This window comes from Sciurus vulgaris (assembly GCF_902686455.1).
Source record: "Sciurus vulgaris genome assembly, chromosome: 17".
Lineage (NCBI taxonomy): Eukaryota > Metazoa > Chordata > Mammalia > Rodentia > Sciuridae > Sciurus > Sciurus vulgaris.
The window spans coordinates 27,251,429-27,533,697 of NC_136478.1; the positions used below are offsets into that span (position 1 = coordinate 27,251,429).

At 47.2% G+C, this 282,269-nt stretch overlaps 12 protein-coding genes across 30 annotated transcripts; 5 read left to right on the forward strand and 7 right to left on the reverse strand.

The window, feature by feature from the left end:
* The first annotated feature begins 629 nt into the window (after window positions 1-629).
* On the forward strand, window positions 630-12,493 carry DOK4 (docking protein 4). 2 transcript variants are annotated; one of them, XM_079117922.1, is made up of 9 exons: window positions 630-807; window positions 5,720-5,967; window positions 9,198-9,336; window positions 9,464-9,578; window positions 9,833-9,952; window positions 10,047-10,236; window positions 10,929-11,067; window positions 11,219-11,342; window positions 11,436-12,493. In XM_079117922.1, the coding sequence occupies exons 3-9, from the start codon at window positions 9,271-9,273 to the stop codon at window positions 11,552-11,554; spliced, it is 873 nt and encodes a 290-aa protein (XP_078974048.1). In that variant the 5' UTR covers window positions 630-807; window positions 5,720-5,967; window positions 9,198-9,270; the 3' UTR covers window positions 11,555-12,493. The 2 variants fall into 2 exon arrangements, with proteins under 2 accessions (XP_078974048.1, XP_078974047.1); XM_079117921.1 differs by having other exon boundaries at window positions 631-807; window positions 9,198-9,305.
* An 82-nt stretch (window positions 12,494-12,575) lies between these two features.
* Window positions 12,576-152,785, reverse strand: POLR2C (RNA polymerase II subunit C). Of its 4 annotated transcripts, none has more exons than XM_079117927.1 (10): window positions 152,781-152,785; window positions 20,928-21,030; window positions 20,739-20,788; window positions 18,648-18,716; window positions 18,240-18,292; window positions 15,437-15,565; window positions 15,001-15,052; window positions 14,620-14,839; window positions 14,396-14,470; window positions 12,576-13,837 (listed from the first exon to the last, which is right to left on the reverse strand). In XM_079117927.1, the coding sequence occupies exons 2-10, from the start codon at window positions 21,011-21,013 to the stop codon at window positions 13,693-13,695; spliced, it is 879 nt and encodes a 292-aa protein (XP_078974053.1). In that variant the 5' UTR covers window positions 21,014-21,030; window positions 152,781-152,785; the 3' UTR covers window positions 12,576-13,692. The 4 variants fall into 4 exon arrangements, with proteins under 4 accessions (XP_078974053.1, XP_078974055.1, XP_078974054.1 ...); XM_079117929.1 differs by lacking the exon at window positions 152,781-152,785 and adding an exon at window positions 18,946-19,007 and having other exon boundaries at window positions 20,928-21,011; XM_079117928.1 differs by lacking the exon at window positions 152,781-152,785 and having other exon boundaries at window positions 14,620-14,788; window positions 20,928-21,083.
* COQ9 (coenzyme Q9) lies at window positions 22,702-38,305 on the reverse strand. Of its 2 annotated transcripts, none has more exons than XM_079117920.1 (9): window positions 38,165-38,305; window positions 36,219-36,387; window positions 34,633-34,768; window positions 27,562-27,704; window positions 27,198-27,282; window positions 25,665-25,769; window positions 24,279-24,434; window positions 23,669-23,722; window positions 22,702-23,367 (listed from the first exon to the last, which is right to left on the reverse strand). In XM_079117920.1, the coding sequence occupies exons 1-9, from the start codon at window positions 38,238-38,240 to the stop codon at window positions 23,332-23,334; spliced, it is 960 nt and encodes a 319-aa protein (XP_078974046.1). In that variant the 5' UTR covers window positions 38,241-38,305; the 3' UTR covers window positions 22,702-23,331. The 2 variants fall into 2 exon arrangements, with proteins under 2 accessions (XP_078974046.1, XP_078974045.1); XM_079117919.1 differs by having other exon boundaries at window positions 27,168-27,282.
* Window positions 38,322-55,656, forward strand: CIAPIN1 (cytokine induced apoptosis inhibitor 1). 3 transcript variants are annotated; one of them, XM_079117923.1, is made up of 9 exons: window positions 38,322-38,405; window positions 43,599-43,784; window positions 44,214-44,366; window positions 45,621-45,697; window positions 47,283-47,448; window positions 49,472-49,545; window positions 50,611-50,726; window positions 53,515-53,596; window positions 54,592-55,656. In XM_079117923.1, the coding sequence occupies exons 2-9, from the start codon at window positions 43,628-43,630 to the stop codon at window positions 54,700-54,702; spliced, it is 936 nt and encodes a 311-aa protein (XP_078974049.1). In that variant the 5' UTR covers window positions 38,322-38,405; window positions 43,599-43,627; the 3' UTR covers window positions 54,703-55,656. The 3 variants fall into 3 exon arrangements, with proteins under 3 accessions (XP_078974049.1, XP_078974051.1, XP_078974050.1); XM_079117925.1 differs by having other exon boundaries at window positions 38,334-38,405; window positions 43,609-43,784; XM_079117924.1 differs by having other exon boundaries at window positions 38,359-38,401.
* CCL17 (C-C motif chemokine ligand 17) lies at window positions 64,972-66,765 on the reverse strand. The gene is made up of 3 exons (XM_079117169.1): window positions 66,566-66,765; window positions 65,756-65,873; window positions 64,972-65,260 (listed from the first exon to the last, which is right to left on the reverse strand). Exons 1-3 carry the CDS (start codon window positions 66,633-66,635, stop codon window positions 65,140-65,142), a joined length of 309 nt encoding a protein of 102 aa, XP_078973295.1. The 5' UTR covers window positions 66,636-66,765; the 3' UTR covers window positions 64,972-65,139.
* On the reverse strand, window positions 89,525-99,453 carry CX3CL1 (C-X3-C motif chemokine ligand 1). Its single transcript, XM_079117751.1, has 3 exons — window positions 99,106-99,453; window positions 93,313-93,433; window positions 89,525-91,566 (listed from the first exon to the last, which is right to left on the reverse strand). The coding sequence occupies exons 1-3, from the start codon at window positions 99,173-99,175 to the stop codon at window positions 90,546-90,548; spliced, it is 1,212 nt and encodes a 403-aa protein (XP_078973877.1). The 5' UTR covers window positions 99,176-99,453; the 3' UTR covers window positions 89,525-90,545.
* Window positions 105,437-110,947, reverse strand: CCL22 (C-C motif chemokine ligand 22). Its single transcript, XM_079117336.1, has 3 exons — window positions 110,770-110,947; window positions 109,481-109,604; window positions 105,437-107,048 (listed from the first exon to the last, which is right to left on the reverse strand). The coding sequence occupies exons 1-3, from the start codon at window positions 110,840-110,842 to the stop codon at window positions 106,970-106,972; spliced, it is 276 nt and encodes a 91-aa protein (XP_078973462.1). The 5' UTR covers window positions 110,843-110,947; the 3' UTR covers window positions 105,437-106,969.
* Window positions 127,836-128,618, forward strand: LOC306648031 (CDGSH iron-sulfur domain-containing protein 2-like). Its single transcript, XM_079117710.1, has one exon. The coding sequence runs from the start codon at window positions 127,897-127,899 to the stop codon at window positions 128,341-128,343; it is 447 nt and encodes a 148-aa protein (XP_078973836.1). The 5' UTR covers window positions 127,836-127,896; the 3' UTR covers window positions 128,344-128,618.
* Window positions 152,786-171,435: 18,650 nt separating the features above from the next.
* PLLP (plasmolipin) lies at window positions 171,436-192,518 on the forward strand. The gene is made up of 4 exons (XM_079119892.1): window positions 171,436-171,941; window positions 188,049-188,222; window positions 190,216-190,338; window positions 191,671-192,518. The coding sequence occupies exons 1-4, from the start codon at window positions 171,807-171,809 to the stop codon at window positions 191,785-191,787; spliced, it is 549 nt and encodes a 182-aa protein (XP_078976018.1). The 5' UTR covers window positions 171,436-171,806; the 3' UTR covers window positions 191,788-192,518.
* Window positions 192,519-193,962: 1,444 nt separating this feature from the next.
* On the reverse strand, window positions 193,963-201,711 carry ARL2BP (ARF like GTPase 2 binding protein). The gene is made up of 6 exons (XM_079117941.1): window positions 201,348-201,711; window positions 200,549-200,610; window positions 197,552-197,658; window positions 196,440-196,525; window positions 196,150-196,246; window positions 193,963-195,428 (listed from the first exon to the last, which is right to left on the reverse strand). The coding sequence occupies exons 1-6, from the start codon at window positions 201,383-201,385 to the stop codon at window positions 195,327-195,329; spliced, it is 492 nt and encodes a 163-aa protein (XP_078974067.1). The 5' UTR covers window positions 201,386-201,711; the 3' UTR covers window positions 193,963-195,326.
* A 4,391-nt stretch (window positions 201,712-206,102) lies between these two features.
* RSPRY1 (ring finger and SPRY domain containing 1) lies at window positions 206,103-250,836 on the reverse strand. Of its 7 annotated transcripts, none has more exons than XM_079117901.1 (16): window positions 250,332-250,836; window positions 241,041-241,203; window positions 236,138-236,642; window positions 230,323-230,375; window positions 229,472-229,584; window positions 228,091-228,217; window positions 227,081-227,139; window positions 225,500-225,566; window positions 224,597-224,728; window positions 223,316-223,431; window positions 222,263-222,406; window positions 217,925-218,036; window positions 215,327-215,429; window positions 214,822-214,974; window positions 211,330-211,434; window positions 206,103-207,461 (listed from the first exon to the last, which is right to left on the reverse strand). In XM_079117901.1, exons 3-16 carry the CDS (start codon window positions 236,485-236,487, stop codon window positions 207,365-207,367), a joined length of 1,731 nt encoding a protein of 576 aa, XP_078974027.1. In that variant the 5' UTR covers window positions 236,488-236,642; window positions 241,041-241,203; window positions 250,332-250,836; the 3' UTR covers window positions 206,103-207,364. The 7 variants fall into 7 exon arrangements, with proteins under 7 accessions (XP_078974027.1, XP_078974025.1, XP_078974024.1 ...); XM_079117899.1 differs by having other exon boundaries at window positions 250,072-250,836; XM_079117898.1 differs by having other exon boundaries at window positions 249,512-250,836.
* Window positions 250,837-251,168: 332 nt separating this feature from the next.
* PSME3IP1 (proteasome activator subunit 3 interacting protein 1) lies at window positions 251,169-279,606 on the forward strand. 6 transcript variants are annotated; one of them, XM_079117933.1, is made up of 8 exons: window positions 251,169-251,293; window positions 261,760-261,854; window positions 262,398-262,539; window positions 263,076-263,174; window positions 263,564-263,685; window positions 267,114-267,247; window positions 270,891-270,955; window positions 278,649-279,606. In XM_079117933.1, the coding sequence occupies exons 3-8, from the start codon at window positions 262,413-262,415 to the stop codon at window positions 278,864-278,866; spliced, it is 765 nt and encodes a 254-aa protein (XP_078974059.1). In that variant the 5' UTR covers window positions 251,169-251,293; window positions 261,760-261,854; window positions 262,398-262,412; the 3' UTR covers window positions 278,867-279,606. The 6 variants fall into 6 exon arrangements, with proteins under 6 accessions (XP_078974059.1, XP_078974061.1, XP_078974060.1 ...); XM_079117932.1 differs by having other exon boundaries at window positions 251,183-251,375; XM_079117931.1 differs by having other exon boundaries at window positions 251,183-251,353.
* The last annotated feature ends 2,663 nt before the right edge of the window (window positions 279,607-282,269 follow it).

Below are 282,269 nucleotides of genomic sequence, written 5' to 3' on the forward strand. Positions count from 1 at the left end.
AGCAGGGTTTCTCAAATGTTAGCTTGCAGCAGAATCACCTGTGGGTCTGTTAAGCAGATTTCTGGCTGAAACACCCAGAAATTCTTATTTCATAGGTCTGAATATGGTGAGTAATTTGCTTTTCTAGAGTTTCATGGTGAAACTTCTGGTCCAGAGACCACATTCCAGACCCGCTAGTTTGGGTACAGACTTAAAACCCGAAGGGAGAGATGTCCCTATCCCTGTCTGGCACACCTGAGGCCTGTGGTTTGGAATTCCGGCAGGACAGGGGCCCAGTGGGTGGGGATTGTGGAGGTCACCGGGACAAGGAATTGGCCCCTACGGAGGGCCCCGGGAGGAGTAAGGCGAGCCAGGGCGCGCGTGTGATTCCTGAAGTTGGGGAGGGGGAGATTTGGGGGCTGGGACCTGATGTGGCGCAGAGACTGAAAGGCTATGTGAGATAGGGCTTTGGAACCCGGGGAGGGGAGGTGGGCGCGGAGCCGGGTACAGACAGCGACCTGCCCGGGTGGGGAGCGTCGGCTGAAGCGCGGGCCCTGCGACTCGGAGGAATACGGCGGGAGAGGGACGGGGCGGGGCTTCGGGGGCGGGGCTTTGGCGGGCGGGGCGGGGCGGCGCTGTGGACCCGGGCGGAGGAGAGGCGCAGCCCAGTCCCAGTCAAGCCGGAGTCCGCGGCCGCGCCTCCTTGGCGTCCTCGCCCGGAGCCGGCGCCGCCGCCTGCTGCCCGCGCCGGCCGCGCTGTGACGCGGGCATGAGCCTGCCCCGTGGCCCCACCGAGCCAGCGCCCCCGACCCGGGCCTCGGCGCCCAGGTAAAAGGGGTCGCGGGGCGGGGAGGGAGACCTAGGCCGCGCTGAACCCCCCAGACCCTCGACGACTCCCACCCCCGGGCACCTCCCGAACCTGCAGACTTTCCAGCCCACCGAGCCTTCGAACTCTGTGCCGGGGAAGGGGGCTCAGATGCGCTCTCCGGAGCCAGTTCGTGAGCCCAAAAACTACCACTGAACTGTCCCCACCTCCAACTCAGGATCTGACCTCACCTGCACCCACTCGTACCCCATCAGAGAAACCCAGGTTCCTGGCTCCCTCCCAGCCGCATTCACTGCACCCCACCCCCATCTTCCAGCTCCCCCATGACCTCCTGCTTGCTGACTCCTCCAAATTCCAGGAGACTATTTTCTTTACCCTTACCGGGCCCCCTGCCCGCCTCCACCTGCAGTTGGGGTTCCTGCCCATTGCTTACACTCCTGGCCAGCTGCCTCCTGTCCTTGATCCTTTCTCCCCTGGCTTTGAGATCCTGGGACCTTCTTCCCCAGGGGCCTGGTTCCAGTTAAATGCTTTCTGTGATGGCAAAGGGGCTCCAACTGAGGCTGAGCACCCAGACTGTGTGGTGTTCTCATAGCTCAGACCAGGACAGTTGCCAGGGCAACTGAATGAAGGGCCCAGGCTGGAGGGGTCTACTCTAGAACACCCTAACAGCAGTTAGGGGCTGGGCTTCAGGCCAGTTCTTTCCTGATCCCTTTCAGGGGAATTGGCTCCAGGCTGTTCCTGCCCCATGTCCGGGATGGGTCCCCAGAAGCTGTTTGTTCTCTGACCCAGGTGCTGGTTACTCCTGGGCAGGGCAGCAGGCTGGGTATGACCTCACCCAACAACCCCAGCCAAGGTGGGGCCACCCAGTGAAGCCTGGACACAGTGTCAGCAGCACGCTGTCCCCTGAGGCAGCTTTGAGCCAAACTGGTTCTTGAGTCTGCTGGCGCTCCTGTAACACTCTCCTGGCCATGATGGTCAGCACTGGGACTCAGGGCACTCATACACTTCTGGAACTGAGCTGGCATCCAGATGGGAATTGGTGGTGGGGGAGGGGGATGAGGAGGACAATCCTGGAGAGAATTATTTGTTCAGTCCCCAAACATTGAGCACCTACTCCACACTAGGCAGTGTTCTAGGAGCTGGGATGGAGCCGTAACTAGACAGAAAGGGCCTGGCCATCAGGAAGCTGACATTCTAGATGACTTTCTGTTGCTGAGTAATGGGCAGATCAACACAGTGAAGTGTTTGGCAAAGACAGTGACGCTGGATGTTGTGAGAGAGCTAACTAGCAGGGCTCCTTTGGCCAGGTGGTCAGGGAAGGCCTCCTAGAAGAGGTGACCTTTGAGCTGAAATCCAAATGAAGAAGTGGAATGAACTTGGAGAACTTGGGAGGGACAGTGTCACAGGCAGGGAACAGCAAGTATAGTGGGCTACGTGGGGAGGAGTTGGCGTGCTGAGGGGTGGTAGGACACTAGACGAGGACAGATGGCAGTGGTATGGGGACCTAGCACCACTGTCCTGGGCTTGGGGTCTGGATACTATGACTGTTCACATGTCCCCTCGCCCTGCCAATCCTCTCTGCCTGATTGGGTACTTGATGTCATTGTACCTAGGATGGAACCTGCAGTGTTTTGGGTGGTGCTTCCTACGGGGGTGGAGGGCACTGATAACCATCACACTGGGGGTGAGGGGGCCAGGCCAGCAGGTAATGGGAAGTGTCCCTGGTGCTCAAGAGAGTCCGCCCCTCTGATAGGATCTTTGCTGTGGGGTGGAGACAGCCAGACAGCGAGATGGTGTCCAGGTAGGGCTGTCCCTGAGGCCCTGATAAGATCCCATCTGTCTGTCGGCTGTGGGGGCCCAGCCGGGCGGGCATCTGCTCCCGCTCTGTCATTGGTTGCCAGCCTCAGCGAGTCGCGTTTGTTCTGGAGCCAAAGCCTCCAGGCAGAACCCAGGGAGGGAGTGCTCAGAGTGGCTGCCCCATGGGGCAGGTGGGCAGGGAGGGCCCTGCCCCACGCCTGCTGGGCATCAGGGAGGCCTCCTCTCTTTCCGGCAGGGGCCCTGCCTTCCTGGGGAGCAGAAGGACCCTACCTGGTTCTCTGAAGGAGCTTGGTGGCCTGGCCCAGGGCGGGCCCTGTCTGGGGCAGAGCAGCCACGTTGATGCGAGGCCGGATGTGAGCAGGTGGGCCCTTGCTCTCCCCTCCACAACGCCATGCGGGGCTGCCGGACACCTGTGAGCTCGCCGGGTGCTCAGAGCTTCCAGGCCTCACCTCCTCCCACAGTAGCGGGCAGTCCCCTGCTGCAGGCTTGTGAGGTTGCTGAGGCGCAGCGTGATGGGTTGGGCAGGGCAGGGGCTGCCCCTGCACCCCTCTACCTCGTGATGCTCTGTGGGCCTTCCTGGGGTAGGTGTGGGGGTCACCGTTCTTGCTTACCACAGTTCAGCCCCTCTGGGGAATAGGTTGGGTCTGGGTGCCCCTCTTGACCTTACTTCCTGTCGAATCTGTGAGCCCACCTGTTGGCTATTCCCCACCCCTCACCATACCGTTGGGGTCACAGGTTGGGGCTTGCCTTTGCAGACCTCACCAGAGCCACTGTGTCTTGGGGCTGGGGTACGATGCTGGCTCCCTGGTTCATCTCTGCGGGGCTGATTCTACAGCCTGGGGTACGGGCCAGGTGAGGGGCTGTGGCCAGACACAGCAGGAGCACTCCGCGAGCCTGTGGCCACTGTCCCTCATGGCTGCCACTGGGTGATGGTGAATGGTGAAGAAGGAACAGGTCTGATGGGCAGGTGGACGTCTGGCTGCTGGGGGTGGCCTAGCCCTGACTGGGCGGCACTTCTGGAACAAAACAAAACAGAGCAAGCAGCCTCGGGGTTCTCAGCGGGAACCTCGGGTGCAGAGTGAGTAGGCAGGTCTTCTGCACTCATTTCCTCAGTCAAGTAGGTAGATTTATCCTTTTTTGAACCAGTGGGGAAACTGAGACACAGGGAAGTTAAGTGGCTTGCCCAGACTACATGGCCAGCTGGATTCACACTCCTGGCTGTGCCATGTCCTGGCCACCTTGGATGAACCCAGGGGCCAGGTGACTTCTTATAGAAGTGTTGTGAAAGGGGCCTTCGGCGCTGGACCCACAGCGGTGTCCAGCATGCTGGTTGTCTTGGGGTGAGCTCCACGGAGCTGCCCTTGCTCTCTGGACAAGGCAGCCCCAGAGGCGGGCAGTGGAGACAGAGCTGGGAAAAGTGACCCCTCTCTGATTGTGTGGCCAGGCTGGTGGGGACCAGACCTTTCAAGAGCAGAGCGAAAGGCTCGGGTTTGGGAGGGTCTTGAACCTTGGGGACAAATGATGTGAATGGGCAGGAGGGACGCTGAGGGGGCACATGGAACAGGGGAACACTGCCCCTCTGCCCCTCCCCTGGTTTGTTTGTACCACTGAGGTGTCCCATCTGTTCCCTGTTAGGAACTCAACAGATAGGCCTCCAGGAGATTAATTAATGCCAAGTGGCTGGCAGATCCAGCAGCATGCCTACCCCAGGGCCCCATCCTGGCAGCACAGATGCCCAGCTGACCCCCAGAATGCTACTGCATCCCCACCTAGTGATGCCAGAGACGTGGGAAGCCATGTTGTTGGCACAGCCCTATCCCTGAGACTCCATGACAGAGAAGGCTTAGGTGGGGACAGACAGCCAGAGGTGGCCAGAGGACGATATTCTACTCCCAGGCTGGCCTCCATCTCCCATCCTGAAACTTCTCATTCATTTCTGGTTGTTCCATGGGTTTGCTGTGTGACCTTAATCCTGTGGCTTACCCTCTCTGGATAAGTTTCTTTCCCATCTGTAAAATGAGGCTGTTAGGGTCATTGTTGAGATTCCCCTGAGTCTGTGTCTTTGTTACCCATTGATCTGTCTGATTTGCAGTGACCCTGCTGTACCCTCATTTCCTATTCCATTTTGAGCCCTGCATGGTGCCCAGGCTGGCTCCTGCATCCTCCGGGCTGTATCTTCTGCCCCACACCCAGGCTGGTCTTCCTTGTAATTAACTCCTGCCCATGCTCAGAACGTGGAGGCACTGCTTGGCCTGGCCAGACCCAGTGGCCTGTTGAGACCCAGTCCCCACCCTCACAGATTGGCCCAGCCTTCCCTGTTCTAGGGTCAGGGTGAAACATCTGCTCCCACAGTAGCCACCTCCAGCTGGCTGGCCGGGCAGCACATTCCTCAGGCTTATCTTGGGGCCCGCCCCGCTGGACTCTGCCCTCCCACCCAGGAAGCAGGACCCAGAGGAGCGCTGAGGTTCCAGGGGACTGGAGCAGGGCCCGAGTGGGCCTGGGGCGGTGCTTCTCAGCCTGTTCTACAGGACTGGAGAGAGCCAGGTAGAGGACAGGGTGGGGCAAGGGTCTTCGAGGCCCATGGGGCCAGTTGTCTTTAACCCAGGGAGCGGAGGACGTGGGCTTGGTCAGACACCAGACCCTGGGCCATATCCCAGGACCCCCTCCCACCCGGGGGTGCTGTCTGGGGCTCCCTGCCTGGAAGGGGTTTGGTTCTGTCAAGTTGCCCTAAGTCTGCCTCAAAGTTGTAGCCGGGAGGCCAGGGGCTGAAGAGCCGCGGGACCTGAGGGACCGCAGTCCGGGCCAGCAGGGCTGAGGCACCCCTGCCTCCGCGCCCACCTCCAGGGTGGAGCAGGAGCCAGCCGCCCAGGAAGGGGTTAACGGCCAGCCCCGGCGTGAGGGAGGGACTGGGCTGGACCATTTTCCTCGCTGCCTCCACCTCGGTTTTCCTGAATGGTTCTGTCGTGCTGGGGTGGGGAGGGAAGGGAAGGAAGGGGGGAGGGAGGAGTGTGGGAAGAGGAAGGGAAAGGAGCGAGCGAGACAGGAGGGGAAGAAAGATGTCACCGTCTCTGATCTCCCTGTCATCTGTGTTTCCAGCGGGCGCCGGGCGCGGGAGCCACTAGGACAATGCTGACGCGGGCGAGGTGAGGGGCAGCCCGACGGCCGCTGCCGGCTCCTCGAACAGGTGATCCAGGTGCTCGAGGAGTGAGACTGAGGCCACCTGGGCGTCCCTCCCCTGCCTCGGCCCAGCCCGGCTCCCCCAAGACGGTGGGACAGCCATGGCGACCAATTTCAACGACATCGTCAAGCAAGGCTACGTGAAGATGAAGAGCAGAAAGCTGGGGGTGAGCGGCCGTGGGCCGGCCAGGGACGCGCCAGGCCGGCTTGGAGGCAGGGCCAGCTGTGTGCCCGCCCGCCCGGCTGGCATCGCGCGTTTGTGGTCTCGAGACTTCTCTCCGCGGGCTGCCTGGCATGTGCTGCCCCGCTCTGCCCGCTGCAGCCCCCGCCCCAGCAGGGCTGGCTGGCATCCCAGCTGCTGGGCCAGTGGTGGTGGCCGATGGGCAGGCGGCTCCCCTGCCATTGTTGAAGTTGGGCCGCGGCGGCAGCAGAGGAGCTGGGACTGGCTGGCTGAGCTGGGTCAGCCTGCTTCCCGGGTGCTCCCCTCCGCCCGCCTTTCCCTGCCTCTCCTGGCCTCTTTTCTTTCAAGCACCCTTGCCCTGGCCCCCCTGGCTCCCCTGCCTGCTTCCTGTAGTGTTTATGTTTGGGTGGTGGCGTTTCTGACGGTAATGAAGGGTTTGGAAGGGAGAGAGCTTGGTGGGGGACAGGGTGGGAGAGTGAGGGGCAGAGACTGGCACTTACCTGGTCTGTACTTGAGAACTTGGAGGAGGAGTTGGTGGGTGGCCCCACGCTGGGGCCTGGAGGGGTGGCAGAGAAGAGGCCTTCAGGGACATGCACCAGTTTCCCAGTCCCCAGGGACCTGGCTGGGGGAGATCCCCCGGGAGGCATGAGCAGGGGCCCCAGGGACCCACTTAATGATCCTGGTGAGGTCTCCAAGAGCTGCCTGGCTCCCCCGCAGACCCCCCACCTCCAGTGAGGGGCCGGCAGCCCCGCTCCCAGCAGGAAAGACGGCCCTGGTGACTGGGGCTCCCAGTCTGTCTTCCTCAGACTCTTCCTCCCATTGCCTGCATGGGTGGGGAGGAAGCCGACTGCTCCAGGTTTCCCGCTTCAGCTTGAGTGGGGGGCCGGGAGCAGAGGGGGCCCAGGGCCCTGGCACCTGCTTCCTACCTGGCTACCAGACTGGCAGGGCGGCCTTGGGGAGGGGCGGCTGCAGCCCTCTTGGGCCCTTTGGGGCTGTGTTGTGTGCTGGGCCAGCGCCTCACTGCCATCAGGTGGGCCCTCCGTCCTGCAGGGCAGAGCTGGGGCACGTTTGGAGTCTTACCTGGATTTGAATTTGTAGTCCAACCCCAACCCCAAGTGCAGCCTGGTGAGATAGCGCTGGAGCGTGAACCCTTGTGCTGTCCCCAGATGGGATTCAGCCTCTGACTTGGAGCTCAGAACAAAGAGAGAGGCTGAGGCCCAGGTGGGGAGGCCAAGGAGCTGGAGCCCAGCCACTCCTCATTCCTATGGCCTGCACCTAACAAGTCCCCGGGGGCTACCTGGGCTGAGGCCTGTCCAGAGCAGAGCTTGCCAGGAAGGTGCTGGCCACAGGGCAGCCACTTGGGGTCAGTATCAGAGCTGTCCTAGAAGGAGCCCTGGGAACCCGAGTGGACAGGTGGGCACCACCTGGGAGAGGGGCTGGGAAGTGGGGTGTGGCCAGGTGTAGTGGGGTCACTCCTTTCCACAAAACGCAGCTTCCCCTGCAGGCCCCACCTCTCGTCGCCCAGAGCGAGGCGCTGCAGCCAGCCAGAGGTGGGGCGGGAGGCGCAGGAGGGGGTGGGAGCCCCCCTCCCACCTGCAGGCCTCCTGCGTGGCAGCGCCGTGGCAGCGCCGTGGCAGAGTGCTTCTGAAGCGCTGATCAAAGACCTGTGAGGATGGGAAGGAGGCTCTCGAGTCAGGCTCCCTGGGGCGGTGTGAGTGTCCCGTAACCTGGCAACCGGGGTGCTCAGGCCCCTGGCCTGCTGCCCCTGATGCTTGGCTGTGGGGGCCCAGCCTGCAGGGCATATCTGAGTCGCAGCGTGCTCTCAGCCCTCCACCCACTGTCCCTTCGCATGCTGTCCACTCGTTCAGCAGCTCTGGTAAGGAGGCACCAGGACTTGAGTGAGGATTCTTAGAATGAAACAGTTTCTGCCTTAAAGGAGCCCTGCGGCTAAACGCTCAGGGCTGCCGTGCTTAGGTGGACAGGCCAGGGGCCGAGCCAGGTCAGCGTGCAGGCGCACTCATGCCTTCCAGTGCCCTAGGCAGGAGCCAGAAGTGACCTGACTCTGGGGGCCTTCTTGAGATAGGGACTACCTAGGCCCATTGTGCCCTCTGACCCTTCTAAGTCCCGGGGCACCCATGCAGATTAGGGCTAGGGAAGGGGCGGGGCCTTGGGTCTGTGGCCCAGGGCCCCTCTGGCCTCCTCTGCTTTGCTCTGGGCCACCCTGCAGGTCCCTTCTGTTTGCCAGTGAAGAGTGCCCCAGATCCCTGGGGAGCAGGCTTGCCAGGCTTCTGGAACCTGTTGAAAGGAGCAGGCAGTCCCAGGCACAGCTCCATCCGTGGGGAGACCCTGGAAGGATGAGTCTGTTCAGTAGCTTATGTAGGTGGCCGATAGGTCAGTGTGTACCTTTCCCTCTGGAGAATGGTCAGTCCCTCTGCTGCCCCTTGGGAGGCGTTTCTAAAGCTCTAGAAAAAGTAGGTGGAGAGGACACAGGGCCTTGGGGGTGGCTGGGACTGGGAGGAGGCCATGTGGGGAAGGCCACTCTCTCGGGGAGCTCTGCCCTTACCTCCGAGCGCCTCTGCTTCCCCATAGGAGCAGGGAAGGCACCCTGGCCCTCTGCTCCAGGGTTGGTAAGAGGATGTGAGAGGGTGAGGGAAAACCCTTGGGGACGACACCAAGAGCCCGGCCTGGCTCGGAGAACAGGCCAGGGTGATTTGACCAGGGTCTCCCTGTCTCTAGGAGACCCGTGTGGCTGGAGCCCTGGCAGGAGTGGCCTGTGCAGTGGCTACGGGGGGGTGCCTCTGGGTCTGGACAGCCTGCTGTCAGCACCAGCGCCACCACTGAGTAGATGTTACTTAACTTTGTGCACCTCACTGTCCCCACCCATCGCACGGGGATACAGGAGTGACTCTGGAACTGGGGAGTGCTGATACACAACGTGAGAGCAGGCTGGCTGCCCACCGCAGCTCAGAGCCCTGGTCTCAGTAAACGGTGGAACCGCCTTTCAGTGTCAGGACAGGATGACTGCCTGCGATTTGGGGAGGGAGCCTCTCCCCCAGGGAGATGTCACACCAGTGACAACCACCCAGGTTTTCTCCAGGCTGGGGCTCCAGGAGGGCTGTGTGACACTGCCCCCTGCAGCAGGTAGGGGAACTGCAGGGTGCACTGGCTGGTGGGAGGGGTCAGGGAGGCCTGACCCGCTGTGGTCTTGCCCCACAGATCTACCGGAGGTGCTGGCTGGTGTTCCGGAAATCCTCCAGCAAGGGGCCCCAGCGACTAGAGAAGTATCCGGATGAGAAGTCAGTGTGCCTCCGAGGCTGCCCCAAGGTTAGGGGCCCTGGGCCCTAGCTCCCCTCCTGTAAGCAGAGATGATTTGCTATCCTGAAGTCCAAGAACATCCTCCCTGGGGGACGTGGGGGGCAGATCTATGGGGAAGCAGAGGGAGGTGCTCCAGCCTGGTAAGTCCCTTGTGGATGCTATCCCAGGTGACAGAGATCAGCAATGTCAAGTGTGTCACGCGACTCCCCAAGGAGACCAAGAGGCAGGCAGTGGCCATCATATTCACTGACGACTCAGCACGCACCTTCACCTGTGACTCAGGTGAGGCTCTGGGCCACAGCCTCCATCTAGTCTTCCTGGACTGGTTGTGGTCAGTGGTTCGGCCACAAGACAGAGCAGGGCTAACCTGGGGGTGTGGGGTGTCTGAGGGAGCAGGCCCCAGGATTGAGGTGGGCAGACAGGTAGCGTGGCCTTGCCCTCCTTGCCTTGCATGGTGGGATAACTGAGGTCAGGGCACATGGGTGGGCTGCTGGGGACTCTGAGCTGGCAACACGAGGAGGCACCATTTTCTCTAGAGCTGGAGGCAGAAGAATGGTACAAGACACTGTCTGTGGAGTGTCTGGGGTCACGGCTCAATGACATCAGTCTGGGAGAGCCCGACCTCCTGGCACCAGGGGTGCAGTGCGAGCAGACAGGTGAGCCCTGGCCCTGGTCCTGAGGGTGGAGGGGAGGGCGGGCAGGAGGCCCTCCCGTGGCAGCGCCATGCCCGCTTGTCCACTCCTGCTCCAGATCGCTTCAACGTCTTCCTGTTGCCCTGCCCCAACCTGGATGTGTATGGCGAGTGCAAGCTGCAGATCACCCACGAGAACATCTACCTCTGGGACATACACAACCCCCGCGTGAAGCTCGTCTCGTGGCCACTCTGCTCGTTGCGCCGCTATGGCCGGGATGCCACACGCTTTACCTTCGAGGCTGGCCGGTAGGACCCTCGTGCCTCCCCACCCTGCACCACCACGGTCATGATGCCATCCACTTTGCATCATTTACTCATCAGCATAACAATCCAAAGGGAAATGTTTCCCTTAACACAGATGCAGAAATCGAGGCTCAGAGAAGTAGTAACTCACACAGGGCAGGCAAGTCAGATGACACTCTGTGCCAGAGGACTAACTGCTTGGGCTCAAATCCAGTGCTGGCACTGGCACTTACTTGTGATTGTGCACCTGGGTCCTGGCTTCCTCATCTGTCAAACTGGGGATAATGGAAGCACCTGACTTCATAATATTATGGTGAGGACAGTGTAGCCCCAGACTGGAACTCAAAAATTTCTGCATAATCCTCTGCATATCTTAGTTGTTATCAGTTTCTATATGCTTCAGTTTTCTCATCTGTAAAAACCATTCAAGGAAACACAAAATGAGGAAACTATCAAGTGGGCAGACTAGAGGGTGGTGGTGGGGGAAACCGAGTGGGTTAATTCTGTAAAGCGTTTAGATCTCCAGCTGGCACGCAGAAGGTGGCACGCTTGTGCTGCGTGGCCAGGCTCCCAGACCAGAGCGCGCCTGCTCCCTGGAGGGCCTGGTGCAGCCACAGCTGGCGTGCAGGAGAGCCTGACAAAGCACAGGGCATGGTGCACTGGGGTCCCCACCACCTTGCCACCTGTGTCCTCAGGATGTGTGACGCCGGGGAAGGGCTCTACACCTTTCAGACGCAGGAGGGGGAACAGATTTACCAGCGCGTCCACAGTGCCACCCTGGCCATCGCCGAGCAGCACAAGAGGGTCCTGCTGGAAATGGAGAAGAATGTGAGGGTGAGACAGTGCAGGGGGGACGGGCAGGCCTGAGAGCCCAAGGTTATCAGGGTGTTCACAGTGAGCAGGCAGGGTCTTGGGCTGGCTACTCAGGGATAAACCAAACCATTGCCTTCAGAGCTAACGCAAGGGACTCTCCTCTGCTCCTCAGCTGCTCAACAAGGGCACCGAACATTACTCGTATCCTTGTACACCCACCACCATGCTGCCCCGCAGTGCCTATTGGCACCACATCACGGGTTCCCAGAACATAGCCGAAGCCTCCAGCTATGCCGGTGAGTTGCTGCCGTGCCCCATCCCCACGGAGGGCATGGCCTACAGAGCAGGGGTCTTGTGACCTGGATCTGAGCCAGTTTGTATACCCACAGGTGAGGGGTACGGGGCAGCCCAGGCCAGCTCAGAAACGGACCTTCTCAACAGATTCATCCTGCTAAAGCCAAAGCCCAGCCAGGGGGACAGCAGCGAGGCAAAGACCCCTTCCCAGTGACAGCAGGGCTAGCAGGCACCAATGACTGTTGGGGCTACCTGTTGCAGGACAGACTACAGCATTCTGTGGATGGCCTCAAGGGGCTGTTGGCCAAGAACCTGGAGAAAGGGAGCAAGCTGTTCCCTCCTTGCCCCCGAGGGTGAGGCTGGACCAAGGCGAAGGGCTGGCCGCACTACCTGAGCATGTGAGGGGCTGGAGCCACCATGGACTATATGCTGTTGATGGTTTTAATATTTATGGCTTATGACATATTCTATATTAAGAGATTTTTCCCGTCCCTTCCTGCCAACACATACATTTTTAATCCCATGGCCAGGCCATGGTCAAGGCTGTTTTAAGAGTATGAGGGCAGCTGTTTCCCTGTCCTTTGTGGTACAGCCCTCCTGCTGCCAGAGCCAGAGGAGGGGGACAATCAGAACTCAAGGCTGGCCTTGCCTGCTGACTTTTCCCAAGCAGCCTAGGGACCAAGATAGCAGGTGGCTTCTCTGTTCCTCTGGGCCTAGAGGCACAGGAAGGACCCGAACTTCCACAGTGCCACTTGGCAGCCTTGCACTTGGAGTTTTAAGCAGAGGTGACATCTGGTTGATGCCTCAGGTGAAAAATCTGGTTTGAAAATGTCATGTCTGCACAGGCTTCTTCCTGCTTAGGATGAGAAGAGGTCCTCAGGGCGGGGTGCTGATTACCTCAGCCAGGTAGAGCACGGCTGGGGCCCATTCCTACCCCAGGGCCAGGCCAGGAGGAACGGATGCAGCAGGACTGCTGTGGGGAGCACCCCTGCTGCCCTCACTGACAGGGGGCCATTGTCCCAACAGAGGGAGACCCTCTGCCAAGGGTTTGGCCACCCTATGCCAGAGCACTCAAACCAAGCTCCCCCATTCCTCCTTCCCACATGGTGCTGAGGCTCCCTGCTGAAATGCAATTAAAGCAATTGATTTTCTAGTGCTGGTATTTATTGACTACCGTTGCAGAAGGGCTATCTTTCTATTCACATCAAACCTTTGGTTGCGTGGTTTTTTGTTTATTGTTTTTTAATACTTTAGGGTTCTGATATGTGGGAACAGACCTTCTTGTAAATAACCACTATTCATATTGTGGCAGGAGAATGCTAACGCAAGAGGCCCCCTCCCAAAGGAGTCCTAGAGACAGGGAGGTGGCATAGCCAGCTCAGCTCTGATTGTGACCCAGGGAACGACCACCCAGAGTAAGCTAGTTTGAACGGGAACTGGGGTCCACAGGACTGGGGATGATGGCAAAGCTGGCTGGCTCAGCTAGTGGCACGATGACGCATGAAGGAGATTATGTTGTGCTCTTTATTGCCAAAAATAAAAACTTTTAAAAAGACAACTACTGTTAATAAATATCCCTTCCTTTCTATACTGATCTCTGGTTTTCTCCAGGCTACCTAATTAACTGCTTTGGGTAGGCTCCTACCTGAAGACAGTGCTAAGGTGTCAGGGCCAGAACCTTCATTAAGGAGAAATGGAACATGTGGGAGGGGCCTGTGCTTTGCTGTCCCCCACACCAAACAAAATGATCAGGCTACTGAAAGTGCAGGCGTTCAAACAGCATGTTTATTTGTGGGGGGGAGGAGACACCCAGAGTCTATCCTAAAGGATTACTTCTCAAATTAGGGACACTCAGCAATTTGAAGTGCCAGTAGCCTGGACCCAGGGGAAAGAACCAGGAGCATTTATCAGCTGCCTAAATGAAGGTTCTAGCACTCAATAACACCAAAAACCCAAGATACAGCTGTGAAAATTCCTTCTTTTTGGACAGAAAGGGTATTAAAGAGCTGGAATCACCAGGAGTCCAGCTCAGTGGTTCTCAGAAGGGAAGCAGTATGGCCCCCTGCTGGTGTGCTAGGAAATGGGGTGGAAGGGATGTTTTGGATTCTGGGGAACACTCGCAATTAACAAATAGGGTCAGGGATGCTCAATATCTAGTAAAAACTGTCCTACGCTAAATTCCAGTGGTGTTCCTGGTAATCTTATCTGCAGCCCCCTATAGCCAACACTGATGGCCTGTCATGAGGCATGAACAATAGTCCAGAGCTTCGAAACCAGAAGGTCTCAAAGACCTGAAAGCTAGCTACTGTCTTGAATCCTCACTGAGGATTTGCTGAAACAGGTGAGCTGAAGCTAGTTTATGGTTAGCACATCACTTTGGATCTCGTGGCTTAACTGAGTCTGTAAATCACTCAGCTTCTTCTTTAATCCAGAGAGGGCTGAGAGGACAATGGTTTCAGGGCGCAGAGAACCACAGGACTCCACGTTGTAGTAAAACCTAAAAGGCAAGAATCCAGTAAGAGCCCTCAATGCAGGTTGGCCAGCCCCCCACGTCTCAGAGACCACCCTTCCACTGAGTCTCGACTATATTCCCATAAGGAACTTGACTTTGGCATTGGCTGACCTCCCTTCATCTAAAACCCTCTTATGCAGAGTGATCCAAACTCTCTGCAGTTCCTCAAGGAGACTAGAATTACTTCAAAAGGCATTGTGAAAATCCTGAAACAACTGTGTGTATCCTACATTGGGGAAACAGTGGGAAATCAAGGAAGCAGTGATCTGTGCTACAGCCCTGCATATTCTACACTGTAGGATGGTGGGCAGTTTCTGCCTTGAGCTTGGACCTGAATAGCCTTTTCTTTGGAGGCTCAAAAGCAGAAGAACACCTTGGCACAGCAGAGGGTCCCTCTTTCTCATAGTTACCAAAAAGGGCCTGGGATGTGCATGTATCAAGCGTCAGGCAGCTGGCCCCCTCAGCTGTGGGAACTAGGATGTGAGGGAATGGGACTACCTAACTCAGTCTTCGCCCACACCCCGTGAAGGACCAGGGCCTTACCTTTCTGGCTTGCCATTGGGGTCATAGGGAGCCTGTGACTCATCCTCATCCAGCTCTGAGTATTCACTCTTTGGCCTGAGGTCAAACACAGGTCAGTAAAGGGCTACTTCCGTTCTTAGCACACGGAAGTTCATAGACAGCCTGCCCCATCTCACTCACCAGCAGTCACGTCCAACCCCACTCCCTGCTCTAAATGCCTACCATCCCTCCAGACAAGAACATACCATTCCTCAGGTTTGGGGTACACTGTGTGCCTCAGGGCATTGTCTGGATCATATTCAAAAGCCACCCCTGCAGTGGGGTTCCACTTGGCATGTTCCTTGCCAAAGCCCTTTTTGGCATAGGCTCGAAGTCTCAGCTCTTGGCCCTTTCTCAGCTTCACGATGAGGATGTCTGCAAGGAGACATGAGAGTCTGCCAAGGACCAGGAGAGACAAATTCCAGCCTGGAGTACAACCAGAAGACCACACATATACGGAAAAACGGGTCTGAGAACCAAATTACAAGGAGACCAGGTGGTGTGAGAGGCTATGTCTGGTCCCTTGTCTCTCTGGCCCACGTGGTGAGGGCTCAGGAAAATGTGTGCACACTCCTCCAGCCCCTTACCATCCTGCTCCACGTAGTCATTGGGGTCATTATCTCGGTTCCGGGATGTTACCTGTACAGAGCCCAAACAGAAGCATGTTAGCCTCTCCCCAGGTGCCCCTTCTGGCAGCCATCTCCAGCACCTCCAGTCTGCAATCTGTCCAGCAGGGAAAGGACGCCCCAAGTGGTGGCAGAAGTGCCCACAGGAATTCCACTCTACTCTATGCTACTGTGATACCTTGTTTAGTCAAAATAATCCCATGGCCTTTAACAGGGTCCTTGGGTGACAGGGTACATGGCACCAATCCTGCTCTGCCCAAGAAGAATCCAGAATCAGCCCTTCAAGGCATCAGGTTAAAGAAGATAGTGAGGGCACAGGAAGGACAACGATTCCTTAAGATCCAGTCTAATCTGGCCCACAAGGCTCCAGGGAGGGAAGATGTGCTCAGACACTGACCGGAATGACCCGGGGGCTGTTGGAGATGAGGTCTCGAGACGTGACGTGCCGCGTCTGGTCTTCATTACACCGCACGTCGAGGGTGAACTCCACGGAGCACTCAGGGCAGAACTCTTCACACGTGCAGTCCTGGGACAGGGAGAGAAGCGCAAGTAAGTGTGTGACGACAGGGAACCCCACCCAGAGCCCCTGCTTCTAATATGCACTGCCTTTCAATTCCTTCATCTGAAAAAGAGGGGTTGACCCTTCCCCAGGCTTTTCTGGGCTGTGACAATCTGATATTCCCCTCTTGGCTGCTCGAGTTTCCAGACAACCCGTGCACACACTGACACCACCATGTCTCCTCCCACCCCACTGGCTGCCAGGCCACCACTGGAATACAAAGTGCTAATGCCTCACTCTGGCTTAGAGGACCAAGGCTGTTAAGGAAAGGATGTGTCGTGCACTGTGGTTCAGCCTGCCATGGACTAAGCAGAGCAGCTTGGGAATGAAACCATTTAAAATATAACAGGTGAAGGAAGAAGAGGAAAAAACACCTTTCAAATTCTGGACTAATGACCTATTCTTTTTTTTTTTTGTGGTGCTCAGGATTGAACCCAGGGCCTTGTGCTTGTGAGGCAAGCACTTTACCAACTGAGCTACCTCCCCAGCCCAATGACCTATTCTTTAAAAACCTCTTTTATGAACATTTCATGCATACACAAAAAGAGAGGTGAGTAGAATAGACTGACACCATGTAACCATCACTGGTTCCTATAAATGTCAACATCTTGCCATTCTTTAAATAAGTCTCTCTTGAAACCGCTTATTCCTATGTTAGGGACTTCCTGTGGCAATTTAACTCTGGGCAAGAAGAGACTTGGGAGAACACAGTCACAAAACCATTCTCTCCCTCACACCAGTGAGAAAAACCCAACACATTTAGATGTTTGCAATATGATGGGGAAGAAGAAACAACTGGAGGCCACATCTAGGTACTCTGTGGTCATTCACAGATAGGGTAGGAAGGCAACCCAGACCCTTGGACTGAATCCCTCTTAAAAGATGTGAGAGGGTAGAGCCAAAGTATATTAAGGAAGATAAAATATGAAAAGGAACTCAACCTGAAAATAAAAGTATGCCAAAAGGAGTTTGTTCAAGATTAAAAAAGACTACAGAGCTAAGATAACCAAATGCAAAAACTAAAAGGCTCTAACAACCAAGTAAATCTTGACAATATCACAACCTACATATACATACAAAAAATAAAGTGTATCTTGGGGATAACTAGGAAAATCAGAATGTGTACTGAATATCAACATTATCCATTAATGCTAATTTTCTTGGGCACAACAGGGTGGTTATGTGGGAAAATAGCATTCTTAGAAGAAGTGTCCGAAAGTTCTTAGGAGACAAGGATCAGATGCCTGTAATTTACTTTCAAATAGTTCAGCAAAAATAACACCAGGCATGAAAAATAAACGTAGCAAAATATTAACAACTGATAATTATAAAGTGTTTAATATTTTTTCCCAACTTTTCTGTAGATTTTTAGAAAAAAGATGAGCCAAAAAAAAAAAAACAAAACAAAACAAAAAAAAAACCCACACCCATACCATCTTTGTTCAATACATATAATACTAGAAGAAAATTTGATGGAAGGAATTGCTAGCCCACAGGACATGCATATCTTTATGCAAGACAATGCCAATTTGCTTTTAATTGTCATACAACTATATCCACCAACATCTATGTTTTATTTCTTAAAAACAAATTTTGCCAGGCTGTAGTGTTGCACTCCTATAATTCCGGCAACTTGGGAGGCTGAGGCAGGAGGATCACAAACTACAGACCAGCCTCAGCAACTTAATGAGAGCCTAAGTAACTTAGCAAGACCCTGTCTCAAAAACTAAAAAAGTCTGGGGATGTGGCTCAGTGGTCAAGCGCCCCTGGGTTCAATTTCCAATACCAAACCAAACCAAAATGTCTTGGGCTGGAGGTAGTTCTTGCCTAGCATGTATGAGCCAATGGAGTCAATCTCCAGTATCTCCCCCCCCCTCCCCCACAAGCAAGTTGTTAGGTTCACTTTGTTATGTTAGGTCCATACTTTTCTGAGTGCTTTAATATTCCTCTTTAAAACAAACAAACAAAAACTTTACAAGATGTATATTAACCCCCACAAAAACAAAGAAAAACACATGCCCTTGGGAACATTAGAGAATAATGGGCTGATTCAAGGATCACCCAAAGCCACCAAGAAAGCACACTCTCAGGCTGTTACCTAATGCAGCCCTATGAAAAGATGAAGCTCACTGAATCCTCTCCCACTTTCTCTTGACAACAACATCATCAGAGAATAAACCTGACCCTAGGGCCAGGATCCTACCCTGGCCACATTTAACTAGCATCACTTACAGGGAGAGACATGGATCTAGCAGGCACCAGTAGGCAAGTCCCTCCGGTGCTACCCTTTACCCACAACCTTCTGCTGACTCCCTTTAGTCTGCCAGGCCTCCACCCCTGGGAAGACACACTCTGGAAGGAACAGCCCACTGTTCAACAAAAAGGGACATGCTGGTGGTGCCCCCTCTTGAGTGGCTGGCTAACAAGACACTAGATGCCCTGGGTACCCTATCAATCTGAAGTTCCACCAGAACCAAGAATCTAGGCCTACCTTTGGCTCTAGATGACATTGCCACATCTAGACAAAGATCTGTCTTTCTAAAAGATCATACAGTACAAGCTAAAAGTAAGAGGTCAGAAAAGATCCCTCAGAAGGTTAAAGCTTCTCCCCTAATCCACAGTCAATCCATCACACACTTACCCGAGAGTACTGCAGCTTGTCCACAATGTCATCACTAGTGAGGGGAATCAGTCCTGTAAGATACAGAAAAGCACTTTAAACAAGACCCAAAAGCTGGAAAAAGTAGAATGCATCTATAATCTCAGCTGCTCAGGAGTCTGAGGAAGGAGGATCACAAGTTCTAGACCAGCTGGGCAATTTAGTAAGACCCTGTCTCAAAATAAAAAAACAGAAAAGGGCTGGGCAGTGTAGCTCAGTGGTAGAGACCCCCCGAGTTCAATCCCCAGTACTGGGGAAAAACAAACAAAAGAAAGCCCAAGAGGCATGCCAACCCCAAAACCTAGAAGTCCCCTTGCAGGTGGTGGGGGGACCTCCTCCTATGACACGAGTCACAGACCCTCCCCTCACCCTCCCAACACCAGCACTCACCAAGCCTGTGAGCAATGAACTCATCATGAAGGACTGAGGAATTGGCATCAATCTGAACCCAGTCAATAGCTAGAACATGAAGAGCAGTTCAGTCACCAACTTCACCAGACTTACAACAGGGTTCTCAAGGTTTAGGAATCACCTAAATCACCTGTTCCTAAATTAAAGAAGCCTAGGCCAGGCTGCCAGAGGCTGATTCCACAGCACAGAACCTAGGAATCTACCCCACCTCCCTGCGCAGGTGAATTTAATGCGGAGGGTGGGTGGGGTTCCCTGTACCACCTTGAAAAACACTCACCTAAAGAATATAACAGAAGTGAGAACATATCTTTCAGCTGAATATTTCTGTGAGAAGCCAACCTGTGCCAACATCAAATCCAAGAACAAAAACGACGGGGGCACTTAAAAATTATGGAAAACTTCACAGAATAACAGACTGATGGTCCATACATCATTTTATGATTTAATGACCAGATCACCCAATTCAGAACTTCACTATCCCTTCATCGATGAAGTTTCCATTAGTTTACTGAATTCCTTCAGTGGGTAAGGCATAGCAAAAACAAAAACCAACTTATCAACAATGAGCTGGGTGAGGAAGGACTGTACTCTCACACAAGCTTGACTTAAACATGTTTATTCACACATAAACATCTGCACATAATTAAATCAAAAAGTAAAACAGCACTGCAGCCCAAATAAGTGGCATGAACACTAGTAACAGAGGTCAGGACACTAGTAATAGAGGTCAGAAGAGGACCAGACACCTGCTTTTGACCATGACCCAAGTTTTTCGGCTTCTTTACTCCCCCCATCCTCTGGCATGTCCCTACCTCCACTGCCCCCCACCTCCATTCCAGTTAAATCCTCAGCCTAAAAACCAAGACCTGTCTGCTCTTCACGTTATAGCTGTGACCAATCGCTCCCTTGAACTGCTCTCTCACACCGCTCAGACCTCCCTAAGGCACTTCTCACATTTGGCCTGTACTTCAATCTTTGAAAATCCCCAAGGCGGGGTCTTGACACTTCTCTGCATTCCTAGTGTGGGTACTCGATATCATTTGTAAAACTGAATTTGGGGGGAAAGCAGCATTTGGACCCAGAAGTACATCAAAAAGCACAACTCTCTCTTTACTCAGGATGAAACACACCCAGAGGCTGTAGGGATTAGGCAGGGGAAAGACTGGCAGTCCAAGCTGAGTTGATGACATTCCTGGGGGCGGTAGTGTGGATACACTAAAACATCTTCTTGCTCTCTATTCATTTGGTTTGCTTATTTCCTAGTCTGAATACTTGAAGCAGCAGCTATGACTCATACTCTTGTTTGACCATTTTCTCCGAGCTGACATTCAGAATCTACTTGTAGAACTTTATATGAGCATGATTAACACATAAAAAGCTTGGAGCAGAGAAACTGGACCCCGACCAGAGACAGGTTTTCCTCCTACTAAATGTCAGCTTCACTGTGGCTATGCGTCTCCTGTCCTGATCACAGTCTGCCTTGCATCACTGTTGTGTATGGATTCGTTTTTTTCCCCCCTGCAACTTCACTACGAGCTCCAAGAAAGCTAAAATCCTGTTCCACACGGCTCTGCATCCCCAGTGCTTAGCACCACGCCTGTCACTTGGGTGCTCCATACATGCAGCTGAAAGAACAGATTCATTAAAAAAGACATCTACCGGCTCAGTAAACCAAAGCACTTAACACAGACGACCTCACTTCCCTTGATCCTTGATAGGACCCGGGTAAGTACCACTAGAGTCTGAACGTTGCAGATGAGGAAAGTAGCCGCAGCATGCCGAGGTTTAATAACTCGCCCTCTTTCTTTCTGTTGTTTGCACAGACGGCAAGTGAAAACAGTATTGGAACCCAAGCCACCCACGCTCCTCACACACCGGGTAAGGGTGGACCTAATTGGCCCGTGGGAGCCAGAAAGGGGTCAAGGACACGGGGCCTGATCAAGTCTCCAGCACTGCCGTTTTCTCAGCACCGCCACTGCAACCAAGGGCTGGAGGCAAGAGCCCCAGGTGGGCGGAGGGAATGGGGGCGGGAATGGTAGTTCTGGCAACCAGGAAGCGGGGGTCGCTTACCTATTATGGGGACCTCGGCGATGAAGACTCTCCGAATAGAATTGGCCACTCTGAAGGAGGAAAACCCGAGCGGCGTGAGGGCGCCGCTGTCGCGACAGGCCGGCCCCCGCCTGATTCCCAAGCGGCTCAAGGACTCCCTCCCTCACCCCGGCCCGCCGAGCCGCCAGCCTCGCCCCCCAGCAGCCTTACGCCAGGTCGGTATTCTCAATGATGAACTTGACGTTCTCGTCGGTGAGCTCCGTGATCCGCACCGTGGGCTGGTTGGCGTACGGCATAGCGCCTTGCGGCCAGTCACCCCCCTGCGTCGGCCCTGCTGCGCTTGCGCCGCCTCCGTCACCGGAAGCCGGTCAGCGCGGCCCCTGCCCCTTCCGCTGAGGCGCGCGAGCAGCGCCACCTGCTGCTCGGAGGCCGAAACCGCCCCAGGCCCGCGTCTTGGAAACCCACCTGTTCCCAAGTACCTCAGGTTCAACCATCTTGGAAGGTAACGTGGCAAAACTTGAGCATGTTTTTGACTCAACAATGAACTATCTGGGCGTGATGACGCCTGTCTGTAATCCCAGAGATTCGGGAGGCTAAGTCAGGAAGGTTGAAAGTTTGAGGTCAACCTCAGCTAATTGGAGACCCTATCTCAAAATAAAAAAATAAAGGGCTGGGGATATACGTAGCAGATCGGTGGTACCCTAGGTTCAATCTCCAATACCAAAAAAAAAAAAAAAAACAAAAAAAAAAAACCTAAAAATTCAGAAAAATTTCCAGTTTTATACTTGAGCTAAGTATGTTTGAACAACAGGCCTATAATACCCTTTCCTGTCTGCCCTTGGAGTTGAGATCATGCACTTCTGAAAACAGCAGGAAAAGACACAATGCATCCACAGATTTTTTTTCTTTTCTTTCCTTTGGAACTGGGAACTGAACCCATGGGCACTCTGAGTAAATAACCAGTCCTATTTGTTTTTTGTAATAGTCTTACTAAATTGCCAAGCCTGACTTTGAACCTGCAATCCTCCTGCCTCCGCCTCTCCAGTAGCTGAGCTGACAGGTGTGCACCACCACGCAGGGCTTATCGTCTACAGTTCTGTGTGGTTGCAGTGGGTGAGAGCTCTTCATCTCTGCATCCCCAGGGCCTGGCAGGACGCATCACAGAGTGTGTGTATGCTCCATTACCAAAGGCCCCTAAACAGCTTAGAGGTGCGTTTAAATGGCTCTCAAAAAACTGGTAGCTGCTCATACAGAGAAAAGAGGCCCTTAAATAGAACCCGGCAGGAGCCTCATCTAGGGAGCAGAGAAGTAATCAGGAAACAGAGAAGTTTGCTATGGCAAGGAGTGACACTTTTCCCTGAGCCTAGAGGAAGGACACCAAGGGGACTCCTACTCCACAGCCCAGGCCATCTCAGTTAATTATGAATTATAGCCATCTGCTAAGCGTGAGATGGATGCCCTGAAGGATAAAGGGGAAAATGCAATGGAATGTGGAATAGCTTCTACAGGAAGTTCACAGGGTGTCAGAGACACAAAGAATCAGAGAGATACAGAAAGAACAGTGGCAGGCCCCAAAGAAGAGATCTGAGATTTATTAGCTCCTGACATCCCCATCAATATTCAGCTGACACGGGCAGGAGGGAGCAGAGCAGAAGACAAGAGTCGACCAGAGATGCAAAGGGAGCCCATCAGCCCAAAGGCTGAGAAAATTACTAAAGCTAAGGATGATCACCAAGGGGTGAGAGACAAGAGAAGCCAAGGCAGCACGTGTCTGGGGGGAGGTGCCTGTTATCCTTATTTGACTGATGGGAAGACCTGGGCCCAGAGACATGGAGTTGCCATAACTACCTGGAAGGTATTAGCATCAGAACCAGAACTCAAGTCTCCTGGCCGCTAGGCTCAAGCCTTTCCCACAACACTGCTGTCTCCTGCGGGGTGTCCTGGATATCTATCGTGGTCTACATGCAACTGCAAAACAGCAAAATGCTTCAAACGTATTTATTCTTTTTACAGATTTTAAATACACTAATCCTGCAATGCATGCTGGTGTAATGACACCCCTGGCCACCCCTGCATCACACTTCTGGCCAGGCTGAGCACCACAGTCCAGCAGGCGCTGTCTAGCTTTCTGAGTGGATCCACAGGAACAGCACCTCAGGACAGCAAAGGAACACCTCCGTATGCACGGCCTGTGCTGCGCCCGGGCTGAGCTGCCACCTAGTGGTAACTTCAGACTTTGGCTCTGATTTGGGAGCTCCAGAGAGCATTTCTAGGAAGGTTAAGACATGACCAAGGTGACTGGGAGACTGTGACAGGGACATGTTGCGTTTCTGTGGCTTGAATGCTTGGATGGGTCTTATTTTCCAGTCACGCAGTTGTAATGCAGAAAGGCATCAGAAGGCAGGCCTGGGATCAGGAACTGAAGAAGTAGCCCAGTTCCAGGTCAGAACTATCACGGAGTGCCCTGTGGTTCCCACAGAGCTGCTGCGGTGACTCCAGAGTCCTTCAGTGTGTTCTTAGTAACGCTTTGTTCCACAGATTGCACTTCTTTTAAAAACCCTTTAAATCTACCTGCACGTTTTCTTCCAGGCACTCGGGTTTATACTCCTTCCTTTCACCGGCGCTGATTCAGACCTGTCAAGTTCTTGAGCTGACACAGGGATGGAAACAGAATGGTGAGGTCCCGCCCTCCTCTAGGAGGCCACAGGGAAAGACTGGAGTTTTCCAGGTGGCAGGTGTGGCTCTGATACAGGCTCTTAACACCTGGGACGGGGGAGGGGGACCCAGATACAGAGACATTTCCTGATGCCAGCAAATAGACATGATAATGTGGGATCGAGACTAGGGATGAACCAGTGTCAGTCTTACTAGTCTTCAGTTTAAGATGACCAAACGATGCGGGTGACACATAAGTATCACAGGACTAGAGGGATAAGCTGGGTGGCACTCACCGTCACTGCTGCTCCCATGAGGCCTTGCACCAGTGCCTCTCCAGTGGACTTCACCTGGAAGGAGGCAGAAGCCCTTAAGACCCAACATGAATTCAAAGGTGGGACAGCTGGGTGTGGTGCCACACCTGTAATCCCAGAGTCTTGGGAGGCTGAAGCAGGAGGATGGCCAGTTCAAAGCCAGTCTCAGCAAAAGTGAGGCACTAAGCAACTAAGTGAGACCCTGTCTCTAAATAAAATATAAAATAGGGCTGTGGATGTGGCTCAGTGGTTGAGTGCCCCTAGGTTTGATCCTTGATACCAAAATAAATAAATAAATAAATAAAGGTGGAACAGATGGGGCCAATCAGGAAGACTGGGATGGCCTCAAGTGGAGTTGAGACTGCCCGGTGCCCTGGAGGAAGAGTCTGTGGACAATGCAGTCACACATGGGCAAAGCACAGCTCCTAAGAAGGGCTAGAATGAGAGAGAAGCAGCCAGGTTCCCTGGGAAGGCTCTTAGGACTCAGCGGAGGCCGACAGGGAGCAAGAGAACTGCCAGGGTGACCAGCTGTGGTCTGAGGAGGATGAATGAACCCTCTGAAGAGGTTCCCAAATGGCTTGTCCCCAACTACCTGCTTGGCAGTGTGGCCCATGTTCATTGCATCATTAATCCGGTTTTCCAGGAAGCGCCAAGTGTCCTCAAAGTCTGGGGATGAATCCTGCATCATCACCAGCTCTGTTGTATTGTAGATGCCAGCCAGCACGGCCCGGCGGGTGTACCAGTTAAACTGCAGAGAAACCCACCCAGGAAAGAGGGTTACCACTGCTCTTGTGGGCTGTGGTGGTCGAGGTAGTTCCCATCCAAGGCCTTGGTGACTCCTGGGCTCCCTCCCGACTTCTTTCCCTCACAGATACACATAACCCTCTGGACAACAATACTGTCCCCAACTTGGCTAGGCATCAGACTTACCTGTGGGATGAGAAATGTACGCTCCTGAGCCCGACCTCTTGAGAGCTGTGAGTCAGTAGGTCTGAATTAAGGGCTAGGAACCAGGATGTCTAACAAGCATCTCAGGTGATCTGGCTACATCCAATCCATTTTGGAATTTCAGGGAAAAAGACTGTCTTAGGACATCTGAGTCCCAGGGAGGCTCTATGACCAGGCAGTTATGATCAAACCCTAGTGTGCTCATCAGTACAGTGAGGGCTGGGGCAGGATCAGGGACAGGTCACAACCGCTGGGAAAGATGAGAGTTCAGGTCCCTCAGTGACTTCTGCTGGTCCTGGCAAACCACTCTCTAGTGTACCAGCTCAGCTGCTTGGTGTTTTATTCCTTTAATTTCTTTGCTTTCTAATTTCATGTTCCTACCATCTCAGTTGGTGGTAAATTCCCACATGAAGATGTTGATTAAAGCACTCTGTTATAAGTGTGGTGGGAGTACCCATGTGCCTCCCCCTCCTGGATTCCAAAGTGTACCATCACATTTTAATTTATTTTATGACAGTGTACTTTGATTTTTTAATAGCCCACCAGAAATATGGTAGCATGAACAAGTCAGATTTTTTCCTGGTTCTTATTTAAAGGGAATCATGGATCTCTTGGCAGAGCAGGCCAAGATGGGTGGCAGAGAGAGTTTCTTTCTAAAGCAATGGGGTCTACATGGCATGTCTTTGTTTCAAAATCAGTCTCAGGAAAGACACAGGAATTCTGTTGCAGAACCTACATCTCAGGAGAGGGAGGGAGAATGGCTATTAAAAGGCCTCCCAATCACAAGGCCTCCTGAGGTCTTGTGCCACCACTATACGTGGGAAGGAATAAGCACTGGTTTGTGACTGGAAAGCGGGTTCCTGAATGAAGACGACCTAGGTCCCACTCTGCTTACTGAGGGAACTTCTTCATGTCTCAGATGGGAATGACTCTTGCAGGGCCCCTGAGGAGACTTGTGATCAAAGAAATTTTAAGAAGTGCTTTCCCCAGCCCCGTCCCAGCGTCCTATGGACCTACAGAAAACACTCACGTCAGTAGACTGGTCCCCTGCATAATGCCACATGTCATCCACCATGCTGGTAAGTAGGCTCAGGCTGGGTGGGATGTTGTGAGGGAGCAGGAGGATGCTGAGGGCCTGAGGAGAGAATGACAGGGAACAGGTACCGCACACAGGTGGCTGCAGAGTGTACGAGGGGGTTGGCCCAGCTCTGATTCTCTGAGAATTGCCATCTCCACCCGGTGCTGTGAGCTCCTGGAGTTACCAACTGTGACTAAAGTGGGGAGCCTGGGGCATGTTTTTGTCCTAACTTTGACAAAAATAGATTCTCCATCCCTAATATTTGGAATTGGGAATGTAAACAACCAAAGGGTCTAGACTGGTCTCTTTTTGAGTCCTGAAAGCAAGGATGGGAGAGGGGGACCTCATTCTGCCACAAAGCGTTAGAATCAGAAGGGAGGGAGGTTCAAAGGAGGAGAGTCTGGGGGGTTTCCAGGGCGCCATACTGGGCTGACCCCAGGGCCAGCAGCACCCCTGCCCTCCGTGCCACTGCAGCACCACCACACACCCTTCCCTGTTCAGCTCTCGACTCAGGTTGATTGCTTTCCTGAAAGCAAAACTCCTTCAACTTATATGAGTGATGGCACAAAACAGGGCCCCAGCCATTAGCAGACATCAGCTCCTCCTGGTCTAGCAGGATAAGGTCTTGCCTCTTTTCCAACTCTAAACCCCTGGTAGTGGTCTGTGGAGCTGATGAGAGGTCCTGGATTGGCTGGAAAGTTTCTCTTAAACTTTAGCTAAGCAGCCCCAAAGGAAAAGCCGTGCTGAATCTGGAAGGCAGCTGAGGGCCAGACTTCCATGGCTTCTCCTGCAGGGGGTGGGATGAACCTGGGCTGGGGTCCCTTCACACCAAACTTGAGGTCAGGGGCACCAAAGGTGCTCAAGAGTCTGTCAACTGGATAACTGGAATTACATGTTCAACAGTCTTCCAGCAGGACTGAGAACACTGGATATTTAAATCTCTCCCATTTCTGAGGTTCTTTGTATTTTCTTAACTCAGAGAATGGTCCACACTGTGACATGCTTTGAAACAGAGGACAAAGGAAACATCAGAAAAGGAGACAAAAGCCCTTGGAATGAATACTCCTTTTCCCAAGCATCACGTTGACAACTGGACAAGAAGCTCCAGTCCTTGAGATCTTAAACACAACAGGCTATTATTAAAGTGCAGATGGCTGACAGAATCCTTGACTATCCCAACCTCTTCCATGGATTCTCCTCACTAAAGACCTGGTGGCACACTCAGCTGCTGGGACCCCACCCAGGATGTGGTCTAGTATGCAGGCCACTCCCACGTCCAAGAACTGAGACAGAGATGGCTCAGGGTCGTTCTCTTTGGCACTCCCAAGCTTGAAACCTAACTTTACCAACTATACTAAGCATTCCTGGCTTTATGGAGATTAGTGAGCTAACTTCTCCACAATGTGCAAAGTCCTCTGAGCGAAAGGGACTGAGAATGTTAAGCACGGATACTACTGTTGCTGTGGGCCTGGATGTGGACTCTACCCGGGGCCAGTGCTCGATGTACGGGATCAGCATTCTCAGTCTGGTTTCCACTGCATCCCTCAGGAACTGGTCTGTCTTCCTCTTCCTGGAAGAGGGAAAAGAAAACAGTGTGTCTCCAGGTCAAAGGCAGGAGCTTGGTGCTACTGCTTATTCAGCCCTGGGGATGAGGGTTTCACCAGCTCCTGATGCTGGCCTGGCTAAAGCTGTTGGAGACATGCTGCTGGGTTTCAGTTCCACCTCAGCAGCAGGGCTGCTGGTGCTACCCTCTTTTGGCTCTGCTTGGGCTGGCTTCCTGGGGACAGCTGGTGGGGCCCAAGTCCCCATCCTTAGCTGCCACCCTGAACAACAATGTCACAGGACTTACTCTGCCTGGCCCAGCTGCACCAGCTTCTGCTGCTCTTCGAGTTCATGGGAGAGCCGAGCGTTGCACTGGGTCACAAAGTGCAATATCAGCTCACTGCCATCGTTTCCAAACATGCTGGCTGCTGCACTGGAGAGACCCAGAGACTACAGTAGGGCGAGAAAACAGACAAGGGCGGGCAGTGGGTGGACGTTCACTGCCGGTGCATCTCTAATGCCTCTTCCAGCAGCAAGGCCTGGACTGGCAGTGAGACTCCCCATTCCTCCCCGTGGGTCCGTGTGATTTTGGTGAAGCTGACTACCACCAGTCTCTCCACACTCCACCAAGCCCCTTCTGTGTGTGCCAAGCACAGGCTCCAGGTCTGGATGACCAGAGCTCACAGATCAGCACAGGCATGGGCACAGGACTACATGCAGGTCTCGGGGCCCACCTGAGTACTCTCACGAGTACTGAAGGGAAAGTTCTCTTCCTGCTGGGCCTGCTGCACTATTTTACTCTTGCATGGGAAGCCCCTGCTGGGAAGGAAGCTCAGAGAAGAAAGCAAAGTAGAGGTGAAGGAGACAATTCCTGGCAGCACCATCTAAAAACACTGTGCCAGAGCTACTTCCACACTTTCCTGCATTAAATGAGCCAAAATATCCCTCTCTACCATAAGTAAGTCAGTTAGAGTTGAGCTCTGGTCTGGCACTTGAAACCTGGAGCCCTAATACCACCAGGGGTCTGCAAAGGGCACCTGTAACTCCCTTACTGACCCCCCCCCCCCCATTTGGTCACTTGCATCTGCTGGAAATTGGACCTGTTGGTTGTTTAAAACAAAATTTTTCATAATGAGTTGTCAAGGAGTTAACAAAACCACAGAAACTCTGCTATTCCTGATCCACAGCAATAACTGAGCATCTACCGAAGGCAGGACGCTGAAAGCAGCAGGGACAGATGGCAGGAAAAGAACACAAACATATTAAATATGAATTCCTACTGCTGGAGGGGCAGCACCTCTCTTTTGGAGGAGAGAACAACCTTCAGAGGACTGTGACAGCAGCCTGGACACTGATGGTGACTGCTTGCTCACCACCTGCCGGTACGCACTGAGCTCATTACACCGTCTCCCAGCCCCTTCGCAGCAGCTCTAGGGGCTGGTACGAGGTCACCCACACTTCACAGGGCTCGGAGCTCTTACGCACCAGGCTAGTCTGTCTCCAGTACGTGTGTGAGCTCTAGGCCAGATGCTAAATCGCCTGCCCTTCCAGGCTCAGTCTGCAATGTGCGGCTGGCACTCTGCACCACATTTCTGTCCCCATTAGGCTCTGCAGATACGGTTCCTAGAGAGAGGCTGAGGAGGAGGGAGGGACCTGCTTCCTCCTCCTCCTGTGCTCCCTGTTGCTTGAGGTTGCTGGGAGCAGCAGCCCCAGTGGAGCTGCTTCACCTGGAAGCAGCAGCGCCCTCCAGAAGCAGTGGCTGAACCTGGTGTGCAGTTTTTCCAAGACATGCAGAACGAGGTTCATAGAGCCACATCCTCTCCCTGCCCCCCAACTCAGGTGGCGGCCCCCAAGGACTCTCCCTCCAACCAGAGACACCTGTGCCGGCTAGGCGGCGCCTCCTCAGAGGCCTGTGGTTCCCACCTTCCCCCATGGGGACTCTCCTTCAAGCTTCTCATTTTCATAATTCCAGCTCTTCCTTTTGTTTCCTCAGCCCTGGGATGAAGGTGCTTCCTGTGGTTGCTACCTCAGTAATACCTTTCTTTCTATACTTTCTGTTACCTGGCAACTGAGTTGATACAGAGTTAACAACTTGTTCTATTGACTTCTTTTCCAGTAATTGGTAGGCTGTTGTCTCCTAACTGGATTCTAAGCAATATATTCCCTGAAAAAGCAACTATGCCTGACATATTTCCTAAATACACTAATCAGAACTGTGTCATATGAATACGTTTACAATACTAAAAAATTGGAAACACCCACATATTTAACCGAAGTTGAGTCAACACAGTAGGTACTATGCAGCCACTGTGAAAGATGCACAGCAGAGTTACTCTTAGAATATTCAGCATAATCTAATATTCCCACACAACCTGTTACATTTCCTTCTTCTACTTTATTCCATCACTTTCTTCTGAACCTCGTCTACCCTCAAACCTGTCTCCCCCACCCTTTCTTCACCTCAGGTTCACGATGCAGCCACACCTACTTCAGAGAGGGAAGAGGAGCATCCTCTGGGAACTCCCAGTGTTCTAGAAACTTAGCCCGCAGCTGTCTTCTCCAGCTCTGCACTCCCCTTCACGGCCAGTCCTGTCTGTTTCCCAGATCTCAGTTCTTGCCTTTGAGGAGCGTGCTGCTTTGGGTTTTGCCCATCTTCTCCGCCCCTTCACCCTCACTCATTTCTGTACTCCTCCTGCGGGTGTCCAAACATGCTCAAACCCCCACCCCACGTCCCCTGCCCCTCCAAGTGCTCTGCTACTTCCTCACCTTCTACTCGAGTCTCAACCCAACCCGGCTGGTCTCTGACCCAGGACTTCACCCCCATGGCAGCTGCTACTGCAGCTACTGAAGTTCTGTTGCCCAGTCTGCCCTCTCCTGCCTCACCCCCCACGGCAGGGACACTCTAACTAGTACTTGCGGCGCTCACTCTGTTCCACCCTCGCCTTTCATGGTTCCTTGGTGGTCTCGAAGCCTCTCACCACATTCCTCCCTTGCCTTGGGCAATCTCGTTCACTTGCACAATTTCATTATGACATACATAAGCTGACCGTGCCTGGAGGCCTACCTCAGTCCAGCACCCTCCTCCGGTGCAGGGACTGAGTTGCTTGATGCCTCCTCTAAGCAAATTCAAAAGACCCTCACACTGAACAGAGATCAAGACTGCATGGTCCTTCCCCAAACCTGGCCCTCTGCCAGTGGTCCTCCCCTCAGTACCCACACCACTGTGTACCCACACTGCTGACCCTGGTACCACCATCCTGTTGCTCCCTCCCACATTCAACCTACACCAAACCTACCCACTGTCCTCGGTTCACTGCCACTGCTCAAGGCTGGATCACCTCATCTCTTCTGGGTGACTGGCAGCAGCCTCCACGGAGCCTCTCTGCCACCAATCCATTTTTACCCCGTGATATTCTGAGATGCCAAATTTAACCCTACGTCTCCAGTTGTTCTTAGAATAAAAGCCCGGGCTGGGGAGATAGCCCAGGTGGTAGAGTGCTTGCCTCACAAGCACAAGGCCCTGGGTTCAATCCCCAGCACCGCAAAAAAGAAAAAAAGAAAAGAAAGAAAAAAGCCCAACTCCTTAACATGACCTTTAAGCGGTGCCTGATTTGGCCTCACTGGCCGTCCTCAGTGCTGCCTCCAGGTCTCCTCCTTCACTCCGCGCTGGTTTTCTTTGGCTTTTCTAAGGCAACATTCTTCTCCTCATGCTGCACATGCTGCTTCTCTAGCTGGACTTCTCCATCCCCGCCCCCGCAGAGTCCCCTCCAAAACCAGATAAAATCTACTTGTTCCTCAGTTCTCAGCTCAAAAGCCTTTCCGAACCCATATTACATCAAGTCCTCCACCGCATGGCCCAATAGCACCTCTTCTTGGCAGCACTTGCCATATTTTCAGAAGTCTACACTGTATATTTGCTTAATGTCACAGGCTTGGAAGCCCCACAAGGGCAGGAACTTTGTCCACTGTGACCACTGTCACGTCCCTAGTACAGTGCCTAATGCATACTACTTGCTCAATAAACAATGATTAATAAAGGTTTTTTTAAATTGAAAGAATAGGCATTAAAATGTGGACAAGAGGATCTCTGGTATGATCATAGGTGCCTTATTTTCAAGTTATTTTTTATATCTGTTTGTACTTTTCAAAGTTTTCACAATGAACTAATGACATTCTTCATAGAACTAGGGGGAAAAAACCCCACAGTTCTAAAATTCATTTGGAATAATGAAAGATCCAGAATAGCCAAAGCAATTCTAAGCCACAGAAGTACTGCTGGAGGCATCACCATACCTGGTTTCAAATTACACTACAGAGCTATACTAACAAAAATTGCTTGAGATTGGCATAAAACAGACACACAGACCAATAGGACAGAATAAAACACAGAGATAAACCCAGACATCTACAGTCATCTGATCCTTGACTATGGTGCCAAAAACATGTTGGAGAAAAGACACCTTTTTAAACAAATGGTGCTGGGGAAATTGGTTATCCATATGTAGAAAAAGAAACTAGATCCTTATCTCTCACCCTGCACAAAAGCCAACTCAAAATGGATCAAAGATCTAGGAATTAGTCCAGAAATTATGCAACTGCTAGGAGAAAACATAGGGTTCAACACTCCAGCATATAGGCACAGGCAATGACTTTCTCCACAGGACCCCTAAAGCTCAGGAAGTAATATCAAGAATTAATAAATGGGATGGCATCGAATCAAGAAGTTTCTGCATAGCAAAGGAAACAAGAATGTGAAGAGAGAATCTACAGAATGGGAGAAAAATCTCTGCTAGTGATTCTTCTGGTAGATTAATATCCAGAATATATAAAGAATTAAAAAAACACCAAAAAAATCAAAACAAAACAAATAACCCAATTAATAAATGGACACGTGAACTACAATACTTTTCAAAAGAAGAAATATAGATGGCCAAAAATACATGAAAAAATGTTCAACATCATTAGCAATCAGGGAAATGCAAATCAAAACTACACTGAGATTTCATCTCCAATTAAAATGGTAGTCATCAAGAATACAAGTAACAATGAATGTTGGAGAGAATGTAGAGAAAAAGGAATACTTTTACCCTGTTGGTGGGACTATACAACCACTGTGGAAATCAGCATGGAGGCTCCTTAAAAGACTAGGCATGCAACCATCATATGACCCAGCTACTATCCTAAATAAGCAAAGTCAGCACACTATTGTGATACATGCATACACGTTTATAGCAGCACAGTTCACAACAGCCAATGTGGAACCAGATGAAGTGTCCATCAATGCATGAACTGATAAAGAAAATGTATGGAGTTTTATTCAGCCATAAAGAAGAATGAAGTCATATCATTTGCAGAAAATGGATGTAACCTGAGAACATTATGTTAAGTGAAATAAGCCACTCAAGGTCAAGAATTGTATGTTTCCTCTTACATGAGAAAGTTAGGAATAAGGGAAAGAAAGGTGTATGTGTGTGGGGGGTGGGGGGGTTCCTGAAAATCAAAGGGAGACCAGTAGAGCAGAAGAAAGGGGCCAGAGACGGGGAGGAAGGGAAGGGAAAGGGGAAATATTGGAGAATAATATTGGCCAAATTATATCACTATACCAGTGCAAGTATGGATATGTAACAACGAATCCCATCATTATGAATAATTATAATGCAACAATAAAAAATATGGGGAAAAACGTGTAATTATCATGCAAAAATAAAAAATATAGGAAAAAACTAGTTTTCACAATAAGCATATAGTTGAGTCTGAGTTTACAAATTCCACTTATATGACTTCTATTACCAAGTGTGCTCCTGTGAGAGAGTGAAATTAGAAAAAGAAATAACAGATTTAAGTAAAGCAGCAACTTGCCCATCATCCAAGAGGCCTCGCCTAGGATAGATGCTAGATGACGCTGCACGCATGGCCTAAACATGAGCCCACTGCTAAATCTAAAGCAGTAGTCTATTTCAATGCAGGAGTAAATGCTGTTAGACTTGCTGAAAGAAATAAGGTGTGTTGGTTTTCAAAGTGGTTCCCTCTTGGGGGTTTTCAAACACTGTATCTCATTATTCTAAGATGCACATATATTTTCCATTAAAAAAAAATCATTGTGAATCACAGAATTGATGTGTTAGCTTTCTGTCACTGTGACAAAATACCTGAGAATAACAACTTAAAGGAGGACAGGTTTATTTTAGCTCACAGTTTCAGAGGTTTCTGTTCTTGGTTGGCTGGCTTTTAGGCCTGCGATGAGGCAGAGATATCATGGCACAAGGGCATGGCAGAGGAAAGCTGCTCACCTCGGGGCAGCCAGGAAGCAGAAAAAATGAGGAAGGGGCCAGGGAGCAAGATATGCCCTTCCAGGACACACCACCATGTCCTACTTTCCTACTTCCTCCAATTGGGCCCCACCTCACCAGTCTCCATTACCTCCCAATATCTGTTAATTATGAATCCTTCCATGGATTAATCCACCGGTGAAACCAGCCTTCATGATTCAACCATTTCCCAAAAGCCCCATCTCTAAATGTTGCTGTATTGGGGATCAAGCTTTCTTTGGGGGGACATTCCAGATTTAAATTTATAACATGTCAGAGATTAATAGGCAGCATTTTTAATTTTTATTGATGCATTAAAAATGATGCTTCTTACAGGCTGGGCACAACTGCACAAGCCTATAATCCCAGCACTTTGGGAGGCTGAGACAGGAGATTGAGAGTTCAAAGCCAGTCTCAGCAAAAAGCAAGCTAAGCACTCAGTGAGACCCTGTCTCTAAATAAAATACAAAATAGGGCTGGGGGTGCGGCTCAGGGGTCAAGTGCCCCTGAATTCAATCCCCGGTATCAAAAACAAACAAACAAACTGGTGCTTTTTACAAACAATGGCATCTTAGAATCAATGGAATATGGTAATTTTGATCACAGATAATGCTTGCTTAGCTAGCTGCCTTAGACCATAAGCCCAAGAATTATTTTTGTGATTAAATTGTGGGTGGTTTTTTTTTTTGGGGGGTACTGGGGATTGAACCCAGGGATTGCTTTACCACTGAGCTATATTCCCAGCCCTTTTTATTTTTTATTTTGAGGCAGAATCTCCCTAACTTGCTTACAGTCTTGCTACATTGCTGAGGCTAGCCACAAACTTGCAATCCTCCTGCCTTAGTCTCTGGAGTCAGGATTACAGGCATGTGCCTGGCCTGCTATTTTTTTTTATAATTAAAAATAAAGCCATATCCACCCTGTTGAGAAAACAAAACAAAAAAACCTAAATAATCTTTACCTGTAAGAGGCTCCAATCTGGGCTGGAAGAAGGCATGAAGCCCTCTGCTGCCTCGTGGGATTCCTCCTGGCTGATCTGGGTCAGGCTGCCCCGCCCTTCCTATACACACCTGGGCTCCTTCAGCAATAGCCTCTGCCGTCCACCCGTGGGCAGGCACAAAGTCCAGGGCTGCCGTCAGGATGCGGTGCTGCAGCTGCTCCTCACTCTCGTAGTCCTCCTCCTCCTCCCCACTCTGGTCTGTGTACCTAAAATGTTAGAACAGAACCCAGCCCACTTTATCTCACTCTCTATTCTTGGAGCACAAAATGGGCCTGACCAGAAACCAGAGGCTCTGGGTCTCCTCTAAGCACATGCTGGGAGGATGTTTACAGCATGGACACTGCACTGCCAGCACTGTAAAAATCCCATGATCCGACTCCTACTGTGGAGTCAAAGTAAAGGGATCAAGTGAGTCGAGTCTGGTGATATGAAGGCAACTTTCCACAGCACCCTGGGTTTCCCCGTTTACAGCCCTTAGCACACTGAGCTCAGTGGGTTTCTTTACTAGTATTTGCAGCAGACTGTGCAAATACTATGCCTTATGCCCTCCATAAGAGTGGGGCAATAGTTGCATTATTCATAGGGCCTGACACATGCTAGAATCTCAAAAAACATTTGTTGAATCGAAATGAAAAGGATTGGGCTGGGGAGAGCTCAGTTGGTAGAGTGCTTGCCTTGCAAGCACAACGCCCTGGGTTCGATCCCCAGCACCAGAAAACAAACAAACAAACAAACGAAAAGGATTTTAATTAGGAAACCAGAAAAAGATGAAAAAGAATACTCTAATTTCACATTGAGGAACATTCAATTTTCAGTGGCAGAATTAAGAAGAAAAATCAAATCTAGTGGAAAGTTAATTATTACTATCTTTTTGGAAGGCAATTTAGACCCACATATGTAAGAAAACTTTAAATGTGCATCTCTCTTGAATCAGCGTTCTCATATTTAAGGAAAGAAGACACAGTTTATCACATTATCTTTCATACCATTGAAGAAAATCTAAATATTCATCAATTTAGGACATGTTAAATAAATTTTGGCCCATTCCTTCCTGGAATGTCATAAAATCATTAAAATAAACCATGAAAAGATATTAAAAGTATACAGTTGAGCCAGGCAAGGTGGCACATGTCTGTAACACCAGCAGCTCCAGAGGGTGAAGCAGGAGGATCGAGAGTTCAAAACCAGCCTCAGCAACTTAGGGAGGTTCTAAGCAACTCAGTGAAACCCGGTCTCTAAATAAAATACAACAAAGGGCTGGGGATGGGGCTCAGTGGTTAAACATCGCCTCTGAGTTCAATCTCCAATACCAAAAAAAAGTGTACCGTTGAGTGAAAAAACAGGTTCTGGAACAGCATGTAGAATGTAATCAGTCATTTATTATATACACAGATTTACAGAAACATCTGAGGGCAAAAATGTCAGCAGGGTCATATCTGGGGTTTCAGGTAATTTTTGCAAACTTCTCTGTATTATTCAGATGTTTTAGAATGCACAGGCACCATTTTTATAAAAACGATAGGTTCTTTTCAAAGACAGCTTAGAACTGACAGAAAGTGAAGAGGGGGATGGACAGGAGCTTAAGCCAGTGAAGAAACAGATACTCCCAAGCATGCAAAGTGGCCACAAACAGGTGGACCGGGTTCTGGTGCCTACCTGGGAGGTATGCGAGGAGACTCTACATCAGGTTTTTGTGCCCCTGGTGGCTCAGATTGCTTCTGAGAAAAAGAGTGGGGAGGCTGCTGCTTTTGCTCCTCAGAAGTCCTGAACCCCACAGCTGAAGCATGGAAGGCACGTGGCACCAGGAGCGCTCGGCAGTGGGACGCTGAAAACAGAAACTGGGCTGTCAGTCAGGATCACTCATCAGAGAAGACCCTTTGAAACCTAGAGTTGCTAAAAGAATGGGGATGAGGAAATGTAGGGCAGAGACGCCTCTACAACCACTTATCCAAGTGTTGGATCCCACACAAGAATCCTGGGTGAAGTGGAACCTTGGGACATGATGTGTTGGCAAAAACAGTGAACTAGGAAATGGGAAATATACATGGCTACTCTGCCTGTTTCTACGTTTATCAGCTGGGTGGTAATAGCAAACCATTTCACCTCACTGGGCAGATTCTGAAATTTTCCTTTCTGCAAAGTTATTATTGATTAAAATCTGTCCCAACTCCTTTACTTAGTGTCTGGCTTTGTTTATCACTGACAGATCTTTTTGTTGTTGTTGCCTAGTAGTCTTACATTAACAAACACTATCAAGCTGCTGGTGCATGGCACATATCTTTAATTCTACTCACAAAGGAGGCTGAGGTAGGAGGATCATCAGTTTGAGGCCAGCCTGGGCAATAGAGACCAAAAACAAACAAGAAACTCACTATTGTTTTGTTGATGGATACCTGAGATGATTCAAATTTTGACTATTATGAACAAAGATATCATGAATATACTTTTTTTATACACATGCTTTCAATTCCTTTGGGTAAATAACTTAAGCATAGGTTTGCTAAGTCATAGGCATTACTTTTACTAAACATATTTAGTCTAGAGCTTTGTATAAAAATGATAAAAAAAAAAAAAAAGGCATTCATTTAAAATAGGCTGGTCCCAGTGGCGCTCACCTGTAATCCCAGCAGCTCAAAAGGCTGAGGCAGGAGAAATCAAGAGTTCAAAGCCAGCCTCAGCAAAAGTGAGGTGCTACCCTGTCTCTAAATAAAATACAATATAGGGCTGGGGATGTGGCTCAGTGGTGGACTGCCCCTAGTTCAATTCCTGGTACCGCCCCTCCAAAATCTATGGAATAACTCAGAACAACGAATTCAAAAGAATCAGTGTGTATTAAAAAAAAAAAAAAAAAAAAAAACCACTCTTCGTGGATGAACAGAAATATTCATAAAACTATGAAAAGGAAATGGGAGATTCCAAAATACGTTTGGAATTACTGCAGTTCATGAGAAAATTTCAGGTGAAATGCAAAATAATATTTCATTACCTATATGTTTATGTTAATGGGCTAATGCATAGTATGTTCTATTTGTGACAAGTGATATCAGTTTTCCATTTATGACAGTAATATAATTTCCTCTTTAAGTAAATGTCTGTTTTTAGGATACTCAGATGTAGAAATAAAATAACTGTGCACATAGCGGCAAAGGCGGTAAAGAGAATGTCACAGAATTAGTGAAGTGTTGGGGAAATGATTGACTTTGGGAAACAATGGACTGGACGTCTCGGTCCGACTTCGCTCGAGTGATCCTGTCTCAGGGACCAAAGGCAATGGATTTGGGAATGGGTCTGCGGCTGACAGTTCTGCCACGGACGAGCGGCGTGACCTGGGCACATTCAGCCCTCAGAGGCTCCGCTAACTCTATGAAATGGGAGTGACAGGCCCTGCCCGGCTCCTCTTGCCCCTCACAGCTGCAAACTGGAGACCCAAGTCGGCCAAACGGGCGGTTCAAGCTCGAAATGCCGGCGACCGCGCCGATGCCCTTCATCTCACCTTGCTCGCGGGCCGCCACGACGGCCTCTTCCGTCCCCCGCCCAGGTCAAGCCGGCCTCACTCCCCCTCCCAGTTCCTCCCGGCTCCCGAGTTCGGCAGACCCCCTCACCGGGCAGGCACCGCAGCTGTAGGAGCCTCCAGCCTGCCTTGCCCAGCACGCCCGACGCTGCCGCCGCCGCCGCCATCTTGGAAGCGGGCACGCACGCCAACGACTTGACGCAACGGACAGCGTCAGTCGGCTGCGCAGCCGCTTCCGCCCTCTTGACTCCGTGGAGCCTCCCCCTCTCGCGAGAGGCACGAGACCCGGAGCGGGCGAGCGCGGAGAACTCTAGAGCCGGCCCTAGCTGTAAGTGAGCGCCCGACATTCCCTAACGGCCCTCTCCCGGCACCCCCTGACCCACATCCTCTCATTTCTCATTTCCAGCCCCGTCCCTAGGTGGGAATGTAGCAGGGCCGCTCCGTGGAGGACCCCGGCGGGCTTATGCCTCGGGAAGCAGGTGTGCGGGGCCGAGCCCGGCCCTGGACATGCTTGTCCTGGGGCTCATGGCTCTGTGGCTCCCTGACCTTCCTGGGCTGCCTCGTTTGTCGCGGAGCCCGCCCCAGGCACTGAGTGCTGAGGTGGGAAAGAGCTGAGCTAGGGTCCGGGAGACGGAGTCTGAGACCCGGTTCCACCTCGTAACGAACTCTTGTGACCTTGGGTCTCAGTTCCTCCGAAGTTTGGGTCTGTGAAGGTACCTGGCAGCAAAGCAGGGAAGCTTGGGGCTTCCAAAGCCAACAGATTGTAAATTCGAACCTGTGATTTGTCCGAACTTCCCAAGACATGATTTCCCAAACTTGCCAATAGCACGAATCTTCTAGGATGCTTGTTAATAAAACGAACACCCGAGTCTTTGTCGTGAAGAGTTGATATGGTGCCTAGGCGGCAGTCTTGATTTACCAAATGCCGCGTTTGGTTTGTAGGATCTGCAAGTTTGGGAGAAGCTGATTTTGTTGCTTTTTGGCATTACTAATTGGCCAAGAAACCTCCTGATGGCTCAAGGAGGTCATTGGTGTTGTCATTTAAAAATGTAAATGCAGAGCACCTCACTGGGCAATCGTCAGGTTAGGCTAATAGGAAGAAGTAAATGATCTTTGGATTAGGGATACAGGAGCGTGCAATTATTTAAAAAGTTGTATGCACACCTCAGCATCTAGTTTTTGTTTGTTTGTTTGTTTGTTTTCAAAATATCTTGCTCTCCCCTGCTTGGTTTTGGGGCAATGAGACCCCTAAGCCAAACCTGTACAAATTTTAAAGCCATATTTATGGATTTAGGTAAAGGATTTTTGATATCTCTCTCTCTCTCTCTCTCTCTCTCTGAGGCTTTTTTTCTTTTTCTTTTTATTTATTTTGCCATGCGGGTCCCATTATATTGCCCAGTCTGGTCTATAACTAGTGATCCTACTTACTTCGGTCTCTCAGTAGATGGGACTCTAGGCCTGTGCTCTGCCATTTTTTTCTTTCTTTTCTCTTTTCTCCTTTCTTTCTTTCTTTTTCTTTTTTCCTTTCCTTTCCATTCCTTTTTCCTTTCCTTTTTCCTTTTTTTGAGCTAGGGATTGAACCACTGAGCCACATCCCCAGCTCTTTTTTTTTTTTTTTTTTTTTTTTTTTTATTTTGAGACCAGGTCTCACTAAGTTGCTCAGGGCCTCACCAAGTTGTTGAGGCTGACTTTGAACTTGTGATCTTCCTCCCTACTTGCTGAAATTACAGGCGTGCACCACCATGTCTGGCTCTTGGCCATTTTCTTAAGAGGGTCCAAATACCTCAAGATTTGGTGCTTACTGACTTCCTTAAAAATAAGCAAGTATGTCTCCAGAAGTTATTCTCAAAACATCTGCTTTTATTGCCTGCCATTTTAGAAGAGCCATGGATATGTGTGTCTAACAGTCATTTGGAGAGGTGATCTAACAAACAAGGTCAATGATGTGACAATGACTTCTACACCACTTCTTCAGTTATGAAACTGGGTCCTGAGTCACAGCTCCTAAGAATGTTGGCTTAGTTGCTGGATTTTTTTTCTTATCTTTTTTTTTTTTTTTTTGATATATAAGTATTTTATATATAGAGAGAGAGAGAGAGAGACACACACACAAATCCACAACAGTTACACAAAACCGATGATGAAAAGTATCACACTTTGATCTTTAGGTATTTAAAAGAACGTTGTCAGGGTTGGAGTTGTGGCTTAGTGGTAGAACACTTGTCGGCATATGTGAGGCACTGGGTTTGATTATCAGCACCATATAAATAAATAAAAAGCAAAGGTCCATGGACAACTATATATGTGTGTATATATATATGTATATATATATATGTATATGTATATATGTGTGTGTGTGTATATATATATATATAAAATTTTCTCCTATTTTGTTTAGAAAACACCAACTGAAAGTAGTGTATCAGTGGTCCGCTTTGCTTTGAATCTAGCCATTGTTCTGCCACTGCAACTTAGTTTTTAAATGGACATGTTTCTTTCTCTCCCTCTCTCCAGGCTCCTCCCTAATCTCAGGGGAAACAGGATTACCTTTCTTCCCCATGTTAGGCAGAACAAAGTAATCCAGACTTTGGGGATGTACCAGCAGAGCCTTTGAGTCACCTCTTTAAAAGCCCCCTATTCCTACTGATGGGCAGAATCACAGCCTTTGGGATGGGAGTCCCCTGTTTCTCCTTTGCTAGCAGAGCATTAAACCATCTTTATCCTTTTTCTCAAAACCATGTCCTCATTGAATTGACACTGGGACAAAGACCTAATTTCAGTAACAGTAGGGGCTTTGCCTGTTTGGGGAAAATTAATAAACCTATTTTATGATCTCCTTTGTGCTGTAAGATTGGTTTTCAGAGATACAGAAAGCAAGGCATTTTATTTACATTCTTCTAATTTACTGACAATCCCTCAAGGATACTACGATGTCATGAAGTTAGCTCTTACACTAACAATGGAAAAGAAGTTTCACATAGCTCCCTGAGGAGTCCTGCTAGCAGGCATGGACAAGGATTTTATAGGACTCTCTAAAGCAAAGGCAAATGAACTAGCCACAGAAGTGGGGGCCTAGAGTACTTAGAACTTTTTTTGTACCAGGTATTGAACCCAGTGGTGCTTAACCCTGGGCCACATCCTCAGCCTATTTATTTATTTATTTAGTGGGGGTACTGGGGATTGAACTCAGGGACAGTTGGCCACTGAGCCACATCCCCAGCCCTGTTTTGTATTTCATTTAGAGATAGTCTCACTGAGTTGATTAGCTTTGACTTTGAGCTCCTGCCTCTGCCTCCGGAGCTGCTGGGGTTATAGGTATGCACCACCGCAGCCAGCTATTTTCTGTTTTGAAGTGGGTCTCAGTAACTTAGGACCTCACCAAGTTTCTGAGGCTGGCTTTGGACTCAAGATCCTCCTGCCTCAGCCTCCCAAGTCACTGTGATTCCAGGCATGTGCCACTGTGCCTGGCTTAGAACATTATTTTATTGAACTTTGGGTACCAGACCCTGCTGAGTACTTTACATATTATTGTTCATTATTTCGTATAGCAGCTTTGCAAAAATATGAAGTTACTGTCCTTCCTTTATTGATGAGAAGATACAAAAAGGCTAGTAACTTCCCCGTAGTCAGGTACCTAATAAGACCCAGTGATAACTAGAACCCTAGCTCCTTTATTTCATAACTTAACTGCCTAGCAATTTGTATTCTTGTCTTCTCTGACTGGTTCTTTTTTGTTTTGTTTTGGTTTTTACCAGTAATCAAAATCTGGGCCCCGCACGTGCTAGGCAAGTTCTCTACTGCCGAGCTTCATTCCCAGCCTACCCCGCAACCATTCCTCCCTTGCTGGTTTCTTTTTGTTGTTACTGAGAACTAAACCTAGGGGTACTTAACCACTGAGCCACATCCCCAGCCCTTGCCTTCCAGTGGCTGGGATTACAGGCGTGTGCCACCATGCCCTGCCCCTGTCTGGTTCTTAAGTATGAAATTGATCCCAAGTTAACAAAGATTTTGCAAGAGCTCTATTTCAACATCATGTGACAATTAAAAGCTTAAAAGTTTCAGTTCTCTATGGCATTCTTTTTAGGGATTTAAAACCTGAAATTAAATGACTAATGAGTACTGCCTGTCTGATGACACCTGGCATTCTTTTTCCGGGGTTTGTAGTCAGATCAGGATAACAAAGGGTGGGTGTTCACATGAGGACACTATATAAAAGGCACAGGAGAGAGAAAATGAGTTTTGGAATGGTGGAGCCACATTATGAAGGCTGAATCTACCAGGCTAACCTGTGTTGATTTTGCTCTAGAAATTAAAACTTCATTTCTGAAATGAGTAGCAGCAAAGCTCTATAGTATTAGGGGTGGACTCTGGCTAACAAACATGGTTTGTAGACACTTAGTTTTATTCCCTTTTTAATTTTTTCTTTCTTTTTTTTTCTGGTACTGGGGATTGTACCTTGGAGTGTTTTACCACTAAGCTGCATCCCCTTCCTTTTTTGTTTCTTATTTTAAGCCGAGATCTCAGTACATTACCCAGGTTGACCTTGAACTTGTGATCCTTCTGCCTCAGCCTCTAGAGTTGCTGGGATTACAGGCATGAGCCTTCATGCTCTGCTAGGAGATTGTCCTTTGAAGTGTCTGTGGTGACATAATTGTCTCTGAGTCAACCACTTCTGTTTCATTTATTTGAGCTATTTCAAGTCAAACTTAGTGACATTAATGTTTAAGAAAGGAGGAGTTGAGCAGACTCAGCCCTTGACCTAATTTCATTGTAAACACTTTATATACTTATCTGAATATCAAATGGAAGAGAAAGTTGACCCGTGGGGGGGAAATTTCCATAGTTAAAGTGTAGGAGATTCTAGCCCTTACTTTATCCACCTAACACTTACTGGTTGTGTGAGTTGTACATAGCTGCCTTAGTTCCCTTTCTGTAAAATGGTAATAGTATCAGTTTAAAGCTATTCTGAGGATCAGTTGAGATCATGTATGTAGTGCTTTGAATAGTCTGGCTCTAGTAAAGTTAAAGACGTAATTGATACCATTGATTGTTATAAATTTGAGGGATTTGAATTTTTAGACTTTGATGAAAGGGGAAAATATCAGTTTTTAATTTGCAAAATTTAAATGGGTTCTCTTTTTTAGAAATAGTAAGCTGTGGTCGAGTTATATCTCTCAATTTCTTTGCCTTCCTTGCTGAGTCACAATTCTGCCTAATTAATGCCCTGAGTGTTTTATAGTCTATTCATGCTGAGTTATCTCAAAAAGCAAATAATCTTCCTGTCGCCAACCTTCTTACTTGAATCTAATCTCCATTTCTTGACTCTGCCACATCAGGGTTCTCACCCCCTGCCTTAAGGTAATGGGTTCATTTATTCAACTCCAAAGTCTACAATAGGATTTCTGATGACATCAGCGTTCCCTGGTGGGAGGTTCGAAGTAGGTTGTGATTCTAATCGCTTGACGATAGTCCATGGGTTAAATTGCACTGCTGACTCTGCTCAGTCCTGATTCTCTTTTGACCAGTAGCTTTTAGGTCTGTCAACACTAGAGGAATGGCAAATTTTGGGATATCAGCTGGCCAGGTTGTGGCAGTGGTCTGGGATAAATCATCCCCTGTGGAGGCTCTGAAAGATCTGGTGGATAAACTTCGAGTGTTAACTGGCGATGGAGGCCAAGTGTCTGTGGAAAACATGGACCAGCTGTTGCAGTGTAAGTACTTCACCTGTTGTCCTCACTGGGAGTGCTGCTTGTGTGTAGTTCCATGACAGCTGATTTTTTTGTTTGGGGTGGCACATGAAAGTAGTGGCCAGTCACCTTTTTCACTTGAGCTATGTAGCAGACTTAGGGATAGTTGATTCGTGTATGTTCTTTTTCCTCAGTAGTTGTTCTACTTTTTTTTTTTTTTTTTCTTTTCTTTTTTAACTTTTTTACTTTCCTGAGCACATAAAAGAATATGAAATTAGTAAGTCTAAGGAGAGCAGGCAGAGCCTCATTGCCCCCTTACTAGTGATGGTGGTTTAATAGTGTTCACTCAGCAGGTAGGGTTTCACCATCCTGGAGCTTCTGTGGGGCTTGGGAACCGGTGGGAAGCTGCTTCTGGGTCTCAGGTGACTGCTGACTAGTCTTCTGTCTTTTCAGCTGCCCACAAGGAATCCAGCTTTGACATTATCTTGTCCGGTGTAGTCCCAGGAAGCATGACTCTGCACAGTGCTGAGATTTTGGCTGAGATGGCCCGGATCCTTCGGCCTGGGGGATGTCTTTTTCTGAAAGAACCAGTAGAGACAGGCGTAGGTAAGGACATCTTCACTTCAAAGACCAGCGTGTGATGGGGTTGGTGGGCATGCTTGCTGCATCTCTAAACAGGAGATATCATTTGGAGATCAGTATTCCCATCACACAGCCTCTCCTTAGGGATGAATTATTGATAAGGGCTGAGGAAACAGAAATTCCAATCGTTGGCTGACCCAGTGGGTAATATAATAGAAGGAGACTGACACCTAAAAAAAAAATGGGTTATTCAGCAGGTGAAAGGCCAAACTTTGGTGTGTCTGTAGCATGGAAAACAGCACAATAAAAAGGAGCCAAGTGATCTGTGTCAGCTTGAGTGGCTCAAGAGAAGTGTGCAGAGAGGAAAAGCCAGTCTCAACAGGTTCCTTATTGTGTATTTCTATTAATATTCTTGAAATAACAAAATTATTGCAACAGAGAGCACCTCTCAGTTTCCAGGGAGGGAGGAAGTGCACGTGGCCATAAAGAGTGCTTTGTCAGTTTCCTGGTCTTCGAGTGTGAGGGCTGTTAGCCTGGGCAAGATGAGGGAAGGGGTCCACACAGCTCCCTCAACACTTTCCCCCAGGACTGTGGGTTAAACCCAGGGCCTTGCACACGCTAGGCAAGCATTCCACAACTGAGATGTGTCCCCAGCCCAAATCTATAATGTTTCAAAATACAAAATTTTAGAATAATGACTGGAAGTCTGAGAGGGGTGAGGCAGATGTTGATTGAGGTGAGCCTAATGGCTGTGTCCAAGAAATAAAAACCTCTTTTTTGCTCAGTGGTGTAGGTGTTAGAGACATTTAATCATGGATCTGAATTTTAGCACTTTCCATTGATCTTTCAATCAAAATGTGAGGATGTATTTAATCAAATAAAATAATAGAAATGAAAGGATTTTGAAATGTATAGAGATATCCTTTACTTTTGTGGAACTAACAGACATTCTTTGTTGGAAATTTAAACCCTTGATGACTAAATATAATGTTTCTGATAGAACTTCACAAAGAAAATACTTCTATTTCTCTGCACTTTGCAGTTTATAACATTCATTATCCAACATCCCCTGGAGGGGAGTTTTCAAGAAACAGGTAATAAGAAACAATAATAAGAGGATAGGTAAGAGCACTTCGAACACCACAGGAATTTTCAAATTAAAATGCCATCACTGTACTCTGCATACTCTGGAAGCAGGGGCTTGCCTGCCCCCTGCACAGGGAGGACCTTTAGAATTTTTCCTGTTCTGACTATTAACTGGGTTTCTCCTCTTGGCAGGTAACGATAGCAAAGTGAAGACAGTGTCTAAACTGTGTTCAGCTCTGACTCTCTCTGGTCTTGTGGAAGTGAAAGAGGTATGCGTGCACATAGACCACTTTATTTGCTGTGAATTAAAACCTTGGGTGAGCACATCAAGCCTGCCTGTTAGAATAATTGGGGAAAGTAACATGGAATGAGGAAACAAGGTGAGACTTGCTGTGCGTGTGAGGAACTGTGGGAAAGAGATCTCTTTGAAGAGACTCGGCAGGACCCATGGGGCCACTTGTTCTGCTTGCCTAGGAACTGTTTAATGGTGGTGGTAGTGTGGTGGGGAGAGCAGATGCCCTGCTGCTTCCCACCCACCTCTCAGTGGACACAAATCCTAGACCTGAGTGAAATGCTATCGTCTAGACCAACGTGCCACCGCTGTATCCAGGCTGGTCAAAGTTGAGGGAATATCGTATTTGTGGCCATTCAGTGGAGATGTTCCAGTGCAACCGAGGTTACATGTCCGTACTCTTCTCTGATGCTAACATTTTCTTGGGTGTATAGAGGTAAATGTTATTCTGTGCTAGCTTATATCTGACTTCTTGTAGGCCTCAGATTTTTTATGCCTTCCTTGCTTATTTCTCTTTTAAGATTTTGTGTGTTTGATTCTAAAGTAATGAATGCTGATAAAGATTCAATTTATCCTGAAGAATATAGAATGTGAAAGTGACATCCCAGTCATTGCTCACACTTCCCTCCCTCCAGCATTTTGTGCATCTGTTCAGTTCCTCCTTTGTGTTTACCAGCGTATACTCTGTGTTTTATATGCATGTACTTCTTTTTTATGTAAACAGCGTAGTCTGTGTAGTTCAGTCACTATATTTTTGCCATCTTTAAATATCTTAGACACTTATTCACCTATTTTTCCCTTATTTTTGTTAATGATGTAACAGTATTCCATGACACAAATGGACCATGATTTATTTAACCATTCAAAAATAACATAGAGCTGTCATCCTGCTCCCCACCTTTTCTATCTTTACTATCCGCTACTTCTTAAGGAACATAGAAAGGATTCCTTTCCCCTCTCTCTTTTAGGATATAAATTTCTACTGTCTTCACTGTACCCATGCTTCTCTATGATTCAACAGAACTGTGTCTGATTCATCTTTAATCATAATCATTAAACACCCACAAAGACTAGCATAGTGTTTTGTACCTAATATTTCATAAGTGCTTTAAAACTTTCCAAAGATAGGCTCTCAAAGCAAACATGCCAACAAAACTGTAGTCTAGGGTTCTGATGAGTGAACCTGAACATGTCATGAAGAGCAATGTTAGGCCAGGCCTGGTGGTGCATGCCTGTAATCCCCACGACTTGAGAGATTGAGGCACGAGGATCACAAGTTCTAGGCAAGCCTCATCAACTTGGTCCTAAGCAACTTGGTGAGACTGAGTCTCAAAATAAAAAAAAAATTAAAAGGTCTGGGGATGTGCTCAGTAGTTAAGCTCCCCTGGATTCAGTTCTTAATACAAAAAAAAAAAAAAAAAAAAAAAGGGAGAGATCAGTGTTACTTTCTGCTGTTATATACTTAATACACAGTAATGAGTGTTTAACCCTGAGTGGGTGAACATAGTAAAACAATTGATGAGAGATGTGCAAATTAATCCCTTTGATATCTTGAATTCCAGCTGCAGCGGGCGTCCTTGAGCCCTGAGGAGAAGCAGTCTGTCCAGGAACACCTGGGCTACAACAGTGGCAGCCTGCTCTCTGTTCAGATCACAGGCAAAAAGCCAAACTTCGAAGTGGGTTCTTCTAGTCAACTTAAACTTTCCATCACCAAAAAGTCTCCTTCTGGTAAGTCTGGCCTGGTGACATTCTTCTGTGTGAATGGGCCAGGGAAACGTGAGAAATTAAGCGAGCCATCTGAATATTTTTAGAGGATTATGCCTTTGATCTCTGTCATTTCCAAATTGCAGAATGCTCAAATATTTTTAACCTGGGTAATATTAGGATCCAGGCCTGACATAATACATAGCTATTGTCTAGCGCAGCCCCTTCTGCACCAGAGGACACTGAGGCTTCATCGTTCCCGAGGCTGGAGCCACGTGTTTAGTCAGTGAAGTCTTTCTAGGCCCCAGAGGTACAGTGTTTATCCTCATGGCAATGGCAGTGGACATTCGGTGTCCAGTTTCTGTTCCCACGGCTGTTTTTCATATGCCTATTAGGTCAGCTTTTCTTACTTTGAGGGTCCTATAATACCCTTTTTTTTTTTTTTGTATGGGGATTGAACCCAGGGGTGCTTTACCACTGAGCTGCATTCTCAGCCCTTTTGCTTTTTGTTTTCAGATAGCATCTAAGTTGCTGAGGGTTTTGCCACATTGCCAAGGCTGGCCTTGAACTTGTGATCTTCTTGCCTCAGCTTCCCAAGTTGCTGGGATCACAGGCGTGCCCCACACGCGCAGCTAATGGTCCTACTGTGCTGTTAAAACTATTTCTTCTGCCCAAAAAATCGTGCATGCACGTGCACATACTTTGCCACCTCTCTCATCTTTCTTACCATGTGCATTTGTTTGTTTATTTTTTGCAGTATGGGGTATTGAATCCAGGAGTACTCTCCCACTGAACTACATCCCCAGCCCTTCTCATTTTATTTGAGACCAAGTCTGGCTAAGTTATTAGAGCTGGCAATGTGAACTTTTCAATCCTCCTACCTCAAGCTCCCAAGTAACTGGGGTACAGGCATGTGCCACCATACCCAGCCCTATCACAATTTTTAATGTCTGAATTTTTGTCCCATCTGTGAGAAATGCAAAACTTGATCAATATTTACCAACACATCCATGTCGCACTGTTTTGACTGTCTGGTCTAAATCTTAGGAAATCCTTTGAAATCTGACTTTTGGATTCATGGTTCTGTTAGATGAGCACAATTAGATGAGGCATGGAAAGTCTGAGCACCCAGTTGTGACATTAGTCCCTGGGGGGCTGCACTTGCCTTTCTAAAGGCCTTTCTGAGGATTTGCCCACACTGGGTCCCAGGCCTCAGCCCTCTCACACCCTTCCTTGCATTCTTGTGACCTAGACAGAGAATCAGGAGGTTTGAGGCATGTCTGCCACTATGATACCTTGCCACCAAGAGCTCTAGGGCATAATAACAGATATAGATGAGGTTAGGTTTTGCTATTTATGAAGTCTTTATGAATGACAAATTTCTCATTTAATCCTCAAAATAGGTAGAAGGAACCCTGTTTAGCCCCATGTTACAGGGTGGGAAACCAAGATATCAAGTAGGAAGACTGAATAATAGAGGTTAAAAACTTTGGACAGACTTGTAGTTGTGGCCTCATTAGCAGTCTTTAGTGTCTAAATCTGTTTTCACAGGTTTAAAATTAGAATGACAAAAACCTCATAAGGTTGTTAGCAAGACTGAGTTAGATGATGAATATAAAGTGTTGTTGTAGTGTCTGTACAAAGGAAGTGCTTAACATATGATTTCTGTTAGTGTCATGAGTGGTCAGCTCAAGGTCACGCCTCTTATGTAAGTGATCCAGCTGGACCAAACCCAGCTCTTCTGACTCCCCTCCAGTTATTCTCCATAGAGTCTCCATAGAAACTCTTACTTATGTGGCCAGCACAGCGTCACATGCTTGTAATCCCAGTGACTCAGGAGCCTGAGGCAGAGGAGCACAGGTTCAAAGCCAGCCTCAGCAACTTAGACCCTGTCTCAAAATAGAAAGCAAAAGGGGCTGGGGACTTGACTCAGTGGTAACGTACCCCGAGTTCATCCCTGGTACTCAGAAAAGAAAAAGCGCATATGTGCATGGGTAGTTTGTTGCTGTCTTTATGGAGTTCTTTTTCTTTTTTTGGTTGCATTTAGTGAAACCGACCGTGGACCCTGCCACTGCCAAGCTCTGGACCCTCTCAGCCAATGACATGGAGGACGAGAGCACGGTGAGTTGGCACTGAGGTCACTTGCCCCTCCTTCTGGACACCACTTTGAGTGTGAACAATTATAGTTTGGAGTGAGCTTTCTAGACTTGTAGGTATGAATGTATTTAAAGTCCAGCATTGTGGTTGTGCCAGTCACTGGTGTCTTTGATTTGAAGGACACTCCATGTTGGTAGCATTTTAAATTTATTTTTTTGTATCTCCTTTCCCCTCAGATTCTCTTGTTCTCACTTTGCGCAATATATCAAGTACTTTTGTGAACATGTATAAACCAAAAGAGAGTTTGTGAGCTGAAATGTTTTTGTTGGCCCCGTTGGACAAGTCACTGAATGTTCACAGTCTTAAAAGCAAGACTTTGAAGCAGGGTTTGCTGGTACATGCCTGTGATCCCAGCTACTCAGGAGGCTGGGGCAGGAGGATTGCAAGGTCAAGACCAGCCTCAGCAACTTGAGACCCTGTCTCAAAAAAAAAAAAAAAAAAAAAAACAAACAAGGGAACCTCTGGGATCAATCCCCAGTACCAAAAAACACAACAGTCCTTGCAATCATTGATCAGCTCCATCTAAAATAGTTACTTATTTCTGTGCCTCCGTGATTAAAGTTAGAGTGATAAGTAGTACAGGTCCTAGTTCACACCGTCATACAGCTTGCAGACCAACTATCCACTTGTTTACAAAAAATTGGACAAATATATGTTTCTTTATTTGACTTTGGAGTTACGTGGAAAATATTTCACTCCCTTTTTCCTGAGGGTCTTCATACATTGGACTGAGTATGACACTTCTCTCTCTTCGCTGCCTGCTTCCACCCTTCCCACAAATGCACATATATATTCCCCCTCACATTGCTGGCCAGTCTTACAGCTATTCTCATGTAAATTATATCCCAATTCCCTTGCATGCATTTTTGTGGACAGTGGGCCTCTTGAGTGTGTGTCCTGTTGAGCATGAGGATAGAGTAGGTGCCTTCTTCACACTGAACTGTGTTCATTTGCTGTCACATTCTGTGATCACTTGAGCTTCCATTAGAGAGACCATGACTGTGTCACTAATTGCTTTGAACATTCCAGGATCTCATTGACTCAGATGAGCTACTGGATCCAGAGGATTTGAAAAAACCAGATCCCGCTTCCCTACGGGCTGCTTCATGTGGGGAAAGAAAAAAGAGGAAGGCTTGTAAGAACTGGTAAGTGCTGGAGTAAGTTGTCACAGTGTTGTACTCTTTCGAGACCTTGTTTATTGTGAAATGTGTATTGTGTAAGGGAATATATTAAATAGGTACATTGTTAAGAAGAATGAACACCCATGTCCTGATTGATCACCCAGCTCAAGGGAGAGAAGTGTCACTGCTACCTTAGATGTCGACTGTATGTGCTTCCTCAGCTGCATCTTCTTCACCCCACCAAGAGGTTACTGTTCTCACTTTGTGTTAATCATTCCTGCTGTTTTAATTAGTGCATAGTTAATTGCATAGAATCATGGGTTTCATTGTGTCATATTCATATATGCATATGACACTTTGATCATATGTGCTCCTTCCTGTGGTTTTTGATAGTTGACCGCCTATGTGTGACTCTCCAATGTTATTTTGTTGTAAAGAGCCGAGTAGAAAAGGAAAGGTCACCGTTCAGTATGACATGAAGGCCGCCGGGGAAGATCAGCTGAATGAGGTCTTGGGTCATAGTTTGGTCTCAGCCTTTGTGAGAATCTGGAAGAGCCCCTTGCAGGACAGTGAGAAAGAACCCTGAGAGAATTGGAGGGAACCAAGGGCACAGTGTGGTAGAGTATTGGGCAGGTTTCAGGAGTGTAGTCGGTGACGCGTCAGGGAGGGGGCTGCTGCAAGCTTGCTGCAGCCCAGGCTCTACTTTTGGGAGTGGATCAGAGCGGAGGCGAGGGTCCTCAGTGGATGTGGGCCTCAGAGTGTGGAGTGGAAAAGTTAAATGCCACCAGTGCATGTTTGCCATAAGCCAAGGACGGAAACTGGGCTGGCTTGCCTGGCCTCCAGCTCACACGGTGTGATGGTGGCAGGGAGCATGGTGGTGGCAGCTGTGGTGTCCGTCTCCATGTGACCGTGTCACAGCGCTGACATCTGGCCTCTCACTTCTCTCGTTTCCTGAGAGTCCCTCCTGCTCTCATCTAGGTAGCTTTTGTTTCTCGTGTCATGCGTCCTCTTCCTTGGTTTCTTCTGTGTCAGTGGAGTGAATTCCCCAGTAGTACTTTTTGAATCCCTACTTAGGAGTTAAGTTTTGTTTGTTAGTTTTTAAGACTTTTGTATGTGTGAAAATGCCTTTTTCCTACGCTTGGGTGATTGGTAGTTTGAGTATAGAAATGTAGGCTGAAAATTATTTTCTTACTTAGTTTTGGAGATAGTTTTGTAGTTTTCTTTCTTCAAATGATTTTGATAAAATATCTGAGGACAGTTATCTTTGAACCTTTCTATAAGACCTTCTTAATAAAATCTTTCTATAGGACCTTCTTAATAGGACCTTTCTATAAGACCTTCTTTCAATAGACCTCTCTATTTTGGAAATTTATGGAATCTTCTTTATCCCTGCTATCATTTTGTAATAGCACATCTTAAATAATGGTCTATTTTCATGCTTTGCACCAGCCCCTCAATACATATTTTCAGTCTAAAAAGTCATGTTCATGGTCCTGGGAAGTATTATTTTATTTTGTTCATAAGTTTTGTCTTGTCTCTTTGTTTTCTTCTCTTATAGTTTTCATAGTTTTTGAAATTGGGAGATTTCTTCATTTGTCCTCCAAAATCTCTTGGTATTTTATTCCTACTACTATGATTTTAATTTTTTGCCTAAAACATCCTCTTTTTCTTTCATTGATGTGAATTCTTCTTTTGAGGGTATCAATAATTCTTTCCCTTAATTTTTTCCCTATATGCTCTTTCTTCCAAGTTGTCTTTTCCTAAGCTTTGTCTCTGACTTCCATGTGAGATGGAGGCTTTCATAGGAGGTTGGTAGGATTCTTCATGGTTAAGAGTGGAGGGCTGGGGTTGCGGCTCAGTGGTAAGAGTGGAGGGCAGGACTGGGGCTGTAACACAGTGGCAAAGCGCTTGCCTAGGACGTGTGAGGCCCTGGGTTCGATCCTCAGTACCATATTTTAAAAAATGAACAAATAGACGTACTCTCCATCTACAACTATAAAAATAAATTAGAAAAAAAAAGAGTGGAGGGCAAAAGGCAGTTGACTGCTGAGCCTGTAGGTGGATCTTTTGTCTGCTTTATTGAGAGAAGCCAGGCGAGCCTCCGGGGGACAGTCCAAACTCTTTATCTTTGAGCCTTTCCCCTTTTAACCCTCTCGGGAGGCCCTTCCTGCACCTCCTCTTGGCTCTGATGCGCAGGGCCTGATCTGTCACTGTGGTCCCCCTCTTCCTCTCTGCTTTGGTTGCCAACGCTGCATCAATGCTGTTTCCTTGCCAGTTTTCTGTCATTGTGGCTTTAGGTCTTTGCTGAAGTTTTGGCGGGGTTGGAGGGAAAATGAAACTGGGGGTGCCTGCTCCAGTTCATCCTCTGAACCTGGAAGCCTTGGTGTTGGTATTTTACATGTGAATGGAACGGTGACTGTTGGCTATAGACTTATTGGATTGTCGTGATTTTCTTTATAATGTGCAAGTTTCTATCACTTAGGAGTAGAACTCCAGAATTTTCCCTGTCTTGTTCTTGAATTTGGAAAGTGCGGCAACACTGGGTCTGCTTCGCACAGTGATAGCAGGCTGAGTAGTGTCGCCCTCTATAGCAGGGCACTCCCCAGCAAAGCCCCACCCGCCACCTGCTTCCCCATCACTGTCGCCCAGCAGCCTCCTGCTTGGGCTGTTGTCTGCCAGACCCTGCAGGCATTTGGTCGACACCCTGGTAACAAGAGAAAAGTCTTAGAGCACATTTTGTGTCTAAGGTGTTGTTGTGGATTTGGACTTCTGGGTGGTGGCATCTCATTCATCAGCGACTGTTTTCCCCTAGCACCTGTGGCCTTGCAGAGGAACTAGAAAAAGAGAAGCTACAGGAACAGAAGAGCGCCCAGCCCAAGTCAGCCTGTGGAAACGTAAATATCTGGATCATTACTCAGCGTGTACATTACCCCCAGTCGTATCAGGCATCACCCTAAACTAAACAGACTGGCTTCACCTCTGAGGGACCTACTCTCAAGTGATTTAGTAATGGGCCATCATGGAAAGACATGTTAGGTGGTAATGGGAAGAGGCTTTCTCCTTAGCATGCTCACACAGTCACTTCTATTTGGGGCCCTTTTCTTTTTCTTTTTTTACTGGGAATTAAACCCTGGGCCACATTACCATTGAGCTACATCCCCAGTCCTTTTTCTGTATTTATTTATTTTAATTTGAGATAAGATCTTGCTAGGTTGCTGAAATTGACTTTTGTGTGTGTGTGTGGTGCTGGGGATTAAACCCAGGGCCTTGAGCATGTGAGGCAAACACTCTACCAACTGAGCCATATCCCCAGCCCCTGACCTTTAATTTTTTATCTTCCTGCCTCAGCTTCCCAAGTCACTGGGATTGTAGGTGTGCACCTCTAGGCCCAGTTTGGCCCGTTTCTTTCTACCTCAGAGTAGACTTGGGACTTGATGTTATTCAGCCTTTGGGCTGAGCTTGGGTATGATTTGAACTACTTAGACTATAGACATTTGACTGGGAATGGTGGTGCATGCCTGTGATCCAGGGACTTGGGAGCCTGAGGTAGGAGAATCGTAAGTTCAGAGACAGCCTCGCAACTTAGGCCCTAAACAACGTAGCAAGACCCTCACTCAAAAGAAAAATAAACATGGCTTGGGATATGGCTCAGTGGCTGAGCACCCCTAGGTTCAATCCCCAGTACCAAAACCAAAATACTATAGACATGTGACCCGTGAAGGTATATTTACTTGGCCGTTATTTTTCATGCAACCAGAGATCTTGAAAACTCTTAGTATTTGTTTCCCAACTGGATCTGCAAATGCACCCAGACCCTCTTCCTGGCCTGCATCTCTGGGATGAGCTGGCTCCTGGGTTCCCCATGTGATTGCCTATTCTCTCCTGACAGTGCTACCTGGGTGATGCTTTTCGCTGCGCCAACTGCCCCTACCTTGGGATGCCAGCCTTCAAACCTGGAGAGAAGGTGCTGCTAAGTGACAGCAATCTTCACGATGCCTAGGAGAGACCCCATGGGACACATCTGCTCCTCCAACCAACTCCTATCCCTCAGATCCCACCACTGTGGCTCCGCCCACCTCCTTGGATTTGCTGACTCTCCGTTGGAAATCCCTTTTCAGGGAGGGTGCTTGTAGACAGGGAAGCTGGCTGTGGGTACAGTGGTGTGTAGTGCTGCTATTTATCCAAAGACCAAGGCTTGGAGAGCCTGGCTTCCTGCAGTGGGGACTTCTTTCCTCATCTAGTGTTAGGAGAAGGGAGCATGCACAGGAGCATGTTCTTACAGAAGCATTGGCCAGACACTCTTTCTCAGACATCCTTGGGTATTTATGCTCTGGGACAAGCTCCAGGCCCAGCCACTGTCCTAAGCTCAGTTATCTTGCCACCTACCTGTCTGCCCAAGTTGGTGGTTTACTTGATATGCAGATCTTAGTAACGAGTCAACTCTCATGTCTCAACACCAAAGGAGTCACTCACAGGTTGCTGTGATCCCATCCCACGTCTCTCCACCCCCTTTCCTCACCCTGACTTTAGTGTTGCATCTGTGTCCTATGTCATTTCTGTTTGTCTGTAGGTATTAAACTTGCATACTTCTGTGTGTCTGTTGTAAAGAGAGGGTATATACGTGTGTGTGATATCTGTCACAGCCATCCACAGTCATTATGGACCATGAAACTGTCTTTCTGGAGGAACTTTGTGTCCCCCACAAATAGAGCCAGTGCTATGAAATGTGGCCTCTTTCCTCTACTGTAGAAGAGTCCTGGTTGATAAGAATTTGGAGAGAAGCAGGACAGAACATGGAACCAACTGGAAGTCTCTGAGCAGGAGAACACTTTATTCTCCTCACCACCCACCCACACAAACCTGGAATCCAACTTGCCAAATATTTGAAGAGATTGTGTGGATTTAAGAGACCTGGATTTTTACATTTTGCCAGTAAATAAAAGTGTTGATTTGATTCTCTCAACTTGCTTTTGCTTACCTGGTCCCCTGCTGGAGTTATGGCTGTGGCTAAATTGTAGCTGGATTCCAAATCCCTTGTGGGAGGCAGAGTTTGGAGACAGCCATTGACCCCTACCCTTGTGTGACCTGGAGTTTGAGCAAGACCTGTGAATGCAAGGGAATCTCCCTCCTGGGATTAGGAGAGGCTCTGTGGCAAAGGCAAAAAGATAATTAAAATCCTGATGAATTTAATGAAAAGGGAGATGAGCCTGCCTGGCAGTTGATCCTTTAAAAGAACTAGAGAAGGAAGAGCTTGCCTTACTGGCCTTGTAGAAATCAGCACCACAGTGTGAAAGGCCCAGGGGGCTAGAAACTTAGTGCAGACAAGTCACCAGCACACAGTCCTCATGAAAATGGAGACCTCTGTCCCTAACTGCCAACACCGGCAGCTTGGAAGAAGACTTGGAGTTCCAGCTGAGAGCGCAGCCTCGATGCCGTGATGGCAGCCTTCTGTGCCTGGACCCCAGACAGACACCGAGGTAATAGGGCTGGTTGTAGCTCGGTGATAGAGCACCTGCCTGCAACGCGCGAGGCCCTGGGTTCCATCCCCAGCACTGCCAAAGAGATGAACATGCTGGTTGCTGGAGAAATTGAGAAAGGAAGATAATAGGTGTGTTGAACAGCTGTGTGTGGTCATTTCTTGACACAGCAACGAGAAACATGAGCATGTTGATCAAGCTGCAGAGCCTTCTTGAGTTGCTCCTGTGTAGTTGCCAAGATGATGGACAAACATCTTAACCTGGGAACAAGAGATCATAAACCAGAGAGCTTTCCAGGATGGGTTTAGCAAATGCCAGGAGCCCTTGCTCCTGATGCTTGTCCCAGGCACTGCTGGTGAAGACCGGTGCTGCAGTAGGACCCTTCAGGGGGCCATGTTGGCCACCTGCTGCTACATCAATCCACAGGGGGCAAGCAGGGAGCCAGCCAGCTCAGCTGGGACCACGGAAGGAGGGGAGAGGACTTGCTGTGAGCAGGGCACAGCTGGCCTTGGAGGCTGGCTGCAGCTCTGCCTCATGAGGGCACAGAGCAGGGGACTCTTCTCTGACTTTGGAAGACCACAATTTTGAGGGCAGGTTTTAGTGTTTTGCAGGCTCACAATATTGAAGCCAAAAAGTAGTCTCAAATGATTACCAAATGAATCTGTTTGCATTTGAGGAAACAGACCAGAAGGGTGGCCTGTTGCCACCAATCACCTGAGGACCCTTTAAAAGTACAGATGTCCATGTCCGCGGACACTCAGTCAATAGACCTAACATGGTGCTGGGGATCTTAGTTGTTTTTTTTTTTTTTTCCTCCTTTTCTAGTATGGGGGATTGAACCCAGGGGTGCTTAAGCCCTGAGCCACATCCCTAGCCCTTTTTGGTTTTTATTTTGAGACAGTCTCTTAAATTGCTGAGGCTGGCCTTGAACTTGCGGTCCCTCTGCCTCAATTTCCCAAGTTGCTGAGATTATAGGCAGCACCATGCACTGGCTGTTTTCTTAACTTTCTAAGGTCTTTAGCTCAGAACCTGAAGGTATGCATTTAGGATTCTGCCTGCCCTCTTCTGAAATATTCAAAAGCAGGAAGTGGAGTGGGCAGCGGAGCGAGCCATACCTTCCTTAGGGTGAGGGGCAGCCAGGAGTCGGAAGGGGTTTGAAGGGTGGAGGAACAGAGGGGAAGGCACAGCCACAGGCCTGCTCCGTGGAGGTGCCCTTGAGTTGCAGGATTACCGCCTGGTTGTAACAGGCGTCTGGTAGGGCTGAAGGGACACTTCCTGGTGCTGGAAGCACCTTGACTGTTGGGCTGGAGGAGAGAGGCAGAGCTCACTGTGGGACAGTGGGACAGCTTCACACATGCCTGGCTGTGCTGGGAACGGAGGGAGAGGTTGTGGCCAGGTGGTAACACACTGTTGGTGGGATCAGCTTGGGCATTCATTGCTGGCTGCATATTAGAGTCACCTGAGTAACTTCCAAAACAAAAATAAAACCACCTATGCCTGGGTTTCCCTTCCAAAGACCAATTAAATCAGACTTTCGGAGCGGTGCCTAAAGGCAGCTATTTTGCAAAACTTTCCCAAGTGATTCTAAAGTGTATCCAGGACAAGAACCACCGCCCTAGCAAAATTCCTTCACACATGCATCAGAAGATAAACTAAAAAATATCCAAAGCAGCAGTATTTGTCAGAAGAGCCTGAAAATCACAGAGGATATCAACAAGAAAATGGCTGGGTGAGTGGTGGCTACCTGCCGGAACGCTACAGCAGTGGTGCACTCCAGCGGTGCACTCCTGTATGGAAGCCCCCAAACAGCAGCAAGAGCAGAGCACAGAAATGTGTGGGCCACGTTATCATGTATATGAAGTTCAGAAGTTCAGGAACATTCAAGGTGCATCAGTAGATCATTAAGGATACACATATATTCATAAATCATGCACAACACACACAGGTCCAAAATTAAAGAAGCTCAGGGAGACTGGCAAACACAAGATTCTGGACTACAGTTGGTTCTGGAGGGAGATGGGAGTGGAAAAAGCCTTCAGAGTAGCAGGAAGCTCTTGCTTTTTTTTGGTGCTGAGGAGGAAACCTGGGGCCTCACACATGCTAAGTACTTGCTCTGCCACTCAGCTGCTCCCCAGCCCTCAATGGTTTTGTCGAGCTGGGTGGGGGGTAGACCGTGTTTAATTATTGGCTTGTATGTCTTACACATGGATTATGGTTTTTGTTTATTTGATTTTTGTGGTACTGAGTATTGAACCCAACAGTTCTCTACCACTGAGCTACATCCCTAACCCTTTTTGATTTTTATATTGAGATGGGGTCTGACTGAGTCACTGAGGCTGACCTTGAACATGTGATCCTCTTGCCTGAGCCTCCCAAGTAGGAGGCAGGCACCACTGCACTCGGCCTCACACATACACTATGTATGTCATATTTATAGAAAACTTAAAAAAAAAAAAAAAAAACTAGGACAAAACTCAGTCTTAAGTAAAAATGTCAGCAGGCTAAAACAAAGTCCTGTGCCTCCCCAACATGAACCTCCCAGGACTTTTTGGCACAGTCATAATCTGATTAAAGTATTTAACAAGTGGAGCCAGCACAGCATCCATATAAAGATACCACATGGTAATGATAATAGTTACCATGGAGGGGCACTCGGTAGTAGATGGTAGAGCACTTGCTGAGCATGTGCAAGGCCCCGGTTCCATCCCCAGCACTGCTAAAACAAAGTAAATAAAAGGAAAAACCAAGAGAGAATGTCACCACACAAAAGCTAAAGAATACTATGACCAAAAATTTTGCTAGAATTTACACCAATTTTTTAATACATACTTATATTGTATATAATAAATGAAGAGATACAAGAGCTCAAGGAAATGACGGGGCATAGAAAGATGTGTGATGGAAATAACCTGGCAGATCTGAGTCAAGGAGTGAAAAAATACAGAATTCCAAATGCCAAGTCAATATTGGAAACATGGCTATGGAAGAATGGGTCATGGTGAAAACACAGAGGCCAGAATAAGAAAATCCACCTAAACTACATGTAGCAGAGCATCACCTGGTACCCCACAAGCACATGTGGGGGTCCTCTCTGCCACATCCCGCATGGAGAAGAGGGTTAACTGCCAGAGGAGGATCTACTCAGTGAACACAGAAGAGCCCATACTCTTTTCAAATGAGAGGGCGTGGCGGGTCTGGCCAGACCTACACTGGTCTCTTACAACAACATTGAGTCGCCTGACCCTCCTTTATTTATAATATACAAGTAAAGGGGGCCAGGACCAGGAGGAGCTTCTTCTGTGATGGACAGGCTAGAGTGGAGTTAGGGAAGCCATTCTCTTAGGGGGAAAATTCCAGAAGGAGACAAGGAACCACTCCCACACAGCGCCACATGCTTCCCTGCAGTTCCTAGAAGCCAGGCCTCTGCGTCCCGTGGCTCAACCTAGTCTGATTCCACTAAGTAAAGACGGCTTCCCACAAGCATGGATGATTTTTTTTTGAAGGGGGGTGGGTACTGGAAATTGAACTCAGGCACTCGACCACTGAGCCACTTCCACAACCCTATTTTGTATTTTTAATTTAGAGACAGAGCCTCACTGAGTTGCTTAGCACCTTGCTTTTGCTGAGACAGCACATATGATTTTTATGGGTCAATCAAAAATAAATAAATAAATAAAGGATTTAGAAATCATGAAAAATAAGAACTGTAGAAATAGACAATAAAGCTGGGCGTGGTGGCGCACGCCTGGAGTTCCAGCGGCTCAGGAGTCTGAGGCAGGAGGATCTTGAGTTTCAAAGCCAACCTCAGAAATTTAGTGAGTCTGAGCAACTCAGTGAGACCCTGTCTCTAAATAAAATATAAATAGGGTCGGGATGTGGCTCACGAGTGCTCCTGGTTTCAGTCCCCAGGACAGAAAAAAAAAGACGATTAAAAAAATTAACCAAATGAAATGGAAATAAAGAGGAAAAAAAGGATTAGTTGAGAAAATGAATAGACACAGAAGACAGGAAAATAAAATAAGGTATCAGAATAATTAAAGAAAATTTGAGAAAATTTTTCAGAAATAAGAGTTGATCTATAGATTGCAGGAAAAAATGGTGCAGATGTTCCATACTAAACACACTGGTTTTATTCCAAAGCCTTTATAGTTCTTGAGAAACTGTGTGGCAGAGGGCTGTGCATTTCCCAAGAGCCTTTGTCCATTCTCAAATCCCCTCCTCACTAGAGGGTGGGATGCTGTCAATAAATGAGTGGAACAAAAAACTTTATGAGTCTAGAATATTCTGGTTTGTCCCTGTTTGTCTTAGCCTCTTTGTCCCCAGTCTTTCTTTGCGTGCTTGGCTGTTCGGTCACAATAGCTGGTCACAGTGGCTGGGCTGGGGTGGGATGGGGTGCAGCTCTCCTGGGGCTTTCTGCCTCACTCCAGGGCATAAGCCCTTCTCAGCCCTTAGTGACCACAGGCCCAGCCTTTCGTGCTCACTCGCGGTGGTTAGCTTTTCAGTCTGACTGCTGAATGCCCATTGCCCACCCGCTGGCACCACCTTGACCTCTCAGGACTGTGACAACCAGAAGCTTCACTGGGCTGAGCAGGGCTCCAGAGCCCGGAAGCCCCTCCTCCCTCTTTTCCTCTTTTCTTCCTCTAGGATTACTTAAACTTGTTTTTTTCTTTTAAATGTTGAAAGATTTCAATGCCAGGGAAATGCAGATACCACAGACCACTGGATCTGCTGTTTTGATTCAGAGTTTTCTTTATTCACAAAGTGTAGCTGGGGCTCTCCCACCCCAGGCCTTCCATTGCCTGCCCACCAAGAGCTCCGAATCCCAAAGCAACTGTGTGTCGTGCCTAAGCCTCTCAATTGGCTCCATGTAAAAGTTTATGTTGAATGTGTCCTTTTCTAAAGTTGAAATTCACATAAAACTAACCATTTAAAATGAACAATTTAGTGGCATTTAATACAGTCACAATGTTGTGCATATTAACACTTCTATTTTGGGGGTGGTGCAGGAAATTGAACTCAGGGGCACTTGACCACTGAGCCACACCCCCAGTCCTATTTTGTGCTTTATTTAGACAGGGTCTCACTGAGTTGCTTAGTGCCTCAGTTTTGCTGAGGCTGGCTTTGAACTCGTGATCTTCCTGCCTCAGCCTCCTGAGCCACTGGGATTGCAGGTGTGCGCCACTGTGCCCAGCTCGCAGACTCATTTCAATGCAAGGAGCCCAGGGAAGGCATATGCCACTGCCTGTGTGGGGCTTCTGAGGAAAGGCAAGGCAGCGCAGGAAGGAGCTTAGGACTGGCAAGTGGGAATGGTTCCAGAGGGCCCTGGGCAATGTGCTGTCCCTAGCCTGGTACCAGGCCCTGGGTGATTTAGAGATAAGGAAATCTGATAAAGGCAATGTTGGGGGTCTGGAGCCAGGATTGGTCGGAGGTCCAGTTTATGGTTTTTTGTTTTTGTTTTTTGAGGCATGGTCTTGCTATGCTGCCCAGATTGGCCTTGAACCTCTGGGCTCAAGCGATCATCCTGCTCCTGTCCTCAGCCTCAAGTTGCTAGAACTGTAGTCACCTCACTACACCCGGCTGTAATAATGTTGAACACCCATGAAAGCTGGACCAAGAGTATTAACTGCCTTGGCCGTTCATGTGATGAACCGACGCCAAATAGGCAAACAGATTCTAAGAAAACACAACACCCCTGCCCAGGGCTCTAGGCTCTGCCCAAGTTCCTTCTGAAGTCGGTGGCCCCCTCAGACTCAGAAACTTCATCTCCTCCTTCCTCTCCATCCAGCTAACCCCAGGCGGTGCATTTGGTGGTTTCCTTTCTTCTGCTCCCTGGGGAGAAGAGCTGGCCAACTACAGACCCCTGGCACCAAGGCCTTGTGCAGCAGAAGTCCCCCTGGAGACAGCCCGGAGGCAGGAGTCTGGACCTCACAGCAACCTCCCTGCTTTATTATGGGACTGGAGCGCCCTCTGTGGGGGAGATTAGGGAACAACAATCCACTTTAATTTCCCCGGCTTACTGAGTGGACATTCAAGTAGTTAGGGCTCCCGGGGAAATTTCTCTTTCCCCACTAGAGCCCCTCGTGGAATTCAGCCAGATGCTGTTGATGAAAATGTATAAATCAAATGCCCACTATGCACAGAGTACCCCTCTCACTTATAAGTGAACCACGTACTGACCCAAATACCTGCCGCAATGAGCTTTTTTGGGTGAATCCAATTCCCAAGCTGCTACAATGACAGTGGCAGCATGTGGTCAAGATCAAACAGGTAGAAGAAGAGGGCTGGAAGAGTGAGGGGCAGGCAGAGGCAACCAGGGAGTCCAGGGAGGGCTTCCTGGGGAAGGTGGCATCTGCTCTGAGCTCTGAAGGGGATCTGGATTTCAGAAGAGGGGAGCTGCCTTCCAGGTGGAAGGAACAATGTTTCCGGGGCCCCTCCTCATTTCATCAGTCCCTGCCTGTCCCTTCCTCCTGCTCACCAATCATGGAGTCTCCAAGTCCTAGTTCCTCAAAATGCCCCAGGGGACATGGTAGTGTCTTGCCCCACCCACCTTACACCCCAGTGAAGCTGCTACTGAGAAGTTGTGGTCCAAACCCTGCATTTTTTTGCCTGTCCTGACTCCACCTGTCCCCTGCCCAGTGGCCCTGAAGCAACCCCTCTGCTCACTCACTTTCCCTCCCCCTCCCCACTAATCGAAATGGAAAATGAAAAAATCCCCTAGCTAATGCGGCCTGGGAAAAGGGAGTGAAAAAGAAGGCCAGGCCTGACAGCCTTCCTCTCCTGAGACAAATGTTTTCCAGGTGCAGCTCAGACGGGGAGGGGGTGTTTCATCACCCCTAAAGTAACAGTCTCTAGGAGGCGTTAACCTCCTTCAAAGTAAATCCTCTCCAGACACTGCCCACAGACCCCCGACCCAGAAAGTTCACTCCCGAGTGCCCAAGAAAACTGATACGTTCACTAGACCACCCCTCAAAGTAACCTCTAGAAACCCGTCCCCTTCTTTGTTCAGTGGCTCATTTTCCACCAGGAAGGTGCCTCCACCGAGGCCATTTCACACCTGCATCCCCTGCTCCTGTGTGGAACTTCGCTCCTGAATAAACAGCTGAGACCATTCCTGAGGTTTCCTGCCCTGTCTTTTTGTGCTGACACCCACAGCCTCCAGCCGCTCTCTGAGTTCACCTTGAGGGTTTGAGTAACACCCTCACTGGAAGCAGGGTGGGGGAATCTTGATTCTTTTGAGGAAAGTCTGCAATGCACAGACCATACTCAGAGTCCTGGCTCTGGCTCGCAGGGCGTGGGGTTCCAGACCTCAGCCTTGCTCTCCACCCTGACTTAGGGGCTCCTCCTTGCCTCCCCTCTTTTTTAGATTATTCTTCCCCCAGCCTATGGATCCAGAACATGTTTTTCCACCAAGAACTCAGACGGGGCTGCCCCCAGTACTCTGGGTCTGAGACAGTTGTTCAGGGCAAGAGGAGAGCCGCTATGGTGGAGGAGACCCCAGGGTCACAGAGAAGCCAGTCCATCATGGTGCTTTTGGTTTCGGTCCTACCTCTACTGGTGATGACCGGGGGCTGTCATCTGCCCTGCGATGAGATGACTGGCCACAAGGGGGCAGAAGGAAGCAAAAACCTCGCCTGAAAACTCCAGAGAGCAGCCGGGTCAAACAATGCCCACCCTAGAGAGGAGTACACAATGCTTCTGTCCCCGCAGGAGGTCCCAGACAGAGAGGCTGACTGGGTGAGTGGTAGAACTGGATGCAGAGACCCTGACTCTTTTCCTGCTGCCCACTGTAGCTCCAGTCTTGAGCTGGGCCTGGGCAGAGGGCCTTGGGGTGGGGTGTCCAGAGGCTCCTGTGCCCATTCTTGAGAGCACATGTGGGTTCCCAGAGTGGCTCTTGCTCCTGCTATAATGGGAAAGTTGGGACTGACAGGCACACAGGGGCATCGCTGGGGAGCAACCCTGCACCAGGGGCAGTGCCACAGAAGCCCCTGGAAGCTGGAGGGGATCTCAGCAGGTGTGAGGTTGGGGCAGCGGCTCTGCTCAGGCTGTGCTGTGCTGAGTGGGTGGGATGTCCACTCGGGCCGGGAGGAACTGTGGGACCCTGGGCTAGTCTGCCTGGGGACTGGAGAGGAGGGAGATGAAGTGGAGCAGGAGGGAGATGAAGTGGAGCAGGAGGGAGGCTCGGGCGCGGCCGGGAGGTGGGCTGCAGGTGAGCTGGGAGGGGCAGCCAGAAACCGGAGCGGCTGGCGGCGGAGAGCTTCCAGGGAGCGCTGGGGACTGAGCAGTGGAGAGATGGGGCTGCGGCCGCAGGAACTGGCCTCCTCACTCGCCGCCCCCCGCCAGGGAGCTCCCGGCACCTGCAGAAGCTCCTCGAAACATTTGTGAAACTCAGACTCCTGTAGAGGGGAGCCAGACCTCAGCTCCCATCCAGCAAGAATAGCGGCTGGTTTGAGGGAGCGACTGGGAGATTTGGGGGGCACAGAAGGCGGGAAAGAATCCAGCGGAGGCTGCCCAGGACCCCCATCTGCCAGCACATACCGCAGGGAAGAGGGGACAGCCTGGGGCGCGGGGGCTGAGCGGCCGGCACGGCTTGGCCCACTCTGCGGTTCCCGCCCCTCTGGTCACGCCCTCCCCTGACCTGGGCGTGGTCTGCGGCAGCCACGCCCCTGTCCGCCTCAGGGTCCCTTTCTGACCCCGGCAGGGCAGGGCCAAAGGTCCTCTGAGGACCCTTGCAGTGTGAAGTCAAGAGTGGAAGGGTGTCCTGTACTGCGGGGACGGAACACACTGACCCAGACTGAGGAGGAGACTTTAATTAGGAGTTTCACACCCAGGGCTTCAGCTCAGCCAAGGGGCCAGGCTCACTGCCTCCCCTTTGTCCTTGTGAGGCATACACGGGACCCCAGGGGCTCCAGGTTGGGGTGGTGAATCCTGATGCTGGAAATCTCCAAATAGTCCAGAGGAAATCAGGATGTCTGGGTGATGGGGCCAGGTGACTTCACAATGCTCTGCAAGTGTCTAATGGCCTTCTTCACGTGCCTGTCCTTGGGGTCTGAACAGATGAACCTCCCCTGGGCGGTTACAAGCCTGCACAGAGGGGAAGCCACAGGGCGTGTGGGGGCAGGAAGGTTGCCAGAGCACCAGGGCCAGCCCTGCCCTGTGCCCAGAGAGGCGAGAACTGCATGGTGTCACACAGGCTGTCAGTGGCAGGTCCAGGACATCAGGACCTCTCATCAGGACTACTCAGTGGTCTCAACACTCCCAGGACCCCGTGTTGGTCACAGCGCTCCCCGGGAGCCAGGGCTGTAGGACCTGGTGCCCACCCCTCAGACCACCTGTGCCCAGACCACCCAGAGCCTGGGAGCAGAGGTGGCAGAGGGGCCTGGCACCCAGAGCTGTCCACCGGCTCAGGCTCAGGACAGGGAAGGACAGCACTGCCACTGATGGACTGTCTCCTGGGCGTCCCTCCCTCTCAGAGGCTGGCCTCTCCTCCCCCTCCCTGGCATCCCGGGAGCCCCAGCAGCCACCTGCTCCCCGTGCGTGGTCCCAGGAGTAGTGCTGGGTGGGCAGAGGGGGGCTTACACAATGGCGTCCTTGGGACACTCGGCTGAGGTTCTGTACCAGGTCACCAGCTTTCTGACAGGAATGGCCCCTTTGAAGTACTCCAGGCAGCACTCTCGGCCCACGTTGGTGGCTCGAGCTACGGAGACAGCAAGAGCCAGAGTGTCCCCAGGGTCTGGCAAGTGTCTGGGGTTGGGTTCTGGAGGAGTCTGCATGTGGTGACAGAATAGGTGTCCCCGGGCCTGTGTCTGGGGGCCGCTGGGTTGGGTCCATGTTGTGTGTGTGGGGTCGCCGTGCGAGGTGGGGAGTCTGGTGTGTTTGTGCGTCTCTTTATCTGTGTGTGTCTGGGTGTGCACCTGTGTGTCTCTATCTACTGACCTTATTTCAGTTTTTCCCTGCTGAATATTTTACAGTTTACAAAATATCATGATTATAAAAATATTTTCTCTTTTCTCCCGTTCTTGGAACCAGTTCTTCTGTCTGCTGGTTCCCTCATTGTGCATAAAACCCATTAATAAAGCAGATACTAACAGATAACTCAGAGATGATTGATTCGCTCTCCACTGACTCCCACAGCCGACGGCGTGGCCTCCTGGCCACTGCAGTCGAGACACTGCGCGGGGCTCCCCGCCATGCGGAGCCCCAGGGCAGGGGCAGCACCAGCATCATCGTCACCATCAGCACCATTATTTTCCTTTGGTTGCTTTCCTCAAAATGTCATTGCTGCCGGCCCCTCCTGTCCTTGTGGGAGTCCAGGGAGTGCAAATGACACACGCATGCACGTGCATCCCGCCTCCTGCCCCTTCCCGGGTCACCTGTCCCTGCCCTCACCTGCATGGATGTGCTGCAGAGAAGCTCCGAGGAGGAGGGCGGCCAGCAGCAGTGTCTTCAGGGGCGACATGGTGCAGAAACTCAGGAGAAGGTCTCCGCGTCTGGTGCTTGTGCTCAGGGGAGATGAAGGTGACAGCCAGCATGGAAGTGACCTATTTAACCTCTTTGGGGGTCGTGCCCCGCCTCCTGCCACCTCCCCCACATGTTTCCTAGACCAGTGTAATTCGAAGAATTTGAGATGATTCAGTAGAAGTCCAGTCCTGGAATGTTTGTGGCTTTCCAGAGAATGGACATTCAAATGGGGACAGAGGTGGGGTACATGTGTCCGGGGGCCACAGCAGTGACACACTTCTCCTTTCAAAGAGGACATTTCTTGGTTCCTCTATCAGCAGAGCTGAGAGGTCCTGCTGTGGGCTGGGCTCCCTCCTGCCCTGCCTGATGTGTTAGTCAGGGTCTCTAGAGGAACAGCCAGCAGGATTCATAAACACAAGCATCAACGTGTGCGTGTCACACACACACACATGTGAGATCACAAAAAAGGGATTTATTAGATTGGCTTACAGGACCAGAAGCGGGATAGTCCCACAATGGCCGTCTGCAGGCTGGAGAGCTGGAAGGACCAGCTGCTGCTCAGTCCAAGGAGCTGGAGCCTCAGAACCAGCGGGACCAATGATGCAGCCCCAGTCCAGGACCAAAGGCCGGGACACTCCCTGGAGAGTCGCTGGTGAGTCTGCCGGAAGAGCTGGGGAGTGGCGTCCAGTGTCCTGGGTGATCCTGCAGCCACCAAGCACCTGCTCAAGGAGAATGGAGCTTGCACCTGTCCTGCTTCCTACTTCTTCCAACGCTTTGCTCCATTCAGAGCCCCACACTGCTGGATGGTGCTGCCCACACGTAGGGTGGCTCTTCCCTCAGTTGGTGGTCCCACATGCCAGTCATTCCTAGAAACACACTCATGGACACATCCAGAAGTCTCTCTCTTTTTTTTTTTTTTTTTGGTACCTGGGATTGAACCCAGGGGCACTTAACCACTGAGCCATGTCCCCAAACCTTTTTTATATTTTATATTTTTTTTAGAGACAGGGTCTCACTGAGTTGCTTAGGGTCTCGCTAAGTTGCTGAGGCTGGCTTTGAACTTGCGATCCTCCTGCCTCAGCCTCCCAAGCCACTGGGATTATAGGTGTGTGCCACCCGCCCAGCCAGTAGCCTCTTAATCTTAGGCATCTTCCTCTCTCTCCTTTTTTTTTTTTTTTTCCAGTACCAGGAATTGAAGAGACACATCCCCAACCCTTTTTTATATTTTATTTAGACACAGGGTCTCCCTAAGTTGCTTAGGGTCTCACTAAGTTGCTGAGGCTGGTTTGAACTTGTGATCCTCCTGCCTTAGCCTCCCCAGCCACTGGCTTAGGCATGTCTTAATCCAATCAAGTTGAAAAAAGATTAACCATCACAAGTCCATCCCTTGTCAACTTGACACCCAAACATCTTTACATCACACCGAATCTCCAAGTAAGCACAAGATTACAATTCCACCTAACATGACATAACTGTCCTTCATACAACTGAAAACGCATTACTTCCTTCCCCAGAACAGGAGGGGAAAAAAAATTTTTTTAGTATGCTTGCTCTTCTGACATCCCACAACTTAAACACCAACTTAACATCACTTTAAATATTGATGTTAAGTCAACCAGTATTATATTACATGATGAATGAATAGAAGAGGGTAGTAACAAACGTCTGCTTAATGCATGTGCACATATGCACCAACATACTCTTAACAAAATAGGAAAGAAATACTAATGATGATCACAGCCCTTACTGTGACTGGTCACATGGTTGTACTTGGTATTTATAACTATCTTCTTCCACCACCCACTCTGTACTTCCTCTGCCTTCAGCAAGCACCTCAGCAGGTCTGGGTTCTTCACCTGGGGGTGTGACCCACACCTTCATTCCTGAAGGGTCTGATGCATTTGTCATCTGCCCAGATGGGGTTGCTGTAGTTTTCCACTGACCTTAATAATGGGGGATGGTAAAAGCAAGAGACACCCTAAGGGGTCTCCTGCACTCCAGACACACTCTCCCTTATCTCCATTGGGGAGTAACAGTCCAAACTCCCCTTGGTAATCTGGCTCAGCCTCCCCACCAGTACCATGACTCCCTTCCTCGCCTGTTGACTCTGAGGCATGAGGAGCCCAAAGTGACCTGGGAAAGTCTTGATCTTCACTTCAGTTTAATGAAATCATTAAATACCTCCTGGCAGAAGCATCTTCTACTATGAAACTAAGACTTCTAGGCCAGCAGGGCATAAGGTTGTGGGGACAGTAAGCCAAAACTTTTCTAGTGGTTCCCTGGGGGTAAGGGTGAGTGGAACCCTTCCCATCTCAACCCCTGATTCCTGGACACATCATCCTAGCCATAGGAGAGACAGTACCACATAGCGGACACTGAGGCAGAGCATCCAGCCTTCTGGAGAACCTTGCCCATCTCGCTGGCACTGTAACTGCATCTCCAAAAGGCCATTCAAACCACTGCTTCTGGATGGTAGGGACATGGTAAGACAGTGAATCCCCTGAGCATGAGCCCATTGCCACCCTTGTGCAGATACCAGGACATGGATGAGGTGTCTGGAAGTGCATGGACGGTGGTTTTTGCTGGAGTACTACATGCAGGGAGGGCAAATCCATACCCAGAATAAGTGTCTATTCCAGTAAGGACAAGCCTCTGCCCCTCCATGATGGAAGAGGTCCAATAAAATCAACCTGCCGAAGGGATCCAAGATGGCGGACTAGAGGGAGGCTGCCTTCCTTGTCACTCCGTAACTCCGGTTTCAAGCAGAGGATATCTGTTTCTTGGTGAGGCAGTTTTTGCTGCTTATCCCTGCTGTTTACCCCATTTGTCTGCTGTGATCACCTGCAGTCTGCCAGCATATCAACGCCTTTTTTGAGTGCAGATTGCTCACTGTCAGGCACCTATCATCCGCCATTTGCCTGCCTCTCACCTGTCCATCGCCTGCCTTACACCTATCCATCACCCAACGCATGAGGTTCACCTCCCGATCGTCAGCAAACTGATCACCGACCACCAGTGGAGCACCAGCTGCCTGCTGTTGCCTGGAAGTTCACTGTTACAGTACCTGCAGGTTTGATTACACTTGGCTGCCGCCATCTTGAGACAACAGCCAGGCCTCATTGGACCCCTGGTCGGATTGACTGAGCCCTGTCTCCAGGATCCCTCAGCCCGACCAATCACTCCCTGCCTCTGGGACCCTCACATCGACTGACTGCTCCCTGCCACCAGGACCCCCAGACCAACTGACTGCGCCCTATCACCGGGACCCCAGACTGACTGCACCCAGCCTCCAGGATCCCACAACCACACCAAACACACCCGAACTCCAGGACCCCTGCCTGACCAACTGCATCCCGCCTCCAGGACCTCCAACTGACCACGTCCACACCCTGAGCTGCAGCTGCCCATTTGCCAACACATTTGGAAGCCAGAGCGGCCATCTTGGATTATCCTGGAAGCCAGAGCTCCGATCTTTAGGTGGGGCAAATCCCATCCTGAGATGCCTGCTGGAGGCTTGAAGCTCATTGTCAGGTACCTCTCATGCATCAGGCTACTGAACACTGGAAGGTTTCATTACTATATGACTGTTATACTGTAGATTTTCTTTTTTCTCCTTATTGAAAAAATTTAAGTTTTTATTTCTTTACTTTTCTTGCTCTCTTTTCCTTTTGTTTACCTGTTCCCTCAGAGTCTCTTTCTCCCTTTTTTGCATGGTAACATCCAATTTCTTTTGATTACACTCTCATCCTTCCTATTATCTAGAAATTCTGTATATTCTTTTCTTATCCCATTAACAGCCACATTCTACATCCCTCTGCATCCTCTTTGTCCTCCATTAGAAACTGCAGACCTTATTGCAAATCTGTTTGTTTTACTGAAGATAATATTTGAACTTATTCTGTTTATTATGACAATTTTGTTATTGTCCTCATAGGGGCTATTTGGTCTAGGGTTGCATAGTGTCTGAATTGGGCACTGCTAATATTGATCTCCCCTTAAAGAAAAGGTTTTGGAAACCTATAGAGCCACTATAAGCCTATAGGGGGAAATCTGCAATATCCCAGATCTGCACTGCTAGAGGGGAAGATATGTGAACAACATGAAAAAACAAGGGAAGAAAATGATCCAAACAAATCTAGATTCTATATTAATAGAATCCAATGACAGTATGGTAGAAGAAATGTCAGAAAAGGACTTCAGATTATACATGATTAAGATGTTTCTCAAAGCAAAGGATGAGATAAGAGAGCAAATGCAGGCAATGAATGATAATACTAATAAGCTGACAGAGCAACTGCAGGAAGCAAAAGATCATTTCAACAAAGAGATAGAGATTCTCAAAAAAAACAAACAAACAGAAATCCTTGAAATGAAGGAAACAATAAACCAAATAAAAAACTCAATGGAAAGCATCACCAACAGACTAGACCACTTGGAAGACAGAACCTCAGACAATGAAGACAAAATATTTAATCTTGAAAATAAAGTTGCCCAAACAGAGAAGATGGTAAGAAATCATGAACAGAATCTCCAAGAACTATGGGATATCATGAAAAGACCAAATTGAAGAATTATTGGGATTGAGGAGGCACAGAGATACAAACCAAAGGAATGAACAACCTATTCAATGAAATAATATCAGAAAATTTCCCAAACCTGAAGAATGAAATGGAAAATCAAATACAAGAGGCTTACAGAACACCAAATGCACAAAATCACAACAGATCCACACCAAGGCACATTATAATGAAGATGCCTAACATACAAAATAAAGATAGGATTTTGAAGGCCGCGAGAGAAAAGCATCAGATTACATATAAGGGGAGACCAATACGGATAGCAGCCGACTTCTCAACCCAGACTCTAAAAGCTAGAAGGGCCTAGACCAACATATTTCAAGCTCTGAAAGAACATGGTTGCCAACCAAGAATCCTATACCCAGCAAAAATCAACCTGCCACCAGGGTGCGGGCTGATCTCCCCAGGGAACAATGCCGTATCAGGGGCTGAGGGTCGGTCTCTGCTGCTGGGCACTCAGCAGGGGCTGTAGCCAGGTCAGCCTGGTGAGGGGAAGTCCATGCTGCTGAGCCCGTGCATAACTGCCATCCCTGCCACCATGACCACCTTGTTCCTGAACCCATTGGGCAATAGCAGGGGTGGCTGGGGAAGAGGCTGACTGCTACTGCAGACAGGGCCATGCTGAGCACTTGATTATTAAAGTCCTTCTCTGCCGAGGTCACCTTATGGTGAGCATTTACATGGGACACAAATGTCTTCACGTCCTTTGTCCATTCATCAAAGTCTATCCACACACCTCCACCCTAATGTCCCTGGCATCAATTTTCCAATCATGATCTTTCCAGGTCCCTGACATCTAGCCAAATCATTGAATCAGTACACAGTTGACATCTGATCATTTTTCCTTCCAAGAAAAATGTCCAACAAGATTCACTGTCTAAAACTCTGCCCATTGTGAAGATTTCTCTTCACCGTGTTCCTTCAGGGCTGTCCCATAAAGGGACAGTAGTGCTGCAGTTGTCCACTTCCCAATGGTGCCTGCATACAGTGCAGAACTGTCTGTAAACCAGACCTAGTCTTCTCTTCCTTGGTCAACTAATCATAAGATACACCCTGTGAGGCCATAGGCTCATGCTGGGGAACAGAAGGCATTGTAGCAGGAATAGGAACCCATGGGCATTTGGGCCACTTTGTGCCTTTGGGACCCACCTGGGCCTGATCATGTATGTACCTGAGGTATCATCCAAAAGCTCATGTGTGAGACAGCACAAGAACAATCAGAGGTGAAATGATTGGGTTGTCAGAGTCTTAACCCAACCAGTGAACTAATCCCCTGATGGGATTAGCTGAGTAGTAACTGACGTGGTGGAGGTGGGCATTGGGGGTGTGACTTTGGGATATATAGTTTGTGTCTGGTGGGTGGAGACTCTCTCTATCTGCTTCCTGATCATCATGTGAGCTGCTTGTCTCCACCACACTTTTCCGTCATGATGTTGTGCCTTACCTCCAGCCCTGGGGAATGGAGCTGGCTGTCTATGGACTGAAACCTCTGAAACCATGAGCCCTCAAATTGTCTATGGACTGAAACCTCTGAAACCATGAGCCCCCAAATAAACTTTTCCTTCTCTAAAATTGTTCTTGTCACGTCTTTTTGTCACATCAGCAAAAAAGCTGACTAAAACTGTGTCACTTGCATGTCCAACTCTATGGCTTGGTGGATCAAATAACACCCAGTTCATGATGGGCAGCTCAGGTCACGTAGTAACTTGGTGGCCCAAGGTTAAGGGCTCAGTTTCCACTAAGGCCCAGTAGCAGGTCAAGAGCTATTTCTCAAAGGGAGAGTCGTTGTCTGCAGATGATGGCAGGGCCTTGCTCCCAAATCCCAATGGCCTCCTCGGGGACTCACCTATGGGGGCCTGCCAAAGGCTCCAGATGGCATCCCTATCTGCCACTGAGACCTCAGGCACCATTGGGTCTCAGGTCACATGGCCCAAGGGGCAGAGCAGCCTGCACAGCTGCCTGGCCCTGTTGCAGGGCCTCCTCCTGTTCCAGGTTGTGCTGGAAACAAGCAGCTTTTGGAGTCTCTCAGTAGATTGGCCAAAGTAACACCCCCAAGCAAGGAGTGTGCTGCCTCCAAAATGCAAATCAGCCCACCAAGCGTTGTGCTTCCTTTGTGTTTACAGGAGGGGCCAGGTGCAACAACTTTGCCTTTGAAGGGGAATCTTGGCATGGCCCACACCACTGGACTCCTAGACTCTTTACTGAGGTTAAGACCCTTGAATTCAGTGGGATTTATTTTCCATCCTCTGATACACAAATGCTTCATGAGCACGTCTGGAGTGTATGCTACCTCCTGCTCAGTTGTTCCAACCCACGTGTCATCCACATAATGCAAGAGAATGGTGGTCAAGATCTCCGTGACCTAAGCTGGGACACAGTGCTGGAGGGCTGACATACCCTGAGGCAGGACAGCCAATTGCTTCTGGTGGTCCTTATGGACAGGGGTGGAGAAAAAGCATTTCCCAGATCATTAGCTTCACAGCAGATCGTTAATCTGCTCAAGCAAAGAAACCACATCTTGTATAGCAGCTGCAATTGGAGTCACCACCTGATTGAGCTTATGATAACCAACTGTCATTCTCCAAGACCCTTCCGTCTTCTGCACAGGCCAAATAGGAGGGTTAAGTGGGGATGTTGAGGAAATCACCCCCCTGCACCCCGTAAGTCCTTGATGGTGGCACTGGTCTCGGCAGTCCCTCCAGGGATTCAGTATTGCTTTTGATTTACTGCTTTCCCAGGCGTAGGCAACTCCCGGGGCTTCCGTTTGGTCTTTCCCGCCATAATAGCTTTCACTCCAGATGTTAGGGAACCCAGGTGAGGGTTTTGCCCTCAATGCTAAGTGTATCTATCCCAATTAATACAGGATGACTTGGGGACCTACTGCATCCAATGTGAGTCAGACCTTGACCAAAACTTCCTTGATCACCTGACTCCCATCAACCCCTCCTTTACTGGGGGGCCATGGTGACATTTCAGATTTCCCAGAATCAACATTAATTCAGAGTCCGAGTCTCATAGCTCCCGAAAGAGCTGATCCTTGCGATCCCCCAAGCACAGAAACGTTCCTGGAGATGGCCTCACGGGCTCACCCCAGAGGCCTCTCGACCTCAGCATCTCCTAAGCCAAGCAAGTCAACAGTGCCTTCAAGCCCGGCCCATGACGTGAACACCCAGGCAGAGGCCAGGCGGCAGGGCTCCTCCCCCGGGCCAGGGGAGAGGTTCAGGGTGCGGGGAGAGGTTCAGGGTGCGAGGAGAGGTCCTCAGACTGCTGCGTACAGGCCCCTGGTGCCGCTCTGTAGGGGGGCTACACTCCATCTGTCTCTGAGAGGCCTGAGGCCCAAAGACCCAGAGCAGTTTGTCTTTCCCCAGCCTGGGCCCTGACCACAGAAGGCCCAAGTCCAGCTGGGCTTTAGTCACCAGTCAGACCACACGTGTGCCCTGGGGACTGGAAGGCCCTCAGATGGAGTGGAATGAGGGGCTGAAACGCATCTGCTCTGAGATGCAGAGCTGCATCCCAGAGTCCGCACTGGACACCTGGTCAGGGTGCAGCCAATGCAGGAACCCCAGGCAGAGCTCTCGTGGCACAGCCCTAGCCCCTGCATCACCGCATGTCAGTCGGTCCCCTGTCCACCAGGGGCTTCCTGGGTCCAGAGTATGGGCATCTCTTAACTAGGAAGAGGGACCCATGCCCACCTTCGGGTGCCTGGGAGTGCCTGGGCTTGGTTCTTTCACATGGGGTACAGGCCTGGCTTCTGTTCCTCAGTGACCAGGAGCAGCTCAGAATGTCATCCTCTGCCCTCCGAAACAGGTGCATTTGACCCTCACAGTCCCTCTGCGCTAGTGGAATGGCTGTTAACTTTCCATTAAGAGTGATGCTAACAACAGCCGCTGTCTGTTGAAACCCGACTAATTCCCAGCGTGCAACCTTCTCCGCCCTGGAGGCAGACCTCGGAGAGGACCTGGTCATGGCAAGAGAGGCCCGGCCTCCTCAGCACCCTGCAGAGCGCTGCAGGAGGCTGGGGCTGCCTCAGTTCCTGGGAAGGGGCACTTTACCTGCCCATGGGCAGATCCCCTGCCATGTCCTCGCTGTGTGACCTAGGGCAGCTCGCGGGCTTCAATTTCATCACCTGCACAGGCCAAGGCGGAGCCTGACACCAGCATTTCTCGGCTTCCCTTGGAGTCGCATCAGCTGCCAGGAACCCTAACTCTGCCCTGCCTCAGGTCACAGCCCGGGGGGCACTCTGCCCTGCCTCAGGTCACAGCCCTGGGGCACTCTGGCCTACAGCCTGCCTTGGCTGGGTCCCTCCTCCTGTGCTGGGCAGGGGCACCAGCAAGGGGCTTCCATGTGCACAGGAGCAAGGGGAGGGCAGGGAAGGGGGTCTTCTTGTGTGCACATCCCTGGTGCACTTCCCACGGGAGAGCAGGGGCGACCTCCACGGCGTGGGAGAAGCACCAGTTGGGTCCCCATCCCACGGAGTTGGGAGAGGTGGGGAAGGCTGGCAAGGGGTCGGGGCCAGGGAGGCTCCAGCCGAGACAGAGGAGGCCTGGGTCCCAGGAGCAGCAGCAGGCTCTCCCTGTGCAGCCGTCCCTCATTGTTCACCATGCCCTCTGCCAGGTGACTTTTGTCCAGCCTCTGTGGCTTCTCCACCTGCTGCAGAGGCCACCGAATGCTGTTCCCTGCTAGCCGCAGCGAGGGACTACAGTGATATGACTAACGGTGAAGCAGTCCCAGGCCCCCGGGGAAACTCCCTGTGTGGGTTTTGGGTCCCCTTGGTCCTCTTGCACACTGAGGACTTTTCTGCAGAAGGACCCAAATTCCCCTGGCCTTCCAGGGAACCAGTCATGGGAGCTGGAGCAGAAGATTCTGGACTAGCTCTGGACTGGTGCCGGCTGCCTGGCTGGGAGCCAGCAGAGCAGCACCCCAAGCTGCCTGGGGTGTCCTGGGGCTGCACCCGGGAGAGAGGGGCAGCAGGGACCAGGTGCAGCTCTGCCCTTGGGGGGTTCATTTTGTGGGGGGGGGACACAAAGCCTGGCCCTTCACGGGGACATGCAGGTGAGGTCAGGGCCCTGGGGCACAGGGTGAGGAGAGGTTGCTTCTGGCTGCTGGAGGAGGCGCGGTGGGCTGGCCTGGCAGATGGAACTCACGCCCAGGGAGGAGGGAAGGGCTCCTCACAGGAGGCTGGCTTGGGTGAAGGTGAGGAGGAGGGAAGGAAGGAGCGGGGAGACGGCCGGGCAGGGCCTTCCAGCCTTATATGGACGGTGGCCCAGGGACATTTTTGAGGTGGTTTCCTTCCCAGGGATTAACCAGACTGTTTCTCCTCCGTTTCCCCAGGCACTGGAGCGGACCCCAAGGGACTTCCAGCTGGGACGCCTGGGGGCTGAGCTGGGAGCAGGGCCTCCAGAGACTGTCACTGTCACCGTGCTGTGAGGACTCCAGGATCTGGAGGTGCCATGGGGCAGTCAGGGGGCTGTGGAGAGGAGGCTGCGGCAGCCGAGAGGGCAGAGAGGGCACTCTGGGGGGGCGGCGGAGGCTGGGGCACAGGCCTGTTAGGAGCAGAGGGGGACGGAGAGCTGGAGCTGAGTGGGAAGAGGTGGCCATGTGACTCTGAGCCCAACCCCTCTGAGTAAAGCTGGCCAGACACCCCGTCTGTCCCTCCTGTCCCTGCCCCAAGGTTGCTGCCTTCAGGAAGTCCCTGGAGGTGAGACCAGCTAGAGGAATCCATCCCAGCAGGGCCGGCTTAGGCCAGAAGGGCCGCACCACCGATCCTGGTCCTTAGCCCTGAAAGTGAGGCAGGAAGGGTCCCCACTCCCAGTAGGCTGTCTGCAGGCTTGGGAGCAAGCCCATCCCGAGGGATGGGGCGGAGTCAGTGGTGCTGTCAGTCACAGGGCAGGGGCCAGGTGGCTTCATCACCCTGGCTGCGCCAGACAGTCGTCACAGGAGCGACAGGGTGGGCAGAGTGTCGCCCCAGGTCACGCCAGCCTCGGCTGAGGCTCCAGCAGGGCCGGGGCTCCCAGGGCCCCTGAGCATCTCAGTGAGGGTCCAGCCACCTGTACCCGTGGCTCCGTCCTCTGCCAAGGAAACTGCACCACCCTGCCCTGCCCCGGGGGTGGGCCAGGACCGGGGCCAGGTCTGTGGGCTCTCACGTTATTTCCACCCCTCTTCCCACATGGCACCTGCGCCCCCCTCCCAAGAGCTGGGGCACTGGTCGCTGGCTTCGGCTGTGGTCTGCTTGGTTCTCAGGTCAGAAACCCAAGGGTGGTCACTGCCCCCGCTGTCACTTGGAGCCCACATCCAATCAGCAGGCCTGCTGGCCACCTGGGTCCCTCTCCCCCTCGCCATCCACTCTAGGTCCCAGCGGCTAGGCTTGCCGCTCCACGGGTCCTCTGATCCCAAGCCCAGTGGTCTTTCCCAAGACAGCCGTCCCTCCTCACAGCGCCACCGCCTCCGGTTGCCCTCAGGATGAGCCCCATTCCTGCTACTTCTCCAGCCTGGACTTGGACCCCCAGCTTCCACGCCCCCGCACTTTGCTTCCGATGCCTTCAACTCTGCGGCCCTCCTGGTGCCCCTTCCTCCCGTCCAGAACACTCTCTCCCACATCCCCTTCCACTTCCTTTCACTCCTACCTCCTCCAGATCCTGGCCTGGACCCTCACTTCCTTCCTTCAGCCCACACCCTCCCCTGGGTCCCCAGAGGTCACTGACTTCCCCCAACCCGTCTGTCTCCACGCTGTGCTGTGACTCTGGCTTCCATGTGTCTCACACAAGAGACCGAAGTCCTTGAAAACAAGGAACTCTTTTGTGTTCCAATTTGTTCCTCCAGGACTTAGCACCCAGTAGGTGCTCAGTAAAAGATGCTTAGGGAACTAGTAGGTGCTCAGTAAAAGTTGCTTAGGGAAAAGATGAAGAGGGGGGTGGTCAGATGGATGGATGGGCAAATGAGCAATGGAGGCATAGAGGAGTGGACGGATGTGTGGACGGAGGAGTGAAAGGTGGGTAGGTGCCTGGATGTGGAGGGATGGAAGGGTGGAGGGAGGATGGGTGTGTGGAAAAATGGGTGACTGGGCTGATGGCCCCTGATGGATGGAAGATGCATGCATAGGGGTGTGGACAGTGGGATGACCCCTCGCAGATTTCTTCTTCTTCTTCTTCTTTTTTTTTTTTTGTGTGTGTGGTACTGGGGTTGAACCCAGGAGTGCTTGACCACTGAGCCACATCCCCAGCCGTTTTTTTGTTTGTTTGTTTTGTTTTGTTTTAATTTAGAGACAGAGTCTCACTAAGTTGCTCAGGCAGGGGATGACTAATTGCTGAGGCTGACTTTGAACTCACAATCCTCCTGCCTCAGGCTCCAGAAGTCGCTGGGATTACAGGGAGCACCATCTCGCCCAGATGATCAGGCCCACATTTCTGATCGGTGCCGTGGGCTCCCTTTGCACTCTATCTCAGCAGCTCCTTCAGCCAGAACAATTTTTTTGTTACTAGAGATTTGAACTCAGGTGCTTAATCACGGAGCCACATTCCCAGCCCTTTTTATTTTTTGAGACAGGGTCTCTATAAGTTGCTTAAGGACTCACTAAGTTGCCCAGGCTGGCCTTGAACTTGCAATCCTCCTGCCTCAGCCTCCAGTGTCACTGGGATTATAGGCATGCACCAGTCTTCAGGGGTGGCTTTGATTCCAGACCTTCCTCACCCCAGAAGGGCCTCCTTTCCTCCACCACACCCCATCTCCTGGCTGTTCACTGTCTCCCACCCGGGACCCCTCCCCTCTCCTCTTGTGCAGACCTCTCCTTGACCCCACACCCCCCACACCTCCTCCTGCCTCTCCATGGCCTGGTCTGCACTTCTCTATTTCCTCTCTGCCCACTTGTGAGTACTTAGCCACGTGGCTTCTGGTCCTGCTGCTCAGGGAAGCCACTCTATCTGGGCCTCTCAATCCCCCGTGGCTACTCTCACAAAGGACAGTGTGGGGCAGTGGTGACCACAGATGCCCTGGAAGCCTCTCCAGTCCCAGGCCCTCTGCCTCTTCTACTCATTCCTGGTTGGGTGGCCAGGAACACTCTCCTGAACCCCATTTCCTGTCTGTGAAATGGGCACCGTGATGGATGTTCCCTCATAGTATGACTGGGGGAATTAACGGAGGTGACCTCTGGGAAGTTCCTGGTGCCCAGCTGGTTCCGTCAATCTCCTCCCCAACCCTGGGACCCCCATCCCTTCTTGACACTCCTCCTTGCTTGGAGTCCGGACCTGATTCTTCCCTGGGATCCCTGGGCCTCCGCTTCCCTCAAACACGTCTGAGCTGGGCAGGGTCCTGAGTGATGGCGCTCCCTGGTGTACGTGGTCCTACAGAGGAGGACGCTGGTGACCAACCAGAATGGTTTAAAAGCTAGTCCCAGGGCACAGTCAGCCCGTGGAGAAGCCCAGCCAAGGCTTTGTCCTAGACTGATTTTACCTCAAGCAACCCTCTCTCCCTCCCTGACGTCATCTGCCCCAGACCTCGGTCCTCCAGATGGACACTTACTCAATCTGTCCCCAGCTCTGACCACACAGTCCTGGAAGTTATGCCCCTCAGCCCCCTGCCCAGGCTCCCAGCTCTGCAGCTGTGCCTCGAGATCCAGCTCTGTACCAGGCCTGGAAGGCAGAACTCTGTCCCCTCCTGGTTCTCTCAGCCTGGGAACAAGTTCCCTTTCACCAGCTTCTCTTTATTCGGCTCAGGCAACCTCCTTCCCACCCTCACATTGGCACCCCCAGGCCAAAACCTGGCCTTGACTCATTCCTCACCTCCAGCCCCTCATCACCTCAGAGAGACTGCTGCGTGCCGGCTTCCTCATTTCCTCCTCATCCCCAGCAGCTCCACCTGCTTCCTTCCCACCAGGCTCTACCCCCAGCCTACCCTCCTGTCTGGTCTCTCCTGACGCCATCCACCAGGCAGGCTGAGACCCACTGGGGCTTCCCTAGGGACTGGTTTGACCGTGGAATGCCCTCCCCGAGAACCATCGATGGCTCCCTGCTTTTCCCTCTCCAGCTGAAACTCCTCAGGCCATTCCTTACCCGGTGCCCCCAGTCTAGCCCGTCTTCCCTCTGCACCTCATCTCACTGCCGCCGCCCTTAGCGTCAGTGAGCAGGAGGGTGTTCCCTCTGTGACTTGCCACTTCTCCACCCTGTCCCCCTCTTTTCTGGATTATCCCCCGCTCCTTGAGCCTAAGTCTGTCCATCTCCCATCTGTGACCTGCCTTAAGAGGCAAAGCCAGGGCGCTGTGCAGCGGACGGGTTAGGAGCTGTTGGGTCGGGTGGCCTGGCTGTGAACTTGGCTGTCATCGACGGGCGGTGACACGTGGGGCTCCGTCACTTCTGTCTGAGTCTTGGCTTCCATGCCTGCAAAGCGAGACTCTCGCGCCTCTAACGTAAGTGCTCCGGGAGGCTGTGTTCACACCCTGCCTCTGCGCCTGTATTTGGCAAATGGTCATGCGTCTGACTTTGAATACCATCTCTGTGCCCGTGACGCCCCAGTTTCTCTCCAAACCCCAGACATGTGTCACCAGCCGCCCACTCACAGTGCCAAATAGGCCTCTCCAGCCCCGCATCCAGCGAGATCCCTGGTCCCCACGCTGCTCCGCCCCCGGCCCCTGACAGCCCCTTCCTTCCGGTTACTGGGGCCAGAAACCTGGGTGGCTCTGTGACGCCTCTTCCTGTCACCGCCACTTCCCATCTGGGAAGCTCCAGGCGCAGCTTTCTAGATACATCCAGAAACCTCGCCTCTCCCTGGGTTCCTGCACCGCCTCCGGCAGGTCCCTGCCTCACCCCGAGGGCTGTCCTCAGCACAGCAGCCAGAGAGACCATGGCCCCTGCGCTCAGAGAGCTCAGGTGACCCCCCTCTGCCCAGTGCCTTCCCTGGCCTCCTCCCAGCGTCCCCAGCTCTGCTCCCCACACTGGCCTCCTGGCTGGCCTTGGGGCACGCCCCCTCCTTAGGACCTGGTGAGCCCTCTCAGTCTACAGCCTTGTCCCCACACCTGCTGGGCCCCCTCCCTTGCCCCATTCAGACCTTTGTTCAGTGTCACTTGCTGCGAGGTCACTGCCTGCCTCCCAGGTCTGTGGCTTGTCACCTGTCTCCCTCCTGTACCCACCTGCTGCCGCTGGGACACGACCCACAGGGCAGAGGGAAGCACGTCCCAGACTCCTAGGCTCCCTTGGACACCAACAGTCAATTCCCTTTCTGTGGCTGGGCCCAGCTCTCTTTCCAAGACTTGCTTCTGTTTCCAGGTTATTTCAGAGGCAGGTCCTTGCTTCCCGATGGCTGGGGACAACTCAAGGCTCACCCCACCTGGGTGCAGTGGCAGATGCCTTAGGGAAGCCAGAGTCTGCTGTTCCTGGCCTGGCCGCCTGCCACTCTGGCCCCCACTGTGCCCCCAAGAGACACTCGTTCAGCACCAGGGTCAGCGCCAGAAGCCTGTGGCCTGGGAGGAGAAGCACGGACGCCCCCAGCTGCCCAGTGCGACCGGCCTCCGTAAGGCCTCGGAGTCTCTCTCACCCCAGCCCTGCCAAGAAGCCAGCAGGGAGAGGGGTCGCTCCTTGTCAGTGCCCAGGGCCAGGACACGTGGCGGGGTCCCTCCTGGGAGGCGGCTCACACCTGTGGGGCTGTGGCCACTTCTGAGCAGGGCCCAGACCCAGGAAGCCAGAGCCCCAGGGAACCCTTTCTGGCCAGAAGCAGGTCCCAGAGCCCCCGGGTCCAGGCCGGAACAGGCTGTGGCCCTCCTTCCACACAGCCGGTCCACCCAGCCAGCCTAGGCGGCCCTTCAGCTTTGGGCACCAGCCTCGCTACTTCTGCTATTTTTAAATGAAACGAAAACTATCTAATCCATTTCCAAATGTGACATTTTTATTGGAAACACATTGAATTTGTAGATGACTTAGGGAGGATGGACCTCTGTCCCCGGGCTCCCTCGACTCCTGGTGTCTCTCTCAGGCCACCCGCCCCACCTGTTCTCTGCCACCTCCTCCCCCACCCGCCTCCCCTGTGCTGCGGCTGCAGCAGGGTGATCTTCCATGCTCGCAGGTGGGCTCGCCGAGGAGGTGCTTCCAGCAGGTGGTGACAGGTGCGGGGATGAGAAGGGGCAAGGGTCTCACCCCGGCAAAGGCCCTGGAGGGTCACTTCAGTGTGGTAGCTGGGAGGGGGTGTTCTCAGGAGGCAGTGTGATCAGAAGTGGAATCCACCACAGGGAGCGGGGGCTGGGGGCACCCCGGGGCCGTGGGCAACTCTTGTGCCCCACGGGTTAACATGTCCCTGGGGTTCCCGTGCCTCTCTGGCCACCGCCCTCCACGGCCTAGGAGGGGAAGGGGAGCCAGAATCTGGCACCCATCAGTCCCAGGCACTTTCTTTTTTTGGTCCCAGGGATTGAACTGAGCCTCGGCCTCTGAGCCACACCCCCAGCCCTGTTTGTATTTTACTTAGAGACAGGGTCTGGCTAAGTTGTTTACTGCTCGCTTTTGTTGAGGCTGGCTTAGAACTCCTGCCTCAGCCTCCAGAGCCCCTGGGCTCACAGGCCTGTGCCACTGTGCCCAGCGAAGCCCCACACACTTTGGGATGTTTTACCGACCGATGTGCATGTCCTTAAACACTGTGCATTCGTTTCTTGAAATCTGGAGAGGATGGGTCACGGGAACCCCCTTGAATGTCAAAATCCACGAAAGCTCAAGTCCCTTCTATAAAACGAGGTCGGTAGTATTGACACATAATCTGGGCACATCTTCTGACTCATCTCTAGGTCACATATAATACTTAACACGATGTAAATACTGTCAGTAGCTGTTAGACCCTCATTGTTTAGGGACTAATAACAAGAAAAATAAACCTCTGTTCAGTACTGATGAAATTTTCTTCTGAATATTTTAATTCACAGTTGGTTGGTTGTGTGGATGTAAAACCCTCAGATGCAGCAGCTGCCAGTATGTTATGGCTCATGCACATTTGAAGCTGTGATTTAACACCATCTTGTTGTACCTGTACTTTGGAAGCTTGTGGCATTGTTCTTGAGTCATTTGTGCTGATAGGCACCGGTGTGTTTCCTTCTTTGCATTGCTGGATGGTAGTTCATATAATAACTAAACCACAAATAACTAAAAAACACTGAGATCTCTGGAGTCACATTTACTTACACATGTACTAGCTGTGTAACTTTGGGTAAATTCCTTAACCTCTCTGTGCTCATGTACTCCCATCTGGCAAATGGTACTCTTATGAATATGAGCTCCTCTTGAACTATGGCAGGAGTTACATGCAAAATTCACTCAAACGCTTACAGTAGGGCTGAGGTGTACCTCAGTGGCAGGGTGCTTGCTAGCATGTGCCAAGCCCTGGGTTCAGTTCCCAGGACCATACACGGTGTGGTGGCACATGCCTGTAATCACAAGGACTCGAGAGGCTGAGGCAGGAGGATCACAAGTTTGAGGCCAGCCTCAGCAACTTAGTGAGGCCCTAAGCAATTTATTGAGACCCAGTCTCAAAAACTTAAAAAGAGGGTGGGTGGTGTTGGGGCTGGGGATATGGCTCAGTGGTAAAGCACCCCTGGGTTAAATACCTGGTAGAAGGAAGGAAGGAAGGAAGGAAGGAAGGAAGGAAGGAAGGAAGGAAGGAAGGAAGGGAGGGAGGAAGAGAAAACTCAGAATAACAGTAACAGAAGCAAAAGCTCACAGTGACCCGATGGGGACAATCGTCCTCACCAGAAGCCCACAGCCTTATTTTCATTGGTGCCTCTGGTAATAGGTGATTGGCTCCTGCCCCCACCCTCCCTGGCCACCACACCCAGGAAAGAGGACCCTGGGCCATGTGGATGTCACCTCAGCTTCTTCTATCCTGTGGTGGTCATGACAATGTGTGAGCTCCCAACACAGGTCCCAAGGTGCAGGTGCGCCCAGCGGGTGGACCAGGCCACTGGCAGATGGGCAAGAGCTCTGTCTGGCAGAGGTGCTGAGCGTCCAGGGCCGCTGGACTCCCTGCCACCTGCGCCCTCTTCTGGGGAGCCTGGGAACAGCAGGGCCCTGTTCCAATCCCGGGGTTCTGGTCAGGCCTGTCTTGACCGGGATGTGATGGTGGCTGAAGGGTCAGAGCGGGCGGAGGGCCAGGGACCCCTCTTCACTGGTGGCCACTTTCAGCCTGGCACGTCCCTCCGAGGCAGTCTGCCGTATCCCTCAGGTATTCTCCACCGCAGTGTGCGCTGACCTGCGTCTCCCCTGGACAGGAGGGCTTTCCGTGGGTCAGGAAGTGGCACGCGCAGACAGAAACACCGCAGAGCCTGCAGGCCCGAAGGTCAGGCGTGGGCCGCAGCCAGAACCATAGCAAGGGACTCACTAAACCAAGAAGCCAGGGTGACATCCAAACTGAGACCAGGGGGTGGTTAGGAGTTGGCCAGGGGGACAGTGACCCGTGGGGTGAATTATCCCAGGCAGGGAGAAGATGGATTTAAGGATACAGGGAAAAGGGGGGGGGGAGGTGGAGGCGGGGCCAGTGGGAATCCTCAGAGGGCTCAGACACAGAGGCCCTTGACTGTTCCCGGAACTGTGCCCCATGGCCCAAGACCTGTGCCCACTGGCCCCGAGCGCTCTGGTTTGGCTTCTGGGCCCTGGAGACACTTGAAAGAATGACTGAACCTGGTCTCCTGGCAAAGAAGTGGTACAGTTAGTTTTAGTTTTCTGTTCCCTGTTTATTTATTTATCACAGTACCAGGGATGGAACTCAGGGGCACTCTACCATTAAACTACATTCCCAGCCCTTTTTATTTTATTTTGAGACCGGGTCTCACTAAGTTTCTGAACTTGCAGTCCTCCTGCCTCAGCCTCCTGAGTCACTGGGATTACAGATGCCACCATGTGCAGTTCCCTGTTTATTTTTTCATCTCTTGAAGCAGACCCAAAAGACTCTAGGGGCCCCTGAGCACCAATTCATTCCAGAGAAACCCCAAAACACTTCTTTCCCACCACCCTCACTGAGAGTTTCAGATAAACCCGGAGCCGGCTAGTAGCCTAAGTTGACATTGGCCCCAGCTGCAAAGAGGGCAAAAGAAGGGAAGCAAGCTGAACGGTGGGAGACATCGGAGCCTTTTAATGGCAGCATGAAGGTTACTGACAAATTGAGCCAACTTAGTTAAGAGACAGCATATTTTTTTCTTCCTGGTAGTGGTGTTTGTCGGCTGGGTTTTGCTGCAGTAACAAGTAACCTCAAACATTCCCTGGCTTAAAACGACAAAAGCCTATTTCCTCCTCACCCTACATGTCCATATAGATCAGCTCTTTTATTGCTGGAGCTCCGAGTCACTTCTAGTCTGGGACCCAATCACTTTCTGGAGACCTGCCAGGTGCTACGCCCAAGGTATTAGCAGCTGTAATAAGTTTGCTTCCAGTAATTAAATACTTGAGTCTCCTAAGTCACATGCTGCTTCCGCTCCCAGTTTCCTCTGCAGAACTGGTCCTTTGGCCTCGTCAGCTTCAAGGGGTTCAGGAAGAATGGCTGGTCATTTGTCCAGGAGGCAGTGAGCCAGAAATATACCCGAGACTGCCCATCCCAGCCTCCAAAGGCTTGAACACTTACCAACCTCCCTTTTTGTTCCAAGTCCTCGTTAGTCTGGTTTTTATTAGCTGTGATTCACGAGTTTTGACCTTGCCAAGTTCAAATGCAATTGAGAGGAGAAAAGTCGTATCAACTTGACCAACAGCTATCAGCTTAGGGGAAGACTGGACAAATCACCAGTTATTCTTATCTGCTTAAGGATTTCAGAATATTTCTTCATTGACTTTACTGAAAACCAGGAGGACTGCATTTATTTATTGATACCCTATCATTCTACCCTCTTGTTTGGGTACCAAACCCAGATAGAAATAGGATGTTTTAAGCCTAGCACAGTGGTGTATGCCTATAATCCTGGCCACTCAGGAGGCTGAGGTAGGAGGATGGCCTAGGAGTTCAAGAATAACCTGGGCAACATAGTGATACCCCATCTCAAAAGAAAGAGGAAAGAGAGATAGAAAGAAAGAAAGAAAGAAAGAAAGAAAGAAAGAAAGAAAGAAAGAAAGAAAGAAAGAAAGAAAGAAAGAAAGGAGGAAGGAAGGAAGGAAGGAAGAAAGAAAGAAAGAAAGAAAGAAAGAGAAAGAAAGAAAGAAAAGAAAAGAAAGAAAAAGGGGGAAAGGATGTCTCAAGTCCTTTGGAAACATCTATTGCATAATCATAGGTTCTATTTACTGAGAGTCCCACTGGGCATGTCATTTTTCTTAAGCATTTGACGATTATCTCATGACATCTTTTTTTTTTTTTTTTTTTTTTTTTGGTGCTGGGGATCGAACCCAGGGCCTTGTGCTTACAAGGTAAGCACTCTAACGACTGAGCTATTCCCCCAGCCCCCTCATGACATCTTTATACATGAGATATTATTTCCCTTCTACAAAGGAGAAAACCAAGGCCCAGAGAGGTTAAGTTACTTGCCCAAAGTCACACAGAGTCCCACATTATGTTCTGCTCCTGCATTGTTAGAAAACAAGATTTCACTGCAAATATTTCTACTCAGTCTTCGAGGATGACAGGACCCCTTGAAGGTGTGAGAGAGGGCATCTCTTCTAAAACTCGTGCTGCTCCAGAATTCTCCTGGGTTCGGAGGCAGTACCACCCCCCCATTTGGCAAGATTAAGGAGGAAGTTTTTGGGTGCCAGCCATTGAACTTTGCTGGCAGCTCAGGAAATCCAGCCTGGCACTAGATCTTGTCTTAAATTTCTGAAGTTGAATCATTATTTATCCAGGAAAGCACATGACTGAGCAGAAACCAAGGGGGCTCTGGCGGTCCCTGGTGCTCTGGCGGTCACAGGCAGGAGCAGCTGGGCATGTGAGCACACAGCACACACACACTCGTACCTCTGCGTACACACACACACACACACACTCTCTCTCTCTCTCTCTCTCTCTCTCTCTCTCTCTCTCTCTCTCTCTCTCTCTCTCCTGGGAGCCTGCTATTCAGCCTGACGCTGGGAATTCCCGGCCATTCATTTCTGTTTTTCTGCCTGGCCTCACCCTTTTGGGGAATGTACAGAGGACACAGGGGAGAAAAGAGGAACTAACAGAAAGGGCAGAGGTGAGAAGGCCACCAGTAGCTACCACCAGGGACCCTGAGAGCCCAGGGCAGGAGTGAGCGGCCGTGGCTTAAAAATTTTGGCTAGTGAGCAAATGCCCTGACCTGGGGGACTGGAGGGAGGGGTCTGGGCACTGGGGGCGCTGCAGCTCCAAGGGGCAGTGACCAGTCAATAAATGACAGCAGTTATTATTGCATTTAACATCATAGGATCGCGGCCCCATCCGACGCTGCACCAGAGCCGGGAATGGCTTCATCTAACTCTCAACTGAAAGAGGAAAGAAAACGCCACTCATGTTGCCAGGTCCCTGGGGACTGAGAGTCCAGGTCTCTCCCTCACGGCCTCTTCCTGAGCCTGGCGGAGGGTCCCATGTCACCCAGAGGGGAGAGCCCCAGCACCACCCGGGAGAACTGGCCTCTGCCACTGGCAGAGGGGCAGCAAATGCAGATTCCTGCAGGAACTGCAGACCCACATCTCCATGGGGCTTGGAAGGTAGGAAGAGTCAGAGATCAGAGGACATCAGAGCCAGGGAGTGGTGTGCCCACCATGCTCTGGCTTCCCTCCCCCTAGCTACTTTGGATGGAGGCTTGGGTTCACAGAAAATGATCTTATAAGAACAACAAGAGAAAAGAGATGGTCAGTGGTAACTGACGGGGGACAGGAGCCTGAAGCACTGGGCAGAGGGGGTGGCCTCACCTGGCTGCCCCACCTGCGGCTCTGCCCACTGCCACCCGGCCGGTGGGGCCAGATCTTCTAAGACACCAGTGAGGATGTAGGAAAGGGGGTCCGGGGTGCATTTCCTGATTTCACCACCTAGGCATTGACTGGAAAATGTCATTCATGGCAAGAGGTTCTGACATTTCAAAAACTACCAACGAAGAAAAGCCTGCTAGCGAAGCCACCGTTAGCCACTGATTGCAAAGCGAATTCCAATTACCAACCTGTCACCCTGTGAAAACGTGCTTCTTAGAATTCATGAAACACTATCAACAGGTTGGACTTGACCTGTGGCAGCTGAGGGGACACAGAGGCTCATACTTAGGTCATGTTCATGGACTCCCAGGTCCTTTGAGATGAACTAATCCCTCTTTAATCTTTATCTTAACCAGGAATGAACTGAGGTAGTAAAGAGGAAAACGTGGCTCAGTTTGCTCTGTGAGTCACTGGATCACAGTGATAACAGGGTCCCTGGGGTGGTGGCTCAGGGGGCCTGAGGTGGAGCATCACAGGGTATTCTGAGTCTTGCCAGATAGGAGATGTCTCACATCCACTTTTATTCAGGCCCAGAGAAGTGAAGACACTGGCCCGGCATCACACAGCTGGGCGGAACGGACTAGATCGGGCCCAAACCTCCTAACTCTCTTCCCCAAGACCCCTTCTCCTGCTAATCGTAAAAGTTCCTGTCCCCTGCTCCAGGCAGGCTGGAGACAGGGTTTCCCAGGATCCGTCCATACAGGGCTAGGCTCCCTCCTGTCCCATCCCCCCAGACCTGCCCCAGAGAAATCACTCTTATTTGATTCACAAGACTTTTAAATTTTATTAATAAAATACAAAATGGCACAGACATTGGTAATGAGGGTTGAGAAAGCAAAAGGATCAATCGACTCCTTCAAAGTCCTTCCCAGATTGTCCTTGTGCATGTCCTGCTGAGAGAACCCTCAGCCCCAGCAGCCATTTCACACAGCAGGGGCGTCCCGACCCTCGAAGTCTCTGCTGACCCCGAGGAGCCAGCACAGAGTGGGCTCGGCCCTCGCCCAAGCGGTCAGAGTGCCCCGCCTGGGCCAGGCTCCTGCCCGAGCAGGATAAAGGGCAGGAGGGCAGCCACCTAGGTGCGGCCCAGCCCAGCAGGCTCCTCAGGTGGAGGGCAAGGGTCAGTCTTGGGGACAACCAGAGGGAAGAGTGAGCTGCCACAGTGGCCTGGGGTCCAGGTCTGCAGGTTCAGCTCTGGTCGGGAGGTGCAGCTGACCGCTCACCTCCAGGCCTGCCAGAATCGCCATCCGCCCGAAAGGGAACCTGGGACTTGAAGGTCACAACTTACCCTCCCCTGTCCCGCTCCTGCCAGGGCAGAGTCTCTTCCAGAAATAAACGGGGGACTCCAGGACGCCTGGAGAAGGAATGTCATGGGAACCCCTGGCCCTGCCTGCGTGGGAGCGAAGGCCAGGGAGAACTTGCAGAGACAGGGGCTTTCGGGGGGAGGTGGCGGTACCCTTGAGTCACCCAGAGAAGGTGCTCCAGCGACGTCCCTGGCTCCTTCGTGGGCTGCCTCTGCCCTCCTGGGTGGGGTGGGGGTTGATAATTACCCGCCCCCACTGGTCCTCCTGGCAGGACAGAGCCTGGCCAGGGAGAGGAGGGCCTTCCTCTGCTTCTGCTGGTCCCCCAGCCCAGCCCACTTGGGGACCCCCAGCGCAGGACCTGAACTATCAAGCTGCCCTTTGCAGGTCCCCCAGGTGGCAGGAGTGGCAGAGACTGTCTTAGGTGCTCTGTGGACGAGGCTCAGGCAGCATGGAGGGGCTGGGGAGAGGGCCTCGCGAGAGGTCACGGGTCAGCAGAACAGTTCATGGCCAAGTGTCTGCCAGCCCTTTCCTTTTGCAGGTGGGTGGGTGGGCGGGTGGGGCTGGGGCCAGGACCCCAGCTACTGCACAGCGGAGACCCAGGAGGAAAGACATCCACGCCACTAAATAACGGCATCCGCCCTCCCCGCGATGCCAGCGGCTTCTCCCAGAGCAGGCCCCAGAAACTCCACACTAGCCTCATGCAAGACAGACGCAGCCCGGTGGGGGCGGGCTCTGTACAAGGGACAGGGGGAGATAGCACCGCAGCTGGCCGGGGTGACTGGCAAGTGCAGGACCAAGAGACACAAGAGGTCTGGGGAGGGACAGGGCCTGGCCTGTCACTTGAGGTGGGAGGGTCAGAGGGGGCCGGGTGTTCAATAAATAACTGTTCACTGGGGCAGGGACGGTGTCAAAGGGAACCTCTGACCAGCCAGCAGCAGAGGAGAGTTCTCGGTCACGGTGAGTTGGAGACCGCCCCTCTGTCCCTCATAGGTTGGGAAGGGTCAGGGCAGCCCCCCAGGGCTATGCTGGGGGCCTGGAGCAGGCTGCACCAGGAGACCCCGCCTCCCCGTTGCCATCATCCCCGCTCAGGCCAGGCCGTGGGTGAGGGTGGGTATGAGGATGGGGGTCCCCAGGCAGCTGTCTGAATCGAATGCCTGGACACAGGCAGGCGGCCAGCTCACACTGGCACTAGGACGTATGAGTTACTGCCACAGCTCCGGGGCACATAGCGAAGGCCTTCCACCATCTCTCCCGCCACCTTTCGGGGGCAGCCCTGGAGGCTTTGGTAGGCGAACATGGCCACCCCCAGGCAGAAGAGGAGGCCCAGGAAGGCCAGCAGCCCCACTGCCTGCCTCCGGGTGGCTGCCTGGGTGTCAGGGACAGAAGTAATAAGGACGGCCAGCCTCTGGGGATCCATGGTGGCATGGATGGGCTCCTCAGCTTTGGGGGCCCAGCTGCCTGAAGCCACTGGCTCTCGGCTGTGGGTCCCTTCAGAGGAGACAGGGACCACAGAAGCTTGGGCCGTGCTGCCAGGACCCCAGTCCTGGAAGGCATCCGTGTGAGCCGGAATAGGACCTGTCTCCTCAGGCCCTAGAGCGGTCTCTGGACTACCAGGGCTCTGTCCCTTGGCTGGCGTGGGCTGGCCTTCAGACTCAAGGTCCTCCTCTGGGGCTAGGTATGAAATGCTGGGGGTCTGAGTCGAGGGGGGCTCCGTGGAGAGGACCTGGGTGGAGGGGGCCTCAGTGGCCTTTCCGTCGGCCAAGAGGTCAGGCCCAGGTTTGCTCTGCCAAGCAGCAGTGGTGGCCACAGCTGTGTTGAACAGCTCCGTGATCTCAAGCCCAACAGGAAGCTTTCCCTCCTGAGCCCTCAAAGTGGGGGGTGACCTGGTCCCTGAGGATTCAGTCATTCCCACTGGCAGCTCTGGGGAAGTCCCCAAGGGCCTCTGGGCCTCCTGGGAAGAAGCAGTCATCTCCAAACTACTGCTTCCCCCTGTGGTTTTGGGCTCAGACAATGCAGGATGGGACTGTCCCCCGGTGCTGGCCAGGGTGGTCGCAGGCTTCATTGGGCCAATTTGCTTCTCAAAGGTGCCGCCATTTTGAGTCTGAGCAGCAGCCCTGCGGTTTAGATGCTCCATGGCTTCTTGGACCCATTTCTCCTTTGGATCAGCACAGAAGAGTTTGTGCTGTCTGGTCTCCAAGCTACGAGGAAGAAAGACAGGGACCTGGTGATGCCCAGAGACCAAGAGAGCCGGGGAGGCCGGAGTGGGCCCAGCACAGGCCCAGCAGGGGAGCAGGCCTCCATCCTGGCCTTCTAGCCAAGCCTTGAGCTCACACCCCTGGACTGCAAACCTCACTTGAGCTGGAGATAGAAATGTCTAGCAGCAGGAGAGGGGCTGACCAGGTCCCAGAAAAATCCTGTTGGAGGGCATTCTCAGGACTTTCAAAACTGGGGGATTATGGCACAAGGGGACAGGTTGGTCAACCTGCTTTTTATATTGCTAAAAACAAAACAAAACAAAAAAACAAAGGGATGTAAAAAGAACTCCCAGAGTAGGAAGTCAGCAAAAGCTAAAGAGAACAGCAACAGATACTCCTGTGGTCGCCGCCGAGGCAGGGGCACCGGTGCAGAGCCTCCTGGCCGGGGAACTTCACCATTATGGTCTGAAGTCAGGCATGTGATAAGGCTCCACGGTGACAAAGCGTCATGGTTCCATGGCCACAGAGACCCTCCAGACCCTGCCCCTCTCTTTGAACTGTGTGTCCTCAGGCTTAAGGCCTTCTGGTGACCCGCTGGGGACCAGGACTTCCTCTGAAGCTGCGAGCAGCTGGACCACCCCGAGTCTGCAGTGCAGAGCTGAGCCGGACTCTCGCTCGGTGCCACAGCCCGTGTGTGGCTCATACCCAGCTCGCAACCTGGATGCCATGATTATCCCCATTTTCCAGATGAGGAAACTGAGGCTCAGATGAGCCTGGCCTTGGTATGCAGGGAGGCCGAAGACGTCCAGGAAGCCAGGGTGGTCCACGCTCCCCTCCCCAACTCCCCCTTCACCCAGAAAACAGAAATAATTATTTGGGGGCATCTGGCAGAAGTGATCCTTGACCAGCCACCAGCACAGAGGCCAGCCAGGAGTGTGCTCCACACCTGAGGACAGGAAGCACTGGACTTCCTTCAGCAGAGCCTAGGTGGGCTCCAGAGGGCCACTGGCCATTTCCTGTCACTGACCTGCGGTCTGGTTGAGGCTGCTCAAGGACCCACAAGACAGTCCTGGGGAGGGGCCTCAGGGCTGAGCAACTAGGCAGTCACCCACCAGAGCCATGGGAGGAGTAAGTGACCAGGACGGCCAGGGAGAAAACGGCTCGGCCTGATCCCCTCCCAAAGTCCTGCAGGGCCCGCTTCCTCATCTGCCAAACGGAGATCATGATCCCCGTGGCTTCCGGGCATCCTGCCAAGCACGCTAATTACATCGTCTTTTTCATCTTGTCTTCATTTTACCCATAAGGAAGCCAAGCGTAGGGGTTAAGCAGTGTGACAGGGCCACCTGGCCAGTTGCAGGTGGGGGCAAGGATTTGCGCCCATTCTGCTGGGGTCTAACCAACAGACCACCAGGAATGGGTGTTACCTCCCCTCGAGGCCCAGCAGGGGTTGAGGGCTGTGGACTACACACTTTAGCCCAGGAGGAATGAGCCCTTGGTGGCTGCCACCGGTCACAAGCCAAGGCCCTGACCCTTGGCCGCACGGGGCCATTCAGGAAGCCTTCCCCACCTTTGTCAGGTGGCACAGATAGTAAGGTCAGCGAAGTGGCCTGCAGCCCAGGGAGGTGACCTGCAGCAAGGGGAACCTTTGCTGACACCTTTGGCCGGGAGTCCAGGGTGAGGTGGGCAGGTGTGGCTGGGGACCACCAGAGGCCTGGGCCAACCCCGGAAGGCCGCGCGGGCAGTACCTACACGATAGCGCGCTTGGGGCAGGACTCCTGGTTCTGCCAATAGTGGATGAGCAGAGCCACGGGGATCCTCGAGGTCATCTTGGTGCAGCGGACGTCACACTTCATCACGCCGAGGTGCTGTCCTGTGCCAACAGAGGACCCGGTCAGCAGGACTATCCATGGCATCTGGCTCCCCAGCCCCAGGCCAGCCCGCCCCTTCCTTGCCACCTAGGTGGGAACCTCTGCCCCAGTGCTGGCTTTCCAGCCCCCTCCTCCCGACGTCACTAGGCCTGGTTTCCTGCCAAATAGGGACAACGGTAGCATCCACCTGCTGAGGCTGTGGAAAGGACTAAGGGAAGTGAATTATTGTTTATAAAGCTCTTTTTATCTGGCGCATAGCAAGTGTTTAGTTTTTAAAATTCAGTTGTGGTTGGGCTGGGGATATAGCTCAGTTGGTAGAGTGCTTGCCTTGCAAGCACAAGGCCCTGGGTTCAATCCCCAGCACCGAGACACACCCAGACCTCTGTCCGTCCACATGTCATGTGCCTGTCCTATGACACGTCTGCACACACAGCCACAGACACAGCCCACCTCACACACGGGAACACATGAAGACGTGTGGAAGACTGGGTACGGGCAGCAGATAAGGTGCAGTTTTTCTTTCTGTGGTACTCAGCAGGTGCACTTGACCACCGAGCCACACCCCAGTCCTCTTTTTATTTTGAGACAGGGTCTCACTAAGTTGCTGAGGCTGGTCTCAAACTTTCAATCCTCTGGCCTCAGCCTCCCAAGTCACTGTGATTACAGGTGTGCACCACCATGCTTGGTGAAGATGACACACTTTTTAAACATGTAGGTACAGTTGCCTTCTAAGAAGGTGGGGTCTGCTGAACAGGTGACCCTTTGTTTTGTAGAATGAGTTTTAGGGAGGGAAAGAGGCATTTGGAGCCCCTGGAGCAAGAGGGGGAAGGTGCTGGAAGGTGAGGCGTGACGTGGGTGGGCCAGGGGAACCAAGCGGAACCCCAGGACACAGTGGGGTGACTGAACCCAATTATCTGATAGAAACATTTGACGTCGTCCGCATTGCATTTCCGCCTTTCCTCTTCTTCCAAACTCTCCAGCAGAACTTCGTCTGTTTGGTAGAAGCTGAGGGAAAATGGGTGTCAAAAATGAGGAAAAGCTTGAGTTTCAGAACTGGGTCAAGGTTATGGCCAGCAGAAGCAAAGACCCGTGAGAGCTTTGCAAACATCTAGAAGCCAGAACTTCCAGGGCAGTAGATGGAGAGACTGAGCTGACCTGAGCCAGCTCTTCAGGGCTGATCCCTGGGTTCCACCAACACACACACAGCTCATGCACTTACACACGCACTTCCTAGAGCCTGCTGCCTCCTCGCCCATCACTCCCCCTTCGCCCCCTTCCCACCTGCAGGGGATGCAGAGCCCGAAGGTCTGGGCTGGGTCACAAAGGTCAGCACTAGTAGTTCCTGGGACCCACAGGAGGGCTGCTCAATGTCTGCAAGGAGCCAGAATGTGAAAGTCACCATGCAGACTTGTCACCTCCTCTTTCCCCCGTGGGACCTCAGAGTGACTCAGCAGCAGCCTCCCCAGGGTCTCCTCAACCCCTTCACTGGCCTGGCAGTTGTCTTCCTGGGGAAGCCCCAGGAAAACGGTGTCCTTGAGTGACACAAGACAAGCAGTGCCGCGGCAGGTGGGAGGGAAGTCCCCACATCCAGGCTGGGGACGCCACTGAGGCCCCCAAGCTACGAAGAGCCACAGACGCTCCGCCCCCACCCCCCACCCCCGCAGGCTCCCCGTTCCAGTCCCCAGGGAAGGCGGTGTCACCAGCCTGGGGGAGGCCTTCCACTTTGGGGGCTGAAGTTTTCTACAGATGGAGATCGTGCCTCCGCCCGCCCGCCAGGCAGCCACCTACTATCTGTCAGATGAGTGTCAGGACACAGAACCTTGTCTGTCTTGGTGTCACAGTCTTTGCCAGCACCAAGCGCAAGGTGGGGGCTCAAAAATGTTCATAAGATGAACAAATGTCTCCATCTACTTCTCCCTCCTTGATGGACCCACCTGACTACCCACCCACCCCACCACCCACTCATCCCTCCCTTGCCCAGCCACTCACCTATCTATCCTCCCCTTCCTGTCAATCTCCCACTCAGCCCCACCCACCTAGAGACCTGCCACTCATCCCCTACTCATTCACCATTCACCCATCCAGCCGCCCCCACTCACCCACCTCCCACCTGCCCATCCTCGGCTTCCTTTCATCTCTCCCCACCAACCCACTTTCTGCCATCCATCCTCCCGTCCCCAGCCCGCTCACCCATCCCTCCTCCATCCATCCATCCATCCACTCCGAGTCAGCCTACACCTGCTCGCATTACTTTTGAGGATATACAAAGACTTAGGTCCCCACGTCCTTAACCCTGGTAGGCTCCTTCCCCACAGGTGCGGGGCCTGAAGACAGCTTCCCAGTCCCAACAAATGGGACTGACACCTCATCACCATATTTATTCGGTTAACCACAAATGCTGGTTCCTTCCCTCCCCAGACCCTGTGCTGGGTGCTAGGAGGTGTGGGGGGTGAACAAGGCCTGTCTGTGCCTCAGAAGTTTCCCAGCAGGATGGACAGGCAACACACACATAAGAAAACAAAAAAGGTTATTTTTTGGTTTTTTTTTGTTGAGCACCTGCTGCGCATCAGACCTCACGTTCAGCACATACTGATTTGCTTTCATTAATTCCTAACATCCCTACAAAGGGATATTGTTATTCCCATTTTACAGATACAGAAACTGAAACTCAGAGGTTAAATCACTTGACAAAGGCTACACAGCTGCTCAGTGGCAGAGCTGGTTTTCCACCCAGCCCCCAGACATCCAGTATTCTAGGTCGCCATAGATGCCTGGCAGAAACACCATGTTCTAGAACATACCACAAACATACTGGGTTGGATATGAAGGAGAGACCACTCCCAACTGCAAGCGATCAGGGAGGCCCTTGGAGGAAGCAGGCTCTAGGCTGGCCATCCAGGCCTGTGCAGAGGCCCACAGGTAGGCAAGGTCTGGGTCCCTGAGCAAGGTGCTGAAGAGGGAACTTGAGTCCTAGGTCAACTGTGGGCCTCTCAGAGCCTCAGTTTCCTTCCCTATAAAATGGACATGATAATGCCAGCTTCACAGGCAGGTTGTGAGAATAAACTTTCTATTTTTAACGTCTGGAGCTTTCTGCCATTAGAGAAGGGTTTCTCAATGGCAACACTACTGACGTTTGGGAGCAGATCATTCTTTGTTGAGGAGGACTATCCTGTAAGCTTAGGATGTCAGCAGCACCCCTGGCCACTGCCCACCAAATGTCAGTAGCACTCTGAATCAGGTTCAGCATCCTGGACCTTTGGAACAACCAAAAATGTCTCCGAGTTGGGCACAGCAGTGCACACCTGTGATCCCAGAAACTTAGGAGGCTGAGGCAGGAGGACTATAAATTTGAGGCCAGCCTCAGCAATTTAATAAGACCCTGTCTCAAAATAAAAGATAAAAAGGTCTGGGGATGTGGCTCAGCAGTAGGGCGCCCCTAGGTTCAATCTCCAGTATCAAAAAGGAAAAAAAGAAAGTCTCCAAAAATTACCAAATGTCTCCCCATTTCAGGTACAAACCACCCATGAAGGACCACTGCCCGGGCCACAGCCCCTTGTGGCTCACTCCCAGTCTCCCTCAAAATTGCAAATCTGTTGCTCAGGGAGACTCCCTATTAAGCTGGTGACCCTACTTAACATGCCAACACTTCCTCTCCTCTATTTGTTTTTAATTACAGTGCTTTTTAAAAATCTTTTAACGTTTTCTGTTTTGTTTTGTTCTTTACCTTTTATTTTGGATATCATCTGTCTGTTCCCGTTAAATTCCAACACACTGGGGCTGGGGTCTTTGGCCCTTTCATTCACACTGGGGTCTTTGGCTCCAGCATCTGGGATGCTGCCTGTCACCTAACCCCCATCCAATAACCCGTATTTGTCCAATGGTAAAAATGCGGAAGGAGGCACTTCATGGCATATAAAAGCCTTTGCCAACAGAGGACTAGAGGGATTTTTATTTAAGTTTGACAGGGACCTGGATCTGACACTCTGAATTTATCCTCCCCTGCCCACCCCCTCCACCCCCACCGCTAGGCAGCGGGGCAGGACTATAGCTGCTTAAAACAGATTTTTTTTTTCCCTCTTTCTTGCCGGGACTTGAGTGGGAGTGAATGCGTCAGTGCTTGGTGAGAAAAATTCTCTGCTCTGACTTGCATCTGCAGGTTTGTTATATAAAGCGCAGAACCTCCCTATTAAAACCCACATTTGGGAATTGACGTAGCTGCCCTGCACCAGCCAGGCAGCAACCATGAATCCTGAGTCCCCTGCGAGGCGACCCGCGGGGGGCCTGGGTTGAATGCCCAGGAGAAAGAGGTTCAGAAAGGTCGCAATGATGCCGAGCAAAGCAGTGACCAAGATTAGGACAGGAATCAGCCAGTCTTCAAGCTCAAGAGTGCCCTGGGGGGCGGGGGTGGGGTGGGGGGTCTCTTTCCATCCTCGTATAGACTTACCCACATCACTTTAGTAAAAGTAATCCTCCTCCCCCTCCAAAATATCCTCCTAGATACTGCAGCCTTGTTACCAGGGAGGCAGTTGCTATTTTTAAATGTGCAGTGGATGAGACCAGAGATGACAAGACCCTGCTCAGGCACACACAGCAAAGTGATAGCAAAGGAACGTCTTCCTGACTCCTCACCTTCCAGTGCTCAATGTCCCCAAATGCCTCAGGCTTTCAGTCTCAGCTCAGTTAACAGGAAGCCAGCAGCTATAGACTTCCACCACCCCCACCCGCCCACACCCTCCTGTCCCCTGTCCCACTGTGGGGTTTGCTCCAAGTAGATATCCTGGACCCGGGCCACTGGTTCTCATCCTCCGTTCTCTCATTCTTCCTGAAGCAGAATCTCACCTTCTCTAAGCGCTAACCTGCCAGATGGCCTGGGTCTGCCTGAGGACAGGGGAAGCCAGGGGCCCACAGAGGTGGTGAGCGGTATCTCCTGTCTCAGGTCCCACAGGTCTTGCCCGCACCCCCAACTTGCTGCATCCTCAGGTCAGTCTCCAAACCTCTTTGGGCCTCTGTCTTGCCCACATTGGGTGGGAGGGCCACACTTTGTCCTACCAGGTCCTGGGCTCCAGAAAAGCAAGGGACTGGAGTTGAGAGCCTAATGCAAGCTGTGCTTGGAGGAAGAAGACAGCTGGATGGGGTAGACCCAGGCAGAAGGACTGGGGCTGCTTCAGACCAGCACTACGGCAACCAGCCCATCCTTGAGCTGCAGTGACCTTGACCTTCACTGGCCCTGGTTCCCTTACTCCTGGGGGCCTTGACATCAGGACTGGAGAAAGCTATCTAACTGTACCCTGGCCCTGGGCCAGGACTGCAGGTTACACTTTAAACCTAAGTGGGGAAAACCCAGTCCACTGTGGGCCAGGGCCTCCCACCCTGCAGCGCAGGGGCCTCCTCAGCTTCTCCCAGCCCCCACCCTCCTGGCAAACCCACCTGGAACCCTTGTGCCACCCACTCCCCCTCAAGCACTACCTGGCCCACTGGGTCAGGCAGGGACAGTGGCTGGAGAGCCGATTCTCCCCCAAGGAGGGGCAGCCCTGCATCCCCCGCCAGGGAGGAGCCCAGCCCCCTCCGCGCATCCTTGGCCCTCCCGGCAGGGGCTGAGGGTCCTGAGGTCAAGCCCGGGGCGAAGCGGCGCTGGCTCCCCGCGCCTGCTCTTGCGAGGCCAGGCCCCACTCACCGGCCAGCAGGAGGGTCAGATGGCAGAGCGTGGCCAAGCGCAGCAGCCAGGAGAGAGGTGACGGAGCCATGGCGGAGGCGGGCGAGGGTCCGGGCCCGGGTCAGGGCAGGCGGCTGGGTCCCCGCGTGGGAGCTCAGTGTGTCCCTTCGCCGCCGCCGGAGCTCTGCCGCTTTTTATAATGGGGCTCGGCTGCCTCCGCCTCCAGCCCCTGGCGGCGGGTGGGAGGGAGAGGAAGGAGCCTGGGCTGGATTCCGCGGGAGGTTGCCAGGGAACCGGCGGTGGCGGCGCGCGGCAGGGGTCCGGCGGCTCGCTGTCCTCGCCACCGGGAGACTGGACCAGGCCGCCAGCGATCAAAGGGCGTGTCTCCTCCCCTGCGCGCAGGCCACCTCCCCTGGGATGTGGCCCAGGCCCGCGCTCTCCTTCCCAACTGGACGACGAGCAAACGCAGATGCACAGAGTGCTGGGGCCATCTGGGTCTCGCAAGCCCTTTCTTGGTTTGGGAGGTTTCTCTTCCACACTGGGATGGGCCCAAGCCCCGAACTCTGCGCTCAAGGCACCTTGCTCATCTGTGCATCCCCTGAGCCCAGCACAGAGACGGGCAAACAGTAGGCACTCTATGCAGTGTTTGCTGAAAGAATGACCCAGACCCACTTCATATGGCAGATGAGGAAACAGGTCCAGAGAAGCAGCAGAAATATCCAGGTCATTACAGAACATCAGGGTGGAGAACCTACCTCCCACAGCCACGGAGAAGATGGGGCCAGCAGGTGCAGGGGCAGCCTGGGACATAGAAGGGAACCCTGGTCTCCCTGCCTCCTCCTCCTCAGCCTCCTTTCTTGCTTTGCATACATGCCCATCTCTTGCTCTGGCCCCTGCCAGTCAGTGGGAATGCACTGCTAACCCAGCCTGGGTAACTGTGTGGCTCCTCCTTAACTCTGTAGCAGAGCCCTGGAGACAGTCCTGCCTCCTTGGGGACTAATCCACTGGGGGCTGGACTTCTTGGCTCTGGACTTCCAGGTGTGCCCTCCATGAAACTGGCTGGAGCAGTAGGCAGGTGGTTGAGGCCCACCTCAGTGCAGCCTTCCCTGGAAGCAGGGCAATAACCCCAGGACGTTAGAACGGTTCAGTAGGAGACCCGCCCAGCGGCAGGCCTGCAGCGGACTGTGCTGAGCTGGCTCTCTCTGGGTTAACAGCCAGAGGGAAAACCAGTTTGTCTAGGAGCCAGTGCCCGGCTGTGAAGCCAGCTAGTACAGGTTGGGTTGGGCCCAGTGACCACAGCTGGGGATGGCCAGGGAATATCTCTCTGTCCTCCACCCAGGCACAGATGGGGTATGAGGCCAAGAAACTGGACGCTCCTTAATTGGAGGACCTCCCCTGGCAGGGGTCAATGTCCACTGGCGCCCAGGAACCTGCCCCAGGCCTTGCAGATAAGAAACTTGGGAACTTGACATTCACACAGTCCAACACCTCATTTTATAGCTGGGGAGCCTGGATCCAGAGAGGGTGATAAAGACAGAGATCTGGGACTCTGTGCTCCACCACGTGAGAGCAGAAGACAGGAGGGAGAAAGAGAGGAGGGGGAAAGGAGGAGAAAGCAGAAAGAGAGAGGGAGGGAGGGGAAGGAAGTGAGAGAGGAAAGAGAAGGGGGAGGCTCAGGGGAGCATCCCGGGAAGCCCCGACCTCATAAAGGACCAGGATTTGGGACTAGAGGCCCTTGCTCCTCTGGCCCCAGACTAGGCTCTGGGGAAGTGTGTAGAGCGGGCTGAGGCTGCGGCCCATGATGGAGGCTTCCCAGCATGCTTGAGGCCCTGCAAGGCCCTGCGGTTGATCCCCAGCACTGGGGAGGACAGCAAGGGCTCTGGGATCAGATGCTGGGGCTCTGGCGTTACTTTTGCGTGAAGTGGGGCAGAGCCCGCCTCCCTCGGACATTTCCTCTTCCGTAGAATGGACGTGGCGATGCAAACCCATGCCTACTCTAAGCCAGGCTCTCCTTAAGAGCTTTCCGTGGGACTGGGGCGTGGCTCCGTGGCAGAGCGCTTGCCAGGCAGGCCTGAGGCCCTAGGTTTGAGGCCCAGCACCAGAAAACAGACAAAAGACTTTTGAACCATTTTTATGTGATCATCCCAACAAACCCAGAGTAGAAGCAAAAACACCGCCCTCAGAGCCTCTCAGAAGGGGACACTGAGGCACAAGAAGTTAAGGAACTTCCCAAACACCATCAGCTAGGAAGGGAAGGAGCCTGGGTTTGCCCCGGCCCGCTGGCTCTAGGGTCTGAGCTCAATGCCCCAAGGTGGCCCCACCTCCCTCCACCCCCACTGTGAGGGGACCTGTTTAGGTCTTAAAGTGCAAAGTCACAAAACACGCCCTGCTTTTCCTCGCTGGGCCTTGGGGACATCCCTTTCCCTCTCCTGGCCCAGCGTCTTCCCTATAAGACAGGAATGCTCACCCCAGCCCATCATGGAGCGCACCCCATTGTGGAGTTTAGAGTCAACGCTGACACGGTAACCAGGCTTCCGGGTCAGCCACTCTACCCCTCATAGGGGAATGGCTCCGGGCAAGTCACTCTTCCCGCCTCAGCTTCCCCATCTGTAAAATGGAATGCTAACGGCCACCTCATCAAGTCACTGGAGGAGTAAATAAAACTGTGGCTGTCAGTGGGCTCACGTGCAGGAGCTGTCAGTGTCTGCTCTGAAGTCCTGGTGCGGGGGACCATGGGGGATGGGGGGCCCAGAGTGAAAACAGCAAAGTGCTGGCCCCCAAGGAGCTCAGTAGGAGGAAGAAGGCGTCTGGGAACGCTCAGGCCATGGGGCTTGGGCAGGGAACAAGAAAGGAAGAAGAGAGGTGACGTTTCAGTCCAAAGGTAAGGTTTGTTCCACCAACATTCGGCTTTGGAAAATGTCAGACAATACTGAGGAAGGAATGGCACAAAGGGCTTTTGCATTTCCACCACCAAGATTCAAAGGTGAGGTTCTTCCATATCTACTGCTGCTGCTACTGCTTCCTCTTTTTTCTTTTCTTTTCTTTCTTTCTTTTTTTTTTTTTTTTTTTTTTACTAAATTATTGTAAAGTAAATTATGACTACTTGACACTTTGCCCCTAAGTACTTCAGCGTGCGTCTCCTAAAGCATTACGTGAAGCTGGGCGCGGTGGCACAGGCCAGTAATCTCAGCAGCTCCAGTGGCTGAGGCAGGAAGATCAAGTTCAGAGCCAGCCTCAGCCATGGCGAGGCGCTAAGCAACTCAGTGAGACCCTGTCTCTAAATAAAATGCAAAATAGGACTGGGGGTGTGGCTGAGTGCCCCCGAGTTCAATCCCCAGAAACCCCCCTAAAAAAAAGCATTACATGATACAATTATCCCACCTAACAGTAACAGTAACTGCTAACACCTGGTTACTAACACCTAGTTCAAATTCCAATTTCTCCAATTATCCCTAAAGAGGTCTTAGGGTTTTTTTTTGTTTTTTTTGTATTGGTGATTGAATCTAGGGGTGCTTTACCAGTGAGCTACATTCCCAGTCCTGTTTGTCTGTTTGTTTTGAGACAAGGTCTCTCTAAGTTGCTGAGGCTGACCTTGAATTTGTGATTGTCCTGCCTCAGCCTCCCTAGTCACTAAGATCACAGATGTGTGCCACCATGACAGCCAGAAAGTGTATTTTACACCTTCTCCCTCCCTCCTTCCTGTTCCCTTCCTCCCTCCAGTCCTTCCCTTCTTGCTTTTACTTTTTGAATGAGGATCCAGTTGAGGTTCATATGTTACATGTGGTTATTTCTTTGTGGATCTCCTGCACGGTTTTCGATGACATTGACATTTCATTGTTGTCCTTTTGGTACCTGGGATTGAACCTGGGATTAACCACTGAACCACATCCCCAGCCCTTTTTTGTGTTTTATTTAGCGACAGGGTCTCCCTGAGTTGCTTAGGGCCTCGTTAAGTTGCTAAGGCTGGCATTGAACCTGCAGTCCTCCTGCCTCTGCTTCCAGAGTCCCTGGGATAACAGGCATTGACCTTTTGAAGAGTCAAGACCATTCTTTTAAAAAATAATGTTGTCATTCCTAATTTCTCTAGTTATTTCCTTGTGAGTCATCTAATCTGTTCCTTTATCCTATGAATTTCCTGTAAACCCGAAGTCAGATCTACAGGCTTGATGGGCCGCAGGCGGCGTCTTGCCGAACACTTCTCGGGAGGGACTGTGTGCGCTCCGCGTGGCGCCAAGAGGGGGCGCCCGCGAGCGGGTTGCTTGGCATTCTTCGGCTCCGTGGGGCTGAGCATGGAAGGGCCTGGTGGGTTTCTTCACGGGAGAAGGATCGCTTCCCTTGCGATTTGCCAGCAAGCTGGGGCCTGGAGTGCCATCCGCACAGAGGCAGGATCATGGCAGTTCCCACAGAGGGAAAATACTGACCACGGTGGACACACTCGGGCCGGGAGTGGCGGGCCGCCACTGGCCCTGAGGAAGCGGCTGTGGGAGCCGCGCTGCCCCAGCCTGCGGAGGGCGGGCAGGGCTCGCGCCTCCAGACGTTTTTCACCTTTCCACACCCAAACTCTGACCCGTTAAACTATGACTCCCCATCCCTGCCTCTCCCCACTCATCTTTTGCCACGGTTCCACTTCCTGCCTCTGAGATCTTGACTGCTCTAGGAACCTCCTTCAAGAAGTGGGCAACGCATGCCCTTTGTGACTGGCGTATTTCACTTAATACAATGTCCTCCAGGTTCAACCAGGTGTCAGACTTCCTTTTCAGGGTTGAGTAGTATTTCACTGTATGGATACATCCCTTGTTGTTTACCCGCTTGTGTGTCAGTGGACACTTGATCAGTCCCACTCTTTGGCTATTACAAAGGATGCTGCAAATGAACATGGACATTCACATATCTCTTTGAGACTCTGCTTTCAATTTTTTTTTTTTTTTGGTAGATCTACCCAGAAGTGTAATTGCTGGATCATATAATTCTATTTAATTTTTTTAAAGGCTCACAGCTGCAACATTTTCTGTCTCCCACCAACCAGCATAAAAGAGTGCCAGTTTCTCAACACCTTCACCAACACTCGTTACTTTCCGGGTCTTCTGTTCGTTTTTGCTGCACTGGGGTTTGCCTGGGACCCAGGTGTGCTGGGCAAATCGTCAACCACTGAGTTACTTAACCAGCACTTTGTGATTTTGAGAGAGTGTTCTCAAACTTGGAATTCTCATGCCTCAGCCGTCCCAGTAGCTTTTTTGCTTGTTGGTTTGCTAGCAGCCACCCTGAGGGGTGTGAAGTGCTGTGTCATTCTGGTTTTGACGCATGCCCCCAGTCACTGGTGGCGTTAAGTGTCTCTCATGTGCTTTTTAGCCCCTGAGCTCTTCTTTGCAGAAAGGTCTTTTCAGGTCCTCTGCCCACTTCGTTACTGGGCCCTCCTTGCCTTCCTGTCTCATTGGATTCTGACAATCACAGACACTGACTTTTCTGTGTCTTGTTCCCAGAGAGAGAGACAGAGGTTCAGAGGGGCACAGCACCTTGCTCCAGCTACTCAGCCAGGGAGAGAGGGTCCAGGTCTGTCGGATTCACAACATGTGGCCGTGCAGATGCTTCTTTCTGGCTTCTTTCTGGGTGTCTGGAGCTGCTGCCCTGGAAACTGCACCTCAAGGGGTAGATATGGGGGGGACAAGGGCACAGTGACAAGACGTCCATGGGGCCATTGCTCATGGTCAGGAAGTCATGAAGGCATCCGTGGGGAGAAGGCACCCAAGGGCAGAGGGAGCCCCAGAGGAGAAGGCGCCCAAGGTCAGAGGGAGCCCAAGGGCAGAAGGTGCCCAAGGGCAGCAGGTGTCCAAGGGAATAAGGCCCAAGGGCAGAAGATGCCCAGGAGAACAAGGTGTCCCAGGGCAGAAGGCCTTCTTGGTTGTTGCAGCAGCGTGATGAGCTGTGTCCAGGGTTCCAGGGAAGAGGCCCATGGAGAGCTGAGGACGCCTGAGCAGTGCGGCACCCAGTGGCCCTGCACCCGCTTCCTTCTCCGCCTGGACACAGGACCTGCGCTGTTTCCCAGCGTCCCTGCAGTCAGGTTGGGTGTGGAATGAATGTGCCCTTCAAGCTCCCAACTGGGGGACTCAATAAATGGACTCGTCAAACCCTGCGGACAGCCGGGCCCAGTGTGGGCTGGGCCTGGGGCTGGGCTCGGGGACAGGGGTCTGGGCTTCCTGTGGCACCTGCCTGGCTGCTTCCCGTCTTTGCATCCGCTCCCTGGGGGACCCTGGGCGAGTCCTCTCATATCAGCGTCAAGGCTTCCCCAGTGGAAGAGAGGGGGACATGGTGCCCCATCTTGTAGGAACAGCAGACACCAAGAAACCAAAGCAAACACTAGTTAAGAGGATTTATTTTCCAGAAGGTCTGGGAGGCAAGGGTGGGCAGCAGGGGAGGGGACCCCAGGGCACTCGAGGGCTCTGTTCACAGGTGGCAGGCAGGAGAGCACACTCAGGGCTGGAGGCAGGCAGGCGACCGGCGGCTCCTGGAGAGACAGAGGCCCCGAGAGACCCAGCAGATGGGCTGGCGAAGCGGCCATCCCTGCTCGCTGACCTGGGGCCTTCACAGTCCCCTCAGGTGGCTTCTCTCATCTTCCTTCCTCAGGCGAGGCTTGGAGAGGGAACCCGGCTCCTCCGGGGTCACGCAGTTCCAGTGGCCCACTGAGTCCCTCAGAAAGGACGCCCACCACCTGGGACACTGCTGTCCTCAGGGAGGCACAGGTAAGCCCCAAATCCCAGTTCTTAGCCTGGCCCCAACCACCTGCGAACAAGCCCCCCACAGCTGCCCCACCCAGCCAGTCGCCTCACAGGCCAGGAAATTCCACCTTGTCTCCTCCCACACGATCCCCCTGTTCTCCCATTTCATTTCGTTCCCTCTTCAGTAGTTACTTTCTTTTCATATATAAATATCACTGGAGCTTATAATCCCAAGTCAGGTAGTCATTAACACCATAGCATGAATTCAGTTATCAGCTATTTAGGGAAGGAGGCGGGAAACGGCGTGGGGTGGCTCTGAGGAGGTCAGGCCTGAGTGTCCATGTCTGTCAGAGGACCACAAAAAGTCTGAGGGAAGAAAAAGAGCAAGAAGCCCCTAGACAAGCTGGGGACACAGCTCAGTGTTGGAGTGCTTGCCTAGTTCAATCCTCAGAGCCAAAATAATTAAAAAATAAGGATTTCACAAAAGACCCAGTACCTAGTTAAAATGGGGGCAGGGGGTGAATCTGAGCAAATTTGGGAATTCACAATTGATGCAGCTGGCCCCTGCCTAATAACTGAGTACTGACAGCTAACTTCCCTTTTGGGGGGTGAGAGGTGGGGGGACATTACTTTTATTGATTCAGCTTGTGACCCCTTGTTAATCTCAGATTCAGGGCCTGGACCTGGAGGCCAGGAGACAAGAATAACGCAGGTGGAGAGCTTGGTCTAACCAGCAGGGCCGCATAGCCAGGCCCCAGATCCCAAGAATTCTGAGCAGACTGAGGGTGAGTCTGTGGAGGACCAGGAAAGTCACAGAATGAAACTTGATCACTGCCTGCCAGTGAGGCCTTAGAGGGCTGGTGCAGCCCGACATGCCCAGGAGTAGAAGGAGGGCCTGGGATTGGGGAGGGAGACTGTAGCTCAGTGCAGGCAGGGAGGGGCGAGGCCAAGACAGAGGCCACCAGACCTGGAGGGCTGGGAGCAGGCCCAGGGGCTTGGAAGCAGTGGGGAGCCGGAGGGGAAGGGAAGTGACAGGGAGGCCTGGCTGAGGGGACAGCTGCAGGGACAGAGCTCACTTCTGTTTGGCAGCTGCTGTAAAGGTGGAGAGGTGGGGCTCGCTGAGCCTTCCTGGAGAAGCCAAGGCCAGGGTCCTCTGGGGAACCCTCTCATGCTTATAGCTGCTGAAGGATCCTCTTCACCCAGGGCTGTCTGGGGTTGGCACAGATCTCCCGGTCCCTGATGGTCTGCAAGCTGGAGGGAGGAGATGCCAGAGACAGGTGGCAGCATTAGCATCAGCACGCCCCCCAGGGACTTTAGTATTTATGACCCACCTACTGTATGCCAACCACATTTCTTAAGGGGAAGAAGAGGAGGTGAGCGGGGTGGACTTGCAGGATCCTCAGCTCCTCAGTCCCAGCCTCCAGTGCCGGGCGAGGTCATGCTCCCCAGTCCCCCAGAGTCCCACAATATCACTCTTTGCCTTGGGGAAGAGAGTTTTGGGTAGTGGACTTCAGAGCCAGCCTCTCTTGGTTCAAATTCTAGCTTGGCCACTTGTTAGCAAGTCACTTAACTGCTCTGAGCCTCAGTTTCCACATGTGTAAAATGGGGATGATAATCAGTGTAACCTTGATGAAGATGTGATGGGTTAATGCAAACTGAAGTACTCAAAAAGCATACACTACTAAGTGCTGCAGCACATAGTAGGTGCTACATAATTATGCCATGAGCCAGCCTGAACCTTTTACACGAACTTTCTTAATCCATTTCTTAAAAAAAAAATGGGTTTTACAGTAACCAACTGAGGCCCTATTATTCAACCCATTTTATAGCTAAAGAAACTGAAGTCACCAGGCATGGTGCCCACCCTAGAATCCGAGTGACTTGGGAGGCTGAGGCAGGAGGACCACAGGTCAAGGTCAGCCTCGGCTACTTAGCAAGGCCCTATGCAACTTAGTGAGACCCTGTCTCAAAATAAAAGATAAAAAGGGCTGGGGAGATGGCTCAGTGGTTAAGCACCCCTACGTTAAATCCCCAGGACCAAAACAGCAAAAAAAAGGACAAACCTGAGGTCGACAGAGGTACAGCAACTGACTGCACATGAACATGAAGCTGGACACCCAGACTCTCTGTGTCTTTGGAGAGCATCGCCTCCTGGCCCCTCTGAGAGGCCTGAGGCACGGGGCGGAGAGGTGGGCTCTGGCCCAGGATCACACAGTAAGCTGCGGGCTTCGGCTCCTGCCCCCCAGGCCCTGGGCCCTCGAGCAGGTATTGGCAGGAGTGGGCACAGGGCAGGCTGGCGGTGGGACACGCCCGACCCCAGGATTGCCTCCCTGCCTCTCAAGACCCTGTCCTCCAGACCAGGGAACTCTTGGTCCCCTTGCCCCCTGGCCTGCCCTGCTGCACAACCAGCCTACAGAAAGAATGAAGAAGGTAGCAGTGGCGACCTGGGCCCTGGGCAGCCTGCCCAGCCTCTGTGGTCCGTGAGCAAGACCCAGCCCCTCCCGGAGCCCTGTCAAGCCACAGTCTCTCTAGAGCCCCTTCTGGCTCAGAACCCCAGGATCACATGTGTGCCACCCTTTACTGAGCACCTCTGTATGCCAGGCAAAGAGCTTTACCCCTCCCACGTGCTGCCACTGTGCCCTGCGATGCTCAGGAGGCTGCTTAGCTCCTTGTGCCATCTCCTCACCTGTGGGAAGGGAGGGCAGTGCCCGCTGCCCGGGGGTTCCGGGATAAGTGAGTGGATACTGCACTTAGCAAGCACTCGCAGAGTCTGACCGACACAGGCCGTTCCCTGTACTGATGGGCGACTGAGGTTCAGAGGGAAATGGTAAGACCCGGGGAGGGCATCCTGCTCTGGCCTTCCTTGTCACCCACCTGCAGACCCCTCTAAGAGATGAGTCAGCAGTGGGGAGGAGGAAGACGAGAAGGGGATGGTGACGGAGCCCAAAGCGGGTGCTGAGCCCCCAGCCCAGCTCCACCTGCAGTGTGTGACATGGCAGCTACAGACCTGGGCAGCTGGAGGCAGTCAGAGGGGCTATCACCGAAAGAGGGGTCTCCCAGCCGGGTGTGAGGTCAGGGGAAAGGCAGCCAAGAGCAGAGAACAGGACTCTCAGGAGGAAGGCCTGCACCAGACCCAGGGGTCCCGGGCACACTCGAGCCCAGCCTTCCCTTTGCTGAGGCTGCCTCTCCATCTGGAAAATGGGAACAATGGAAGCCCCTGGAATGAGCACTGAGAGGACTGAGGGAGTTGACACGTGGGAAGCCCTCGGCAAGAGTTAGCTCCTAATGTTATTCTTCTAATCAAGATGAGCATCCTGGAACAGCTCCCAGGGCTGGGGAGGACCTGGATGCTTCTGATGGGTGTGGCTCTGGGCCTGCTGCCTGTGCCCAGTCCTGTTCCTAGAGCCCAGGCCACACCCATGCTGGATGGCACCCGTGCATTGACTCTGCACCCTCAGACCCTGGCGTGCACAGTGTAATGTCCAAGAATATTTGTTGAATGGCCATGTTACTTTTGTTCTTGGAGCATGCCACCTGGGGTGAGCCACCTCGTCCAGCCAGCCCTTCCAGCCGGCATCCAGATGCCCAGCTGCATTCCTCCATCTGGAGTCTGCTCCCACACTTGCATCCGGGCCACCCCAGGCCACCCCTCCAAGGCCCTGTGGCCCCAGCTCCCTACTCACACGACACCAGGCCTGCGGCAGGACTCCGAGGTCCAGTAGAAACTCTTCACCAGACGCTGGGGCAGCGGGAGGCGGATGTAGTCCCGGCAGCAGATGCTGTCTTCCACATTGGCACCATAGGGACCTGGGGAGAGGGATGGCCAGAGGATGCACAAGCTGGAGCACAGGGAGTTCCCCCAGCCCCGGACCCAGGGCCCCTCCAGGGAAGAGCATCTGTTCTCATGTGGAAGGATGGCGTCCAGAAGATTCTAGGCCTTCAAAAACCCTAGCTTCTGAGAAGCCACTGAGGACCCAGTGCCTGTGCTCTGGAGAGGTGGACTCCAGGTAGAATCAGACCGACTGAGCAGAGACAGCATCCTGAGTATCCAGAGGGGTCTCAGCAGCTCTGAGCCAGAAGGGACCTTGGTACTTGCTATTCAGGGTGAGGCCTGTGGGCCAGCAGCATCGGCTCTCCTGGGAGCTGGTCAGGGAGGCCCGGCCCCCCAGACCAGAACCCTGTGTGCTCAAGGTAGCATTTGGGAAGTCCACTCAGCTCTCACCTACCCCAGCCTCCCGCACTGTGCACTGGCAAGGCTAGGGTCCAGAGAAGGGGACTCCCTTGTCCAAGGTCACACATGACACTGTGGCAGAGTTAGGGGCAAGGATCAGACAGGGGACAGCCACACAGCCCTGGTTTGAGTCCCACTCTGCCCTGAGTTGCCAGGCCCCCAGGCCATGACATCTCTGAGGCCCAAGTCCCTCCTCTGACCACAGGCGAGGTGACGGCCCCGCCACAGTGGGCCTTCCAGGCTGGGGAGCTCTGAGGGGACTCGACACCTGGGAGCAGGTGGTCGTGGCTGCCTGACTCCCCCTCCAGTGCCCCTTCCTCTCCCCGACCCAGAGAAGACAGTCCAGGTGCAGTGAGGAGAAGCCTGGGCCCCAGGTTGGACGGTGCCAGAGAACCTGGGGGCGGGGGAGCAGGACCCGCTTTCCCAGCTGTCCCTGCTCTGCCTCTCCCAGGGGGCTCTGCATCCGCTCCCCAAGGGCCCTGTGTTCAGGGCATGGGGGTCCCCAGGTCTTGCCCACCACAACCCCCAACCTCGCTGAGGCAGATCTAGAGCCAAGCCTCTGAGACGACCCGTTTAACAGTGGTGTGAACGGAGGCCAGGGAAGGGCTGCGACCCAATAAAGCCAGCAGAACCAACAGCAGGCTGGGCTCCTCTGCCCTGGGCCCCGTGCTCTCTCCAGGAGAGGAGGAAGACACCAGGCTGCCCGGCTCCGTGGGGAGCCCGCCTGCTGCCCAGTCTCACCTGCATCCGTTGCCTGAAGCGCCACAGAAAGGAGGATGAGGGCCACCAGGAGAGACGCCCGCGGGCCGGCCATGCTCTGCTCTGTGTGTACGGCTCAGGTGTCTGCCGTCACCAGAGGCAGGAAGACCTGCTATTTAAGCCACCCCTCCACCCACCAAGCTCCAACATCTCTTAGTCACCCGCGAGCCCAGAGCCTCTGACATTCAGATCTTGAAAGGAGAAGTCCCCACTTCCTCCAAAAGGAGATTCGGTGGCGGGGAACCACTCAGAGGGGACCCCCACCCTGTTCCAACTCTGGGTCTCAAGAGACTCGCAAAATCCCCCTCCACTGGGCCCGGCGGCACCTCCTCCCAGGGTCAGCTTGCCGAGTGGTCTTGGCCCTGGAGGTCTCAGGGCTGAGTTCCCAGGAGGAAACGGGGAGCTGATCCCACAGACCCGTGTGCCTCGGGGGCTGTTTGTAAATGCAGTGAGGATGGAACAGTGTCACCTGGAGGCCAGGCCGTCTTGGACTTGACCTGCTTCGCCCACCTCTCTTGGAGGCCATGAACCTGCGGGACTAGTCTCTGCCCCTTCGTCAGCCTTCTGGGACTTCTCACTAAGTCTCACCTGGGTCACTTGGAGTTTGTGGGCCACTTGTGAGTCTGTGAGGAATTTCCACACACACCCCCGTCCCGTTACCCTTCCTCACCCGCCTCCTTCTCACCGGACACCATGACCACGGATTCTACTTCCTCAACCCCCCCCACCCCACCGCAGCTGCCCCTGACCACCGATGTCACCTCCACCTCCGTCTGGGACACCACCCCCTCCATCCGCCTCTGCAGTAGCCAGAGTGGTCCAGACACAGAGCTGCACCTCTCTCTCTCCTGTGTCAAATCCCTGCTGTGGCTCCCCATGGATCTGAGCAGAGCCCAGGCCCCTGACAGGGCCGTCCGGGCCTCCTTCCCAGGCGTGCCCCCATGGCTTTCCGCCCCGCGGATCACGCCACACCGCTTGCAGTTCCTCAAAGAGGTCTGCAGCCCGTGCTGGGCCCGAATTCTGCTTCCCACTTCTCCCCAGCGTAAACTCCACGTCGTGCGTCAGCAACTGTTGAAAACGCCACCTCCTTGGTGAGCCCACCCCCCAGGGTCACACTGTCCCAGGGACCCGAGCGCGCTGTCAGGTGAGCCCACCCCCAGGGTCGCACTGTCGCAGGGACCCGAGCGCGCTGTCAGGTTTCTCCTCCTCAGGAGCCACACTTGCAGGGTTGGTGTCTCCTTTTATTTTTCTTGTTGTCCCCAGTGCCCTCCAAGGACCAGGCACTGCTCAGCCTCAGACACTGAGGCTGGGAGCAGAGGGGACTTGTCCAAATGTACAGAGTCGGGGCCAGGCCTGAACCTCCAGACGCAGGATTCCGTTCACCTGTTCTCTCCCTCATTCCTGGGTCATGGAACCCGGGGTAGCACAACAACCCCCTAAAAACGTCCACATCCTGAAGCCCAGACCTGCCAGTGTGCTTCCCTGCTCGCTCAACACTTTGCAGGTGTGATTAACTTAAAGACCTTAAAATAGGAGATGGCCTGGGTTATTCAGGAGACCCAGGGTCATTACAAGAGTGGGGCAGTGGTCAGAGTCAGAAGAGGACAGAGGGGGACAGTGCAGGGACAGACGGTGCAGGACATGGACCCAGGCAAGTGGGGGCCTGAAGGAGCTGGAGAAGGGGAGGGTCTGGGGTCCAGAAGAGCACGGCCCTGGCCACGCCTGGATTAGTCCCGTGGGACAGATTTAAGACAACACCTCCGGAGCCATACAATTATACACTTGTGTGGTCTGTGGTAATTTGTTAGAGCAGCGAGAGGAAACTAATACAGCACCTACTATGTGCCAGGTGTACTGCTGAGAGCTGGGCACAGAGGGGAAAGCAGAGGTCCCTGTGTACATGGCATTTGCCTCTGAGACAGACATCAGGCAAATTATACCAGACAAGGGCATAGGGCATGTCCCTGTGGTGAAAGCCACAAAGAAAATAGGAAAGGGAAGAACAGGCAGACCAGGGGATGCAGCTGTGGGCAGCATGGACACGGAAGGCCTCAGGAGGGAGTGATCTTCAGGGGAGATCCAGAACACAGGGTGGAGTCTGCAGGGAGGGAACAGCAAGTGCAAAGGCCCTGTGGTGGTATGTGTGGGGAAGGTGAGAACTTAGGCAGAGTGCTGGCTCAGCTGGGTGACCAGAGGGGAGAGGCTGACAGGAAGGGTCAGGTAGATGACCACAAGCCTCCTGAAAGGACTCAACATGGTAGGCACAGCACTGCCTGGGAGGACTCTTGTCCACGGGCATTACACCAGCCTAGCCACGAAAGGACAATGTCTGATTCCATGGTTATCAGGTCCCTAGAGTTGTCACATCCATAAATCCAGAAGGTGTGATGGTGGTTGCCAGGGACTGTGGCAGGGTCAGGGAGGGGGAGTGGGAGTTAGTCTAATGGGACGGAGTCTCAGTTTTGAAATACAAAGTTCTGGAGACAGATTATGGTAACGGCTGCCGACTACATGAGCGTATCTCACATCACTACTCTGGACGGTGAACGTGGTAAATGTATGTTGTGTGTGTGTGTGTGTTTTTTTTTAACCAATAAAGCGTCCCTCCAAATCAAAACAAGCCACTAGTTTAAAAAAAGTATATGCTGCTAGTTCTAACTTCCAGTTTTAAAAAAATACAGGAACTAGAAGAAGATAAATGACCCAATGAGGAAACAATCAGACAACCCAGACAGAGGGACCTTCAGACCTCTGCAAGGCAACTTTCCAGGGTCAGCAAAAAGTTAATGCCATTAAAAACCCATTAAGTGGCTAGACGTTTAGTGTTGCTAGAGACTTAAGGAACATAGCAGTCACATGTAGCATGTGGACCTTGGTTGAATTCTAGTTTTTTGGTGTTTTCTTTTAGTTACCAGGGATTGAACCCAGGGGTGCTTAACCACCGAGCCACATCGCCAGACTTTCTTATATTTTATTTAGAGACAGGGTCTCGCTAAGTTACTTAGGGCCTCACCAAGTTACTGAGGCTGGCTTTGAACTTGAGATCCTCCTGCCTCAGCCTCCCAAGCCAGTCGGATTATAGGTGTGTGCCAAAACGCCCGGAGGGAATTCTAGTTTTGAAAAACAGCTATAAAAGAATCTTAGAGGGCTGGGGTTGTAACTCAGTGGTAGAGCGCTTGCCTGGCACGTCTGAGGCACTGGGTTCGATCCTCAGCACCACATAAAAATGAATAAATAAAAGATCCATTTACGACTACAAAATATTTTAAAAAATAAAATAAAGGTATTATATCCATCTATAACCCAAATGTGTGTGTGCAGATGTAGATACACGGGCATACAAATATGCACGTATATACACTTCACTGTTTTGTCAAAGGCACACACACCTACACTGATATCTATGTAGCGTTTGTGCATAAGTGTGTGTGTCTCAGGGAGAGAAAGGGGACACGAAACAAAAATGGCAAAATGAGCCATGTTGACGATGGTGCAGCTCAGTGGCAAATGTCCTAGGGAACTACTCTTATAATTGTTTCCAGACATTTCAAAAGTCATGAGAAAATCTGTTAAAAAAAAAATGATAATTTTTTTTTTTTGAGATGGTGTTATGAGGCTGCCCAGGCTGGTCTCAAACTCCTGAGCTCAAGTGATCCTCCTGCTTCAGCCAAGAAATATGTTGTTAAAGTGGAAGCCATCCTGTGAGCCCAGAGCTGTCGCTGGAGGATTGAGTGACAGAATAGGCTGCTGGTTCTTCCTCTGAGGTTGGGGTTTTCTTACGGGGGCCCTGCCAGGGCTGAGGCCCCTGCATGGGTGGGCTAAGGGGCGCCCCCCTGGAGAGCACCTGGGTCCACAGGGACTTGGTGGGGCCCCAGGCCCCTCCTGGCTCTGTAGCAGCGCCCCATCCCCCTTCCCATGAGCCACCCCTGAGAGGCTGCAGCCTCTGCTCCCCCGGTGCCCTTGGTCTCCCTACAGCTGAAGAAGGCGCAGCCATGGTGTTCAAGGAGCCCTGGGTGCCCACACAGGCACAAGGGACCCGTTTTCAAAATAACAAGGGGAGTTCCTCTTGGGGCTGCAGGCGGGGAACCACTGGGCCCAGCAGGAGCTGATGACGGGGGTGTCTTCTCTCCTCCTGGGTGGCGCTGCTTCACCCTGTGCTGCCGCGGTGTGTGCAGACCTCCAGACCAAACCCTCTTCCCCAACCTTCCTTCTCTTGTTTTAACTAACTTTCATCTATTAAAAGTATATATACATACAAAGCCAGGTATGTATGCAGTGGCACCCGCTCTAGTCCCACGTCCTCGGGAGGCTGAGGCAGGAGGATGGCTTGAGCCTAGGAGTTTGAGGCCAGTCTGGGCAGCACAGGGAGGCCCCGTCTCATAAACAAACCAACCAACCATAAAATGCAGAGAGGAAGAAGCATCCCAAACGTCCACGAACCAGTGAGCAGATGAGAAGGCAGGATGCACCCACGACGGAGTCACTCCGTCTTCAAAGGGAAGGAAAGCCTGACGCTCGGAGGAGCCTTGGGGACGCAGGGCTAAGCGAAGCCGGACCTTGAAATGACCAACGTGGCGTGACTCCGCTTCCTGGAGGGGCCTGGAGGGGCTGCGCTCACGGAGGCAAAGCGGAAGGGTGGCCGCCAGGACCCGCGGAGGGGCGCGCCAGTGAGCGTTTCTCGGGGACAGAGCTTCCGTATGGGAAGATGAAGCTCCAGAGGCGGAAGGAGCCCGGGCTTACCACGTGAGGCCCTAAATTTGATCTCAGCACTGCAGAAAAAAAATTTTTTTAAAGTTAAAATGGTAAATTTTATGCTGTGCATGTTTTACCACAATAAAAATGCACAACATCCAATGGGCCTGTGCACGAAGGCAGAGCTCGTTTCTGGAAAGACACGCGAGCCATCGGACAGCATTAGCTGCCCCTGAAGAGGGAGCTCGGGCAGCCAGCGGGGCAGGCGCTCAGGGAGCGAAGTACTTTCCACCAAACGCCCTTCTGTGTGATTTGGGTGTTCTCTTTTCCATGTGCATGTGTGGCCTGCGCAGAAAGATGCCCTTCTAAACCCATGGTGGGGACTGAAAAGTAAGTCTCCTCTGAGAGCAGCCCCCGTGTTTCAGTTCGCCCCTCAGAGGCTCCAGGCTCAATGCTTTCTTATTTGTCCTTCAGAGATGTTCTACACCCGCTGGGCAGCCTGTCCTCCCAGCAGCTCTGGAGGCTGAGACAGGAGGATCCCAAGGTCAAGGCCAGCCTCAGCAACTTAGAGAGGCCCTAAGAAACTTAGTGAGACCGTCTCTAAATAAAATATGAAAAAGGGCCGTGGCTGTGGCTCAGGGGTTAAGCAACTCTGGGTTTAATCACTAGTACCAAAAAAAAAAAAAAAAAAACCCAGAAAGAAACGGTCTACACTATGTAAGCACAGATAAAGGCACTCACTGAAAGAAATGAGAGGGTGGGGAGGAAGAAAGGAAGGAAGGAGCAAGCAAAGAGCAGGCAGGAAGGAAGAAGGGAAGGGAGGGGAGGAGGAGAACGGGGCTTGAGGGCACAGCTGCAGCGTCTGGCTTGTTCTGCCTGACGTGCGGGGTCCTCTGCGAAGCCCTTCCCTGTGGGTCTGTTTAGAGGGCCCTTTTCTTTTCAGTGGCTGAGTGGTTCCCCAGCTTCTGGAGGCACCGTAATGCTCACGGCCAGTCCCCCAAGGGCGGACATTTAGGGTTTCCCGTCTTTTTCATTTACATAAAAATGCCCAAATAACATTCCTTGAGTGAACTCATAGGGCAGAATTCCTAGAAGTACACCGGCTGGGCTTTTGCTTCCACTGAGACACAAAAAGAAAGTCCCTGCCTTAAATAGCGGCCTCAGGCTTCCTCTTTTCAGCAGAGCAGGGGGTGCCCCAGGCGAGGTCTCGTGGGGCTGAGGACCACTGGAGGCACCTGGTTCTGAGCAGCTGTGAGCCGGTCCTGATGCCTCCTCTTCTGGCTGACTGGAGGTCAGCACCCCAGCTCGTCCCAGGAGCGTGGGGGTGCAGTGGGCCCGCAAGTCCAGGGCCCTGTAAGCAAGATCCCCATGAGGAGGCCAGGCATGGAGGCTGAGTCCAGAGGGCCAGGTGGGCCACAGGGAGACTGCCAAGCAGGGGAAAGCTCTGGGGTGGATGGAGAAGGCTAATTGGCCCCAGTGACAACCACCGCCACAGTAATGGTAATAATAATAATCATAATAATAAAAATGCTGACTGCAGATCTGGAATTTCCTTCATATGCCCGTGTGTCGAATGCCTGGTTCCCAGCCTGTGGTGTTAGTGGGAGGTGACGGAACCTTTACGAGTGGGAACCTAACGGGAGGCTCTAGGTTTCAGGGTTATCATGGTGTGCCCTCGAAGGGGACTGTGGGATGCCCGGCTCTTCTTCTTTCTCTTTCATGCCCTGGCCATGAGGTGAATGACTTGCTCCACTACACATTCCCACCATGATGTGCTGCCTCTCCACAAGCCCAAAGCAAAGAGCCAATGGTCGTGGACTGAAATCTCTAAAACTGTGAGTCAAAATTAGCCATTTTTCTTTATAAATTGATTACCTCAGGCATTTTGTCATAGTCATGGAGAGCTGACTAACAAACTGGCACCTACTGAGAGCTAGACTTACTGTGTCCTGTATTTTACATTCACTATCTCATTGTCTCCCTGGAGAAACATTTTGAAGAGGCTACTACGGTTGTGCCCATTTCTCAGATGAAGATACAGAATTAGAGAACCCCCAGCCAGGGAGTTTGTGCTCAGGCCTGGCTTCAGCCCCACTGTGCCCTAACTGCACACAGCCTGCAGCATTGTCCCATCTCAGTAAAGGTGGCAGTGACAGTAACAAGCCACCTGTGGAATCCAGCTCCACCAGTGCAGCCTGAGCCATCCTCCCTCCAATGAGGAACAGAAGCCATTTGCCATCTGATGGGGCCTGAACTTGACCTCAGGTCTTTTGGTTCTGTTTTTGGTTTTGGGTTTTGGGTTTTTTGGTTTGTGTTTTGTACCAGGGATTGAACTCAGGGGCACTAACTTAACCACTGAGTTACATTCCCATTTTTGTATTTTATTTAGAGACAGGGTCTCACTGAGTTGCTGAGGGGTTCACTAAATTGCTGAGGCTGGCTTTGAACTCAAGATCCTCCTGCCTCAGCCTCCAGAATTGCTGGGATGACAGATGTGTGCCACAGTGCCTGGATTCTGTTTCTTAATTGAGATGTAACTTACATACTATTCAACTCACCCTTTTAAAGCCTAGGATTTGGTGGTTTTTAACATATTCGCAAGGTTGCATGACCTTCTCCACTATCTAATTCCAAGATATTTTCATCACCCCAAAAAGAAACTCTGCACCACCAACATCACTTCCTGTTTTCACCTATCCCAAGCCCTGGGCCCAGGGATGTGTGTTCTACCTCTCTGGGTTTGCCTCTCGTGGGCATCGTGTACAAAAGGGATCCTGGAACACCTGACGTTTTTGGTCAGGTGTTCCTGCCACTCAGCACAAGGCTTTCAGAGTCCAGCTGCATCAGAGCACGTGCTGATGCTTCGTTCTTTCTGTTGATGATTAATAGTCCATTATATGGATATACTACATTTGTCTATTCCTCGGCTGACGGACATCAGGGTTGTTTCAACATTGGGCCAGTGTGAACAAGGCTAAATTGGGCACCAGTTTCTATGTGAACATGTTTGCTTTGCTTTTCCTTTTTTTTTTTTTTTTTTTTTGGTACTAGGAGTTGAACACGGGGTGCTTTACCACTAAGTTGCATTCCTAGCCCTTTTTATTTTAATTTTTAATTTTGAGACAGGATCTCAGTAAGTTGCTCAGGGCATCGCTAAGTTGCAGAGGTCGGTTTCCAGCTTGCAATCCTCCTGACCTTGTGGCTGGGATTACAGGCATCGCCATAGTACCTGACTTGGGAACATATTTTCAATTATTTTATTTTTGTAGTGGGGAATGAACCCAGGGGTGTTTTAGTACTGAGCTACGTCCCCAGTCCATTTTATTTTTTATTTTGAGAAAGGGCCTCACCAAATTGCTGACAGTCTTGCTGAATTGCTGAGCTGGCCTTAAACTTGTGATCCTCCTGCCTCAGCCTCCTGAGCGGCTAGAATTACAGGTGCGAGCTGTTGCACCCAGTTGAGTGTTTTTAATGATTTGGGGAATACGTGTGTAGGAGTGGAATTGCTAGGTCAGAAGGAAACATTTAGCCAGGCTGTTTCCAAGGAGGTCTCACCATTTTGCCTTCCTACCAGCGATGACGGAGGGTTCTGATTCTTCTTTTTCCTCACCAACGCCTGTGATAACAATCACAACCATCCTTGTGGGTGTGAAGTGGTACCGCGTGGTTTTGATTAGCACTTCCCTGATGAGTAAGGATACTTAGCATCTTATCATGTGCATATTGGCCATTTGGATATATTCTTTTTTTGCGGTACTGGGGATCGAACTCAGGGCCTTGTGCTTGTGAGGCAAGCACTCTACCAGCTGAGCTATCTCCCCAGCCCTGGATATATTCTTTGGGAAATGTCTTTTCATCTTTTTTAGTCAGGTGGTTTGTCTTCGTGTGCTAAACTGCTACAGGCTTTCCCTTGCAGGGGTGGATACCAAGGATTGAACCCAGAGACGCTTAGCCACTGAGTCACCTCCCCAGCCCTTTTTATTTTTTATTTTGAGAAAGGGTCTCCTTAAAGGGCTCGGAGCCTCACTAAGTTGTTGAGGCTGGCCTTGAACTTGAACTCCTCCTGCCTCAGCCTCCAGAGCCTTTGGGATTACAGGCGTGCATCACCACGCCCAGCCTGCAATAGTTCTTTGTGTATTTTGATATTAGATCTTATTCAGACCTATGGTTTCTTCCATTCTTTGGGTTGTCTTTTCACTTTATAGAGAATGTCCTTTAAAGCAGAAATGTTTTCATTTTGATATCATCCAATTTACCTACGATTTCTTTGGTCACCTGCACTTTGACGTCGAGGCTAATGAACCATTGCCTAATCCTTGGCCATGAAGACTCCTATTTTCTTCTGAGAACTTTATTGCTTTAGTTCTTCCATTCAGATATTTCATCCATTTGAGTTCATCGTGGTGTGTAATATGAGCCAGGGGTCATTCTTGGGCATGTGGGTGTCTAGTTGACTCAGGACTACTTATCGGAAAGACGTTCTTTACCTCATTGAATCAACTTGGCACAATTGTCAAAAATCAATTGTCCATAGATACGGTCACCTATTTCGGGACTCTCAGTTCTACTCCATCTACCTGTCAGTCCTTCCCCTGGGCTATACTGCCTTGATCCTTGATCACTGTCCGTTCTTTCTTTCTTTTTTGGGGGGTACTGAGGATCAACCTCGGGGTGCTCAACCACTGAGCCACGTCCCCAGCCTGTGTTGTATTCTATTTAGAGACAAGGGCTTGCTGAGTTGTTTAGGGCCTCCCTAATTTTTGCGAGGCTGGCTTTGAACTTTTGATCCTCCTGCCTCAGACTCCAGAGCCGCTGGGATGACCGGCGTGCGCCATGGCACCTGGCCTGATCATCGTACTTTCTAGCAGTTCCCTCTCCCCAGGTTTGCTTATCCTTTAAATTCCTGAATGAAATCTTTCAAATATACAGAAAAGTAAAACAAATCCCAGGCCCGCGGCCCAGGCCCGGCAGTTCCCATTTCCCTCTACTTTGGTTTGCATCCCTCGCCCTCTCATTTTTCAGTAAGAGGTAAAACACTTTAGATGCCACCAAAGCTTCCCCACCGCTCCCATCTTCCCTCCCGCTCTTCCCACGGACACCACAAAGCACCACCTGACGCTGCCGGGGATCCTCCCCAAGGAGGTCTTTGTACTTCTATGGCCCTGTAAATAAAGTGCAGGGCGCTGTTTTGTGGGTCTTGACATTTTGCGTAACTGGTACCGGGCCAAATGCCGCCTTTGACAACCCGTGTCACCCCAGTGTGTAAGCTTTTCTTCCTCCCTGATGGCTTTGGCACCTGCGTTTTGCACTGTTGCGAGCAGCTGATCTGTTTTACTTTTTTTTTTTTTTTTTTTTTTTTTTTTGCCGTCCTGGGGATGGAACCTGGGGCCTTGCATGCTAGGTAAGCGCCCTACCACCCAGCTCCACCCCCAGCCTCAAATCCTATGTTGGAACCATGCGGTGAACATTTAGGTTGTTTCCAGATTTTCACTCTTACTGACTCTTCTGTAATGAGTGGACGTCCCCGTGTGGACCTCCTGTCCCTTCATCTTTTCACTCATCTTTTGCTCTCAACTTGGTTCTCCCCTGAGGTCCCTGCTTCCCCGGCAGCCGTCTGTCTAGGGTGGCTGTTCGGCCCACCGCGGCGTCGCACCAGGGCCTGGGCAGCGGCCTGGGCGGCCGAGGCTCCTCCTCGCTCCTCACAGCTGCTGCCAAGCCGTCTGCGTCCCGCCCTCACTTCCTGGGAATGCTGCTGGCAGACTGTGCCAGCCACTTCCTCACTGATGACGACCGCGTCCAGCCCTTGCCATTCTCTGCATCGCCATTGCCTTACCCTCCTGGTGACTTGGGCACCGCTCTCTGTCCCACGACCTCCTCTCTGCCAGTGAACTTGGGCTTCACCTCCCTCTGCCCTCACCCCCAAGTTGTTAGGGCAGCTGCTCTGGAATCATCTCAGCTTCAAACACCCCGCCTCCAAGAGCAAGGCACAGTCCAGCTCACGGCCTGGAGCATCTGACACCAGCAATCCTTGAGCCCCCGAGACTGAGGCTGCCCCTCGCCCGGGTCCTTGCTCTGCGTCACCCCAGGGCGGGTTTACCCATGCCCCCAGCGCTTGTGCCAGAGGACTTCCACTCCCACTCTTCTGGCTGTGTCCCCTCCTGTCACCAGTCCTGCTCCTACACCACGCAGCAGGGCATGGTGAACACTTGGCTGTGCCAACTGTCAACGCAAGCTCACCAACCCCTGGCGACCTATGTCCTGACTCCTTCCTCCCCCACGCCCCCTGACCGCGGCCGGCTTTCTTCCACCATTCACGCCTTCAAACTTCTCTGGCAACTGGTGACCCTGAATCCTGTTTCCTCAAGAAAAGAGAAGTTACCAGAAGCCCACACCCACCCACCACCAGTGAGCGCATCTACCCACAGACGTGCGTCTTCTTGCTCCTGACGAAGCCACTCTCCTCCCCAAGGACATCCCCCGACTCCCCCGTTTCGTTCCTAGCCCCTCTCTCCTGTGTCATCTCATCTGCAGGCCAGAAGCTGCTATTTATCTCTCCCATCGTCTGAAGAGTGCCAGATTCCACGTCTCCTTCCAGAAACTGGACCTTTATGGGGAAGTTCAAAGAAATGGTATCTACTTGCTGTCTCCCACCCTCCTCCCAGTCTCTCCACTCGGTTCTGATTCCAAAGATCCCTTGGGAGCTCCCTGTGATGGCAGATTCATGAGAGGCACAGTCACTCCGGGGGTGGGGGCTGTGACAGGGACGAACCCCTGGAGTACATCGTGTTTCTGAGACATTGACAGAGGATTAAGAATGCATTTTTGGCCAGGTGCAGTGGTACATGCCTGTAATTCCAGTGGCTCTGGAGGCTGAGGCAGGAGGATCTAAAGTTCAAAGCCAGCCTCAGCAACTTAGCAAGGCCCTAAGCAACTCAGCAAGACCCTGTCTTAAAACAGACTATGTACAAGGACTGGCAGTGTGGCTCAGTGGTGAAGTGCCCCTGGTTCAATCCCTGGTACCACAAAACAAAAAAACAAAAAAAATGTTTTTTTGACTTATGTGGGATGGGAAAACTATTGAACACATGAAGGATGTAAGTATTTTGTGTGTGTGTAGTTTAGAAAAAAAAAAGCATTGGCATTGGGTGAGCCAGCACATGTTAGATAATGTAACATCAAATATTGTAACTAACAGCTGGACACGCTTGTAATCCCAGTAGCTCTGGAGGCTGAGGCAGGAAGATCGCCATTTTGAGACCAGCCTCAGCAACTGAGGGAGGCCCTAAACAACTAAGCGAGACCCTGCCTCAAAATAAAAAAAAAAAAAAGGACTGGGCATGTGGCTCAGTGGTTAAATGCCCCTGGGTTCAATCCCTGGTACCAAAAAAAAAAAAAAAAAAAAAAAAAAAAAAAAAAATTCTAACTAACAGATAAACCCAAATCATATAATGACTCAGACACATGAAGTTAATTTCTCATTACAGAAAGTCCAAATAGACTATTTCTGATTCATAGGCAGCTCTTCTCCAAGTGATGTGGGCCCCAAGGCTCCTCCTACCTGTGGCTCTGTGGCATTTGGAGGTGCTCATCAGCATCCAGTCATGGAAGAGAAAATAGAAAAGGGCCCAGAGTGTAGGATGCTCTTTGGATCAAGTCTGGCAGCTGGGTCCATGTGGTCTGGTCACATTCCGTTGGCCAGAATTCCGACAAGAAGCCTCATCTACCTGCAAGGAGGGACCGGCAGCCACATACCTGAGAAGAGGAAGCTGGTTTGGTGAAGAGCCAGCCAGTCTCTGCATTAGTTCAGATGCTGGAAGTCATCTAAGGAGCAACGACGAGGCCAGGAGAAGGTGACTCACCCCGCAGGACCTTCTCCTGACGGGTGCGTGCTCTGGCCTGGATTCCCAGAGCCTGTCCCGTCGTGAAACTACGATTGCTTTCATCCCAGAGCCCCTTCGGAAAGCAAACCTTCCATCTACCTCACATTCATCTGCCTCTTTTGCCATTTGACTTATTTTGTGAGTTTTGTATTTTTGCATACCAACGGCAGGTACCTTGGAGCCCGTAGGTCAGGGCCGATGGGATGGAACCGTAATCGGAACAGAGCGCCGTGGCTCTGTTACCAGCTAGCAGGGAGGGCAGGACTTGCAGGAACTCAGGTTCAGACACCCTCGCCCGCCAGGCCATTTGAGGATCGAGGACCTGCATGCTGTGCACCAGACCATCCCCACTACAGCCCTTTGGTGCTGGAACCTGTGTGTGGCCATCACTCTCCCCCAGATGGGGAAGGCCCAAGTTGAAGGAGCAGCGTGCTTGGCCCAGGGAAGCCCCAGTTCACGGTCCCCAGACCAGGTGCTGGCTGAAACTAGGAGGAGAGGAGGCGACATCCTACAGGGAGGGAAGCAGAAGAGGGAAGTGGGACAGGGTGGACGGCAGCCTGAGGGGAAGAAAGAAGAAGAAAGCCCATGCACGGCCATCCCCAAGCCCCAGGTTCTTTCCATAGAATGTTCTAAGCCTCATTTTCCTCTTGTTTATTTGCCTGGATGCCTGGTGATCTAGGCACGGAGGGAGGACTCTGGAGAAATCCAGGGGGAACCCAGAGCATCTAGAATCCCCAGGGCACTATGGGCAGGAGGAGACTTGGTCCTCCGGGACCAGCCGTGAGGGGGACGCTCCCCTGGCATCCGTTCATGCTGCGCCCGGAGAGTCGCTGCAGGGGAGACTACCCCTAGTGCCTGGCCGTCCGTCCTCATCTGGACAGAGAGAAGGATTTTTTTTAAGTGACCAAATGTCAATAATTGGTGAATCCGGGTGATAAAAATGCAGGATCTCCTCATTCTATTTTTGAAAATGTTCTTTAAGTTTGGAATGGCTTCAAAATAAAAAGCGAAACATGAAATAAAATGTATCAGCACTGGAACCCCCTTCTGCTCTCTTCTAATCATAGTCCCCAACCCCCAAGGGAAGTCACCATTCTTATGCCTCATACCTGGACTAGGTGTATCTACTTGAATCATACAAAAGGCATTCTTGAGGACTGAGGAGATAGCTCAGCTGGTAGAGTGCCTGCTCCTCAAGCACAAGGCCCTGGGTTCAATTCCCAGCACTGCAGAAAAGGCATTCTTTTGTGTTTGGCTTCTTGTGGTTCCAGTTATGCTTATGAGGCGCAGCTACATCATTGCTTATATTTTCATGAGTATATAATTTTCTACAGTAAGATTTTGTCCTATAGGGGTAGGACTTACGCAATGATCGTCTAAGGAGCTCTGAAAACGCTTCTCCCATAGAACAATGACCAACTGCACAAAATGGTCAAAAATAACCATGTGAAAGCTGGAATTTTATCAAAAATGTGTGTGGCTGGGTATGGTGGCACACGCCTGTAATCCCAGCAACCTGGGAGGCTGAGGCAGGAGGATTACAAGTGTGAGACCAGTCTCAGCAACTTAGCAATACCCTATCTCAAAATTGGAAAAAGGGCTGAGGATGTAGTTCAGCGGTAAAGCACCCCTGGGGTCCATCCCTAAACGTCCCCTCCTCCCAAAAGTGTATGCAGGAGGTCAAGTTACTTGACTAGGGGAAATTATGGTTGCATATGATCAACTGACCTTAAAGAGATTATTCTGGACTATCTGAGCGGGCCCACTGTAATCACAGGAGTTTCTTAAATGTGGACAAAGGAGAGATTTGGCTGGCCATCACTGGCTCTGAACATGGAAGGGGGCCACCAGTTAAGGAATCCACATGGCCTGTAGGAGCTGGAAAGGGAAAGAAAATGAATTTTCCCCAGAGTTTCCAGAAGGAATGCAACCCTACTGATACCTTGATTTTAGTCCAGTGAGACCTAGTCCAGATTTCCAACCTATAAAACAGTAAGATAATAAATTTGTGTTTTTTTAAGTCACTCAGTTTTGTTACAGCAGCAGCAACAAAACTAATACAGCATAGAAGAAATTGAAAAGTGTTTCCTTAAGAAAATCATTGCACTCATATTTCTCTTTCCCTAAACTTCATGGTCTATAAGTTCTACCAAATTGGTCAGCAAGGGGTGACTATTTGGAGCAGACTGCAGAAAATTACAACATCAGGGTATTGTCAAAAACAATTGTCTCCTGACCTCAGGAGAATACAGTCAGGAAGGCAAATGTTACCAGTAGCCTGAGATCTTAATATTCTTTGTGGAAAGAAACAGGCCAATAGATATGCCATAAATCCAACAAGGAGGTCTGGAAAATGAGACCAGTAGTTATCCTCCATGAGATTCTGCTATGTCTGATAGGCTGGTAGGTTATGTGCGTGTGCAAGACTGTGCTGATATCTGGAAATAGGCTCTGGTGAGCTATTAATCATGAGCTTAACCTGTGACCCTGAAAACACAGAAGTTAAAGTCTGGGATAGACTTACGAGTGGACTGAACTTTGAAAGCACCCTTCAAAACACAAACAGGTCATTGAGCAAAGGTAGAAGTCTTACTGGCTCCAGATGTTAAGCACAACTTCTGGCAATTCACTAAGGAATGCTGACCCAGAGGCAACCCCTAGAATTAGATTTCAAAATAAAAACAAGAATAAAATATATAACTAGCAGAGACATCATTGCCACATACTCTCCAAGAAACAGAATCCACAGAATTAATCCAGTCGGAATTAATCCAGTCAAGACATCAAGCAAAGAAACAAAGCAGCAAAGGCCAACAACAATAAGCACCCCCAGTTGACATGATGAAAGAACAGAATCCAAGAGTGCTACAGTTGATTATTTAAAATGCCCAGTTTCTTTTTTTTTTTTTTCCCCCCCTTTGGTGGTGTTGGGGATTTGAACCCAGGGCCTTATGCTTACAAGGCAAACACTCTACCAACTGAGCTATATCCCCAGCCCAAATTCTCAGTTTCAATGAAAAATTATAAGACAGGCAAAGAAACAAAGAATGACTGATACACAAGCAACAAAGAAGTCAATGGAAACTCCTCTTGGGGAATACATATGTTGGATTTAGCACATGGTCTTCAAAATAGCTATAATAAATATGTTCAGGGTGGGAGGGAGGCAAGAATGGAGGAAGGATGGATTGTATAGAGGAAAGAGGGGTGGAAGGGGTGGGGGGAAGGGAAAAATAACAGATTGAGACAAACATCATTACCCCATGTACATGTATGATTACACTAATGGTATGACTATACTTCATGTACAACTGGAGAAATAAGTCTCACCCCATTTGTTTGCAATGAATCAAAATAAATAAATTTAAAAATAAATAAATGAATATGTTCAAAGAATGAATTAAAGTGTGGTGATAGGCCAAGGGTGTGGCTCGTTGGCAGAGTGCTTGCCCAGCATGTATGGGGAGGCCCTGATTCCAATCCCAACACTGAAACACACACACAACCCACGAAAAACTGAAGTACAAAGACAAAGACTCCTTAAATTGAAGCCAAAATAAAAAGATTTAAATTTTTTTTAAAATAGGAAATCTGGCTTTGAAAAAGACAACTAAAATGAAATTTTCACTAAATACATTTAAAAACATATTTGAGGGGACAGAATAAAAAAAATCAGTGAACTTGAGAATGACTCGAGGCAGGTTATACAATCTAAATAGTAGAAAGAAAAAAGAATGAAGGAAAATTAATAGAGCCTCAGAAACCTGTGGGATAGCACCAAGCAGAGCATCGCCATGCAGTGGGAGCCCCGGAAGGACAAGAGAGATGGAGAGGAGTAGAAAAGGTATTTGAAGGAGAAATGGCTGAAAACTTCCCAGATATAATGAAAATATAACTTACACATCTTAGAAGCTCAATGAACTTGAAGTAGAATAGACTCAAACAGATTCACACATGATTATCATCATTAAACTATGAAAAGACAAAGAGAAAAACTTGAAAGTAGAAAAAATACATCATATACACAGCAAGTGTAATGCATTACTATTTGTCAAAAAAATATGGAAAAAAATGCAAAACAAAGAAGGAACAAAAAGAAACTACCTCAACATAATAAAGCCCATATATTTAAAAACCACAACTAACATTATATTCAGTGGTGAAAGACTGAAAACTCTTTTTCTAAAATCAGAAACAAGATAACAATCTCTTGGACTGGGGATATAGCTCAGTTGGTAGAGTGCTTGCCTTGCATGCACAGGGCCCTGTGTTCAATCCCCAGCACCACACACACACACAAAGGTATTTGTGTTTGTCACTTCTAATCAACATAGAACTAGAAGTCCTTGTCAGAGCAATTAGGCAAGAAAAGGAAATAGAAGACCCAGATTAGAAAGGAAGAAGTAAAATTATCTCTGTGGACAGAAGACATGATCTTCCACACAGAAAACCCTAAAGATAAGGCTTTCCGCGCAGGCGCGGCGGCTCGGCCGGAGCGCGGAGGGGGCTCGGAGAGGAGCTGACGCCGCTGGCCAGGATGGTACTTGAGAGCGTGGCCCGCATCGTGAAGGTGCAGCTCCCCGCTTATCTTAAGCGGCTCCCGGTTCCGGAGAGCATTACCGGCTTCGCCCGGCTCACAGGTGGTGCTGAGGATGGAACCCAGTGCCTCACACATGCTAGTTTCAGAATGCTTCGGCTATTGCCTTTCCTTGGTGTACTTGCACTACTTGGCTACCTTGCAGTCCGCCCATTCCTCCCGAAGAAAAAACATCAGAAGGATAGCTTGATAAATCTTAAAATACAAAAGGAAAACCCCAAAGTGGTGAATGAAATAAACATTGAAGATTTGTGTCTTACTAAAGCAGCTTATTGTAGGTGTTGGCGTTCAAAGACGTTTCCTGCCTGTGATGGTTCCCATAATAAACATAATGAATTGACAGGAGATAATGTGGGTCCACTCATACTGAAGAAGAAAGAAGTGTAATAGTTATGATTTAGGATTGGTTCAATTGTGTGCTGTAAAATCTTACAATATTTTTTCAATCTTTGTGAATAGAAAATCTTCGAGATGGTGATCTTAATTATTACTACTGGCTGAGTAATTATTTCTGCCAATTTATTTTCTTGCTGCACTACTGTTTATATTTGATACTTAGTATATTCAAAGCCATTTGTGTAGAAGTTAAATTGTTAAGCCTCATTCTGACTTCAAAGAATTAATGTACTTTTCAGCAATAAAATCAGTACTTCTGATCTTAATTAATTGAGAAATCAAAATTTTGGCAATGTGTCCAACACTTTTCTTTCAATGTTAATATTTCAAAAGAATCTATACTTTAAAATTTCCCTACACTGTTAAATATATTATTTTTCATATTGCTTTGTTTTGATCCTTTGAAGTGATTTTATCCTCCTTTGGCCTTTCTCACTGTGCTTTTTTTTTTTTTTATAGGGGAATTAAGAAAAACATTGCCATCAAGAACTACTTGAGGTTACAGAGATAAGTTTTTGCTTTATAGAAATTGTTGTCTTATTAATATGAACACCCCAATTTCAGAAAAGAAGTAAACTGGATATAAAAAGTTCCAATGAGGAATAGTTATTTACATTATAAAAGATTTGTTTACTTTACAAAAAAAAAAAAAAAAAAAAAAAAAAACCCAAAAAATAAACACCAAAAAACCCTTTGGGACTAAATTTAAAATTAGCAAATTTAAAGGATACAACATCAAAAGATGAAAATCAGTTGTTTTTCTATAGAATAACAAGGAACAATTTGGAAAGCAAATCATGAAAACAATTCCATTTACAATAGCATCAAAAAGAATAAAATGCTTAGGGCTGTGGATGTGGCTCAGTTGGTAGAGTGCTTGCCTTGCATGCACAAGGCCCTGGGTTCAATCCCCAGCACCACATTAAAAAAAAGAAAAAAAAAAAGGTACTTAGGAATAAACTTCACCAAGAAGGTGAAAAAATGACACACTGAAAACTAAAAAAGGTTGCAGAAAAAAATCAGGACAATTATACATCAAGATGTCACTCCTGTCCATGAATTGGAAGACATTTCCTGTTCATGAAATTGACATTTTTAAGATGTCAATATTATCCAAAGTAATCTATCGATTTAATGTAATTGCTATCAACATCCCAATAGCATTTTTTAAACCATCCTAATTTATATGGAATCTGAAGGGATCCCGAATAGCCAAAATAATTGTGAAAAGGGACAGGCCAGAAATCTCATACTTTCTGACATTGAAACACAATGACTCACCTCGCAAGCACAAGGCCCTGGGTTCAATCCCCAGCACCGCAAAAAAAAAAAAAAAAAAAAAAAAAGGAAAACACAATGAGGGAATTGTAATTAGACTGTGCACCATGAGCACAAAGGCAGACATTATACACCAATGAAAAAGAATTAAGAATCCAGAAACAAACTACTCTGTGCATAACCGAACGATCTTTGACTGACAGGGGTACTAAAACACAATGAGGAAAAGATGATCTCTTCAAAATGGTGCTGGGAAACCATTAAAAAAAAGAATGAAATTAGATTCCTATGCAAAAAGTAACCCAAAGGGGATCAAAGACCCAAGTAGAAGACCAAGCTCTAAAACTCTGAGAAAAAAATGCAGGGGGGAGGTTCCGTGACGTTGTATTTTGTAAGAACTTCCTGGATATGGAGACCACGCCCCCGTCACCCGGAGGTCTTCTCTGCGCGGTCGGGTGCAGCCGCCCCTGCGGCCGCCGCAGGTGCCCGGAGATCTTTTATCCGAGTGCTGCTGCTGCTGTTGGATGCTGTCACCGTCGCCGTGTTCAAGGTCTCCTGCCCTGGACGCCCAGCTTGCCATCTCTACTGCTACCATAGACACCGCTGGCACCAAAGCCACTGCCCCTCCCTGAGGTCACCTGGAGGTCTCCCTTCTGGGTGCTGCTGCTGCAGCCGCAGCCACCGCCACTGCCACCGCCACTGCTGCTGCCGTCCTCCCACGACGCCTGCAGCTGCTGCTGACCCCCTGCCTGCTGCCACCGGCTCCCGCCCCTGCCACTTCCACCACCGCCCAGAGGTCCATTGCCAGGGAGACTCCAGGTTTGGTTACAAGCACCATATCCATTTTGGGACACCGGCCAGAGCCTGGAGTTTGTCTGGGGACACCAGCCAGGGCCTGGAGGTTAAGTGTCGGGATGCCTATGGGTTTTGCTGCCTCGGGGTGGTCCTCCTGGGAGTGCGGTTGCCGCCACCTAGCTCCTGTCAGGTTTGCTGTCACCAGTGGTCTCTCTCCAATTTCCAGTGGCATTGAGATCTTGGGACTGCAACGTGGCTGAACCCAGGGCATCTGAGGCCCAGATTGGTGAGATAGTGACAGGGTCTGCCAGGGCCTGTCTGGGCCAGGCAGCCTTGTGGGAAGTCAAAGAGAGGGCTGAGAAACTTTTGGATGGTGTTCAGTTTCCCACCAAGGTTTATTTTATTTTTATTTTTTTCTCCTTTGGCATCTCTCTCCACCATATTTGGAGCAGGTTTTTTTGTGCATCAGTTTGTTGAAGACGGTGATATACCCATGGTGTCTTGCAGTTCTGTTGTATATTCTTATATTTTTAATTTTTTTCCTTATCTTTATATAGTATTCGTCCTCTTGCCTGTCTGTCTTCCTAGATTCCCTTTCTACCTTTTCTCTTCCATTCTTCCTGTGGATATTTGCTTCTGGCTTCTCTCTTTTTCACTGATGAACACCATGTCCTGCACTGTTTCTGTTCGTTATCGGAACGCTATTTGAAATTGTAAATCCGTTTGGCAAATTATCTGTTTCTATTGAGGACAGTGTTTGAACTCATCATTGCTGTTTATAGCGAGACGGCAGTGGACACCTTCCTGGGAGCTATTAGTTTTGAGGGTATATTGTTTACACTGGGTGTGTTGATATTGGTCTCCCTCTTAATGCTGGGTTACTGGAAATCTTCAGTGACAGTATAGGTCTACAGGGTAGAATCTCTACTGCCTCAGATCCAAACAACTAGATGGGAAAACACACAAGCAACATGAAAAAACAAGGGAACAAAGTGCCCCAAACAAAGATGGCCCAATAAGAGAATCCACTGACAACACAATAGAAGAAACATCCAAGAAGGAGTTGAGAATATACACAGTTATTCTGATCTATGTAGTAAAGGATGGTATAGTGAAATCAAAGAGAAAATACAGGAAGTGAAAGATCACTTTAATAAAGAGTTAGAGATTGTGAAAAAAAAAAAAAACAAGAGGTAATTCTCAAAAGGAAGGAAGGAATAAGTAAATCAAATTATAAATTCAATGGAAAGCATCACCAATAGACTAGACCATTTAGAAGACAGAACCTCAGACAAAGAAGACAAAATATTTAATATTGAAAATAAAGTTGACCATGCAGAGAAGATGGTAAGAACCCATGAGCAGAACCTCCCAAGAATTATGGGATAACATGACAAGACCAAATTCAAGAGTTATTGGGATAGAAGAAGGAGCAGAGATACAAACCAAAGGAATGCACCATCTTTTCAATGACGTAATATCAGAAAATTTCCCAAACATAAGGAATGAAATGGAAAATCAAATACAGAAGGCTTATAGGACCCCAAATGTACAAAACTACAGCAGACCCACATCAAGACACATTATAATGAAAAAGACTAAAATATAGAATAAGGATAAAATCTTAAAGGCCATAAGAGAAAAAAAGCCAATTATATATAGGGGAAAATTAATTTGGATCTCGACTGATTTTTTAACCCAGACCCTCAAATCTAGGAGGTTATGGATCAATATATTTCAAGCTCTGAAAGAAAATGAATGCCAACAAAGAATTTTATATTCAGCAAAATTAAGTTTCAGATTTGAAGATGAAATAAAAACCTTCCATGATAAATAAAAGTTAAAAGAATTCATAATTAGAATGCCTGCACTACAGAACATTCTCAACTAAATATTTCATAAGGATGAAGTGGAAAAAAAAGTGAAAACCAGCAAAGGGAGGAACTACACTAAAGGAACAGTCAAAGGAGAATCTACATCAAATTAAAAGCCAGAAATAAACCAAAATGACCGGGAAGACAAGTCATGTCTCAGTAATAACCTTGAATATTAATGGGCTGAACTCATCAATCAAAGACATAGACTGTGCAGATTGAATTAAAAAACAAGACCCAACAATATGCTGTCTCCAAGGGACTCCCCTCATAGGCAAAGATATCCACAGACTGAAGGTGAAAGGATGGGAAAAAACATATCACTCACATGGATCGTGTGAACAAGCGGGGGTTTCCATTCTCATATCAGATAATGTGAACTTCAAGCTGAAGTTAATCAAAAGGGACAAAGATGGTCATTTTATTCTACTGAAGGGAATTATACAGTATCAAGACATAACAAATGTAAATATTTGTGCCCCAAACAATGGAGCATCTACGTACATTAAACAAACCCTTCTCAATTTCAAGACTCAAATAGACCACAACACAATAATACTGCGTGACTTTAACACACCTCTCTCACTACTGGACAGATCTTCTAAACAAAAACCACATAAAGAAACTACAGAACTAAATAATACAATCAGTAGACTTAACAGACATATATAGAATATTTCATTCATCACGAACAAATACACTTTTTTCTCAGCAGCACATGAATCCTTCTCTAAAACAGACCTTATCTTCTTATGCCACAAAGCAACTCTTAGTAAATATATAAAAATAGAGATAATACCCTGCACTCTATCAGATTATAATGGACTGAAATTAGAAATCGACAATAAAATGAAAAATAGAAGCTACTCTAACACATGAAGACTAACTAATACACTATCGAATGACAAATGGATAGTACAAGAAATCAAGGATGAAATGAAAAAATACATAGAGGTAAATGAGAATACTGATACAACATTCCAAAATCTCTGGGACACTCTGAAGGCAGTGCTAGGAGGAAAGTTCATTGCATTGAGTTCATTTATTAAAAGAATAAAAAGTCAACAAATAAATGACCTAATATTACAACTCAAAGCCCTAGAAAAAGAAGAAGAGATCAACACCAAAAGTAGGAGAAATAATTAAAATCAGAGCTGAAATCAATGAAATTGAAACGAAAGAAACAATTGAAAAAATTGACAAAACAAAAAGTTAGTTCTTTAAAGAAATAAATAAAATTGATAAACCCCTAGCCACACTAACAAAGAGAAAAAGAAAGAAAACCCAATTTACTAAAATATGTGATGAAAAAGGAAAAATCACAACAGACATGACTGAAACGCAGAAGATAATTAGAAACCATTATGAAAATTTATACTCCAATAAAATAGAAAATATTGAAAATATTGACAAATTTCTAGAAACATATGACCAGCCTAAACTGAATCAGGAGGTCATACATGACTTAAACAGAACAATTTCAAGTAATAAAATAGAAAACGCCTTTAAAAGCCTACCAAATAAGAAAAGCCCAGAACCAGACAGATTCTCAGCTGAGTTCTACAAGACCTTCAAAGAAGAATTAACACCAATACTCCTCAAATTATTCCATGAAATAGAAAAGGAGGGAACCCTTCCAAACTCATTCTATGAGGCTAATATCACCCTGATGCCAAAACCAGACAAAGACACATCAAGGAAAGAAAACTTCAGACCAATATCCCTGATGAACATAGATGCAAAAATTCTCAGTAAAATTCTGGCAAATGGTATACAAAAACATATTAAAAAGATAGTGCACCATGATCAAGTGGGATTCCTCCCAGGGATGCAGGGTTGGTTCAACATTTGGAAATCAATAAATGTAATTCATCACATCAATAGACTTAAAGTCAAGAAATCATATGATCATCTCAATAGATGCAGAAAAAGCGGTTGACAAAATATAGCACCCCTTCATGTTCAAAACACTAGAAAAACTAAGGATAGTAGAAACATACCTCAACATCCTAAAAGCAATATGTGCCAAGCCCAAGGCCAACATAATTTTAAATGGAGAAAAATTGAAAGCAGTTCCTCTAAAAACTGGAACAAAACAAGGATGCCCTCATTTACCACTTTTATTCAACATTGTCCTTGAAACTCTTGCCAGAGCAATTAGAAGAAAGAAATTAAAGGTATACAAATAGGTAAAGAAGAACTTAAACTATCACTCTTTGCTGATGATATGAGTCTGTATTTGGAAGATCAAAAAAATTCCACCAAAAATCTTCGAGAACTAATCAATGAATTCAGCAAAATAGTAGGATATAAAATCAATACCCATAAATCAAACGCATTCCTATACATCAGTAATGAATCCACTGAAAGAGAAATAAAGAACACTACCCCATTCACAACTGCCTCAAAAAAAAAAAAAAAAAAAAAAAAAAAAAAAACCTTGGGAATCAATCTAACATAAGAGGTGAAAGACCCCTACAATGAAAACTACAGAACACTTAAAAAAGAAATTGAAGAAGACCTTAGAAGATGGAAAGACCTCCCATGCTCCTGGATAGGCAGAATTAATGTCAAAATGGACATACTACCAAAGCATTATACAAATTTAATGCAATTCCTATTAAAATCCCAATGACATTCTTCATAGAACTAGAAAAAGCAACCATGAAATTCATTTGGAAAAACAAAAGACCCAGAATAACCAAAGCAATGCTTAGCAAGAAAAGTGAAGCAGGAGGCATCACAATACCAGACCTCAAACTATACTACAGAGCTATAATAATAAAAGCAGCATGCTGGGCTAGGGATATAGCTCAGTTGGATGCTTGCTTCACAAGCACAAGGGTCTGAGTTCAATCCCCAGCACCGTGAAAAAACAAACAAACAAAAACAGCATGGTATTGGCACCAAAACAGTCAGGTAGACCAATGATAAAGAATAGAAGACACAGAGACAAACCCACGTAAATACAGATAACTCATACTAGGCAAAGGTGCCAAAAACATTCACTGAAGAAAAGATAGCTTATTCAACAAATGGTGCTGGGAAAAATGGAAAGTCACATGTAACGAAATGAAATTAAAACCTCTCACCCTGCATGAAACTCAACTCACTGTGGATCAAAGACTTAGGCACTAGAACAGAGACCCTGTGACTACTAGAAGAAAAAGTAGACCCAAATCTTCACCATATCGGCCTAGAATCTGACTTCCTTAACAAGATCCCTAAAGCTCAAGGAGTTAAATCAAGATTCAATAAATGGGATGGACTCAAACTAAAAAACTTCTTTTCAGCAAAGGAAACAATCAATAATGTGAAGAGAGCCTATAGACTAGGAGAAAATCTTTACCACATGCACCTCAGATCAAGCATTAATCTCTAGAATATATAAAGAACTCAAAAAACACCAAAAAACCAAATAACCCAATCAATACATGGGCTAAGGAACTGAACAGACACTTCTCAGAAGAAGAAATACAATTGATCAACAAATATATGAAAAAATGTTCAACATCTCCGGCAATTAGAGAAATGCAAACCAAAACTACTCTGAGATTTCATCTCTCTCCAGTCAGAATGGCAATTATCAAGAATACAAGCATCAATAAATGTTGAGGAGGATGTGGGGAAAAAGGTACACTCATACATCACTGGTGGGACTGCAAATTGGCACAATCATTATGGAAAACAGCATGGATGTTCCTCAGAAAACTTGGAATGGAACCACCATTTGATCCAGTCATCCCACTCCTCAGTTTATACATAAAAGATTTAAAAATCAACATATTACAGTGAAGCAGCCATCTCAATGTTTATACAGCTCAATCTGCAATAGCTAAACTATGGAACCAACCTAGCTGCCCTTCAACAGATGAATGGACAAAGAAAATGTGGTGTAAATACACACACACACACACACACACACACACACTCAACTTTAAAGAAGAATGAAATTCTGGCATTTGCTGGTAAATGGATGGAATTAGAGAATGTCATGCTAAGTGAAACAAGCCAATCCCAAAAAACCAAAGGCTGAATGTTTTCTCTGATATGTGGAAGCTAATTCACAATAAGTGGTGGGGGGAGAGGGAAGAATAGGGTTACTTTATATTAGGTAGAGGGGAGTAAAGGGAGGGGAAGGGGTATGGGGACAGGAAGGATAGTAGAGTGAAGCAGACATTATTACCTTATGTACATGTATGACTGCATGACTGATGTGATCCTGCAAGATGTATAATCAGAAGAATGGGAAGTTATACTCTATTTATGTATGATCTATCAAAATGTACAAATGCATTCTACTGTCATGTACAACTAATTAGAACAAATAAAATTTAAAAAAGAAGAAAAAAAGAATTTCCTGGATATGATACCAAAAAACATAGGCACCTAAAGTAAACGTGAATAAGTGGGATTTCATCAAGATTAAAAACGTCCATGCACCAAAGCTTACAATGAACAGGGTGAAAAAGCAACCTGCAGGCAGGGAGAAGAGATTCGTAAATGATATACATGGATAAACCAGATGGGCCAACCATGCAATGGAACACCATTCAGCCTTAAAACAAAGGAAATTCTGACACACGCTACCACAGCTGTGAATATTTTGTGACTGGCTTATGCTAAGTGAAAAAAAAAAACAAAAAACAAAAAACAAAAAAACAGCCACAGAAGGATGCACAAACACTGTGATTCCGCTACAGGAATCACCTACCATAGTTAATCCACAAGAGTGGAATGGTGGTTTCCAGGAGCAGGGGAAGGGGGAATGAAGTGTATTGCTTAACAGCTCAATCCGCAGTAGCAAACTATGGAACCAACCCCGCTCCACCACGTCAGCCTAAGACCTGACTTCCTTAACAAGACCTTAAGACATTTTAGTTTTCCAAAATGAGAAAGTTCTGGAGACCAGGGGCAAGACACTGTCTTTTTTTGTTTGTTTGATACCAGGGATTAAAGCATTGAGCTACAACCCCAGAACTTTTTATTTTTTATTTTGAGATAGGGTTTTGTTAAGTTGTTCAGGGTCTCGCTAAGTTGCTGACGCTGGCCTTGAACGTGCGATCCTCCTGCCTCAGCCTCAGAGTCGCTGGGATGTGCCACTGTGCCCAGTAGACCTACTTAATCTTGATACTTTCCTTAGAGGTCGCATGTCTAAATACCATCACGCTGGAGCCTGGGGTCTCTACATATAGATGGGAATGGGGGAACACAAACCTTCAGTCCATAACCAGTGGCAGTAAGAAATCCTGGGAAGGGCTGGGGAGATAGCTCACACAAGGCCCTGAGTTCGATCCTCAGTACTGCAAAAAAAAAAATCCTGGGAAGGGAGGAATCTTATTTACAAAGTTTCCATGTTATACCATTGAAAGTTCAGTTTTCATAAAAAACTGTATGTAATATGCAAGCCATGCACACCTGTCATTCCAGCTACTTGGGAGGCTGAAGCAAGAGGACCACAAGTTTAAGGCCAACCTGGGCAATTTAGTGAGACTCTGTCTGAAAATGAAATTTTCCACAAAAGGATCAGGCACATAGCTGAGAGACACAGCATCTGCCCAGCAGCACGAATCCCCAGCACCACAAATAAGAAAGCAAGAAATTGGAAGCATATGCAAATGACCAGGAGAGTGTGGCCCGTGCACAGGGAGGGAAAGTACCTACAGGAGCTGTCTCCCAAGGGAGCTAACCGTTGGAACCGTGAGGAAAAGATTTTAGGTAAACTATCGTAAATACGTTCAAAGAACTGAAGGGACCATGTCTAAAGGAGCAAACCTGTGGGGAAAGATCCCGCACAGAGACAGCATCAAAGAACAGGCAGACACTGTAAAATAAGAGCCCAAATGAAATTCTGGAGGTGAAAAATAGAATGATTGAAATGAAGAAAATGCTGGAAGGACTCAAAAGCAACCTCAAACTGGCAGAAAAAAGAATCTGTGAACTTTAGGATAGATCAGTTAAGAGTATACTGTCCAAGAAACAGGAAGAGTGAGAGAAGGGGGAGGAGGGGGAGGAGAGAGAAGGGGGAGGGGAGAGAAGGGAAAGAGGGAGGGGGAAGAGGAGAAGGAAGAGAAAGAGGATGAAGGGGAGGGAGAGGAGGAGGAGGGAGGGGGAGGAGGGGGAGAGAAAGAGGAGGAGGAGAGAGGAAAAGGAGGAGGGGAGAGGAAGGGGAGGGGGAAGAGGAGGGGGAAGAGGAAGAGGGAGAAGGGTGGGGGAGGGGAAGAGAGGAAAAGGAGGAGGGGGGAGGAGGGGGAGAAGGAGGAGCAGGGAGCCTCAGAGATCTATGTGTCATATCAAGCATACCAACATATGTGTAGTGGGAGTTCCAGAAGGAGAGGAAGGAAAGCAGCAGAAAAAATATTTGAAGGGGGAAAAAATGGCTGAAAACATCCCACATCTGATAAGTAACATTAACTGCACATTCAATAAACTCCAAGAGAGATAAACTCAAAGAGATCCTCACCTACACACATCAAAATGCATAAACTATAGAAAGACAAAGAAAGAGTCAGAATAGTAGCAAGAGAAAAACAATTCACCCCATGCACAGGATCCTGAGTTAGACTAGCAGCTGCTTTCCTGCCAGGAATCATGGATGCCAGAAGGGAGTAAGACTGTGTGTTCAAAGTGCTGAAAGGAGAAAACTCATCCACAAATTCCATATAGAGGAAAGCTATCCTTTGAAAGGAAATTTGAAATAAGGGCATCTTTATATAAACAGCAAAGTTTTCATTAGCAGACCTGCCTACAAGAAATTCTACAGATCCAAGATGGCGGACTAGAGGGAAGCTGCCTTCCTTGTCGCTCCATAACTCCGGTTTCAAGCAGAGGATATCTGTTTCTTGGTGAGGCAGTTTTTGCTGCTTATCGATCCCCTGCTGTTTATCCCATTTGTCTGCTGTGATCACCTGCAGTCTGCCAGCATATCAATGCCTTTTTTGAGTGCAGATTGCTTACTGTCAGGTGCCTATCATCTGCCATTTGCCTGCCTCTCACCTGTCCATCGCCTGCCTTACACCTATCCATCACCCAACTCACGAGGTACACCTCCCGATTGTCCAACAACAGTCAGCAAACTGATTGCCGACCGCCAATGGAGCACCAGCTGCCTGCTGTTGCCTGGAAGTTCACTGTGACAGTACCTGCAGGTTTGATTACATGTGGCTGCCGCCATTTTGAGACAACAGCCAGGCCCCGTAGGACCCCTGGCCGGATTGACTGAGCCCCATCTCCAGGATCCCTCAGCCTGACCAATCACTCCCTGCCCTCTGCCCCCAGGGCCCTCACATCAACTGACTGCTCCCTGCCACCAGGACCCCCAGACCAACTGACTGCGCCCTATCACTGGGACCCCAGACTGACTGATTGCACCCGGCCTCCAGGATCCCACAACCACACCAAACACACATGACCTCCAGGACCCCTGCCTGACCAACTGCATCCCGCCTCCAGGACCTCGAGCTGACCACATCCACACCCTGAGCTACAGCTGCCCACTTGCCAACACATTTGGAAGCCAGAGTGGCCATCTTGGATAATCCTGGAAGCCAGAGCGCCGATCTTTGGTGGGGCAAATCCCATCCTGAGACGCCTGCTAGAGGCTTGAAGCTCATTGTCAGGTACCTCTCATGCATCAGGCTACTGAACACTGGGAGGTTTCATTACTGTATGACTGTTATACTGTAGATTTTCTTTTTTCTCCTTATTGAAAAAATTTAAGTTTTTATTTCTTTACTTTTCTTGCTCTCTTTTCCTTTTGTTTACCTGTTCCCTCAGAGTCTCTTTCTCCCTTTTTTGCATGCTAATATCCAATTTCTTTTGATTACACTCTCACCCTTTCTATTATCTAGAACTTCTGTATATTCTTTTCTTATCCCATTAACAGCCACATTCTACATCCCTCTGCATCCTCTTTGTCCTCCATTAGAAACTGCAGACCTTATTGCAAATCTGTTTGTTTTACTGAAGATAATATTTGAACTCATTCTGTTTATTATGACAATTTTGTTATTGTCCTCATAGGGGCTATGTGGTCTAGGGTTGCATAATGTCTGAATTGGGCACTGCTAATATTGATCTCCCCTTAAAGAAAGGGTTGTGGAAACCTATAGGGCCACTATAAGCCTATAGGGGGAAATCTGCAATACCCCAGATCTGCACTGCTAGAGAGGAAGATACATGAACAACATGAAAAAACAAGGGAAGAAAATGATCCAAACAAATCTAGATTCTATATTAATAGAATCCAATGACTGTATGTTAGAAGAAATGTCAGAAAAGGACTTCAGATTATACATGATTAAGATGTTTCTCAAAGCAAAGGATGAGATAAGAGAGCAAATGCAGGCAATGAATGATAATACCAATAAGCTGACAGAGCAACTGCAGGAAGCAAAAGATCATTTCAACAAAGAGATAGAGATTCTCAAAAAAAACAAACAAACAGAAATCCTTGAAATGAAGGAAACAATAAACCAAATAAAAAACTCAATGGAAAGCATCACCAAAAGACTAGACCACTTGGAAGACAGAACCTCAGACAATGAAGACAAAATATTTAATCTTGAAAATAAAGTTGCCCAAACAGAGAAGATGGTAAGAAATCATGAACAGAATCTCCAAGAACTATGGGACATCATGAAAAGACCAAATTGAAGAATTATTGGGATTGAGGAAGGCACAGAGATACAAACCAAAGGAATGAACAACCTATTCAATGAAATAATATCAGAAAATTTCCCAAACCTGAAGAATGAAATGGAAAATCAAATACAAGAGGTTTACAGAACACCAAATGCACAAAATCACAACAGATCCACACCAAGGCACGTTATAATGAAAATGCCTAACATACAAAATAAAGATAGGATTTTGAAGGCCACGAGAGAAAAGCATCAGATTACATATAGGGGGAGACCAATACGGATAGCAGCCGACTTCTCAACCCAGACTCTAAAAGCTGGAAGGGCCTGGAACAACATATTTCAAGCTCTGAAAGAACATGGTTGCCAACCAAGAATCCTATACCCAGCAAAACTAACCTTCAGATTTGAAGATGAAATAAAATCTTCCATGATAAACAAAAGTTAAAGAATTTACAAATAGAAAGCCTGTGCTACAGAATGTTCTCAACAAAATATTCCATGAGGAGGAAATGAAAACCAACAATGTAGGTCAGCAAAGGGAGGAACTACCTTAGAGAAAAACTACTCAAAGGAAAAACCAAGCCAACTTAAAAACCAAAAATAAGCCAAATGACTGGGAATACAAATCATATCTCAATAATAACCCTGAATGTTATGGCCTAAACTCATTAATCAAAAGACATAGACTGGCAGGATGGATTAAAAAGAAAGACCCAACAATATGCTGCCTGCAAAAGACTCATCTCATAGAAAAAGACATCCACAGACTAAATGTGAAAGGATGGGAAAAAACCTACCACGCACATGGACTCAGTAAAAAAGCGGGGGTTTCCATCCTTATATCAGATAAAGTGGACTTCAAGCCAAAGTTAGTCAGAAGGGAGAAAGAAGGACATTTCACACTGCTTAAGGGAACCATAAATCTGGAAGACATAATGATAGTAAATATTTGTGCCCCAAACAATGGTGCATCCCTGTACATCAAACAAATCCTTCTCAATTTCAGAAATTACATAGACCACAACACAATAATTCTGGGTGACTTTAATGCACCACTGTCACCACTAGATAAATCTTCCAAACAAAATCCAACCTAAGAAACCATAGAACTCAATAACACAATCAAAAACCTGACTTAATAGACATATATAGAATATTCCATCCATCAACGAGCGGATTCACTTTCTTCTCAGCAGCACATGGAATCTTCTCAAAAATATACCATATGTTATGCACAAAGCAGCCCTTAGAAAATGCAAAAAAAATAGAGATACTGCTTTGTGTTCTATCAGATCATAATGGACTGAGAATAGAAATCAATGACAAAATAAAAAACAGAAATTACTCCAACACCTGGAGACTAAATAATATGCTATTGAATGAAACATGGACAACAAAAAACATCAGGGAGGAGATAAAAAAAATTCTTAGAGGTCAATGAGAACAACGATACAACATATCAAAATCTGTGGGACACTATGAAAGCAGAACTAAGAGGAAAATTCATTGCATGGAGCACATTCCAGAAAAGAATGAAAAGTCAACAACTAAATGACCTAACATTACAGCTCAAAGCCCTAGAAAAAGAAGAACAGAATAACAGCAAAAGTAGTAGAAGACAGGAAATAATTAAAATCAGAGCTGAAATCAATGAAATTGAAACAAAAGAAACTATTCCAAAAATTGACAAAACAAAAAGTTGGTTCTTTGAGAAAATAGACAAAACCTTAGCCACACTAACAAAGAGAAGGAGAGAAAAAACTCAAATTACTAAAATTCGTGATGAAAAAGGAAATATCACGACAGATACCACTGAGATACAGAACATAATGAGAAGCTACTTTGAAAATCTGTATTCCAACAAAATAGAAAGTACCAAAGACATTGACAAATTTCTAGAGACATATGCTCCTCCCAAACTGAACCAGGAGGACATACACCATTTAAACAGATCGATATCAAGCAATGAAATAGAAGAAGACATTAAAAATCTACCATCCAAGAAAAGCCCAGGATCAGACGGATTCTCAGCTGAGTTCTACAAGACCTTCAAAGAAGAACTCATTCCAATACTTCTCAAAGTATTCCAGGAAATAGAAATGGAGGGTACCCTACTGAATTCATTCTATGAAGCTAATATCACCCTCATACCCAAACCAGGAAAAGACACATCAAGGAAAGAAAATTTTAGACCAATATCCTTGATGAATATAGATGCAAAGATCCTTAACAAAATATTGGCAAACCGTATCCAAAAACATATTAAGAAAATCGTGCACCACGATCAAGTGGGGTTCATCCCTGGAATGCAAGGATGGTTCAACATCCGTAAACCAATAAACATAATCCATCATGTCAATAGACTTAAGGATAAGAATCATCTGGTTATTTCAATTGACACAGAAAAAGCATTCAACAAAATACAACGCCCTTCATGCTCAAAACACTAGAAAAAATAGGGATAGTAGGAACATATCTGAACATTGTAAAGGCTACTTATGCTAAGCCCATGGCCAACATCATTCTTAATGGAGAAAAACTGAAACCATTCCCTTTAAAAATGGGAACAAGACAGGGATGTCCTCTTTCACCACTTCTATTCAACATTGTCCTCGAAATACTAGCCAGAGCAACTAGGCAGACTAAAGAAATTAAAGGGATACAAATAGGAAAAGAGGAACTTAAGCTGCACTATTTGTGGATGACATGATTCTATATTTAGAGGATCCAAAAACCTCCCCCAGAAAACTTCTAGACCTCATCAATGAGTTCAGCAAAGTAGCAGGCTATAAAATCAACACGCATAAATCTAAAGCATTTTTATACGCAAGCAACAAAACATCTGAAAGGGAAATGAGGAAAACAACTCCATTTGCAATAGCCTCAAAAAAAAAAAAAAATACTTGGGAATCAATCTAATCAAAGAGGTAAAAGATCTCTACAATGAAAACTACAAAACATTGAAGAAAGAAATTGAAGAAGACCTTAGAAGATGGAAAGGTCTCCCATGTTCTTGGAGAGGAAGAATTAATATTGTCAAAGTGGCCATACTACCAAAAGTACTATACAGATTCAATGCAATTCCAATTAAAATCCCAATGACGTACCTTACAGAAATAGAGCAAGCAATCATGAAATTCATCTGGAAGAATAAGAAACCCGGAATAGCTAAAGCAATCCTTAGCAGGAAGAATGAAACAAGGGGTATCGCAATACCAGAACTTCAACTATACTACAAAGCAATAGTAACAAAAACAGCATGGTATTGACACCAAAACTGACAGGTAGATCAATGGTACAGAATAGAGGACACGGACACAAACCCAAATAAATACAATTTTCTCATACTAGACAAAGGTGCCAAAAATATGCAATGAAGAAAAGATAGCCTCTTCAACAAATGGTGCTGAGAAAACTGGAAATCCACATGCAACAGAATGAAACTAAACCCCTATCTCTCACCCTGCACAAAAATCAACTCACAATGGATCAAGGACCTTGAAATCGGACCAGAGATCCTGCATCTTATAGAAGAAAAAGTAGGTCCAAATCTTCAACTTGTTGGCTTAGGATCAGACTTCCTTAACAGGACCCCCATAGCACAAGAAATAAAAGCAAGAATCAATAACTGGGATAGATTCAAACTAAATAGCTTTCTCTCAGCATAGGAAACTATCAGCAATGAGAAGAGAGAGCCTACAGAGTGGGAGAATATCTTTGCCACTCATACTTCAGATAGAGCACTAATTTCCAGAATATATAAAGAACTCCAAAAACTCTATACGAAGAATACAAATAACCCAATCCACAAATGGGCTAAGAATATGAACAGACGCTTCACAGAAGATCTACAAGCAATCAACAAACATATGAAGAAATGTTCACCATCTTTAGTAATAAGAGAAATACAAATCAAAACTACACTAAGATTCCATCTCACCCCAATTAGAATGGCGATTATCAAGAATACAAGCAATAATAGGTGTTGGAGAGGATGTGGGAAAAAGGTACACTCATACATTGCTGGTGGGGATGCAAATTAGTTCAGCCACTTTGGAAAGCAGTGTGGAGATTCCTTAGAAAACTTGGAATGGAACCACCATTTGACCCAGCTATCCCACTCCTTGGCTTATACCCAAAGGACTTAAAATCAGCATACTACAGAGATGCAGCCACATCAATGTTCATAGCTGTTCAATTCACAATAGCCAGACTCTGGAACCAACCTAGATGTCCTTCAATTGATGAATGGATAAAGAAACTGTGGTATATATATATACAATGGAATATTACTCTGCCATAAAGAATGATAAAATTATGGCATTTGCAGGCAAATGGATGAAATTGGAGAATATCATGCTAAGTGAGATAAGCCAATCTCAAAAAACCAAAGGATGAATGATCTCACTGATAAGCAGATGATGACACATAATGGGGGTGGGAGGGGGGCAAGAATGGAGGAAGGAGGGACTGTATAGAGGGAAAAGAGGGGTGGGAGGGGTGGGGGGAAGGAAAAAATAACGGAATGAATCAAACATCCTTACCCTATGTAAATGTATGATTATGCAAATGGTATGCTATTGCTCCATGTACAAACAGAAACAACATGTATCCCATTTGTTTACAATAAAAATAAATTAAAAAAAAAAAAAAAAGAAATACTACAGAAGAGTGCCAGGCACAGTGGCACATGCCTGTACCTGGCTATTCGTGAGGCTGAAGCAGGAGGATCGCAAGTTCAAGGCCAGACTCAGCAACTTAGTGAGCCTCTGTCTCAAAATAAAAATTTTAAAAGGGTAAGTATGTATCTGAGTGGTAAAGTGCCCCTTGGTTCAATCCCTGGTACAGAAAAAAAAAAAAAAAAGACATAATATTAAGGATATGAAGAAACTAAAAATCTCTTAAACGGAAGGTGGTAACATAAAATGGTACATCCAGTTGGAAAAAGTGGGCAGTTTTTCAAAATGTTAAAAATAAATTTGCCATCTCACCCATCAATTACAGACAATGTTCCTGTACCCCCACAAACATTTACTCAAGAAAAACAAAAACACATCCACACAAAGACATGTATAGGAATGTCCATAGCAGCATTATTCATGGTAGTTAAAAAATGAAAACAACACAAATGTCCATCAACTCATCATCAGGGTATAAACAGTGTCGTATGCCCATGCAATGGAATACTAGTCAGTCATAAAAAAGAATAAAGCACTAAAGCATGTGACAGCATGACTGAGCTTCGAAAACACTGTACTAAGTGGAAGTGATGAGAAAGACAAGGTCACATAATTGCAAAAACCCATTCAAATGAAATGTCCAGGAAAGGCTGATCTATAGAGGTGGCAATTAATTAATAGTCAACTAGAGGAGAGAATTGACTGCAAATGGGCATGAGGTCTCTTTCAGGGGTCACGGAATGTTCTAACGTTGAATTGTCATGGTGGTTGTATGACTTCAAATTGACTAAAAGTCATGAAATTTATTTTTTTAAATGGTTTTTTAGATGTTCATGGACCTTTGTTTTATTCATTTATTTTTATGTGGTGCTGAGAATCTAACTCAGTGCCTCACACATGCTAGGCAAGTGCTCTACCACTGACCCACAACCCCAGCTCCTGAATTTATTATTTTTTTAAAAAATAAAATAAAATAACTTGGTTAAAAGAAAAACAAGTTGGGCTCAGGGGTGCAGGCCTATAATCCCAGCAACTCAGGAGACTGAGGCAGGAAGATCGCAGGTTCCAAGCCAGCCTCAGCAATTTAGAGAGGTTTCAAGTAACTCAGTGAGACCTTGTCTCAAAATAAAAAATAAAAAGGACTGGGGATGTGGCTCAGTGGTAAAGCACTCTGGGTTCAATCCTCAGTACCAAAATAGAAAAAAAAAATTATATACACACACAGACACACACAGACACATACATGTGTTCAGTCATTCTGTGATTGGATAATTTCCAGTTTGAAGTTATTATAAATATTGTTACTGTGGACATTCTCTGTGTGTCACTTGGTGAACACATGTACACATTTCTGCTGGGCGAATACCTAGGAATAGACTTTCTGGCTCATAGGGTATGCACATATTCTGCTTTAGCAGATACTACAAAAGAACTTTCCCAAGTTCTTTACCAATTTTGATCCCTGTCAGTAGTATATGAAATTTCTGGTTGCTCTGCTTCCTTGCTGACACTTGATGTTGTCTGTCATATTTTTTAGCCATTCTGACGGGCACGTAGTTGTATTTCATGATGGTTTGGAAATTGAACACTGTTTCAAGTTCTTTTGTTTTGGTTGGTTTGGCACTATTGAGGATTGAACCCAAGGGTGCTCTACATTCCCAGTCCCCTTTTTATTTTATCTATTATTTTGAGATGGGGTCTCTCTAAGTTGCCAAGGCTGACCTCAAACTTGGAATCGTTCTGCCATCAGCCTGCCTGGCTTTGGTTAGTGTTTTTTGATGTTCCATTTAAAAAATCATTACCTACTTGAAATCATGAACAATTTTCCTCTTCTAAAATAGTTATTATCTTGCCTTTCATGCTTAAATCAACAATCGAAATTGATTTTATGGACAGCGTGAGGTAAGGGGTCAATATTAAGATTTTTCCATTTGAATAGCCAACTGATAATATGCCGCATTTCTTTTTACATGGCTCTGTAGGAAGACTTGAATCTCGTGAGTAAATCCTCCAATGTTTTTGTTCTCGTTTAGGAGTGCTTTAGTCATTCTTGGTCTTCTACTTCTCCATATAAATTTTAGAATCTGCTTGTAATAAAAATTATCCTAGGATTTTGACTAGAATTGCATGAAGTCTGTAGATCACTTTGATGAAATCAGAAGACTTCTTTATAATATTGAATCTTCCAACCCAGGGTCTTGGTATATCCTGCATTTATTTAAGTGTTCTCTTCTCCTTCTTCTTTCTGCTTTTTGCTCAGGCAGAGGATCAGACCCAGGGCTTTGTGCACACTAGCAAGCACTTTACCACTGAGCTCCATCCCCCACCCCTTAACTATAATTTTTTTGAAAATAATTTTGTAGTTTTCCATGATGAGATCTTATATATATCTTTCCTTAGATTTTAGGTTTTTAATTGTTTGTGTTATTGAGACTCAAAACAATACCCTAAAGCATGCCACTCTAGTATACTTTGAACTAAAGGAGCTAGGAAGTCGGATGTACGAGAGCGCACACCTATAATCCCATCCACTCAGGTGGCAGAGGCAGGAGGACAGCAAGTTCAAGGCTAGCCTCTGCAATTTAGGAAGACCCTGCCTCAAATTAGAAAATCAAGTCTCACCGCACGTCCGTGTGAGTGAAGGAAAGGGTTCCTGTCAGAGGGATGGGCTGGCTGTGAAATAAAATCTATGAAATTTGTTTATCAGAAATTATGACAGAAGACAGAATTATCTTTTTAAAAAAATTTTAAATGTTGATAGACTTTTATTATATTCATTTATTTATATGTGGTGCTGAGGCTCAAACCCAGTGCCTCACACATGCTAGGCAAGCGCTCTACCACTGAGCCACCACCCCAGCCCCCAGAATTATCTTTAAAGCAGGGGCATGACCGACTGAGCCCTCCACAGGGCCTGGCGCTAACAAAGGGGCCCACGCTTGCTTTATTTATGGCGGTACAGATCAAAAGGGGATCGGAAGGAGCTGCATCTGTGAACAACAGGATAGAGGGTGGAGGTCAGCGAGCCATTGGCTCTAGCAGGGCTTGTATTTGAACAGCGGAGGACTGATGCAGGAAACCACATGGCTCAGGCAACCTCAGACAATTTCCCATAATTGTGAGTTCCTGAGGCCAGATTCTCATAGTAGCTCAACCCAGCTTGGTTCTCCTTCAAGCTCAGGTAGGACTCCCTGCAAAAAAAGGACTAAGGAGATAGCTCAGTGGTAACACTCCCAGTACTAAAAAAAAATAAGTTAATTAAAATTAAAAGTAAAGATGGAAAAACCTAGAAGCTAGGTCTCCCTGCTGCCCTCCTTCCCCTGCCTCGGGTTCCCCCAACGTGAGTCATAGAAACTGGAATTCCTCTCCCCAAGGAGAGTCCTGAAAGCAAACCACAAACCCTAGAAAGATCACTTTCTCCCTCCTCCCTTGGAACCCCAAATCCCAGAGGCATCCCGTCCGTCCCATACCTGGGCAGTAGGATGAGCACAGAGAGGCGGAGAGGAACCTGAAGACAGGCCTCAGTCCACTCCCCTTACGTTGCGTCCTCTGTCCATTCGCATTTCTACATGACTGTTGGTCCATTCTGCATCAAACCCAAGCAAAAAAAAAAATAGGCAGTTTGTTTCTGGGTCTTTATTTCTAGAAGCTTCCCTGTCACACAAAACTTTTTTTTCTTTTTGGTACTGATACCACCAGTTACCAGTGACGAGTTCCGCTTCCTCAAATGCTGAAGTCTGAACATTACTGAGGCAAGCATAGAAAGCAGGTTTTATTTTAAAAATAGCAACACAGACCTCTCCCTGGGACAAGAAGGGAGCTGGTGTCCTGGTGTCCCAAGAAGCGGGAGCGTCCTGCCTCTCCTATACATTTTAGACTTTCTTTGTTCTCCTGCCCTCTTCCCCCTTCTCTCTCTCCTTCTTTCTTGGTCAGGAGATGCCGGTGGGAGGGCCAGAAGGTGAGAAGCAGGTGGGCTGGACCGGCCAGGTGGAGTGATGCGGCAGGAAGGGAGCCGCAGCCCAGGGGCATTAACTCGCAGCTCCCCGTGGGTTCAGGGGGTGCTTCATTATCAGCCTCCTGGGAAGGGCAGTGTAGGCAGGTAATCTGGTAATCAAAGGTTCTGGAGACATTAACATTCCAATCTCCCAGGGGTGGTCTCCAACTTCCGGGACCCAATTGGCCTCCATTTTCTCCATTGGCCTGACTGGCTGCCTCTCTACTCTGACGGCCGGTCTTTAATTCTTGCTCCAGTAATGGGGGTTGAATCCAGGGGTGCTGTACTGCTGAGCTGCATCCCCAGTCCCATTTTTTATTTTATTTTGAGACAGGGTCTCACCAGGTTGCTGAGGCTGGCCTTGAACTTGAGGATCAAACCCAGGGCCTTGTGCATGCGAGGCAAGTGCTTTACCACTAAGCCATATCCCTGGCACCTCATGCAAACTTGGATTAAATGAATTTGTCATAATGGTCTCTTGTTAAACTGACTTCTGCTTGGTAGCTGTGACACTTATGATAGGTGGGGAAAGGCATCACAGCTCCTGGTCTTACAGTGCTATTGTAAAACAGCTTAGAAATTTAGCTAAAACTGTTAAGTGTTTCATTTTTAAATGTAGAAGTCTATTTGTATGTTGTAGGTTTATAGTCATATAATTAACTTTCTAACATTGATATTGGATACAGCAGTCAAGCCGAATCTACCTTCTGATTCCAACTGTTCGTCTGTAGATTCTTCCAGAAATTTCTCTGAACTCAATTATATCCTATGAATTTTGACAGTTTTATTTTTTTCCTTTCTGTATGCATTTTCTTTTCTTGATTTATTGCATTGGCTTCTACCTCTAGTACGTTGTTAAAGAGAGGTGGTGAGATTGATCTAAGTCACTATCGGGTGTGAGGAAGAACTTGACACAGGCAACCCCATTTTGAAACACATCCTCCATCTTGGAACGAAAGTCACCTCAGGTAAACTACCCAGACAATTCCCCATCATCATACAAAGAAACCCCAAACAATACTCCATCATCATGCAAAGAAAGGAAATTGTTATCTGGGGCTGGAATCCTGAAAAGCACCTGGTTCCACTTTGGGATAGTGACTGCCTCAAAGAATGGAGGTGAGGAACACAGGGGCCAAAATGCTTCCATTCCCCACTCCCAGTCTCTGAAGGAAGTCTCCGTCTCCACTGGGCCCTCCTCTGCAGCTTTGTGCTGAATAAACTTGTGCTACCTGAAGCTACAGCTCCCTTCTCCTTCCCCTCCACCTCCTCCCCTCCCCCTCTCCTCCTTCTCCTCCTCCCCCTCCTCCTCCCCTCCCCCTCCTCCTTCTCCTCCTCCCCCTCCTCCTCCTTCTCCTCCTCCCCCTCCTTCTCCTCTCCCTCCTCCCCTTCCTCCTCCTCTCCCTCCTCCCCCCTCCTCCTCTCCCTCCTCCCCCTCTTCTTCCCCTCCTCCTCTCCTTCATTCAGTTCTTTTCTTTTCTTACATCAGGAAGCCTAAGGAACCATGTGTCCAGGATACTATCATGGAGGTAGGGAAAGAGGGACTGGGGCCACATGCATGTATTTGCTTTGAATCTTTCTGGAAGGTTCTAGCAGCAACTGATAATCCATCACCAAGGCCACAACTAATTGGATGTGAGGTTTGATGCAGAACCCACAGTGGTCCTCCAGATCTGCTGGTGGCCAGTGTGACGGGCTGGTTTGGAAATCACCTGACCAGAATGTTCAGGAATGGAGGGCTAAGCTGCCTGGTCAGACTCTGAGACCCACGGAGAGTCACAGGCCAGTTCCTTACAGCAGCAAGAGGCCACCCTCTGGGGTGCAGGGGATGGGGGAGTGCTGAAGCACTGTCTGAAAGGAAGGGGGCCCAGAGAAGACCCCTCCCTGGCTGTTCCCTGGCATTTCCTGGACTCTGCTCTCCTCCTGCTTCCTGGGGGGGGGGGGGGGGGGGGGAGTTCAGCAGCATCTAAAAAAATCTCTGATCCATAAATCACCATGAAAATTACCATAAAGAACCTGGTAGGAGTCAACCCCCCTGGGCAACTGGGGCGTTGGAAGAGAGCCTTATTTTCACTGTTTGAGCACATGTAAGACTGATTCAAAAATAAACTTAGGGTTTATTTTATGATAAACACACTGTTGGGCTAAGAAGATCACTCCTGGGAAGGTGTCCCTCTGGGAGAATGTGTTGGGGTGCCAGCCCCTCATCCCCACCATCACTGCCCTTCTGACGTGGTGAAAAGAAAGGGGCAGAAGCCAGGGGCCCCTGAGGGCACGCGGGAAGGAGCCTGGCGCAGGGAGGGTGAGACGCAGGAGCCCTGCTGCCCTGGGGAGCTGGCGGCAGCTCCCTCTCAGAGAAGCTGAGTCACGAGAGCACAGGGCACCAGGCAGGAGGCAGAGGCTCCTGTTTCTTGGGGACAGAGGACCCCCAAACCAGAGGAAAGGCTGCTGCCCACAGGGGGCCAGGGCCTCTCTGATCTCCCCATCTATTCCCCACCCCTGTAGCTTCTGAGAATTCCATGTCCCTAACTGAGGTCCAGGGAAATTCTTTGTGGGTCATGATGGCCATAAATCTGTGACCTCCTTATCCAGCTGGCCTGTCCTTCCGGAGCCCTGAGGCAGGAGGGCCTCTGCAGGGCTGTGCTGTCTGATTCATCTGAGCAGCCCCCCTTCCCAGGCTCCCCCTCCCCTCTTCCGTCTTGTCCCCAGCTTCAGGTTGGATGCCAATCCTGGAGCTGGGGATTTTTCAAAATCTCCACTCTCCCATTTCCCAGAATCTCCCCTTTTCCTCTCCACTTTTGTGGGATCTTCAGTACCAGGTGAGGCTAGGGAGAGCTTCCTGAGGCCCCCAAATAACAAGATGGAGCCAATCACAGCGACAAGAACACCCAACGAGAGTTTAGACCCAGTTCTGGGCCACACGGATGTTCCCCGCAGTCCAGTTACAAAAATGTCTTATTAGAAAAAGAAAACAACGACTCAAAGCAGAATAGGTGTCCCTCCAGCAGAGTGGCCGCATCCCCACCTGGTCATATCTCTCGGCCAAGCACTTCCAGGCAGGCCCTGGGCCTCGTCCATCACGGACACCTCAGCCTCCTGCACGCAGCACGGCCACACGGGCCTCGCCTGCCTCTCGCTTTCTGTAGGGCTTCGGGTAGATGGCCGCCCCCTGCGCCCTCAGTCCCCGCCTCTGGGGTTCCCAGGACGAGCTCCTCCCAGGCTGGCCTCAGTGGCTGAAAGCCCCGCCCCCGCCGCCGGGGATCACCTGGGGACGGCTCTGTGCGGGGAAACCTGGGGATCTGCTGTGGGCCAGTGGGACTTTCTGGGACCCCAGGCTGGACTTGGACAGTCCTGAAGGAGAAAATGAGTCACCATCCTGCCTTGGGTAATGAGGGCTAGAAAAAGAGTCGGACTTTTGCCCAAATCTCAATCTTCCCTGAGCAGCCCGAGGAAGAGAACCACCCGGGAACAGTACCCCGCTGCTAACGATAACGGCATGCTTCTCCCCCAGACTCATTCCCAGGGCTGCGCCTGTCCCCGGCCAGGGGTCTGGAGCAGCAGGGCAGCCGGGATGACAGCTGAGGCCAGGCCCCAGCCCCAGCCGCAAGGCTGTCACTCACTTCATCACCTCTCCGGGCCTCAGTCTCCTCATCTGTGAAATGGAACGAGCGCCTTTCCTCCTAGGTTGCTCTGAAGAACAGGCATGGCAGCCACATGGCACCTCACTGTTCAACACCTGCGAGGGGCCCAGGGTCTCGCCGGAGCATCGGTCAACACCTGGCTCCGCCTGTTCCTGGACCAGGCCCGGTTCACTCTCCCCACAGTGTGCCAACCATTGGCATCAGGAGTTTTGCAAATGAGAGAAAATGTATTCACAAGGCGGCCACACCCGGACACCAATGAGCAAGTCTCAAATCCGCCTCCTGGAGGGACAGGCTTGGGGAGACGCGTGGGAGGCGGCTGGGAACGGTGATCGGAGGTGAGGAGGTACTCGGTGGTCTGCGCATGCGTGACCAAGCTTCATCAGTTACTATAGAGACCAAGCATCACAGGTGTCATCTGTGCCTCTAAGATGGGTGGCTTAAAGTCAACTAAAAGCAAGTAACTAGGAGCAGGTGACGCTGTCAGGTTTGACAGTTTATTCAGGTTTCCCTTCCGTTCCAAGACCATGTATAGCTGAGAGCAATTTAGGGGTGAACTGCAGTTCACCTTCATGGTGACCCTATCACCCAGCACAAGACAGATACCCCAAAAGCCTGAGGAATGTTCTACTTTCCACTCAGCCCTGGTGGCTGTGTGTCTTTGGTCAGTCTGCTTTCCTTCTCTGTGCCCAGTCTCTGTCTGGGATGGCCATGAGTTTGTCTGAACTCACTTTAATATCAAGACACAGGGGAGCAGTGGGTCACAAGAGGGCCTTCAGCAGACAGAACTGACCTGATATTATTGCTGCCCCAGACACTAACTAGTTGTGTGACCTAAGAGAACTTTTGATGTGAGCCTAAGTCTCAGTTTTACAGATGAGGTAAAATAGGTCCAGGTCCAGATTCTCCCTGCTTCTCAGTCTTTTTTTTTTTTTGGTACCAGGGATTGAACTCAGGGGCACTCGACCACTGAGCCACATCCCCAGCCCTATTTTGTATTATCTTTAGAGACAGTTCTCATGGAGTTGCTCAGTGCCTCACTTTTGCTTTGGACTCTTGATCCTCCTGCCTCAGCCTCCTGAGCTGCTGAGATTACAGGTGTGCGCCACCAGGCCTGGCTCAGTCTCGGTTTTTTTTTTTAAGAGCCATCAATTAGTTCAAGACAATGTCCCCGGAGAGGAGAGTGTTCTGAATCATGTGTTGGGGAGGTAACAGGACAAGGGGAGGAATTCCAGCAGGAGGAGGCCTGGTGGTCCTTCCAGAAAACGACTATGGGAAGTGGCCCACCAGCACGCGTGGCTGTTGCGCCTGGCCTTGTTGGAGCAGGAAGACAGCCACCAGGGAGCCGTGGGTGCTGGCTCCCAGACGCCCCAGGAAATGGGGTGCTGTGGGTCCTTGGTAAGGGGGAGACTCTGGCTCCCTCTCTTCCTTCTGAGGCAGCAGCTGTTCCTGAAAGCAAAATAAATCTTGGTCTGAGTTCTGTTTCATTCAGTGAATGAGCTATTTACTTATTTGGTGCTGGGATTGAACCAAAAGAGGCTTTTCCACTGGGCCACTTCCCCAGCCCTTTTTTTTTTGAGCTAACTTTTTTAGGGCCTTGGTAAATTGCTGAGGCTGGCTTTGAACTTGGGATCCTCCTGCCTCAGCCTCCAGAGTCGCTGGGATTACGGGTGTGTGCTACTGCACCTGTCTTCACTGTTGATTCTTTAGTACCTTTCGAAAGTTGAATTATGTAAGAGTAACCCTTGTTAAAATACATATATATGTAACATTATGCAATGACATCTTATCATACAAAATATTATATCGTGTATATAATGAAGGCATGTAGGATGCCAGCCTTTGAGATTTTAAAAAATCATATAACATTGATGGCAGTTTGAGTATATTTTTAATAAAGTGGGGTTTACACAAGACCCCCGCTCTGACCCCCAGGTCAGGGTCTCAGGCTGGACAATGCCAGGACAAAGGGGTGGCAGAAAAAGGGGGAAAGCCATGGCAGTTCAGCAGGCCTAATCATGAAAGTGCAAAAGGAAAGTGAAAGCGTCTGCCGCCCTCCCCGGGCGGCCCCAGAGGCTCTTGACAATAGCTTCTGGTGATTCACTGGGGGCTGGTGGGGGGCACATAAACAGAGAAGGGAAACAAACAGATCCAGTTTCCGTTCCACTTAGCCCTTCGGTCTGGAGGGGCTGCTGCTTCTGCAGGCTCCTCTGGCTGGGCCGTGGGGTGGTGCGGGGTTGGGGTGCTCCTGGAAGCAGCATCCCTGTCTTCTCCAGGTTAGGCAGGGACGTCCTTTGCTGAGGGAGGCCACCAAGAGCCAACCCGGCCTAAAGTCCTGTCCCTTCATGCCCTGGCTTGTGGTCACCTTGGTTCTCTGTCCCCAGAACCACAGGCATTTCCCCAGCCAGACTAAGAAAGGTGGCGAAGGTCTCCAGAATTCACGTGCCATTTTCTGACTTCTTTTTTATTATAAAAGTGATACATGCTACGGTGGTGCACGCCTGTCATCCCGGTGGCTCCGGAGGCTGAGGCAGGAGGATTGCAAGTTCAAGACCAGCCTCCGCAACTTAGTGAGATCCTGCCTGGAAATAAAATACCCAAAGGCTGGGGATGTGGCTCAGTGGTAAAGCTCCCTGGAGTTCAGTCCCCACTGTGATTCAGTCCCTCTTGTCTCCTGAGCTTGATGTGCACAGACATCTGGAAGGGGACCTTGGGCTGCTGAGGTGGAGCCTGGTTCCAGGCCCTGGCCACCTGTATTCTCCATCAACCACTCCAGGTCCCTTGCCCTGGTGTCCCCCCAACGGTCCTGCCCACTGGGTCAGGCTCCATTTGGCTTCCCTGTAAATGTGCTCCTCGACACATCCAGAGCACAGGGGACTTCAAGAGCATGCACGGTCTGGCAGTCCCCAGGGCTGGGGCAGGGTGGGATTCAGTCCAAAGGCCATGTGGTCCGTGGAAGGGCTGAGTGGGTGCATTTCACAGTTCGTCCTTAACTAGGTGAGAGGGTGTCCCCCCAGGATGCAGTCTCAGGGACTCAGTCTTCCGTGGTGAACAATCTGTAGGCAAGACTGCACTTGGGACGTATTCATTCGTTGGCTCACTTAATAAATATTCAGTGCCCGCAAAGTACCAGGCTCTGGGATGGGTGGCGGGTGAAGAGCTCAACCAGGCCCGTCCACATGGAGTGGGGGCCGCGGTGGGGGCACCTGGGACCTGAGGACCACACGTGCACACGCATGCGCACACTCGCGTGCGGCCACGCGCAGACAGGCGGCTGAGCCAGGCGGGGAAAGGAGGGGAGGCCAGCAGGGAGCTGAGGACAAGTGCAGGCGCCCAGCCTCCAGCAGCTCCGAGCTTCTTCCAGGTCACCTGACCTAGAAAACATTGCCCCAGACACTCCCGTTTTTATGGGGATCTTGATAAACCAAGACACTTCCTCTGCATCTCCCCAGCAACCCTTGGAGAACAAAGAGGGTGTCAGTAAGGCTCCTTTTTTAGAATAAAAAGTCATTTTCATGACTTCTTCCCCCCCTTTCCTTTTGCAAAACGGTGCATTCTGAGGGAGATGGCTGCCCCTGGGCGTCTTTGGTGGGTCAGGGCACCTGACCTTTTCTGCCCAGCGCTGACCTGCCCTGGGTGGGTCTACCTGTCGCCTGCCCAGCACCTTCTGGGCAGACCCGCCCATGCCCCACTTGCACATCCCCCGCCGAGGTCCCCAGGACAGGACATAGGCAGGTTCTCCAGACTCTGCACCCCAGCAGCCATGGAAGGGGCTGCAGGAAGCGGGCAGAGGGGACAGAAAGTCGGGCACGCCGCAAGTTCAGAGAGAAGCCGGACTTATTTGCAGATGAGAGAATTTCCGGAGGAAGTGTTGAAGCTCCAGGGCTCCGTGCCCCTGGGGAAGGGCCGCGGCTGCTGTTCCTGCCCCTCCCCAGAGCCTGGGCGGGCTTCTCCCTCCTTGGAAGCCCTGCTTCGGGGAGCTGGCACCTCAGGCCGCCTGCCATGCTGGGATCCAGCCTGTTAGGCTCTAGATCTGACCCTGAAAGATTGGGGAGAATCCCCCATGAAATGGGGTCTCAGTGAAGAATACATAAATGGGTGTCCACAAAGGGAAAATGAAATATCCGTCCCTTTGTATTTTCCCAGGATCCTCAGCTTTCCCGGAGAAGTGGATATTCCAACTTTTTTTTTTTTTTCAGTACTGAACCCAGGGGTGCTCTACCCCTGAGCTACATCCCCAACCCTATTTATTTATTTATTTATTTATTTATTTATTTATTTATTTTGAGACAGGGTCTTGCTAAGGTGCCCAGGTTGGCCTCGAATTTGCAACTCTCCTGCCTCAGCCTCCCAAGTAGCCGGGATTACAGGTGTGGGCCACACCGCAGCCCTCCTTCCATCTTGACACCCACGGCTCCTTGTTAGGTCTAGACAGGTGTCTCTGGAAAGCTCACGTGTGAGGCGATGCACAGAAGTTTAGAAGTGAAATGACTGGGTCGTGAGAGGTGTAACCGGTGCTTTAATCCACTTGCACGGATTCACTGGGTGGGAGCTGTGGGCAGGTAGGACGTGGCTGGAGGAGCTGGGTCGCTAGGGATGCCTACGAGGCAGCTCTTCTGTACCTGGTGAGCGGAGCTCTCTGTTTCCTCATTGCTGTGTCCTGAGCTGTTTTCCTGTGTCACACCCTTTTGCCTTGATGGTCTCAGCGGTCTGTGGACTGAGACCTCTGAAATTATGAATACCAAATGAACTTTTCCTCCTCTAAAATTGTTCTTCTCAGGTCTTTGGGTTACAGTGGCAAAAAAGCTGACTAAAACACTCCTCTATAGCACTCGGGGCTCTCCTCAGACCCTTCCCCTCTCAGTCCCACCCAGGGCCTTTGCTCATGCTGGGTTCCCACTTGGAATGGCTTCCCCTTCCTGTCAACCCGTGTGGATCAGCCTGTCTTTCTTTGCCCACATTTTCCTATGTGTCTCTCCTCTTTGGTGGCCTTGGAGTTCCTTTCTGCTGGGCAGTATTTGATTTCTTGTGTCCTGATGTTTTGTAGAAGAGCCATTTAGGCCAGCACTAAACAACAGAAGTATAACACAAGCCACAAGCATAATTAAAATTTTCAGTAGCAACATTGAAAGAATAAGTAGAAATGGATGGAACTAACCTTAATAATATATGTGTTTCACCCAACGCAACCAAAGTATTATCACATCAACATGTAATCAACTTTTAAAAATGGGCTGGGGAGATAGCTCAGCTGGTAGAGTGCTTGCCTTGTAAGCACAAGGCTCTGGGTTCGATTCCCCAGTACCGCCCCCACCCCAAAATATATATATATATATGCTCTTGTTTGCCTCTTATGCATGATGCCCCAGATTTAATTCCTAGCACCAAAAACCAAAATTAACAGGGAAAAATAGTTCACATTTGTCTTGATACTGCCTTTGAAATCCAGTTTGCATTTCACACTTGTGATCCATCTCCAGTCAGACAAGACACATTTCTAATGTTCCGTAGCTAGAAGAACAAATAGGCCCAACTCTCCACCACCATGTTGGTTGAGGAACTGAATTTCTCAACAAGACTCCTAAAGCGCAAGAAGTAAAACCAAGAATCAACAAATGGGATGGATTCAAACTAAAAAGCTTCTCGGCAAAGAAAAAAATCAAGAACGTGAAGAGAGATCCTACTGACTGGGAGAAAATCTTCACCACATGCACCTCAGATAGAGTACTAATCCCCAGGATATATAAAGCACTCAAAAAACTCAACACCAAAAACACAAATAACCCGATCAATAAATGTGCTAGGGAACTGAACAGACATACCAAGGGGCTTCAAGAGGGTCTGGAGGTCCCCAGTCCAGGTGGGACAAAGGAGCTGATGAGACAGGGGCAGGCTGGACATGGAGAACTCCAAGGGAAGGACAGAGTCAGCAATGTCCTCACCAGAGGGACCCCCAGACTTCCTGATCGCCATCAGAGGGGGACAAAGCACTGACTTGAAGAGTCCAGGGAATCTACCTGTCCATCTTCCCACCCATCCCGTCTGTCCATGCAAGCAGCACTTACCAAGCCATGTGACAGACACTGCCCTACCCTCAGAGAGCATGGTGAACAAGACGGCCAAGGTCCTGCCTCCCAGACCAGAGCCCAGTGGGAGAGGAACATGGTCAGCAAGTAAGCTAGCACAGGAGCGTGGCAATTAGACCAGCCAGGGAGGGCAGGTACAGGCGAGAGGGGTGGGGGGCCTGCTGAGAGGGGACTGAGGAAGAGGTTTGTGCGGACAGGGGAGGGATGAAAGAACGGTCCTGCACGGTCTAGAGGAAGAAGGCTCCGAACTGAGGAAACTGAGGAGAGAACAGACTTTGTGCATTGGTCGATTAGAAAGATGGAGGGGGAGGAGATGGTGCATTGGAAAGATGGATGGGAGCTGAGGTTGGGCAGGTGGTCCAGGTTGCTTCAGGAGAGGCAAGCAGGACGTCCTGGGGTCATGGGGAGGGCCCTGTGGAGATTCTCTCTGCAAAGTGAGGTTGCCAGGTAAGGACTTGCCCCACCATACTCAGCAGGGGTGAGAAGTGTCACACTGCTTTACTCTGCGGGGCTAACAGGGACGTAAAGCACTCAGTTGTAGGCACTCAAGTGCTCGGCATGCATTAGCTCATCTGACTTCCTCAACGATCCTTGGAAACCCATTTTACAAATGGGAAAACTGAGGAATGGAGAGTCAAAGTTACTCCCCTACCGTCACAGAGCTAGCCGGATCTGAAGTCAGATGGCTCCAGAGCCCACGTTCAGCCCTGCTGCCCCTGGTAAAAACGGGCCCTGTGCCCCCGCCTACCACAGGGAAGAGTGGACGCATCCAGGCCACCCCTGGGGTTCTCTTCCCAGCGTGACCCAATGCTGTGGGGCCGCGGTAAGCAGTCCAGAGAACTTGGAAATGAGCTCCTGGCCTTTGATCCATTCTGGTCACATTGAAATGCTCACTGTCCACCTGATTCATTCAAATCTGAGAAACTGGGCCACCGGACTTTCCCGTGAACCTGGGGGTCTCTGGTTTCAACTCCAAACAGACTGAGCATGGCCAGCCCATCCCATGGGAGAGCTACAGCTGCCTCCTCCACCTCGTCCCCAGGACCCCCAGCCCTGGGGCTGGTTGACTTCGCCTCAGGGACTGAGTGGCCCGGACCAGGGCTTGGCAGGGTTCACCCCTGCAGCTTCCTGGCTTCTGCTCTCCACACCCAGCCAAGGAAAACAGTGCCCGAAGCACAAGAGCTCGGCCATACTGTTCCAACTGCAGAGCTGGGAAAACCTCCTCTTTCTTTTACCTCTCCTCCAATAATGAGAACAGGACTAAAAATAGCACCTGCAAGTCCAGCCTGCCACCTGATTTGGCAGAGCCCTTATGACTTTATCTATTAATATTTTTTAAAAAGAGACAATGTAAAGAAAGCACCCTGCACAGCACTAGTCACACATTAGTTCTCAAGTAGGGGTGCTGAGCCAGACACGTTAGCTTTCACTTATTGGCTGTGTGACTCTGGGTAAGTTACTTGGTCTCTCTGAGCTTCATTTTCCTCATTTGTAAAGTGGGAGTAATGCTTATCACTGTGGTTCTGTGATGAACATGAACTAAATAATGGATATAAAGGAAGCACCTGCTAAAACTCAGCTTCCTGCTGCCCTTTTCCCAGGTAGGTGGGTGATGTGACCCCAAGTCCCAGGAATGCCAGGATTACCCGTTTCAGGTCCCTGACTGGATGACCACTCGCTTTCTCCTTCATGCTCCTGAGTAAGCCTGGGACTTCCCCAGCTGCCGGTGGACTTTCCAAACCCAGTCCGGGACTTTCCTCTCCCAAGCTGGACAAGTGCCCAGAGCCAGGAATGGGTAAGGCCTGTCCCCTGTGGGTGTCCAGGCTGCTGATAAGGAGGAACATGACAACCAGGGGTATCAGCTTCCTCCTTCCCCATTTCCGCTCGGGGGCACTTGGAGCTGGAATGGGGTCCCCTAAGCCTTCCTCCAGGCCAGGCGGTGGACCAGGACCCCAAAATGGCACCTTCAAGAGCATCCTGCCACCTTCTCTGTCTCCCTCCTTTTGAACTCAGTGGAACCTCATCAAGGAGGCCCTCCCAAACCTCTCTGCGGTGACAGCCCCTTGTCACTCTTGATCACTGGTAAAGCTTCGTTTTAAAGATACTTTAAGGCGACTCTCAGCTGGGAGCGTGGCTCGTCGGTGGAGAGCTTGCTGAGCATGCGCAAGGGCCTGGGTTCACTCCTCAGCACGGCAAAGAAAAAGAGAGATGGCTCTCCTATGAATACAAAATGAAGAGGGGAGAGCTCTTTTCTTTCTTTTCTGTGTTGGTGAATGAACTCAGGGTCTTGTGCATGCCCGGCAACCGCCATACCACTGAGCTACATCCCCATACCAAATATTTTCTTTTTAAGTCATGATTAATGGGGGGACCAGCGCACTACCACAATCCGTCACGGAGAGTGGAAGGATCCTGACGCATTGGCAATGGAGAATGCTGACGGGGATTCACGAAGGAGGAGAAAATGGGTCAGCAACCGCAGGACGATCACCGACTGCATTTCACTCTGACAGCATTCACTTCCATGACCGTGGACAAGAAACATTTGCACATGAAAGTAATGAAAGAGGTCAGGCCCCACTCCCCCGGGGTGGTCGCCTGTAATCCCAGCCCCGCGGGAGGCTGAGGTCGGAGGATCCCGAGTTCAAAGCCAGCCTCTGCAAGATCGAGGCGCTAAGCAACTCGGCGAGTCCCTGTCTCAAAATAAAATACAAAATAGGGCTAATTCTGGCAATCGACCAGGAAGGGGCATTTGGGACGGGCAAAAGAGAGGGTTTCATCATCCCTCAACCAACTAGGACCTCCGCTCAGTCCCAAGAGGCTGCATGCCAAGTCCCGAGGGTTCAAAGGGACTTGACCCAGGAGCGGCCGAGAATATTCTCCCGCTGAGGCTGCTCTGTGATTCCATCTCAGGCAAGGCGAGGGCACTGAGAGGTTAATGTGTCCCCACTGATGACATCGTCTGGGCCTGACCCCTGAACTCTCAGAAGTCCCCTCAGGCCCTAAGCACAGAGAGGGGCAGCGCCTGCCATTGCCACACAGCAAATCAGGGGCTCCTCCTGCCTTCCCGCCTGTGCGCCTTTCTTTAGGAGCTGCATCTTGGGGTTCTCGGGAGAGCCTGAGGATGGGGCTCCTGAGACCCCAGGAGGGAGAGTAACGGCTCTCGGAAATTCCGCGGGGAGGGGCGCGCTGGCGGTCCTGAGGTTTTCTGGTCCCTGGACACAGGCGAGAGTGGGCAGGTCCGGGGTAAGGGAAGACGCCGTGGAAGGCAGAGACGGAAGGCGCCGCGGAGGCCGGGAGAGGAGGCCTGAGTCACGAGAGGACGGAACGCGAGCCCGAGGAAGCGAGGGAGGAATTCAGGCACGGGTCTTTCTTGGGCACCCACTGTGTGCCGGGCCCGTGAGGGCAGTGGGGATACGGGTGGACATGGGGTGCACCCGGCTGTGCCGCTGCAGAGCCCGGTCTGAAAGGGAGACTGAGCGAATGAGTTAAGCACTGCAAATGGACGTTTCCACCAATGCTCGGAAGGAGCGCTTAGCCGGGCTGGAGACCTTGCCACCGGGCTTCAGCCGGGCTCCCGCAAGACCAGACACCGAGAGCCTGTGCGCGTGCGCGGAAGCTCTGATTTTGGGGGTAGGTGGTGGGGATTGAACCCAGGGACGATCAACCACTGAGCTTTTCGATTTTGAGTTGGCCTCACTGAATTGCCGAGGCTGGCCTCGAATTTGTGATCCTCCTGCGTCAGCCTCCCGGGTCGCTGGGATGATCGTTGTGAGCCACCGCACCCGGCTCGGACAGGTATTGGAGCTTGTGTGCCGAAAGCGCCCAAGGGTAAGAGTGTGGAGATGCAAGGCTGCTGGTGGATAAGCAGGAATCGAAGCTGCAGCCAACAGTAAATTTATGCGCGTTAGAGAACAGTCCCGGGTCTCTCGGCCGTTCGGATTCTACAGCATGCGGCGAGCGCCCTCTGCCGGTCGAGGCGCCGCACTGGCGCCCCTCGTCTCGCCCCTTTGAGTGAGGATCGTGTCGAGCCCCGCCCGAGGCCGCGCGGAAAGCCGGGCCTAGCCCCGAACGCCCAGCTATCGCTACGCATGCGCACACTTGGAGTTTCTGAAGAGGTTTGCCCGCGCAGCTGCTCTCGAGCAGTCAGGATGGCCGAGCGGTCTAAGGCGCTGCGTTCAGGTCGCAGTCTCCCCTGGAGGCGTGGGTTCGAATCCCACTTCTGACAAAGTTCTACTTTTCCTTTCCTCTACTTAACACCGGCGAAGTGACTGAATAGTTTATTCCACCACTGACACATTTTTAGTTTTTACTACTTAGCCGTTCCTAACATTTTCTTTTAACGCACATCGTCTGTGGACTGTAAAAATGAAATCACACTTCTCGTACCCAGAACCTTGGTTCGTCTAATCAAACGTACGGACTCGGGGAAAACAAGCAAAAAGCACAGCTTGTCAGAAGTGGGATTCGAACCCACGCCTCCAGGGGAGACTGCGACCTGAACGCAGCGCCTTAGACCGCTCGGCCATCCTGACTTCCTGAGAAGGCCATTGCGGGGTCCACCCTAGATCCTGGCGCTCGGCGACGGGGCTCGCTGGGGCCTCGGAGCCGAGCGGCAGGGCGCGGTGCCGAGGCTCCCACCGCCCGGAGAGCCCCGAGGCTGCCGAGTTACCGCTCCACTCCAGCCGGCTGTCTCCTAGCCGGACACGTGGACATTTTAGATGGAAATCCTGGAGCCCGAGCAGAGTGGAAAGTCAGCTTTCCTCGCCACCAATGAGAACGTGACCACAAAAGTAAACAGGAGGAAGACGCCTTGGTGTCGTCAGCCCGGGCCTCCTGCCAAGGCCCCGCGCCGGCGGGCGTGGCTCGGGGCGTCGCTGCGCCCTCCGAGCGTGGCGGAAGGAGGGGAGCGAAGGAATCCAGAGCCATCCGCGGGATTCCGTGGGTGCAGGAAGCAGAAACCCCGCCTGCCTGGTTTGGCCAAAAAGGGGGCCTTGTTGGCTCGCGGGTTCCGGCAGGGATGGGCGGGTGGGAGCCCAGGAGTGGGGGGCGGGCCCTCGCCACCCTCACCCCTCCCTGGGTCGCGGGAGGCAGCTCGGGGCAAGGCCTCGCTTCTCTGACCGACGGTCGGAGGGAGAAGGAGGCTTCAGTTTGTCCCATTGTAACATGAGCGTCCTCGTATTCCAGAGCTCCCTGCCCGTCCCTGCAAGTCACCCGCCAGTCTCCCCAGCCTCTCGGCTTTCCCTCCAAGCACGTCCGTCACGAACCGAGTGAGGGGCAGTCCTGTTTAATGACCCCCCAAACCTCCCGCCGCCATCCCCCGGACTGGCGGCTCTGTTGGCTGACGGCCCGGGGCTGAAGTCCCGCCGGTAACAGAGCTCGGTCCACCTCTGCTGGGTGACGAGAAGGAAGTAACACAGCCCCAGGTCACCTAGGGGAACGTTGCAGGTGGAGAAAAGTCAAGACCCTTGGTTAAATAAAAAACGCTAGGACAAACCAGAGCCCCGGGGCTTGCATTTACACACACACACACACACACACACACACACACACACACACACACACACTCACTCCATATCCATAAGTGCTTATCTGCACACAAACCCTCAGAGAAGAAAAGCCAGGTCAATGCACAGTGAATAGCTCCCTGGACGATGCAAGCCGTCGGAGGGAGAAGGGAGGCTTTAGTTTGTATATTTTAATTTTTGAATCATGTGCATATTTTATCTAATCAAAAATAAACATATGGAGCCAGGTGCGGAGGGCACGCCCTTGTAATCCCAGCGATTTGGGAGGCTAAGGCAGGATGGCCAGTTCCAGGCTGGTCTGGTCAATTAGCAAAAAAGACAGTGTCTCGAAAAATGAAATTGGCTGGCGTTGTAGCTCAGCGGTGGAGCACTTGGCTGGCTTGTGGGAGGGCTGAGTTCCATCTACCCACCGGGGAAAAAAATTAAGTAGCAAAATTTCACCAGGTGATCAAGGTCAATACCAATAAGTGATAAATCCATTTGATAGCAGGTATCCATGATGTGATTTGCCCTGAACGGGCACTTTACCTCTGTGGTCTTCCTCCCAAAACTACATTACCGCAGATCTAAGAAAAACATCAGAACATCAGGTGAATCCATAGGAACATTCTACAAAATGCCTGGCAAGTAGTCCTCAAAACTATCAAGGTCACCAAAAACAAGAAGTCTGAGGAACAGTCACAGCTAGGAGAAGCTTAAAGACACATGAGGATGTGATTCATCGTGACAAATATCATAATTAATGTAAAGTGTTAATAGTAGTGGGAACTTCGTATATGGTGAAAGTGACCTCTCTGAATTATCTTTTCAATAATTAAATCTAAAATTATTTTTAAAAATTTTAAATTCCTGAATAAAAATATGATTCCATTGAAGGGAAATCAGTAGAATAGAGGAAAGGGACCAGGGGAGGAAGGAGGAAGGAAGGGAAATGGGAAATACTGCAGTGATATCGGTCAAATTGTTATATTGTGCGCTTGTACGAGTAAGTAACAACAAATCCCACCGTTACTTCCTAGATTTTTAAAATGGTTGCTCTTCCTTAAAAGACTGTGAGGATTAAGAGAAGTAATATGTTCAAAGTAGTTAGAACATAATATTCACTCAACAAATGTTCAATTTTATTACTATCTGCATTACCTCCAAAACATCTTTCAAATATTTTCTTTTTTTAGTTTTTTTTAGTTGTTGATGGACCTTTATTTTCTTAAATTGATTGATTGATGTATGTGTGGTGCTGAGAATTAAACCCACTGCCTCGCACATGCTAGGCAAGCATCTACCACTGAGCCACAACCCCAGCCCTATTTCCTGTTTCTTAATACCCTTTGTGGTTTAGGTGTTCATTTCTTCCCTGGACTGTAGGAATAATAACAATTTATGCTTCCTTGGTTGTTTATAAATTTACTCAGTGTTTTCCTGTACATTAACCAATTAACCTAATAAATACTTCATTTACTCTACACACACACACACACACACACACAAATCCCACCATTATGTACAACTATAATGCACCAATTAAAAAAAGTGGGAAAACATGATTTCATAGTTTGCATATTAACTGAATATGCGAATTTTTGAACTCTATACCTTGGCTAGTTACATATCTGTATTTCACAGCTGTGATTATCTCTGGGTGGTGGCATTAATTCCAATTCTTTTTTCACTTTGGTTACCTGCATTTGATATCTACACCATGAACATGGGTTACTTAAATCATTTTTAGTTAAAAAAAAAAAAAAAACTGTCTAAAAAAATGGGGAAAGACTTTGAAAAAGGCAAAAAGATTCCTAGATATTTTTCAGTGGAATGTTGGGTATTGTCTCCAGCTGTACTAATACAGTAGCCACCAAACTCAGGTAGCACTCAGAGGAGGCTGGTCAGATTGAAGCCTGCCGTAATGTGAGGAAGTGGAATAGAAGAAGGAAGGGAGGAAGGGAGGAAGGGAGGAAGGAAGGGGGAAGGAAGAAGGAAGGAAGGAAAGCAGGGGGAAGAAAGGAAGACATCTCAATAATTTCTATATTGACTGCATGTTTAAATGAAAATATGTTGGACAAATTGGGTTAAATCAAATATATATTTAAAATAATATTATTTCCGCAGGGAGGGTACTGGGTATTGAACTCAGGGGCATTCAATCACAGAGCCACATCCCCAGCCCTATTTTGTATTTTATTTAGGGACAGGGTCTCACTGAGTTGCTTAGCGGCATGCACTTTTGCTCAGGCTGGCTTTGAACTTGATCCTCCTGCCTCAGCCTTGGGAGCCGCTAGGATTACAGGCCTGTGCACACCAGGCTATTTCTCATTATTTAAAGTACAGTTTGTAAGAAAGCAAATACATGCTGAGTGCAGTGTCTCATACCAATAATTCCAATGGCTCAAGAGGCTGAGGCAGGAGGATTGAGAGTTCAAAGCCAGTCTCAGCAATTTAGCGAGACATTGCCTCTAAATAAAATATTAAAAAGTCTGGGGATGTGGCTCAGTGATTAAGCGCCCCTGGGTGCTTAAACACAATAAACCTAAAACATAAAAAGAAAAAGAAAAACAGAATTTCAAATACATTTTGTCTGGTGAAGATGCAATTGACTTCACCTCATGGTAGAGGCCACTTTTACATTACTAGAAAATTCATTTCAATATTCCTGACACAGTATATGCTACATATCAATATGCATATTCTCCTTTGAATGATTTTTTTTTCCTTTTTCTAACAAAACATGTTGTTTTGATAAAAAAAATACTAAATTTATCATCTTAACCATTTTGGGGGAAGGGGTGGGTACTGGGGATTGAACTCAGGGCACTTGACCTCTGAGCCACATCCCTGGTCCTATTTTTTGTATTTTGTTTAGAGACAGCATCTCACTGTGTTGCTTAGCGTCTGGCTTTTGCTGAGGCTGGCTTTGAACTCATGAACCTCCTGCCTCAGCCTCCCAAACTGCTGGGATTACAGATGTGTGCCACCACACCAGGGGAGTGACCTGTTCTTTATATATTTTTTCTTTTCTCTCATCACCTCTCAACATTATTAACGTGTTTGTTTTTTTTTTCTTTTTTTTTTAATAAAATTCCCTCCGTTACCAACGGTTTAAGACCCAGGTGATCTGGCCCCTGGTTGCCTCTTCCATCTTGTCTTTCCCTCATGCCCCTAGTTCATAGCCTTCCATCTTTCCTGAAAGATCCCAAAATATTTCCTGCCTCAGGGCCTTTGCACATATGGCAGCTTTCTCTGCCTGGAATGTTCTTCTGTTTTTTTTTTTTTTTTTTAACTCATCTTTCAGGCCCCTCTTAAATGTTCGGACCTTCTCTGATTTTGCTTTCTAGTGATACCCCAGTCCTCAGAATTACTCTCTCCCATGGCATCCTGCTCTTTTTCTGGAGTAACAGGATCATTTTCAGTGATTATCTATTTCTCTGTCTCTTGCTCAGACTCCCTGAGGGTCGACCTCTCCCTATGGCTCACAGATATCCCAGGGCCTGATGCACCCAGCGTACCCACTACACATCTTCTCAGGGCCCAAATCCCCACCACCCCTCCAGCACACAGGAGGGGTTTGGCCAGAGTAGGTCCTTTGTGCTGCAAGTACTCGGGCTGGGGATGGCCTGCTCAGACCCCAGGAGGAGACCAGGCCTGGGGGTGGACAGGCTAACTCCTCAACCCAGCTCGGTTCTCTGTCCCTCGCATCCAATCCCATCCCAAGAATCCAAGGTTCTCTTGGTGCCAGTGGAGATGTGGGTGGGCAGCAGGGTTCCAGCCAGGCACAGGTTCCTTCCCACTTTTTCTGACCGGGGGCGAGTGAAGTTGGTTTGGAAGAAAATGTCGGAGCAGGAAAACAGTGTGGTGATTCAGTCTTGCTCGCTGCCATTTGAAAGGAATGAAAGTGGGATTGACCAAAAAAACAAAATCCAAACCAAAAGCAAAACAAAAACACCCTACTGTTTTAGAATCTGCCACAGAAACAATCGCTTTCTTGTTTTCTGTGTCATAATAAAATGATATGGCCTCACCCGAGTGCTTTGTCCTTACTGGGACTGGTCTACAAAGAGGCTGGCCTTTGGGTACCAACTTTGATGTTACTAAAAAGTACTTCTCTTCCAGAGTACCTGCTCTGTGTGGGTGGGGCAGGAAGGGAAGGGTCTGGACAACCATTTGAGTCTTTCTCTTTCTCTCTCCTTTCCTCCCCCTCACCCACTTTTTGTACTAGGGACTGAACCCCAGGGCCCTTTACCACTAAGGGCCCCAGACCTTTTTTCTCTTTTTATTTTTGAGACAGGGGCTTACTAAATTGGTGAGGCTGGCCTCGAACTTGCTATCTTCCTGCCTGAGCTTCTGAAGTAGCTGGGATCACAGGCATGTGCCCCTGCATCTGGCCAACCAGAAATCCGTTCAGTCCCCAGATCTTGTCACTTACCTGCTTAACACCCTCTACTTCAAAACTGAAGCTAACCCCTTTCCATCACTGTGATGGGCTGAACAATAGCCACCCAAAGATATTTCATAGTCTCATCCTTGGAACCAGGAAATTTTACATTATAAACAAAAAGGGGCTGGGCTGTAGCACAGTGGTAGGGCTCTTGCCTCACACATGCAAGGCACTGGGTTTTATCCTCAGCACCATGTAAAAAAATAAATAAAGATATTGTATCCATTTACAAGTAAAAAAAAAAGAAAGAAAAGAAAAGAAAAAGGGGGCCGGGCTGTGGACATGCTTGTAATCCCAGTGGCTCTGGAAGGTGAGGCAGGAGGATTGCAAGTTCAAGGCCAGCCTCAGTAGTTTAGTGAGGCCCTAAGCAACTTAGCGAGACCTTGACTCAAAATATAAAATGAAAAAGGGCTGGAGATGTGGTTCAGTGACTAAGCACCCCTGGGTTCAATCCCTGGTACCAAAAAAAAGAAAGAAAGAAAAAGAAAAAAGGTTCCAGGTGGAGGGACTAAGAAGGAATGACAGGCATGTGGAAAAGAAAAGAAAGGAAAAAAACAGTCTTGCTGGGTCTGGTGGCAGACCCCTGTGGTCCCAGTGACTCAGGATGCAGAGGCAGGAATATCACAAATTTGAGGCCAGTCTGGACAATTTAGTGAGACCTTTTCTCAAAATAAAAAGTAAAAAGGACTGGGGACATAGCTCCCAGGGTTCAATCCCCAGTATCCCTCTCCCCCAAAAAGAGCAGGGGAGGATGAGGACGCAGTCAAGGGTACAGTGCTTGCCTACCATGTGTGAGGCCCTGGGTTCAATCCCCAGCACCGCAAGGTTATTCTGGATTCTGTGAGTGGACCCTAATCCAACCACAGGTATCTCTGTAAAAGGGAGATAGAAGAGGAAGGTGTAACATGATCTTAGAGGAAGAGGCAGGGGTGGAGACGCATGGCCAGAGGACACAGTGATTTGATTCTGGCTCCATGAAACTAAGTTCCAATAGTTGGCTTCCAGAAGTGTGAGTGAATGAATTTCTGCTGCTTGTGTGGGATTGAACCCACAGCCTCACACCTGCTGGGCAAGAACTCTCAAGGAACTACATCCCAGCCCTTTTGATTTTCCTTTAAGACTGTGTCTCACTAAATGACCAGGCTGGATTTGAACTTGGAATTCTCTTGCCTCAACCTCCCTAGTAGCTGAGATTACAGGCGAGCACCACCACGTCCAGCTTAAACTTGTTGTTTTAAACCACTTAGTTTGCAGTAACTTGTCATAGCAGCCAGAGGACACTAGCATAATTATCTAGACCGCCCTGTGTAATCTGGCTCCTGCCCACGGTGGCCAGTGTCAGCCTTGTTGACTGTGCCCAGCCAGCTTGTTTTCTGTCCTTCAAGCTAACTCGGTCCAGCCTGGGAGCCCCAGCCCCAAGCCCTTCCTTCAGAGTTTCCAAGGGTAACCACGACTCATAGCTCAAGTCTTTGCACAAATGTCACCTCCTTGGACAGGTCTTCCTGGACTCCTCTGAGTCCCTGTCTGTCATAGCCCTCTGCTTTAAGCCACTATCTGAAATTAGTTCTTTTTCTTGTCACTCCCACTAGAAAGTGGGCCCCGTGAGACCTTGTCTGGCTTGTTCCTGCAGTGTCCCCAGGGCCTGGGACAGGGCCAGACATAGAGTTGGTGCGAGGCAAACACAGATGATAAATAAAGGCGAAGTATCTGTGCAAACACCTGGGACCTGAGGCACGTGCGGGTTTCAGGGTGCAGAGGGAGTGATGAATCAGTAACCCCAACATCACCTCTCATCTTCTAAGTGATTCCTCCACCCCCAGCCCACCCTGGCCGCGTGCAGGAGTTTTCTATGCAATGTTTCATTTCTTCCCCAGACTGCCCTGCCTACCTCTGTATGACAGACGAGGAACCGAAACTCAGCGGTCTACCGAGATACCTAGAAGTGCTTAGAAGCGAACACGGCACCAACAGCTGACAAAAAAGGAGCACTCCCTCCTCCTGATACCCAGGTTACCCAGACACCGCCCCAGTACTTGGAGTCGCGCAAGAGATCCGCTCAGCGTCCAGAGAGGCGCAGGAATTCTCCCGAGGACACACAGCGCCCTAGAAGGGGCGGGGAGAGTGGTCCACGCAGAGAGCTGCGTCGCCCCGGCCACTGGCCAGGAAGACACAGGGGAGCAAAGCCGCGGCGCGCGGGGGACAAACGCGCGGCTGTCCTTGCTGGCTCCGGCGGAGCCATCTCCGGGACTCGGAGCTTGGTTTCCCAGTGGTGGAGCTACGATGGCCGCAAAGGAACTGGGGCGCTGGCTGGGTCCGCGGCGAGCCGAGGGTTAAAGGGGCGGGACCTGCGGCGGGGGCGGGTCCGGGCTCGGCCGCACCTGGAGGCGCCGGCTCCCGCCCGACGCCTAGTGCAGCGCGGGCAGCCCCAGGGGAGCCCAGCCCCGGAGCAGCGGCACCCACTGTGGGAGGGCGGCGACCGCGGCCGGGGCCACCTCGGGAGGCGACATGGCCGAGTTCCCGTCGAAAGTGAGCACGCGGACCAGCAGCCCCGCGCAGGGCGCCGGCGCCTCGGTCTCGGCGCTGCGCCCGGATCTGGGCTTCGTGCGCTCCAGCCTCGGGGTGCTCATGCTGCTGCAGCTGGTGAGCGCGCGGGCCCGCGGGCTGGGGGGTCCCGTCCGGGTCGCGGGCACTCGCGAGCGGCGCCACCTCTTCGCTCCGGGTACGCTCCCAGCCGGGCTCAGCGCACCGACGCTCAGTGCCCACCCCCGGGCGCCTCCAGGACCGACCCCCGGTATCACCCTGAACCTTCTCGCCGCTGAACGGCGCCGCGGCCATCCCTGTGAGCACGTGCACCATGCGCCCAAGTTCGGGGTACTCACGCCCCAGCGCCCATCATTCCCGCCCCGGGTGGTCACCGCCGCCACACAGAAGCACCCACGCACGACTCTCTCCCCCGCTGTTGTCTGCTCTCTTCCTCCCTGCCCCCTGTCCTCCAGGGGACCCAGGTTGAGTGGGGCGAAGTCCACTCTCGGCCCTCCTCTGCCAACCTCGGGCGCTGCGCGTGGTTGCACTCCACAGCTCTCCCGGTCCCGGCGAAAGAGGACTACCGTGCCCCCGACACCGACGCGCAGGCACGTCCCTGTGTGCTCCCGCGCGGAGCCAGGCCCTCTGGCTTCCTCCGGGTGACCTGCCGGGTTCTAGCCGGTTTGGCCGGCCCCACCGGGCCGAGATAGCGCGCTCGATGCTAGGGACAGGGGTTTGTGGGAAGCCAGAGGCCGACTCCTACCGCTCCCAGACCTCGGTGCAGACCCCAAAGGGAACGCCACGCCCCACCCGTCCAGTTACAGGCCTGGGGTGTTCGCCTTCTCCCACAGCACCCTCCAGGGAGGGTCTGGAGAGCGGGTGGCTGCCCCTGTGGGAGGGAGCCCCACCAGCTGAGGATTCGTAGTCGGTAGACGTGGACGGACTTGGAGGTGGGCTCCCATCACTTTTCCTTTACTATCCCGCGAGGGGGTACGTCCCGCCGCCCCCTCGCTGCCCAGTGCTAGCAAGGCCGACAGGCGAGGCTGGAGATGGTGGCGTTGTCACTGTGCTGCCCAACCCTCGCCTGAGCTCACGTCTCCTCCCACCTGCTTGGAGGGCGGCCACCTCCACCTGGGTGCGTGCGACCTCTTTCAGGATTCCTCACCTTTCCTTGTGTGGGCCACCTCCCCCACCCCAGCCTCGGATCCCCTGCTGGGGTTGTGTAAAATGCAGATCTTTGGACCCCACCCCCGGAAAAAATGTGGGATTGTTATTTGAATCTCAGGAAGTGCAGCCAGAAATCTACTCGTTTAGCTCTTCTCCCAGAGGTGTTTTTTTTTTTTTTTTTTTTTTTTGGGGGGGGGGGTGGGGGGTGAGGGGTGGGGGTTGTTTGTTTTGTTTTGTTGGTTTTGGGTGAGAATTTCTGTCCTGAGAGGTGACCCTCTTCCGGGGCTAATTTAAACCTGCGGGGAAGAGCCATGACCCCACTACAGCTTGAAGGCTCATTTCTGGGCTGAGGTGAGAACCTGATGCGCGGAAGGTGCCATTGGCTTGTGAAAGAGAGTGCCGGGCAGGGGGGAAGGCTTCCTGGAGGAGGGGGCTTCTGAGCTGGGGCTGCAGCGGTTTCTGAGGCAAAGGTTGAGAAGGAGTGAGCCAAGGCAGGGCCCTGCGTGACCGAGGCTTGGGAATGGAGATTGAGGGGAAGTCGGGAATAGCCAGCAGGTTGGGGAGGCTGGAGTTGAAGCCTGTCTCTGGTGTGGTCCCCAAGTGTGTATCTTTCTGGACCCAGGTGATCACCAAGAGTCTTGTACACCTCTGCTAGAACTAGACTTGCTCTGGTGGCAACCTTAGGGGCTTTTGGGAGCAAGTTGGACAGCTGATGGGTGGCTTGGTGCATCCCCCAGGATTAAACATTTGGTGGTGGGGTGGTTGTGGGGGGACAGGAGCATTTTGCATTTGAACCATGAGAATTGCCATTAAGGGGAGAGTTAAACAAACTGGAATGAGGGACCGGCTGTGGTACAAAGGGATTTTGGTGGCTTGATGATTTGGGGGTCCTCTGCAGTGTCAGCGACCCAGTCCTGAGGACCCAGGACCCCTCAAAAGTTGTAGACATTGAGGTCTAGGTGGGACCCTCCCAGGGTCCTGTGGTGGAGTTTGCTGTGGGCACCCTGGCTCTCAGGGACCGCGGGTGAGGGCTCTGGGCTTTCTTTGCCCCCCAGCCCCCAGTGCTTTGCCCCCCCCCCCCCCTCCGGAGTTCTGAAGACCTGCACCTTTTAGAGCCAATCTGCCCTTTGGAGAAGCTGTTTCCTGAACTGTTTCCATGGCAACAAATGGTTCCACTGGGCCTGAGATCGGATTCAGGCAAAAGGTACCACCCTCTGCTGGGAAGCTGGGTCCTTTGAGGGTTCATATTCTCCCCCACTTCACAGGCCCAGAGGTGGTGCTTGGTCGGGGACCTCACTGCCCCTCCTCCACCAGAGTGATTTTTCTGGTCTGAGCCTTGATTATCACACTCAGCTTTGCTCCCAGGAGGCATGGGTCTGGCGCTTTGGAGTGGGCATCAGAGCACCCCCACCCCCCATCAGAGAAGGCTGGATGACTCCTCTGTTTACCCAGAATTCAGTGGGGTTCCTGGTCTGATGGGAGAGGGCTGTAGCTAGGAGGGCCCCCCGCTCCTTGAGCAGAAGCCTCCTGAGTCACAGATGCCTGCCAGTGGTCACTGCTCTCTCACCACCTCTCTCCCCACCAGTCTAGTTCCAGAAAGAATATTAGATCTTAAGCCACGTAAGACAGAAGAGTTAACATATTTCTAAAAGGTGATGGTTTGGAGGGAGGAATTGACTTTAAAGATAGGTAAAAAGAGATTATTGCATCAGAAATCTGTGGTACGTCTAAGGGTGCCCGTAGTAAGTTTAAGGGTATGGTTGAGCTTCCTAGAGCCTAAGCAAAAAGGGAAACCTGATTCATATGCAAACAGTCTCCAAAGAAGGATTCAGGCGAGTTTGACAACTCTTCTGGCCTTGAAAACCCAGAGTCCTGGGGCTGGGGGGATAACTCAGTCGGTAGAGTGCTTGCCTTGTAAGCACAAGGCCCTGGGTTCGATTCCCAGCACCCCCCCCCCAAAAAAAAAGAAAAAGAAAGAAAACCCAGAGTTCTCAATGCTGTAGTTCTTTGCCTGGTGAGGAAGAAGAATGTCGTGGAAGGTGTGGTTCGCTGGTTCTTATGGAAACTCCTGAAGGCTTTTTAGAATAACTATAAAGTAAATGCCAGTGAAGTGTCCATATCCTTCTTATTTTTTAAGTACTTCCAAAGCTCTGGGGAGGACGAGGATCTTACTTGCTTAGGAATCAGGCTCAGAGAGGATGAGGGCTTGTGCAAGGTCACACAGGAGAGTGGCCAACCTACCACTGAGGTTTTGGGAATCCTAAGCCTGTAGCTGTGCTCCCTGCTTTGTCTAGGTGGTTGGGATTCTTAGGGTGCTTTGGAGGAGAAGCAGGACTTGGGAAAGGAAGGGAGGGTTTCCTGGCAGAGGGGTCTAGGAGTGTGGAAGAGGGTAGTAAGAACGAGGTTCAGGGCAGACCCTGGCTTGTGGGAAGCGCGGGCTCTCACACAGGGTCCTTGGGACACAGGAGGTGGGAGCTGTATGAATGCCCTGTGGCATTAGGGCCATTTGCATTGGCGCCGCTCTTACCCTACTTCCCGGGATTAGAAGTGGTCACACAGTTCCCAATTTGCAGGTGAATTAGCAGATCTAGAGCCTGGTCTTTGGCCAGAGCACAGGTCCAAGGTGTGAGAAGTGGAGCCCCGCTCCACACCCAGGCTCCGCTCCTCGCTCCTCCTCGCTGGCTTGTGCCCTGGGGAGTTCCCTCCCTTCCCTGAGCCTCAGTTTCCTGGCCTCTAAAATGGTGAGGGTGGGATTTGGAGGAGTGGGAAAGTAGTGCCTGCCAGCAGCTTGCCCTGATGCAGCGGAAGTTGGGACTCACAGGGACCCACAAGTTCCAAGGAAGCACGTGAACTTGAACTTGAACTTGAATGCTCAGGGCCAACGAGCTCAGCCTCTCTCCAGGCTGCCCACTTCATCCTCGAGTGTTAGAAAGCTTCTCCTTTAGGTGATCCTGGCTCTGCCTCCAGCACCAGCCGGCAGGCTAGCTCTTCTCCAAGAAGGGGACAGGAGAGGCCTGATCTCCAGGAAGGGGCTGCCATGGTAGTTGGGGCCCAGAAGGTGAGAACAGGGGTTGGTGGCATTGGGGTTGCAGTGCTGGGGACTCCCAGGACTTTCCTTGGCACTGAGACCTGTGGTGGTGCAGTGTCCTCAGTGTGGCCTCCCAGGCCCGTCCACTCTCCCGCTCCTCCAACCCAGCTCCACTGCCCGGGGCCCAGGTACCGTGACTCGCCTGCTCCTGCCTCCTGTGGTGGAGAAGGGGTTGCATGTTTGGGAATTCAGTTATGATTTTATGAGCATATGAATAGATCATCCTTAAAAAATAAAAACCTGGACAGATAGGCCATAAAGTTGTCCTTGGACCCGTCTCCCTGTGGGGACAACTATTTTGAATTTTTTTTTCTTTCTATGCATTTTTAAAAACAGTGATGGTTTTATTCTGTGTCCACACTTTACTCTGCTCATGCTGCATTTGGGGTCTCTTCGTGCCAGCACATCCCTATCACCCTCCTTTTAACCTTGGAAGGGATCCCTCATCAGCACCAAAGCTTTTAGCTCATTAGCTGGCTCCCTATCTTCAATCGATGGACCCATTGTGGTGTGTGTGTGTGTGTGTGTGTGTGTGTGTTGTTTTGTGGTACTGGGGATTGAACCAAGGTCCTCACGCATGCTAGGCATGCACTCTGTTGCTGAGCTACATCCCCAGCCCTTTTTATTTATTTTGAGGTCGGGTCTCACTAAATTGCTGAGGCTAACCTCAAACTTGTCATCCTCCTGCCTCAGCCTCTCAAGAAACTGGGCTTACAGGCACCTGAACCCACTCATTGTGTGTGTGTATGTTTCTTGTTACTGGGGATTGAACTCATAGGGGATTTACCACTGAACCATGTCTCCTCAGCCCTTTTTATTGTTTTGAGACAGGGTCTTGCCAAGTTACTGAGTCTAGCCTCAAATTTGAGAGCCTGCTGCCTCAGCCTCCCAGTCGCTGGGATTGTAGGTGTGCACCATTGCACCTGGCTTCCTTCATTTCTAACTCTTAGGATTTCTGTTGTGGTACTGGGGATCAGACCCAGGCCTCAGGCAAACCGAGCAGGTGCTCCACCACTGAGCTACATCTCCAGTCCTTCCTTAACTTTTTTTTTCTAGTAGGCGTTTTGTTTACAAAACTCAAGAATAGGGGCTGGGGAGATAGCTCAGTCGGTAGAGTGCTTGCCTTGTAAGCACAAGGCTCTGGGTTCGATCCCCAGCACCCAAAAAAAAAAAAAAAAAAAAAAAAAAAAAAAAAAAAAAAAAAAAAAAACTCAAGAATAAAATAGGGAGTGGAAAATAGTAAGAACTACCTGTCCCTCCTGGTTAAGGCTGACTCCTTCGTGCCATGTTTCCCATGTTCCATTTTATGACCTATTTAAGTTGGGCGTGGTGGTGCACCTCTGTAATCCCAGCCTCTGTAATCTGGAGGCCGAGGCAGGAGGATCACAAGCTCAAGACCAGCCTCAGCAACTTAGTGAGGTCCTACGCAACTTAGTGAGACTCTGTCTCAAAATGGAAAATAATAAACAGTTGGGAACATGGCTTGGTGGTTAAGTGCCCCTGGGTTCAATCCCCTGGTACCAAAAAAAAAAGATGGCATATGCAAATGACAAGGAAGGTAGGCCATCCTGTGTTTCTGTTTTTACCCTAGACTTGGTCTGTCCAGAGGCTTCTGCATTTGCCCCGTTCATGTCTGTAAACATGTGCCTCAGGGTCTTTTTATCTTAGTGCAGGGAGCGCCCTCACTTCCTTTTGAGGCTCCTGTCCTGTGCCCTTGTGCAGACCTGGAGTGACTGGTGTGGCCAGCCCCGTGGGTGACAGGCACTTGGTTTTGCTGCTGCACAGCTCTGCTGCAGGGAGTGGTCTCACCCCCACCATGCCAAGTGTGGTCCCTCTCCAGAAGCGGCCCACCGGGTCAGAGGTGCGTGTCTTTGTGATTGGATGGAGGTTGCCAAACAGCCTCCATAGAGGCCACACCCATCCTCCTGGGAGGTGCCTGTTCCCACAACTGCCCTGCCTGGTGCCTGGACACTTCCAGATGTCCCGGATCTGAGAGGCCAGAATGGCAGGTCAGTGTGGTGTTTTAGTCCTCTTAGGAGTGAGGTGGTCTCCCCACCCCCCAAGTGCTGGGGGTTGAACTCAGGTCCTCTACCTGTTAGGCAAGAGCCCTACCACTGAGCTGCACCCCAGCCCTGTCTATTTGATTTTGAGACAGGGTCTCACTGAGATGTCCGGGCCGGCCTTGCATTTGCAACCCCCCTGCCTCAGCCTCCTGAGTAGTGGGATTCTGGGTGGGCACAGCTGTGCCCGGCGACCTTTAAAAAAGTACTTCAGAGCCATTTGTATCCCCTCATCTGTTTGCATTCTGCCAAGTTGTTGGTCTGTGTCTTGTCAGGTGCCAGGAGTTCTAGGAGATTTGCAGATGTATTTTTCCTAGTTTTTTACCCATCTGCTCCTACATGCTTTTTGCCATGTAAATTTCATGGGTTTTGTTGTGGTTGTTGCTGAAAGTTTCTTTCTGGCTTCTGGAAACTGAGGCATAGTTAGGCTTTTCCCAATCCAAAGTAATAAAGTTCTACATAGAACGTGGCAGGTCCCTAGCCAGGAGCGGGCCCATGCCTATAATCCCAGCAGCTCCAGAGGTGGAGGCAGGAGGGTCACAAGTTCAAAGCCAGCCGCAGCAAAAGCGAGTCCCTAAGCAACTCAGTGAGACCCTGTCTCTAAATAAAACACAAAACAGGGCTGGGGATGTGGCTCAGTGGTTGAGTGCCCCTGAGTTCAGTTCCAGGTACCCCCCACATCACCTCCCCCCCTTCCCCCGCTAATAAAAAAGGAACTTGGCAGGACTCATATCATCTCTGTTAACCCCATCCTGAAGGATCACATGGAGCAGACAGCCTCCGTGGAGGCTGAGATGCATTTGCCTGCCTCGGCCTCCTGAGTAGCTGGGATTCTAGATGGGAGGGCCATGCCCGGGTACCTTTAAAAAAATATTTCAGAGTCTCTAGCACCCTTACAACACTTTGAGATACAGTAGTTGAGTGTGGTGGCGCATGCCTATAATCCCAGAGACTTAGGAGGCTGAGACAGGAGGATTGCAAGTTCAAGATCAGCCTCAGCAATTTAGGGAGACCCTGTCTCAAAATAAAACGTTAAAAAAGGCTGGGGATGTAGCTCAGTGGTAGAGAGAGCACCCCTGGAATAGTCCCCAGTACCACAAAAGAAAAAAATAATAGTCCCCCCTTTTACACAGAGACGGACCCCAGAGAAATCTTTTGACCAGACAAACCCTGTAGATACTGTTTTCTTTATGCATAAATAACAATGTGAAATTTTAATTTATAAATCAGGCATTCTAAAGATTAACAATAATAAGAGCAATGAAAGCAATATACTTTAATAAAGTTATTTAAAACTTATGAATTATTTATTTCTGGAATTTTTCACACTGTTTTTTGACTACAAGTATCTGAAAAAAATAGAAAGGCAACCCACAGATAAGGTGGGGACAGCTCTAAAGGATAGCTGCACACCAGGGACACCAGCTTGTCTGTCTAGAATATGTTACATTATTACATGTTTGTTACATTTAACTTTATAGTTAGTTGCCATTGTGCTGGATAGTCCAACTTTCCTAATTATCAGTGATTTAAAAGTTTCCTTTTAAAATTAGCTTATTTGACTGGTATGGTGGTAAATACTTATAATCCCAGTAGCTCAGGAGGCTGAGGCAGGAGGATAACAAGTTCAAGGATAGCCTCATTAACTTAGCGAGACCCTGGCTCAAAATAAAATTTAAAAAGGGCTAGGGATGTAGTTCAGTGGTTCAGTACCTCTGGGTTCAATCCCCAGTACATCCCCCCAAAAAAATGGTATATTTGTATGATATATACAAGTCCATCAAGGGGGTTACCTTAACTAATCATGATACGTCTGTGAAAGGGCATACATTGCCATAATTAAAGATACCTTCCTACCCTCAAATCAAGAAAGCAACTCTCTTGAAGCAATCTTTAGGTTGCATGGTTAAATGAAATAAGCAAGGTGCAGAAAAGTGCACCTTGTGTGACCGTTGTGTGGAAGAAATACACACACAGGATGTGCCTTTCTAAAAATGTGCCTGTGTGTGTGTGTGTGTGTGTGTGTGTGTGTGTGTGTGGGCGGTGGCCTCTGAATAGACACATAAGAACAGCTCTTGATTTCCTTGTCATCCATTATGTATCTCAAATATAAAAAAACTTTGAAAAGTCTTTCTTGTAAAGGAAATATTAAGCAAAAAATATAATTGTGTACACACACACACACATGCAGTTCCAGATAGTTTGTGGATATGGCAAAAGCTCAGAGAGGGAAAGTCACTTTTCCCAGTGTCACACAGCAACAAGCAACATCCCTGAGCTCAGTGTTACTGGCTGGGTGTCTTGGGTGACTTTTCCACCATCTATAAGAAGAAAGAGGACATCTACATCGGGAAGGAACAGGGTCAAGTCTGAAACTGTCCACATGCAGTGGGTTCTCCAGGTGTGATGGCTGTTGACCACCCCTCAGTTGATGACTTGGTTGTGGTGGAATCAACACAGTCCAGGGTCCCGATTTCCCACCCCTAGCAGGTCTGGGGGAGCAGCACCCTGGTGACTTTGGGAAACATAGCGGGTGGGGGTGCAGGTGGGGTGGCAGCTGTGTTCCTTGGCAGCCCCGGGAGCCCAGCCCTGATACTGATGGAGCCGGCGCCCGGCCCTTTGCCTCTGGGCTGGGTCAGTCCCTCCTGTTTGCCCAGGGAGGAGCGGCCAGGGTGGCATTCCGGAGTCTCGGAGGGCAGTGAGGAAAGGAGGCAAGGGCCAAAGGTCGGGCAGCCTGCAGCCTGTGAGCTGCCCGCAGAGCCAGCCTGCTCTGGGACAGTCCACCTTTAATTTGGGGGGGGGCTGGTCAGACACCCAGTGAGCTTTTTACATCGATTAGAGTCATAGGAAGGGGATGCGGCCCCTCCTCGGAGCTGGGCTTGCTTGTGGTCACTCAGATTTCAGTGCCAATATCTCAGAAAGTCTGGGGAAGAGGGAAGACCCTTGCCTTAGGCCAATGCAGCCCCAAGTCCCAAGCAGGCCTCCTTCCTGGGCTAATGAAAATCACACACTTGGGGCTGGGGAGACAGCTCAGTCGGTAGAGTGCTTGCCTTGCAAGCACAAGGCCCTGGGTTCGATCCCCAGCACCCCCCCCCCAAAAAAAAAAAAGAAAAAGAAAAAGAAAATCACACACTTACAACCAGTTTCCTTCTAGAAGACTGGTGGGCACAGCCTCCCTCCCATTACCCCAGCCAGCCCAGGACTGAGCCCCGTCTCTGTCTGAGTCTGCTCTGGCCTCTAGAGCAATGATGCTTCTCATCTCCGGGGGACTCTCCCTCATTTGGACAGCAGAACTAACCACGCTCTACCCCTTTCTGTGTATGACCTTGGGCCAGGACCAGCACTTCTAAAGTGCCTCAGTTTTCCTCATCTGTGAAATGGGTCAAGTGCTTCCTTTAGGGAAAATTGGGCACCAAGGGAGGGAGGCTGTGGGGGCCTGGCAGGCTGGGTGAGGGGCCTCGGGTGGCGGGGTGGGTGCCAGAACTCGCGGGGGCTTTTCCCGAGCAGGAATGAGTCCTTCCCAGAGCCTCCGCCTACTCCCATCTTGGGCGACTTGATCGGGCCCAGAGATCTGCGTGGGAACCCGGGTGGGGTAAGGAGAGGCAGTTTGAGGTCGGGCGGGAAGATTTTCCTAGAACCCTGGGGAGCCCTCGGGAGCGGGGCGGGGCGCTGGAGAGGTGCGAGGGAAACTCCGCCTCCAGATCCAACTGCGGCCCGGCCTCGGGACGACGCTGGGCGGCCTTGGGCTGGACCAGGCCCCGCCAGGTCCCCGTGCTCCTCCCGCCACGGCACTGAGAAGCAGCGGCCCGGGACTCACGGCGGGCGGGACCCTGGCCACGGTCCCTGCTGCCTGCCCTGGACCCAGCACTGCGCCTGGCACCGCGTGGGCCCTCTCCAGAGTGATTGGGCCACTCACGTGCCCATTTTTCAGATGGCAAAAGACAGGCACTGGGCAGTAAGCGCTGCCTGGAGGCGGCAGCGCGGTGCTGGGTTCTGACTCGAGCCCCTGCTTCCTGGAGCGCGGGAATTCCAAGGTGCCTCCCCCTGCCCACCCTCCCCTGGCACAGGAGGGGGTGGTGTGTGGTGGTGTTGTGGCCAGTCCTGGCGCCCGGAGCCTCTGTCCCCTGCCCCTTTGTCTCGTGTGACACAATGGTTGGCTTTTTTGTCCCCATAAAGTCCCTTTCAGTGTAGGGAGAAGGGTCAGGGCTGGGGTGGAGGCTGGTCCTGACCAGGCCAAGTTCTGAGTGTCCTCAGGCTGCCCAGATGTGTCCCAAGAGAGGGGGGAACCCCAGGAAGGGTCATCGGTTGCCCTGGGCCATGGTTTCCTGGATAGCACTGTTGGGAGAGGACACCTGGGGGCTGTGGAAGGACTTGCCACTTGTCACTTGCCCCCTGCTTCCTGCTGCCAGCAGTCAGTGGCCCTTGCCCTCACACTTTTCTAAAACATTTGGTTTAGCTGCCAACATTTAAAAAGGTTGCGGGGCATGGTGGTGCACATACCTACAATCCCAGCAACTCAAGGGAGGCTGAAGCAGGAGGATTGCAAGTTCGAGGCCAGCCTCAACTGAGCAAGATCCTAAGCGACTTAGACCTTGTTTCGAAGTAAAACATGAAGGGGGCTGGGGATGTGGCTCAGTGATAAAGTGCTTCTGAGTTCGATCCCCGTTACCCGCACCCCAAACTTTAAAAAAATGGTAGATTTCACATCAACCTTCAGGTTCTAATGTCCCTTGAAGAATCAGCTCTGGCTACCCCAGGCCAGATGCCAGCTCTCCTGCTCCAGAGACCGTACTGTGTGGCCCTCCACCTGCTCACCGTGTGTCTGCCCCGCTCCTCTGCAGGAGGCCCTGGGGTGGGACTGGACTGCTGGGGCCTCCCCATCCACCCACCTGGCTGACTTATCCGTGCGACACACGGGGCCAGGCCTGTGCCTGGGGCTGGTGTTCAGGTCACCACAGCCTCATCGTCCCCAGGAGCTGCACACACTGCCACCGCCTCGGGAGAGCAGGTGGAGGAATGGTTAGCCCTCAGCGTGACTGTGACATTAGAACACCCACTCGGCCTCTCTTGGACATGGTGCAGCGTCCTTGACCATATTCATTTACATCTCAAAAACACCCTCTGAGGTAGCACATTTTGAAGACATGAAGCACAGAGGGGTTAGGTAACTTGCCTGATGTCACACAGCCAGCAAGTTGGCAGGACCAGAGCGTGACCCAAGGAGCTGACAGGCCAGTCTTCCATCACAGCTGGTGGAAGGCAGATCCTGGCCCCCAACCGCAGGCTCGAGACTCTGAGAAAGGTCTCAGCTTCCAAGGACTGCTGTAATCAAGTTCTGCAGATAGGAATAAAACCATCGCAATGTGACCGCTCAAGCCCTGGAGGCCAGAAGTCTGAAATCCGGGTGGTAACAGGGAAGTTCCTCCTGGAGGTGCCATGGAGGGTGTCCGTGCTCCCTCCTCACTTCTGGTGGTGACTGGCAGTCCTTGGTGTTCTTGGCTTGTACAGGTGTCAGTTCAACCTCTGCCCTTGTCTCGGCCTCCTTTTTGGGTGGGTCTCTAAGTGCAGATTTCCCTGTTATTCTTTGTGTGTGTGTGTGTGTGTGTGTGTGTGTGTGTGTGTTACTGGGGGTTGAACCAGGTGTTCTGCCACTGAGCTCTATCCCCAGCCCTTTTAAAAAATTTTTGAGACAGGGTCTCACTAAGTTGCCCAGGCTGACCTTGAACTTGCCATCCGCCTCCCTCAGCCTCCTTGTCACTGCGATTACAAGCATGCACCACCTCCCCTGGCCCCAATTTCCCTGTTCTTATAAGAACATGGGACTGTTTCAGTATGGCCTCGCTTGAGCTTGGTGACATCTGCAAAGCCTCCACCTCCACATTAGGCCAAGGTTAGGACTCCAGCATGCCTCTGGGATGCCATTCCACACACAGCACAGAATGACCAGGAAAACCGCCCCCAGAGTCACGGAAAGGCACCCGCACAGCCTGGAGTGGCCTGTCCCTGTGTCGCCAGTGCAGTTTCTGAGGACAGTGGCTGGAGGGAGCAATGCCTGTTGGTGGGTATTTGTAAGGGAACGCGCTTCTCTGGCTGGGTAGGTGATTTTAATAAAAAACATCTGTGTTGCCCAATCCATTAGAAGCTCTTTGGCAGTGGAAGGTCCTGTGAATGTGTCCTTTCTGACATTGTAGTTCTCATTTAAAGAAAAGTTTCTGAATCCAAATTCTTCAGATTTTCAGGAGGGGGCGGTTATACCCCTGAGAGTTCCAGACAGTTCTCTGTTTATCTGCAGAGCCTCTCTCAGGAGGTGTTGCAGGGTCTCCAGAGAACACACGTGTGCGAGTGTGCGCGTGCGCGTGTGCGTGTGTGTGGAGAGACGTGCTGGTGTACGTACAGAGAAATTTAGGGACAGAAAGACACAGAGGTGACAGTCACCAAGCAGAGCACAGTCCTGCTACTTCCCAGGGACCCGTATGGCGAACTTGCCATCCTCCTGCCTCGGCCTCCCGAGTGACTGGGATTACAGCTGCAGTCTCGGCTGAACTCGCCCATTTGGGGCACTTACCTGCACCTTGTATTTCACTCGTCCGGGGTGCGTCTGGCTGTCTTCGTTAGAATGGGCGCTTCGTGAGAGCAGGGCGGTCCACGCTGTCACGGGGCCCAATAGATACCTGCTGCATGGATGGGCAGGAGGGACTGGGCGAGGCCCTGGGGGCAGTCGGGGCTCCTGCCTCCCCCTGCCTCAGGCTACCCATTGGTGGCCCTTCCTCTTCCTGGGGCGAATCCCACCATAAGGCAATGAGTCCTTGCTCCAGCGAGAGTGGAGCCTCAGCAGGAGGGGGTTCTGGGGTCCCACCTGGGGTCCAGGGAGTCCTGAAGCTTCTGGAATTGTGGCCTGGGGCTTGGCTCTCCTACAGGACCACCCAGGCCAACGAAGTGGTCAGCAGATGTGAGGGTGCCCTGTGTCCTGAGCAGATTCTCCCTGGGGGCCTCCACGAGGGGCTCAGGGACCAGGACAGACCAGTCTGTCTGGTTCGAATGGCGGAGTGGACCTTCTGTGCTCTAGGACAGATGGAGGTAGCTCCCTGGGCCCGGAGCCAGCTGCGCAGCCAGGAGGAACCAGACATTCCCACTGCTTATCCACCGCCTCATCTCCCACAGGCCCCGCTTACTGATCTGGAAAACAGGGCTGGGGGCAGGAGCTGGGCAGGCAGGGTGGGCGCTGCCCTTGCACCCCCTGGAATGCCCTCAGGGCTCAATGACCCAGCATCTCGGGGGTCAGGGAAGGACAGACCACCCGCCCTGGCTTTCCCCACAGGCACATCTTCAGAGCTGCTGTTTGAAAATGGGACAACAGAAGGTTTGGACTTAGGTTTAAGGTGGGAATCTATGTAGAGAAACGAGACACCTCCCGGGCGGGCACAGCGGGAGGGCACTGAGAGGTCCCCATCAGGAGGTGAGAGGCCGGTGGTGACCAGAGGAGCTGGAGACTGGGCGTTTCTGGGTTTTCAGTTCAGCGCATTGTCTAACTTCCCTTGAGGCAGCTGGAGCGTGGCCACACCATGGCCTCCGGGGCCTGTAGGAACTTGCCTGAAATAAAAGCGAATTGTCCTTGAAAGGCCCAGTTCTGGTGGGGAGAAGGGGCCCCCACATGCCGCTTCGGGGGTGCTTGTCCTCCTCAGAACGGTGGCCTCCCCAGCGCAGTGTTCCCTGCCTCACCTGCCGTGTCCGTTTCAGGCAGGATGACCTCAGGACGGAGGTCAAGGGGTGCTGCCCTGAGACTTCCTGCCCTTGGCCTCCCCGAGGAGGGCTCTGTCCCCCGCGTGGCCTGTGCCCAGTGAGGAAGGCCCTGCTGCTCTGTAGAGTGGGCCCCGTGGCCGCCCCTCACCAGCTTATGGCGTCGAGGCAGCACAGGTGGGGTGGCGGGGCTGGCAGGATCCCTGTGGCTCCCCAGCCCCGGGAGAGCGGGTGCAGAGCACCCCAGGGAGGGACCCTTCTTGGGCTTCCGCCTTGGGCTGAGGCCCTTCCTTGGGGGTTGGGGGCACCAGTGGGAGCAGCTCGCAGGTTGCCACTGCCTCCTCCTTAGTGCCTAGGGCCCGTGCAGAGACGGGGCTGACCGTTCCATGGATGAGGACGTGCGACCCTTGGTTCCTGCGCCGTGTCTGCTGGGCACTCTCCGTGTGCTGGGCATGGCCGGGCAATGGAGATGCTGCAGGTGCACACGCGGTCCTCAGGTGTGAGTTCTCGGCAGACCTTGCTGGAACTTTCTAGGGGGGGTGTCCACCAGGAGGGAGGTGTGGCCCCCGTCACATAGCACAGCAGGGATTTGAAGCCCGGTCTTTGGCTCCCAGCCCAGGGTTCCACCTACCACCTCCCCAGGAGGCCATGGTCCCTCCAGGAGAGAGAAGGGAAGTTGTCAGAGGGCCGCTGGACTCAGGGCCAGCTCAGCGGCATGCCAGTCCTGTCCTGACCTCCCATGTGTAGGGTCCTATGCAGAACTTCTCATCTTGTCCTCGGGGTGGCTCGGGGTGGGGTCCCTGGCAGGCGCCCCAGCTCTGGCTGTGCTCTGGGTCATAAACCTCAGGGGAGCTCCAGGCAGCCCCTCGGGCAGTGTGAGCAGCCAGGGCGACTTGTCTCTAAAGGTCAGTGGCCAGGGATGGCTTGCTCTGGGCACGCTCCTCTGATCCGACTGACGGTTGGCTCCCCTCTGGGCTGGTGCCATGTGCCTGCCCACTGCCCAGGGGAAAAAGAGGGACAGCCCCCGCGTGTGTCTGATCAGCAAAGGAGCCTCTTCCCTTGGTGGCCAGGGGTTCCAGAGACTGCCCTCTTTGAAAAGGGAGGATGTGCCAACCTAGACATTCTCAGCCAGGTGAGAAGGGTGGGAAGGAGCCTGCCGCGGGCCTTCCTGGGCCCGGCCTCGGAGCAGGCCCTCTGCAAGTTCCCCCAGATGGCCCCACAGGGTGAGTTGGCCCGAAGACCTCCCCAGGCCCAGAGGGCTGGGCTTGTGTGGTCAGCAGGCCTTGGCTTCGGGAATACCAGCAAACAGCCTTTGCTCCCATTTACACATGCAAAACCAGGAGTCCTTACAAGTGAGCGATCAAAGCACAGAGAGGTTACCAGCTTGCCAAGGTCACACAGTGGTAAGGAGCAGGCAGTTGACTCTGGAGCCAGTGGTGTTGGCCTGGCACACACTGTCCTGGGATGTTCAGGCCCTTCCTGCCGCATGAAACAGGAGGACAGAGGGTCCTTTGGTTCTCTGAGGCCCAGTCTCCCTTGTAAGACAGGGATGGTCATACCTGCAGGGAAGGGCAATTGGGAGAGTCCAGGGAGGTGGGGCAGGGGAGGGATTGGTGGGCGTGAGGCGGGAGGCCCCCCCAGTGGCCTGGTGGGCTGTGCCGCGACCAGCCAGAAGGAGGATACACAGGACGTTCTTTTCCCAGTCGGGGGACTGTGTGGATGCCCATCTCTCAGGGACGAGCTGGTGACCTGAGTTCCTCTCAGCAGTGTTTACTGAGCCCCTCGAAGGCCCAGGTCCTCCATGGGGTGTTGGGACACAGCTACAAGGCAGCCATTGTCCTGCCCCTGCAAGCTCGGCCTGGGGTCTTCGGTGGTGGGTGCTTGGGGTGGGACCAGGGGAGCACAGAAGAGGGTTCTGGAACCCAGACTGCAGTAGGAAAGGTGTCTGGGAACACACAGTTTCTTCTGCTAAGAGATGCCAGTGTCACACAGCACAGTGACGATTGAAAGGAAGCAAGAGTGACAGGAAGGGGCCCCAGCACAGGGGACAGCGGAGCCACAGCAGTATTTCTTGACCAAATGAGAAATAAGGCCAAGACCCGGGGACCTGCTCTGTGGCCCAGCTGGAGTTGTGGGGGCTTGGGACACAGTGGCCCTGTCTTGCCCCCGCAGGTGCTGGGGCTGCTGGTCTGGGCCCTGATTGCCGACACTCCGTACCACCTGTACCCGGCCTATGGCTGGGTGATGTTCGTTGCTGTCTTCCTCTGGCTGGTGACAATCGTCTTCTTCTTCCTCTACCTTTTTCAGCTGCACCTGAAGTGGTACATGGTGCCCTGGCCACTGGTGGTAAGTCAGGGTGGAGGCCCTGGGGGCTCTGGGCTCACACCTCTGCCTCTGGGAGTGGCCACGACAGGGCAGTGACCTTGTCTAAATGAGCTGCCACGGGGATGGCTTGGTTGATGTCCTTTCTGACCCTCAGCTGGCCTGCAGAGCTGGTTGGGAGGGAGGTTGACAGCTCAGGGGTCCGATTTTCTGAGAGCTCTTGACCTTGTCCTGGGAAGAGGGTAAAGGGGCTGTCTAATGGAGTCACAAGAGGCCATTTGGAATCTTGAAAATATCTTTCCTTTGTGAGGATAGTCAGGATTTCCAGCTAGGCAGGTTGGTCAGCCTGGGGCTGGGGCCAGCAGTCGGGAGACTGGGACCTGGAACATGCAGGATGTCCAGATACCCACCTGCCTCCAGCAGGAGGGCTCCCCCACCCAGGTTTGCCCAGGTGGGTCTCAGCGCCCACAGGCTGAGAGCCGACCTAGGAAGTACCCTGGCCAGACACAGAGCAAGCTGCTGGCTGTTTTTTTCTTCTCTGACCCGGAAAACCCCTGCAGCTGGGCCCGAGGCTTTCAGTGAGCAAAGGCACGTGACTGTGGGACCAGGGAGCTGGGACTGGACAGCATTGTTTGCAATTCAATGACTTCTCCACGGAGGAAACGGGAGTCATGCTCGAACAGAATGGGTTTGTTAGCTCCTGACATCACTGGCAGGAGCCAGGCAGTGGTCCATTTCCCAGCCCCCTACCCCCGCCCTGGGAGCCTCTAAGGAGGAATCCCGCGGGACTAGGCGGCCTCCATTTCTGTGCTCCTGGACCTTTCACAGGCCGGGAGGCCTCGCTCAGGATTCCCTGGGATGGGCGACATGGCTGGGCAAGATAGGTGAGTGAGCTGGGCCTGGAGGTTCAGGCCTGTAATCCCAGCAGCTCAGGAGGCTTTGAAAGTTCAAAGCCAGCCTCAGCAACTTAGCGAGGCTCTAAGAAACTCAGCGAGACCCTTCTTGAAATAAAATACCAAAAGGGCTGGGGATGTGGCTCAGGGGGTTCTGGGAACCCTATGTACACATCTGTCCATGCAGAGCCGCCTTTACTCAGCTGAACCCTGAAATTTTGAGATTCTTTTGATTTTTGGAAGTGTTGGAGACAGAGCCCAGATCCTTTCCCATCTCAGCAAGTGCTCGCCCTGAGCAGTAGTATCCTTAGCTTCAAGAATCATATTAAAGTTTTATATGAAATATAAGTTTTCAAATGAAATCTAATTTTAAAATGTCGATAAATTAAAAATAATAATAACTGGGACAAACCTAATGTGGAGGACTACTAGTTTGAAGACTTAACTGGCTCCAGGGGCCAAGCATTTGAGATATGGGGCTGGGGCCTGGCTGCCATCAGCCCAGGACCCCTTCCTGCCTATTTGGCTGAATATTCTACCAGGAGCTTCTGGGTCCTCTGAGGTCCTGACCCTGACATTGTTCCAGGGCCTTCAGCCATACATCCGTGGACTCGGGATGTATCTCAATTCGAAGTGCTTTCCTGGCATGTGTGAGGGCCTGGTCAATCCCCAGAACTGCCAAAAAGAAAAGAAAAGAGCAGAAGATTCCTCTCGCTGGGAAAACCGACCAGCCACAGGGCCAAGCCCTGAAGGGGCACCAGGGATGACCTGGACTTGACCCCGAGCCCCATGTGGAGGAATGACCCTTCACGTGTGGCTCAAGAGCTGGGTTGTGGTTGTGCCATGGTGCACGGGGAAGGGGTTTGCCTGGTGGGTTTGTGGATCAGGCTTTCCTGCCATTTCCCACCCTCAGCCTTAGGGGTGTCTTCTGCTGCTTGCTCAGGTGGCCTCCAGGTTGACCCCATGGGGACTCTTGCCTCTTAAGGCCCTGTTCATAAGTCAGGCCCGCACTTTCCCATCCCACCCTGTGGGTACTACGGGGTGTGCCCCATGGGAACCAGGAGGCCCCAGTTCCTGACCCCGTGCATCTCCCTGTGTCTTAAGCCTTTCCTCCCCACCCCCAGTTAATGATCTTTAACGTGACCGCCACCGTTCTCTATGTCACCGCCTTCGTCACCTGCTCTGCGGCAGTTGACCAGACCTCCTTGAAGGGCTCCCGGCCGTACAACCAGCGAGCAGCTGCCTCTGTGAGTATGTCCCCGAGGGTCCCCCAGCAGTCTACAGCCAAGGTCCCTTCTCCACAGAGCTCTCTGGGTCTGAGGCCAGGCAGCTGCCAGCTCCTGAGTGTTTAGCACCTAAACCTCAGGGGGTCCTGGGAGGAGCCAGGCTGCTTTCAGGCTTCCTGGATGAACCGTGGACCTTGAGGAGCAGGGCTGGTGCAGTTCAGAGGAGCCCTTGCCTAGCTGTTCAAGGCCCTGTGTTCAGCCCCAGCACCACAGCAGGCGGGGGACCACAACCCGATGAGCCGGGATGCGTGGGAATGATTTGTGGTGGCCAGTGGCAGCTGATTCACTGTGGCACTCTGCTGAAAATCAGTCATGCCACACCAACTGAGGGTCGCAGGCTCCCTTGGAGGGTAACTGAGAACTGGAGTCCCTCTGCCACTGACAGGTGCCACAGTGCAGAGACCCTGGGGTCTCAGTGGCACCTGGGAAACGTAACGGGTTCTGCCACCAAGGCCAGACTCAGGCCCCTGTCGAGTGGCTGGTGAGGTAGACCACAGACCCTGCACACCTGTCACACTTCACTCCGGAGGCCCTGCGTACCTTTCCCTAGTAAGGGAGAGGAAGCGTCTACCAGTCCCTTTTCACAGACAAGGAAATGCTGGTTCTAGGAGGTTAAGGGACCTGTCTGGGATCATGGTCATGTCCAGTGCAGGACAGCCCTGGGGTATCCTCACTCCTCCTCGTGAGGGTGGTTTTGCAATCAGTGAACTTGACCATGGGGATAGAAATGTGGAGCTTCTGAATGCAGATACAGGTGCAAGTATAGAGGTATGATTGGATCCAGAAAATTCCCAGGTGGCTTTGTTTTTTGTTTTGTTTTGGTTTTTTGGTATGCGGGGGTTGGACCCAGAGGTGCTTAACCACCGAGCCACATCCCCCCAGGGTGGCTTTGAATGTACCTTTTTTTTGTGGTGCTGGGTGTCAATCCCAGGGCCTCGTGCATGCTGGGCAAGCGCTCCACCCGAGCTCACCACCCAGCCTGAATGTTACCTTGCTAAAACTAACTTTCTGCTAGGGATCTAGTGTCCATGGCCCTCCCCCGGGACACTCTTGGAGCATTGGGCACAGCTCGTTCATCTGACATGACCTTTTCCTACACTTGGGGTACAGTGTTGGTCTCCCCAGAGCCCCACCGCCACCGCTGTCAAACGGGCCTCAGTACGAGGCGGTGCGCTGCCAGACTCGTTCTGGTTAGCTGAGGGGCCTCCGAGGAGCCCTGCTGTGCTGGTTCCACGGTCACCTGCTGCTCCTGGTGCTGTGCTGACTGACCACCTACCACCTTTCTCCCCTCAGTTCTTTGCCAGTCTGGTGCTGATCGCCTACGGAGCCAGCGCCTTCTTCAGCTTCCAGGCCTGGCGAGGAGTGGGCAGCAACGCGGCTACCAGTCAGGTGGCTGGTGGCTACGCCTAAACCCTGTGTCTTGGCACGCGCTGGCCTGCGGAGCTGCTGCTGCATTGCAGCGCAGGGCCATTAGCCAACCCGAGCCTGGAGCCCTGCACGGAGTCGCGGGGCTCTCCTCTGCCCCACAGACCGGCGCGCCCAGCACTCCCAGGGGCACAGGCCCACGTTGACAGGCATGTGGCTGGCAAGAGCCAATGCTGGGAGCGGCTCCCCATCCCCCTTATTCAGCAGAAGGTGACGGGGGATGAGGGGCTCTCGCTGTCTCCACCTTGTCTTCAGAGGACTTCGATGTGCGAGGCCCACCCTGCTCACCAGCACTAACTGCACTAACAGACTCCAGCCCTGCGGCCCTCGGGCGCCACAGCGTAAGCTAACCAGCACACCTGTGTACCCTGGTTCCCGGAGCTCTGAGCAAGCCCAGGAACCATTCCGATTCCTTAAAACACCCTTCCGATCCCCCTGCCCCCAAGCTGACATGTCGCCTGTTGGGAGACATAGGAAGAGTTAGGATCTCAGACATCCTGGTTATTTAATGCAAATAGGTTCTTCGGGATCTCGATGACAACCCTCTCCAGGCGCCCTCCCTGGCCCAAACCCTCATTTGTAATCCTCCCTTTGGGAAAAGCTGACACCATGTGATCACGTTCCCCAGGCTGTTGATTAGGCACGTGAGACAGGAGGAGGGAAGTAGGCCCTCGCCTGGTGAGTTGTCATGTGGTTGGTGGCGACTGTTTTTTTTTTTTTACAAAAATAAAGACAGAACTTCTTTGGAAACAAAGGAGCATCATGGTTGTCAATGCAAACTCCAGGAAGCTGCAGATGAACACTGAGCAGAGGTTCCAGAATGCCCACCACAGGGCAGCTCTGGCGGGGGAGTATCTCCGCACTGCCAGCCAACATCCCGAGGGACACTGCCCATGCTTCCTGCCTGCCATGCTGGAGCAGTCCAGGCTGTGCCCTGTGTCTGGGCACAGGTTTAAAAGCACTCCCTCCCTTTTATTCTTAAAAGTGTCCCAGAGGCTGGAGGGGTGGCTCAGCGGTAGTGGGTTTGGTCCCCAGTACCCCAGGGCAAGACAAAAACATGTGGCAGAGTACCAAATTGGTCACCCTTGCTTTGTCAGGCATGTTCAGTGATCTTACTGAATTTAGAATTTCAGTGTCACCTACCTCAAAAGTCTGGGAAGCCCAGAGAGGACATCCAGGTGGCTGAGCCACACTGGATACTCACAGCTGGTAGAGACCAGAAAGAACGGCAGCTGGGTCCTTCTGAGCTTATTTTCCTAACGCTTTAGAGGAACATCCTCTGGGTGAAAAGTCAAAGGCTTTTTCTAGCTGAGGGATGAGGGACAGGCTTGCTGTCCTGATACAAATCCTACTCTCAAGTTGTTGAACAGTAAATTATAATCATGGCAGGATTAAGCTGTTTGGTTTTGAGTTTGATTTTAAGGAAGAGCAAGCCATTTTAAGGCTTAAGAGAAATGCTGGGCACCTAGTGAGTCCACCCTCCTGTTGGGTCTGATACCCTAAAACACAGCCGGTTTCAGGGGGGACATTACAGATCACAGTTTGGTGACTATTGCTCCCCATGGGTGAGGAGTTCTAAGGGGACAGGGGTGTGGCCCTCTTCTGGGGCTGGATCAGAATGTCAGCCTTCTCACCCTGGCCACGGCTGAGCCCATCAGAGGCGGCTCAGGACATCACAGTCTAAGTTTCTGTGTGGCTGGATTTCTAGTTTAATTTTTTCTAGTTGTTTTTTTTTTTTTTTTTTTTTTTTAAAAAAAAAAGCAAGCCAACCTAACCTGCAACAGGCCTGTTTTTTTCTGAGTAGAAAGAGTGAAAAGAACAGTTTGCTTTTCTTCTCATTTTTCATTATTTCATCTCTGGACTTGTCCGCTTGCCTCTGGGACCACCAGATCTTACCGAGGGCTTCCCACAAGCCGGCCTGTGATGGGCAATCCTACTTACAAAAGGAGAGGAAGGAAAGCAGGCCCAGGAGAGGTGGCATTTAAGAGGCTGCTTCTGAGAGTGCCTTTGGTTTAGAAGCAATAATAACCGGATGGCACAGAGGACGGGGACCGGGGCTGTGGCTCAGTGGCAAAGCACCTTGCCCGGCATGTGTAAGCCCTGGGTTTAACCCCCAGCATCACAAAAAATAAAGAGTCATAAATAAATAGAGGAGGCAACTCATTTAGAATGATGGTTCTTGCAAAACACCTCAAATTTTACTCATGGTACAAAAAGTAATAAATGACACATTAGCACAGAAAAACACATAGCTTATAGCTCATCCTATAAAACCAGAACAGATAAGTGAAAGGTCAGCACAGATTCTTATTTTTACTATAAAAAATAAAATCAAAAGTACACATTGGGAATTGAACTGTTTTCTTCTTTCCAGGGATGTGACATACATGTTTTCTGGTCAGTACTAAACCAAACATTGTACTAAACCAAAGCTGAGAGACGACCAGTAAAGCTGTCCACTGCCTCCTACTCATGCTGAGCTAGACCAGTGGACACCATCTTGGCAGGAGAGATTCTGACAGGAAGAAGAAATTGCAGATCCTTACCTACCCCAATAAAACCCAACCAACTGGCTTACACAGAAAGGGTCTTAAGCAAACGTGCACAAACACAGCTGACGTGCTGTGACAGCGGGTAGCTCCAGCCTGTTTCCAGCACATGGCAGACGTTCATCGGTGCTGGTAAAACAGGTGCGCCCATGTGAAAAGCACTTTTACCTTCACAGCACTAATGACTAAAAAGCACATAGCATATAATACTTTGATCTTTAGGTGGATAATCATGGAAGTTCCAAGATCATATCCATTAAGTTTGCCTGAGTATTCATCTATAAAAAATATTTTTTCAAAAATAATGCTTGAAAGAGACTTCTAGAAACGGTGGGACTACATCAGGACCAGCAGAAGACAGTGTTACAAGGATTGCGTATGTTAGGACTGGGAGTTGACTTTCACAGGTAGCTTTGAGGGTAAAGGACATCTCTCTCAGTTGATCCCCACAGCCAGCACAAGCTGTGATCAGAGGAGATACAGAAATCTTAGTTAGGACAGGCAGCTGGCTCCAGTAACTCCCTAGATAAATACTCCCAAACAAAAACCCCATTGAGGGTGAAGGACTGAAACTCTGGCCCATGTAAAAAAGAACAGCAAGTGTACAAAGGACTCATGCAAAGCCTGCTGGGAAGAAGAAAGTTCATGGTGGTAGTTAAACACACCAACACGTACTGGGGAAGGGCTCCCAGGTGGAATGGCTGACATGGGCTTGATCAGAGTGGCCTGACTCAAGTACCTGAGAGGTGACTAGTTGGGGAGGGGATGAACATTAATACAAGATGGCATATCAGGAGAAGTGGGTCCAAATGTCTATCATGTTGTTTCTGACCTATCAATACTTAACACAAACCAAGGGCTGCAGAACAGAGTCTTTCCGAGATGGACTCTTCTGTGGTCATTAGCTGAAGTCTCTCTGAGTCTATTAGACTGGTGATATCTAGAATGATCCTGTTCATTGCGTGGAGGTGGGACCTAGTGCCGCAGATTATTCTGGGAAGCTGGCATAGAAGATGATTTGCACAATGATGTCACCACTAAGCCACTGCTTAAGTCCAGTCCCCGGCCTTCCTTTTCCTGCATGAGAAAAGATACAGCTTTAAGTAGCAAACAACAGAAAGATGCCTTTCTGGCACAGGACCCTGCCTGTAGCCGGGGGAGGGGAGCTCACTGTCGGGTGAGAAGCACTCAGGGATGGAAGGCGAATTATTTTGTATTTCTGCTCAATGCCAGCCCTGGGCACCCTTTAAAAATGTACCCCTCTTCACTGGAAAATATTTTTCTTATAAAGAGCCTGCATTATTAGAAAGGCAAGACAGAATTAGACCAGTTCTTTGGTTTGTGTCCTGCTTATTTAGGTACTCTAAGGTGGTACCTGGGCCTGTTTCAGCCCAACATGGAAAGGTTCTGGCCAGCCAGCAGAGGCTTGTAACCCCAGCTGCCTGTGAAGGCTGAGGCAGGAGGACAGTGAGTTCAAAGCCAGCCTCAGCAACTTGGCAAGGCCCTGAGCAACTCAGTGAGACCCTGTCTCTAAATAAAATACGAAAAAGGGCTGCGGATGTGGCTCAGTGGTCAAATGCCCCTGGGTTCATTCCCCAGTACCAAAACAAACGAAACATGGTTCCGGCCAGTGGTCAGGAGCTCCCTCCACTGACACCTTGCAAGCTCCTTTACTGACACTGGTCAGTTTTAAGGGGCAATGATGGGGAAACGTGGGAGATGGCTGTGTTCCCATAGTTCTAGTTGGAACTTCCTAAATGGTTCAGTGTGGCTAAATAAATAGGCAGTTGTAACTTACTGCTCTATAGTCCAGAAACATTTCTTTAAAAGCCAGAAAATCCGTAAATGTGAGCAGCATATCGAATATATCACCAGCCACTTCATCTTTATGGTGCCTGTAAAAGGAAAGGGTGGTGGCTTCAGGAATGAATGGCCAGACACACTGTCTCTTCAAGATTTTGTGCAGAGGTGTCGCCTTGACATCAAGAGCCCCCTGAAGGCTTTCTCTTGGGTAAGGAAGGATGGCTTTCCACCCTGCCCTCGAATCTAGGGGAGGAGGAAGGACAGAAACAGTCACACTCAACTCACTGTAATGTAGTTGTGAAAGCCGCCATGTTAAATCCAGGAATCCGCTCTAGCAGCTGTTCTTCAATATATTTTTCCACCAGAGAAATCTGCAACAGTGGAAAGGATCTTGGTTAGACCACACTTTAGGGCAGCAGAACATTTTTTCAGCAAACCTGTCCCCTGCCCTTGGCAGTTTCCTGAGATCCTATCCTATGTGTTGGCTCTATGCTCAGTGTCAGTGATGCCAAAGGGGACCAAATCCCAGCTCCTCTTCTGGCTAAGTTGGGGACTCCTGGTGCAGAGAGGAGCATCTGCAAGTGATTATGTATAACAGGATGGCTGCTCTAACCCTGTTACAGGGTTAGTACAGCAGGGTGCCCACTCCCAGTACAGGAGGGAAGGAAGGAAATGGGGGCTCTTCTTCCTCCCTACGTGGAATCTGTGCAGACAGAACACACAAGAAGCACTCCTGGAGGAGTCCCAGCTCCTGCTGAGCCAGTTTCCTCGATTATATTTTGATTCTGTGTTTTGTCCTCGAGGCTCAACCCTGTTCTTAGATGAGATAATCACCAGAGGCCATGAGAGGCCTCAGGGTACAGTAAAAAGAGCCTCGGGCAAAGAGCTGAGGTCAAAGAGCTGAGGTCCCAGGTTCTGGTCTTCGTATTCCTATCAACTAGTGAGAGGGATCTTGGCCACTTTCACTTTTTTGTGTGGGGGTGGGGCAGTGCTGGGGATGAACCTGCGCACTGTGCATGCTAGATAAGAGCTAACACTGAGCCACGCCCCCACTCCTGCTTTCACTTGTACTTAACAGTCCTGTGTATATGACTGGAAAATGGAGAACCAGTATCAAGGCACAGAGAACTCACCTGAGGCACTTCAAGGCAGGGTTGGGGGTAAAGCCCACCTTCTTTTAAATAGGAAGTTGCAAGTTCATCAAATACTGCCAGAAAGCCTTTTGGAAAACAGCCCTAAGAGCTGGGTGGAGGAAAGTGAACTAAAACAGATTCTAATCAGAATTCCTGGCAGTATCCTGCTGGCATTATTTTAAAAGACCAGCAAATTTCAGTATTCTAAATTTGGGTCTTAAAGACACCCTAATCTCCTGGTAGGAGAAACAGGGATTTACTTACATATTCATTAAAAATGGGCGTATAGATGAGTTTATTCTCTTCTGTGTCTTCAAACTCCTGGTAATACTTGTCCATGAAATTTCTCTGTAATAACTGGAACTCATCATCTGAACCACAGAGGGAGGAGAATTTATTATTTTTAGTGGAGATTACCAGTCACTCTGATTTATGAGACAGCAACGGTACTGCTTTCCCAACAGCTGGTGTTTTAAGCAGGGATAATAGGGCATTGACTTGAAAAAGACCAATCAGTCTTTTTTTATTTTGTGGCACTTGGGGTTGAACCCAGAGGCACTCTACCACTGAGTTAAATCCCCAGTCCTTTTTATTTTTAGATAGGATCTTGCTAATTTGCCCAGGATGGCCCTGAACTTGCTATCCTCTTGTCTCAGCTTCCCAAGTAGCTGAGATGACAGGTGTGCACCACAGAGCCTGGCTTTTATTTTAAAACTGTGGTAAGATACACAAAAATTTACTGTTTTAACCATTTTTAAGTGTTCAGTTTGGTGACTTTAAGTCTGTCCACGCTTCTGTGCAAATGTCACCACCTTCTGCCAGTTCATTTTAAACACAACCACATGGGATGACTTAGGAACTCCCTCATACTCCATGTCTGTAAAGGAACAAATTGGCTTTCTTTTTTAGAAATTATAAAAGCTTACTGGGCATATACAGAAGATCCATTCTCAAACTGTAGGACTTCAAACCTACTGGCAACAAGTCCCTCTCTTATTTTAATATAATTTTAGCAACAATGTTGAAAACAGTGGAGTAGTTAAAAAAGAGGGAACTGACAGAGGCCAAACTGCCTGAGTTCAAATCCTACTGCCACCACTTGCTCCTGTGTGACCTTGGACAAGTTACTTAATTTCTCTAAACCCCAATTTTTTCATCTGGAAAGTGAGAATGAGTATACTATCTGTCATATGGGGTGGCTTTGTGGATTTAAATAAGAATTCATGCATGTAAAGAGATTAGTTCACAGCAAACATTTCAGGTTAGGGAATAGGGAATTTTAGCAACCGAAGAGATATTATTTTTAAAAATAAAAGGAAAGCTTCAAGAAAGGACCCAGACATAGAAGAAATACCCTGTGCCTACAGAAGACTCATTTTCCCACAGCAGACAGGGTGCTCATAACAGGCAAAAGAACTGAACAAATTTCAGTCTTCCTCAGAAATCCACAAGTCCTCATGAAAGAGCTTAATGGTGAAATGTCTACATTTAGGAGTTAAGAACACAAACCTTTATAGGAACCAAAGGTTCAAAAACCTAATCAGTGATTTTCAGACTAAACTGGATTAAGCTACATGGCCAATAACACCAAATAACAGTGTCTTTTCCTACTTCTAAAAAAACTGAAGTCAACAGACAATGTTTGTTTTAAAACTTTGAAACCTGTTACTATTTGTGTTACTTAGCAGGATTAATGGATGCCAAAATGAATCCACAAATATGAATGCAAAATTCAGGAAACTAGAAATCCAGCTGAAGCTTGACACCTTATTTTCTTTGTGGACATGTGTGTGAATGATAATGGTTTTATGTTCTGTTTTATAGCATGAAAACTCAAAATTACCTAAAAAACCAAAATTACTCTTACTCCTATATATGAAATAAAATAGACGAGTATTTCCTGAAGCTTTGCCAAGAGCTCCTTCTACATGCCCCATTACCTGACTATATCCCTCTAGGTCCCAAATCTATGGTAAGTAGGGTCACTGGACAGGGTTGAGGAGGAAGTCCCTGCAAGGAGGCAATGGAACTTCAACTTGGCACAGGCAATTTCTTTTCTTTTCTTTCTTTTTTTTTTTTTTTTTTTGGTACTGGGGATTGAAGCCAGGGGTGCTCTACCACTGAGCTACATCCCCAGCCCTTTTATTTTTTATTTTGAGACAGGCTCTCGCTAAGTTACTATGGCTGGCCTCAGCTTTTGATCCTCCTGCCTCTTTGCTAGAATTACAGGTGTGTGACACTGTGCCTGACTGTGCAGGTTCGACTAGTAGCACTGAAAAGAATTTCAGGACATGTCTGAAGGAAGGGATTTAATAAAGGATAGCAAATAGACACATAGCTCAATGGCAGGATGTAGATGCCCCTCACCTCTCAGAAGACAAGGGAACACCCAGGGTTGAACTCTGACTACATATAGGATTTTCCTGGTAAGAAATGTGCAGGTTCCCAGGCAAGCTTTTGTGAAAATCGAATCCCATGTCAAGCATTTGATATTTGGGGTTCAGAATGTTTCTTCCTGTTTAAGGTCCTGTATAGGTCTTTGGTGACATTTAAATTGATTATGTTTTTATTCTAATTGATGTGGTACAAGCATGTGTTGAAGGTGTTCATCTAATTAAAAAGATAAGCATGGCTAGTCATGCTCATAGGTTCAGGTCTCCAAATATTAAGGGTCTCTCTGTCAAGAGCAGACCTATTTTTTTTTCCCCCCAGTACCAGGGAAGCTTAACCACTGAGCCACAACCCCAGCCCATTTTATTTTTTATTTTGAGACAGGGCCTCTCTCTCTCTCTCTCTTTTTTATTTAGTTGTTAATGGACCTTTATTTCTTTATTTATATGTGGTGCTGAGAATTGAACCCAGTGCTTCACACATGCTAGGCAGGCACTTTACCACTGAAGTACAACTCCAGCCCCAAGACAGGGCCTCTCTTAAGCTGCTTAGGGCCTTGCTAAGTTGCTGAGGTTGGCTTTGAACTTGTGATCCTCCTGCCTCAGCCTCCCAAGCTGGGATTACAGATGGGTGCCATTGTGCCCTATGAACCCACCTATGCTACTTAGTTGTTTTAAGGAGTATTAGGCTGTTTCTAAGGCAAATCTCAGTAGTACTCACTTAATATTGCATTATGATACACTGAAATTTATATGCAACTTGATGTTTTCTCTTTTTAAAAAAATTAACTCTTCAAGTTGATGTCAATTTCCCTAAAAGATAGAGTCTGAGAACTGAAGAGCACAGGTCAGTTGTGGCATGGAAACTTACCCATGATAATGTCCTCTAAATATCCAACCACAGCATCAAATTCTGCATCAGATGCAGAGGAGCTGAAAAATATGCCAGTATTAGGTGTGATTCAATTCATTATTTTGAAAAAATGGTTTATTACAGACACTTTCCAACAAGCACAAGACACGAAAGAATAGTAAAACGAACTTTCCATCACTCAGTTTCAGCAATTAAAGATTAACTGATTACTGTTTAACAATCGAAAACAGAAAAAAAAAAAAAAAACTTAAGGCATCGGCGACACGTAAGTTGAATGTTACAACCCAATATGACAATGAATTATGAAAGGGGCAAATAAGGGGAGCCACGCCTGCCACGGGATATCTCCAGGCGCCTCCACATTTATTTCCTGCAGGAGCTACTCACCGCATCTTGGCTATCACGCTGCACCTATCTGCTTGCCAGCGTGAAGCAGGCGCCAGAGAAATAGTGGTGCACAGGACAATTAAACCGAGAGGCGTGGGGGAAGGGATGGTGGTGGTGGAGGGGCCTCCGACCCGCTGCCAGGCCTCGACGCTCAAATCCGCCAGGTTTTGCTGACGCCTAAGGTTCAGGCCCGGGATTGTGATGGAGACGCTGATAAACGGTGACACCGTCCCCGCACCCCTGTCTCCCGGGACCTAAGCCTGCTGGCCCAGCGGCCGCAGAGGCTGCAGAACGGAGACCGGTAACCGGAGAGAGGCCTCGGCTGTCCCCCACCGCGGCACGACCCCCTGAGGTCACCGCTTCAGGGGGCCGCGGCCTCCCGCCGCCCGGGCGCTGCGGCGTCACTCACAAGGACAGCGCGAAGCTCTCTTCCTCTAGGGCGTCCATCGCCCCGGCGCCGCATCCACCTGCGCGGGCGAGCGGGCCAGTCGGCCTCCTATCCGGCCCGCGGCCCGGGCCCAGCCTCCGTACTGCTCCGCGGAGCCCACACCCGCATCGAGGGCACTGCAGCCCGCCAGTCGGGAGGAGGCCTCGCCGCCCAGGCCGCAGGCGCCTCACGGCCCGGCCGACTCAGCGTCTACGCGCGAGGCTGGGCCTCAGGCTCCTGGCTATGGCCCCGCGCCAGCCGGGCCTCCTCGCCCAGCGAGGCCGCCCAGCCAGGCCGCTCCGCTCGCCGCCGCCGCCGCCGCCTCTGGTCCAGACGTCGGTTACGGACCTGGGCGCCGCGCCCCGCCTCCCGTCGCCATGGTCACCGCAACCCTGCACCGCCCCGCGGGCTCTGTCAGCCAATCACAAGCGCGCGTTCCCGGCGCCGGGGATGGGGCAAAAGAGAGGAAGTCTGTAGAGGAGAGTCGCGGAGGGACACTGGGCCTGCGCGAACGGTAGTGGCCTCGTCGTGTCGGTCGGGATTCCTATTTTATGGATGAGGAATCCGAAGCTAAGAACCTCAGTTTCCTCGCTTGCAACTTGGGGATAAATTGCGCCTGGCAGGGTGTTTGTGACGGTTAAGCAGTTGAAAGCGGGTTTTTTTTTTTTTTTTTTTTTTTTTTAAAGCGGTACCAGGGGTGCTCTACCACTAAGCTATATACATGTACATCGCCTGCCTTTTTCTTTTTTCTTTTCTTTTTTTTTTTTAATTTTGAGATTCGGACTCGCTAAACTGCAGAGGCTGGCCTCAAACTTGTCATCCTTCTGCCTCAGCCTCATGAGTAGCTAACAGGCATGAAAGCATGCTTTTGAATTGCCAAATCACTTGAGTGCCAATCTTGAACCAGATAATGCAGAAGTCATGTTTGTAAAAAAGTTATCCCCTGCCCCCCATGGAAACAGACCCCAGTGCAGGAAGTGAATGTCAAAATTTACACCATAATCTTCACATCATAAAGATTATTAGGTAGTAAATTGCTCCCTGGGTAATACTGCAAAGCAATAGTCGACAGAACCACTTTGAACAATGCAATCAGAAATAAGAACTTTGCTCCATAACAGCAAAATTGAAAAAGGATGCTTTGGATCTAATTTCTCTTGATTGGACCATTCAGCATTGTTTCTTTGATCACCTGATACCTTTGAACCAAATGTGTGGTATGGAACTAGAGAGATTTACGGTGTGAATTGAGGGTCAGATAATCATCCTGAATGAATTAGGGGACATCTTTGAACGGACATACACAAACTGTAGGATCTGAAACTAAATTTAGTTAAAAAGACACAGTTGTCTTGGGTGAGATCTAATCTCAGAATACTTAGTTTAGCACCAGGTGCTAAACTTTTTCCATAGGCATCCAAAAAGATTTGCTTAGCTGGGCTGGGTAGCCCATGAGGATGACTTGGGGCACTGGCAGGTTTGAGTCAGCAGGGTGACTTTGTGAGATCCTGTTTTAAAATAAATTTTAAAAAGGGCTGGGGATATAACTCAGGAACAGAGGCTTCCCTATCATGCATGAAACCCTGCGCTCAATCCCCAGTTCTGAGAGAAAAAAATATATATTTTTTTCTGAAGTACTGGACTGAGATCTGTTCCATAAAGCACTGGTCAGACAGCTCACAGCAAACTCTTCAAAGGTCCCCACGACCTACTTTCTCTACATACCACTCTTATGTCTGGATCAAATGAACTTGCCCACCCTTCCTAAATAATTGGGATCAGGAAGGAGGAATGAAACTTGATTTTATCTGTTCTGGTTACCTGCTAAATGCCCGTAGTTCCACTTGATTATCAGCTGGGACAGCTGCAATGGAGCTAGAGAAGCTTCTTCCAAGGAGCTCATTCACGTAGTTGGCAGTTAGTGGTCCACGAGCTCAGATGTGGATGCTGGGCACAGGACGAGAGGGTCTCAGTTCTTCGTCCTGTGGATCTAACAGTGGGTGCTTGGGTTTTCTCACACTGTGGTGGCTGGTTCTGAAGGCAAGTATTTCAAGAGACAGAAGTGGAAACTGGTAGTCACTTAAAGAACTGGTACTGGAAAGTGGCATAGTACCAATCCCACTATGTTCTACTGGTCAAGCAAACGCAGCCTACCCAGATTTAGGGGAAAGGGACGTAAACCTCATTTCTTCTTTCCTTTTCTGGTGCTGGGGATTGAACTTAGGGATGTGCATATGTGAGGTAAGTGCTCTACCACTGAGCCATATCCCCAGCCCAGCCCTGTAAACCTTTTTTTGAGATGGGGTCTTGCTATTTTGCCCGACTGTTCTTGAATTCCTGGTCTCATGTAATCCTTCCCTGCCCACTGCCTGCCTCCCGAGTAGATGGGACAACATGCATGTACCACCATACCTGGCTCCAAACTTTTTTTGTACCAGGGATTGAGGAGCTCTTAACCAGTGAGACACATCCCCAGTCCATTTTAATTTTGAGACAGGGTCTCATTAAGTTGCTCAGGGCCTCCCTAAATTGCAGAGGCTGACTTTGAACTTCCAATTCTCCTGCCTCAGCCTCCCAAGCCACTGGGATTACATGCATAAAAACCTCATTTATTGATATGGTAAGAATGCCAAAGATGAACTGTACCCATCTTTCAATTCATTTCACCATCCCTGGCTCTAGGAACAAAGGGGGATAAAGGTAATAGGTACCCACTTATTCAGGCATGTGCCAGATACTGTACCAAATGTTTATAAACACATGCTTCCTTTTGAAATATCTGAAACCCTATCGTGGGGGGCGGGGGACCCAATGAGGAATTATCTCCATTTTACAAACTGGGAAATGAGGGCCTAGCAGGACCTGTGTCAATCATGCTAGGCAGTCTCTAATTTCTGGTCATTAAACACAGCCTTGGAAATCTGAACATTTTTTTTTTTTTTTTTTTGTCTTTTTCTGCTGAAAAAAGTATGGTGGCCTTTTTCCCCACTTAGAGAAAGCAATTAAGAATTGACTTGAAAATATTAAATGATGTTTTTTCACTAATTATCACTACGTGGGTTAGCATTAATGTTTTTAAGTGAATACACAGCAAAAGAAGGGGACGATCTTGGAAAAAGCTGTTCTTGGTTGGGCAGTTTGTTTTCACAGACACATTCAAGATGGTTGAAATTCATGCGAAAGTCATTTTCTACTGGTAAAGCTGTTTCTGCGATTGAATCATTTCCTGGCACTCTGCAGCTGGCACCATGATTTTCTCCTGCCTTCCATCATTCAAGAAAGGTGGCAATTCACTCAATTTCTCTTGGCGGGAACCCTGGATTTCTCCAATAAATCACTAGAGAAATGCCAGTAACTATTTCTTGTTGTTTTTCTTGTTGGTAACAATATATCAGCAGTAAAATTCTAGCCTTTAAATTCTGTTTAAGTGCTTAATTTCAGTGCAGAATATGGATGTTTACCGTTCCACCCAGCTTGCCAATCCCAAGTTTTTTCTCTGTGTGGAATATATTGTATTTCCTTTTGAATCCTGGATGGTTTAATCAACTTAGCATTGAAGTCCTTTTGTTTTGTGGTTTATTAGTTAAGAAATGGAACAGTAGACCATCTTAGGGGCAAAGTTCAAGGATAGATTTTCTAGAAAGCTTATGGTTTCCATTTCTGACAAATTACTGATTTATTGATTTTTCTCTATCTCCACTGTTTTTACAAACCACCTTTACCTCTCGGTTGGACTACTTCAGTTTCTTTACTGGTCCTACTATTTGCAATTTTTACTTCTCCTCTCTTCACCCGACCCTTCCATTCCATTTTCTAAATAGAAGCCAATCATCTTTTGAAATTATTTATCATGTACTTCCATGCTTAAACTTCTTTGCTTCCTACTGCATTTAGAATAGAATATAAACTCTTTAACATGGCCTTTATGACAGCCCACTGACCTTCCAACACTGGAGCATACTGTTCTTTTACTGGCTTCCTTTCTTACTAGCTATGGGACCTCCATCAGATCCCCAAGGCCCCCGAGCTCCTTTTTTCCTTAGGGCCTTTGCCTGCACTGCTATATTCAACTAGCTACCAAGTCCTAGAAGGCTGTCCTCAGTCCTTCTGTCTGGCTACGTTTATCGTTAAGTTCTCCTCAGTTTCCAAATGTTACTTCATCAGGTTTCTTTGGATCCCCCTCCCCCACCTACCCACTGCCAAATGTCTAAATCAGGTGCCCCTCATCCCTTCTAAATTGTTCTCTCTCCATGTTCCTTTCCTATTCTTAGAGCTCTACTCTTTTTCCTTCAGAGCACTAACAGTTATTACAATAAACACAAATATATTGCCCTTTTCCTGTTCCTGCTCCACATTTTGTATGCCTTGAAGGCACAGTGCCCAACATGTATAAGGTGCTCAATGAAGACCTGCTGGATTAATAAGTGATTGAAGATACTTCTTAATTCTTATACTTGATTCTTACCCTGAAAAATAGCCCTTAAAATCTGTATCATGTCTTAGAACTTTAGCAGTAGGCAAAAATGAAAGTTGTGAAATCTTAGTCAAAAAAGGCAGCAGATGTTTTATTCTTCAATGCAAATTACTGTATTCACCACAAGCTAAAGAGAACATATATATCTATATATGTATATATACTTATATATATATATATATATATATTTGGATTCATGGAAGACTAGAGACATGGAAAAAAAATCCAGCACCCCAACAAGTACAGCCAGGAAGGAAATCAGCTCTGTAATAGAACAGGTTTAATGAACTACAAACAAGAAAGGGTGGGAAAGGAAGAAAAAGTGTGCATTGAGTTTAAGACACTGTAAAACTCAGAAGACATATTTACTATTCAAGTATAAACTCAGTAAGGACTTGGCATAAATTGAAAGGCAGCTGCTGAGGTTCACCATTATAAAATAAGTTCTATGAATTTATAATTCTACCTTCCAATTTTCTGGGAGAAAAAACTGAACTCTTGAAGGTCTTCACCAGAGACCCTGAGAGGGATAAACACTTTTGATGAAGACGTAGTCAACAATCCATGATTTAATTCACTATTCAAAAACATGTATTTATTTAAAACAATAGGAATATGTGTTCTCAGACTGTCCACTAGAGTTTTTGAGACTATTGGTTTAAGAGTTTCAAAGTATATTACTTCCAAAAACAATACTGATTAAAAAATTTTTTTAAACAAAAAGCAAAAACCTTGATTTGATGGTACCTTAAAAATACCCTAAGTACCAAATTTTTTTCCAGTCTAACTTTGCAATTTAAGAATTTCTCCTGCATTGGTAAAACATTTTTCCTCACAAAATGTGGGTAGTGAAACTGGATAGAAACACCATGAATGTGAAAATACCACCAATTTTCTGCAGTTAAAAAAAACTAGAATGTTCTTTGGAATCACTGAAATATAAAAAAATTTAGTTTTTTTCTACAGTCTGTGCACCTTCTTTCGGGTCCACCATGTTGCTTGTAGTAATGACCTGTGTGATTCTAATTTTATAGATTCAAGTCTTGCAGTGCAATATCCACGCTTAATACACCGATGACTTTCTGATCACTGAAGTTATGCAAAACCCAGAAAGGCTGTCATTTAGTTCTCCATAACGACTTCTCCCCAAAATAAAAACTTTGACTATGACACAAAACATCCTGTGTTGAACAATCACATGAACCCAATATGGAGAATTCCGGTGTGGCTTCAGCATTCAGGAGAGCGTTGTCTCCTATTGTTTTTCATGGAAGTACCACAGGCCTGGCTACTAGCATTCAGCTTTCCTTGGCCTTAAAAGGAATTTCTTAGGGTTGGCAAGTTGGATTAGATTCTAAGAGAATTTTGTCTTTGACAAACTACCATTTTAGCATAAAATCTGGCCATGGCTATAAGTTTCAATGTGCGTACAACTGATTAGAGATGTTTTTTTTTTTCTTTGTTTTTCTTTTCAATATTGGCTGGAATTGAGTAGAAATAAGTCCGTGATGTCTCTTCACATATGTCATGAAATATGAGAAATCTGTCTGACTCTAGACACTATTTCTTTACGACACAATGGACAGGTCTCCAGTTGCAAGGCACAATCCATGCACAGGTCGCTAAGGAGAAAGATAAAATGCCAGTCAAGTTAATGCTTCAAAAGGTCCAACTCTAACTGCATTCCAATCAAATCTAATATGTTGACAAACTTGTTGGTTGAGGGGGAAATAATTGCATATGGTTTGAAAAATAAAATTAAGTACATATATAAATAAAAAATAAATCTGTCCCATTACTGATCCTCCATCTAGCACCTCAGAGGAACAAGTTAAAAGTTCAAGTGCATTCTATATGTATGTAGTATATACACTGTATACACACAGATGTGTATATGTAGGCAGACATACAATGATACATTTTCTCCATAGCTAGTTATTCATTTCATTAATACCATTTACTGAATAGTTTATCTTTCACCACAAGGTTGATGCAATGTCTTTATCACGTTAAATTTTCATTTTTAGCCAGCTCTATTTCTGGGCTTCTATTCTATTGCTTTGTTCCGTTATTCTTGTCATATATTAGAACCAAACTATTAACACTCATTTTAATATCCTTTTAGATGTGATAGGATTGTCCTCTCTATAATTCTTCTTCTATGACCAGGGATTGAACCCAGGGATGCTCTACCACTGAGCTACAACTCCAGCCCTGTTTATTTTTTTATTTTGAGACAAGGTTTCACAAAGTTGCCAGGTTGGCCTCAAATTCACAATCCTCCTATCAACCTCCCAGTTGCTGGGATTACATGTGTGGGTCACCACACCCAACCTGACTGTTGCTTTAAACTTTAAATTAGCATATCTAGTTCCAGAAAAAAAAAAAAAAAATCATGTTGCCCTTTTACTCTGGGCCAAATTAAATTTAGAGTTTAGGGAAACCATTGTCATTAGAATACCGAATAATTTATTCAAGTCTGATTTATATTCCTTGTAAATTTGAAAGTTTTCTCTTCCTTCTTCTTCTTCTTCTTCTTTTTTTTTTTTTTTTTGATACAGCGAGTCACTGTGCTGTCCAATTTCCGGGCTCAAGTGATTCTTCTGCCTCAGCCTCCCAAGTAGCTAGGACTGCAGGTATGCACCACCACACCAGGCTTTTTTCTAAAAGTTTTCTTTATAGAAGCACCACATATTCTTAGTTTCTTTTTTTAAACTACTGTAAAAGGGGTCTTTAATTATATGTCCTAATTGGTTGCCACTTGCTACTGATTTTTATTTTGTAAGTCAAAATGGTGATAACAGTCATCCTTGTCCTATCCTCAGAATCTCTTGGAATATTTTCAGAATGTTACCATTAGAGATGCTAGTGGGCTGGGGTTATGGCTCAGTTGTACAGTCAGTAGCATAGTGCTTGCCTATCATGTATAGGGCTCTGGCTTCCATCTTAGCTACTGAAAAAAGATGTGTTTGGTTATGTGCATATGTACATACATACATACATAACCAAGTATACACACACACATACTTTTTTTTGGTAGTACTGGGGATGGAACCCAGGGGGGCAAGCTCTCTACCACTCAGCTACATTCTTAGACCCTGCTTTTTATATTAAGGAAGTTTTCACCCATTCCTATTTTATACTGTTTTCTTCCTTTCATACATTAGAAATAGATACTGATTTTTTTTTTTTTTTTTTGGTACCAAGGATTGAACCCAGGGGTACTTTAACACTAAGTCACATCCCTAGCCCTTTTTAAATTTTTTTTTTTTTTTTTTTTTTGCGGTACTGGGGATCGAACTCAGGGCCTTGTGCTTGCGAGGCAAGCACTCTACCAGCTGAGCTATCTCCCCAGCCCCCTAAATTTTTTATTTTGAGACAGGTTCTCACTAAATTGTTTAGTTGCTGAGGCTGGCTTTGAATTTGATATCTTCCTGACTCAGCTTCCTGAACTGCTAGGATTATAGGTGTGCACCACTGCACCCCGCTGGATGTTGAATTTTAACAAATGCATTTTCAGCATTCTTGGAGAACCCCTGCCCTAGCCTATTTGAGTGGATTTCCTATTTTGTGCCCCTCTGGTTGTGTTGCTGCATCCTATTTGCTAATATTTTATTTAGATTTATATTCAAGAGTAAAAAACTAGTTTATTTCCCCCTTTCTTTTTTTTTTCCCTTCTTGGTTTTTGACGTGATTATCAAGCAGGCTTTGTGAAAATATTGCCGATTTCTTATTTTCTCTGTGGCCTGAAGAACTTTAAATGGACTGGAGGACCTACACCCTGAAAATTGTAAAGAATTTCCCTATGAAACCATCTGGGCTGAAGCTGGGTGCAATGATGCAAGCCTGTAATCCCAGTGACTTGGGAGGCTGAGGCAGGAGGAGCACAAGTTCAAGGACAGCCTGGGCAACTTAGTGAGTGATCTCCTGACTCAAAAAATAATTAAAAAATAGGGTTGAGAATGTAGCTCAGTAGTAATTCATATTACAAAAGGAAAAAACAAAACAAAACAAAACAAAAATCTGGGTTTTGGGGATGTAGCTTTGATAATCACCCACGTTTCTTCTGTTATAACAGGATTGCTTAGATTTTCAATCTCTTCTTAGGGGTCAGTTTTTGTCATTTATTTTATCCAAATTTCCTTTCTTTAGTAAGTCATCCTTTTAAAATTGTGATTATTGCCAAGTTGGGTTAAATTTCCTTACAATTCTTTTAATTTCTTTTCTAACCCTGTTTTGGATATATACAGTGTAGAAACTATGATTACACTTAAGGTACCTAGTTCTAACTTTTTACCAGTTAGTCCTCCTTAATGAGGCTTTATTGTGTATAAATCACAAGGAAAGGTCAGAGCACTCAAAGATGAATAAAACTAGGGACGGGGTTGTAGCTCAGTGGTAGAATGCTTGCCTAGCAAGTGTGAGGCACTGGGTTCAATCCTTAGCACCACATAAAAATAAATAAAGTAAAGGTATGTGTCCATCTACAACTGAAAAAAAAATTTTTTTAAAGACGAATAAAACCATCTCCTCCTGTTTGGGATATTTACAGAATTACAGAAACAAAGATCAAAAAGGGCATCAAGATATTAGATATTCAACCTTTAAATGCATCTGCCTGTAAGGCCCTGATAACTAAAACCTGCAAAGGTGCTCAATCTAAGAAATTCTGGGCAGCAGAAAAGAAACTAAGAATGAAATGAAATAAACTGCATTCACCTTCCCTTAATAGCCAAAGAGACAACAACCCATTTTGAGGCAGCAAATGTAAAGAGGCAGGCAGGGGTCCAAGCTGAGTCATTCCTAGAAATGAAAAACTGGGGTCCAACACTGCAGGCTCTGGACCTCTGGGGAATCAGCTTTGTCAAATATAAGGAAAAGACAGGGGTGGTATGTGATGAATTGCAGGTAGCTGGACTGTAACATCAACATGAACTTTGCTTGCATACAATCAGCACAAGTGGATGGGTCAGCCACTACACTGCTCCTCCCTTTCCTAACCTTGGGACAGTCTTCTTGAGAACCAGCTTTCTTGCTGATGCTTAGACACTCTAAGATTCAGACTGCCCTCTAAGTTCATCTCATACAGGTGAAATTTAGTTAGATGGCATGGAGGCTGCAGGCTTCTCAATAATTAAGAGTGTAAAGAAGTTAATGAGGAAGCTCTAAAACTAAGAGACTTGCCAAGAAAGTCATAAATAGCATTAAACCTTTTACATTTTGCAAAGTCAAAATTACATTAAAAATATTGTACTGAATAAACAAAACAAAAACATAGGGCTTCTATGCCAGGCAGCTTTTTCTATTTCAGATACTTTCTGGAAAACAGCCAGGTACTACTTGACAAACTCTAATTCCTCATTCAGTCCACTTTAGATGTAAGAAGCCCTGATGAAGAGCTCTGGAACCAGTAAGGTTCTAAAAGCATTCAAGATGGGAGGAAATGTTGCCTAATGTAATATGTAGAGAAAACCAAACAAATTCTCTTACCTGTGTCCACAGGGCTTCAGTTGCGTATCTGCCACCTCATCACAGCAAAGGGAGCAGCAGTTTTCTCGGATACTGACTTGCTTCAATAGAGCAAGACGCCTGTGCCTGAGTAGACAGAGCAGTTTGAAACTCATTTTGTCAACAAGTTAACAGGTCCTGTTGGCAGTGACGTATACAAAATGCTTTGAAAATACTCTCTACATGTGAGGTACTATGTACTCCTTAAGCTTTGTTCAGAAACGTTTTTTACATGATAACTCATTTCAATTTTAATAGAGAATGAGAGAAGCATGGTCATTCCCACTTCATAGATAAAGAAATGAAACTTCAGTGAAATGTTTTACACAAGGTCATACATTATAAACAGAAGTCCAGTGCTTTTTTTCTTAACTAGCACATTTTAATCTTTTAAGTTGTACATCAAAGACTTGCCTTTCCCAGAAAAACACACACATTTTAATACATTTTCAAAGGGCTTATGACAGACCTTTATAAAAGAGTTCCCGCAAGTCCAGACACCCCGAGTCCACACCCCTTCCCTTACACCTCACTCAGCATGGAATGCGAAACAGCAGAAGTGCTCTGCTGAAGGCACAGCCTTGATGGATGGGCACGAGAAATGTGGAGTGTTCACTCATCCCACTTATGGGCCTGGCAACTCAGCAATGGACAGAAGACTAAAAAGTACCCCTGCCTTCAGAGGGCTTACACTGCAGCGCAGACGAGGGGTTGAGGGCGAGAAACAGGAATAAGATCAGTGTTAAATGCTGATGAATACTGTGAAGAAAAATGGGAAGAAAGATGTGTGAGAACGAATGTGATGGGGGAGTAATGATTTTAAATATACAGTCAAGGAAGGTCTGGCTAAGGTGATGCTTAAGTGAAGACATGGCATGAGGGAATGAGCCTGGTGTATGTTTAAAGAGACTATTCTAGGTAGCAGCCAGAGGGAAAATGGAATAATAATGGGGATGTCACAGAGATGAGGAAAGACTAGGAGCAACAGATGGCCATAGCGGATGACTGCTATAGCTGAGGGATGGGCATGTGGTACCTTACTGTTCTATTCTTTTTACCTTCTTTATGTATTTGAAGTTTTCCATGATAAAAAGGTTAAGAAAAAAGTAGTTAATGGAAGAAAGAGAATTAAAGACACGGAGTATACATAATATAGAACAATTTGCAAAATCCTTGGCAGTATAATAGGACCATTATCTCCTACCCTGAAGCCAAAAGGGGGTACTATTCCAATGAGTAAAATATCGGTTAAAAGGTATCAGTGAATATAGGTTTTTAGAACACAGGCTGAAACTATTAATGGCACAGAAAATGTTCTTACAGACACTTATGCTCAATGCCACCATTTGTAATTAAATTCAACTTGAATGTTAAGAGAAGTAAGGTGCCAGCGATTGGTTTTAAGAAGGCCACTCAATTAGGTTCCTGACATCCTTCTTGGTGTCATTGTCACAGACAACAAAGCTAGATATGACATAGGACTGACCTCGCTTGTAATTCTGCTGTTCTTATTCAAGACAAGACAAGTTCTGGTGCCGAAATATATAGGCACAGTCAACAAGACGGTATGGATAAGATGGCCACACAAGGAGACCTCCCAACAATTGATACTCATTGCCACCTTAGCTTTGGAAAGTTTTAGTTCTGCAGGGGCAGTTAACAAAGACTGAAGCAGTTTTGACTAAGGCTACCCTCTAGAGGAAAATGGATCAATTGTGTCTTTCAGATGATTTGTGGGTTCATCCAAGGAAAAGGCAGGCTAGATGAAAAAGGAACAGGATATGATAGATAAGAGAGAGGTGCCACCTCAGACTTTCACAAAGAGAAACTGAAAGTTAGACTCTCTGTCACATATCAAGACAAGCTGAAGGGAAGTTCTAGGAATGGACCTCAGATCTCTGAGCTGGGATAAAAGTGGCCCTAATATTATTAAGGATGTTACCAAGGCTCTGGTGTTACAGACAGTGACAGCACTGTGACATGTTCTAGTTCACCCTAGAAACAGCTGAGTTACTAAAATATAGTCTAATGTGAAGCACAGTCCAGAGAGCTGCTTCTAGATCTGTGTTTTGGAATCCATTGTTATAGATACCCTCCGGGGCATAAAGGTTCCATATTGGCTGTGCCCTGGCTCAGGATGCTTTCCTTGATGGCTGAGGGATTCTCTAATTCATATAATTCACGAACATTAGTAAAAGGAATGCCTGCCTCACACAGACCCAGGCAGATGCTCCTGTTAAAACATGACAAACTTTGGCTCACATTGTATAACAAGCTTCAACTTGTAGTAATTAAAGGAAGCAGCTGGAGTCTTTTCTTAGCCGATGGAATGGACTACATTCATCTTGTAAGGAAGAGAAGCAGTCATTCATCCAATGAGAAAATTAATGCCAAAATAGTTTTTGTCAAATTACAGGAGTGAAATTTTATACAAGATGGTATTCACCGTCCTAATGGTTATGGAACAACGTTGGCATCTTTGCCACGTAGCTAAAAACCCAAAGAAGTTGGTTTCATTGAACACAAATCTGTTAATAGATGCACTTAATTTCCTAATATTAGGATTTACACTAACATTCAAGTGAAGTTAGGTTTGCAGGTTTTCTTGTTTTTGTGAGCATGCAATATGTTATGTTTTTCTGTTTTTTCCTTTTTGGTACTGGGGATTGAACCAGTGGTGCTTAAACACTGAGTCAAATCCCCAGCCCTTTTTATTTTTTAATTTTGAGACACGGGTATCACTAAATTGCTTAGAGCCTCACTAAGTTGCTAAAGCTGGCCTCGAACTTGTGATCCTATTGCCTCAGCCTCCGGAGTCACTGGGATAAAGGGAGTGCACCACCATGCCCAGCTTGTTTTTCTGATTTTTACATTGACATTATTTGGCTCATAAAAAGAATTCATATGTGTTCCTTCTTTTTTCTGGGTTCTATAACATTTTAAATACAAGTGAGGTTCTCTGTTACCTAAAAATTTTGTGGAAATATTTGTGAAATCACTTGAATGTGATGTTTTTAGGGACATAACTCTTGATACTTTTTAGTTAATTTTTATAAGAATAGTTGGTTTGAGTTGGGCATGGTGGTGGCATGTCAGTAATCCCAGTGATTTGGAGAGCCAACCAGGATCATAATTTGAGGCCAGCCTCAGCAACTTGGTAAGACCCTCAGTAACTTATGAGACTCTGTCTCAAAAATAAAAAATAAAAGGACTGGGGATGCAGCTCAATGGTAAAGTACCCCTGGGTTCAATCCCCAATACCAGAAAAAAGAAACAAAAAAACCTAAAAAGAGATAATTGGTTTGTAAATATCTTTCCTGGGATTTGTTTTAGCAATTTACATTTCCCAGAAAGTCAGCATTTTCAGGGAGATTTTCAAAATTACTTGTTTAAAAAGTCGAAAAAAAGGCTCCCATAAATTGTTTCAGTTTCTCATGAGTTACAGTTTGGAGACAGCCTGGGCAGTTTCCTTACCTTGGCAGAATGATTTTCTCTTCAGCTGTTAGGAAGGCGTAGTCATTAAAAGTGCTAAATTTCATAGATGGTGGGTATTTGAAAGGTTTTGCTCCAAAATTGAACTCACATTGCTGATATGACATGAAACTAGCTGCAGCAAAAAATCCAGATCTACAAATAAAAATGAGTACAAAGGTGAACAGAATTAACACAAACGAAATAAATTTCATACACACAGCAATTTTCAGAAAGTTGAGATGAGCCAGTCGTACCCTGATGGAAAAGAAGGAGGACAGATTCTGCTTACTAACCCTCACAGGTCTATGAACCAGAGCATATTCTTTTTTTATTTTTCTATGTCAACTTTGGGACAGTTTTAGGTCTGATCAAGTGGGCCTTCAATTACTTGAAATAAATAAGTTTTCCATTAAAATTGCTTAGATAAAAGGACAAAGATTTTTTTCCTGGCACAAAGTACATTCCATGCATCTACTCAAATTTTTGACTGAGAGAAGCTACTTACACAGTAGATGAAAAGACTTGCTTCTCAGGAGGCAGCTGGTTGCCATTTAAAAAGAAGATCATTTGCTTTTCATTCAAGTCTAACAGAAATCCCACTGTGTCTCCTAGAGGACAAAGAGAAACACTGTTAGGATAATGCTGTGTCCTACCAGGACAGGATTCCTTAAGGTCCTCAATGGCACTGAATTAAGTCTACATCCTTAGCCAGGTATTCGACACATTCATCTTTGATTCTTGAAATTATTTGATCCCTATATATAAATATTTTCATGTGTCATTATGAAAAGAAATACTGCCAATTAAATTATGACAAACTATTAATTGTAAGACGTATTCTGATTTTAAAATGTTAAAGTTTGGAAAAAACGTGCATGTTGGGATCAATGAAATAGGGTAAGATAAAATCATATTTGCCTCTCTGGTGAGATTTTAAAACTCCCTAGATCAAAACTACCTGAAAAAATGTTTTTAAAAAAGTATTCATATGGGACTGGGGATATAGCTCAGTTTGTAGAGCGTTTGTCTGTCAAGCACAAGGCCCTGGGTTCAATCCCTAACACCACCAAAAAAAAAAAAAATCATCCTCATTTACCAAAGAGGATGAACAATTGAGACATCAGTGTTTTTTTTTTTTTTTTTTTTTTTTTTTTTACTGCTAAAGAAAAACATGAAATTACAGTGATAACAAGAAAAGTGGACCTTCAATGCTGGTGGAGGAAGTCTGGCAATTCATAGTAACAGCTTTGAAACCATAGATCCCCTGCCAGGGAAGTTTGAGAAAATCCAGAATACTTTATAATAATAATTTTAAAAGGCAAAATGTCAGCATAGAAAGATTAGGTATTAGTTAATATACGATACAACTATAGCTGGGCACAGTGGCACAACCCTGTAATCCCAGCAACTGGGGAGGCTGAGGCAGGGGGATGACAAGTTTGAGGCCAGCCTCAGTAATTTAGAGAGGCCTTAAGCAACTTAGCAAGATCCATGATCAAATAAAAAATTAAAAAGGGCTGAGGATGTAGCTCAGTGATAAAGCACACCTGGGTACAATTCCCAATACTGGGAAAAAAAAATTAACTATATAATGGAATATTGAGAAGACATCAAAAGTAGTATTTATTTTGATAAACTGGAAAGCTGTTCAAGGTACTAAGTATAATGACAACAAATATATATATCCAATTTAAGTGTTTCAAATCTCTGGATGAAAAATTATAAGGAATTTTTTAGTTTGTCTTGATCTTTTTCTATTTTCCATGGTTTTTTCTTTTTTCTTTTGGTATGGAAGGTTGAAACCAGGATATTACACCATTGAGCTACATTTCCAGCCCCTTTCTATTTCTTCTTTTCAGACAGGGTCCTGTTAAGTTGCTGAAGCTGAACTAAAACTTGCAATCCTCCTGCATCAACCTCTTCAGTTTCTGGGATTCCAGGTGTACACCACCATGCCCACCTTCTATCAAATTTTTATAATAAATATATTCAGAAATCTTTTTTTAAATTACTATTAAAAAATAAACTAGGGGCTGGGTTGTATCTCAGTGATACAGCACTTGCCTACCACATCACAGGCTGGAGTCTCAGCACCATGTAAAAATAAGTAAATAAAATAAGGGTACTATTGTCCATCTACAACTAATATATATATTAGACAATTTTTTTAAATGGTGCCTTTATCTTTTTTTTGGTACCAGGGATTGAACTCAGGGGCGCTTAACCACTGAGCCACATCCCCAGTCCTTTTTCTGTTTTATTTTGAGATAGGATCTCATTAAGTTGCTCAGGGCCTTGTTAAGTAGCTGAGGTTGGCTTTGAACTTGCAATCCTCCTGCCTCAGCCTCCTGAGCCATTGGAATTACAGGCATACCTGCTTAGAATAGCGCTTTTATCTTATGTTCTGGGAAATATGTATATTTCATGTTCCTTCAAGAACCTGTAAGCCATTAAAATGAGGGTTCCTGTTGGCTTTTCAGATTTTTTTCCCTTTCTCACACTATCAATTTAGTCAAGTGGAGCTATCTCATGGGAGTGGTCAAATTCCTGCTCTTTTAACATGCCTGAAATTTCATTTTAAATCCATAATGTTGGTTAGGGTAGGAAAATGAGAGAGGGATGCACGGAGCTTTAGCCCCTACATAGCTCCAATACTTGAGAATAAAAATTCTTCCAGAGGTTCTATCCTCTACCATATGACCCTACTCCATCAGAGCATGGTCACTGAGTAGTACCTATTACACAGCCATTTTGTCTCTGAAAATATCCTCATTCTCATGGCATTACAATTCCTTTGTCTTTAAATATCTCCATGAATGTGTGATTCCAAAGAGGAGACCAGAATTCACATTACTCCTTAGAGTACCATTTTCTCATTAAGAATTTTATATTCTGAAATGTTTTTGCTACAGAAAAGGCTCCACCCAAGGTGAATTTATCAGGAAATATGATTAACATCCATGGCAGTTAAAGCAAAGATTATTATCTCTTTTATCATTGTCTTTTCCAGTTAAGACATTTTAAGGACTACCATAGTAGATGCCTCATAATAACCAGATGTTTTAACCCAGGTGAGAAATTTATGGTGGAGAAGAATGAATACCTTCTTTCCAGCATGGGTGGACATGCGGCTTGCTTCTGGCGTTATACCAAATCAGCTGCCTACAGCCATCGTATGCACAGGAGTATTCATCGTCCCCAATGCCATAGCCTTCCTGAAGAGAAAGAGGCCCAAATGATTAGCAAGGCTACACCAGCTCTGACTTGGGAAGAAAGGGTGTGTCCTTTATAAGTGTGTCCATTAACCTAGTGGCTAGAATTTTAAGCTTTCTGCTTTGGAAGATATACCAAAATTATGATCTGGAGGTCTGGTTTCAAGTAAATAATGACTTCACCTACAAACACTTCAAATGCCTCCTTTGTTCCAAGCACTTTCACATTATTAGTTCATTTAGTTCTACTTAACCACCACGAGGCTGTTAATGTTATATTTAAAAGGAAACAAAGGTTCAGAGAGGTCGGCCTGCTTTTCTAAGGACATGTTACTAAGGGAAGCAGAGCAGGCTTGGACTAAATTCTTCCGATTTCAAAGCCATTATATTTTCCACTGCACTGTGGTCAGGCAAACACCCTCCTGAATGGAGTAGACTCAAAACACCAAATGCTCAGAAATTTCATGAGAAAGATTATAGTGGACAATCAGCTAAAATCTATTCTGAGATTTAGCTTCATTGAACATCATTATGGGTCTCTGACAATTCCTTCCCTCCCTTTCCTTCTTTGTGGTACTGGGGGTTGAACCCAGGGGCTCACATATACTGTGTAAGCACTCCTACCACAGAGCTACATCTCTAGCCCTTTCCTATACATTTTATTTTGAGACAGGGTCTTGCCCAGGCTGGCCTCAAACTTGTGATCCTCTTGCCCCAGCCTCCCAAAGTTGTTGGAATTATAAGCATACACCCCCGCGTCTGCTAATAATATCTTTTATTATTTACGCCTTCAATTCTTTCTCAGAATTATTAACATAAAAAGGTGGATGGGATCTTAAGATATTATTTTCAGCGCTTGACCAAGAAAGAGAGAGAGGAGAGAGAGAGAGAGAGAGAGAAAATAGAAGCAGCACACCAATCAAACAACTGCTGCCTTTAAGGATCATGGTGAAAAGCTTTAAGAGAGAAGGGATTGAAAATGTGGGCTAAATCCAAATAAGATCTTAGGTTCTGATGGCTTTTGCTTGTTTTAGGGGATAAAAAAAGTTTGACAAACTCCTCAACTACAATATAAAACCACTGTGGGCACAGCTCAGCAGTAGAGTGCATGCTCAGCTTGCACAAAATCCTGGGTTCAATCTCCAGCATCAAAAAACAAACCAGCAAACTTCAAACTACTAAATTTTGGGTACTGGGGAATAGGCAAAACAATTATAGTTTCTATCTTCGTTTCTAATGTCCTAGAGGAAGTCCTTGACAGAACACTTGAAACTCCTAGAAGACTCCTAGCCATCAAGGGTGGCCTAGATATTACCTTGAAGCGTCCTCTGTACTTGGATAAATTCCATAACGGAGTAGCACTATATGGGTCAAAGGCAGAATTCTGATAAAATTTTAGCCACAGATCATTTCTATAGATGTTAAGAATAGATGCCTATGCCTAACAGAAATGCACTTTAAATATCCTTTGAGCTTACATCTCAGAGAACAAGCTAGATGTACTACATCTTCTTTCAGCTCAAAAATATTCCCAGTAGGATTAACTTTCCATTGGCTAGGACAGATGAACAAGAGAAAAGGGTAGCTAGTTTGTATTCAGGGTACAATTTAAAAAACAACAACAACAAAAAAGTTTATCTATAGCTTGTCATGTGTGGAATATTTTGAATGCTCTCCTCATAAGGGGATGCTGTCGTTTTTTCTATTGTCCAATATCCCGCCACCTTCCTGTTATGGGGAGTGTATGGAAGATAAGAATCCTGCTTCTTGCTCTTCCCATCAGACCTTCCGTGTGTGAGTGACCCTACAGAGATAAGGTCAGGACTGATTTGTGGCAGCAAAGTTGGCCGCATCCTGGCTGGACGGTCCTAAAACACTGGCTGTTGCACTGCCTTCTCTTGGCCCCTAATGTTGCCCCTGGAGTTTATTTCTCAAACCCCTCATCGCTTTGGGAGTTCTCCACAGGTTTGCAGCCATTCTTGTTCCTGTTTGGATGGCGAGGGTTTAGCTTTCACAGGCAGCATGCTTCCCACAGGGAGGGGCATGGGCTGTCCTAAGTTTGGAATCTTCTGTCTGGAGATGAGGAGACTTTGGGAAAATTTCTTCATTTCTCTGAATCTCATTTTCCTCATCTTCCTTTTGTTTAATTTTTATTTTTAACTGATATATAAAAAAATTAAAATTATACATATTAATGGAGTACCCTATAAAGTTTTAACACATTGTATAATGTTTCAATCAGGTTAAACATATGTATCTCCTCAGTTATCATTTATTTATGGTGAAAACTTTCAAGATTCTTTCTTCTTGTTTTGTGAAATGTACAGTGCATTATTGTTGATCCTCATCTTTAAATGAGAGAATACTATTCTCCCAAATTCTTAAAAAGACTGAACATGAATATGTGAAAGACTGTCACATCATAGATGCTCACAAAAAAGGCAGAAAACATTTTTGGTAAGTTGAAGTACACTGTTGGATACTTACTCCTCCCAACCTTTCATAAAAATATACAACACAAGACAATTCTGTAAGTGTATAAGAATTATTTGTTTTTTTTTTTTTTGGTACTGGGGATTGAACCCGGGGGTGCTTAACCACTGAGTCACATCCCCAGCCCCTTTTTTTATATATTTATTAGAGGCAGGGTTTTGCTGAGTTGCTAAGTGCCTCACTAAGTTGCTGAGGCTGGCTTTGAACTCTTGAACCTCCTGCCTCAGCCTCCTGAGTTGCTGGGATTACAGATGGACACCACTGCACCTGACGAAGAACTATTCTTAAACTGTTCTTTCTTTCTCTTGTTTTGGTACTGGGGATTGAGCCCAGGGGTGCTTTACCACTGAATTATATCTCCAGTCTTTTTTATTATTTTTTAATTTTGAGACAGGGTCTTGCTAAGTTCCTGAGGGTCTGGCTAAACTGCTGAGGCTGACCTCACACTTGTGATCGTTCTGCTCAGCCTCCCTGGTCGCTGGTTACAGGGATGTGCCACCATGCCCACTCTTAAGCTTCTCATTTTAATACTCATCTCTAAGTCCAGTGCTTTGATCATCCTTCAAAACTGTTAACCAAGAAATAAGAGTTCAAATAAGAGGCTTCATGGAGACACATCAAGTCTTTTGAAACCAGGTGTATTCTAGGAAACATTCTATCTATCCAGGAAAAAGATTCTGAATTACCAGAACAATATCCATTTGAAATGAATTTGCTAAGTACAGCAACATCATTAAAATCCTACATTTAGGAAAATACATCATCGACTATTGTCAGAGTTTAACAGGGAGTCAACTAGTGCTTGAATCAAGGAAAAATGCTTGTTTTTTGTTTGCTGTAATAGGGATTGAACCCAGAGCCCTAGGCAGACTAGGCAAGGGCTCTACCACTGAACTACCTCTCCAGGCCTTTGTAAAATTTTATTTTGATCCAGGGGTCTCATGAAATTGCCCAGGCCAGTCTTGAACTCAGATTCTCCTGCACTAGCCTCCCAAGTAACTGAGATTATAAGCATGTGCCACTGTCCAAGCAACTTGTTTGATTTTGGTATGGGATTGAATTCAGGGGTGCTTCACCACTAAGGTACATCCCCAGTCCTTTTTAGTGAGACAGGGCTCACTAAATTGGCTTAGGGCCTTGCTATATGCTGAAGCTGGCCTTAACCTTGCCATCTCCCTGCCCCAATTCTCCCAAGTTGCTGAATTACAGGCATGTGCCATCACCCACTTGTTTGTTTTTAAAGAAAGAAATCAGTATCTATTAAGTAATGTGGAGAGTAGATAGAAACAGTATTTTAAGCCTCTTAATTGATGGGGGTCAAATATCTGTGACTATATGGCAGAAAATAGTGTCATTCATCAGAAGAAATGAAAATGATTTGTATCTGCTTCTTTTCTCTCTCTCCTTTTTTTTTTTTTTTTTTTGTTTTGGTCAAGCACTGAAAATAATGTCTTAAGATCCTATTCCACCTTTTATTTAATACTTCTGAGAAAGAACTGAAAGGCAGTAAGTAATAAAAGACATCATGAGTCAGACATGGTAGTGCATGCATATAATCCCAGCAACTTGGGAGGCTGGGGCAGGAGGATCACAAGTGTGAGGCCAGCCTGGGTTCAGTGGTAGAGGGCCCCTGGTTTCAATCCCCAGTAAGACATTAAAACAAAACAAAAATGAAGCACAGAAGAAGCAAAGCAAATTGCTGCTGCTCCAATTTATACAGTTCTCCAGGTACTCACATGATTGAGAAATTTGCTGTCTCGAGTGGCCCAGCCAATCTGCATGACACCAGAAGTGACCACTGTTACTTCATAGTACCACACTCCAGCATCCACACAAAAGGTGCAACGCACACTTTCAAAAGAGGAGGCATCACAGCGAGCCTGGCAAAACCAAAGAGCAGGACAATCCACCATCAGTGCCTAAAGACCACCCAAGTAGCTGACTACTGGGAAGGCTGAATGTAGTTTTTCTTATTGAAGTGCGTGGTGGACTACTGTCCTCCTCTGTCCATCCTCAGTGATAAAAAGCCTAAAACCAAAAGAAGTACATTCTACAGCTAGTTCATAGTTTGATTTCCAGGGAGTTCTAGCCGGATTGGTGTCAGACTTAGAGGACTGCAAAGATGGCTGCACTAAGAATGAGTCAAGGCCGCTGGCTTCATTTTTCAGTACACACAGAGCATTGCTTTCAGGTTAAGATCTTCCAGACAAGAGCCTTTTATCAATTCCTAAGTATCACCTTCATTTGATGGAGAAAGGGTATAAGATGGGGTACCTAAATATAATCCAAAGTAGAAAACTACCCAACAGATTTGGGAATACATAGGACCAAAGAGCTGTAGCCATTCTTCAAACAGTTCTTTAATCCTCACGTCTAGTCCCTGTGGTGCTTTGCTGTACAAAAGAGCTTTTTCATCAACTTTCACCTCAAAGTCAGCAACATGTAACATACATGGAGAAAGGGAACCAGACCTAATATGATTGACTACATTGAAATTTAAAAAAAGGAGGTATCTCCTTTTGAAACACTAGTGTTTTTACAAAGATTAAAAACAGACGTATTTAAACCAGTCAGTATCACAGTGCTTATAATAGGTGTAGTTCCATGTGAGGTATAACTGAGTAGATAATATCTCAAGACACTCTATCCCATCACTTCTACCTCTTCTCACTCTGCAGGTAGGAAATAAACTTCCAGGTGGAAAGACATTGCTTTTGCTCAAAAGTAGAACATGAAAATGGGAGCAAAATGATTTTACCCCCCAAAAGGTCCATTTGCAGAAATTTTACCTCCAAGCCATGAGGTGAGATCTTCAGGTACTCACTGACGTCATTGCTATTCAGCATGGCCCTAATGCTACTCAAGTCCACTTTCTCATAGGTCAGCTGTCTACCTTCTTTTAAAACTGCAAAAGAAAAAAGTGGTCATGTTTCTAAGGCAGGCTACTGTGGGGCAAAAAAAAAAAAAAAGAAAGCTACTGTCATCTCTAGCTGCCACCCCTGCCAAGGAATGAACTGGCAAGGAGGCTTAGCACCTCAGTGCAAATGTCAGAAGAGCAGCACCGTGAGGTGGATGTTTCTATTCCCTGTATCTTTTTCATGAAACAAAATTGGAATTGAACTTTTTCAGAATTATTCTTTAATTGGCCTCTCTCTACACAGGCTGTACCCACAATGCTGGAGCAGGAGTGGGGAGTGATATCTTCAATGTGCTTCAGCGCTGTGCTAACAATGGGGCGGGAAGTGAGGATACAGTACTAATAGTTTTTGTTCTAGAAGTCCTTGGAGAAGGAAAAGAAAAAGCCAGGAATGACCCTCCTGGTGCAGGGAGGACATGGGTTGGGTTTGAGGAGCAAAAGTGAGATAGGTAGAAAAGTAAAAAAAGGGAATTCCAAGTTGAGGGAATAGGCCCAGAGGTGGGAAGTCAGCAGTTTGTCTTGGAAAGAGTTGGTTAGACAGTGCCATATGATTAAGGTTCTTAATACAGCATAAAATAGGGTGTGCCAAGAGAGGTTTGTGAATGAGAATGCTGGAATTAGAAATATTCCATATAATTTAAAAAAAAATTTTTTAGTTGTTGGTGAACCTTTATTTATTTATATGCAGTGCTGAGAATCGAACCCAGTGCCTCACACATGCTAGGCAAAAACTCTAGCACTGAGCCACATCCCAGCCCTCCATATAATTCTTATCAAAGGGTTTTTAGGATACCTTTCTACTAGAATATATCCAACCAACCAGTACAGAAGCTTATAAAAAAAGGGCTCACACGAATTTTTAAATTTTTTTTATTTGTTTTTGGTACCAGGAATTGAACCCAGGGGTACTTGACCACTGAGCCACATCCCCGGCCCTATTTTTTATTTTGAGACAGGGTCTCACTAAGTTGCCGAGGCTGGTTTTGAACTTGTGATTCTCCTGCCTTAGCCTCCCGAGTCACTGGGATTACAGGCGTGCACCACCACACCCAGCTTCACGCTCATTCTTAACAAAAGGCAGGCCAGGGAAGCTATCAACAAAATGAGTTTAGAAATGGAAACTGACATTTTAAAGCGGACAGCTCCAACTTACAGAGATTGTCTAAGCTCCACTGGGCACAGAAACCAACTTGACGTTTCAGATAATCAGGATCATCAGCCCAGGACTCCAATGTGATAAGCCGGTCACTAATACTGGATTCAGAGATAGTCAATTTATTTTCACCTGTTTAGAAAGAAGAAATCCTTCAATTAACAATGAAAGAGTAGGATGATTTGTTGAGCAAATTAGTGGTGGTAATGAGTATGGAGAGGTAATTGGAGAACCTGGGGACCAGAATGAACTTCCATTAATGTTTCTAAGGATGACAAGGCCAGAGAGCTTTTTTTTTTTTTTTTTTTTTGGTGTACCAGGGACTGAACAACTGAGCCACACATCCCCAGTCTCATGGATTTGCTTAGTACCTTGCTGTTGCTGAGGCTGGCTTTGAACTTGCAATCCTCCTGACTCAGCCTCCCTAGCTGTTAGGAGAGAGAACTTTGACAATTTTCTAGCAACCCTATCACCAAATTTTTAACTATAAGAAGTGATTAATGAGACAGGCACAGTGGCACATACCTGTAATCACAGCTACTTGGGAGGGTGAGCCAGGAGAACTGCAAGATGAAGGCTAGCATGGACAACTTAGTGAAACCCCCAAATCAAAATAATATAAAAGGGCTGGGGATGTAGCTCAGTGGTACAGTACTCCTGGGTTTAATACCCAGCAACACACAAAGTGAGTAACAATGCTCACTAGTTCAGATTCTTGGGCAAGAAAATCTTTGCCTTTGTCCCTGTTATGCTTCATTGGCCTTGAAATGTCTACCCAGGGAAAAACAGAATGTGTACAAGATTGGTGGGGTTCAAAGTGTTGGTTATCCAGTAACAAAGACAACTTAAGATTTTTAACAATGAATACAGAAGATCATTAGTGCAAGAAGTCACTATACCTACTTGTCTGTGCAAACTTTTCCAGTGCGATGAGTGCAAATAGCATGACTGTAGGGTGAGACTGCAACTTCTGAAAGAAAAGGAAGCATTTAAAAAATCACCCCCTACAGAGGCAACAAGCTATCAATTTTATCTTCTTGCCCCTAGGTGTTTTTGGTTTTTAAGCAGTTAGAAAAGTCTTCCTCATTCAAGTCCTCAATTATTCATTTGGCAAATATTGTTCAAAAGGAAGAACCAAGATAGAAATCTCTTAATCTGTTTTTTTCCTTGAAGTCACTGGGTTAATTTACAGAAACAAATGTCAACATATCCTGTTAAAAACATTGTATCATTTTACTTAGTAACATTTATGTGAAGGCTCTGTTAAATAAAATGTTGATTTTTACATTCATTTAAGCAAGGCAGAAAACTTAGAACTGGAGCTAAAAATAACCTTTTATTCAGAATCCTAAAGAGAACGACTCATCACTACCAACTTTTGCAACTATAAATAATGAAATTAACAACTAATGGCTTGTTTTTAATCTGGACCCTGTAAGGAAGTCTACAAATAGTGATGGTAGGGCAGAGAGCAACAAGAGGGCTCTTGGAGTTACACCTGAATTCAAGGCACCTGAGTTCCCATGTAAAGAAGGCCTACCTGGTTAACATCCCTCTCACAGTCATGTTTCCACAACTACCTGGGGAGCCTCCAGAGAGCTGCAAACTCTAAGAGGATTCCCATGTACTTCCCTGGTGCCAACTAAGTCTAGCAAAGCTTATCACAGAACCAACACCCTCCCCCACTGTGAAGCATCTTCAGCATCCTGTTTTATGCCATATCCATTTTCAATTCCTCTGCCTGGCTTTTCCAGCCCTGAACTCTCTGCTGCTGGCTACTGGGTCCATATCCTCCTACCTCTAAACACTACTTTCTCTGATCTTCTCTGGATTTCTACCTGTGGTATTGCCTTGGCCACAAAGCCCATTTTTCCCTCCTCTGGGTGAAGCTGAATCCTGACCTTACAGTAGAGGTCTAATTTTAAGCCATATCATGTAGGTATGGACATATGAGGTCTTTCAGATTGAAATTTGGAAAAAGACTAAGGCTCACTAGGCCTGCAAAAAGAACTTAAAAATACAAACTGGTCAAGACTGCAGTCCAGCACTGGGAGAGATCTGAAGGTACAGCCTGAACCAACCACAAGCTTCACAGATGTACATCAAATACCCAAAGATGACAGTTTTAAGAGCAGTAGCAGTAGGTAGGCAGGGGTAGAGATTCATATCCACTGGGAACCTGACCTGACGCTGGAATGCCACATTTTATTTCCACTCTGGGGTCCCTATTACCATTTGGTAGGCTCTAAGTACATACAGAAAAGTCCAGTTGCTATCTCATGACTAAATTTAAAAATGGACTAACTCAGTTGTTTTTGCTTTTGTGTATAATAAATTCCTTTTATTCTTTAAACATAAGAGGGAATAAATAACTCTCAGGAAACACCTGCAAATAAAATTTACAACTAATTCCATTCTCTGTGCTAGGAACTATGTTGGCAACTTGAGAAAAATGTAAATAACTAGCTTTGATGTCTCACTTACCAGACACTGCAGCAAATATTCCAGTATTCCTGGACTAAGTAAACCAATGCTTGCAGGACCTAGACAAATACAACAAACACTGGCTATAATTAAAAGTGCCATATTATTTTAAAATAGTAACTAATGACAAATTGTTTTGGTAGAAATCCATACCTTTAGGGCTGGGGATATAGCTCAGTTGGTAGAGTGCTTGCCTTGCAAGCAAAAGGCCCTGGGTTCAATCCCCAGTACCACAAAAAAACAAAAACAAAAACGAAAACGAAATCCATACCTTTTACAAAATAGTCTCACGCACATTATCTTACTCAAACCTCCTGCTCTGAGGTTGGTTAGAGTACCATTATTGTTTCTGAGTTGAACAATTGAATCCACTGAGTAAAGTGACATTTTTGGTTCTGGTACTACTGAGCTACATCCCCGGTCCTTTTTTCAATTTTTATTTGAGACAGGGTCTTTCTGAATTGTCAAGGCTGGTCTCAAACTTGTATTCCCGTCTCAGCCTCCAAAGTCATTTGGATTACCGGCATGTGCCACTGCACCCAGCACACATGTTCTGACTTCCAGTCCATTATTTCTTCCACTACAAGTCAAGAAACTAGCTGAGCTATTCACATGTACTTCACTGTTCATGTTCCTAAAATGAATAATATTCGTAAAAAGGTCAAATATCTGTATCTCAGGAACTACTGCAATCTAAACTCCTTTTCCTCTTCTCCTCTCTGGTATGTCTTCATTAGCTAGCTAAATTTTTTACATATATGCAATTATACTAAATTTAGCTTTTCCCCTTATTCTTAATCTTAAATAAATACAACTTTTTTCTTTTAAATTTCTCTGAAAATCTGCAAAGCTAAGTTAGATTACACTTAGCCTCTGTATCCTTTCTAATGTTTCTTACAGTTAGCCCCATCCCTCCTTTCTGCTATAGCAAGTTTGACAAGACTTGCAGTGCAAACTCTCCTTAAAGTCAAACAATGTAGATCTTCCTCTGTGGTGCTTTCTAGAGTTACCTGCTAGCTTCTCTGCCAAGCAGCCTAGGACCGCAGATGTATTCCTGTGTTTGGCAGGATGGCCTGAATCCTGGCAAGCTACTTCTCCATTTAAATTGAGAATTTCAGTCAGTTTCTGGAGTGCATCCTAAAAATAAAAATGTACAGGTGGATTTGATATATATACTTCTCAGGTCATTTTCCCAAAAGAATTCTTTGAGATAAAGCTATAACCAGGTGTTAAACTCAGAATAACCACGTAAAAATTACACCGTGTACCTCAATATCATTACTGATGGGAAATATTATTTGCTCAATCTGAACGGAATGGAATTTCTAGCTTCCATTTCATTCAAAATACACTTGCTGTACATTTGATATCTATATCTACATATTTATCTATACCTCCCCCTCCATATACATACACCACTCTTGGATCATTAAATAGACTAAAGCTATTCAAATATCAATATGATTAATAATATTAGGGCCTAGTGATGTTGAAGTAAAAAATTACTTGGAAAAAAAAGTTTCACTGCTGCTTGGACACAGTGGTGCACACCTGTAATCCCAGCAATTTGGGAGACTGAGGCAGGAGGATTTCCAGTTCAAGGCCAGCGTCAGCAACTTAGTGAGACACAATAAAAAGGGCTGGGGATAAAGCTCAGTGGTAAAGGAACCCTGGGTTCAATCCCCAGTACAAAAAAACAACAAAACAAAATTTTGCCAAGCAAGAACAAATCCCACCAGAGTTTTTGAAGCAATGGAAACCATTTATAAGTCTAGGTAAAAAATCAACCAATCAATCAGTGACTAGGTTAGAAGTTTTTCCCTTCTGTCTATAATTTTTTTTTTCCTGCACAGGCCCCAAATGTCTGAGGCTTAAACAGACTAACATGCCAGAATCCAAATTAAAAAAAAAAAAAGGGAAAAATCTGCAGAATATACAGACTAAGGCAATGAATGTTTGATATTTTTGTTCTAAGTAAGGTATAATTAAAGCTACAATAATGCCTAATATGTTTGAGCAAGACTCAAAAGTACTCTAGTACAATGCTCCTTTTCCTCTTATTGGAAATTTTTATTAAGAGGAAGTTGCTCAGAGAAAGATAGGAAAATCAACTAAGCAACAGAACATTTTCTTCTAGTTTCCAAAGATTATTATAAATATAAATGCTACAATTTTTAACATTTAGAAAAATTTAAACTAACACCTTACAGTATGCTATTGATAGACGAAGTCTCACTTCATTAGTAATAAAAACATTTTACATAATGAAATAGTGAATAAAACATCTCAAATGTATGAAGAGGAAATGCATATATCAAATGTTTTTTTATAGTAACTAATCCTGTGCTTAAGCACAGATGACAGTTTTATAAAATATTATTATTAACTTACTTTAGTGGGTAATGGACATTCATCTAGTAACAATGTTATAACAGCTGGTCCCAATGGATCTTCCAATGGAATAACTCTAATTAAAGACTGGACAACGTCCAACCATCCTTCATCTAAGAGTAAATCAAGAAAATTATATAATGGAGCCACTATTTTGAAAATATGAAAATATGTAACTTATAGAGTAACACAAGAGGACTTCACATTGACACAGAAATACTTTTGGCCTTGGTCCTGCAGCTTTGATTTTATTTGTAGTACTGGGGATTGAACCCAGGCCTCCCACATGGTAGGCAAGTGCTCTACCCCAGCTCTCATCTTATAGTTTTGAGCAGACAATATTTGGCATGGACATAATTATCAATTGCTAGTCATGGTGGTGGACTGGATCAAAATTCTCCTTATGGTGTCTGGAGGTTTGGGGACATCTTTATTTGGAGAAAACTTAAACTATGATCTTGGGTCATCAAATTATGATTAAAACAGTTTTAGACATCTTATTCACTACATAGGAATGAACTGAGAACACTAGTATACTCTGTGTTGGCTCTATTTTCAGAATTATATTTAGGAAATTGAGGGACAAAAAGTTATCTTCCCAATCTCTAGAACAGTCTAGGTCAAAATCTGTCAATGCCAAAAAGTTTTTTTCTTTCCTTCATCATTTCAAGTGAGAAAACCATCACCACAGACAGCCGCTAATATTCAGGATATTACACATTTACAGGGAAATTTCCAAACACTAAGGGCTTACACATGGACATTTTTAGAATCTTTTGTCTTAAAAAATAAAGTGGCCACATTTCTTCATTATTGTTAATTCATTAGAAAAGTATTCGTTAGAAAAGTACCTGTTTCTGCCATTTCGTGTAATGTAATCATTGAATAAGGAGGTTCCTGATCACTGAAAAACAAACATTTAAGACATTAAACTTGAGGAAATAATAAATGATATTTCTAAGAAAAAAAATCAAACTGGAAGTGTGAGGATAGAAAGAGATGAACACGAATGAATGTAGGGAAAATGATGGAAGAAACAACCAGAGCTACAACCTGAAGGACAAATGTATACCATATGCACTCATTTTCACAGGTCACTGCCTGTGAGGGTCCCAGACAAATGGGCTGATGGGCACACGCAAGGGTTGCTATGCAGTCTGCAGTAAAAGCATAGGACCCAAAATTTGGAGACCAGAATCTACTCGTAGCTGTAGCCTCTAGAGGCCCAATGCCAAATGAGACAAGCCAGAAAGGTCAACATCATCTTCCTCATACTTACCTCAAAGAATGCCAGGGTGGAAGATGGCAATCCAACTGAGGACTTAGGAAATCAGGGACCTAAATAAACATCTTCATTTGAAAGTTTGCTTCTGGGAATATCACTGCATGCTTAAACTTCATAAAATGGTATTAGAAGAAAAAGGAAACCAAACTTAATCAAGAAACTATTTAATATTCTAGATACTATCTAAAATGGCATCATATAGCTTATTTCCTTGAGTTTTTCAAACTGGGATCCCAGAAAGCCTACAGAGATGCTTCAGGGGACTTTAATACTGAAATATTTTTCCATCAAACATTGATAACTCTAATTGCTTAAGGACAACGCTGTTTATTAAACAAATAACACTTATTTTGGATCTCTGTTTTCCTGTCATAAAAAATTAATGTCTATAAGAATAACTTGTAATATAGGAATGACTATGTTCATTCAGGTACTCATTAGGTGCTGGTTAGCTTGATGATATTCTGTGTCCTTTCACATAAGGGGGAATCATTTTTAAAAGATTTTTAAAAACAATAACAACTGACTGATGCAAACTCTGGTAATACCTAGAATTAAGTATGCACATATTAAAACAATTCCACGGAAGTTTTTACGTAGATCTACCAATTGATGCTTATTTGTGCAATTTACCAAAGGGTTATTGTAGGAATAAAATGTGGCAGTAACCTAAGTGACCATCAACCAGATGAAAAGGTAACAAAATATGGTACTTTCAAGCACAACGAGTGGTGGCCAGAAGCAGTTGGCAGGTTTACATATAGCAACATATCTTAATTTAATATTGAGTAGTTAAAAACAAAGAGGTTTATAACTAAATCACTTATGTAAACTGAAAAAAAAAATCACACATACAACTCTATAAATATTCTTCCTAACAGACATAAACAAACATATGATAGAATTGGGAAGAATATATCTTCTTTTTTTCCTTTTGAGATGGGTCTTGCTATTTTTATCTGGAACTCAAATGCTCCCATCTCAGCCTCCAGGGTAGCTGGAACTACAGGGAAGAACATATCTTAAATTCACTAGAATGGCTGCCTACTGACATTTGGAGGTGGGTGTTGGAGAGGAGAATGAGGTAAGGGAAGAAGGAAAGAGTAATAAAACTCAATATAGAGAACTAATAAGGAATAGGAGTACTTCAGTTCTATGCAGAGGTACTTATGGACGCAGGCACATTCCTACACTCAAATAACAAGATAAATTCCTTTATGGAGTAGAAAATGTGGCAGAAATTTCTGGAGGGAAGCTGAAGCTAAGTCAGAGGACTACTTGGGCTGTAGGTTAGGAACTGAACAAAGGTGACTGGGAGTTCTAAGCTCACAAGGGTAAAGGAACCCAAACCTTGCCTAGGGATGGGCAGATGTTCTCCTTCAGTGAAAGAGATGAAAAAGTTATTAATGATAAACTGAGCTAAAACTGGTATAAAGTAGCAAGTTCCCAGTGACTGAAAAAGGCAAAGAAAGATAAGCAGCAGGACCTGAGCTTCTTATAGTGAGTCAGAATGCAGAACTACCCCCAATTTCAATTTTAGACTCACTCACAGAGGAGTGCAACACATAAGCAAGGCAGCCCTGGCAAGTGTGCACCAACCATGTGGGCACACACACAAGTAAGAAAAGAACTGATATCAAGAGGCTGTAGTGGCCCACGCCTGTAATCCCAGGGCTCAGGAGGCTGAGGCAGGAGGATACCGAGTTCAACAACTGCTTCAGCAAATATAGCCAAGCCTTAAGCACCTCAAGGAGATCCCTGTCTGTAAAGTACAAAACAGGGCTAGGGCACATATGTGGCTCAGTGGTAAAGTGCCCCTTGGTTCAATCCCCTGCATACACACACAGAAAAGAGAGTCTGTAGGGCTAAGGATGCAGCTTAGTGGTAGAACACTAGCCTAGCATGGGTGAGGCCCTGGGTTAGATCCCCAGCACCACCACCAAAAAAAAAAAAAGAAAGAAAGAAAGAAAGAAAGAAAACGACCAAGGATCTGCAAATAAAACTCTAAAACACACAGAGTTAACATTAAGATCATTAACAATTCAAGTCACCACCAAAAATATGCTATTAATAGAACTTCAAAATCATTTTAAAATAAGAATATTTAAAGAAGCATGGCACACGCCTGTAATCCCAGCAGCTTGGAAGGCTGAGGCAGGAGGATCCTAAATTCAAGGTTAGCCTTAGCAACTTAGTGAGGCCCTGTCTCTAAAATAAAATATAAAAAAGGACTGGAGATGTGGGTCAGTGGTTAAGTGCCCCTGGGTTCAATCCCTAGTACCAAAAATAAAAAAATAAAAGTAAAGAAACAACAGCTAAGCTGAGTGCAGTGCTCCTATAATCCTGGAGACGTGGGAGGCTGAGGGCAGGAGTATTGAAAGGTTGAGGTCAGCCATAAATAAATAATACATACATACATACGTACATACATAGTATTGGCAATTATATAACCACCTATATTATTGTCCTCTTTTCTCTATTTTTACTTAAGAAAGGGTGACACTGATGAGAGGAGAGCACTGTTCCTAATGCCACGATGAAAGAGTTGCTATAGAAAAAGAGCACCTTGGTAGTGTTCTTATTTTCCACAATTTTGTTTTGAAATAAATTAGAATATGCAGTTTTCTTTTCCCCTCATCTAAACAAAGTTTTTAACTCATTTTTTGTTGTTGCTATGGTTGTCTAATTTTAATGCTATGTATTTTCAATCTTAACTAATTTTCTTCTGAAAATTTCTGTCATTGCTTTGTTGTTTCTGGTGTTCTGAGTGAATCCCTCAACACTGTTATTAATTAATTTTCTCTTTATGGCACATTTGGATTTATACCATCTACTGAGCTTTTATTTCAGCAAACTATGTTTCATTTCTAAGATTTCTATGTGTTTCTTTCCCTTTTAATTCTTCTGCTTTTTGTTTCATTCTGTCTTTTCATTTCATATACTTTTCATAACTGCCATTTGTTTCATTTTTGGTACTGGGAATTGAACTCGGGAGTACTTTATCACTGAGCTACATCCCCATCCTTTGTATTTTTTTGAGACAGGGTCTCACTAAATTGCTGGGGCTGGCCCTGAACTTGCGATCCTCCTGCCTCCTCAGTCAGTGGGATTATAGGTTTGCACCAACAAGCCTGGCTTGCATATACACACTTAGATATATCCTTTACCAAACTTACATGTTCTATCTTTCATGTTTCATTTTAACAGCTCTATAAATTTTATAGGTTATAACTTCTAAAAATGAGCTCAATGTCTATGTTCATAAACTGAATTCTGTTTTTGTCATCTTATTCAACATGTCCCTTTCTAATTTGTTCCACATCTGCCTTATTTTCTCATTCTCAGAATTACACCTATCATTTAGGAAAAAACAGGTTTTAGGTGAAAGTTACCCTGTACTCAAATGTAGAACACTTGCCTCACCTAAGTGAATTATATGCTTTTTATCCACAGGTCATTTATAATTTGTAATACTTTCCTGGAACTTGGAAGAAATGGCCCGACCTTATTCACCATAATCCCTATAATCGCACTCTTAAAATTAGGAAGTCTATTCTGCACCTGTTTTTCTAATGGGCTTAATTAATTGCTGTGGTCTACTTCCTCATTCGGGAAGGTTAACTTTTCATTACAATTTTACAGTAAAAGGGATAATTTTTAAAAGATACATACATGTATAGCTGGGCACAGTGGTACATGCCTGTAATCCCAGCGACTCAAGAGGCTGAGGCAGGAGGATTGCAAGTTTGAAGCCAACCTCAGCAACTTAGTGAGGCCCTAAGGAATTAGCAAGACTCTGTCTCAAAATAAAATATAAAAAAGGGCTGGGGATCGGGTCCAGTGGTTATGTGATCCTGGGTTCAAACCCAATTTAAAAAAAAAGAAAGCAATATGTATGTATTGATATGTGTGTGTATGCATGTGTGTGTGTGTGCATGTGTGTGTGTGTAGTATTACTCTTGAAGAGCAAGAAATACTCAGGTATTGTGAGAAAGAGTCTAAAATAGCTCAGGTACATACTGTTTTGATATATAAATATACAGTTATCTATATATTGTTATATATGTATATGTATGTATGTACACATATACATGCATATATATGTGTTGTGTGTGTGTGTATGTGTGTATATATATATATTCTATTTTTTTTGATACTAGGGATTGAGCCTAGGGTCACTTTACCACTGGGCCACATCCCCACATCCCCAGCTCTTTTTATTTTAAGAAAAGTCTAAGTTTCTAAGGCCTTGCTGAGTTGGTGAAGCTGGTCTTGAGCCTGTGATCCTTTTGCCTCAGACTCCCAAGTTATTGAGATTACAGGTGTGTGCAACTGCACCTGGCATATGCTATAATTTCTGAGGAACTATAAAAACTTGGTTTTTATTAATATTATTATCAAATATTTATATACTTAATTTTACTAGCAGAACCTAAAGCAAAAGACAAAAAACAAAAAAAAAAAAACCAAAAAACCAAAAACCTAGAAATCTTTTAAAACTTACTAACCTCTATTGAACAACTGTTTTGTACAAAGCACTACACTAGATATTTTATATATATTATCTCATGATAATTCTGTAAGAAAAGTATTTCCTTTTACAGATGAGGATTCTGGGGCTTAGTGAAGTTAAGTTACCCAAAGTCATGCAACTAGTAAGTGTATGAATCAGAATCTGAACCTGAGTCCATCATGGTTCTAAAATCCATGTTCTCAACTATTAAGTTATACAACCTTAAATTAACTTGTTTTTCCAACTTGAACAATGCCCTTTAATTTCACTGTTATTCAATCCTGGATTTTGTACTCCAAGTTGGACAAAGTAGGGGAAAAGACAAAAGAAGTACAGGTGTATCCTGCAGTTTCAACTTACTAGCCTCCTGACTGGATCTATGAGAACCAAATAAGAAATCTAAAAGAAAGGAGAAGGAAAACGCCTCTTGACCTGGTCCTTAGGTTGCCAACAGTAGTTGCATACAGTCACACTCTTGGTGAAACAACTCATCTTCAATCTCTGGTCAGTGGAATAGACAGGCAAGCATAGTAACAGTGAGTCTTCATGAAACCATTTCCTAGCTAACAACACAAACTTATTCCATATTTACTATTACCCAAATAAAATTCATAGCTTCAATTAGTGTTTTCTGCTACAGAAATGTTTAGACATTTCTGACATTTTAGGCAGGAGTGGATGACAGTCAGTAAAAATATCAAACCTTACCATTTACTCTACCATAGAGGAAAAATAAAGTATTCTCCCCTCCCCAGTAAGCACAAGCCTTCATGAATACATCCCTGATGAATTGAGGGAGTCCAAAAATTGAAGTTCCTGGCAGAACACTGTGCATGGCACTAGAGGGGCCAGTGAGTCAGATACTTACTTATCTACAAGGGTCCTTATTACTGCTAGTGTGTCCAGCACTAGCCCATCTACATTTTGTTTTTTTCTCCTTGGCTCATGTGGTCCTCGGCCCCTCCTCGGAGGCCGAACAGGGTCCCGGGTTTGGCTCCTTGTGTCCGCAGTGGGGACTGCACTGTTCTCGGCTTGTTGCTGGTGAGTGTCAACACTGTCTTCTCCTCCACTGTCATCTCGGCAGATACAAGAATTACCCATGGTAATAGTGGCACTTCTAGTCCACAGCAGGTGGGCTATGTGCTCCTCGAGAGTCAACAGCAGACCCTGGCCAAGGCTTCTGCTCGCTAAGAACACGGCCCAACCAAAGACAATCATTTAGGTAGTTTTCAGTTTTCCAAGTACTGTTTTCATAATCTGGAATTGAAGAACTTGCATCTTATTTGTTTTTGACAAATGAATGCTGAAGCACATTGCAGAGCTGATTTCCAACATTATCAGTTACAGGGAATCTTGGTCATCTGCTGGCAGTTCTAAAAGAAAGAAAGGAAAAGGAAAATGAATAGAAGGTTCTTGGCAACTCAATTACTCTGAGTTTCCTAGTTTGGTTATATAGACATTTAAATTATAAAGAATCAACATCTTTGGTGATTTTTATAGGTTTCCAATATAAGGAAATATCACTGGATAACAGAATTAACGATCAATCAAGAATTCCTTTACATCATTATATTATAAAGTCGATTGCTAACGCATATCCTTGTAAGCCACAGAAGTGAAAAGTGATGTTTTAAAACCGTATGTGTGCTTCTTCCTATGTATACAGAAATATATTAGAAGAACATGTCCAATTTTTTCAAGGACTGCTTTTGTGATAAAAAAATTAATCATCTCCTTTCTTCATGTAAACATATGGGCCAATTCAATGTTTCAAATAAAATATCTAATTACACGTCTGTTGTTGAAAAAGTTATGATACAATGGTGATAGCACTCATTTGATAAGAAGAATAAAAGAATAGAATGTTCCTCTTAAATCCCTAAAACTGCACTGATTTTCCAAATGGAGTCTTAGTTAAGAATTTATAGAAATCACACAAGTATTTGCAAAGTTTTTCTGTTAGGTAAGCAAGACTCTGGGGAAATATGAATTTATATCACAAAGTTATTTTCTCACAATGATCAGTCTGTTGTACATGTCTGCTACAAAGAATAAGACACGCCAATTATCTTTGAAAATACTAAGCACCTTGTGCCAGGCACTATGCTGGGACAAGGAGAACAAAGACAAGGGTAGGATTCCCTCCAAAGAGGAGATAACTAAGAGATTTCAACGCTTAAAAGGACAGAGGAGCCAGAAACCAGAAATAACTCTCTTAAAGGGTCCCTGGAATAAAGAGAAGAAGGTACAGTCTCTGCCCTCCAGTAATTTATGGATAGTCATTCTCATCCCACACAGTGGTTATCATCAAAAAAACAAATGATAGAAGTAGCTATTCACTGAGCTGAGAACCTCTGTACAGGTTCTAGAAAGGTTTGGAATTAGGAGACTGACATGGGCTAGGCAGCAAAAAGTAAAAAATCATGCTGTCATTTGGAGACTAGGACACATAAGGAACAGATAATGCTAGTGTATAGTCCCTAATCAATATCTGGCTATTTATGCTTAATTCCTCATGTCCTGAGCACTAGATATAAATAAAATTTGAAATTCAGTGGTATTAGAAGAGAAAATTACGTTCATTATTTTCATAGCAAATTCTTTTCAATATTTCCCGTTTACTGCCCATAGGGAGAAATAAGGGTGGTGGGGAAAATGGAGATAGAACATCTTTGCATATATATAATTATGCAATTTAATATAGAGGGAAGAGAGGAGGCAGGGAAAGGAACAGCAAAGGATGGGATGAGAGAAGAGAAAGAAGAGGGAACAGACAGATATTATCTGCCTCCAGACAACCAAGACAGCAATGGCTGAGCCAAGTAATACCACAGATGTGCTTGGTTCCTCAAAAACAGACTGGCTATCTTTAAAATTTGGAGGTTGTACTTAAAAGAACAGACTGAAGTATACGGGTAAAAGCAGAATGCAAGGTCTCAGTTGGAAATAGCCTTCTAACAGAGAGAACACATTAAAACCAGCAAAGAGTCAAAATAAATGACATTCCCATTACTGCAGGGACAAGGGTACAATTCCCTTCCAAGAGGAGAAAACAAAGACATTTCAGTGCTTAAAAGGACAGAGGAGACAGGAACCAGAAATAACTCTTTTTTTTTAAATAACTTTATTTATTTTTTTTATGTGGTACTGAGGCACTCTACCACTGAGCCTCAATCCCAGCCCAGAAATAACTCTTTTAAAGGGTCTCTGGTATAAATTTCTATTGATCTTATAAGTTATGTTAGTGTCCTGAAAAAGACCAAAAGCAACATTTGAGAAGCCATGCTCTGGCCCTTCTCAGATATTATACTGTAGGAATGATTCAGATGAGAGGTTTTCTGATAGGCTTGCCACACTGGGCAGTAGCCCAGCTGATTATGTCACCAGATCACTTTCTTGACATTTTAAAGTATTACTTGTTTTTTTTTTTTTTTTTTTTAATAATGTACCTGCTAACTCTATTTAAAAAAAAAACTAAAAAACAAAAAACAAAACAAAACAAAAAAATATTAATTTAGGATAGGCAAGGTGGTGCACACCAATAATCTCTGCAACTGAGGAGGCTAATGCAGGAGGATCACAGGTTTGAAGCCAGCCTCAGCAACTTAGAAAGACCCTCAGCAACTTAGCAAGACCCTGTCTCAAAAGAAAAAATAAAAAGGACTGGGGATGTAGCTCAGCAAAGTGCCCCTGGGTTCAATCCCTAGTACCAAAAAACAAACAAAAAACCAAATTCAGTTTAATTTTAAAACCTAGAAAGCCCTTCTTTTGCTCTACCTAAGCCCATTCCTTTCCCAAATTTATCCCTTGTTAAGATTTTTATTCCTTTGCTTCATTACCTATTATTATGTATTGACAAATTAGTTCTTTCCTTAAGTCTAACCAGGACAAAGTCATAAATACTGTCCTGTGATCTGCTTTTGCCCTTTTCTTTTTTAAGTTAATACCACAACTTTCTATAGCAGCATATATAGAACTACCTCATCAGTTTAAAGGTGGTACAGAATACTCTGGTTTATTACTGTTTCTTACCAACTATGCTATGAAAGTCTGGCTAAACCAGCTGATACTGGGGGGATGATGGAAGGGAATGGGCCAAGGTCTGATAAAACTTAACTCCTGAGAAATGCCTCATCCCCTGAGAAAGTGTTCTTTAAACTCCAAACTGCTTCCCCACAGTGAGGGCCTAGAACTACTCTCATTTTGCCAGAACAGAAGAGTTTTTCTAATGCTCTACAGCCTTTCCACACCATCGGTATGGAAGGTCAGATGGGATGCTAGATGCAAAAAACAGATTCAGTTTAACCAGATGCATTAAATCAGAAAAGGCACACCTGAAGAAGGCAGACAAATCAGGTACTAAAAATAAACTGTAATGATTTGAGAATGTCCAGGTGAGCTCAAGTCCCCACAAACAAAGGCTTGAAGGACAGACGATTGTGCATTCTATAAAGTCACAGTTTATAGTTGCTAAGTTGCTTAGAAGTCATTAAATTGCTGAGGCTGGGATTACAGGCATGTGCCACCATGCACGGCAAAATGCAATTTTTGTTCAGTGTTGGGGACTGAACCCAGGGCCTTGTGCCTGGCTAGAAAGTGCTTTACCACTGAGCATATTCCCAGCCCCTGATCCCAAATCCTAAACTTTATTCTACCCAAGAAAATTTTTCCTAAGATGTATATAAACTGAATATAGAATAATTTATGTAGATTCCTATTTAGTATAATTTCACAGTGATTGTAAGATATCCAATACATCTTTTTTTTTTTTTTTAAAGTCAGACTAAATTTGGAGGTAAGACAAAAATTAAAGTTTCTTTTTTTTTCCATTTCTAAACTGAGTTCAAGTGTATTTTGGGTCAATGTCTTCTGAAAGAGTAATTTTCCTTAAATGACCCAGAAGATGATGTCAATTATAAATCTGTCAGAGAAGAAAATGGATTTTTTTTTTTTTTTTTTTTTTTTTTTTTTGGTTTTGTTTTGCATAGTGGGGTTCTCACTATGTTGCTCAGAGGCCTTGAACTCCTGGGCTCAAGAGATCCCCCTGCCTCAGGCTCTCAAGTAGATGGGACTAGAGGCACATACCAAAATGCCTGGCAAAATGGAGTTTCTAAAAGAAGTTTCCATATTCTTTACAATCAAAACCTTTTCCTTCCTTCCTTCCTTCCTTCCTTCCTTCCTTCTTTCCTTCCTTCCTTTCCTTCCTTCCTTCTTTCCTTCCTCCCTTCCTTTTCTTTTTTAAATAAAGGACTAGCTGTAAAGGCATAAAAAGAGGTTAATTAAGTGGAAGAAGCCATGAGGCATATCACAGAGGAAAAAAAAATTCAGCATATCTGTATCTTGAGGATTACAGTCATAGGCAGGGGATGTAAGCAAACAAAGTATACGATCTTTCAGATTCATTCAGCACTAAAAATGTATAGTTGTTATTTGGAAATGTTAGTTATTCATTATACTTTTCATAGGAAAAAAAGTTGTGACTACTGATTGGGTGATAAAGCTAAACAACTATAATTTTTTTAACTCGTTTACAACAACAACAACAACAAAGCATTATGTGTCCCAGTTTCCAAGGACCATTGTCTTAAGACAGTAACACTCAGTTTATAACTTTAGCACAGGTGGCCAGGGGCCACCTACAACATAGTACATGAGCTTTGCTGTCTGAAAGACCTGGGCACTAGTATTGGCCCTACAATATTTATTGCTATGCATCCTGATTAACCTGACTGTTAATATACTTTACAAAACAGAAAAAGTAATAATCTTACCTCACAATACAACTCCAAATAGCCAGAATCCCAAATTTCTAGGATGTGGCCCAAGCCTGTGTCTTTTAAAAAGCTCCCCAGGTGATTCTGATGGCAGCCAGGACTGGAAATTACTGTTGTAGTATTTACAATAGCATCTGGCACAGTAAGTAGAACCTACTGACTGAATGAAGGAACAAACTGAAGTATTAAAGACGATTCTTATGGGATTAAAAAATGTTGACCTCCCTTTCATATAAATGAATTAAGACTATCCTAGTATGTAGTCCCTTGGAGATATCAGTCAAAATAATGGTTAGAATATGGACTCAGTGGCCCATGCCTGTAATTCCAGAGGCTTGGGAGGCTGAGGCAGGAGGATCGCAAAGTTCAAAGCCAGCCTCAGCAACTTAATGAGGCCCTAGACAACTAACTTAGTGAACCCTGTCTCAAAATTAAAAAAAAAAAAAAAAAAAAAAAAAAAGGGCTAGGAATGTGGCCAAGTGGTTAAGTGCCCCTGAATTCAATTCCTGGTACCAAAAAAAAAAAAAAGTTACATCTATTAGTGAGATGTACAATTCATATCAACAAAATGAAAAAAATAGTTTCACATATTTTCCATCAGATTCACCCTATGAAGCAACCCAGTGACATACATAGTGTCCTCCTTACAGGTAACAGCATCCAGGGTTGACAGACTGAAAATTAGTAAGACTAGAGATTATGGAAAAGCAACATACTACCTAAACATTTTACCTTAACTTTGAATACTACTCAGCATTAATTCATGAAGTTGATTTTGAGAAGGAAAAAAAAAATTGGTCACATAATTTAAATACACAGAATTATCACATCTGTTGCTAGGATAATCATCAACTAATTTAATGACAGTCTTTACCACTGGATATTATTGCTTAATAGAAAGACTTACATAAATGCTTTCAATCAGCAGACCCTTGATAACAATTTTCCTGTGAGAGCAAAATCAAAGTCAACCATTTCATTTGCAAATATGTTTCTCTGAAATGTAACAGTATTAATTTTGATTCCCCCTCCTTTCTTTGGTAGGCCTGGGGCTCGACCTCATGGCCTTGAGCATGCTAGGCAAGTATTCCTCTTCGGAGCTATACACCCACCCTTTTTGAGAGGCAGAGAGAGGGAAAAAAAGACTATTCTCTCCATTTCTCTATCATATGACTTATTAGATCTAAAAGTACGTATGTCCATATTTATTTTTGTGGTGCTAGGGATTGAACCTAGGGGTGTTCTACCACTGAGCTACACCCCAGTCTTTTTTATTTTGAGACAGGGTTACTAAGTTGCTGGTCTTGAACTTGAGATTCTCCTGCCTCAGCCTCCTGAGTTGCTGGGAGGATTACAGGCGTACATCACCATATCCAGCATATTCTTCCAATATTTTGTATTTTTTTAAAGCTCCTCTGATAGAAGAAAAAAACCTTGGGAGTGTCAGTAAATTTAGTATTAAAGCAGTAAGGCTCTGGTACTCACTGTCAGTACAAAACAGACCTCTACCATCAGAGCCAGCTCACCAAGGAGGCATCAGGCCAACTGGTCTAACCCTCTCTCACAAATGGTCCAGGAATCAGTGATTCATCTCTTCAAATATTTGCTTATATTCAGTTGTTAAGCAGAATGACAAAGAATTTTCTTTTTCCTGAAGAAATAATCCTTCAGGATTATGCCCAAGAAGGGAGAAGTTGGTTAAATGAATGATCATAAGGAAGAAAAAAACAGACGGTGGGCATAAAATTACTATTGCTATAATCTTCACCTCATTTCAAAATAGTGTTAAGGGATGTAGTGTTTTTTTCTAATTCCTTCTACTCACTGAAGCTAAATCAAATAGTATGAATGGCAACAATATATTATATGCTGGAAATTTTAATGATTTTCTCATTAGAAAATATTTTCAGAATTTTCCCTAAGATGGTATATTAAAAGTAATCGCTTCTAGTGTCATATTTACTGCCCCCCTCGAAATTTAATTATGAAAAAATTTAAACATATAGGTAAGTCAAATAAAATTCACTCCCTAGCCAGATGTAGTGGCCCAAACACCCATCATTCCAGCTACTTGGGAGGTTGAGGCAGAAGGACTGCAAGTTTGAGGTCAGCACCGTCAGCTTAGCAAGAACCTGTCTCAAAAATACAAACAAATTGGGGGAAGGGGATGTAGCTCAGTGGAAACTGCTGGGTTCAATCCCTAATACTGCAAAAATAAATAAATAAATACATACATAAACCTTGAACAGTGAACATCTATATACCTACCACCTAGATGTTATCATTAAAATTTAATTATACTTGCTTAACATTACATATCTATCCATCTCTATATTCATCATCAATCTATTTAAATTTTTTGATGTACTTCAAAGTAAACTAAAGGCTTCCATATCCTTCCTCCTAAGTGATTCAGCATGCATATTCATAGCTGGACTTCAATGTTTTTAGGAGTTAAATTTACATTTGTGCAAATTTTAAACATATATGCTGAGTTTTGTCAAATGCACACATCTGTGCCTTCAAACTCCATCAAGATAGAGAATATATTTTCTTTTATAATATCTTGCGGGATACCTCAAAGACCATAATTTTCTTACTGAAGATTTAGTTTAAATGGAGGAAAACACAGAAGTCAAAAAACAGATCATTTGCTACTGCAATATGTAGATAAGTAGACATATTTCAATAGTACACTTGCCAGTTGAAACAATCTATCTATAGAGGTTTTAATTAGAGTGTTTCTGTCTCTAGACTCTAAAGTATCTAGTCTTTTGTTGAGGGAGAAGGGCAAGAATGAAATAGTCAGCCCTCCATGTCCCTAATTTCAGACTGAAAGTATTTGAAAAAACAAACAAACAAAAACATGCAGGTTTTTTTTTTGGGGGGGGGGAGGGGGGTTGTGTACTGGGGACTGATCTGAGGGGCACTTGACCACTGAGCCACATCCACAGCCCTATTTTGTATTTTATTTAGAGACAGAGTCTCACTGAGTTGCTTAGTGCCTCGCTTTTGCTGAGGCTGGCTTTGAACTTGATCCTCCTGCCTCAGCCTCCCCAGCCACTGTGATTACAGCATGCACAGACTTCTTTTTAAACTTATTTTTGTTCATTATTCTGTAAACAAACACGAAATAAAAACTATTTGCATAACACATTTTGTTAGGTATTGTAAGTAATTTAGAGATGATTTAAAGCATAGGGGATGATGTATATAGGTTCTATGCAAATATTACACTATTTTATAGAAGGGACTGAAGCGTCCATGGATTTTGGTACTGCAGGAGTCCTGAAACCAATCCTCCTTGATTATTGTGGGACTGTTGTATTTGGTTGGAATTCCACCACTATCCCCCCCAAAAGGAAAGACAACCTTTCTAAGGTCTTTCTATTTGTCACACAGGAACACAAAGCTATGTGCAGTGGCACTGAGCACTTGAAGCTTCAGTTTACATAGGACACTATCATCTCCTGGACTTTAACTTTCAAGCAGTCTGGGAGAAACACAGAATGATTCTGATATTACTCTTAAGCCCTGAGGTTGGTTTTAAAAGTACACCTTTGAGAAGAAACTAGAGCATTTTCCTGGTTGAACAGTTAAGAATAGAGTATCTGGGAAAAAACTTCACCTAGTGCACACCTGTAATCCCAGCTACTTGGGAGGTTGAGGCAAGAGGATCACACGCAAGTTTGAAGTGAGTCTGGCAACTTAGGGAGATCCTGTCTCAAAATTAAAAAAAGGCTGGGAACATAGCTCAAATAGTAGAATGCTTAACACATGCAAGAACTCTGGGTTTGATTCCGAGTACTACAAAAAACAAAAACAAAAACTTCCCCTAAAATGTTGACAGCTTTTAAAATCAGTAGCAATGAAATTTAAGGTCACATGAGACTTATGGCAGAAAGAATCACAGAATACAGCCTGAGCTGAAACAGTATAAAGCAGAAAAGACAAATCATTTCAGCATTCAAAACATGTATTAAAAAATAAAATTCAGGCCTAGGATAGAGTAAGGAATTTCCAGAAGCAAATGCCACTTAGAAAAAAAAAGTAGTAAATAATCCCTGCTGAAGTCTGAAGGATTGAAAGATCTGCCTTGGACCCAAAAAGGAAATACTAAGGAAGAAGTGAGGTAAGTGCTAATGATGGCTGCAGTACAGGGGAGAAAAACACATGTAATATTCCATACTGTGAGATTCCACCCAATGAGGAGACCGAATAACAGGAAACCATATAACCATGTTATTCAAATACACACAAATGAAGGAAAAGGATTTTTCTATTCAAGAAAACTCTATGCTATTAAGAAAAGCAAACAAAATACATAGGTAGTAGGAAGGACAGCACTTTCATTAATGATACCTACTTAAAATGGTGTCTCAAAACACCCAACTGCATACTCAATTGGATTCCTATTAGAATCTAATGGGTAGTCAATGAATATTTTAAGTGAATTTCTCCTAAAATCTCTAAAAAAATAGAAAGTGATTCCAAAATATCTACTGCTTTTTATAAAATGGACACACCAACAAATTGCCAGACACCAAAGATGAAAAAAGATACCTCAAGCTCTTGGCAAAGTGAGCTGTGATTAGGGGCAAAAGATAGCAATGGACAATACATGAAGCTTCCTACACAAAGCCTATGGATTAGGCATTGGGTCCACTAGGAGGAGGCCTCTGGACCCACAAATGTTCCAGTGAGAAGAACTTGATCATATTGAAGTATCTCTGTAGAAGTGAGTTTTTAGATGACCCTATAAATTAGCACTAGCAAAGGGAATAGAAGACTTACACTTGCATTGCAACACTTGTTTCTTAAATTATATGCCAAGATACTATTGTACAAATATCCCCACTCACATGGTAAAAGGATAATCAAAAGTCCATAAATTAACTTGATAAACTAAAGCTAAGTAGTAATTATAATGGGAAAAAACAAACAAACAAACAAGGACACACAATGTAAGGAATCACAGTGGAAAACCGAAATCATTTTGAGACAATATTGATGATGTGTCCCAAACTAAGTGCCCTTCCTGAATACTGAAGAAATCTCCATTCCACATATGACATGTGAGAAGCTTTGTATCAGTGCCAAGTTTCCCAGGGCTGTCTACCTGGGATAAAAAGGTATTAATGCCCACAGTAAATTTGAATAATTTGTTTTGGGTTATAAATACTATGTTTTAGTAATCATTAGTAATTCACTTGGCATGTTATTAATAAGCAGCTCTCAGGCATATGCAAGGGTGAACAATTATGAATAAGAACAGAAAAAAAGGAGCTGTAGTCAGGTGTGGTGATGTACACCTGTAATTCCAGGTACTTGAGACGATGAGGCAGGAGGACTGAAAATTAGAGGTCAGCCTGGGCAACTGAGCAAGACCCTGTGTCAAAATAAAACAAGGCAGGGTATGTAGCAAAGTGGTAGAGCACTTGCCTAGCATGTGTAAGGCTGAATTCAATTTCTAGCACTGCCAAAGAAAATTAGGGGGGAGCAGGGGAAGAGCTGCATTTCCCAAGAGGAGGGGAGGGGTAGGAGTCATATTTTGAAAATCACTGCATTACGTGAACAAAGAAAAGAAGAATTAGTGGGGTAAGAAAAAACTAATACTGAAACATTAAACTATGTATGAGGTAATGATATACTTGCTGAGTAAGGTTTTTCAAACCTCCTATTTGAGGTGTATAGGATTCATGAAATTATGCCGGAAGCTGTAATTTTAAGCAATAGGAAAACGACACATAGAGTTCATTCTTGAACAAACTTGAGTATATCTCAATCCTTGTTATTTAAAATATATTCTTAATTCTCAAAAGCTCAGAAACACAGAAAGGGGAAATACTTTTTTAAGAATTCACCACTATTAAAGGTAACTTTATCTGATTTAACCTTGAATATACCACACTTGAATATACCACTTGAATATACCACATACACATCTATAGTTACTGTTTTACATATTTAACCAGCAACCACTCCCTTGGGGGATGGATACTGACAGCAAAATATAATAAATCTGTACTTTTTCTAGTTACAAGGGTCAGCAAGAAAACTACTTCAAAACTGACTTATTGAATAAGATGACAGGAAAAAAATTCATTCTTTTGTACTAAAAGTTGTAAAAATTTCCTTCTAAAAGGTGTGACTTAAGTTTTGGCATTCACTACTTCTCGACTCTTTTGTTTTCCAAATTTCTAATTTGAATACCAGGAGGAAAATTATCCAAATTCAATAGTAAATGGTAAATGTCTTAAAAATGCCAAAAGCATCAGGTTCATTTGCACATGTCTGTAATCCCAGCAACTAGAGGAGCTAAGGCAGGGGAATCACAAGTTTGAGACCAGCCTGAGAAATTCAAAGAGACCCTATTTCAAAATTTAAAAAAATAATAAAGGGCTGGAAAGGTAGTTTAATCCCCAGGAGTTGGGAGAAGGGGGAAGAAAAAAAAGCAAAAGCTTGAAGAGACACTAAATCCACAGTTTACTACCCTCAAATAGCTCTTCTGAAATAGATGGCTGGTTTTACTGTGCTTCTCATCTGTGATGCCCACTGACTTTCTACTTACTTCTGGAACTGTGAAACTATCACATTTTTCTTCATAAGGATCCCACCACAAAGTACCGAAATTTTGCCAGATGTGGTGGTGCATGCCTGTAATTCCAGCAACTAAGGAAACTGAGGCAGGAGGATTGCAAGTTTTGAGGACAGCCTCAGCAACTCGGTGTCTCAAAATTAAAAAAAAAAAAAAAGTGGGGGGAGGTGCTGGGGATGTAGCTCAGTGGTAGAGTGTCCCTGGGTTTATCCCCAGTACTGCAAAACAAAACCAAAAAACAAAACCAAAAATTTCCAGTTTAAAGTTGTATAATAGTCATTATTTCAAAAATTCCTAAAAATTTTATCCAAAGTACATGGACTTTAAAGTATCAAAGAAAGTTGTTGTAAAGGATATGAAGTGACTTCCCATCTTATTATAACAAATGACTTATTAGGGAAAACATATACAATTCTTGACAGAGTGGATTGACCTCCTGAGTTGATACAGATTATAGTAAATGCACTTCAGGAACACACAACAATTTCCATTGTTAAACTCTTGCCAAAACAGATTAGCGCTGTTGGATTTTTTTTTCTCTAGTTATTACAGAATAACACTCTATTATACAGTATGCTATGTTTTTATTTTTTATTTTTTTGGTACTGGGAATTGAACTCAGAGGCACTCAACCACTGAGCCACATACCGAGCCCTATTTTGTATTTTATTTAGAGACAGGGTCTCACTGAGTTGTTCAGTGTCTTGCTTTTGCTGAGGTTAGCTTTGAACTCTGGATCCTCCTGCCTCAGCTTCCTGAGTTGCTGGGATTAAAGGTGTGGGCCATGGTGCCTGACCAGTATGCTAAATTTTAAATTCCCCTTGATACTTGCTAAATAATTATTTTGCTGACAAAGCAGAAAAAAGTCCAGATAGGATACACTGGAATACTTCCTATAATCGATAACTTAAAAATATCATTTAGTACAGAAAAAAAAAAAAAAAAAAAAAGGAAAGGGATGTGAGAAGAGCAAAATAGCAGGACATAGAGACATTGAACAGTAAGTCAGGACACCAGGTATCCTAGAAAAAATGAAAAAGTGCACAAAATCAAGAAAATGATTTAAAGATAATGGAATACAATATCAGAAAAGCAAGAAATCTGGATCAGTTTAAAAACAAAAACAAAAGCAAAATAAAAACCCTACTTTAAAAATCACAAATGAATTACCCAATATTTGGAAAATCAGCTCTAACGAATGCCACTAACTGAACATTAATGAAGTGTCACACATGGACACAAATATCTTATAACCTCTTAGAAGGATCTAAAAGCAAGATATCATCCCAGGAATGCAAACTTTACATAAAGTGAAAAATTAAGAGACCCTCTGTGGAAGAGAAATTTAAAAGGTGGTCTCCTATGAAAATCACATCTGATTTATATATATATATAAATCTCATATATAAACAACATCTGAGAGAGGAAGCATGGTAGTGAATACCTCTAGATATCTTAAGGCTGTAAATATATATATGAAATGGGGAGATTTACAGTACTGAAATCAAATTACTTGGAGGATAATTTCAGCTGTCAGGGAAAAACTTCCTGTAGGAAAAAATGTATTATAGTACTAACTCCTGCCAGCACCTTCATAAGTTTAAAGTAAATTAAAACTCAAGAGAGCAAAAATTGGATATCCCTCCACCCCCATGGTAGCAGGGTTTGAAACCAAAAGTTGAGATTATAATGTGACCTAAGAAGGTGGGAACCTAGGAGTTTTCAGTGCAATAGGGCTCCCAGTACTCTATAAGTGATGGACCTCTGTATTAATGCTAATCTCTTACATCTACACACTGCTCTACAGTTTAGAAAGGGCCTTCACTTTTATTCCTCTGGAGCAACCTGTTTGGTGGTAGGATTACAGTACCTTACTTTCACACACAGCCCGTAGTTCGTAAAATACTTTCACACGCTGCGTTCGTTGTTTTACGTTAGAAACTCAAGGACATTCAATCTCTTCACTAAGGCAAGCAGATGGTAGGTGAGGGGCCTGGAAACTACGGGACTCAACTCAGTCAATAACAGACACTTCCAACCCTTGAGAGTACAAAGTACAACACTCCAGGGGGAGCAAGCTCACTCAACTCTACCAGATAGAAGATCAGAGTCTCATTCAGACATCTCTGTCTCAGTCTTGGTCCCCCTCTCCCAAAACAGGGAAAGTGAGGCAACAGGCAGTGACAAATGCCTAACGTGGAGACATGCAGGGGATGTTGTTGGTGTTGGGATGGACTCCCCCCATCCCATCCTGGCACCAAGCCCAGAAGCAGCTGAATCCTGTGTCCGGGACACCTGGTCGGTCTCCAAAGAGGGCAGACCTGAGGCCATTCCCATTTCTTCTCGCTATTCCCCACTTGGACTTTCCTAAGAAAGGGAGTGTCTCCTTCCCAGAACCTCCCAGAAATCCCCTCTCCCCAAGGTCCTTACCCAGTTTTTAGCTCGGGCCTCCGGAGCAGGAGAATCCGCTAGGTCTGGCTTCTTACCTACTAGCCTCTCTCTCAGTGGCGTCTCTGGACCCCAGGACGTTTCTAAACCTCGCTGGGGGAGTTCTGCCTCCCACCGGAACCGCAAACTCCACAAAGGGAAATCCTCCCCAAACGTCCTCCCCTCTACCGCTTCGGCCCCAAGCACCGCTAAGGAGCACTACTCAGTACCGGGAGCCTCCCCGGGAGATACCTGCCTCTCACCTGGGTCCGGAAAGCCGCAGCGTCCTCCGAAAGATGACCCCCCCAAAACCTCCTTCAGTCAAGACCCCCGCACCCCACAAAGGGGGAACACCCTCTTCCAGGAACCTCTTCAGGCGCCTTCAGCGCGGGCCTTGGTGGAGAACCTCCAAGCTGCTTCCCGGGTTCTGCCCAACACCACCCACTACCAGGTCCCTTTCAGGAGCCTGCCGGAGCCCCAGTCCCGTCTCTCCGCCCCAGACTCGAGCGGCTGTTTCCCTCCCTCACAGACGTGCCCAGCCCTCGAACTCCCTTCCCTTCCGTGTCCCCGTCCCCAGGGGGGTTCCCAGAGCAGCGCGGTACGGCTGCAGCACTGACTTTCTCTAGCTCCTGGGGCCACAGGAGGAATGGGACAGCGGTAGCGGCACGACTCCTTTGTGACAGGTCCAAGAGAGCGGTAAAGATGGACGCGAGGCCACGGCGCTGCCATTACGCGCAGGGCCCACCCCCGCTTCGTACCGCCCTGACCCTCCCTCAGTCCCCTAGGAAACGCCCCTTCCTCGGTGGCAATCCCTCTCCCTAACAGCCAATTATCTTTCAGGGATGGTGTCACGTGAGATTCCGACTAGGCCCGCCCCTCAGGCGTAAACTGGCCAATCCCCTTGCTGAGGAGTGACTGGACCAATCAAGTCTCTCCGGCTCGCTTTTGAGACACCGGATTTCCACTGTGCTCCTGGGGAGGAAGAGAGCTGTCGATTGGATTACGCTGCCGGAAGTGGGGCGGAGCTTTGTTGTGGCGGTGAGGAACAGGAAGCCTTGAAGGGTCAAAAGGAATACAAAAGCAAAGACTATTTTCTTTATTTCTTCTCTCTTTTTCTTTTTCTTCTTCTTTTTTTTTTTTTTTTAAAGAGCGAGCGACCTTTGAGGTGGCGGTTTGGGGTGGGCGCCACCGAGGGGAGGGAGTCTCGCCTCCCGCGCGCTGGTAGGTGAGTGCGGCCTGGGTCCTGGCCAGGCGGCGAAACCTGGACTTCTGCGCTGAGGAGATGGTGAGCTGCGGCTGGTGTTAGGGTCAGTGCCAGGGCTGTTGTTGGTCCCGGAACTCGCCGGGTGTCCTGAATCGCCGGGGCTTCGAACTCACAGGGCCCAACCTGCAGCGGAGCAGAGGGAACCTGTGGGAAGGCAGCTGTGTGGTCGGGGGAGGTTCCCTGAGCGTTTCAGGCGGGCCCAGGACTCCGGGCCTCTCGTCGGCTTTCTCCACTTTTGTGCAGGAGTGGCCACCCAGGCCTCCGGTGAGGGGCCGGCTGTGTTCCAGAGCTCTTGAAACAGCTCCAGGCTACTCAGGAGATAGGGGAACTCCCAGTTGGAAATGGTGGAATCCCAGACTCTTAAGTGCAGGATGGGAGACACGTTTGTTATGTTCCATTTGCTGTGCTAAGTGCATTTTCTTCTAACCGAAAACAAGCCAGCGTGCCCGTTTTGTAGACCGCTGAAGAACAAGACCGAGAGTTGAGACTTCGCGTTTGAGAGTTGGTGGCCCTTGGGACTGTCAGCCCACATAGGAGAAAGGGGATACCTATTCATTCATAGCCGTGGGGAAAACAGGATCCGTGGCCCTCAATTTTAAAAAATGCATATTCTCGGACCCTTACCCGCAAGTAGTCTGACTGAGAAGGTCTTAAATGGGACCCACGAAGCCAAATTCAGCCTGGTGGTCAGAATTCCTAATGACCTCTTGGGTATCAGCCGTGAGATAAGATTTGTCTATAAAAAGTTGGCTGATATTGATATACCGCAGGGACTCCATAAAGTGGTTTCGAGAACACAGCTGCTGAAATGTTTGAAAGGAATCAGTGGGTAGACTCCTTTTTGATACAAGGAATTGAGCTGAGATAAAGGCAATTTTATATATTTCAAATAGAGCCCAAGATGAGCTGTGAACAGTTTATGAATGTCTGAAAGTAGAGGCTGCCCAATTATCTTTCTTTACTGAAGTCTTAATGCCTTTATTGTAGGGGGAAATTCGTCATGTTTTTTTAAATAAAGAAGGAATACTGTCAAGACCATTTACTTGGTTATCAGTCTTCAATTTTACCTTCCAAGAATTTTTTTGGGGGGGTGGGTACTGGGTATTGAACACAGGGGTACTTTGCCACTGAGCCACATCCCCAGCCCTTTTTATTGTTTATTTTGAGACGGGGTCTCACCAAGTTGCTTGGGGCTTCTCTAAGTTGCTGAGACTGGCCTCAAACTTGGATCCTCCTACCTCAGCCTCCTGAGTAGCTAGGATTACAGGTGTGTACCACTGACCAGGCTTACCTTCTAAAAATCTCGATGTTTGGCTAGGGTCAAGCTGCTACTTCCTAAATTGAAAACCACGTATCTGGTAAATGAAGTAATTTAAGAGTGTCATTTGGCCATAGGTTCAATCATGGTGTCATATACCTTTGTGGAAACTAAATGTAATTTTTTCAATGTGTTTACTCTCAACAGTCCTCTATCCATGTATGGCACACCCTTTCAACGTATTTGACTTCATTCTTAAATATAATGTTTCACTCTTTACTGTGGAATGTTTTTAAGATTGTTTTATCTTTTTTCTGTGATTTTTTTTGTATTTTTACTGATATATCTATGATTTGTTTTTGTTCACTTTGTCTAGTATTTATTAGACTTCTTGACTGGATGAGTGTCTTTTATTAGTTCTGTAAAATCCTCATCCATTTTATATTCACATATTGCTCTGCCCCATTGTTTGTTCTTTACTGTTACATCAACTTTTCTATTTTCTATGCCTCTTTCTGTTTTTCCACTACATTCTGGATAATTTCTTCATAAATGCTCTTATTTTTAGCCTGTGGTTAAACTCATCCACTGAAGTGTTAAATTCAGTTATTGCACTTTAAATATTTATTATTAGCAGTACCTTATGTGCTAGACATGTGCTCTACCATGGAGCCACACTCCTAGCCTATTCTTGAATTTTTTAGTTCCTGAACTAGAAAATTTGGGTTTGTCACTGTTTTACGGTTTCTTATTCCCTACTACTGATTTTGATTTTTATTTCTTTAAAGGTAGTAAAGGTAGTGTTTTATAGTCGTTGTTAATTCCATGGTCTGAATTCCCTTTGGGTTTGTTTATGCTGCCAATTCTTGCTGTTTTACTTCCCAGTTCACCTTTGTCTTGAGGGTATAGTTCTTAGGGGTGCTGATTTAGGTAAGTGGGGGTGGTTGTCAGATACCACATTCTGGTGGGCTCCTGGTTCTGACTTTTGTCTATGTTGCCACATGCTGGCACTGAAACTTGTAGCTTTCAGGTCAGATAAATCATCAGGATGAAATCCACTATAAATATTGGACTTAATTTCTGATTTTTAACATCCTCCTGGATTTTGTCCAAATTATTTACAATCTTGTTAGCTTTTCTATTTCAGAATTATTTTTAAAGCACTTTTAAGCTTTAGGATTGGGGATGTAACTCAGTGGTACAGCACTTGCCTAGCATTTTTGGAAAGCCCTGGGTTCAATCCCAGAATTAAAAAAAGAAAAAAAAAGTGAAACAGAGAGACAAAGAAAACAAATATGTATCTTTTTAAATATAATAGTGGAGGATTGGTCTTAATTACCTAATCTACTTTTTCCAGAACTCAGGATCCCCTTCATTCTGATTTTGGATCATATAATTTGCAATGCCTACTAATCTTAAGTTAAAGATGATTTTTCTTCATTAAACTTCCACAATTTTAGTGTCACAGTTGTTAAGCTTCCTTGTAGGGCATGATGGTCATGCCTGTAATCCCAGCTACCTAGGAGACTGAGGCAGGACTGCAAGTTCAAGGCCAACCTGGGCAACTTAGAGAGATGCTGTCTCAAAATCAAAATTAAAAAAGTCCGAGGGTATATGGTATATCTCAATGGTAAAGTGCCCCTAGGTTCAATCCACTGTACTGCCAAAACAAAAACAAAAAAAAATCAGCTTCCTTGATGCCTTATTCTATTCCTTTTCTTAACTCTTGAGTGCTTAGCATCTGTTGTTAGCATTTAGCTATGGTCTACTTTTCTTTAAATTACTCATATGCCAAGCTTATCTCTTACTGAATGCAAGTTCTCTCACCAAAAAGTTGAGTGTCTGTTTAGTACCGAGCACTGGGCCTTGCACACAAAAGGTCCTTGAAAATCTCAGGGAGGCATCACGTTGGGTGTAGAAATATCAGTGCAGGAAAGTTTTGACCTGGTCAGATTTCCCTCCAGTTTAGGAAAACCTGCAGTTTTTCCTCCTGTGAGCTCCAGATGAAGTAGTTGGATGTACAAGTCACAATGTGTAAAAGCTTCAAGTATGTTACTTGAAGAAACAGATGTAGTGAGGGTAGTGTTTATATTCTGAGAGGCACATGTGGGCTGGGAAATTGAGGAGCAGCTAAGAGAACCAATATTTAAATTTAGTATGTATATACATGAATTCAAAGTCAGTGCATATGAGTCTTCTCTCATGCTATGGAAAGATAAACATTATTTTAGCTAATCGAACACATTTTTTTAAATGCCTACTAGGTGACTACAAATTGCTCTTCTTAATATTTAAAACATAGATTGAAGCCAGTTTTGGTGGTGCACACCTGTAACTGACTGGGGGTTGAGGCAGGAGGATCTCAAGTTTGAGGTCGTCAGCAACTTAGAGAAGCCCTAAGCAACTTAGCAAGACCCTGTCTCAAATTAAGAAAAAAGGTGAAAAAAAAAAAAAAAAAATCTGGGATGTAGCTCAGTGGTAAAGCACCCCTGGGTTTAATCCCCAGTATCCAAAAATGTACAAACATGACTAAATTGCTTATGCTATAGTTTCATTTTTAGTCTCTATTGCACTGGAGTATATTAAATAAGTTCAGTGTTACAAGATTGACTTCGCCTAGTAATTATTTTAACAATAAATACTAACAGTGTTTTCTGTTATTAGTTGTTATTCTCTGAAGAAGTTTTATAAAAAAAAAAGTTGACGTGATCATAATTAATTTCTTAGAAGTGACTTTTGGTCAGAAAGTAGTCTTTTTATTTGGAATATAGTTAAAGTTAGCTAGATGGCAAAATCCTCTTAGTTGCCATCCTACATTTTGAAGAACAGGGAGACTTAACATCAGGGTGAAAACATTGGAAAGCAGTAAACTATGTATGTACTGACAAGGGAATGTATTGAACTCTTGTTTTTGCTACTGTATGTGAAGATTTAGAACAACATAACAAATCTGACTCCCTCTGGTATATTTTTACATGTATAATCTGTTTAATTTTAAAATTAGAAGGTTATGGTGGCCAGTGATGTAAACACTTGAGAATTAAGTCTGCCATCACAAAATTCAGTTCCCTAGGAAACCAGATCTCATTAACTCACATCATGGCACTAGTGAAGTGGAATGATTTTCAATTCAGGGATAGCAATTATTTGGGGGGCAGCAATGTAAGTTTTGTATTTTAAAACTTGCAGGGTGTGCCATATAAGACACTGAGCCCATTTCATCCCACCAACTTGGAAATTAAGTGCCACAGTCTCCAGCATAAATACAGTGGTGTAGTGTTCAACAGTTACTTTGGCCTGAAATATAAGAACTTTGTTTTCTTGACTGTCAAGCAAATTTGAAAACCATGTTCTTTATTTGTGCCTGTTTGAAACTTTTAAGTTTGGACAAAATGATTTTGGTATGGTTTTGGTTTTCCATGAATCCCCTATTTGAAGAACTTAAATAATCCTTTTTAAAAATAATAGGTTGGGGGTGTAGCTCAGTGGTAGAGTGCTCTAGCATGCATGAGTCCCTGAGTTCCATCCTCAGTACCATACACACACACACACACACACACACACACACAAAAGTAATGTTTAGTTTGATAATTAAACTTGTGTCACCTTGAAAAAATGCTACCTGAGTAAAGGAAAGTTACCAAATTTACTCAAATTTAACACAATAAAAGCAAAATAAGCATTCCTAGCGTAAATCCTCTGCTTTCCTATATTGACACCCCCCACACCCCCACCTCCCACCCTCAGGATTGAACCCAGGGCTTCACACACACTCGGCAAGTGCTCTAACACTGAGCTACATCCTCAGCCCCTTTTTATATATATGTACAAGGATATTTATTGGAATATTACTTACAACAGCCCCCTAATTGTAAACAGTACAAAGTCAACAGGGAATTGGTGAAATAAATTGGTATAATTGCCATAAATTGAAATATTACATAACCATTAAAAAAGAATAAGTTTCTCCCTTGAGTGTTAAGAGTAGCTACTAATGGCATTTTCAGTTTTTTTTTTTTTTAATTATTTATTTTGATTTATTGTAAACAAATGGGGTACAACTTGTTTCTCTGGTTGTACATGAAGTAGAGTTGTACCATTTGTGTAATCATACCTGTACATAGAGTAATGATGTTTGTCTCATTTTGTTATTTTTCTTTCCCCCCCACCCTCCTCTATACAATCCATCCTTCCTCCATTCTTGCCTCCCTCCCATTCTGCATTATGTATCATCATCTGTTTATCACAGAGGTCATTCAGCCTTTGGTTTTTTGGGATTAACTTATCTCATTTAGCATGATATTCTCCAACTTCATCCATTTGCCTGCAGGTGCCATAATTTTATTCTTCATGGCTGAGTAATATTCCAGTGTGTATATATACACCACAGTTTCTTTATCCATTCATCAATTGAAGGGCATCTAGGTTGGTTTCACAATCTAGCTATTGTGAATTGATCAGCTATGAGCATTGATATGGCTGCGTCACTGTAGTATGCTGATTTTATATAGGCTAAGGAGTGGTATAACTGGGTCAAATGGTGGTTCCATTCCAAGTTTTCTAAGTAATCTCCACACTGCTTTCCAGAGTGGCTGCACTAATTTGCAATCCCACCAACAATGTATGACTGTACTTTTTCCCCCACATCCTCACCAACACCTATTGTTGCTTCCCATCCCTTTTTTATCTTGTTTTTTAGACAGGGTCTTGCTCAGTTGCCCAGGTTGACCTTGAATTTATCTTCCTTTATCAGCCTCCTGAGTAGTTGGGATTGCTGTCTTGGCCCTACATCAATCTTGATAGATCCTCATAATCCTGGGCTATTTGTCTTTTGTTTTATTTTTTATTATTCTAGCAAACAAAAGGGAAAAAAGAAGAGACTTGTGAAAATTTAGCTAAGCAGTAGGAATAAGTCAAGGCAAGCCAATTTCCTAGCTTTTTCTGTTTACTTCCAAAAGGAGGTCAGTGAGTTGGAGGTACTTACTACTTCACTATCGCAGAGTAAACAGCCGGTGAATCTTGAACCTTTCAAAGAGAAATACACTGTGTAGCAATACTTCTCAATATAAGTATTTTTAATCAGTTGGAATTATTTTATTTTATTTTGGGGGTGGTATTGAACCCAGAGGTGCTTTATCACTGAGCAATATCCGCAGGCCTTTTTATTTTTTAATTTTGAGACAGGGTTTCACTAAGTTGCTTAGGGCCTTGCTAAGTTGCTGAGGCTGACTTTGAACTTGCAATCTTCCTGAGTTACTGGGATTTTAGGCATGCATCACAGTGCTTGGCCTAATTTCTCAGTTTTATGCAATCTCTTCCCCACTTAAAGTGTCATGTTTGTTTATGTCACTGCTTAATTTCTCCCCCACTTCTTGAGTGCAAATGGTATTTCTCTTGCTGCTCTAACCTGCTCATAGTTTAGCATAGTTCTTTGTAATAATGGAAAGCTTTTCAAAGTTGTTTAAGTATGTGCCAAATCCTTTATGTGCTAAGTGCTTTACATGAATTATGTTGTTTACCCAGACAAAAGCTTTATGTTGTATGATGCTGTTTTGATCCCTGCTGTTAGGTGTAATCTGTGGATGTAGACACCAGGGCTCAGAGGAGTTAAGTGACTTGCCCACCGTCGTACTGATAAGAGGCAGAACCTGAGTTTGAACACAAGTCTCTTGATTTCAAGCCAAGTACATAGTCTTTATCATTACCCATTCCTCCTCTTGATAATGAGACTACAAATAAGTTGAATTCAAGTAGGTTATACTGAAAGGTATCTAAAATTAAGCTTATTTATTGGCAGTATTTATTTGAATCCTGAAAAGACCTCAATATTTCTTCTTTTTTGGTACCCAGGGATGCTTAACCATGGTGCCACATCCCCAGACCTTTTTATTTTTTATTTTGGGACAGAATCTCAAAATAAGTTGCTTAGAGCAACTTAAATTGCACACTTAAATTGCTGAGGTTGGCTTTGAACTTGAAATCCTCCTTCCTTAGCCTCCTGAACTGGTGGGATTACAGGCATGAGCCATTGTGCCCAGCAAGACCCGAATATTTCTGGAGAAGAAATATTCTGAATACTCAGAACCAGAACCACGGCTATTTGTTTATCAAAATTTTCTGTCCATATCTTAGACCTTTCTTAATGTCTAAAGTTAATCAAAATTAATTGTTCATAGAACCACTGGTGGCATTGGAGGCAAGTAGGGAACTACAATAGTTGAAGTACCAGCAAGTGAGTGAAGACCTATGGAAGAAAATGCACATTGAAGAAAGACAGATAAAACATTGGTTTAGTTTTGCCCCATTTAAACTCACAGTAATTGTGTGACCATCGATCTTGGTTCTAGAAAGTTCAATACTTTGAGACAAATTTTTTAAAAAATATTGTTTTGGTTGTTGATGGACCTTTATTTTATTTGCCTATTTACATACGGTACTGAGAATCCAACCTACTGCCTCAATGTGCTAGGCAAGTGCTCTACCAGTGAGCTACAACCCCAGCCCTTAATTTTCTTTACTTTGTAAGATTAAAGCAACTAGGGATGTTTGGCTCAGAAAAGAAACAAGTTAGGGGGAACATAGGAGTTGGCTTCAAACAACTGTCCTATTGTCATCTTGGAGAAGATCTGGCTCCTTTTGTCTGGTCCCAGTGGATTGAGCCTCTTTGTGGAGTTCATAGGGAAAAAGATTTCAGTTACTCTAAGGAAGAAGGTCGAGTCCGCTCAGAGAAGGGGTTGGCTGCCTGGGGACAGAGTGCAGTGTCTGTCCATCTTGAGGTTTTGAATCATGAGTTAGGTGCCCATCTTCTAGGAGTATATGGTGGATTCAGATGCCTGGTGGAGTTATAAGGACCTGTCTTTTCTGAATTATTTACCAGAAATAGGGGTGAGGGGATAAAAAACAGCTAATACAGGGTGAAAAGAGCGACAGCAAACAGGATAAGAAAGGGGAACTCGAAGGTCCAGCATGTCCCTCCCACTTGTTAGTGTCCGACAGTTTGCGTTTCCTCTACCAGAAATATTTAATAGATTGTTGAGTTGTTCAAAGGAGGTAGTTCTGCAGAACTTGAGGAGTTTGGGGCGTGGGTGCAGAGACCAAACAGTTCTGCTTTTGTAATGAGCTTGGGTTGCAACATGGTGATGGGTGATGGTGAGAGGTGTCCAGGTTGTGGGGCTCACTGGGGACAACAGCTTCTGACAGCTGGTTTAGGGCTTTGGTAGTCATTTTCACGATTCTCTTTCATTGGTAAGTTGTACTAAACCTCAAATAGTAGCTTTTGGGCTGAGACAATTACCGTTTCTCTTGTTCTGAATGTTAGAGTATGTTTTCTCTACTTCCATTTCTAGCTTTATTAAATAAAAATGTTGCATGAACTTTCTCAGCACCAGAATTTGATGTAGGAAGAAAAGTTGAAATTGACATATTCTTGTTTTCTATTTTTAAAAATTTGTCCTGGGGAAGAGAAAAAATAACAGAATGAATCAAAAACTATTACCCTAGGTAAATGTATGATTACAAAAATGGTATGCCTCTACTTCATGTACAGAGAAACAAGATGTATCCCATTTGTTTACAATAAAAATGAATTAAAAAAATTTGTCCTAATTAATTATACATGACAGTAGAATGCATTTTGATACATCATTCCTAAATGGAGTATAACTTCTCATTCTTCATGATGTAGAGTTACGCAGGTCATGTAATCATCATATGCACTTAGGGTAATAATGTCCAATTCATTCCACTGTCATTACTACCCCTAAGCCCTCTCCCCTCCCTTCAGTTCCCTCTTTCTAGTTGGAAATACCTCTACCCCCCCCCCCCATTGTGAATTAGCATCTGCATATCAGAGAAAACATCCAGCCTTTGTTTCTTTGGGATTGGGTTATTTCCCTTAGCATAATATTCTCTAGCTCCATCCATTTATCAGTGAATGCCATTTCATTCTTTAAGAAGACATACCCTTGCTTTCAACCAATAATTGGTGGTTTTGGGTGTGGAATATGGTGAAGTGAGTGAGTGGGTTAATTTTTTTTTTTTTTTTTTTTTTTGGTATGAGGGATTGAACCCAGAGGTGCTTAACACTGAGTGACATCCCCAGCCCTTTAAAAAAAAAAAAATTGTTTTTAAATTTTGAGGCAGGGTCTCACTAAGTTGCTTAGGGCCTTGCTAAGTTGCTAAGGCTGGCTTTGAACTTGCAGTCCCCTCAGCTTTCCAAGCCACTGGGATTACAGGTGTGTGTCATCATGCCCAGCTAAGAGGAATTTTTGATGTCAGACCTGGATTTGATTCTTGGCTCCACCATTTACCATCTGTATTTCCTTAGACAAGTGATATAACTTCTGTAACTTTTTTTTCATTTGTTAAGTGATAATATTTTTTATAGGATCAATGTGTATACGAATATAATATACAAAGGATGTAGAATATTGTATGAACTTAGTATATACTATTTTATTTTATTTTATTTATTTATTTTTTCACTACAGATCAGACCCAGGAACTTTTTAACCACTGAGCTATATTCCCAGCCCTTTTTATTTTTTATTTTGGGACAGGGTCTTGCTAAGTTGTTGAGGCTGGCCTTGAACTTGTGTCCTCCTGCCTCAACCTCCTGAGTAGGTGGGGTTATAGGCATGCTGATCACACTCGACTATCTGCTTTATTTTTGTGGTAGCAGACTTTATCACTTTTAGGAAACTTTATTATTTTTCTAATTAGTAGTCATCTTTAAATGGACATTGGATTGAATATGTGCCTTTTTGTTATGGAGTAATGTGAATAATACCTAACATGTCTGAATATGGGGGTTAATGCCATAATTCTTTGAAAGGAAGGAAACCAGCAAGGAAAAGCAGAAAGAGGTTTAGTTTAAAAGGAATAATATACACTGTTTTATCTTTATTTCCTTCTCCCCTCTTTGAAGAAAGGTCCAGGTAGAAGTAGTAGATAGATTGGAGATTGGGAATCTTCTGCATCAGGACATGCATAAGATGGTCAAGATAAGAGAAGGATTGAAGGTAGTATCCTAAGTGGTGCAGACAGAGTGTTTAAAGAGAACAAGGGTAAGAGGATTCAGCTTGATATTCTGGAAAGTGTATTGACTTGGAAGTTGGGAGACCTGGATTCTTCTTTCCTCACTCTCCATTCCTGGTTTGTGTATCTCTAGGCCTATCACTTTCCTGCTGTACAGACTGGACTCCGTCACTAAAGCTCTTTGAGTACCTGATATTCTCCGTCTGAATTTCTTGGAAGCAAGAGCAGGTGAATCAGGACAGGGACATGTCCCTGAGACAGGGATTTCAAGAAGGAATAATGTCAAGTGTTATGGAAATGGGAATCAAGGGGAGGGAGAAGAGGGGGAGGCAAGGTCAAAATACTGGGGACTAATATGGAGCAAATTATTTTATGTGCTTTTATGAATATGTCAAAGTGAACCCCACTATTATATTTAACTATAATTCACTAGTGAAAACATTTTTTAAATGTTACAGAAATAAAGGAGATGAGAGCTGGGGAAAGGGTGGGGTGCCCAGGAGGCCAATTTGTCTAGAATAGAGGGACAGCAATATCTGCAATGTGAGATTTACTGTGCAAAAACAGGTAATGAGAATTATTCCATATTCTCTCACTAACTCTGTAGATAACCTGATAAATAGGGAAAATGTAATTGTGTGCTTTCATCAGTGACCCATAAATTAAACCATTTGAAGAAGAAAAAATTTTAATCTATTACTGGATGAAACATCTAACTTGTTTCTCTTTGAAATTTTAATTGCAGATTTCTCTCTCTCTCTCTTTTGTTAGACTGATTGTTTCATTATGGATGGAGGGGATGATGGTAACCTTGTCATCAAAAAGCGGTTTGTGTCTGAGGCAGAACTAGATGAACGACGCAAAAGGAGGCAAGAAGAATGGGAGAAAGTTCGAAAACCTGAAGATCCAGAAGGTACATGGGCCTGTAGTTGGACATTTAATGTAGTGATCTTTAATCCTTACAACACCTGCCAAATAGACATTGATTGTCCTTGCTTAAGAGTTGAAGAACCGAGGCACAGAGGGTGAACGTGTAAGGTCTCGTGGCAGAACCAGGATGCTCACTCACCACCTTACCCTTTCCTCTCTACCACACTGCCTTTCAGGAGATTCTGATAGTCTGTTCCATCAACATAGGTGGATCCATAGTCTGAGCAGCTGACAATGCTGCTGCTGTGGAGGATGTGGGCTGACCCCTCAGCCACCTGGACATGTCCCTGGACATGGGTCTTATTGACACTGATAGTTAGCCTTTGAGAACTGCGGGCCCTTCTTCGAGATCCCAAGGGAAGCAGTGGATTTCGTGCTTTTTTTGGTGTTATCCTCACTCTCAGATAATGCAGAACTTGGCTTTATATTAAAAATTCTTCATGATTGCCAAATAGTCTGAAAAAATTCTAAAGTGCATATCTCCCCCTTCCCCACTCTCTCTACTCATCTTTCTTTCAGAGTGTCCAGAGGAGGTTTATGACCCTCGATCTCTGTATGAAAGGCTACAGGAGCAGAAAGACAGGAAGCAGCAGGAGTATGAGGAGCAGTTCAAATTCAGTAAGCTTCAGAAAATACAGTCCAGTGGACTTACAGGGTGTTCTTGATGCACTTTTACCTCATGTAACATTCTTTATAATTAGCAATGGAATTGTCTTGGTTATCTCATCTCCAGTGCTCATTTGGGGGAAGAGTCAGCCTTTTGCCTTCTAGGCCACATTGAACATTTTTGTGTAGAGCTCAAGATACCAACTTTAATACTATACTAATATCTAGTAACGTGAGGAATGCCTTGATTTTATGCCACATCATCCATCCAAAAGCCATAGCGTTAACAGCTCTTTTTCCTAATCCCCTGAAGAATCTGCTGTTTATTAAAAAAAGGAAATCTTATTTGACTATATTTTCCCTTTAGCTTACTCTGTGTTCCTTTTTAATTATTTCCTCAGAAAACATGGTAAGAGGCTTAGATGAAGATGAGACTAACTTCCTTGATGAGGTTTCTCGGCAGCAGGAACTAATAGAAAAGCAGAGAAGAGAAGAAGAACTGAAAGAACTAAAGGAATACAGAATATCCTTTGTACTTGGAGAGAAATCTGTACAGTGTCAGTATTCTCATAAATAAGAGTCTTCTACCTAGTGATCTTCAAAGTCTTTTTCAACTCTATGCCCCTTTTAGTGCCTTGAACTCCTGGGCCCCTGAATGACTGGCAGTGATCTGCAGAATCTGTCTTGATATAAGAGTCTGTTGTCATCGGAAGTCCACATTCTTTAGATTGAGTGTAGGAATAAGTCCTAGAAGTAGGTAGCCGGGTATTCCTGCCCTGTGGAATGAGACTCTTGAGATGGATGGGCAATACAGTGAGCTTCATGCAGAGGAAAAATGAGCTTCTAAGATTAAAAAAAAATTTATTTTTTGCAGTGCTGGGGATTGAACCCAGAGCCTCATGCATTCTAAGCATATGCTTGCTGTCTGGGATACATTCCCAGCCCTCTGGTACCATTTGTTTATAGTACTCGTCACTATCTAAAACTTGTCATTTGTTTTTACTGGTTTGTTTTGCCTTTTTCCTACTGAAATGCAAAGTAAGCTCCATAATCACCAGGACTTAAGCTGGGTGCAGTGACTCACACTTGTGATCCTAGTCACCTGGGAGGCTGAGGCAGGAGGATTGCAAGTTCAAGGCCAGGCTTGGCAACTTAGCAAGACCCTGTCTCAAAAAGTAAAAAGGAGGGCTGGGGATGTAGCTCAGGTGGTAGAGTGCTTGCCTTGCAAGCACAAGGCCCTGGGTTCAATCCCCAGCACCACAAAAATAAAAAAGGGACTGGGAATGTAGCTCAGTGGTAAGGCAGCCTTCAGTCAGTCTCCAGTACCACAAAACCATTACCACTGCCAACAGCAACAAAGAAGGACTTGATCACTACTTTTTCCAGTGCCTGACATGTAGTAGATTCTCAGTGAACATGTGAATAAATCATGAGTGACTCATAGATGTTAATGTGGCCACCCTAACTTTTTTCCTTCTGTGAGGAAGTTAATTTGAATATTTCAAAGTAATGTGTTGAATAACCTCACTACTGTGTTTAGATAGGCTTCACCTCTAAGAACAGGGATGTGATAGTTGGTCTTTTCTTGCAGGAAGTGCGCAGTTAGTTCCATTATGAGTTATGTGGGAGAAAATGTGGACAGATTCCCTGAGGTTATGTTTGGATATGAACTGGTAGCAAACGTCCTAGCTTCCCTTCTTAGTCTGTTAGTGACATCCAGGTGCAACTTGAGGATAGGAGTTGATGGAAAGTTACTCCTCTGTTCCAACTGCAGGATTGAGATTGATTGTTCTGAACTCCCCCACCCAACCCTGATGACCCCAAAATAATATAGTGTGTTGATACTCGTAGCAATGGGCAGACAGATGTGTTGCTTCAGACACCAAGCTTTTTCCTCCAAGGAAATACATTACTTAGCGCTTCTTGTTTGAATTACATCTTGTCTTAGGTTGGCAACAAGTGTCTCCCAAGGGAGCTTTCTGGAGAGTAGGGCTGTGTGAAATGCCCTTCAGTTTTCAACTAAAAGGAAAAAAAAGAACAGAAACTCTACTGTCCTGGTAACATTGCAGTACAGCACTGAAGAGGCTTTGAGGGGTGTTGGATTTGACTGGAAACTTGGAAAGTTCTGACTGTGTAGAAAAACTGACGAAAAGCTGCCCTCCCTCATTGATGTATAATGCACTGAACCCATGAATACAAGTAGCCAGAGACGAATGGAAATAGGAATGGAAGAATTAGACATTTGTTTATTGAGGCTCTAAACTAGGAGCTGGCTCTTCGCTTTGCTTCTTTTAGCATGATGCAGTTTATCATATGATACTTCTGAATGCAAATAAACCATGTTTTGTGCCAGGTAAATAATAGCACTTTAGTTGTTAAACTAGTAGTTAGCAATATTATGTATATTGAAAACTGTGCAGTTTTAAGAAATTCTTCATCTAAGGAATTGCTTGGTATGTTTGAGGTATGTGTTTATTTTTAAAGCTTTTTGAGGGAAAAGGACTTTGCTTTGGCTGTGGAACAAAAATAAGATTACCACCCTCTCCCTGCCAAACAAAGGGTGGGACTTTTAGTCACTTTAAAAGAATAATGGTTAAATGTTGTTCTTTGTGTTTGGTATACATACATGTATAGTTTTGTTGTGTTCATTTTTCTATTTTTGTTCTAATTTTTCAATATTTAATATTGAGAGTTTTTCTTGAGAGTTTCTGTCCCTTATTGGTGAAGTTACAGATAAAAATTCATCAGGCAGGTGTTTTTTGAAATCCTCATTTCTTTTTTTTTCTATAAAATTAACATTCAGTATTAACATTATGTTTTTATTATGACCTTAAAACATTAAATTGAATGAAACTGTATAGTAGTGAGCATTTTACACAATCCTAATCTAATACTACAAATATTGCAGGTAATTAACACTATAGGAACAGTTAGTACCTGAAGAATGATCAGAACGAGAATTTCCTCGTTTCTGGAACCCAGTTTTCTCTATAGTTCAAAGATGCCAGGATAGATAACCTAGATGTGTCCCCTACCTCTGCCCACCTCTTTGGGCTGCTGCTTAGATTCTTGGGCACTAGATGTCACTATTGTTCCAGTAAGTCACTACCACATCTTAACTTGCACTGTGGCAGAATACTTCACTGTGGTCTAAAATGTTGTGAGAAAGCATAAAATAAGAGGGAGGGAGACAAGGGGCTGGCAGAACAAGCAAAAATGACAGATCTTGAGCGTGCGAGGTTGACATGAAACAGTGATGTGACAAATACTCTGCTTATGTGTTTATGATCAGCATTTTGGTTCTTGGGTTGTGTGCACAGGGTTTCTCATTAAAATCACCTTAAGAGAATGTTAAAACAGACTCTTCGACCTCTGAGAGCCTCATCAGTAGACAGGGACAGAGGAGGAACTCATCGTTTTTAATGAGCTTTGAGAGGATTCTGAAGTTGCACCAGCAGAGTAGGAGTTAGTCTTTGTGATCCAGGATTGAGTGCCACTGATAGTTGTAAAGACATCTGCAAAATCCAATTTTACCCTTGATAGGGAGAAGCACATATTTTCAGGGAAACCACATTTTTTTCCTGTTTGCTTCATCTTCCTTAAGATCTTTGTTTTCTCCTCAAGCTTATCTTTGGTAATACTGGGTTTTCTGGCTATGCTTATATTTTCATTGAGAATCAGAGAAAAAAGATGCTTGCCTGCATTATTTTGGACTTGATATACTGTCTTCGTTTGAGGTCATCTTCATTTCTCTTTTAATCAGCTGGATATGTCTGGCAGAATAAAGAGGTAAGGGGCTTTTTTTTGTTTTGTTTTGTTTTGTTTTTTAATAAGTAGGCCTAACATTATATGATATAGCCAAAGGGCCAGTGGGTTACATTTATTGTCCTTCTCTTGATTTACCATAGTCCTGTGGCTTTTGTTTAGTTCGACCCTTAACCTGTAACTCACAGTAATCTCAACAAGGTTGGAATTTCTGCAGAAAACAAGAAGGAAGTGGAGAAGAAACTGACTGTGAAACCCATAGAAACCAAGAACAAGTTCTCCCAGGCAAAACTGTTGGCAGGCGCTGTGAAGCATAAGAGGTCAGCCAGCACACACAGTGTAAATTTTCTCCTGGCTGTGTCATCTGAAGTGTCACTTGTGTGGGACCAGAGCAAAAGATGACTGGGCATAAGTCGTTGAGGGGTTCCTTCAATGTGCTCCCCTCTCTCCCTGCTTCCAGATGGTGTCTTCTAGCCTCTGACCCTTGTCTCTCTTATTATTTGTTCAACTAACAAACAGTAGCTGCTCTTCTTGAGCACCTGCCATACGTCAGGCATCATGTTAAGTGCTTCCTGTGAGCTCCTTTATTCTCAACATTTTCTTTGAAGTACAGATTATTGTAATCCCTGTTTTACAATGAGAAGACCAAGATTTTGGGAGGTTGAAGAACTTTTGTCCAAGGTCACACAGTAATAGGGAGGTTCAGTGTTTGAGCTGTATGTTTCTCGGCAAGTGAAGTAGCAAGTCTTGTGAAAGAACCGTGTACTGGATAATGAGAACAAAGGAGGAAGGACACGATGCTGCCTGGTGGTGTGCAGGCTCACGGGCTCGTCCAGGAAGTTAAGGGAAGGCATGAGAAAGATGCTGATAGGTTAGGACACTAGGGCTTTGATAGGCAGATAAGGGGGAGAACATTCCAGGCAAAGAGAACAGCTGCTGCAAGGGCACTGAAAGAACAGAGCAGCTGTGACAGTTACGGATCTGGTTGTGTCTTGGTTTGTTTGACGCTGCAGTCGTAGCACTACCTAGAGATTTTGATGGTTCTTTATCAAGTTTGCTCTTCCCTTTCCAAATCCTGAAATGGCACTGTGTTGATTGAATCGGGCCATGTCAGTTTGACCAACCAGACCATGGGCAGAGTGATGTTTAGTTTAAATGCAGTCTATTAGGAAAATCAATATGGTATGTTGGCAACCAGCCACATATTTTGAGGGAGTATATTGATGGATTCTTGTGGTTTGGCGCATCATCCATCTGCTGCAGATGTTCCTAGGAGCATTGCCTACATGTAAAATGTTATCATGGTATAGCAGCTGAGGGGAGGGAATATTAGTATCCTGAAAAGAGCTAATAAGTTATAGATTATTCCTTGCACAACTTCTCCATAAGATCTCGTGTCTCTCAGGATTCAGACCTGGGTCAGTCTTCTTGGACTCTGCCAAGGAAAGACTGTCCGATAGGCAGTTACCTCTTGGCCAGTGCTTTTGCTGGTACAGAATGGGTGTTGTAACTCTCCCTTACTTAGTCTTTAGATCACCTTTAGAAAGGGCTCTGTGACCTGCATAAAATCCCTCTTAGGTTTTGAAAATACATTATTTAATGTTGTTTTGCAGAGCAAGGTGATGAGTTAACCTCTTGGGGCAGGAGTTCCTAATCTTCCCTGCTCTGGGTTATTAGAGTAACCTAAGGGTTTGTAAATAGTGTGTATTCCCAGGCTTCCCCAATTCTGGCTCAGTAAGTTTGGAGTGAAGTGTGAGAATCTTAATTGTTAGAATTTCATGGATAATTCCGATGCCTGGTAAAAGTGTGGAAGCCATTAGTGTATGTATGTAGTAAGCATAAAAACAAAATGAGACCCATTTCATATCTTCTCCAAAGAGATAACTCTTTGCTTCAAGTTTATTTATTGCTATAAACAACTGTCAGATAACTAGCACTTTCATGTTTAGTCTTTCTTTGCAGTTGGAGGCTTCTAAAGTTAAAATTTTCCCTCAATTTTGATTGAATGCAAATTTTATATTTCCTTCTAAATTTTTTAAACTTTTCATTATGATTTCTTCTTTGACATAGGAATAATTTACAAATATTTAAAAATTTCCATATTGAGATAATTTAACTGTGCGTGTGTGTGTGTGTGTGTGTGTGTTTGCAAGACTGGGGATCAAACCTAGAGTCCCATGCATGCTAGGCAAGCCCTCTGCCACTGAACTGTATGCCTAGCCTGTTTTAATAATGATTTCTTGATTTCCGTCGTAGTTCTGTCAAATACATTTTTTTAAACTCTTTAGAGTAGTTGCATACATGTTCAAAATTGTTATTTCTTCATGGTGAATCAAACCTTACTTCATTACAAAGTAAATTTTATCAGTGCTTTTGGGTAAATCTATTTTTTTAATACTAATATTTGCTTTGGTACCTCTTTTTTTCATTCTTTTGCTTTTTTTGAGGTACTGGGGATTGAACCCAGGGTTGCTCTGTCACTGAGCTGCATCCTCAACCCTTTTGGTTTTTATTTTGAGACAGGGTCTTGCTAAGTTGCTGAGACTGGCCTCAAGTTTATGGTCCTCTTGCTTCAGTCTCCCCAAGTACCTGGGTTTGCAGGCGTGCACCACCACACCTGGCTCTGTTCTTTTACTTGTAGTCGTTCTGAGTATTGTTTGATTTTGGTTTGATTTTAAGTCTCTAGTTATGTCTCTGCTTTTATGTTATATTTTTTACATTTGTGGTATTGGGGATTTAACCCAGTGCCAGTGGTACCCAATCTACTACTAAGCTACATCTTTACTCCTTTTCATTTTTTTAAGTTTGAGACAAGTTCTCACTAAATTGCTAAGCCTGGTATTGAACTTGCCATACTCCTGTTTAAACCTCTAAAATTTCTAAGACTACTAGCCACCACACTCAGGACCTGCTTTTAAAATCTTTTTACTAGTAGATTTGGTTTATTTATATTTATTAATATATATATCGGGCTGGGGATGTAGCTCAGTTGGTAGACTGCTTGCCTCGTAAGCATAAGGCCCTGGGTTCAATCCCCAGCACTGCCAAAAAAAAAAAAAAAACAAAAAACAAACAAACAAACAAAAAAATATATATATATAATTTCTACCATCTTAACATTGTCTTTTCATTTAAAATACTTTTCCTTACATTTTTGTTCTGGAAAATCATGACTGAGAAATCTTAAAATTGCAATCATTATTTTTTTCTTTCTACTAGTTTGGTTTTATTTACTGTAATAGAAATAAGCCTGAAATTTATCAGGCATACTTAGCAAAACCTAAAGTAAATAGCTATCTCACTTCTCTGCAAAAATATGTGGATCTTAGACTCTGTGGTTAGTCCCCCTCTTCCTACTTTATGTGTCTGGGTCTTCAGTATGGTTGTGTTTAATGCCACAATTTAGATGTCTTTTAAAAAAATTTTTAAATAGATAACACTTGTTTAGACTTATATTTGTATTTACCACCTTCTTTTTTATCTCCTCTTCCTTCTAGGATTAAGGCCTTCCTTTTGTGATAATTTTTTTCTTTGTTAAGAAGTAAACTCTAGTCATTCTTTTAGGGACAGTCTTTTAGTGATTCTCAGAACATCTAGCATGTTACAGAAGATATTTTCTTTAATCTTACTAACTTAAGTAAGTTTTTGTCATTTGTGAACATGTTCAAATATTCTTGAATTCCATCTGTGGTTCTAACCAAGCTGAATGATAAAGATAACAAAAAAAGTTAAAAGTTTATATACTTTACCTCTCGGATTTATCAGGAGTTTAAGTTGTCTTTTATAATGAGTTTTATAATTGGAAGGAGATTAAGAACCTAAAATGAAGGCTTTTCATTTCAGATCATCCCAGCTCCTTGGGGCTGCTTAAGATCCATATAAATGGTTTCTAGAGCTCCTGATTTCCTAAGCTCTGATCCCCAAGATTGGGCATATCTCAAATCTCCATGTTTTTTGTTACAGCTCAGAGAGTAGCAACAGTGTGAAAAGACTGAAACCAGACCCTGACCCAGATGACAAGAATCAAGGTGGGTGGCAGCCTTCATTTTTTTCTTTCTCTCATAAAACATGTGAAGCACAGTCAAGGGCTGGAAGGCACTGCATCTGTAAATGAATACATGGCAGTCTCTTAAAATAAGCCTACCTAGATTTAATTTGCCAACTATTTATATCTGCCCTGCAGAAGTAGTATGTTGGAAACCTGTGGAACTGATAAATGACAGCTACACTCTCTGAGCAGTGCTTACAAAGCCCTGGTCAGATGACCTCTGTTCACAAAAGGTTTTTCTCTGTTTCCCTCAAATGTCAAGTTTCTTGATTTCACCTGGCTTGCTACCAGTGGGAGGTAGAATGCTTGGCTCCCACTGATTGTTAGATTGGATCGAACCTAGATACTTAATACAGTTTCCAGAAGTACACTTTCTTTGGGTGATTACTTTTATGCAATGAAATTTGCTTCTGTATTAAGTGGCACAGAGTTGTAGTTGAGGGGGATGTTTCTGGGGACTGGATTTGGAATGAGAAATTCAAGAGTCTGTTTCAGTTTCACCTGACTCCCTATGGTATTGAGATTCTGAACATCTATAAAACGGGGCTTACATTTCTTTCTTTTTCAGAAAAATAATGAATGCTTTTAAAAAATGTTCTTGTAGAGCACCAGTGATAGTGGGTTGTTGCTGTTACTACTCTTTTGCTCTAGGACCTACTTTTAAAAAGACCTTTAATGACTGGGTGTGGTGGTGCACACCTGTAATTCCAGTGGTTTCGGAGGCTGAGGCAGGAGGATCACAAGTTCAAAGCCAGCCTCAGCAACTTGATGAGGCCCTACCTAACTTAGTGAGACCCTGTCTCAAAATTTAAAATAAAAAAAGGGAGTGCTGAGGATGTGGCTCAGTAGTTGAATGCCCTTGGGTTCAATCCCTGGCACCAAAAAAAAGAACTTTAATGTAGAGGCTCCCTTCTATCATATTCCCTTCTGTTCAGCTCTCCTTTCCACAGGGAAACAGTGTTATATATTTCTTATATATCCATCCCAAGTTACTTATATACAAACAATTATTAATATATTTAAAACACTATTATGATTTGACTCAATAGTATATTTATAATAACATATATAATGGTATATTGACCCCTATCACCTAGTTTCAACCATTTTTAAAAATTATTTTTGCAGTGTGGGGGTTGAAATCCTGGGCCTTGCCCGTGCTAGGCAATTGCTCTACCACTGAGCTTCTCCCCCATCCTCTAACAGGTTTTAATATGTATCCAGTCTTCATTTATACCTCCCAACTCTAATATTTTGTGATAAGTCCTAGACATCATATCATTTCATTTACAGTTCTTCAATTATACATTATTTATTTCCGAAAAGTAATTCTTCAGTATTCTTCATCAATATGAACATTTTCTTCAATATGTATTTCTGAAAAGTTGTTTCATTTTAATAAATTATAATACTATGAACATTTCACAGTAATTGCCATATATCATATAGCCTTAGTATTCATTTTCCCCAATTACCTAAAAATTTTTTCTTGACAGTTTTAAAACATGATGCAAACAAGGACCAAATATCATAAACCTTTAGAAAATATTGAAATATAATTCGTATATGATGAAATTCACCCTTTCAAATAATACAATTCAGTGGTTTTTAATATGTCCACAAAGTTGTGCAACCATCACCCTCATCTAATTTCAGAACACTTTGAACACCCAAGAAACCCTATGCCAAGAGCATTTACTCCCTGTACCCTCTTCCTCTTCTTAATCACTGGCAGCCACTAGTCTACTTTTTATCTCAATGGATTTGGGATTTCATAAAAATGGAATCCTACAACCTGTGACCTTTTGTGTCTGGCTTCTTAATATGATTTTTTTGAAGTTCATCCATGTTGTAGCATGTATGAGTTACTTTTTGCTAATGGCTGATAATATCCATTGCATAATACAACACATTTTGTTCATTTATTAGTTGAATGGTATTTGGGTTGTTTCCACTTTTTGGCTAATTTGAATCATGCCGTTGTGAATATTCATGTACAAGTTTTTGTGTAAAAAACTTTTTCAATTTCTTCAGTATATACCTACAAGTAGAATTGCTGGGTTATTGGTAATTTAGTGTTTACCTTTTAAGGAGCTGCTGAATTTACTTTTAAATTTAGACCAAAACAGCTGCACTATTTTTACATTTACCAGTGGTGTGTGAGGATTCCAGTTTCTTCACATCCCTGCCAATGCTTGTTACTGGCCTTGCTGGGGGTGGAACCCAGGTCTTGTGCGTGCTGGTACTCTGGCACTGAGCTACATCCTCAGCCCTGTCTTCTTTTTTTAAAAATCTATCCGTGTAAGTACCTCATGCAGATTCAACTTGCATTTCCCTAATGGCTAATGATGTTGAACACCACGTATTTGTTGGTCATTTGTGTATTTTCTTTGGAGAATTATCTAACCTAGTTTTTAAATTGGGTTATTGGTTTTTTCATTGTTGAGTGGTGTGAAGTTTCATATATTCTGGTTACTTGATACCAGATACATGATTTGCATGAGTTTTATAGTTTTAGCTCTTACATCCAGTCTTTGATACCTTTTTTTTGTTTTGGTACTGGGAATTGAATCCAGAAGTCCTTTACCACTGAGCTACATTTCCAGTCCTTTTTACTTTTAGAGACAGGATCTCACTAAGTTGCTGAGGCTGGCCTCAAACTCGTGAGGCCTCCTGCCTCAGCCTCCTGAGGTATTGGAATCACAGACATGCATCCTTGTGCCTGGCCAGTCTTTGATACCTTTTGAGTTAATTTTTGTACATGGCGTGAAATAGAGATCCAGTTTCATTCTCTGGTGATATCCATTTGTCCCAGCACCTCTTGTTGAAAAGATTATCCTTCCTCCATGGCATTGTCAAGGCATCCTTGTTGAAAATCAGTTGATCATAAATGTATGGGTTTATGACTGTGTTCTCTTTTCTATTCCTTTAATCTTTATGACTGTCCTTATGCCATTGCCATAGAGTTTTGGTTACTCTTGTTTTTTTAGTAAGTTTTGAAATTGGGAAGTTCAGGATTATTTGGGCTATTCAGGGTCTCTTCCATTTCCGTCTGAATTTTGGGATCAGCTTGTCAGTGTCAGAAAAAGAGCTGAGATTTTGATAGAGATTGTTGGAATCTGTAGAATAATTTGGAAATATTGCTATTTTATGACATCTTAACAGTAGACTAATATATCCTTTAATTCAAATTTAATTGGTTGGTCCTGCCTTTAAAAATTTTTCTGTTGTTTCCTTTGTATTTTGTGTGTGTGTGTGCGTGCGTGCGTGCGTGCGCGCGTGTGTGTGTGTGAAGAAACTAAGTTCTTCCTATGGGGCTTCCCCTACTCTAGATTTTGCTAATTTTTGCCTCTGATGTTCTTTTATTCTGTGTGTTTCCTGTAAAATTGTAATTAGATCTAGAAGCTTGGTCAATTCACATTGATTCTTTGGCAAGAATATATTATACATTGTTTTCATGCTTCTGATCATTATAGGTTTTATTTCACTTTACCTTACTCTTGTGTTTATTGTTCAATTCACTGCTTTACCTTGGGAATCATTGCATATCTACACATAAAGAGCTTCATTACTTTTTAGTATTCCATTATATTCTTATAGAATATTTATCCCATTTTTTTATTGATAAATATTTTCATTCTCCCTATTCTGGTGTTTTAATAATAACCCTATCATGCAGAATTTTTTTCACATGCATGAATATTTCAGATTGAATACTTAAAATGAATTGTTGGGTCAGAGAGACTATATACATTTGTATATAGAGAAATAGTATCAAATTGTCATTCAGAATACTTATCCTAGTTTACGCTTTCATCTGCAATGTAGGAATTCCTGTTCACTGATATCTTTTTAATACACAGGAACTTACACAACTGCTTTAATAAGATAAATGTATATATATATAGCTGGCCCTTGTACCCACAGGTTACACATCTATGGATTTAATTGATCATGGATTGAGAACAGTTGAAGGAAAAAAATTGGATCTGTACTGAAGCCGTACAGGTTTTTCTCCTTATTCCCCATAATAACAACTATGTGTGTAACGTTCGCATTGTATTAGGTATTTTGAGTAATGGAGAGATGATTAAAGTATGTGGAAGTGTGCACATAGGTTATATGCAGAGGTGCCATTTTTGATAAGGGGAGGGGGGTCCTGAAACCAATCCCGAGAATACCAGGGATATACATATACTTGATGGTTATGTGTAATGCACACACAGTGGGAATCTTAAACGCATTTCAGCTAGTAAACTACTTTCCCTGTTGCTGTTGCTTGTCTCCCTACTGGAATGAGTCAGTGGGACGGAAAACTAACTTCTCTGAACTCTCTTAGGTACTTTTTTTCAGAGCCATCATTTTCGTCTTTCTAAATACCTTCTTTCAACCCCCACATCCTTGCAGCAGAAGTTAGGCAAGAAGTATCCTCCTTTGCTAGGAGTTAAGGCCCCCTGAGAGGAATGTCTCCTATACTTGCTTCAGAGTCTTGTCCTCAACAGGAGAAGGATTTGCCCCGTGGTCCCTTAAGAAATAACTGGAGCCTGGAGATAGATTGTTTCCCCACTGAAGACTCTGGACTTAGCCTGAGCAGAGCCAGTGAATGCACAAGTTGCCTCCATCTACTCCCAAGTCACGCATCTGCCCGAATCCCAAGAACATTCTCTGTTAGTAATTTTCTGTGTTAATTTGGTATGACAATGTGGTCCAGCAAATACAGAAGTTGGCAGGAAACTTCACCAAATGGGTGAGATCAGAGGGCACCATTTTGTTCTCTTTGGACAGTTAGCTGCTTTTGGAATGAAATTTGTCAGAGTTGCAGTCTCTTTTCTTTCTTGAAACCTCCTAGATAATGAGAGGTTTTGGTCTTTTCACTTAAACTCTTGTGATCCCACAGTGGTCCAGATTCCTTGGTTGTATTTCCACAGCTGGCTTCCATTATTCCTTTAAGCCAGCTCTTGTCTTCCCTAGGTAATCTGAACTTGAGCCTTCTTTTCTCAGCCCCTTAAATTCAGTTCACACTTGATAAAACAAAATACCTCACTAAATAGTGTTCACATAAATAAGTAAGTTTTCTAAGTAATTACTCAATACCCTTATTAGGTATATATTTTTAAAACAATCAAATATTTCTGCCGGAATACTGGAAGTATCATTCTATATGTGATGTATGATAATAATAATGAATGTTCAAGTAAAGAACCATATGGCTTGGTGTCATGTCCCAATTTTTAAGAGCATCCAATTTCTACTCCCCCTACCCTACCCATCCCCAGACTCACCTCTTGCCGTGGAACTCTCCAGTTCTTTTCTGTTTCCTTGCATTCTCACACAGTAGGTGTTCTGGCCTGTTTTGTGCCAGACCTAGGCTGTATGTCCTGGGGAGGGAGTGGTGAAGAAAGAGCCCTTCCTTCAAGGAGTCACAGTGCGTGAGAACTCAGACAAGCAGCCCCTCTTGTCATTTGGTCTGTACATTCTTGTGCAGCTTTTTTATCTTTACTATAAGGATGACCTTGAGGTTACAGTGATGAGTGGAACTTTATCTCCCTGATTTAAGTGGCCCAGGATACCCTTTGAATTTTTTGCATTAGCCTTTTTAAAAAATTATTTGAATCAGTAATATATGCACATAATAAAAAGCTTAAAAAGGATAAGAGTGTGGAGTGAAAAGTAGATCTTCCCTGTTCCCCCAGTCATTGGTTTCTTTCCCCAGAGCAGCCACTGCTATGATTTTTTTATGTATTTTTTTCAGATATTATACATTTGCATGGGCATCTCTGTCCCCCACCCTCCAAATTATAACTTTTACACATTGTTCTTTCTCTGCCCTTTTCATTTTGCACAATCTCTTGGAAATCATTCAATTCTAGTACAGAGATGCTTTATTCTTATCACTGTGGTGGTTTTTGCAGTGCTGCAGATGAATCCATGCCTCACTCTTCCACTGAGCTGCACCCTAGCCTGACATGCTTTTTTCTTTGCTGCTGAATAGAAGTCCATTACTTAATCAGTCACCTGTTAATGGACAGTTCACCTGTCTCCAGCCTTTTGCTACTGTGAGTGTTCTCTTATGAACATGATTTGAGTTTGAAGGCCATTGCCAAATTCCCTATATTCCCTCAGCACCATTGAAGTTAGCTGCTCCTCACACATTACTGCCTAATATATTGTTTATCTTCCTATGTTTAAAATTCATCTGTTTCTTTTTCTGTGAACTATTCATATCTTCAACCTGCTTTTCTATTCAATTGCTGGGTTTTTTTTTTTTTGTTGTTGTTTTTTTAACAGATCAGAAGAACTCTTTATTCCTTGAAGACGCTGGCTTTTGTGATATTTATTGCACATACTTGCGGCTGCCTGCTGTAGCCTTGCTGTTGCTGTCTCTGTAGTCGTTGTCAGCTCTCATTTTACTTTCTGACATATCTGTGCTTTAACATTGCATGACTCTAGCAGCTTTTTTTCTCCCTTATTTTGGAGCATCCTATAAAAATGAGCAGATGCACTGAGCTCCTGAATTCTGTGCACTGGCTGTTTGATAGCTCTTTTGGCTTCTTGGGTGTTTTTCAGTGACCACTGGTTTCATGTCCCTGAAATTATCCTTTTTCTTTTTACTTGAGTCGTCTATGTAAGTGAGATGTTGATGGATCTGAGGCAAAACCCAGAAAGTTCTTTGCTTGCCAGCACAGGGCAATGACAAATGAACTCCAGCTCTTGCTCTCCAGTGAGCTTTAGTATAGTATCTTTTGATTCGGGCTTTAATACTTTCTATTCTAAGTAGTCTATAAGCTTGCCAGATCATTTGACTTCTTCCTCCATCAACAGGGCTGGTCCCTACATAGCAGGTTGGTCGAGTGATAAAGCAAGTCTGGAAACATCCAGAGGGAAGAAGGGATGGAGGAGAGTTCTTAACTCTTCTTCAGCCATCAAGTCCTACATTTCCTCCATTGAGACGTGCTGTCATTGGAGTGGCAAAGTAACTGTGGGCTTCCTGGGAAGGAAAGAACTCCAGATGCTTGGTCTTAAACTGTATCCTGACTGGCTTCAGTTTTTTCTTTCCATAAAAGAGAAGTGTGACGGCAAGGCAAAGTAAATCCGTTTCTAGATTGCTCCTCTCTCTCTTGTCAGGGAAAAGTGACTTTTCTTGGTAAAGAATGTTATTCTGCAGGTGATGTGTGGCCTTCAGTGTGTGTCTGTGCTGGCCAGCACATTGATCATCTGTTAGTCTGCCTTCGTCCCCACTGTTGAGAGTGTGTGAAGCCCTTTATCTGCCCATGTCTATTTCTGCCCTAAGAGTGATCGAGGACTGAAACTAGACAAGAGTCCCACCTGCTGCAAGGACAGGAATCAAACCACAGCGGACAGCACTGCAAGGTGTTCGTCCTCCGTCTCAGAGCTGGTGGGGAACAGGAGAGTGGAGTCAGCTGCTGGGGCTGCAGGGGCCTCGGCTCAAGGCCAGCGCTGCTGCTCTACCTGAGAAGTCACTTGGCCTCTTGGAGCTGCACTTCCTGATGGTTTCCTGTCTAAGACAGGAAGACGAGTCCAGCCTGCACAGGGCCACTGGGTCTGTGTGGCTTCTGGGGCAGGCTCTGGTGCAGTGCCTGGCACATGGTAGGGACCTCTCAGCTTTGGAAAAAAGTGATGAGTAACATGTTGTCCATCCTCTTTTTTTGCAGAGGCCCCATCCTGCGTGTCTCTTGGAAGCACCTCCCTGAGCGGCCCCTCCATCCACTGCCCTTCCGCCGCCGTCTGCATTGGCATCCTCCCAGGCTTGGGTGCCTACTCTGGGAGCAGCGACTCCGAGTCCAGCTCAGACAGCGAAGGCACTATCAATGCTACTGGGAAGATCGTCTCCTCCATCTTCCGAACCAACACTTTCCTCGAGGCACCCTAGCTCCTATCCCTCACCACAGGGAGCTCCTCCCCAGCGTGGTCAGTCCGTCCGTTCTGCCTCCAGGCATTACCTCCCTCAAAAAACTCCTTTGTCTCTTTGCTGTGCACACCGTGACAATTTTAACCTAATCTGAAAATGTGCCAGAATCCACTTGTGACCCAAACTGTTTGGTTTCTCCTTCCACTCCAGTGCAGGTGACTTACCTGTCCTGCTGCCTCTTTCTTCTGAAGTAGTGGGGCAGGGGCAGTCCCAGCAGAGGTTCCACTGACAGTGACCTGGGAGGATAGGCACCAGCTGGCTTACAGAGGTCTTGTTGCTTTCTCAGTTTTTCTTTTTCCTTTCCCAGTAGCACAAGGAAGCGAGAGCAGTTATTGGACAGGTGTTATTTAAAGCTTTCTGTAGATGAATGTGTTGTTCGGTTCTGCTACATTGTGGAGCATGCTGGGGAAGAGAGCTGACCGGGATGGAATGGAGCACTTCCCTGGAACTAACCCATCCTTGATGTTGTGTGATGAAGTAAAGATTATAAACCATGTCTGCAGGGATATCAGTTCACACCCAGCCTTCACCGTGAAGTTCTTCCTTACTCTTGGCCGTTCCTCTCTGCTCCATCCCATCCGAGTCCTGTAGGAAGGGGCTGGTGATAAGAAAGCTTCCATCTTCTACTCAGACCTTTTCTCTGCCTGGCAAATTATTTTGTGTTTGTTTTTGAAATAAAGGATTTAGTTTAAGATTCTAAACTTTAGAGAAACATGTACAGGCCTTATTTAGTCATGGCCAGAAACCAGGCTGCTCGTAGGTTATGTTAATGAGATGACTTATTTCTAGCAGCTTCTGGCGTCATAAGGTTGCAGAGTAGTGGGACCCACCTGCATATTATGACTGCACTCTACTCCACTGGGGCCCTTCTCTGATGCATTTATCATAGTTATGGCTTTTCACTGTGGAAGCTATTTCTAGCCTAAAGGTGCTGCTCTAGAACTTTCCCTTTATTCTTTGCCCTGCTGCTCTTTTTGTTTCCGAACGGAGCAGCTCCGAGACCACAGCAGCCAAGAACAGAGGGACTGTGCCCCTCTTCATCTCATGGCAGGAGAGGGGCTCATCTCTTCGGGAGAGAGGGAGAAGAGAGGGCAGGGAAGCCTTAAAAACATGCCGTGGGCTCCTCCGCTTCAGGATTGTGAACCTGTACGGTTCTTCTTTCCCTTCCTTCCCTTGGCTCCTGCCTTGGTTGTTTCAACGTCCCTGGGTGTGAGACAGTGAGACACGCAGAACATGTTGACACAGGGATGCCAGCAGGCAGAGGAGCTACTCAGTTTTAACGTGGGCAGAGGCCTCTGGGTCTCGCCCAACCCACTTCCTTTCCCCTTCCAGGGAAGCAGCACTCTGGCACCCATTGGCAGATGGTGGCTTCCCTCCGCCCGTAACTGACGCCTTGTGAATTCTGCCTCCTTTTCAGGACCTCTTGGTGCTAATTGTTCCTGACTGTCAGAACGGGCGCGTTAGCTCCTTACTAACAAACAAGACACTTAGGTAAAACTGTGCAGGCAACTTCTGCCTCGGCTTCATTGTTCCTGCGATCGTGCTGCTGTTATTACTGTGTGTACCTGACGCATCCTCACATCGTTTCCAGGAGGCAGGCCAAGGAATCACAGTCACTATCTTTATGTGGTTTGACTTCAGAGGCCATTGCTATACCTCATGGCCTCTGTTGACGTTGGGAGAAGTCGTCAAAGGGTTGCGGAGGTTGAAATTGTTCGTTAACTTCAAAGCCAGTAAACCTGTCAGAGAACAAGCTTTCTGTCTGCATCTTGTGCTTCCAGCTCCCCTCTCTTGCATCTGGATTGTGCTGAGCAGTTGAGTCTTCAGACTGAGTTCTGCTTTTGGCGTCTCAGGAGAGGTGGAGGGCACTGTTGGGCATTTCATCATAGTCCACGTGCCCTTGGGCGTAGCATCCCAAAACTGACACTTAGCTTCTGTATTAACCATCACTAGCAAGGCAGGGTCTGGGCTGACCACCGGGAAAGCGCCCTGAGAAGCACACAGGGTGGACCTTGTGGTTCCATCCCAAAGAAGAAGAGAATAAACAGGGCGGAGGGAGCACTGCTTTACACCTCGAATGCAGTGCTGTCAGCCCCGGTATTGGTGGGTTCTGCCTCTGAATTCAACCAACCACAGCTCAAAGTTCAAAACGGAGTTACATCTGTACTAAGCATGCACAGACTTTTATCATTCCCTAAATAGTAGAGGATGACTGTTTTTTTTGGGGGGGGGCTAGGAATTGAACATGGGGCCTCACACATGCTAGACAAGTGCTTTACCACTGAGCTGCATCCCCACCCCAAGAGGGTGACTTTTTACATAGCATTTACATTGTATTAGGTGCTGTGAGTCACATGGGGATGGTCTGAGTGTCAGGAGGCTCTGCCCTTTAGAAGGGGCTTGAGCATCTGTAGGTTCTGGAATCTGAGGGGGGAAAAATCCTGAAATCCCACCAGCTGTGCTCCTGCCTTGATAATTGGGATTTCATAACAAGGTAACGAGGTAAGACCAAAGCTCAGGACGGGTTTCTCTAATCCTGCTCCGTGTCCTGAGTGGCCCTGTTCTTAGAACTCTCGAGCCATGCAGGGAGAGAGCTAATAGGAGTGCTGTGCCAGCTCCATCTGGGGAGGACTCTCCAGCTGTGTCACCCGTGCCCTTCCTGTCACTTCCTGTCAGCCATCTACCCTGGCCCTCTTACCCACGTGAGTGGGGAGGAGAGACATAAAATTCAAAACACCCATTTTTGGGTCCCAGGATCCAGCAGAGAGAAAACAGTCTGCTGAAATCCAGAGTGGGTCAGGGCTACTGTTTTTAGCATTCAGGGCTGGGAATCAGGCACCACCACCGGGCAGTGACTTCGGCTAGTCCCATCCACTGCGTTTCTTTCACTCCCCAGCTCCTGAGTTCTTCCTTTCCCACCCAAAGGACTTGAGACTCGGTGCTCGGTGTGACATGTTCCTCACAGCGCCAGTAAATGGTAGGCATCCTCATCAGTCCTGCTACCGTGGGCCTCAGAGTGCATCAGTGTGACACGTGGGGTATCCATTGCGCTGGCATTTCATCTCCCTTGCAGCCAGAACAGGGACATGAAGAGGGTCAGATTTGGTTGTCGGAGCTCCACCACCAGCTTCTGCTGTGCACTTCCCTCTTGGCTAAATGTTAATTGCTCAGGCACACCCGGTTCCTTGGCGCGAGTGTCCTAGCCGTGGGTATGTGGCTCAGCTGTCATCTCAGGCCCCTCCAGAAAAACAAGGAGAGCTCGGGGGCAGTGCACAGCCGCTTGGACTTGGGTGTTTTCTCCATCCCCTGGCTTGCCTGGCCTCGCTGCCTGCCAGAAAGGAATGCAAGTTCTGCTCAAGCAGGG

Bases quoted from the DNA above. Each gene is read 5' to 3' on its own strand.
- DOK4 (XM_079117921.1), top strand. From the start codon at position 5,902: ATGGCGACCAATTTCAACGACATCGTCAAGCAAGGCTACGTGAAGATG. The intron at 9,953-10,046 runs GTGAGCCCTGGC...CTCCTGCTCCAG, and splicing joins GGTGCAGTGCGAGCAGACAG to ATCGCTTCAACGTCTTCCTG. The intron at 10,237-10,928 runs GTAGGACCCTCG...CTGTGTCCTCAG, and splicing joins TTTACCTTCGAGGCTGGCCG to GATGTGTGACGCCGGGGAAG.
- POLR2C (XM_079117927.1), bottom strand. From the start codon at position 21,013: ATGCCGTACGCCAACCAGCCCACGGTGCGGATCACGGAGCTCACCGAC. The intron at 14,840-15,000 runs GTAAGGGGCTGG...GTTGTACTCCAG, and splicing joins TGACTACGTGGAGCAGGATG to GCTGGAATTTGTCTCTCCTG. The intron at 13,838-14,395 runs GTAAGGCCCTGG...CTTGCCTTTTAG, and splicing joins CCCAATGGCAAGCCAGAAAG to GTTTTACTACAACGTGGAGT.
- COQ9 (XM_079117919.1), bottom strand. From the start codon at position 38,240: ATGGCGGCGGCGGCGGCAGCGTCGGGCGTGCTGGGCAAGGCAGGCTGG. The intron at 34,769-36,218 runs GTAGGCACCAGA...CTAACATTTTAG, and splicing joins TCTCCTCGCATACCTCCCAG to GTACACAGACCAGAGTGGGG. The intron at 23,368-23,668 runs GTGAGTGCCACC...TCCCTGTGTCAG, and splicing joins TCATGGGAGCAGCAGTGACG to CTCAAGAACTTGACAGGTCT.
- CIAPIN1 (XM_079117923.1), top strand. From the start codon at position 43,628: ATGGCAAATTTTGGGATATCAGCTGGCCAGGTTGTGGCAGTGGTCTGG. The intron at 43,785-44,213 runs GTAAGTACTTCA...CTGTCTTTTCAG, and splicing joins CATGGACCAGCTGTTGCAGT to CTGCCCACAAGGAATCCAGC. The intron at 47,449-49,471 runs GTAAGTCTGGCC...GGTTGCATTTAG, and splicing joins CACCAAAAAGTCTCCTTCTG to TGAAACCGACCGTGGACCCT.
- CCL17 (XM_079117169.1), bottom strand. From the start codon at position 66,635: ATGTCGCCCCTGAAGACACTGCTGCTGGCCGCCCTCCTCCTCGGAGCT. The intron at 65,874-66,565 runs GTGAGGGCAGGG...CTGTCTCCGTAG, and splicing joins TCTGCAGCACATCCATGCAG to CTCGAGCCACCAACGTGGGC. The intron at 65,261-65,755 runs GTAAGCCCCCCT...CCCTCTGTGCAG, and splicing joins TGTCCCAAGGACGCCATTGT to GCTTGTAACCGCCCAGGGGA.
- CX3CL1 (XM_079117751.1), bottom strand. From the start codon at position 99,175: ATGGCTCCGTCACCTCTCTCCTGGCTGCTGCGCTTGGCCACGCTCTGC. The intron at 93,434-99,105 runs GTGAGTGGGGCC...CTGTTGGCACAG, and splicing joins TCTGACCCTCCTGCTGGCCG to GACAGCACCTCGGCGTGATG. The intron at 91,567-93,312 runs GTAGGTACTGCC...TCTTCCTCGTAG, and splicing joins TGCCCCAAGCGCGCTATCGT to CTTGGAGACCAGACAGCACA.
- CCL22 (XM_079117336.1), bottom strand. From the start codon at position 110,842: ATGGCCGGCCCGCGGGCGTCTCTCCTGGTGGCCCTCATCCTCCTTTCT. The intron at 109,605-110,769 runs GTGAGACTGGGC...CCCTCTCCCCAG, and splicing joins GCTTCAGGCAACGGATGCAG to GTCCCTATGGTGCCAATGTG. The intron at 107,049-109,480 runs GTGAGTAGGGAG...TCCTCCCTCCAG, and splicing joins TGCCGCAGGCCTGGTGTCGT to CTTGCAGACCATCAGGGACC.
- LOC306648031 (XM_079117710.1), top strand. From the start codon at position 127,897: ATGGTACTTGAGAGCGTGGCCCGCATCGTGAAGGTGCAGCTCCCCGCT.
- PLLP (XM_079119892.1), top strand. From the start codon at position 171,807: ATGGCCGAGTTCCCGTCGAAAGTGAGCACGCGGACCAGCAGCCCCGCG. The intron at 171,942-188,048 runs GTGAGCGCGCGG...TTGCCCCCGCAG, and splicing joins TGCTCATGCTGCTGCAGCTG to GTGCTGGGGCTGCTGGTCTG. The intron at 190,339-191,670 runs GTGAGTATGTCC...TTCTCCCCTCAG, and splicing joins ACCAGCGAGCAGCTGCCTCT to TTCTTTGCCAGTCTGGTGCT.
- ARL2BP (XM_079117941.1), bottom strand. From the start codon at position 201,385: ATGGACGCCCTAGAGGAAGAGAGCTTCGCGCTGTCCTT. The intron at 200,611-201,347 runs GTGAGTGACGCC...CATATTTTTCAG, and splicing joins GAGAGCTTCGCGCTGTCCTT to CTCCTCTGCATCTGATGCAG. The intron at 197,659-200,548 runs GTAAGTTTCCAT...TCTGTGGTTCAG, and splicing joins TTTAGAGGACATTATCATGG to ATGATGAGTTCCAGTTATTA.
- RSPRY1 (XM_079117900.1), bottom strand. From the start codon at position 236,487: ATGATTGTCTTTGGTTGGGCCGTGTTCTTAGCGAGCAGAAGCCTTGGC. The intron at 227,140-228,090 runs GTAACTCTAGAA...GTATTTGTCTAG, and splicing joins CTTGGCAGAGAAGCTAGCAG to GTCCTGCAAGCATTGGTTTA. The intron at 225,567-227,080 runs GTAAGTGAGACA...CTTTTCTTTCAG, and splicing joins AATATTTGCTGCAGTGTCTG to AAGTTGCAGTCTCACCCTAC.
- PSME3IP1 (XM_079117930.1), top strand. The intron at 262,540-263,075 runs GTACATGGGCCT...TCTTTCTTTCAG, and splicing joins AAAACCTGAAGATCCAGAAG to AGTGTCCAGAGGAGGTTTAT. The intron at 267,248-270,890 runs GTCAGCCAGCAC...TTTTTGTTACAG, and splicing joins GGCGCTGTGAAGCATAAGAG to CTCAGAGAGTAGCAACAGTG.